General features: G+C 43.0%; 1 protein-coding gene across 1 annotated transcript; it reads left to right on the forward strand.

Moving 5' to 3' along the window:
- The first annotated feature begins 61,404 nt into the window (after positions 1-61,404).
- cdh7a (cadherin 7a) lies at positions 61,405-188,276 on the forward strand. Its single transcript, XM_024435064.1, has 11 exons — positions 61,405-61,874; positions 91,939-92,233; positions 96,174-96,293; positions 98,295-98,462; positions 99,955-100,142; positions 105,000-105,253; positions 105,598-105,734; positions 133,217-133,338; positions 158,376-158,493; positions 158,775-159,026; positions 183,408-188,276. The coding sequence occupies exons 1-11, from the start codon at positions 61,620-61,622 to the stop codon at positions 183,908-183,910; spliced, it is 2,412 nt and encodes an 803-aa protein (XP_024290832.1). The 5' UTR covers positions 61,405-61,619; the 3' UTR covers positions 183,911-188,276.
- Positions 188,277-288,358: the final 100,082 nt, after the last annotated feature.

The raw sequence follows: 288,358 nt of genomic DNA on the forward strand, positions 1-288,358 counted from the left end.
CCTGGGCATGCTCCTGATGAGGTGGCGGATGGTCTCCTGGGGGATCTCCTCCCAGACCTGGACGAAAGCATCCGCCAACTCCTGGACAGTCTGTGGTGCAAAGTGGCGTTGGTGGATGGAGCGAGACATGATGTCCCAGATGTGCTCAATTTGATTCAGGTCTGGGGAACGGGCGGGCCAGTCCATAGCATCAATGCCTTTCTCTTGCAGGAACTGCTGACACACTCCAGCCACATGAGGTCTAGCATTGTCAGGAACCCAGGGCCAACCACACCAGCATATGGTCTCACAATGGGTCTGAGGATCTCATCTCGGTACCTAATGGCAGTCAGGCTACCTCTGGCGAGCACATGGAGGGCTGTGCGGCCCCCCAAAGAAATGCCACCCCACACCATGACTGACCCACCGCCAAACCGGTCATGCTGGAGGATGTTGCAGGCAGCAGAACGTTCTCCACGGCGTTTCCAGACTCTGTCACGTCTGTCACATGTGCTCAGTGTGAACCTGCTTTCATCTGTGAAGAGCACAGGGCGCCAGTGCCGAATTTGCCAATCTTGGTGTTCTCTGGCAAATGCCAAACGTCCTGCACGGTGTTGGCCTGTAAGCACAACCCCCACCTGTGGACGTCGGGCCCTCATACCACCCTCATGGAGTCTGGTTCTGACCGTTTGAGCAGACACATGCACATTTGTGGCCTGCTGGAGGTCATTTTGCAGGGCTCTGGCAGTGCTCTTCCTTGCACAAAGGCGGAGGTAGCGGTCCTGCTGCTGGGTTGTTGCCCTCCTACAGCCTCCTCCACATCTCCTGATGTACTGGCCTGTCTCCTGGTAGTGCCTCCATGCTCTGGACACTACACTGACAGACACAGCAAACCTTCTTGCCACAGCTCGCATTGATGTGCCATCCTGGATGAGCTGCACTACCTGAGCCACTTGTGTGGGTTGTAGACTCCGTCTCATGGTACCACTAGAGTGAAAGTACCGCCAGCATTCAAAAGTGACCAAAACATAAGCCAGGAAGCATAGGAACTGAGAAGTGGTCTGTGTTCACCACCTGCGGAACCACTCCTTTATTGGGGGTGTCTTGCTAATTGCCTATAATTTCAACCTGTTGTCTATTCCATTTGCATGACAGCATGTGAAATTTGTCAATCATTGTTGCTTCCTAGGTGGACAGTTTGATTTCACAGAAGTGTGACTGACTTGGAGTTACATTGTGTTGTTTAAGTGTTCCCTTTATTTTTTTGAGTAGTTTGTATATACACACACACCCAGGTAGAGGAAATGGAGGAGAAATATATCTTCATCTAATTATGAAGCTTAATAAACTCCCTCAAAGGGGAACGCTTACTTTGTGTCCTTTGGGCAAACATTGTTTCCACATGACAGGCTCACTAGCACAAATATACACTATTTTCACACTTTTTACTTTGTGTCACCTTGGGTGTTTGGGCACTTTTGTCTCAAGGTGGAGAGACTCTCTTTTTTCCAATAGGTTATTTGCAATGCCTCATAACAAGTTTTATTGAACATTTTTCACATATTTTGTATCTTGATAAAGTTGAGAAAAAGTAAGCAGATACATACAGACAAATGAAAACAGTATTCAAATAGATTTTTTTAACAGAATGTAACAAGCTGGTTGTACTCTGTTACAGTACATGGTCATTATGTGTTTAGTGTTGTGTACTCATGTCACAGTATATCCCGTTAAGAGGTCAATTTAGTTAGGTGAATAGAACAAATGAAATGACAACTCAAAGGTGACTCTTCTTCCACCTGTGTGAATGAATTGTATTAATACTCTTATTATAAACAAATAGTTTTATGGCTAATGCACTAAAGATGCCCTATAGTTGACACTCTTACTCATTCCAATATAGCTTTAAAAAAGGGGACAGTCTGAACTCAGTCTTTTCCTTTATTTCATTGCGAAGACAGAGCGGATCTTCCTCTTTTCATGTATTGTAGGGATGAGTAGGTCATCTTTAGTGCCTCAGCCATACATCTATGTGTGTACAACCTAAGATAAGAATCCACAAGTAGACATGCGTGGGGTTTCGCCTTTTTCATGTTTACACAATGCTCACACTTCCACTCCTCTCATATATAACTCTATGAAGCCTTTCATGAATGGAGATTCAATGCTTCACCCATAGGCTTGAATCACCCCTGTAGCTACCTTGTTGGACTGAACATAGAGTTCACATCTGGAGGTGCCCTCTATTGTTCTGTGAACAGACAAGATGATGTAAGTGCGCAAGAGGCACATCATCTGTTCTGTGCCTTCAGCGCTCAAATGCTGTTGTTTTCCCATAAGACATGTGAGTGAGTGAGTGAGTGCAGGCCGCCATTTGTTTGTGTGTGTGTGTGGGGGGGGTGTTGCCGTGTGTGTGTGTGTGTGTATACACTCAGAAATAAAAGGTGCTATATAGAAGCTAAAATGGTTCTTCGGCTGTCCCCATAGGATAACCCTTTGAATAACTATGTTTGGTTCCAGGTAGAACCGTTTTGGGTTCCAAGAAGAACCCTTTCCACAGAGGACTCCACATGGAACCCCAAAAGGTTCTACCTGAAAGAAAAAGGGTTATCCTGTGAGGACACCCAAAGAACCCTTTCAGAACCATTTTTTTTCTAAGAGTGTATTATGCATACGTGTGCTCGTCCTGTGTTTGTATGCTGGGGGGGATCTATATCTGTTGTGGCTCATATAGAGCTTGGACAAAATGTCCTGTGACTTGTACCCTAAATGTCAGAGGACTTGTCTCCACTCTGGGAACATGTAACCCTTAGCCATCAAATACAGTCTCTCACGTCAAATGCTACATGTAAGGAGATAGTGTCCCAAATGACACTATATTCCCTATATAGTGCACTAAATAGTGAATAGGGTGCAATGTTGGATGACACCACTGTGTGCTTGCTCATCACTTCCCATTCACTGTTCAAAACCAATGATGTCATAGACCGAAAATAATCATTGAGTGAAGTATACTTAAATGATGTTGTTGTTGTTTTATTTATTTTATTTCACCTTAATTTAACCAGGTAGGCAAGTTGAGAACAAGTTCTCATTTACAATTGCGACCTAGCCAAGATAAAGCAAAGCAGTTCGACACATACGAGACAGAGTTACACAGAGTAAAACAAACATACAGTCAATAATACAGTATAAACAAGTCTATATACGATGTGAGCAAATGAGGTGAGATAAGGGAGGTAAAGGCAAAAAAAGGCCATGGTGGCAAAGTAAATATAATATAGCAAGTAACACACTGGAATTGTAGATTTGCAGTGGAAGAATGTGCAAAGTAGAAATAAAAATAATGGGGTGCAAAGGAGCAAAATAAATAAATTAAATAAATACAGTAGGGAAAGAGGTAGTTGTTTGGGCTAAATTATAGGTGGGCTATGTACAGGTGCAGTAATCTGTGAGCTGCTCTGACAGTTGGCGCTTAAAGCTAGTGAGGGAGATAAGTGTTTCCAGGTTCAGAGATTTTTGTAGTTCGTTCCAGTTATTGGCAGCAGAAAACTGGAAGGAGAGGCGGCCAAAGAAAGAATTGGTTTTGGGGGTGACCAGAGAGATATACCTGCTGGAGCGCATGCGACAGGTGGGTGATGCTATGGTGACCAGCGAGCTGAGATAAGGGGGGACTTTACCTAGCAGGGTCTTGTAGATGACATGGAGCCAGTGGGTTTGGCGACGAGTATGAAGCGAGGGCCAGCCAATGAGAGCGTACAGGTCGCAGTGGTGGGTAGTATATGGGGCTTTGGTGACAAAACGGATTGCACTGTGATAGACTGCATCCAATTTGTTGAGTAGGGTATTGGAGGCTATTTTGTAAATGAAGTCGAGGATTGGTAGGATGGTCAGTTTTACAAGGGTATGTTTGGCAGCATGAGTGAAGGATGCTTTGTTGCGAAAAAGGAAGCCAATTCTAGATTTAACTTTGGATTGGAGATGTTTGATGTGGGTCTGGAAGGAGAGTTTACAGTCTAACCAGACTGGGTATTTGTAGTTGTCCACGTATTCTAAGTTAGAGCCGTCCAGAGTAGTGATGTTGGACAGGCGGGCAGGTGCAGGCAGCGATCGGTTGAAGAGCATACATTTAGTTTTACTTGTATTTAAGAGCAATTGGAGGCCACGGAAGGAGAGTTGTATGGCATTGAAGCTTGCCTGGAGGGTTGTTAACACAGTGTCCAAAGAAGGGCCAGAAGTATACAGAATGGTGTTGTCTGCGTAGAGGTGGATCAGAGACTCACCAGCAGCAAGAGCGATATCATTGATGTATACAGAGAAGAGAGTCGGTCCAAGAATTGAACCCTGTGGCACCCCCATAGAGACTGCCAGAGGTCCGGACAGCAGACCCTCCGATTTGACACACTGAACTCTATCAAAGAAGTAGTTGGTGAACCAGGCGAGCCAATCATTTGAGAAACCAAGGCTGTCGAGTTGCCGATGAGGATGTGGTGATTGAGAGAGTCGAAAGTCTTGGCCAGATCAATGAATACGGCTGCACAGTAATGTTTCTTATCGATGGCGGTTAAGATATCGTTTAGGACTTTGAGCATGGCTGAGGTGCATCCTTGACCAGCTCTGAAACCAAATTGCATAGCAGAGAAGGTATGGTGAGATTCGAAATGGTCGGTAATCTGATTGTGGACTTGGCTTTCGAAGACCTTAGAAAGGCAGGTTAGGATAGATATAAGTCTGTAGCAGTTTGGGTCAAGAGTGTTCCCCCCCTTTGAAGAGGGGGATGACCGCAGCTGCTTTCCAATCTTTGGGAATCTCAGAAAGAGAGGTTGAACAGGCTAGTAATAGGGGTGGCAACAATTTCGGCAGATAATTTTAGAAAGAAAGGGTCCAGATTGTCTAGCCCGGCTGATTTGTAGGGGTCCAGATTTTGCAGCTCTTTCAGAACATCAGCTGACTGGATTTGGGAGAAGGAGAAATGGGGAAGGCTTCGGCGAGTTGCTGTGGGGGTGCAGTGCTGTTGCCCGGGGTAGGAGTAGCCAGGTGGAAAGCATGGCCAGCCGTAGAAAAATGCTTATTGAAATTCTCAATTAAAATGGATTTATCAGTGGTGACAGTGTTTCCCATCTTCAGTGCAGTGGGCAGCTGGGAGGAGGTGTTCCTATTCTCCATGGACTTTACAGTGTCCCAGAACTTTTTTGAGTTAGTGTTGCAGGAAGCAAATTTCTGCTTGAAAAAGCTAGCCTTGGCGTTTCTAACTGCCTGTGTATAATGGTTTCTAGCTTCCCTGAACAGCTGCATATCACGGGGGCTGTTCGATGCTAATGCAGAATGCCATAGGATGTTTTTGTGTTGGTTAAGGGCAGTCAGGTCTGGGGAGAACCAAGGGCTATATCTCTTCCTGGTTCTACATTTCTTGAATGGGGCATGCTTATTTAAGATGGTTAGGAAGGCATTTTTAAAAAATAACTTGACATAAATATACTATGTCATTATAACAAATCCCTTGTGAGTGAAATTTAAACACAAACGAGTTAAGCTCACTTGAACATGAAACTTTCTACTCAAATGGTTCAAGAAAACCGATTGCCTTAAACAAATTAATTTGCTGTAACATATATGCTAGGAGTCAGGAAGCAGGTGCAGCAGATGAGTTAAATAATGATAATAAGCAGATAAACAAAACAGGAAAAGAGCACAGAATGTCTTGAGGGCTAAATAAATGTTACGTAATCAAGGTATTGATGAAGTCCAGGTTTGTATAACGATGGGGTGCAGGTGTGCGTAATGATTGTTGCCAGGTCCGCAGGTTAGTAAACTCAACGTGCTTTGAACCAATGAATTTGTGGAAACTCAATATACAGTAATTCCATAAAAAATGACAAACACATGGAGAGATGGCACAAAAACAGTCTTAAAACTTCTTGATGCTACCCATCCCTGTCGCGGGATCATTTTCGTCAGCAACCGCTGAATAGCATAGCGCAACAGTCAAATAATATTACAAAAAAAATATTCATATTCATGAAATCACAACTGCAATATTGCAAAACACAGTTTAGCCTTTTGTTAATCCACCTGTCGTCTCAGATTTAGAAATGATGCTTTACATCGAAAGCAATGCAAGCGTTTGTGTAAGTTTATCAATAGCCTAGCTTAGCATTATGTACACATAGCATCAGGAAGCTTGGTCACGAAAATCAGAAAAGCAATCAAATTAACCGTTTAACTTTGATGATCTTCGGATGTTTTCATTCACGAGACTCCCAGTTACACAACAAATGTTCCTTTTGTTCCATAAAGATTGTTTTTATACCCAAAATACCTCTGTTTGTTTGTCGCGTTATGTTCAGAAATCCACAGGAAAGAGCGGTCACGACAACGCAGACGGAAATTCCAAGTAGTCTTCATAATGTCCACAGAAACATGTCAAACGTTTTTTTTAATAATCATTACATATTCGATAATATATCAACCGAGTGTGTAGGTTTTTCAATAACAGCGGGAGGAACAATGGCGGCTTTACTCTGTAGCGCAAAAACTCACTCTGAGAGCCCCCACCTATCCACTTATGCAATGTGATCTTTCACGCTAATTTTTCAAAAGAAAAGCCTGAAACTATGTCTAAAGACTTGACACCTTAGGGAAGCCAGAGAAAAAGGAAACTGGTTGATGTCCCTTTAAATGGAGGATAGGCATGCATAGGAACAGAAGGGTTTCAAAATAAGTGGCACTTCCTGATTTGATTTTACTCAGGGTTTCGCCTGCAATATCAGTGCTGTTATACTCACAGTCAATATTTTTGACAGTTCTGGAAACTTTAGAGTGTTTTCTCTCCTAATCTGTCAATTATATGCATATTCTAGCATCTGGTCCTGAGAAATAGGCCGTTTACTTTGGGAACGTTATTTTTCCAAACATAAAAATAGTGCCCCCTAGCTTCAAGAGGTTAATTCAACATAGCTGTTTATTGGGAAACAATATTCAATGTTTTCCAAATTTTCCATGAATGACTTCTAAAACATGCTTCTAAACATCAATAATATCAATATATTGTTTCAGTTACAATAATAAAAGGTCCAATAAGTAAACAGTGTTTCCTGAACAAGCATCATTCCAAGATGGCGTAACAGTCAGACGCTTTGTCTTTGTCCTGTCGTGTCCCTTGTATATATCTTTTTCTTTGCTTATCTTTTAAAAATTATTTTCCTAAACCTCAACTTCTAAATACTCTCCTGCACGAGCTCAGAAGATAGATGGGGGGCAATAAATTCACATATGGTGCTGGGGGCAGAGGGTGGTCTATAGCAAGCTGCAACGGTGAGAGACTTGTTTCTGGAAAGGTGAATTTTTAGAAGTAGAAACCCGAATTGTTTGGGTACAGACCTGAATCGTAAGACAGAACTCTACAGGCAATCTTTGCAGTAGATTGCAACACCGCCCCGTTTGGCAGTTCTCTCTTGGCGGAAAATGTTATAGTTAGGGATGGAGATTTCAGGGTTTTTGTTGGTTTTCCTAAGTTAGGATTCAGACACGGCTAAGACATCCGGTTTGGCAGAGTGTGCTAAAGCAGCGAGTAAAACAAAATTAGGGAGTAGGCTTCTAATGCTAACATGCATGAAACCAAGGCTTTTACGGTTACAGAAGTAAACAAATGAGAGCACCTGGGGAGTGGGAGTGGAGCTAGGCACTGCAGGACCTGGATTAACCCCTACATCACCAGAGGAGAAGTAGGATAAGGATACGGCTAAAGGCTATATGAACTGGCCTTCTAGCACGTTCGGAACAGAGAGTAAAAGGAGCAGGGGCATGCGTAGTCAAGTGATCATATGGGTCCAGTGAGTGGTTGGGCTGGCTGGGGACACGGCGATTCAGACAGTTAGCAGGCCTGTGCTAACAAGTAGCTAACCGCGACCCCGGATGACTACCAGCGTCCCCCCAAAGGCCCTTCTACTGACTTGCTAGCCACGGTCTGCCAACTGCTAGCTTGCTATCCCCGTAAGGGATTGAGGTTTAATTCGATTATACCTTCCGGTAACCTGCCTCACCCAATGTGATACGGAATCGCTATTATTTTTAATTTTAGAACACATTCAAGAACCTCCAGAAGCTAACCAGCTACAAGCTATTTAGTCATTGTTAGCCACTGCTAGCGGCTTTTACCTTCTACACAGCCAGCCCTGTTTTTTAGCCTGGATAATACTCGCCAGTCTACCAGTATCGAACTGTCTCTCCACAACAACGCCGGCCTACTCAGCTGTTCCCCCGAACCCCACTCATACACGGCTAGAGTCCAATACTCCACCGGATCCTTGCTGTAAACTCTGGACCTTGGCTAATGCCACTGCCACGAAGCTAGCACCAGTTCGCCGTGAGCCAGGCACATCTCCCTGCTAGCAGGCACATCTCCCTACCAACCCTGAGCAGAGCCCCCCCTACCACCCCCGGGCTACTAACTTTAAATGCTGTGTCGCTAGCATAGTGGCGGCTTCCCTGTCCCATCTGCTGCTGCCCCCTGGACACTGTGATCACTTGGCTACATAGCTGATGCCTGCTGGACACTGCGATCACTTGGCTACATAGCTGATGCCTGATGGACTGCCCATTAATCACGGTACTCCATTCTGTTTTTTTATGTTTTATCTGTCGGCCCCAGCCGCAAACTCAGGCTTTGTGTGTAATTAATCCGACCCTCTCTGCCTAGTCATTTTACCTGCTGTTGTGCTAGCTGATTAGCTGTTGTTGTCTCACCTGTTGTTTTAGCTAGCTCTCCAAATCAACACCTGCGATTACTGTATGCCTCGCTGTATGTCTCTCTCAAATGTCAATATGCCTTGTATAATGTTGTTCAGGTTAGTTAGCATTGTTTTAGTTTACAATGGACCCACTAGTTCCACTCCTCATACCTCTGATACCTCCTTTGTCCCACCTCCCACACATGCAGTGACCTCACCCATTACAACAAGCATGTCCAGAGATACAACCTCTCTTATCATCACCCAGTGCCTGGGCTTACCTCCACTGTACCCGGGCACCCTCATTTGTTGACTTCTGTGATCGAAAAAGCCTTGGTTTCATGCATGTCAACATCAGAAGCCTCCTCCCTAAGTTTGTCTTACTCACTGCTTTAGCACACTCTGCCAACCCCTGATGTCCTTGCCGTATCTGAATCCTGGCTTAGGAAGGCCACCAAAAATTTGGAGATTTCCATACCCAACTATAACATTTTCCGTCAAGATAGAACTGTCAAAGGGGGAGGAGTTGCAGTCTACTGCAGAGATAGCCTGCAAAGTAATGTCATACTTTTCAGGTCCATACCTAAACAGTTCGAACTACTAATTTTAAAGATTTCTCTCTCCAGAAATAAGTTTCTCACTGTTGCCGCCTGCTACCGACCCCCCTCAGCTCCCAGCTGTGCCCTGGACACCATTAGCATCTAGCTTCAATAGCCCCAATCTATGATATGCAACTTTTCAGGGAAGTTAGGAACAAATATACACAGGCAGTTTGAAAAAGCTAGCCTTAGTTTTCCTAACAGAAATTTGCATCCTGTAGTACAAATTCAAAAAAGTTCTGGCACAATGTAAATCCATGGAGAATAAGAGCACCTCCTCCCAGCTGCCCACTGCTCTGAGGCTAGGAAACACTTACCACCGATAAATCCACTAAATTTGGGAATTTCAATAAACATTTCTCTATGGCTGGCCATGCTTTCCACCTGGCTACCCCTACCCCGGTCAACTGCCCGGCACCTTCCACAGCAACCCGCCCAAGACCCCACTGTTTCTCCTTCAGCCAAATCCAGATAGCTGATGTTCTGAAAGAGCTGCAAAATCTGTACCCCTACAAATCAGCCTGGATAGACAATTTGGACCCTCTCTTTCCAAAATTATCTGCTGAAATTGTTGCAACCTCTATTACTAGCCTGTTCAATCTCTCTTTCGTATCATCTGAGATTCCCAAAGATTGGAAAGCTGCCATGGTCATCCCCCTCTTCAAAGGGGGTGACACTCTAGACCCAAACTGCTACAGACCTATATCTATCCTACCCAGTCTTTCTAAGGTCTTCGAAAGCCAAGTTAACAAACCGATTACCGACCATTTCGAATCACACCGTACCTTCTCCGCTATGCAATCTGGTTTCAGAGCTGGTCATGGGTGCACCTCAGCCACGTTCAAGGCCCTAAACGATATCATAAACGCCATTGATAAGAGACATTACCGTGCAGCCGTATTCATCAACCTGACCAAGGCTTTCGACTCTGTCAATCACCACATTCTTATTGGCAGACTCGACATCCTTGGTTTCTCAAATGATTGCCTTGTCTGGTTTACCAACTACTTCTCTGATAGAGTTCAGTGTGTCAAATCGGAGGGCCTGTTGTCAGGACCTCTGGCAGTCTCTATGGGGGTGCCACAGGGTTCAATTCTTCTCTTCTCTGTATACATCAATGATGTCGCTCTTGCTGCTGGTGATTCTCTGATCCACCTCTACGCAGATGACACCATTCTGTATACTTCTGGCCCCTCTTTGGACACTGTGTTAACTAACCTCCTGACGACCTTCAATGCCAAACAGCTCTCCTTCTGTGGCCCCCAACTGCTCTTAAATGCAAGTAAAACTAAATGTATGCTATTCAATCAATCACTGCCCGCACCGTCCCGCCTGCCCGTCCAGCATCACTACTCTGGACGGCTCTGACTTAGAATATGTGGACACCTACAAATACCAGTGTGTCTGGTTAGACTGTAAACTCTCCTTCCAGACTCACATTAAGCATCTCCAATCCAAAATTAAATCTAGAATTGGCTTCCTACATCGAAACAAAGAATCTTTCACTCATGCTGCCAAACACACCCTCGTAAAACTGACCATCCTACCGATCCTCGACTTTGGCTATGTCATCTATAAAATAGCCTCCAACACTCTACTCAACAAATTGGATGCAGTCTATCACAGTGCCATCCGTTTTGTCACCAAAGCCCCATGCACTACCCACCACTGCGACATGTACGCTCTCGTTGGTTGGCCCTCGCTTCATATTCATCACCGAACCCACTGGCTACAGGTTATCTACAAGTCTCTGCTAGGTAAAGCCCCGCCTTATCTCAGCTCACTGGTCACCATAGCAGCACCCACTTGTAGCACGCGCTCCAGCAAGTATATCTCACTGGTCATCTCCCAAAGCCAATTCCTCCTTTGGTCGCCTTTCCTTCCAGTTCTATGCTGCCAATGACTGGAACGAACTTCAAAAATCACTGAAGCTGGAGACGCATATCTCCCGCACTAGCTTTTAAGCACCAGCTGTCAGAAAAGCTCACAGATCACTGCACCTGTACATAGCTCATCTGTAAACAGCCCATCTATCTACCTCATCCCCATACTGTATTTATTTATTTATCTTGCTCCTTTGCACCCCAGTATCTCTACTTGCACATTCATCTTCTGCAGATCTACCATTCCAGTTTTAAATTGCTATATTGTAATTACGTCGCCACCATGGCCTATTTATTGCCTTAATTAACTCCCTTATCATACCTTATTTGCACTCACTGTATATAGGCTTTTTGTTTTCTTTTTTTCTACGGTATTATTGACTGTATGTTTTATTTATTCCATATGTAACTCTGTGTTGTTGTATGTGTCAAATTGCTATGCTTTATCTTGGCCAGGACGCAGTTGCAAATGAGAACTTGTTCTCAACTAGCCTACCTGGTAATAAAGGTGAAATAAAATAAATAAAAATAAAAACAAAATAGAGTGCAAATGTTCACATTAAAGTGAACACACAGTTCCCTTAGCAACGTCACCAGGCTTGGGGTCAATTCCTTTTCAATTCAGTCAATACAGAAAGCAACTTGCCAAAATTAACTTGGCAGTGGTAGGCATATTCAAGTGCCGTGTGTTACAAACAATGGACACCATGCTTGAAACAAAGTAAATATTTATCAATGCATGATATTTAGCAGGGAGTTAATAAATTATATTAAGGAAAATGACGATTCTAAGAATCACCATGATCTACTATTATTTACCATAGTGTAAAGAGTGTACACAGTTTACAGTAGCTCCTCCAGCAGGGTTGAGGTTGATTCCTTTTCAATTCAGTCAATTCAGGAAGTAAACTGAAATTATAATATAATATAATTCCAATTTTCCTTATTGCATCCTATGAGAAAAAGTTATTGGAATTTCAGTTTTCTTCCTGAATTGACCTCAGCTCTGACATTGCCCCATGTAAGCCCCCAAATCAAATTGGTAGTGGTAGGCCTATCCAAGTTAAACAATGGACAACATGTTTGAAACAAGGTAATTATGTCTCAAATAATAAGTAATCCTTAACATTATCAAAATAGTTAAGTTGACCCACACAGTTTTTAAGCAAATTCCCAACACTTCCTAGATCAGTACAAATACAGATGCATCAGTAAAGGTTCAGTGGTCATCAAGATAATAGATTATGTGCAGAATAAAAGATCATGGTGTCATGCTTATCCTATTGTTCTACACAGGCCTACATAGAATTTGTGTAGTAGAAAACAGACTTTTCATTGGGAGAATTTCAATTGCATTTCCTTGATTCCTTGTGTCCTCCAATTGGTTTTGAGAAGGAGGCGAGATAATATGAGGAATCAAGGAAATGCAATTGAGATTCTCCCATTGACAAAGAGCAGGTTGTTACAAAGAAATATGGTCTCTCCATCTCTTTATTCCAAATCAATTTCTTGGAGAATACCTCAATTGCATATCCTTGATTCATTGGGTCCTCTCTCCTTGCCTCCTTCTCAAAACCTATTGGATGAGCTGATGAGAGGTCCCTCCACTTAGAACTTCTCATCCAATGGGTTTTGAGAAAAAGACGAGGCGAGGAGACAAGGAACCGCCATTGAGATTCACCCATAGGCTCTCCTCCCTATGGGCACTCATAAAAGTGTAGAAGTAGGCATTAATTTATGACAAAGGCTTCACAAAGACTTCATTTACTGTCATACGTCAAACAACTTTATACTTTGTACTGTATTCTAGATACAGCTCAACATAACAGTTCTTACTGAATCTAACCCAATGTCTCGTGGAAAAAAAAAAAATACAGAAAACTCCTGTTTTACGACACATTCGTAATGTTGAAAAAAGGACACAGGGTGTTTTAAGACAGTGTTTGTCGTTTGGACAATGTCTTGACTTCAGTTTAACATCTTTTAAACTGAGCAGGACTGACAGTTCTTTTGAATAACTGAGATGTAGATCATAGATTAGACCAAACATTACCAGTTAAGCTTCTGCCAGTCTGGGGACAACGGAGATACTTGACCAGGTTGTAGTGGACTATATTTTCGGCATGGTCACTGACGATTATAAGTAGGGCTACCGATTCATCACCAAGCTCGTCAGAATATTATAATATTATATAGCAGTATATCCACCCTGACCTATGGTTGTCTATATAAAATTAACACCATACTCACCCATCTAATCCTCTCAGATCACCACAGGTGTATAGGAGCTACGAGTGGGTTAATTCTGAATGGGCGCAATAACCAACAGCAACCAGATTAAGTAAAAAGCTACCTTGCAAGTTTAGCAAAATTCAAAGACTTCCTTATGCAACAACACAGGAAGAGCACAGAGAACAGTGGTATGCCTTGTGTGGACATCCTTAAACTAAACATTTATTTTATGACATAGGGTTACTAATCTAACCTGGTACATCAACAGTATGTCATTGGTAACAATTTACTAAATATCCACAAGAGAAATATTTGTATATTTAGCCTAAAATGACTTGTGATAAGTGCTGGGCTTGGTTTAATTTAACTGGTACAATGGAATCAATGGAATAGTCAACAAAGGGCAAACTCTTAGCTGCCTTTCAAATACTGTTATAATTTCAAGGTTTTGAGTGTCATGGTGAAAATCTCAATTGCATTTCCTTGATTTCTCGGGTCCTCTGTCCTCGCTTCAGAAAGGACTGAACTCTTCTCGTCCAATGGATTTTGAGAAGAAGGCGAGGAGAAAGGATGTGAGGAATCAAGGAAATGCAATTGAGATTATCCCCTGTACAACACTTTTGATAAAGCAATGTCACAACTCGGATATCCAAAACTTACATTTAATTAATTGTTATCTGGAAGTCAAGGTGAGCACCAACATCCTTCACTCAGGCCTGTAGAAAGAAAGTATCAATATAATGAGTATTACTATTCTTAAAATAGGCTTACATGGTAACTAGTCTACATGGCAAAGTACAGTATGTTGTTCATACTGTTCATACAGACATAATTTGACAAAATAACATTGACAATTTTAGCTTAACGTTTCACACCCAAGCAAAAGCCCTTGATGTCCACTTCAGAAAATAAGGATATTACATTAAAACATAATTCATCATTTGTTTTTAACTTAATGTTTTAATTTGCAATTCAATTCCCTTACTGTAATTCTGGCTGTATTACACTGTAGTTAGGCAGCACTGCATTCAGAGTTTGGGCCGACGCTGATGCTGCCACCACCATAATTCACCGTAGGGATGGTGCCAGGTTTCCTCCTGGCACCATCCCTACTGGCATTCAGGCCAAAGAGTTCAATCTTGGTTCATCAGACCAGATAATTTTGTTTGTCATGGTCTGACAGTCTTTAGGTCCCTTTTGGCAAACTCCAAGCGGGCAATCATGTGCCTTTTACTGAGGACATGCACTGTCAACTGTGGGACTTTATATAGACATATGTGTGCCTTTCCAAATCATATCCAATCAATTGAATTTACCACAGGTGGACTCCAATAAAGTTGTAGAAACATCTCAAGGTTGCTCAATAGGAACAGGATGCACCTGAGCTCAATCGAGTCTCATAACAAACGGTCTGAATACTTAAGTAAATAAGGCATCTGTTTTTGTGTTTTAATACATTTGCAAAAATATCTAAAAACCTGAGTACTTTCCGAATGCACCGTAAGTTCAGTCATAAAAATGTACTTTTTATGTCATATAATAAGTTGCATCGACTCACTGTGTGTGCAAAAATAGTGTTTAATATGATTTTTGTATGACTATCTCATCTCTGTACCCCACACAATTATCTGTAAGGTCCCTCAGTCGAGCAGTGAATGTCAAATACAGATTCAACCACAAAGATCAGAGAGGTTTTTCAATGTCTCGCAAAGAAGGGCACCTATTGGTAGACCGAGGGGAAAAAATCATGGTGAAGTTATTAATTACGCTTTAGATGGTGTATCAATATACCCATTCACTACAAAGATACAGTCGCCTTACTAACTCAGTTGCCGGAGAGGAAGAAAGTAAATTGGGGATTTCACAATGAGGCCAATGGTGACTTTAAAACAGTTATGGCGATAAAAGGCTGTGCTAAGAGAAACTGAGGATGGATCAACAACATTGTAGTTATGCCACAATACTAACCTAAGTGACAGAATGAAAAGAAGGAAGTTTGTACAAAATAAAAAATATTCCAAAACATGCATCCTGTTTGCATTGAGGCACTAAAGTAAAACAGCAAAAAACATGGCAAGGAAATTAACTTTATGTCCTGAATACAAAGTGCTGTGTTTGGGGCAAATCCAACACAACACATCACTGAGTTTCACTCTTCATATTTACAAGCGTGGTGGCTGCATCATGTTATGGGTATGCTTGTCATTGGCAAGGACAAGGGAGTTTTTTAGGATAAAAATAAACATAATAGAGTTAAGCACAGCCAGAACCTGGTTCAGTCTGCTTTCCAACAGACACTATGAGGCAAATTCACCTTTCAGCAGGACAATAACCTAAAACACAAGGGCAAATATAAACTGCTTACCAAGATGACATTGAATGTTCCTGAGTGGCCTAGTTACATTTTTGACTTAAATAGGCTTGAAAATCTTTAGCAAGACTTTAAAATGTCTGTTTAGCAATGATAAACAACCAACTTAACAGAGCTTGAATAATTTTAAAGAATAATGTTCAAATACTGTACAATCCAGGCGTGCAAAGCTCTTACAGACTTACCCAGAAAGACTCACAGCTGTAATCGCTGCCAAATATGATTCTAACATGTATTGACTCTGCAGTGTGAATACTTATGTGTTTAGGTCTTACTGTATTTTATTGTGTTTTTTTATTCTTCATGTTTTATTTCGCATTTATATAACCAGGGAAGCATTTATATAATCACTTTTTCGTGAGACATCACACAGACACTGTCAAACAGACAGTCAGAAACTGTTACAACTTTGCCAGAGATCATTTGTGTTTTTGTGGATGTCACTTCTTGCCACTGTAGGGCAGTAATGCATAAGTTATGTCAGAGAGGATGAGGCAAAGCGAGAGGGTTTACGCTGCCTAAATCTGTCCACAAAAATAAGACCACAAAGTGAGGAATTTTTGCATGGAGGTCAACAAAAAATGGAATTGCTAATTTTCTACGTGAGGCTTATGTAATCTAATAAACGTTTCATAATGGTTAGGTTGCTACAAATGCAGTGATATAAGTGGATGCAAGTGGCATTTCAAAACTACTTTGTATTGGAGTTGAGCCTGTTGTTGACACGCGTATCTGCCCTCTCAATGGATAGAATGGTGCCACCTGATCTCGCCTCCTCTTGCCCGCCTTCCATCTTTGAGGACATGTTTAGTGTTAGAATGGTCACCCGACCATCTTGTCAATACAATAGATAATCTTTGGTTAGGTTTTAAAGGGTGGCTGAACTTTCTAATTTGGCCTAATTTTTCATCTTGGTAAAGAAGAAATGCATCAACGGGGGTGTCTCTTGTGTGTGTTTGTACATGGCAAGCATTTGTACATTCACTCTGCCAAAACAATACACAGTTACAGTCACTCACCCTTCTAGACAACTTGAAACAGTCTAACCAGGTCTTGTGTCTTGAAGTCGCCCAGCCTAGCTAATGCTAGCCAACTTCTTTCACCAATTAACTTCAGCCGGCTGGTGTGTAACCATGGCAGAGCTGGTTTGACATTTGACATCTCCGGGGCTAGTTAGGGACCATCAATAAATGACTCAATGTAAATGGAACAATATTTTCATGTTGCACGTGTCATTAAATGCTTTCAATATTTGTATATGAATTTCTACAGTTTATAGTCGGTTTGAGGTTTTTACATCATTGGAATTTTTAGTCATTACCATTTAAAAAAATATTGTCCCATGTACATTGTGTAATTTACTGATAGTCCCTAACTAGCCCCATAGGGATATCGAATGTCAAACCAAATTGACTATGGGCATTTTGATCAGATGAGGTGCAGCTGTGCTCTGAAATGATGATTACTTGGGAGCTTCCAGCTGTCGGCATGTGGGCAGGATTGAAATAAACCCAACCCAAGGAAAACTGTTGCATACAGTCTTCCGGGTGGTGCAGTGATCTAAGGCATTGCATCTCAGCGCAAGTGGTGTCACTACATTCCCTGGTTGAAATCCAGGCTGTAGTACATCTGGCTTTGATTGGGAATAGGGTGGCACAATTTGCCCAGCATTGTCCAGATTTTGCTGGGGTAGGCTGTCATTGTAAATAAGACTTTGTTCTTAACTGTACCAAGATGGCATAGCAGTTCAGACGTCTTTTTCCTCGTCTTGTCGTGTCCTGTATATATATATTTACAACTTTTTTCACATACATTTTATTTTTATTTTCCATCAACTCATCTTCAAAACACTCTCCTGCAACCCGCCTCACCAATTTATATTTATAAAAAAGTATTATTTACCTCAAATCTGTAATCCTCCAAGAAGCTAGCCAGAAACTCCAAGAAGCTAGCCAGAAACTAGCCAGGAGCTAGCCAGAAGCTAGCCCAGAAGCTAATAAGAAGCTAGTTCAGAAGCTAGTTAGCTTCTTTACTGGCAAATCGTTAGTATTCAGCTAACCACGGTTTGTGGTCATCCTTTAGCTCAAAAATCTATCGCCAGTTTTGTACGGCGCAGCGCGGCTCGGAACATACCAGACCAATTTTTCTCTCCATGTCCCTGGATTTCAACTGCTCTCTGGACATTCATACCCGGATCTCACAGCTAGCTAGCTGCTATCCGTGTGACTATCGGCTTTCGTCGATTCCGGAGCAAACATCAATTATTCCGGAGCTAGCCAGCTCCGTCAATCACTCCTGAGTTCCATCAATCACTCCTGGGCTGCAGTCACCTATCCGGACCCGTTTTACTGCCTACGCGGAGCCCCACCGGTCCTTCACAACTGGACTGCCGACGTTATCTACCCGAAGGAGATCCGGCTGGCTCCTCCATCGCGACGTTACCTGAATGCCCATCTGCTAACCGTTAGCTGTCTTACCGGCTGCTATCTGAATAGACAATCGGACAATTTATTTATTTGTATTATTATTATGTTTTCTTCTTGGGCCTCTATAACTATATCTATTGTTTTAATTTTTTTTGTTGTTGTGTGATTTGGATTAATTCCCTCTACCACACGGAGCCCCACTAATCTACTGACGGAACGCAAGAGGTGGCTAACAACAGACCTCCATCCTATGCTAGCTTGCTACCGATAGCCTGGCTAGCTGTCTAAATCGCCGTGACCCCCAACCAACCTCTCCACTCACTGGACCCTTTTGATCACTCGACTAAGCATGCCTCTCCTTAATGTCAATATGTCTTGTCCATTGCTGTTCTGGTTAGTGTTTATTGGCTTATTTCACTGTAGAGCCTCTAGTCCTGCTCACTATACCTTATCCAACCTATTAGTTCCACCACCCACACATGCAATGACATCTCCTGGTTTCAATGATGTTTCTAGAGACAATATCTCTCTCTTCATCACTCAATACCTAGGTTTACCTCCACTGTATTCACATCCTACCATACATTTGTCTGTACATTATACCTTGATGCTATTTTATCGCCCCCAGAAACCTCCTTTTACTCTCTGTTCCAGACGTTCTAGACGACCAATTCTTATTGCTTTTAGCCGCACCCTTATTCTACTCCTCCTATGTTCCTCTGGCGATGTAGAGGTGAATCCAGACCCTGCAGTGCCTAGCTCCACTCCTATTCCCCAGGCGCTCTCTTTTGACGACTTCTGTAACCGTAATAGCCTTGGTTTCATGCATGTTAACATTAGAAGCCTCCTCCCTAAGCTTGTTCTATTCACTGCTTTAGCACACTCTGCCAACCCGGATGTTCTAGCTGTGTCTGAATCCTGACTTAGGAAGACCAAAAATTCAGAAATTTTAATTCCAAACTACAACATTTTCAGACAAGATAGAACTGCCAAAGGGGGCGGTGTTGCAATCTACTGCAAAGATAGCCTGCAGAGTTCTGTCCTACTATCCAGGTCTGTACCCAAACAATTTGAACTTCTACTTTTAAAAATCCACCTCTCTAAAAACAAGTCTCTCACCGTTGCCGCCTGCTATAGACCACCCTCTGCCCCCAGCTGTTCTCTGGACACCATATGTGAACTGTTTGCCCCCCATCTATCTTCAGAGCTCGTGCTGCTAGGTGACCCAAACTGGAACATGCTTAACACCCCAGCCATCCTACAATCTAAACTTGATGCCCTCAATCTCACACAAATTATCAATGAACCTACCAGGTACCTCCCCAAAGCCTTAAACACGGGCACCCTCATAGATATCATCCTAACAGACTTCCCCTCTAAATACACCTCTGCTGTCTTCAACCAAGATCTCAGCGATCACTGCCTCATTGCCTGCATCCGTAATGGGTCAGCGGTCAAACGACCTCCACTCATCACTGTAAAACGCTCCCTGAAACACTTCAGCGAGCAGGCCTTTCTAATCGACCTGGCCGGGGTATCCTGGAAGGATATTGATCTCATCCCGTCAGTAGAGGATGCCTGGATATTTTTTAAAATGCCTTCCTAACCATCTTAAATAAACATGCCCCATTCAAGAAATTTAGAACCAGGAACAGATATAGTCCTTGGTTCTCCCCAGACCTGACTGCCCTTAACCAACACAAAAACATCCTATGGCGTTCTGCATTAGCATCGAACAGCCCCGTGATATGCAGCTGTTCAGGGAAGCTAGAAACCATTATACACAGGCAGTTAGAAAAGCCAAGGCTAGCTTTTTCAAGCAGAAATTTGCTTCCTGCAACACTAACTCAAAAAAGTTCTGGGACACTGTAAAGTCCATGGAGAATAAGAACACCTCCTCCCAGCTGCCCACTGCACTGAAGATAGGAAACACTGTCACCACTGATAAATCCACCATAATTGAGAATTTCAATAAGCATTTTTCTACGGCTGGCCATGCTTTCCACCTGGCTACTCCTACCCCGGTCAACAGCACTGCACCCCCAACAGCAACTCGCCCAAGCCTTCCCCATTTCTCCTTCTCCCAAATCCATTCAGCTGATGTTCTGAAAGAGCTGCAAAATCTGGACCCCTACAAATCAGCCGGGCTAGACAATCTGGACCCTTTCTTTCTAAAATGATCTGCCGAAATTGTTGCCACCCCTATTACTAGCCTGTTCAACCTCTCTTTCGTGTCGTCTGAGATTCCCAAAGATTGGAAAGCAGCTGCGGTCATCCCCCTCTTCAAAGGGGGACACTCTTGACCCAAACTGCTACAGACCTATATCTATCCTACCATGCCTTTCTAAGGTCTTCGAAAGCCAAGTCAACAAACAGATTACCGACCATTTCGAATCTCACCATACCTTCTCTGCTATGCAATCTGGTTTCAGAGCTGGTCATGGGTGCACCTCAGCCACGCTCAAGGTCCTAAACGATATCTTAACCGCCATCGATAAGAAACATTACTGTGCAGCTGTATTCATTGATCTGGCCAAGGCTTTCGACTCTGTCAATCACCACATCCTCATCGGCAGACTCGACAGCCTTGGTTTCTCAAATGATTGCCTCGCCTGGTTCACCAACTACTTCTCTGATAGAGTTCAGTGTGTCAAATCGGAGGGTCTGCTGTCCGGACCTCTGGCAGTCTCTATGGGGTTGCCACAGGGTTCAATTCTTGGACCGACTCTCTTCTCTGTATACATCAATGAGGTCGCTCTTGCTGCTGGTGAGTCTCTGATCCACCTCTACGCAGACGACACCATTCTGTATACTTCCGGCCCTTCTTTGGACACTGTGTTAACAACCCTCCAGGCAAGCTTCAATGCCATACAACTCTCCTTCCGTGGCCTCCAATTGCTCTTAAATACAAGTAAAACTAAATGCATGCTCTTCAACCGATCGCTACCTGCACCTACCCGCCTGTCCAACATCACTACTCTGGACGGCTCTGACTTAGAATACATGGACAACTACAAATACTTAGGTGTCTGGTTAGACTGTAAACTCTCCTTCCAGACCCATATCAAACATCTCCAATCCAAAGTTAAATCTAGAATTGGCTTCCTATTTCGCAACAAAGCATCCTTCACTCATCATGCTGCCAAACATACCCTTGTAAAACTGACCATCCTACCAATCCTCGACTTTGGCGATGTCATTTACAAAATAGCCTCCAATACCCTAATCAACAAATTGGATGCAGTCTATCACAGTGCAATCCGTTTTGTCACCAAAGCCCCATATGCTACCCACCATTGCGACCTGTACGCTCTCGTTGGCTGGCCCTCGCTTCTTACTCGTCGCCAAACCCACTGGCTCCATGTCATCTACAAGACCCTGCTAGGTAAAGTCCCCCCTTATCTCAGCTCGCTGGTCACCATAGCATCTCACACCTGTAGCACACGCTCCAGCAGGTATATCTCTCTAGTCACCCCCAAAACCAATTCTTTCTTTGGCCGCCTCTCCTTCCAGTTCTCTGCTGCCAATGACTGGAACGAACTACAAAAATCTCTGAAACTGGAAACACTTATCTCCCTCACTAGCTTTAAGCACCAACTGTCAGAGCAGCTCACAGATTACTGCACCTGTACATAGCCCACCTATAATTTAGCCCAAACAACTACCTCTTTCCCAACTGTATTTAATTTATTTATTTATTTTGCTCCTTTGCACCCCATTATTTTTTATTTCTACTTTGCACATTCTCCCATTACAAAACTACCATTCCAGTGTTTTACTTGCTATATTGTATTTACTTTGCCACCATGGCCTTTTTTGCCTTTACCTCCCTTCTCACCTCATTTGCTCACATTGTATATAGACTTGTTTATACTGTATTATTGACTGTATGTTTGTTTTACTCCATGTGTAACTCTGTGTCGTTGTATCTTTCGAACTGCTTTGCTTTATCTTGGCCAGGTCGCAATTGTAAATGAGAACTTGTTCTCAACTTGCCTACCTGGTTAAATAAAGGTGAAATAAAATAAATAAAATAAAAACTGACTTCCCTAGTTAAATGAAGGTTCATATTGTAAAAAAATATGTTTTACTATCATCTCTCAAATCTCCATTTTTACACTAGAATAAATGTTTTTGAGTCAAACGATGCCACATAGGCTGTTTTCAAAATGAGAAGTCGCTTTTTAGTGGCAGTTGATCTTTAAGGGGGGCTGAACACACCGATTCAGCATGCTGCTCATAAAAAAAACAAGCTTTAGGTCTTGGAGGTGTTGTTCAATGTGTGTGTTTTGTTCACTATATCATACGCTGGCAGTTATTGTTTGGCCCTTGAGTCACGGTAGCAACATTTCATCCTCATGAAGTCTGAATGAATCTTAAATTAATCAAGAGATCTAATTAATTTTGACATTTTTGCCAAGGAGGTCTTAGTCGCACAATTTTACGTCTAGCTAAGGGGTTTAGTGTAGTATTTCTCAAGTAAAAATGTTGCAGAAAACTAGTATTGCTGTACAATTGGCTAGAGTGCAATCAGTTTCCATTTTTTTCCAAATCTCTGTTTCGGAAGACACTGACCTTTTAGACCAAAATTATCCTTTTTGCTTCAGCTGCTCTTCAAAGGTAGACTCAGCGAGATGACATAGATTCACAAAGTAAACAGTAGTAGTGGGTCAATTTCTGAAACAACCAGGGGCTTTAAACTTGTTAGGGAGGATGTTCCTGTGGCGGGATCAAATCAGCGGATATTTTAGAGCGCCACCTATTGTTTTCGATAAAACTCAAACTTTCATTAAAACATAAATGCAAGGTAGTGAATTAAAGCTACACTCGTTGTGAATCTAGCCACCAAGTCAGATTTGTAAAATGCTTTTTGGCGAAAGCATGAGAAGCTATTATCTGATAGCATGCACCCCCCAGAATACCAGACCGTCAACAAAACAACAGATTTTGCGGTAGCCGGCGCTACCCAAAACGCAGAAATAAAATATAAAACATTCATTACCTTTGACGAGCTTCTTTCTTGGCACTCCTATATGTCACATAAACATCACAATTGGGTCTTTTTCCCGATTAAATCCGTCATTGTATACCCAAAATGTGATTTGCTGAAGACCGGTCTGATCCAGAAAAATGCCCCTTTACATGATGCAACGTCACTTTTTAAAATTACAAAAGTTACCTATATACTTTAACAAATCACTTCAACTTACTTTTCTAAACCAACTTTAGGTATTAATAAACGTTAATAATCTATTAAATTGATCACGGGGCGATCTGTATTCGATAGCAGCAAGTCTTGAAATCATCGTCCATGTTTTCACATTCAAAACATCCTGTGGTGAGCCCAAAGAAAGGAAATGCGTCACGTTTCCAAACCAAGGATAAAGCAGCCCCTAAATGACAGCATTGGCGACATCGTGTGGAAGCTGTAGGCGTTTACAGGGGCTTGACATGTATTTTCTCCAGCCTTAGACAATACATTGACTGGCGGATGGATATTATTTTTGTGTTTTTGGTGAGCAGTTTTTCGAAGGATTTTGACTCCTAAACACGTTATGTTCTAGCCACAGACACGATTTAACCAGTTTTAGAGACTTCAGGGTGTTTTCTATACACACACACTTATCATATGCATATACTATATTCCTGGCATGAGTAGCAGGACGCTGAAATGTTGCGCGATTTTTAACAAAAAGCTGCGAAAATTCTCAGCCTCCTTAAGAGGTTTTAAAGCACGAAGCTGAACTTCTTTGCTGTTTGTGCACATGCACAGATATTTTGTGTTACTTCCGGCGCCGACAGAGATGGCCGCCTCGCTTCGCGTTCCTAGGAAACTATGCAGTTTTTTGTTTTTGTACGTGTTATTTCTTACACTAGTACCCCAGGTCATCTTAGGTTTCATTACATACAGCCGAGAAGAACTACTGAATATAAGATCAGCGTCAACTCACCATCAGTACGACCAAGAATATGTTTTTCGCGATGCGGATCCTGTGTTCTGCCTTACAACCAGTGTAACCGAGTGGATCACATGCAGCCACCAAAAAAAACGACTCAGAAAAAGAGGGAAACGAAGCGGTCTTCTGGTCAGACTCCGGAGACGGGCACATCGTGCACCACTCCCTAGCATTCTTCTTGCCAATGTCCAGTCTCTTGACAACAAGGTTGATGAAATCCGAGCAAGGGTAGCATTCCAGAGGGACATCAGAGACTGTAACGTTCTCTGCTTCACGGAAACATGGCTAACTGGAGAGACGCAATCCGAAGCGGTGCAGCCAGCGGGTTTCTCCACGCATCGCGCCGACAGAAACAAACATCTTTCTGGTAAGAAGACGGGCCGGGGCGTATGCCTTATGACTAACGTGACATGGTGTGATGAAAGAAACATACAGGAACTCAAATCCTTCTGTTCACCTGATTTAGAATTCCTCACAATCAAATGTAGACCGCATTATCTACCAAGAGAATTCTCTTCGATTATAATCACAGCCGTATATATCCCCCCAAGCAGACACATCGATGGCTCTGAACGAACTTTATTTAACTCTCTGCAAACTGGAAACGATTTATCCGGAGGCTGCATTCATTGTAGCTGGGGATTTTAACAAGGCTAATCTGAAAACAAGACTCCCTAAATTTTATCAGCATATCGATTGCGCAACCAGGGTGGAAAGACCCTGGATCATTGTTACTCTAACTTCCGCGACGCATATAAGGCCCTGCCCCGCCCCCTTTCGGAAAAGCTGACCACGACTCCATTTTGTTGATCCCTGCCTACAGACAGAAACTAAAACAAGAAGCTCCCACGCTGAGGTCTATCCAACGCTGGTCAGACCAAGCTGACTCCACACTCCAAGACTGCTTCCATCACGTGGACTGGGAGATGTTTCGTATTGCGTCAGACAACAACATTGACGAATACGCTGATTCGGTGTGCGAGTTCATTAGAACGTGCGTTGAAGATGTCGTTCCCATAGCAACGATTAAAACATTCCCTAACCAGAAACCGTGGATTGATGGCAGCATTCGTGTGAAACGGAAGGCACGAACCACTGCTTTTAATCAGGGCAAGGTGTCTGGTAACATGACTGAATACAAACAGTGCAGCTATTCCCTCCGCAAGGCTATCAAACAAGCTAAGCGCCAGTACAGAGACAAAGTAGAATCTCAATTCAACGGCTCAGACACAAGAGGCATGTGGCAGGGTCTACAGTCAATCACGGACTACAGGAAGAAACCCAGCCCAGTCACGGACCAGGATGTCTTGCTCCCAGGCAGACTAAATAACTTTTTTGCCCGCTTTGAGGACAATACAGTGCCACTGACACGGCCTGCAACGGAAACATGCGGTCTCTCCTTCACTGCAGCCGAAGTGAGTAAGACATTTAAACGTGTTAACCCTCGCAAGGCTGCAGGCCCAGACGGCATCCCCAGCCGCGCCCTCAGAGCATGCGCAGACCAGCTGGCCGTGTGTTTACGGACATATTCAATCAATCCCTATACCAGTCTGCTGTTCCCACATGCTTCAAGAGGGCCACCATTGTTCCTGTTCCCAAGAAAGCTAAGGTAACTGAGCTAAACGACTACCGCCCCGTAGCACTCACATCCGTCATCATGAAGTGCTTTGAGAGACTAGTCAAGGACCACATCACCTCCACCCTACCTGACACCCTTGACCCACTCCAATTTGCTTACCGCCCAAATAGGTCCACAGACGATGCAATCTCAACCACACTGCACACTGCCCTAACCCATCTGGACAAGAGGAATACCTATGTGAGAATGCTGTTCATCGACTACAGCTTGAGTGGCTACTGCCAACACACTGTCAATGACACTGACTCTACTCCAGCCACTTTAATCATGGGAATTGATGGGAAATGATGTAAATATATCACTAGCCACTTTAAACAATGCTACCTTATATAATGTTACTTACCCTACATTATTCATCTCATATGCATACGTTGATACTGTACTCTATATCATCGACTGCATCCTTATGTAATACATGTATAACTAGCCACTTTAACTATGCCACTTGGTTTACATACTTATCTCATATGTATATAGTGTACTCGATATCATCTACTGATCTTGCCTATGCTGCTCTGTACCATCACTCATTCATATATCCTTATGTACATATTCTTTATCCCCTTACACTGTGTTATAAGACAGTAGTTTTTTTTTTGGAATTGTTGTTATTGCTTGTTCGTTATTACTGCATTGTCGGAACTAGAAGCACAAGCATTTCGCTACACTCGCATTAACATCTGCTAACCATGTGTATGTGACAAATAAAATTTGATTTGATTTGATTTGACTGTGTGAGAGCAAAGTCTTGCATGTTGCTCATCTCAATGTGTGCAATCGAGCAGATCACTTTTGTGAACTTGGTGACCATCGTTGGTTACCTCCTTTCAAAGTATGTTGCATTCTGGGGTAAAAATGTATGGAAGTTTGGTATCACGTGTCTTAATGACGCAGAATTAAAATTGCTGGCAACCAGAAAAGCAGAGAATATTGCAGTTTCGAGAGACCCGTCGGTAGGATATCCGTGATCAGAGGTCATCCATCTTATTATCAAGTGACTGGCCAGTAGAATGGAGGGAAGAAGTGGCCGGTTCCCCCTTCATCTTAATTTTGCCAGGATCCCCATCTCTTGCATTAGTAACATCGCCGTTTCCTCTTGGGTAGCCTGAAAATTTGGGTCGCAATTATAAAAAGAGCCCAGGGCAGATGAGATGAAGTTGAGACCTGAAATTAGGTAAGTAAGTGCCAATCTGATGTTAAAAAGTTGTTGTTGGTTGTAAGAAATTATATTTGTGGATATCCATCATTCCTTTCATGTGATATGTTATGAATTACAATTTGTAAGATATGTTACAAATTAGCAAAATTGACAATTTGTTACGAATTCGCAAAACATTTGACCTGTTACGAATTGCAAGTTGTTGTGGCTGACTTTATCTAGGTAGCTAACGTTAACAAGGCTAGGGTTTGGGGTTAGGGCAGGGTTTCCCATACTCTGTCCTCAGGACTCCATGGTGTGCATGCACTGTATTTCTTTCCCCCTAGCACTACACAGCGGATTCAAATAATCAACTAATCATCAAGCTTTGATAATTTGGATCAGCTGTGTAGTGTTAGGGCAAAAAAAATGTGCACTCTTTGTGGTCCCGAAGACCGAGTTTGGGAAACGCTGGGTTAGGGTTAATAATAGGAGTAAGGTTAAAGGGTTAAGGTTAGGGGAAGTGGAAGGGTTAGCCAAATGGGTTAAGGTTACGGGTAGGGTTACGGGTAGGGTTATCTAACACGCTAAGTAGTTGCAATGTAGCTAAAAGGTAGTAAGTAATCGACCAACCACCCTCCTTTTGTTTTTACCTCAAGTAACCTTCTGTCTTATTTAAATGTACTATGTTCTGTCTATGAGACCAGGCTGGCGTGTGTGTCACATGTGTCTATCTGTCTTCCAACCTGCATGTGTGCATGCATGTCATGTGTTTATGCAGCACTGCCAGATTTGAGTTTCAGTTATGCAGATAAAATTCATGATACATGATGCAGATACAATTCAACCCTGAGGGAAACAGATGGGTAACCTATTGCCTTGGGAGGGCATTACACACACGTTGTGTTTAGGTAACCTGACAAGACACAACAATCAGATGGTTGGTTTGTCTACACTGCACACTGGTCACAGATGAAATGTATTGCAATGTTTGTGACAATATGTTATTTGTCAGTTTGAAAATGTATTTGTTATTAGTTTTTACAAGGTTATCTGATAACACACTGCTGCCATAAGTCTATTTCCTCCTTAGTGTTAATTAGTTCAGTCCTACTACCCACCCATGTCTATGTTCATCCTAATTCAATAGTATTCTTAAAATATGCCAACAGTATTGTTGCGCCTGGAAAAGTAGCCTAGAGCCGTATGCTTGACTGCCTGCCTCCCTTTCCACTTCTGTATGTCTATAAGGTGCCATTGAAGCGTCGGAGCATGTTTGATGACTGTCAGTTATAATTTTCTCCAACACTTCCCACAGCATGCAGAGCCATCATCGGTCTGCGTCCCGCTGCAGCTGTGACTTCTCAATGGAGCTCATTGTAGCGACAACACGTAGTTGGAGCTAAGGAGCTGAGCAGCGCAGTTATTGCAATCACGTTGAGCGCGCTGCTGTCTGTTGCAGTGGCATCGTCCTGACTGTGTGTGAGAGAGGAAGACATCAAACGACCGTAGTGTTAAGGTAGGGCTTATAAGATGTTACAGTGAGGCTTCCTCAAGACTTCAACTATGGCAGAGGCTTTACCATGTGTTAAGTTTATTTTTTAGAGCATACATGCATGCGGTAAAGATATCAATGGAACGCAGAACGTGGGGGATAGAAGAAGGATACTGGATTGGCACCTATTCAACAAATCTAGATATTCTTCAATTGTATTGTAACAGGCCCACAATGTGGTAACTAAAGTCCGATGTGCATATATTTGGCTGTCTTCACTGCATAACATTTAGAAGTAGTCACTTTTCATGTTCAGAAGTGTCTGTTAAATGCGAACTCCCGTTCGTATAAACTGGTAGAAAAAGGTGGTAGTCAAAGTCGTTTTGAACTGTACTGCAGGTGACGATGATGTGAACATGTATTTGGGCTGACATCCATACATTTTTCTTGGGGGCAATGAGAAGATTCGGTATCTTTCCCCCACGAATTTCCATTATTTTGGTCAAGGTCCATTGACCTCTTTACCGCATCTATTGGCTATGCGATTGCGGATTCCTTTTGAGTACGTTTCGGAGCGCGAGAAAAAAATGTATGAACCAGGATTCACTTCATATTAACTAACTGTCCAAGGGTGCAATTTTAATGATTTGGATATTTTATGAGTTCTAGTGTAGTTCTTTGACACACATGTTCTGTATGAACTAAAAACGTGTGTTTCTTCAAAACTGACTGGATATGGCTTTATTCTCAGTAGAATTTGCCCGTAAGGAATCTGGAAGAATAAAACAACTTGGAATATTTTAAAATCCGAAAAGATCTGTTTTGCTTAGCCTCTTTCTCAATTTCCTATGACAGTGATGTTTCTTGCATGCGATGTATAATTGCATAATATGATAGTGATGCCTCTAATGAATATCAAAAACGATTGCATCGCAGACTCATTTATTAGAATTCCATAGGCAATATTATAAAGCTTTATAATGATGGATCGGGCTACCTATACAGCGGCTCATGTTGCTCATACATGTCTTATTAGTTTAAACTTTTATGTACATTAACCTATACATCGAGACTTTTATATGACATATGGGACGAATGGGAACTATCATTATCATGAATAATTGGTAAAGTAGGCTCGAATAGGCTTGAATTTGCGTGTCCTCAAAAACATTTTCCGTTTATTAGTGCGCAGGCCTATACTTTTGAGTGACGCTTTGGGTTTCATAATAAATGTAGGCAATCATATATGGCAAATAATGTGGTTAACTCTTGTTGATATGAAATGAGACAGTATCACTCCATATCTAACATCTCTGCATCATTCATCAGTCGAGACAATGATTGTCCCGTTTGAATAACGGTCTTTCTGGTCCAGTGTATAGGTTTTATTTTGTCCACTGGGTGGCGTGGATGATACTAGCCTATAGTTTGTAATGATTTTGGGTCCCTGTTCTAGCAACATCATGACCTGTAGGTCTATAGCCTACGACAAAGCAAAGTTATTCGATATAACACTTCTGATTTTAACATTTGGGGGGATGCAAAGTCAACAACTACTGTATGTTTAAAAACGTATATTAAATAGACAATAGTTTGTAGGCCTACAAATTGAGATGTTTTAGAAGTTTCACAACTTATATTTTTCTTGAACAATTTAAGACAATATTTGCCCAATATTAGGCTGTAATTCTTCCCCAAACAGATTGTTGTTTGATATGTGGGAGGCAGGTAAGGTGAACTGAAAGGTTGCTGGTTCAAATCTCAATGCTGACAAGGTGAAAAATCTATCTGTACCCTTGAGCAAGGCACTTTACCCTAATTGCTCATGTAAGTCCTTCTGGAAAAGAGTGCATACTAAAATATAAATATGTTGATTTCTCTGCTAACCCTGTTCTATTATTTTGAGCAGAGGGAGAGTGCTCCCGTCTCGCTTTGTTCATGATGCCGACTAGGCTTGTTTTATTTCCAAGCAACTTGTTTGCCAATGACAGTGAAGTGATGAAATTGGTGATATTCCTCTCCTTGCCAGTGTAAGGTTCCACAAGCCTCATCACCACATTCTCCGTCACTCACTCACCTGCTGCCCGATGTGGATCTTTTCCCAAACGGTGCCGTCCCTTCCTCTCTCCTGTCTCACGGTTTGATTTGGTGGTGGCGCCTGCACCTGCTCAGTGCGTACCGTTCTGGTTTATTTCCGTTTAGGCCTCAAATGTGTAGGTTCAAGCTGAGGCTCAGAAGCGGAAGAGTAATCATCAGAGACGTCATGATTCATTTCTTTCCCACCATCTGAGTCCTTTTCATTCAGATATTGTAGCTGCGCTAACGCAGCATGTACATCCATTCTTCTTGGTCTTCTTGCCATTGTAAATTACACTTGCTCTCACTGTGTACTCCAAGTTGGCCAGAATAGACTGATAAGACTGCTTATATTTGGTGGACTGATATGGAGTACATTCCATTTTGAGATTATAATTAGAATATATCTATACAATAGAATGGCCCGCCCTGTTCTTCTGTCACAATTGGTGATTACATATTTATGCATTGTTTGCTTCCCCTTGCTCATCAACTCACCCATTCTCCCCCTTTCTTCTCCATCATACTTTACTTAATTTATTTAATCTATTGTTATATGTGTGAAATTAGTTTTGTATAGTTTAGCTGCTGTGCAGGTCTGCTTATTCCGACTGAGCTTGAACAATGAGACAAGATTGAAGATGATGATGATGTAGCCCACGTGTTTCCCTTAACACTAGAACCGCTGGGCCTCGAGGGGCCCCTTTTAAAGGGGTGCGTAACTGGTGGCAGGGAATTCAGACGCAGGAGAGCAGAACTAGGTAGTAGCCGGAGCAGTATAATCCAAAAACCAACGGCCTAAACATACAACAGAATATCGGTACAAAAAACCTGACGCACACCAGTAAACAGGTGCACAAGCACTTACAACAAACAATCCCACACAAAGACATGGGGGGAACTGAGGGTTAAATACACAACAAAAAAATAGGAAACCAGGTGTGTAGGAAAACAAGACAAAACAAATGGAAAATGAAAAGAGGATTGACGATAGCTAGAAGACCGGTGACGCCAACCGCCGCCCGAACAAGGAGTGGAAACGACTTCGGTGGAAGTCGTGATACCCCTTTTCAAGCTAACAAGCAGTCATTGTGACTGTAGCATTCTAAAAGTGTAATTAATACATTTCATATTTGCTATCTCTAAAATAATAATGTGGTTGTGCTCATGAATGTGTCAGGTAACACTAGAATACAATTTATTTTTCATTTTAAATAGCAAAATAGCATTTTCATAAGTTTATGTCACTGTAAGCTATATGTAAAAACAAAAAAACACAAACATTCAATCAATTTTATGTGTGGCATGCTTTTGTAACAACTATGAAACAAAAACCATATGTGTTGGAAGATGGTAACAGCTTCTAATAATAAATATTTATTTAAAAAGAAATACCCCAATCACAAAGATGCACGGTCAGCAGAACACGGTCAAAGGATGAAAACAGTTGTCTTAACATAAATACAAGCGCCACGTGTGCTTGATAAATAGTGAAAATCAGCACAAAAGCAATAATGGCATTATAATTAATATACAGTGGGGCAAAAGTATTTAGTTAGTTCTCCACTTAAAAAGATGAGAGGCCTGTAATTTTCATCATAGGTACACTTCGACTATGACAGACAAAATGAGAAGAAAAAAATCCAGAAAATTACATTGTAGGATTTTTAAATTTATTTAAAACATTTTTTTAAATTTTTGAATTTATTTGCAAATTATGGTGGAAAATAAGTATTTGGTCAATAACAAAAGTTTATCTCAATACTTTATTATATACCCTTTGTTGGCAATGACAGAGGTCAAACGTTTTCTGTAAGTCTTCACAAGGTTTTCACACACTGTTGCTGGTATTTTGGCCCGTTCCTCCATGCAGATCTCCTCTAGAGCAGTGATGTTTTGGGGCTGTTGCTGGGCAACACAGACTTTCAACTCACTCCAAAGATTTTCTATGGGGTTGAGATCTGTAGACTGGCTAGGCCACTCCAGGACCTTGAAATGCTTCTTACAACGCCACTCCTTCGTTGCCCGGTCGGTGTGTTTGGGATCATTGTCATGCTGAAAGACCCAGCCAGGTTTCATCTTCAATGCCCTTGCTGATGGAAGGAGGTTTTCACTCAAAATGTCACGATACATGGCCCCATTAATTCTTTCCTTTACACGGATCAGTCGTCCTTGTCCCTTTGCAGAAAAACAGCCCAAAAACATGATATTTCCACCCCTATGCTTCACAGTAGGTATGGTGTTCTTTGGATGCAACTCAGCATTATTTGTCCTCCAAACACGACGAGTTGAGTTTTTACCAAAAAGTAATATTTTGGTTTCATCTGACCATATGACATTCTCCCAATCTTCTTCTGGATCATCCAAATGCTCTCTAGCAAACTTCAGACGGGCCTGGACATGTACTGGCTTAAGCAGGGGGACACGTCTGGCACTGCAGGATTCGAGTCCCTGGCGGCGTAGTGTGTTACTGATGGTAGGCTTTGTTACTTTGGTCCCAGCTCTCTGCAGGTCATTCACTAGGTCCCTCTGTGTGGTTCTGGGATTTTTGCTCACCATTCTTGTGATCATTTTGACCCCACGGGGTGAGATCTTGCGTGGAGCCCCAGATCGAGGTAGATTATCAGTGGTCATGTATGTCTTCCATTTCCTAATAATTGCTCCCACAGTTGATTTCTTCAAACCAAGCTGCTTACCTATTGCAGATTCAGTCTTCCCAGCCTGGTGCAGGTCTACAATTTTGTTTCTGGTGTCCTCTGACAGCTCTTTGGTCTTGGCCATAGTGGAGTTTGGAGTGTGACTGTTTGAGGTTGTTGACAGGTGTCTTTTATACTGATAAGTTCAAACAGGTGCATTAATACAGGTAATGAGTGGAGTACAGAGGAGCCTCTTAAAGAAGAAGTTACAGGTCTGTGAGAGCCAGAAATCTTGCTTGTTTGTAGGTGACCAAATACTTATTTTCCACCATAATTTGCAAATAAATTCATAACAAATCCTACAATGTGATTTTATGGATTTTTTTGTCTCATTTTGTCTGTCATAGTTGAAGTGTACCTATGATGAAAATTACAGGCCTCTCATCTTTTTAAGTGGGAGAACTTGCACAATTGGTAGCGGCCTAAATACTTTTTTGCCCCACTGTAAGTGTCATTATGACACCAGTCAAAAATAGTCCATTATTGTCAGCTTGTGCTTGCTTACATTGTTTGCGTTTTCACGCAATGGCATCAGTTAGATTTCATTTAGCAGTTATCCCTTGTCCTAACAGTCCACACAAATCTTTGCCACTGTCACTTGCTTGAAACATCCCACAAAAACGTAACTTGCAGGCGACATGAGTGTCTTGGGTTCTGTTCTTTATTCATCTGGCCATCTGGCACTTTCTCCTCCAGGTGCTGTACGCAATTTGGCTCGCGCAAAGGCTCGCATGGAAACTTTGCTGCGGCCTTGGCCCACATATGTCTCTAACGTAGCCAGTATGCCACACTCATGGTGAAGTCTCTCCTGGGCATGGTGTTGTTCATGCACTGCAACAGACCAGCAGCGGGTCTCTCCTTTCACACAGTACAACTGTGCCATCTGATCCAAAACATCCACCCCAACCTATGGAACAGTATATAGTAGTAAACATTATGATTATTGTCCCATAGGAAAAACAACACGTATTATACAGAAGAGCATAATGCATTGCATACGTTTACTGATATATGGCAATGTAATATTTACATACCTTGTTTGGTTGTAGGGGGGTAATAGTATCCGGTTTTCTCTTTATTGTCTCCCTTTCAATGGCAACTGTCGGATGCATTGTGCTCATGACAGAAACACTCTTTCTTGCCTTGATATGGTATAGTGTGACTGTTGTCTTGTCATTCTTTAGCACCGTTGTGGAGAACAACGGCTGTGCAGGTGCATTATTTTGCGCAGAGGGAGGGAGCACCCGTCTTGTTTAGTTCATGGTGCCGACTATGCTTGTTTTATTTCCAAGCAACTTGTTTGCCAATGACAGTGAAGTGAAGAAATTGTCCATGGTGATATTCCTCTCCTTGCCAAAGTTGTGCACCGGGGCCTCCCACTCCTCTTTCTGTTCTGGTTAGAGCCAGTTTGCGCTGTTCTGTGAAGGCAGTAGTACACAGCGTTGTACGAGATCTTCTGTTTCTTGGCAATTTCTCGCATGGAATAGTCTTAATTTCTCAGAACAAGAATAGACTGACGAGTTTCAGAAGAAAGGTCTTTGTTTCTGGCCATTTTGAGCCTGTAATCAAACATACAAATGCTGATGCTCCAGATACTCAACTAGGCTAAAGAAGGCCAGTTTTATTGCTTCTTTAATCAGAACAACAGTTTTCAGCTGTGCTAACATAATTGCTAAAGGGTTTTCTAATGATCAATTAGCCTTTTAAAATGATAAACTTTGATTAGGTAACACAACGTGCCATTGGAACACAGGAGTGATTGTTGCTGATAATGGGCCTCTGTACGACTATGTACATATTCCAATAAACAAACATTGTTTAGAATCAATCCTCAAGGTGTTTTTCACATATCTATTCGATGATAAGTCACTCGTGGCAGTTTGGTTTCTCCTCTGTTCAAAATGGAAACATGCACGCTCCTGGAGATTACGCAATAGTTTCGACGAAGGACACCGAGCGGACACCTGGTAAATGTGGTCTGTTATGGTCAATTTTCCAATGATATGCCTACAAATACGTCACAATGCTGTAAACACCTTGGGGAAACGACAGGAAGTGTAGGCTCTCTCCTTGCACATTCACAGCCATATAAGGAGCCATTGGAACACAGCGCCTCAAAAATCTGGCTAACTTCCTGTATGAAATTTCATCTTGATTTCGCCTGTAGCATTAGTTCTGTGGCACTCACAGACAATATCTTTGCAGTTTTGGAAACGTCAGAGTGTTTTCTTTCCAAAGCTGTCAATTATATGCATAGTCGAGCATCTTTTCGTGACAAAATATCTTGTTTAAAACAGGAAGGTTTTTCATCCAAAAATGAAATACTGCCCCCAGAGGTTCAAGAGGTTAACAATGTCAACACTGTATTTCTGATCAATTAGATGTTATTTTAAAGGGCAAAAAATTTGCTTTTCTTTAAAAAACAAGGACATTTATAAGTGACCCCAAACTTTTGAACGGTAGTGTATATGTTGTTATGTGTGAAATTAGGTATAGTTTAGCTTCAGTTTTGAGGCAAATATCGGGCTGATTATCAGCTGGACACCGCATATTTCATTGGAGGGGCAACGGGTGAAAACCATTGAAATAAGACATCCCTTCCTAAAACTGGTTAGTTCTGTTTCTGATATTATGTTTTGAACAACATCAATCTGTTTTATAGACTTATTTAAGCAAATTCAAGCACGGAAGGGGGCATGACTTTAAAAATGGGAGAGTAATAAAATAAATAAATTCATGAGCTGTCAAAATTACTGATTTAGTGGTTTTAGTTTTAAGCCGGTAGGGCATGATAAGCAATCATAGCACAGGCACTGCATCACATGTTGATTAGGGCCCTCTACTTACCACCTTAATGTCCTATAGAGATGCTTATACTGTGTGTGCCATCTGTATTGTGGAAAATATATAGGCCTATGATAAACAAGTCATCTACAAATAGAATTACATTACTCTTGGAAACAATGTGGAAGATGAATAAATTAAAACACTAATCATGAAATAGGCTTAGGTTAGTTGATGACATGTTATTTGCAATAAGCATGTTGCTTTGAATACTTAAGTCTGTGCTTGCATGTAGCCTATGCTGTGTCAGGGTGTGTTTTGATTAGTCAATGTGTTAATTAAGAAGGACATCGAGTAGCTTTCAGCACATGCACAGGGCAAAATTATTAGGTTATAGTTAATGAGTAATGCCATCGGAAAAAACCTAGAAGTGATTTAAAAATATATATATATTTAATGATGGATTCATTCATTTTAATTAAAGGTTTTGTAAGTGTCCATCCACATTTGGTTAATTGATTAGGCTGAGTTCTGGTATGGAAATCATCATGCCTTTCCGTAAGCTACGTGATAACTTCTGCCTCAGTCTCTCTACCACAATAAAGGGCTGACAATTGAGTCGGCTAGCCATGATAACAAGGCTATGTTAGCAGTCACTCCCCACGCTGTGCTTTATGTCCAGATGACAGGAGTGGCGTGCACACACTGCGTTTGAGCGTTCTCTCCCCAGGAGGCTGCGGTTGTTCCCCAAGCGTGGTCTTGTGCTCTAAATGCCTGTCTTTGCACTTCACTCCAAGGGAGCTCTCTGTCTCTAGCAAATGGTTTGAGGAGAAGGGGGGACATAAAGTAGTGGGAGAGGGGTAGGGGGTTAGTTATGGAGGGACGGTGGTGCTGCAAACGCTTGAAACTCACGGTTTGAGTGCGCTCTCTGGAAGCGTGCGCAACGCGCATCAGATGGCAGGAGAGTCTAATGAGACTTCATCATCCTGTCTCTGTCCATTTGGACAAGCCGCAGAACACTGCTTCGGTCATGCAGTGCCAAGACCGACAACAGGCATATTTCAGGACTGGGATGAAAAAAAGGTGGGAAGCGAAAGAGGGGAGGAGGGTAAGGACAAAGAGAAAATAAGGACAACTCTACTCAGTGCTCAGTTGGATATAGTGCTTCATATAGCAACTACTGCAATAGTCTTCTTTGTTGCTTTCACACTGTGAGCCACGCAGTACCAGACCTGGTGCTTGGATAAAGTGACTAAGGGGGCAGTTGAAATCGTTAGAGGGAGCAATTTTGGGGGGATTCTTGCATTGGAATTACAGTGCCTTCAGAAAGTATTTTGTTACGTTACAGCCTTAAACTACACACAATACGGAACAATGACAAAGCGAATATAGGTTTTTAGACATTTTTGCAAATGTATTTAAAAAAATGGAAATACCTTATTTACCTTATTTGCTATGAGACTTGAAATTGAGCTCAAGTGCATCCTGTTTCCATTGATCATCCTTGTTTCTACAACTTGATTGGAATCAACCTGTGGTAAATTCAATTGACTGGACATTATCTAGAAAGGCACACACCTGTCTATATAAGCTCCCACAGCTGACGGTGAATGTCAGAGCAAAAACCAAGCCATGAGGTGGAAGGAATTGTCCGTAGAGCTTCGAGACAGGATTGTGTCGAGGCACAAATCTGGGGAAAGAAACCAAAACATATCTGCGGCATTGAAGGTCCCCAAGAACACAGTGGTTCCATCATTCTTAAATAGAAGAAGTTTGGAGCCACCAAGACTCTTCCTAGAGCTGGTCGCCCTTCCAAACTGAGCATTCAGGGGAGAAGTGCCTTTGTCAGCAGGTAGGTGACCAAGAACCCGATGCTCACTCTGACAGAGCTCTAGAGTTCCTCTGTGGAGATGGGAAAAACTTCCAGAAGGACAACCATCTCTGCACCACCACCACCAATCAGGCCTTTATGATAGAGTGGATAGACAGCAGCCACTCCTGAGTAAAAGGCAAATGACAGCCAGCTTGAAGTTTTCCAAAAGGCACCTAAAGATCTCAGACCATTAGAAACAAGATTCTCTGGTCTGATGAAACCAAGATTGAACTCTTTGGCCTGAATGACAAGCGTCACGTTGGGAGGAAACCTGGCACCATCTCTACGGAAGACTCCATGCTGCAATAGCTGCCAAAGGTGCTTCAACAAAGTACTGAGTAAAGGGTCGGAACTTTTATGTAAATTTGATATTGCAGTTTTTTTGTTTTGCTTAATTGTTATGGAGTATTGAGTGTAGATTGATGTGGGGGAGAAAAAAAACAATTTAATTGTTTAAAAAATCAACGGGTCTGAATACTTTCCAAAGGCACTGTATATTATATTTAATTAATTCTACAATAATATCCGTAACCAAACATTCTAAATTCATGGGGGAATATGTTGGGATTAACAGTAACTTCACTGATGATTATATATTTCACGGGGCATTGATAAACATTCCCAAAACAATTGACACAATGAAACATATATATAGTGTGCACGAATTGGCGGGAGTTAGTGTGCAATAGAGAAAGTGTGGAGAGAGACGTGGATATAGCGTATCTTCACCACACACCCCTAATCTTATTCTGGTCTCGACATTTTAAATGATGCTCGAGATACATCCCTCACACAATAACAGTAATCGCAAAATGTTTGGGGGGAATGGAATTCAATCCAATCGTGCTTTCTCAGCTATGCACCTTTTAAAGCCAATGTTCCAGTGTTCGCAGAGACCGCATTCAACACTCCCCATGTCTGATTGGATTGAATCCCAGCCCTAGTCTAGGCTACAGAGTCAACAGGGTTAAGTGGAATAACATAACGTAGGCTACCATCAAGTTTATATACACAGCAGCACCAACTCACAGGGCTGAATTCAGTCAAATCGGCATTGCAGTAGTTTAGCATGTTAACATATCGCTTCTCTTGTGGCCAAATCAAATCTTAGAGCGATATTGGGTAGTTTCAAAGCACCAGGCAGACTCCCCTCACAGGAAGATGCTTCAGAGTAAGTCATATGTGTGTAAATCACTCCTCAGCTTGATGTCTCCACCCGCTGCTTCAAATTGCTAGCTTTTCGGTGGCGCAGCTGGCTAAGACGTTATCAACAGGGCGGTGACGTGTGCAAGACAGACGTCGCTAGATCCAGCCCAAGGCTGAGTTGTTGAGGGAGTAAGAAGTAATGATAAGCAAACAGCGTGATGCCTGTTACCTGTGCATGCATGACTGCTTGTGCAGGATTTTGTTGGCTAATATAAATAAAGATTTGACATTGCCAAGACAGGTCAGGAGAAATGGAGAAGTGTGGAATCAGTCATGTCTGCCCCTCTTCTCTGTGGCCACTGAACAATAATGACTCCTATTGCAAGGGTGAGGGTGAGCAGGGATAATACATAACACGGACATCAGAGTTTCTCATAATTCCATTCAATGTTCGCAGACCTGGGTTCAGAAAGTCTTAGTTTCCTTTAAAATATGTTGATATAGCCGGTCCAAATTGCTCCCCATCTCTCCAAAATCGGCCCCAACCCCTTGATGTTAGCATGTATGAAAGGTCTGGGTAGGTATAAAGAGTGTGATGTTAAAGCTTCCACCTTGCTTCCATTTTTATATCAATATCAAATCATTTATGGGTAATGATTAAGTATCTTACTGGAATAGTTACAATAAAAATTGACAGAAATTCCTTTTTAGTAAAAAAATTATTTTGCAATAATTTTGCTAGGACTATGGGAGTGGTCAAAGTGGGGAGGGGAAAACTAGCTGTTATTGTTAGAGAGGTTTGGAACTCTTTGTTATTGGTCTATTAACCAATTTACCGCCTGGTGATGCCACCGGGCAAGCCGAAACTCCTGCCGATGAAAACTTGCTGATTAGAAGGTCCTGTGTAGATTGTATTGTCAACCAACAACTATCAGGAAATAACACTGATACATTTTTTTCAGACTTTTACAGTGTTAGTTTCATGAGCTGTTGTACAATAGGATAAAAAACACAATTGTTTTGACTGCACTGGACCTTTAACCTTTTGCGTGTAGGGGCAGTATTTTAGTTTTTGGCTAAAAAACGTACCCATTTGAAACGGCCTATTTCTCAGCCCCAGAAACGAGAATATGCATATAATTGTCAGATTAGGATAGAAAACACTCTAAAACCACTCTAAAAATATTGTCTGTGAGTATAACAGAACTGATATTGCAGGCGAAAACATGAGGAAAATCCATTCAGGAAGTGCCTCTTATTTTGAAACCCTTCTGTTCCTATGCATGCCTATCCTCCATTTAGATGGATATAAACCAGATTCCTTTTGCTATGGCTTCCCCAAGGTGTCAACAGTCTTTAGACATAGTTTCAGGCTTTTATTTTGAAAAATGAGTGTGAAAGATCACATTGCGTAACTGGATCGGTGTGGGGCTCTCAGAGTGAGTTTTGTGCTACAGAGTAAAGCGGCCATTGTTCCACCCGGTGTTATTGAAAAACCTACACACTCAGTTGATATATTATCGAATATATATTTTAAAAACAACCTGAGGAATGATTATAAAAAACGTTTGACATGTTTCTGTGGACATTATGGAGACTATTTGGAATTTCCGTCTGCGTTGTTGTGACCGCTCTTTTGGGTATAAAAATAATCTTTATGGAACAAAAGGAACATTTGGTTTGTAGCTGGGAGTCTTGTGAGTGAAAACATCCGAAGATCATCAAAGGTAAACGGTTAATTTGATTGCTTTTCTGATTTTCGTGACCAAGCTTCCTGATGCTAAGTGTACATAATGCTATGCTAGGCTATCGATAAACAAACGCTTGGATTGCTTTCGCTGTAAAGCATAATTTCAAAATCTGAGACGACAGGTGGATTAACAAAAGGCTAAGCTGTTTTTTGCAATATTGCACTTGTGATTTCATGAATATGAATATTTTTTAGTAATATTATTTGACTGTTGCGCTATGCTATTCAGCGGTTGCTGACGAAAATGATCCCGCGACAGGGATGGGTAGCGTCAAGAAGTTAAGAACCCAGTGCAGTCAACTGTTTCATTGCATGGAGTGCCAGATGGACGGGATTGCACTTTTGGGACAACTCCACTGGTTCCATTGTGCCGGGCAAGCTAAATCAAGAGCAACTAGCATATTTGAAAGAACTTTCCAGTAGTAGAGCCCCAATCCCAGTCAGGTCTGACATAAAGTCACGTGCTATCCACGCTTATAGGCTCTGCTAGTGCTGTCAGATACATTGTAGTGTAGTCACTCAAATGTACAGCAAAGAGTCGCCTAGAATAGTAATAAATAAAAATCATATGGGTGGCCCCAGCGAGAACCAAACCCACTACCCCTGGTGTTGCAAGCGCCACACGGGAATAGAATAGTGAAAACTGAATCTGACATTCTAGGTGATAATATCCAATAGCTGTGTTTACCATTTCCTGAACTCTCCAGTTGTTCAATTCAACCGGTTGTATTGCACGTATGCTGTTTAAAGAGACAATATCTATCTAATCGGTTACTAAGCACTTGTAATTCCCTGTAAAGTGAGGCTTATAAAAGAGATTAGAGGGTTCAGATAAGACATTTCCTCTTCATGCAAGTCACCCCTGCAGCGTTGCAGCATGTGGGAAGAGAGAGAGAAAGATAAAAAGAAAAGGAGTGAGAGAAGGAGGGAGAGATCAAGAGAAAGGGAGAGATGGATGGATGGAAAGGAGGCTGGATAGAGGATGATCAAAGAGAATGGCATAAATTCATCTTGCACCTCTGAATCCAAGAGGCCTTGTGAATAGTGAGGAATCTGTGGGTTTATTTTTGTAATTTTAGTATTTTTTAAAAAGTATTACATTTGAGATTTTTTCACGTTTTTTTTTACACTCCAAAAACAAATGTATACATACGAACAACAACTTGACCAACAATGACTACCTCTCATCTGCTCAGACCCGCATGCTCACACCCCCATCCCTAGTGCCTGCATTATTGCTTGCAACTTAGCCTTAAATGGTACCAATTATTTTTTCTCGGTTGCCCATGCTATTTCAATGTTTCAATAATAAATCATAACAATGTTCCATTGTGTCCAAGTTTTGCTGTACATTTTGTACAAGATGAGTGATGAAAAGAGAGTCGTCCAGCCAATTGGGTATCGCACTACACCCCCATATGCCATGTCTTGAAATATGCAGACGGATTAAAGTAAGTTTACATTGTATTACTTCTAACAGCCAACCTTTAGCTCTGCTGACAACTTCAGGACTGTATAGCATTCCCAGAAAGCATGGGTTATTGAGTCATTATTAGTTTACACTTGAGACATGACTCTGCCAGTCGTGCTTTAGCATTTGTGAAATTTGTCTTTTGTGTATAATACATTATATACATTAGCTTAAACTGGATTGAGCATACATTTTTGCTAAGTGTAATTTCATTAGTTTATGCTCCAACTTTCCCTCCATTTTGTGCCAACATCAGTCCTTTTTAAGTCTTTGTTCCAATAATTTATATTTTTTTCTAAGAGATTGTTAGTTGAATATGCTCTCTGCAAGGTTTTGTATATTTTCCCTATTGTCACGCCCTGACCTTAGATATCATTGTTTTCTTTCATATTTGGTTAGGTCAGGGTGTGACAAGGGTGGTTTGTTTAGTTTTTGTATGTGTAGGGGTTTATCTTGTCTAGGTGTTTATGATTGCCTGGATTGGTTCTCAATCAGAGGCAGCTGTTTACCGTTTGGGTGGGAACCATATTTAGGTAGCCATATTCCTTGGTTATTTTGTGGGTTGTTAGTCTATGTTTAGTTGCCTGTTCTGCACTTCTCATATTAGCGTCATGTTTTGTTGTTTTGTGTAGTTTGTTCAGTGTTCTTTCATTAAAGAAGATGTACGATTACAACGCTGCGCCTTGGTCTCCTCTATACAACGATCGTGACAGAATAACCCACCAAATAATGACCAAGCAGCATGTGAATGAGGAGTGGACATCCTGGACCCGGGAGAAAGATGAGTGGAGGACATCCTGGACCTGGGAGGAGGTAATGGCAGGGGACAAGACCCTGCCATGGAAGCAGGTGGAGATAGCACAGGAGGAAAGGCGACGATACGAGGAGTCAAGGCAACCACAGAAACCCCAAGATATTGTTTTGGGGGGGAGCAGTCGGCATGGAGTAGTCGGCGGAGCCGAGGAGTAAACCAGAGCCAGTCTGGGAGAAGGAGGAATCGGAGGAGAGAGAAATGGGTGAGTTGTTGAGTTGATGGAGGACACACGGATTTGGAATAAAAGAACTGAAACGTGTGTTAAAGTTCCGTAACAATATATGCTGGCTATACACACCAGGTCTCCAGTGTACCTTCAACACCCAGTGCGTCCTGTGCCAACTCCTCACACTCTCCCTCAAGTGCGCTTTCCCAGTCAGGTGTGTCCTGTTCCTGCTCCTCGCACTCTCCCTCCAGTGCGCCTCCACAGTCCATTACATCCTGTTCCTGCTCCCCGCACTCGCCCTGAGGTGCATGTCACCAGCCCAGTGCCGGCACCACGCACCAGGCCTACAGTGCGCCTCGGCAGTCCAGAGCGTCCTGCGACAGTACCCAGTCCAGAGTGTCCGGCGACAGTACCCACTCCAGAGCCTCCAGCGACGGGCCACAGTCCGGAGCCTCCAGCGACGGTCCCCAGTCCAAAACATCCGGCGATGGTGAACGCAGCGAGGGTCCCCAGCCCCGGGACCTACGGCGAGGATCGGCAGTCCAGAGCCTCCGGCAATGATCACGGGTCAGTGCTACAAGAGCGGACTCAGTGTAAAGAAGGGGGAGCGGCGTCCAGAACCAGAGTCGCCACCGAGGTTAGATGCCCACCCGGACCCTCCCCTATAAGTTCAGGTTTGCGGTCGGGAGTCCGCAACTTTGGGGGGGTACTGTCACGCCCTGACCTTAGTTATCTATGTTTTATGTATTATTTTGGTCAGGTCAGCGTGTGACCAGGGTGGGTATGTGTGTTTTCGTCCTGTCTAGGGTTTTTGTATATCTATGGGTTTTTATATGTCTAGGTAATGTAGGTCTATGGTGGCCTGAATTGGTTCCCAATCAGAGGCAGCTGTTTATCGTCGTCTCTGATTGGGGATCCTATTTAGGTTGCCATTTTCCATTTTGGTTTGGTGGGTTATTGTCTGTGTAGTTGCCTGTCAGCACTCGGTTTATATAGCGTCACGTTTGTTTTGTTTGTTCTTTGTAAACTAGAATCCATATATCCTGAGGCTGCATTCATTGTAGCTGGGGATTTTAACAAGGCTAATCTGAAAACAAGACTCCCTAAATTGTATCAGCATATCGATTGCGCAACCAGGGCTGGAAAAACCTTGGATCATTGCTATTCTAACTTCCGCAACGCATATAAGGCCCTGTCCCGCTCTCCTTTCGGAAAAGCTGACCATGACTACATTTTGTTGATCCCTGCCTACAGACAGAAACTAAAACAAGAAGCTCCCGCGCTGAGGTCTGTTCAACGCTGGTCCGACCAATCTGATTCCACACACCAAGACTGCTTCCATCATGTGGACTGGGATATGTTTTGTATTGCATCAAACAACAACATTGACGAATACGCTGATTCGGTGAGCGAGTTCATTAGAACGTGCGTTGAAGATGTTGTTCCCATAGCAACGATTAAAACATTCCCAAACCAGAAACCGTGGATGGATGGCACAATTCGCGTGAAACTAAAAGCACGAACCACTGCTTTTAATCAGGGCAAGGTGACCGGAAACATGACCGAATACAAACAGTGTAGCTATTCCCTCCGCAAGGCAATCAAACAAGCTAAGCGTCAGTATAGAGACAAAGTAGAATCTCAATTCAACGGCTCAGACACAAGAGGTATGTGGCAGGGTCTACAGTCAATCACGGATTACAAAAAGAAAACCAGCCCCGTCACGGACCAGGATGTCTTGCTCCCAGGCAGACTAAATAACTTTTTTGCCCGCTTTGAGGACAATACAGTGCCACTGACACGGCCTGCAACCAAACCATGCAAACTCTCCTTCACTGCCGCCGACATGAGGAAAACATTTAAACGTGTCAACCCTCGCAAGGCTGCAGGCCCAGACGGCATCCCCAGCAGAGCCCTCAGAGCATGCGCAGACCAGCTGGCTGGTGTGTTCACGGACATATTCAATCAATCCCTATCAAAGTCTGTTGTTCCCACATGCTTCAAGAGGGCCACCATTGTTCCTGTTCCCAAGAAAGCTAAGGTAACTGAGCTAAATGACTACCACCCCGTAGCACTCACTTCCATCATCATGAAGTGCTTTGAGAGACTAGTCAAGGACCATATCACCTCCACCCTACCTGACACCCTAGACCCACTCCAATTTGCTTACCGCCCAAATAGGTCCACAGACACTGCACACTGCCCTAACCCATCTGGACAAGAGGAATACCTATGTGAGAATGCTGTTCATCGACTACAGCTCAGCATTTAACACCATAGTGCCCTCCAAGCTCGTCATCAAGCTCGAGACCCTGGGTCTCGACCCCGCCCTGTGCAACTGGGTACTGGACTTCCTGACGGGCCGGCCCCAGGTGGTGAGGGTAGGCAACAACATTTCCACCCCGCTGATCCTCAACACTGGGGCCCCACAAGGGTGCGTTCTGAGCCCTCTCCTGTACTCCCTGTTCAGCAACGACTGCGTGGCCACGCACGCCTCCAACTCAATCATCAAGTTTGCGGACGACACAACAGTGGTAGACTTGATTACCAACAACGACGAGACGGCCTACAGGGAGGAGGTGAGGGCCCTCAGAGTGTGGTGTCAGGAAAATAACCTCACACTCAACGTCAACAAAACTAAGGAGATGATTGTGGACTTCAGGAAACAGCAGAGGGAACACCCCCCTATCCACATCGATGGAACAGTAGTGGAGAGGGTAGTAAAGTTTTAAGTTCCTCGGCGTACACATCACAGACAAACTGAATTGGTCCACCCACACAGACAGCATCGTGAAGAAGGCGCAGCAGTGCCTCTTCAACCTCAGGAGGCTGAAGAAATTTGGCTTGTCACCAAAAGCACTCACAAACTTCTACAGATGCACAATCGAGAGCATCCTGTTGGGCTGTATCACCGCCTGGTACGGCAACTGCTCCGCCCACAACCGTAAGGCTCTCCAGAGGGTAGTGAGGTCTGCACAACGCATCACCGGGGGCAAACTACCTGCCCTCCAGGACACCTACACCACCCGATGTCACAGGAAGGCCATAAAGATCATCAAGGACAACAACCACCCGAGCCACTGCCTGTTCACCCCGCTATCATCCAGAAGGCGAGGTCAGTACAGGTGCATCAAAGCTGGGACCGAGAGACTGAAAAACAGCTTCTATCTCAAGGCCATCAGACTGTTAAACAGCCACCACTAACATTGAGTGGCTGCTGCCAACACACTGACTCAACTCCAGCCACTTTAATAATGGGAATTGATGGGAAATTATGTAAAATATATCACTAGCCACTTTAAACAATGCTACCTAATATAATGTTTACATACCCTACATTATTCATCTCATATGTATACGTATATACTGTACTCTATATCATCTACTGCATCTTTATGTAATACATGTATCACTAGCCACTAACTATGCCACTTTGTTTACATACTCATCTCATATGTATATACTGTACTCAATACCATCTACTGTATCTTGCCTATGCCGCTCTGTATCATCACTCATTCATATATCTTTATGTACATATTCTTTATCCCCTTACACTTGTGTCTATAAGGTAGTAGTTTTGGAATTGTTAGCTAGATTACTTGTTGGTTATTACTGCATTGTCGGAACTAGAAGCACAAGCATTTCGCTACACTCGCATTAACATCTGCTAACCATGTGTATGTGACAAATAAAATTTTATTTGATTTATTTGATTATTTAGTGTTCTTTCTTTTTTTAAATAAGTATGTATTCATATTACGCTGCACCTTGGTCTCCTCATTGTGACGAACGTGACACCTATCATATGAACATCCTTTTCTGACTTAAATAAGATTACCTCAAGGTTGCTCTTATGTCCAAAAGATTTCAAATCGAAATGTTGTGATATATGTATTTGACTATTGGTCAGTCCAAAATTACTTTTTAAATTCTGTCATGGACCTAATTGTAATTTGTGGTTTCTATGTCTATAGTTTTCCATGTGGACCAATTTATCAGTGAATTCTGAAATCTATCCAAGGATTGTTGCATAAGGTTGTTTTTAGTGAGTGATATTGGTTCTTGTAGAAGTAATGACATTTTCTTCCATGTTGTTGTAGTGTTCTTAACTATGAAGTTGTTAGCTTTATCTTTTGAAAATCGATTCTGGGGATGAGAATGTGCATCTTCAATATATACAGATTGTTCCTCTTTAGGCACTAGCCACACAATTTGACAATTACTTATCCACTAGGGGTGTTGTGGATGCGTATATGTTGCAAGTAAAAGCCTTGGTTAGTGAGTTGATACAATTCCAAGTTTGGAAGGTTAAAAAATTAAGCAAATTCCTACTTGATCCGAAAATGTGGTTGGAGGCTTTGTAATGTAGGGTGCCTCCGGAAGAATGCAGAGGCCAAATCAAGCTCTCTACCGTATCGCTAGCTGTGCGCCTCTCAAATATAGCTCCGCATTGACATGTTTGGTTGCAGTAGGTGGGGGCGGTACATCCTGTATAAACACAATCTTCCTTGACAACTTCCTTCACAATAGCTCTGCTCTGCTCCGCTAAGCGTATGAAGTATGAAAGCCCTGAAGTCTGCTGAGGCTGCATCGCAGTAAATGCTGTAAAGCCATTTCAGACATCGAATTGACCCTGCAGAGCCTTTTAAGAAGACGTAGATCTTTACTTTAATTCTATGAATTTTATTTCCCCATATAAGGTCTGTTATACTTATTTAGAAGAATGCTTTAGGTGGTGTAATTGGTATTACTGAAAATAAATACAAAAACTTTGGCAGCAATGCAATTCTAAAGATGTTTATTCTAACTAAGATTTTTGGGAAGTTTATTCCATTTAGTTAGATCTGTTTTCATATTGTTGAGTAATGGAATAAAGTAAATAAATAAATCTTTATATGTTTGTTACTTATTAAGCATCCTAAATATTAAATATGTTATGTGAACTTCTAAACAGCCAAATACAAATCCCCATATCAACACGTCCTGTCATCCGTCAATCAAACGGCACAACAAAAGTGCTGTCATTCACTCATCAAACCAAAACCAACCTTAAGGGTCAAGTTTAGGCATGAATTCCGAGTGGTTAAGGTTAGGGTTAAGGATTGGGTTAAATTTAGGCATTCATTCCGAGTGGTTAGGGTTAAGGTTTGGGTAAAAACAGACAAACTAAAGTTAAAAAACAAGTGCCTAGCACAATGTTCGGAGCCATAGCTCACTTGTAGCCCATTCTCACCCCCATCGACAACACCCCTAGTGGACAAGTAACTGTCGAAACATGTGGCTAGTGCCTAATCCACTGGAGCTTGGGCTGTTTATGTTAGTATATACTGTGAATTGCATCAAGAGAGATGATAATGCGACAAACATCGGTAGGGGTGAGAAATTCTTGTAACCAACTTTCCCAAAATCCCCAGGTTGTACAGAGGTGGGGGGGTACGTCCTGTATAAACACAATCTTCCTTGACAACTTCCTTCACAATAGCTCTGCTCTGATTCGCTAAGCGTACGAAGTATGAAAGCCCTGAAGTCTGCTGAGGCTGCATCGCAGTAAATGCTGTATCGCAGTTGGAAGATTCCCAGAATCAGGAGGGAATAAGCAGGAATTCTGGAATCTTCCAACCATGATTTTTTGGGAAAACCGGGGAATTTTAGAGAAGCTACTGAACATTGGTTCAGTTGATCCAAAAGGTGTAGAAAGAAACATTTATTTGAAACTAAACTGCAAATCTTTAAGAATGAAATTTGCCTAATGATTGGTGAATTGTGGTTGGTTTGGCCCAGAGAGACCACAAACCTTTGGGTGAAAATCAGCAGACACTGTGGATCTCAAGACCAGACACTATATGCACTTCCAACATGTCTTGCTTTTTCAGTGCTATAACACAATTAACATTTAAAGGCAACGTGTCTGTGTTTGCAGAGACTGCATTAACAGTAAACACTGCATATGTTTGCTCATTCAGAAATTATCTTTACATTTCAACTGCACTACAATGCAGATCTTCTGCGCTCTCTCCCAAAGGATATCCGCAATAAAGGGACAGTAATTCTAGAATGGTGTTATCTTTGGATAAAGACTAGTGATAGCTTGTACATGATTAAACATCTTCTCACAATAACGTTGTTTCTCTGGTATTATTTCAACTTTTGTCTTTGAATCGTAATAGAGCGAACCTCTCAGATGAACAGTTGCGTTCAACATTCATTCTGTTTGAACTTGTTCCTGACTAAGCGTTTGGCTTAAAATACTCTGTACTACACTACCTAAAAGCTTTCACTCACTCTAGCCCCCTAGGGACACTGTAGGAGGATATTCTAAGACTATAACTTTTGTCACTTGAAGTAAGGTTATATCCATCTGAACTGCAATAAATCTTCAATGGAGCGCTGAGGTGGTTGAGTTTTGTTCTGAATGAAAATCTTCACTTTATTGGTCACATAGTTACATTCTGCCATATTTTGTACTTATATCATCAGTTCCACTGAGGAGAAAAGATGGAGAGTTCTTGGGAAGCCAAAGGTCATAGAAAACTGTTTACTCTGTTTATTTTCTTTGGTTGTTGTTATGATGTATAATGCATCTGCAAGGTCTCCCTCGAAGAGCAGCATGCAGAAAATCACACCACACACACAGACATGCACACACACACACACACACATGCTCCTGGTTCCCCCTACGAACCCAAGCACAATAGATTCCATGCTGACACAATGCTACAATGTTTCATGGCTCCAACCTCTTTCCCTCTCTTTCAATTCTTCTCTCTCTTTCTGTCCTAAAGACATGGCTTCTACATGGCAATCGGAATGTATTCAGATCATTGACTTTTTCCACATTTTGTTACGTTACAGCCATATTCTAAAATGGATTAAATGCTTTTTCCCTCATCAAAATACACACAATACCCCATAATGACAAGGCAAATACAAGTTTTTAGAAACTGAAATATCACATTTACAGAAGTATTCAGACCCTTTACTCAGTTGAAGCACCTTTGGCAGCAATTACAGCCTCAAGTGTTCTTGGGTATGACGCTACAAGTTTTACCCAGCTCCATGCTGCTTTTGATGCCAGCTAGCCAGCTATAAACTAGTTGGCTGAGAAGGGCTCATCAAGACGACTGACTGACCTCACTGAACTGAATCCATTCGTCTCCACTCGACTCTCAGCTGCCCGACATACTTCATTAATTTGGGCACCAGGCATGTCCGTATAGCCTCTCCCATATACTGTAGCTGCCAACAGGCACAGTGGTCTTACAGCTCCAAGGGTAAGAGCAAACAAAGGCTTCTGGAGTGAGCATGACTGCTGATGACATTTCCACACACAACTCAAAGGCAAGTCACACAGAGACAATGAGAGAAGGCTTTCTCCACATAAGATATGATTGTATTATATGATTGTCAATGCTTGCTTGTTCTTTTGAAAGTCTCAAAGAAAAGTGTAATCTCAAAGACTGTTTTCTCAGCAGAAGCAAAAGGTTAAGCCACTTTGAAGTACAATGTAATTCATCATGCGACAGTGAAATCAAATCAAATCAAATGTATTTATATAGCCCTTCGAACATCAGCTGATATCTCAAAGTGCTGTACAGAAACCCAGCCTAAAACCCCAAACAGCAAGCAATGCATGTGTAGAAGCACGGTGGCTAGGAAAAACTCCCTAGAAAGGCCAAAACCTAGGAAGAAACCTAGAGAGGAACCAGGCTATGAGGGGTGGCCAGTCCTCTTCTAGCTGTGCCGGGTGGAGATTATAACAGAACATGGCCAAGATGTTCAAATGTTCATAAATGACCAGCATGGTCAAATAATAATAATCACAGTAGTTGTCGAGGGTGCAACAAGTCAGCACCTCTGGAGTAAATGTCAGTTGGCTTTTCATAGCTGATCATTAAGTGTATCTCAACCGCTCCTGCCGTCTCTAGAGAGTTGAAAACAGCAGGTCTGGGACAGGTAGCACGGCCGGTGAACAGGTCAGGGTTCCATAGCTGCAGGCAGAACAGTTGAAACTGGAGCAGCAGCACGGCCAGGTGGACTGGTGGACAGCAAGGAGTCATCATGCCAGGTAGTCCTGAGGCATGGTCCTAGGGCTCAGGTCCTCCGAGAGAGAGAGAGAAAGAAAGAAAGAGAGTATTAGAGAGAGCATAGTTAAATTCACACAGGACACAGGACATGATACCTCCAGACAGGGCCAAACAGGCAGGATATAACCCCACCGACTTTGCCAAAGCACAGCCCCCACACCACTAGAGGGATATCTTCAACCACCAACTTACCATCCTGAGACAAGGCCGAGTATAGCCCACAAAGATCTCCGCCACGGCACAACCCAAGCGGAGGCACCAACCCAGACAGGTAGATCACATCAGTGACTCAACCCACTCAAGTGACGCACCCCTCCTGGAGTAATATGATCACATTTATTGGTTCTAGTCAGGATTCTAGCAGCCGTATTTAGCATTAACTGAAATGTATTTAGTGCTTTATCCGGGTAGCCGGAAAGTAGAGCATTGCAGTAGTCTAACCTAGAAGTAACAAAAGCATGGATTAATTTTTCTGCATCATTTTTAGACAGAAAGTCTCTGATTTTTGCAATGTTACGTAGATGGAAAAAAGCTGTCCTTGAAACAGTCTTGATATGTTTGTCAAAAGCGAGATCAGGATTCAGAGTAACGCCGAGGTCCTTCACAGTTTTATTTGAGACGACGGTACAACCATCAAGATTAATTGTCAGATTCAACAGAAGATCTCTTTGTTCCTTGGGACCTAGAAGAAGCATCTCTGTTTTGTCCGAGTTTAAAAGTAGAACATTTGCAGCCATCCACTTCCTTATGTCTGAAACACAGGCTTCTAGTGAGGGCAATTTTTGGGCTATACCATGTTTCATTGAAATGTACAGCTGTGTGTCATCTGCATAGCAGTGAATGTTAACATTGTGTATTCGAATGACATCCCCAAGAGGTAAAATATAGAGTGAAAACAATAGTGGTCCTAAAATGGAACCTTGAGGAACACTGAAGTTTACAGTTGATTTGTCAGACACAGAGACAAACTGATATCTTTCCGACAGATAAGATCTAAACCAGGCCAGAACTTGTCCGTGTAGACCAATTTGGGTTTCCAATCTCTCCAAAAGTATGTGGTGATCAATGGTATCAAAAGCAGCACTAAGGTCTAGGAGCACGAGGACAGATGCAGAGCCTCGGTCTGACTCCATTAACTTGTTGACGCTACCCATCCCGGTAGCGGGGTAATTGTCATCAGCAACCGCTGAATAGCATAGCGCCATAGTCAAATAATATTTTTTTTTAAATGTCATATTCATGAAATCACAAGTGCAATATAGGAAAACACAGTTTAGCCTTTTGTTAATCCACCTGTCGTCTCAGATTTTGAAATTATGCTTTACAGCGAAAGCAATCCAAAGGTTTGTGTAAGTTTATCGATAGCATAACATAACAGTATGTACACTAAGCATTAAGTAGCTAGGTCACGAAAATCAGAAAAGCAATCAAAAAAATAATTTACCTTTGATGATCTTCGGATGTTTTCACTCACGAGACTCCCAGTTACACAACAAATGTTCCTTTTGGTCCGAAAATATTATTTTTATACCCAAAATACCGACGTTTGTTTGTCGGGTTATGTTCAGAAATCCTCAAGAAAGAGCGGTTATGACAACGCAGACGTATATTCCAAATACTATCTATAATGTCCACAGAAACATGTCAACGTTTTTATAATCAATCCTTATGTTGTTTTTAAAATATATATTAGATAATATATCAACCGAGTGTGTAGGTTTTTCAATAACAGCGGGAGGAACAATGGCGGCTTTACTCAGTTGCGCAAAACTCACTCTGAGAGCCCCCACCTATCCACTTATGCAATGTGATCCTTCATGCTCATTTTTCAAAATAAAAGCCTGAAACTATCTGGTTGATATCCCTTTAAATGGAGGATAGGCATGCACGGGAACAGAGAGGTTTCAAAATAAGAGGCACTTCCTGATTGGATTTTCTACAGGATTTCGCCTGCAATATCAATTCTGTTATACTCACAGACAATATTTGTACAGTTTTGGAAACCTAGCCAAAAATGAAAATACTGCCCCTACACGCAAAAGGTTCAAAGGTAATTTACCACCTTCACAAGTGCAGTCTCAGTGCTATGATGGGGTCTAAAACCAGACTGAAGCGTTTCATACACATTGTTTGTCTTCAGGAAGGCAGTGAGTTGCTGAACAGATTTTTCTAACATTTTTGAGAGGAATGGAAGATTCAATATAGGTCGATAGTTTTTTATATTTTCTGGGTCAAGGTTTGGCTTTTTCAAGAAAGGCTTTATTACTGCTACTTTTAGTGAGTTTGGTACACATCCAGTGGATAGAGAGACGTTTATTATTTTCAACATAGGAGTACCAAGCACAGGAAGCAGCTCTTTCAGTAGTTTAGTTGCAATAGGGTCCAGTATGCAGCTTGAAGGTTTAGAGGCCATGATTATTTCCGTCATTGTGTCAAAGGATATAGTACTAAAACACTTGAGTGTCTCTCTTGATCCTAGGTCCTGGCAGAGTTGTGCAGACTCAGGACAACTGAGCTTTGGAGTAGTACGCAGATTTAAAGAGGAGTCTGTAATTTGCTTTCTAATGATCATGATCTTTTCCTCAAAGAGGTTCATGAATTTCTTACTGCTGAAGTGAAACCCATCATCTCTTGGGGAATGCTGCTTTTTAGTTAGCTTTGCGACAGTATCAAAATGAAATTTCAGATTGTTCTTATTTTCCTCAATTAAGTTGGAAAAATAGGATGATCGAGCAGCAGTGAGGGCTCTTCGATATTGCATGGTACTGTCTTTCCAAGCTAGTCGGACGACTTCCAGTTTGGTGTGGCGCCATTTCCGTTCCAATTTTCTGGAAGCTTGCTTCAGAAGCTTGCTTCAGAGCACGGGTATTTTCTGTATACCAGGGAACTAGTATCTTATTACAAATGTTTTTTGTTTTTAGGGGTGCAACTGCATCTAGGGTATTGCGTGAGGTTAAATTTAGTTCCTCTGCGGGAAGGGGCGGGGGCATATGCCTTATGGCTAACGAGACATGGTGTGATGAAAGAAACATACAGCAACTCAAATCCTGTTCTCCTGTTCACCTGATTTAGAATTCCTCACAATCAAATGTAGACCGCATTATCTACCAAGAGAATTCTCTTCGATTATAATCACAGCCGTATATATCCCCCCCCAAGCAGACACATCGATGGCTCTGAACAAACTTTATTTAACTCTTTGCAAACTGGAAACCAATTATCCGGAGGCTGCATTCATTGTAGCTGGGGATTTTAACAAGGCTAATCTGAAAACAAGACTCCCTAAATTTTATCAGCATATCGATTGCACAACCAGGGGTGGAAAGACCTTGGATCGTTGTTACTCTAACTTCCGCGACACATATAAGGCCCTGCCCCGCCCCCCTTTCGGAAAAGCTGACCACGACTCCATTTTGTTGATCCCTGCCTACAGACAGAAACTAAAACAAGAGGCTCCCGCGCTGAGGTCTGTCCAACGCTGGTCCGACCAAGCTGACTCCACACTCCAAGACTGCTTCCATCACGTGGACTGGGATATGTTTCGTATTGCGCCAGATAACAATATTGACGAATACACTGATTCGGTGTGCGAGTTCATTAGAACGTGCGTTGAAGATGTCGTTCCCATAGCAACGATTAAAACATTCCCTAACCAGAAACCGTGGATTGATGGCAGCATTCGCGTGAAACTGAAAGTGCGAACCACTGCTTTTAATCAGGGCAAGGTGTCTGGTAACATGACCGAATACAAACAGTGCAGCTATTCCCTCCGCAAGGCTATCAAACAAGCTAAGCGTCAGTACAGAGACAAAGTAGAATCTCAATTCAACGGCTCAGACACAAGAGGCATGTGGCAGGGTCTACAGTCAATCACGGACTACAGGAAGAAATCCAGCCCAGTCACGGACCAGGATGTCTTGCTCCCAGGCAGACTAAATAACTTTTTTGCCCGCTTTGAGGACAATACAGTGCCACTGACACGGCCTGCAACGAAAACATGCTGTCTCTCCTTCACTGCAGCCGAGGTGAGTAAGACATTTAAACGTGTTAACCCTCGCAAGGCTGCAGGCCCAGACGGCATCCCCAGCCGCGCCCTCAGAGCATGCGCAGACCAGCTGGCCGGTGTGTTTACGGACATATTCAATCAATCCCTATACCAGTCTGCTGTTCCCACATTCAAGAGGGCCACCATTGTTCCTGTTCCCAAGAAAGCTAAGGTAACTGAGCTAAACGACTACCAACCCGTAGCACTCACTTCCGTCATCATGAAGTGCTTTGAGAGACTAGTCAAGGACCATATCACCTCCACCCTACCTGACACCCTAGACCCACTCCAATTTGCTTACCGCCCAAATAGGTCCACAGACGATGCAATCTCAACCACACTGCACACTGCCCTAACCCATCTGGACAAGAGGAATACCTATGTGAGAATGCTGTTCATCGACTACAGCTCAGCATTTAACACCATAGTACCCTCCAAGCTCGTCATCAAGCTCGAGACCCTGGGTCTCGACCCCGCCCTGTGCAACTGGGTACTGGACTTCCTGACGGGCCGACCCCAGGTGGTGAGGGTAGGCAACAACATCTCCTCCCCGCTGATCCTCAACACTGGGGCCCCACAAGGGTGCGTTCTGAGCCCTCTCCTGTACTCCCTGTTCACCCACAACTGCGTGGCCACGCACGCCTCCAACTCAATCATCAAGTTTGCGGACGACACAGCAGTGTTAGGCTTGATTACCAACAACGACGAGACGGCCTACAGGGAGGAGGTGAGGGCCCTCGAAGTGTGGTGTCAGGAAAATAACCTCCCACTCAACGTCAACAAAACTAAGGAGATGATTGTGGACTTCAGGAAACAGCAGAGGGAACACCCCCCTATCCACATCGATGGAACAGTAGTGGAGAGGGTAGCAAGTTTTAAGTTCCTCGGCATACACATCACAGACAAACTGAATTGGTCCACTCACACAGGCAGCATCGTGAAGAAGGCGCAGCAGCGCCTCTTCAACCTCAGGAGGCTGAAGAAATTCGGCTTGTCACCAAAAGCACTCACAAACTTCTACAGATGCACAATCGAGAGCATCCTGGCGGGCTGTATCACCGCCTGGTACGGCAACTGCTCCACCCTCAACCGTAAGGCTCTCCAGAGGGTAGTGAGGTCTGCACAACGCATCACCGGGGGCAAACTACCTGCCCTCCAGGACACCTACACCACCCGATGTTACAGGAAGGCCATAAAGATCATCAAGGACATCAACCACCCGAGCCACTGCCTGTTCACCCCGCTATCATCCAGAAGGCGAGGTCAGTACAGGTGCATCAAAGCTGGGACCGAGAGACTGAAAAACAGCTTCTATCTCAAGGCCATCAGACTGTTAAACAGCCACCACTAACATTGAGTGGCTGCTGCCAACACACTGACTCAACTCCAGCCACTTTAATAATGGGAATTGATTGGAAATGATGTAAATATATCACTAGCCACTTTAAACAATGCTACCTTATATAATGTTACTTACCCTACATTATTCATCTCATATGCGTACGTATATACTGTACTCTATATCATCGACTGCATCCTTATGTAATACATGTATCACTAGCCACTTTAACTATGCCACTTTGTTTACATACTCATCTCATATGTATATACTGTACTCGATACCATCTACTGTATCTTGCCTATGCTGCTCTGTACTCATTCATATATCCTTATGTACATATTCTTTATCCCCTTACACTGTGTATAAGACAGTAGTTTTGGAATTGTTAGTTAGATTACTTGTTGGTTATTACTGCATTGTCGGAACTAGAAGCACAAGCATTTCGCTACACTCGCATTAACATCTGCTAACCATGTGTATGTGACAAATTTAATTTAATTTGATTTGGTTAAATGATTTTTGTCCTCTGACGTCCGTGTGTAAGCAGAGGGAGTCTGGAAGGGCATCAAGGAATCTTTGGGTTGTCTGAGAATTTGTAGCATGACTTTTGATGTTCCTTGGTTAGGGTCTGAGCAGATTATTTGTTGTGATTGCAAAAGTAATAAAATGGTGGTCCAATAGTCCAGGATTACGAGGAAACACATTAAGATCCACAACATTTATTCCATTGGACAAAACTAGGTCCAGAGTATGACTGTGACAGTGAGTAGGTCCAGAGACATGTTGGACAAAACCCACTGTGTCGAAGATAGCTCCGAATGCCTTTTGGAGTAGGTCTGTGGACTTCTCTATGTGAATATTAAAATCACAAAAAATGTGAATATTATCTGCTATGACTACAAGGTCCGATAGGAATTCAGGGAACTCAGTGAGTAATGCTGTATATGGCCCAGGAGGTCTGTAAACAGTAGCTATAAAAAGTGATTGGGTAGGCTGCATAGATTTCGTGACGAGAAGCTCAAAAGACGAAAACGTCAGGTTTTTTTTTGTAAATTGAAATGTGCTATCGTAAATGTTAGCAACAACTTCCGCCTTTGCGGGATGCACTAGTGTAACCAGGAGGCGAGGCCTCATTTAACACAGTAAATTCATCAGGCTTAAGCCATGTTTCAATCAGGCCAATCCATCAAGATTATGATCAGTAATTAGTTCATTGACTATAACTGCCTTTGAAGTGAGTGATCTAACATTAAGTAGCCCTATTTTGAGATGTGAGGTATCACGATCTCTTTCAACAATGGCAGGAATGGAGGAGGTCTTTATTCTAGTGTGATTGCTAAGGCGAACATCGCCATGTTTTGTTTTGCCCAACCTAGGTCGAGGCACAGACACGGTCTCAATGGGGATAGCTGAGCTGACTACACTGACTGTGCTAGTGGCAGATTCCACTAAGCTGGCAGGCTGGCTAACAGCCTGCTGCCTGGCCTGCACCCTATTTCATTGTGGAGCTAGAGGAGTTAGAGCCCTGTCTATGTTGGTAGATAAGATATGAGCACCCCTCCAGCTAGGATGGAGTCCGTCACTCCTCAATAGGCCAGGCTTGGTCCTGTTTGTGGGTGAGTCCCAGAAAGAGGGCCAATTATCTACAAATTCTATCTTTTGGGAGGGGCAGAAAACAGTTTTCAACCAGCAATTGAATTGTGTGAGACTGCTGTAGAGCTCATCACTCCCCGGGAGGGGGCCAGAGACTCTGCTGTAGAGCTCATCACTCCCCCTAACTGGGAGGGGGCCAGAGACAATTACTGGATGCAGACACATCTTTCTTGCTGGTTTACAGGCTGAAGTTATGTTGCGCTTGGTGACCTCTGACTGTTTCATCCTAACATTGTTGGTGCCGACGTGGATAACAATATCTCTATACTCTCTACACTCGCCCGTTTTAGCTTTAGCCAGCACCATCTTCAGATTAGCCTTAACGTCGGTAGCCCTGCCCCCTGGTAAACAGTGTATGATCGCTGGATGATTCGTCTAATACTAATAAGTCTAATACTAATGTAATGTTAATGGAGTCGCCAATGACTAGGGTTTTCAATATGTCAGAGCTAATGGTGGGAAGCTTCGGCATCTCAGACCTCGTAACGGGAGGAGTAGAGACCAGAGAAGGCTCGGCCTCAGACTCCGACTCACTGCTTAATGGGGAGAACCGGTTGAAGGTTTCTGTCGGCTGAATGAGCGACACCGGTTGAGCATTCCTACAGCATTTCTCTCCAGAAGCCATGAGAAAGTTGTCCGGCTGCGGGGACCGTGTGTCACGCCCTGACCTTAGTTATCTTTGTTTTCTTTATTATTTTGGTTAGGTCAGGGTGTGACGAGGGTGGTATGTGTGTTTTTGGCTTGTCTAGGGTTTTTTGTATATCTATGGGGTTTTGGTATTGTCTAGGTAAATGTAGGTCTCTGGTGGCCTGAATTGGTTCCCAATCAGAGACAGCTATTTATCGTTGTCTCTGATTGGGGATCCTATTTAGTTTGCCATTTTCCATTTTGGTTTGGTGGGTTATTGTCTATGTGTAGTTGCATGTCAGCACCCGTGTTTATAGCGTCACAGTCGTTTTGTTAGTTTGCTTAGTGTTCTTCGTGTAAATGAAGAAGAATATTCTGTTCACGCTGTTCCTTGGTCTCGTCATTATGACGAACGCGACACCGTGCGAGGGGATTTGTACCAACGTTACTATCTGTACTTACTTTTGACACAGACGCTGTTTTCATCCTTTCCTACACTGAAATTACCCTTGCCTAATGATTGCGTCTGAAGCTGGGCTTGCAGCACAGCTATCCTCGCCGTAAGGCGATCGTTCTCCTATATATTATGAGTACAGCGACTGCAATTAGAAGGCATCATGTTAATGTTACTACTTAGCTTCGGCTGTTGGAAGTCCTGACGAACCATGTCCAGATAAAGCCTCCGGAGTGAAAAAGTTGAATGAAAAAAAAGTTTAGTGTGGGGAAAAAACTAAAAATATAAACGGTAATTAAAAAGTAAAAAACGTAAAGTTGTCTGGTAGCTAAGTAAGGTTGGCAACAAAACACACAGCAACACTTAAACAAGTCTGCAAGTTTTGACCTGAAATGACGCAAAAACAGTGTGGATTCCATCAGTATTTACCGACTTCAGGTGCCTTTTGTAGTTTCCAGAACTTAAATATATTTATCTCGGTAGAAACTATGTCATGGTGTTACTTGTGTTATTATTGCTTACAGAGGTGTCATGCCCTTCCAAGGTGCAAACTTAGGAAAGATATGCTAGGCAGGACATTAGATATTGTAGTGTGTGCAAACTGTGCCATCAGTGGAGGAGGAGAGAAAGTGTTGAGTGACACACAGCATATGATTTGATTTTAGCTGCCGATGATTGACAGGACTCACAGGAAGTAAGTTTGTAAATTAATTTAATCAAGCTATGTAGCCTATTGATTCCTTCTTGATGAATAAATTATTATAAAGTGTTTTGTTGTTTCTATATAATACTAGCCACCTAGCAATTATTTAGCTAGCAAGCTAAATAGGTTCCCAATCGCCTAATCTCATAACCAGCTACCAAGCCATTTTAGGCTATTAATCAAGAAAAAGTATTTTGTCTAACTATCTTAGCTGGCATACTTGCGGGCAAAGTTGCAAGACTTTAGAAAATACAAAAATTGCTTTAATTCTTAGGTTATGATACTATATACCAGACATAAACGTTTGTAAAAAACAAACTAGAGTCAAAGTCCTCGTCCCCACTGAAATCTAATTATCATAAGAAAGAAATCCCCATAAAAATCTGTACATTTTAGCTAGAGATATCAGTTATTTTTCTCAATCCACAGCATTCGCTGGTTTCTCACTTCCGCATCTGCGGTGCATGGTGACAGAGCTAGAGCTCTTCTCACAAAATCGTATGTAGTGTCCGAACTGTTTTGTCCCCTCTATGGAAAGATGAGACTCTCGCGAACACGACGGTATTCTCCATGTTGCTCTTACGACCCCCACAAGCTTCTTAGAACTCGTCTGAATTCAGTACAACTGATCTGCCAACTTCTGTCTATAGCATCCAAACAGTTTGGGCTGTACGCTAATATGACTGTGGAAACAGTCATCTGTGGAAACGTGAGACTCTCACAAACACGTACACGCCCACAGGCCTCACAAGACTCGTCTGAAAAATGTTATGGAAGTACTGTTCAGTGCCAAAAATAAGGGATTAAATACGACAACAACAAAAAATACAAAAAAAATATTACAAATGTTTCCTGATCTTTCTTATATCTCTAGGACAGACACTTCAGAACATATTTTGTTTTGATTTGTTTGTGGGACTATCTGTTCCGTGTAGTGAATTTGTTATTCAATGCATTTGTATGGGCTAATAGCAGTAAGGCCACACATTTTTTAAATCAAATAAATGTTTTATATTTTGGGGGGATACTTCAAGGGGTCTTAAAATTAAAATCAAATAGCTAAATGATCCTACATTGACAAATGCTAAATTCTCTGGAGAAAAAAATGAATGGGTGCATGTTATCCCTGAATGCTTGTTATCATACATGTAAGCCTTGGCATGAGAATTTTCATCCAATGTTGAATCTCTCTCTCCACCTCACCTTCTTTTCCTTCCTTTCTCTCCCTCCACCCTCTCTCTTTCTTTCTGATAGGCTCCAATTATTCATTGTGCTCAGAAGACCATTCTGCTGCAGTAGCCGTTTTCTGACTCCTTGACAACCAACAATAACTATCCTCCGTCTGTCTGCTGAAGGATACACTTGCTCATGAAACAAACGACACCTGCACTGGGGTGTTGCTTCTGTTGAACCCCAAAATTCACCCTGTGGATGGTTGACAACATTTCTTCTTGAGTCTTCCGCAGTTCATTTTCACCCCAAAAATGTGTATCGTAATGATGAGACTGAACTGTTCCCCCATGTGGAGTGTGGTTAGCCTTTTGACTTTGTTGCTATTACCACTTTGGGAGATGGGCTGCTCTGGCCTGAGCTTTAACTCAGTGCCCCTGCCGCCGGTCGGGACATACCAAAGAAGCTGCGAAGGGGGGGCACACCACAGGCAGAGGCGCAGTTGGGTGTGGAACCAGTTCTTCGTGCTGGAGGAGTACACAGGGGACGAGCCACTCTACGTGGGCAAGGTAAGAATTTCTCTCTCATCTGGGTTCTCTCTCAGCTGTGCATTTATACAGGGAACCGGTGGATGTGTGACTTTCCTAATATGGACACAATATAGGTGGATTCGGTGAAGGGGAGAAAAGATGCTGAGTACAAGATGATCAAAAAGTCTTGACCCAACTATGACTGGAGTTAATGCTACTTGTGTTATCCAATACTTATTTACCTGTTTATGCATTTGTTAAAGATGTGAGTTCACAGGAAGGATTTAGGAGCAACAGAGAACATTTTGCGTTTCAGAGAGTCTCAGGGTCTCAGGTCATCTTCCATCTCCATTAGATGCTCTTGTGTAGAAACCTTTTCATAAGGAGTGCATGAAGAGCACAATGGTTTTCAATTGCATGTTTACTTCAGGGGTTTATTTAGTGAGATGAAACCTTCAGAAGGTTGCCGATAGAAATAAATAGAGCTTACTTTATTCTATAATTCTACTTGACAATCATGCCTGTTCTTAAAAAAAAGTCTTTCTATGTGAACATTCTGTAACTTTGCTCCTGAACAGGCCAGTGGTGTCCACTTATGCCTCCTGCTTAAGGTCTGATAAGAATTATAGGTTTTGATAGGGCACCTCCAAGATGGAGTAGTGGATGGATCATAAATTAGTCATACAATTTAATCTGATCTTCATCTTAGTCACAACAATAGACAAACAGTGTGCTTACAATAATTTGTGTTGTATTAGTTTATTTTTTCTTGTCTATATTGAATACATAATTTAAACATTCACAGTGTAGGTTGGAAAAAGTTTGTGAACCCCTAGGCTAATTACTTTTCCAAAAGCTAATTGGAGTCAGGAGTCAGCTAACCTGTAGTCCAATCAATGAGACGAGATTGAAGATGTTGGTTAGAGCTGCCCTGCCCTATAAAAAACACTCACAAAATTTGAGTTTGCTATTCACAAGAAGCATTGCCTGATGTGAACCATTCCTCGAACAAGAGTTCTCAGAAGACCTAATATTAAGGATTGTTGACTTGCCAAAAGCTGGAAAGGGTTACAAAAATATCTCTAAAAGCCTTGATGTTCATCAGTCCACGGTAAGACAAATTGTCTATAAATGGAGAAAGTTCAGCACTGATGCTTCTCCCTAGGAGTGGCCGTCCTGCAAAGATGACTGCAAGAGCACAGCACAGAATGCTCAATGAGGTTAAGAAGAATCCTAGTGTCAGCTAAAGACTTACATAAATCTCTGGACCATGCTAACATCTCTGTTGACGAATCTACGATACGTAAAACAAGAATGGTGTTCATGGGAGGAAACCACAGAAGAAGCCACTGCTGTCCAAAAAAAACATTGCTGCACATCTGAAGTTTGCAAAAGAGCACCTGGATGTTCCACAGCGCTTCTGGAAAAATATTCTGTGTACAGATAAACACTAAAGTTGAGTTGTTTGGAAGGAACAAACAACACTATGTGTGGAGAAAATAAGGCACAGCACACCTACATCAAAACCTCATCCCACCTGTAAAGTATGGTGGAGGGAGCATCATGGTTTGTGGCTGCGTAAGGGCCTGGACAGCTTGCTATCATCGACGGAAAAATGAATTCCCAAGTTAATCAAGACATTTTGCAGGGGAATGAATGTATGGCTATTTGTCTGCCAATTGAAGCTCAACAGAAGTTGGGTGATGCAACAGGACAACGACCCAAAACACAGGAGTAAATCAACATCAGTCCTGACCTCAACCCGATTTAAAATGCTGTGGCATGACCTCGAGAACGGTTCACACCACACGTTCTAAGAATATTACTGAACTGAAACAGTTTTGTAAAGATGAATGGTCCAAAATTCCTCCTGACCGTTGTGCAGGTCTGATCCTCAACTACAGAAAACATTTGGTTGAGTTTATTTCTGCCAACCAGTTATTAAATCCAAGGGTTCACATACTTTTCCACCCTACACTGAATGTTTACATGGTGTGTTCAATAAAGACATGACATAATATAATTGTTTGTGTGTTATTAGTTTAAGTAGACTGTGTTTGTCTATTGTTGTGACTTAGATGAAGATCAGATCAAATTGTATGACCAAATTATGCAGAAACCCAGGTAATTCCAAAGGGTTCATTTACTTTGTCTTGCCACTGTATGTGATTATGGCAGCCAAACCAAATGGCTGGATTGGGTACACATATCCACAAGGAAAAGGAAGCTCTGACTGTGTCATGCCCTGATCTGTTTCACCTGTCCTTGTGCTTGTCTCCACCCCCTCCAAGTGTCGCCCATCTTCCCCACTTCCCCACTTGTGTTTTCTGTCTGTGCCAGTTCGTCTTGTTTGCTTAAGCCTACCCGTGGTTTGTCTCAGCTCATTTTCCCCAGTCGCTCTTTCTCGTCCTCCTGGTTTTTGACCCTTGCCTGTCCTGACCAGGTACCTGCTCGCCTGCCCACTCTGCCTGTCCCCGACCTGAGCCGGCCTGCCATCCTGTACCTTTGTTCCACCTCTGGATTACCGAACTCTGCCTGACCTGACCCTGTGCTTGCCTGTCGTCCTGTAACTTGGCCTCTACTCTGGATTATCGACCCCTGCCTAACTTGACCTGTCGTTTGCCCGCCCCTGTTACAATAAACATTGTTACTTCACACAGTCTGCACTTGGGTCTTACCTTGATTCCTGATAGATTGTTGGGCAATACAAGGGGAATAAAGTAATTCAAAGACCCAACTAACACTGTATGTGGAAATTAAGCTGAAATTATACTGTAACAACAGAACACTAGGCGAGTACTTCCGGCGCCGACAGAGATGGCCGCCTCGCTTCGCGTTCCTAGGAAACTATGCAGTTTTTTGTTTTTTTACGTGTTATTTCTTACACTAGTACCCCAGGTCATCTTAGGTTTCTTTACATACACCCGAGAAGAACTACTGAATATAAGATCAGCGTCAACTCACCATCAGTACGACCAAGAATATGTTTTTCGCGATGCGGATCCTGAGTTCTGCCTTACAACCAGTGTAACCGAGTGGATCACATGCAGCGACCAAAAAAAAAAAAAAAAACGACTCAGAAAAAGAGAGGAAACGAGGCGGTCTTCTGGTCAGACTCCGGAGACGGGCACATCGTGCACCACTCCCCAGCATTCTTCTTGCCAATGTCCAGTCTCTTGACAACAAGGTTGATGAAATCCGAGCAAGGGTAGCATTCCAGAGGGACATCAGAGACTGTAACGTTCTCTGCTTCACGGAAACATGGCTAACTGGAGAGACGCAATCCGAAGCGGTGCAGCCAGCGGGTTTCTCCACGCATCGCGCCGACAGAAACAAACATCTCTCTGGTAAGAAGACGGGCGGGGCGTATGCCTTATGGCCAACGTGACATGGTGTGATGAAGGAAACATACAGGAACTCAAATCCTTCTGTTCACCTGATTTAGAATTCCTCACAATCAAATGTAGACCGCATTATCTACCAAGAGAATTCTCTTCGATTATAATCACAGCCGTATATATCCCCCCAAGCAGACACATCGATGGCTCTGAACGAACTTTATTTAACTCTCTGCAAACTGGAAACGATTTATCCGGAGGCTGCATTCATTGTAGCTGGGGATTTTAACAAGGCTAATCTGAAAACAAGACTCCCTAAATTTTATCAGCATATTGATTGCGCAACCAGGGGTGGAAAGACCCTGGATCATTGTTACTCTAACTTCCGCGACGCATATAAGGCCCTGCCCCGCCCCCTTTTCGGAAAAGCTGACCACGACTCCATTTTGTTGATCCCTGCCTACAGACAGAAACTAAAACAAGAAGCTCCCACGCTGAGGTCTGTCCAACGCTGGTCCGACCAAGCTGACTCCACACTCCAAGACTGCTTCCATCACGTGGACTGGGAGATGTTTCGTATTGCGTCAGACAACAACATTGACGAATACGCTGATACGGTGTGCGAGTTCATTAGAACGTGCGTTGAAGATGTCGTTCCCATAGCAACGATTAAAACATTCCCTAACCAGAAACCGTGGATTGATGGCAGCATTCGTGTGAAACTGAAGGCACGAACCACTGCTTTTAATCAGGGCAAGGTGTCTGGTAACATGACTGAATACAAACAGTGCAGCTATTCCCTCCGCAAGGCTATCAAACAAGCTAAGCGCCAGTACAGAGACAAAGTAGAATCTCAATTCAACGGCTCAGACACAAGAGGTATGTGGCAGGGTCTACAGTCAATCACGGACTACAGGAAGAAACCCAGCCCAGTCACGGACCAGGATGTCTTGCTCCCAGGCAGACTAAATAACTTTTTGCCCGCTTTGAGGACAATACAGTGCCACTGACGCGGCCTGCAACGGAATCATGCGGTCTCTCCTTCACTGCAGCCGAAGTGAGTAAGACATTTAAACGTGTTAACCCTCGCAAGGCTGCAGGCCCAGACGGCATCCCCAGCCGCGCCCTCAGAGCATGCGCAGACCAGCTGGCCGGTGTGTTTACGGACATATTCAACCAATCCCTATACCAGTCTGCTGTTCCCACATGCTTCAAGAGGGCCACCATTGTTCCTGTTCCCAAGAAAGCTAAGGTAACTGAGCTAAACGACTACCGCCCCGTAGCACTCACATCCGTCATCATGAAGTGCTTTGAGAGACTAGTCAAGGACCATATCACCTCCACCCTACCTGACACCCTTGACCCACTCCAATTTGCTTACCGCCCAAATAGGTCCACAGACGATGCAATCTCAACCACACTGCACACTGCCCTAACCCATCTGGACAAGAGGAATACCTATGTGAGAATGCTGTTCATCGACTACAGCTCGGCATTCAACACCATAGTACCCTCCAAGCTCGTCATCAAGCTCGAGACCCTGGGTCTCGACCCCGCCCTGTGCAACTGGGTACTGGACTTCCTGACGGGCCGCCCCCAGGTGGTGAGGGTAGGCAACAACATCTCCTCCCCGCTGATCCTCAACACTGGGGCCCCACAAGGGTGCGTTCTGAGCCCCCTCCTGTAATCCCTGTTCACCCACGACTGCGTGGCCATGCACGCCTCCAACTCAATCATCAAGTTTGCGGACGACACAACAGTGGTAGGCTTGATTACCAACAACGACGAGACGGCCTACAGGGAGGAGGTGAGGGCCCTCGGAGTGTGGTGTCAGGAAAATAACCTCACACTCAACGTCAACAAAACTAAGGAGATGATTGTGGACTTCAGGAAACAGCAGAGGGAACACCCCCATCCACATCGATGGAACAGTAGTGGAGAGGGTAGCAAGTTTTAAGTTCCTCGGCATACACATCACAGACAAACTGAATTGGTCCACTCACACAGACAGCATCGTGAGGAAGGCGCAGCAGCGCCTCTTCAACCTCAGGAGGCTGAAGAAATTCGGCTTGTCACCAAAAGCACTCACAAACTTCTACAGATGCACAATCGAGAGCATCCTGGCGGGCTGTATCACCGCCTGGTATGGCAACTGCACCGCCCTCAACCGTAAGGCTCTCCAGAGGGTAGTGAGGTCTGCACAACGCATCACCGGGGGCAAACTACCTGCCCTCCAGGACACCTACACCACCCGATGCTACAGGAAGGCCATAAAGATCATCAAGGACATCAACCACCCGAGCCACTGCCTGTTCACCCCGCTGTCATCCAGAAGGCGAGGTCAGTACAGGTGCATCAAAGCTGGGACCGAGAGACTGAAAAACAGCTTCTATCTCAAGGCCATCAGACTGTTAAACAGCCACCACTAACATTGAGTGGCTACTGCCAACACACTGTCAATGACACTGACTCTACTCCAGCCACTTTAATCATGGGAATTGATGGGAAATGATGTAAATATATCACTAGCCACTTTAAACAATGCTACCTTATATAATGTTACTTACCCTACATTGTTCATCTCATATGCATACGTTGATACTGTACTCTATATCATCGACTGCATCCTTATGTAATACATGTATCACTAGCCACTTTAACTATGCCACTTGGTTTACATACTTATCTCATATGTATATACTGTACTCGATATCATCTACTGTATCTTGCCTATGCTGCTCGGGCCGACTCTCTTTTCTGTATACATCAATGATGTTGCTCTTGCTGCTGGTGATTCTCTGATCCACCTCTACGCAGACGACACCATTCTGTATACTTCTGGCACCTCCTTGGACACTGTGTTAACTAACCTCCAGACGAGCTTCAATGCCATACAACTCTCCTTCCGTGGCATCCAACTGCTCTTAAACGCAAGTAAAACTAAATGCATGCTTTTCAATCGATCGCTGCCCGCACCTGCTCGCCCGTCCAGCATCACTACTCAGGATGGCTCTGACTTAGAATACGTGGACAACTACAAATACCTGGGTGTCTGGTTAGACTGTAAACTCTCCTTCCAGACTCACATTAAGCATCTCCAATCCAAAATTACATCTAGAATCGGTTTCCTATATCGTAACAAAGCATCCTTCACTCATGCTGCCAAACATACCCTCGTAAAACTGACCATCCTACCAATCCTCGACTTTGGTGATGTCATCTATAAAATAGCCTCCAACACTCTACTCAACAAACTGGATGCAGTCTAACACAGTGCCATCCGTTTTGTCACCAAAGCACCATACACCACCCACCATTGCGCCATGTACGCTCTCGTTGGTTGGCCCTCGCTTCATACTCGTCGCCAAACCCACTGGCTACAGGTTATCTACAAGTCTCTGCTAGGTAAAGCCCCGCCTTATCTCAGCTCACTGGTCACCATAGCAGCACCCACTCGTAGCACGCGCTCCAGCAGGTATATCTCACTGGTCACTCCCAAAGCCAATTCCTCCTTTGGTCATCTTTCCTTCCAGTTCTCTGCCTCCCATGACTGGAACGAATTGCAAAAATCTCTGAAGCTGGAGACTCACATCTCCCTCACTAGCTTTAAGCACCAGCTGTCAGAGCAGTTTACAGATCACTGCACCTGTACTTAGCCTATCTGTAAACAGCCCATCTATCTACCTACCTCATCCCCATACTGGTATTTATTTATTTATTTTGCTCCTTTGCATATAGACTTTTTGTTTTATTTTGTTCTACTGTATTATTGACTGTATGTTTTGTTTATTCCATGTGTAACTCTGTTGTTGTATGTGGCCAGGTCGCAGTTGCAAATGAGAACTTGTTCTCACCAACCTACCTGGTTAAATAAAGGTGAAATAAATAAAAAATTCCCTCCCAAACCAAAAGGAGAAACTAATGTTTTCTCTGGTAGGCACAACCTACCTGGCACCCCTATAAATAATAACCTCAAGTCAAAACTGTTACAATACAGCGATGAACACGTCTCTTTCGCTTGGGAATCCGAGATGTTGTTGGAAAGCGTGTCTCTCATGGGGGTGAATCTACCGAGTGTTGCCTTATACGTAAATTAATCTTGATCATGCGGACAAGTGGGAGGACACCACCACAAAGCCATGAACGTAACCATTTGTGTGTCCTTAGTCTTTTCGGCACATACTAGCAGTGGTGGAAAAAGTACTAAATTGTCATACTTAAGTAAAAGTAAAGATACTTTCATAGAAAATGAAGGCACACATCTGTCTATATAAGGTCCCACAGTTGACAGTGAATGACAGAGCAAAAACTAAGCCATGGGGTCGAAGGAATTGTCCATAGAGCTCCAAGATAGGATTGTGTTGAGGCATAGATCTGGGGAAGGGTACCAAAAAATGTCTGCAGAATTGAAGGTCCCCAAGAAGACACTGGCTTCCGTCATTCTTTAATGGAAGAACCAAGACTCTTCCTAGAGCTGGCCGCTCATCCAAATGGAGCAATCGGGGAGAAGGGCCTTTGTCGGGGAGGTGATTAAGAATCCGATGGTCATTCTGACAGAGCTCCAGAGTTCCTGTGTGGAGATGGGATAACCTTCCAGAAGGAAAACCATCTCTGCAGCACTTCACCATTCAGGTCTTTATGTTAGACTGGCCAGACGGAAGCCACTCCTCAGTAAAAGGCACATGATAGCCCACTTGTAGTTTGCCAAAAGGCACCTAAAAGACTCTCAGACCATGAGAAACAAGATTCTCTGGTCTGATGAAACCAAGATTAAACACTTTGGCCTGAATGCCAAGCATCAGGTCTGGAGGAAACCAGGCACCGCTCATCACCCGGCCAATACCATCCCTACGGTGAAGCATGGTGGTGGCAGCATCATGCTTTGGGGATGTTTTTCAGTGGCAGGGACTGGGAGACTCATCAGGATCGAGGAAAGATGAATGGAGCAAAGTACAGAGAGATCCTTGATGAAAACCTGCCCCAGAGCACTCAGGACCTCAGACTGGGGTGAAGGTTCACCATCCAATAGGTCATCAACTCTAAGCACACAGCCAAGACAAACCAAAAGTGGCTTTGGGGCAAGTCTCAATGTCCTTGAGTGATCAAGCCAGAGCCCGAACTTGAACCAGATCGAACATCTCTGGAGAGACCGGAAAATAGCTGTGCAGCGACTCTCCCCATCCAACCTTACAGAGCTTGAGAGGATCTGCATCAGGAATGGCATAAACTCCCCAAATACAGGTGTGCCAAGCTTGTAGTGTCAAACCCAGGAAGACTTGAGGCTGTAATCACTGCCAAAGGTGCTTAAACAAACTACTGAGTAAAGAGTTTGAATACTTATGTAAATGTGATGTTATAGTTTTTTTTATACAAATGTGCAAAAATTTCGAAACCAGTTTTTGCTTTGTCGTTATGGGGTATTGTGTGTATATTGATGAGCGGAAAAAACATCCAAAACTTGGAACATCCCACAGAGGACCATTAAATCCATTATTAAAAACTGGAAAGAACTCAGTGAGGAACGCTGTATATGGCCCAGGAGGCCTGTAAACAGTAGCTATAAAAAGTGATTGAGTAGGCTACATAGTTCTCATGACTAGAAGCTAAAAAGACGAAAACATTTTTTTTTATAAATTGAATTTTGCTATCGTAAACACCTCCGCATTTGCATGTTGTGTTAGCTAATCCAAGTTTATCTTTTTAAAAGGCTAATTGATCATTAGAAAACCCTTTTTCAATTATGTTAGCACAGCTGAAAACTGTATATTGATTAAAGAAGCAATAAAACTGGCCTTGTTTAGACTAGTTGAGTATCTGGAGCATCAGCATTTGTGAGTTTGTGAGGCTCAAAATGGACAGAAACCAATACCTTTCTTTTGAAACTCGTCAGTCTATTTTTGTTCTGAGAAATGATGGCTATTCCATGCGAGAAATTGCCAAGAATCTGAAGATCTCGTACAATGATATGTACGACTCTCTTCACAGAACAGAGCAAATTTGCTCAAACCAGAATAGAAAAAGGAGTGGGAGACCCCGGTGCACAACTGAGCAAGAGGACATGTACATTAGAGTGTCTAGTTTGAGAAACAGACACCTCGCAAGTCCTCAACTGGCAGCTTCATTAAATAGTACCCACAAAACACCAGTCTCAACGTCAACAGTGAAGAGGCGACTCCGGGATGCTGGCCTTCTAGGCAGAATTCCTCTGTCCAGTTTCTGTGTTCTTTTGCCCATCTTAAGCTTTTCTTTTTATTGGCCAGTCTGAGATATGGCTTTTTCTTTGCAACTCTGGCTAGAAGGCCAGAATCCCGGAGTCGCCTCTTCGCTCTTGACGTTGAGACTGGTATTTTGCGGGTTTTGCTTTTCTTTCAAAAACAAGGACATTTCTAAGTGACCCCAAACTTTTGAACGGTAGTATATTTAAATATTTATATATCCATTGATTCTTGAAGAATATTACTTAAAAAATTCTCAACTTGTTTTTCGCCAATATTTGTAAACATTGTAAATGTAAACAAACACTGTATAGCCTCAACATGGTTATAACAATAATTTTGATATCATTGATGGTAAGTCCTTGCATCCATAGCTCTGGCTATTAGTCTGTGAGTGGTTACATTTCTCCAGGACAATGCATCAGCTATTTACCAAAACAGAGGTGGGGCCACCGTTTTGTTATTGTTTCAATTATGGATTTAAACAGCTGCATATTATCAAGATATCAAAGTGTCACCAACAAAAAGGTAAACAATAGGCATATAGCAAATGCAGAAAATGACATTCATTTTTCACATGTAAATAGCACTTTTCAGTAGTGCTCAAAGCAGGCCATTACATGAGAGCAGCATTTATTTTTCAACTCGAATCAATGAGCCCAATCAGTCCTCCATGTTAACAAAATCCTAAACAACAGAATAGGGCTGGCTAATAAGTCCTTATTTTTGGGGTCATGCTCAGGTAAAACAATTTGGCTGATTTATACTTCCATATTTCCAAGTCCTATTCTTGAAGATCAAGGGGTATAACATTTATTGGAATGACTGGAATTCTGATAGACTTTGGATATTAATCGTATGTAGTAGAAAGCAATAGGGTAAAAGCAGCCTACATAACCAACCCATAAGTAAAATTTAACATCCATAAAGGCCAGCTATGTAAACTTTAACAGATTTATCTTGCAATAGATGTCGTTCAATTGGTAACACACATTTTTGTCTTCTAATGCCTCTTAAGGGGAAGGTAACTGAATGTAATCAGATTACGCTACTGAGTTTGCGTAATACATTTTTTTACAATTATGTACAGGTAACTAGTAACTGTAACCGATTACATTTAGAAAGTAACCTACCCAACCCTGGCTGCAGCCTTAATAAGACAGACAAAGCAGGGTTTGATATGTATGAGCATGGCAAGAGAATATTCAAGTCGCTGAGGAGGTTGAAGTTATTTACTGATACTTTAAGTCCACTGCCTCCAGTGCAATAGGCCAGAACAAAAATATTGCGGCATTCCACACGATTCCCCCTTAAGGGGATGGAGCGACCCACAGCATCCTGGCCTGAGCCGATCACATTTTCCCCTACCCTTCCCTTGTTTGCCGGGTTTCTCCTTAGGAGAAGCCCTTTGAGTCCAGGTTTAATTGGAGGAGATCCTTTGCAGTCGAGGAGGAGAACGTTCGCCAGGAGCGTCTTTGAATCTACTGGGCCGCTGCTGCAGTCTATTACCATTTCCTGTTTACCACGCAGCCCAAACAAAACCTGACATGCACTTCACCTCCGAAGGTGAAGTACATTCTCTGTGGTGTGATTGTCTTTGGTGTGATTTTGAATATGTGTTTATTAATGAAATGCAATTCCAGGGCTTTTAATCTGTATCTCCCAGTCTCTGGGCTGCTCCATGGCCATTTTTCAGGGCAGGAGGTGAAAGTCATCAGGTTGGCAATCACCAGTGCTTTCTCCTGGCTCGCCTTCAAGCGACACCACAACAGCTATTCTCACCGAGACCACACACACACACACACACACACACACACACACACACACACACACACACACACACACACACACACAGAGAGACAAACACACACTAATTATGGAGAAAATGAATAGTCTGCCTTTCATACAATTATGTAGATGGGCTGGTGGCTGTGGCATGAACATCTCTTTTCATTCAAGCCAGCAGAGCTCTTTATGTGCTGAAAACGATATGAGCAGACATCTCTGATTCTAATGAAGATGATAAAAGGAAAAAAGCTCTCGATTTCTCTTGAATGGAGCAGTACCACAAAGTAATACAATACAATTTGCATTTATATAGCTAGCACTCTTGATGCGTTCATTCATTCACCCCCCAAAATGTAACTTAAAAAGGGAAATGTGTTTCTGGCAATGAGACTGAAAACATATGAGTCAATCCAAATCTATGAAATTCCTTTCCGACCCTCAAAAAACCAGACCTGGGTTGAAATACTATAAGAAATTAATCAAATATTTTGAATGGTTGCTTTAGCCTGCCTGGGGTGCTAAATTGGCAGGGTTTGAAGTTTTGCGAATAATCTATTAGTTCCATTGCATCAGGCAGGCTCAATCAAGCCCAGCTTAATTTGAAATTGTTTAAATAGTATTTGAACACAGGTCAGCTAAGAACCTGGTGGTGAGTTGGGGTAATTGTATTGGATCCTTCAAATATTGGCATTCTAAATTACCATAGGCATTCTGTCATGTCTTTTTAGGGATGAGAGGCTCTCCAACAGACAGAAAAAGAAATTATGAAATGTGGAGGTACTTCTCCTCCACCTGAGCACAGAGCAGAGAGAGGCAGCGGGAGCCAAAGTGAGACGATGACAGGAGGCCCTGAAATATGAAGCATTCTTTCTTCTCCCCATCTCTCTTTCTTCTTCAATGGGCCTTTCTCTCTGTCTGAATCTCTTTCTCAGGGTTGCTTCTCACTCTTGCTTTCTCTCTCTGTCCCTCTCCTCCACAACACAATAAACTGAGACGTTATATTCTAGGGTATTTCTAAGGCACAAAGGATTCGGATGCTTGCTGTATACACAGATGCATCATACAAATAGAATCAGGATCTGTGTTTGAATACATGCCAGTGCTGATGGAAAGCATATACTCTGCAATGAAATATAGTTGACGTCGGAACCTTACATACACTTAGGTTGTCATTAAAACTCGTTTTTCAACCCTTCCACAAATGTCTTGTTAACTATAGTTTTGGCAAGTGGGTTAGGACATCTACTTTGTGCATGACACAAGTCATTTTTCCAACAATTGTTTACAGACAGATTATATCACTTATAATTCACTGTATCACAATTCCAGTGGGTGATAAGTTTACATACACTACGTTGACTGTGCCTTTCAATGGCTTGGAAAATTCCAGAAAATAATTTAATGTCTTTAGAAGCTTCTGATATTGTTTGAGTCAATTGGTTGTGTACCTGTGGATGTATTTCAAGGCCTACCTTCAAACTCAGTGCCTCTTTGCTTGACATCATGGGGAAATCAAAAGAAATCAGCCAAGACCTCAGAAAAACAATTGTAGAAATCCACAAGTCTGGTCCATCCTTGGGAGCAATTTCCAGACTCCTGAAGGTATCACGTTCATCTGTATAAACACCATGGGACCATGCAGCAGTCATACCGCTCAGGAAGGAGACACCTTCTGTCTCCTAAAGATGAATGTACTTTGGTGCGAAAAGTGCAAATCAATCCCAGAACAACACCAAAGGACCTTGTGGAGATGCTGGAGGAAACAGGTATAAAGTATTTATATCCACAGTGAAACGAGTCCTATATCGACATAACCTGAAAGGCCACTCAGCAATGAATAAGCCACTGCTCCAAAACCGCCATAAAAAAGCTAGACTACGGTTTGCAACTGCACATGGTGGCAAAGGTCGTACCTTTTGGAGAATTGTCCTCTGGTCTGATGAAACAAAAATAGAACTGTTTGGCCATAATGACCATTGTTATGTTTGTAGGGAAAAGGGGGCGGCTTGTAAGCCGGAGAACACCATCCCAACCGTGAAGCATGGGGGTGGCAGCATCATGTTCTGGGGGTGCTTTTCTGCAGGAGGGACTGGTGCACTTCACAAAATAGATGGCATCATGAGGTGGGAAATTATGTGGCTCTATTGAAGCAACATCACATGACATCAGTCAGGAAGTTAAAGCTTGGTCACAAATGGGTCTTCCAAATGGACAATGACCACAAGTATAATTCCAAAGTTGTGGCAAAATGTCTTAAGGACAACAAAGTCAAGGTATTGGAGTGGCCATCAAAAAGCCCTGACCATAATCCTGTAGAATTTTTCTGGGGCAGAACTGAAAAAGCATGTGTGAGCAAGGAGGCCTATAATTGGCGGCAGGGTAGCCTAGTGGTTAGAGCGTTGGACTAGTAACCGCAAAGTTGCAAGTTTGAATCCCTGAGCTGACAAGGTACAAATCTGTCGTTCTGCCCCTGATCAAGGCAGTTAAACCACTGTTCCTAGGCCGTCTTTGAAATTAAGAATGTGTTCTTAACTGACTTGCCTTGTTGAATAAAGGATAAACAAACTAATTTACACCAGCTGTGTCAGGAGTAATGGGCCAAAATTCACCCAACTTATTGTGGGAAGCTTGTGGAAGGCTACCTTAAACGTTTGACCCCAGTTAAACAATTTAAAGGTAATGCTACCAAATACTATTTAAGTGTATGTGTTACGATCGACTAGGAGTGGTGGGTGGAATCAGGTGCAGAGAGCAGGGTTCAGTCTTTCCTTTCAAATTTATTCCCCAGCGCAACAAAACAGTCACGCCAACACAGAGGGCGTATATACGTTGCCTGTCCAAACAACAGGACAAAATAGTCCGGAGAATAAATACAGGAATAAATAACACCATCAAACACAGAGTAATAAAAAACAAGCCTGCACAAATACCCAGCGGGCCTAGTGCCCTTAAATACCCTACAAACAAACCCTAATACAAAATAGGTGTAACCAATTACCCAATAACCCAAAACAAACGGAAAGGGAATCGATGGCAGCTAATATGCCGGCGACGACGACCGCCGAGCACCGCCCGAACAGGAACAGGCACCATCTTCGGCGAGGTTTGTGACAGTACCCCCCCCCTGACGCGCGGCTCCCGCAGCGCGCCGACCCCGGCCTCGAGGACGACCCGGAGGACGAGGCGCAGGGTGATCCGGGTGGAGGCGATGGAAATCCCTCAAGAGGGAAGGATCTAAAATGTCCCTCCCCGGTACCCAGCACCTCTCCTCCGGACCGTACCCCTCCCAGTCCACGAGGTACTGCAGGCCCCTCACCCGGCGTCTCGAGTCCAGAATAGCTCGTACTGTGTACGCCAGGGACCCCTCGATGTCCAGAGGGGGTGGAGGGACCTCCGGTACCTCACTGTCTTGTAGGGGACCAGCTACCACCGGCCTGAGGAGAGACACATGAAACGAGGGGTTAATACGATAATAAGAGGGAAGTTGCAATCTATAACACACCTCGTTTATCCTCCTCAGGACTTTAAATGGCCCCACACACTGCGGCCCCAGCTTCCGGCAGGGCAGGCGGAGGGGCAGGTTTCGGGTCGAGAGCCAGACCCTGTCCCCTGGTGCGAACACCGGGGCCTCGCTGCGGTGGTGGTCAGCGTCTCTCTTCTGCCGTTCACTGGCCTGCCTGAGAGAATCCTGGACTGCCCGCCAGGTCTCTCTAGAGCGCTGTACCCACTCCTCCACCGCAGGAGCCTCGGTCTGACTCTGATGCCACGGAGCCAGGACCGGCTGGTAGCCTGTGCGCATACGAATGGCGACATATTCGTGGACGAATGCCGAAGAGAGTTCTGGGCTAACTCTGCCCACGGGACGTACCTCGCCCATTCTCCTGGCCGGTCCTGGCAATACGACCTCAGAAACCTGCCCACTTCCTGGTTTACTCTCTCCACCTGCCCATTACTTTCGGGGTGATAACCAGAGGTAAGGCTGACCGAGATTCCCAGACGCTCCATAAAGGCCTTCCAAACCCGAGACGTGAACTGGGGACCCCGATCGGAGACGATATCCTCTGGAACCCCATAGTGCCGGAAGACGTGGGTGAATAGAGCCTCTCCAGTCTGTAGGGCCGTAGGGAGACCAGGCAATGGGAGGAGACGGCAGGACTTAGAGAACCGATCCACAACGACCAGAACGGTAGTGTTCCCCTGAGATGGGGGAAGATCAGTAAGGAAATCTACCGAGAGATGGGACCATGGCCGTTGTGGAACCGGGAGGGGCTGTAACTTCCCTCTAGGAAGGTGCCTAGGAGCCTTACTCTGGGCGCATACCGAACAGGAAGAGACATAGAGCCTCACATCCCTAGCACCGTCCTATCAATCCCCGGATGACCCGCAGACGGTAGTGTGTGGGCCCACCGAATCAACTTATCACGGACAACAAGCGGTACGTAACTCCTACCAGTCGGACACTGTGTAGGCCCATACCATTGGGGCCACCAGCCGAGAGGCTGGAAGGATGGGAGTGGGTTCGATGGACCGGTCCTCGGTGTCATAGAGACGGGACAGCGCGTCGGCCTTAGTGTTGAGGGAACCTGGTCTGTGAGAGATCGTAAATCTAAAACGTGTAAAGAACATGGCCCACCTAGCCTGACGCGGATTCAGTCTCCTCGCTGCTCGAATATACTCCAGATTACGGTGGTCAGTCCAGATGAGAAAAGGGTGTTTAGCCCCCTCTAGCCAGTGTCTCCACACCTTCAGGGCTTTTACCATAGCTAGTAACTCCCGGTCCCCCACATCATAGTTCCGCTCCGCCGGACCCAGCTTCTTAGAAAAGAAAGCGCAGGGACGGAGCTTCAGTGGCGTGCCCGAGCGCTGAGACAGCACGGCTCCAACCCCAGCCTCGGACGCATCCACCTCCACTATGAATGCTAACGAAGGGTCCGGATGCGCCAACACGGGAGCCCCAGTGAACAGTGCCTTCAACTGGTTGAAGGCTCCATCAGCCTCTGCTGACCACCGCAAACGCACCGGCCCCCCCTTCAGCAGTGAGGTAATGGGCGCCGCTACTTGGCCAAAACCCCGGATGAACCTCCGGTAGTAATTGGCAAACCCTAAAAACCGCTGCACCTCCTTTACCGTGGTCGGAGTCGGCCAATTACGCACGGCGTTAACGCGGTCACACTCCATCATCATCCCCGAGCTGGAAATGCGATAACCCAGGAAGGAAACGGCTGGTTTGGAGAACACACATTTCTCAGCCTTGACGTATAGGTCATCCTCCAGCAGTCGCTCAAGAACCCTGCGCACCAGGGAAACATGCGCGGCGCGTGTGGTAGAATAAATCAAGATGTCATCAATATAGACTACCACCCCCTGCCCGTGCAAGTCCCTGAGAATCTCATCTACAAAGGATTGGAAGACGGCTGGAGCATTCTTCAACCCATACGGCATGACGAGGTACTCATAGTGACCTGATGTGGTACTAAACGCTGTTTTCCACTCGTCTCCTCCCCGAATACGCACCAGATTATACGCGCTCCTGAGGTCCAGTTTTGTGAAGAAACGCGCTCCGTGGAATGATTCCACCGCCGTACCGATGAGAGGTAGCGGATAACTAAAACCCACTGTGATCGAATTGAGACCTCGATAATCAATGCACGGATGCAGTCCTCCCTCCTTTTTCCTCACAAAAAAGAAACTCGAGGAGACGGGTGACATGGAGGGCCGAATGTACCCCTGTCTCAGAGCTTCCGTGACATATGTTTCCATAGCCAGCGTCTCCTCCTGTGACAGTGGGTACACATGACTCCGGGAAGTGCAGAGTTCTCCTGGAGGTTTATCACGCAATCCCACCGTCGATGGGGTGGTAATTTGGTCGCCCTCTTCTTACTAAAAGCGATAGCCAAATCGGCATATTCTGGGGGAATGCGCACGGTGGAAACCTGGTCTGGACTCTCCACCGTCGTGGCACCGATGGAAACTCCTATACACCTCTCTGAACACTCGTCTGACCACCCCTTAAGAGCCCCCTGTTTCCAGGAAATAAGTGAATATTGTGAATAGCCAGCCAGGGAACCCCCAACACCACCGGAAACCCAGGTGAATCAATAAGGTAGAAACTGATCCTCTCCCTATGATTCCCCTGTGTTACCATGTCCAGCGGAATCGTGGCCTCCCTGACCAGCCCTGACCCTAACGGTCGGCTATCTAAGGAGTGCACGGGGACAGGTGGGTCTATCTGCACTAACGGAATACCCAATTTACGGGCGAGTCCACGATCCATAAAACTCCCAGCTGCGCCTGAATCGACTAGCGCCTTATGCTGAAGAGAGGGGAAAAACGCAGGAAAAAAATTTAACAAAAACATGTGACCAACAAGGAGCTCTGGGTGAGTTTGGTGCTTACTCACCTGGGGTGGCCGAGGAGTGTTCCGCCGACCATCTCGACTCCCAGAGGGACTCCTCCAACACCGGTCCGAAGTGTGTCCTCTCCGTCCACAATAGGAGCAGGAGGAGCCCCCTCTGATCCCCCTAGATGCAGCTCCTCCCAACTCCATCGGAGTGGGAGTGGGAGAGCTGGAAGGTGGAATTAACAGGACCCCTTCAGAACGCCCGCGGGCAGCCAGCAGGTTGTCCAATCGAATAGACATGTCTATTAGTTCATCCAGGGAGAGAGTTGTGTCCCTGCAAGCTAGCTCCCTGCGGACGTCCTCCCGGAGACTACACCGGTAATGGTCCATCAGGGCCCTGTCATTCCACCCAGCACCAGCAGCTAGGGTCCTAAACTCCAACGCAAAGTCCTGTGCGCTCCTCGTCTCCTGTCTGAGGTGGAACAGTCGCTCACCCGCCGCTTTACCCTCTGGTGGATGATCGAACACAGCTCGGAAACGGCGGGTGAACTCCAGGTAGTTGTCCCGAGCCGAGTCTGGACTGTTCCAGACCGCGTTAGCCCAGTCCAGGGCCCTGCCCGTTAAACAGGAGACGAGGAGGCTCACACTCTCCTCACCCGAGGGAGCCGGACGCACGGTAGCCAGGTAGAGCTCTAGCTGGAGCAAAAATCCCTGGCACCCAGCCGCCGCTCCATCGTACTCCCTCGGGGGGAGAGACGCAGTGCGCTGGACCCAGAGGACGACGTAGGTGGAGTAGGTGGTGTCGGCAGAGGGGGAGCTGGGGTAGACGTCGGTAGACCACTCCTCTCCCATTGTTCCATCATCTCCATCATCTGTTCCATCGCGGTACCAATCCGATGGAGGACCGCTGTGTGGTGATGGACGCGCTCCTCCATAGTGGGGAGAGGGGTGGTCGCTGCTCCTGCTGATTCCATTTCTAGAGGTGCGGGCTTCTGTTACGATCGACTAGGAGTGGTGGGTGGAATCAGGCGCAGAGAGCAGGGTTCAGTCTTTCCTTTCAAATTTATTCCCCAGCGCAACAAAACAGTCACGCCAACACAGAGGGCGTATATACGTTGCCTGTCCAAACAACAGGACAAAATAGTCCGGAGAATAAATACAGGAATAAATAACACCATCAAACACAGAGTAACAAAAAACAAGCCCGCACAAATACCCAGCGGGCCTAGTGCCCTTAAATACCCTACAAACAAACCCTAATACAAAACAGGTGTAACCAATTACCCAATAACCCAAAACAAACGGAAAGGGAATCAATGGCAGCTAATAGGCCGGCGACGACGACCGCCGAGCACCGCCCGAACAGGAAGAGGCACCATCTTCGGCAAGGTTCGTGACAGTATGTAAACTTCTCACCCACTGGGAATGTGATGAATGAAATAAATCATTCTCTCTACTATTATTCTGACATTTCACATTCTTAAAATAAAGTGGTGATCCTAACTGACCTAAGACAGGGAATTTTTACTTGGGTTAAATGTCAGGAATTGTGAAAAACTGAGTTTAAATGTATTTGGCTAAGGTGTATGTAAATGTCTGACTTAAACTGTATTATATAGAATTTATTTATATTTTCTATTGTTTTATTGACTCTACACACAAAACAACCCATGACCTCAAAGGAACATGTGTACATCTGAAAGAACTAGATAGGCTAGATGGAATTTTCACTGTATTACTTATAGCTATCAAAGGGAAAGATGGAGCTACTACCATATTGCTTATGCCTATCAAAGTATTTCAGATCTACACAAAGTGCCTCCGTGGCGAAGGAACTGTTTTTGGACCAAGCCTCTTGTCTTTATCTTCCAAGTCAGCAAGAGGCTTATATCCATAAGAACCATTCATTAATGACAGAGTTTCCTAATACTGCCAATAAGAAGGCAAACCTTCCGACTGGTACACAGCAGCCCTTTTCAGATGCATAGACCAAAATCCAACAATTGATTCCCAGCTTTCCAATGCTCATTACTAAGTTATCTCAAATCTTTGCAAATGGTCTAGCTGTCACGCCCTGACCGTAGAGAGCTTTTTATGTCTCTATTTTTATTTTGGTCAGGGTGTGATTTGGGTGAGCATTCTATGTTCATGTTTCTATCTTTTCTATTTCTTTGTGTTTGGCCAGGTATGGTTCTCAATCAGGGACAGCTGTCTATCGTTGTCTCTGATTGGGAATCATACTTAGGTAGCTTTTTCCCTCCTTCTGTGTGGGTTCTTGTTCTTCGTTTGTGACCAGGCAGTTTGCACTACGAAGCCAATCGGTTGTTGTTTTCTTTCTTTATTGTTTTGTTTTGTCTAAAAGTTTCACTTCAACAATAAACAGCCGTTACACTAGCTGTTCTGCCCTGCATAAGAGTGAGCAGTGCCCTGGCAAACAGCTCTATTTTGTTATTCTGTTAGATCTCTTGTAAAATTAATTTGGGAGATAGACTATTCAATTGGTCATGTCTCTATTTGTTTCCTATAAAGGGGGAGATTGTATGTAAGTCAAGTAGACTGAGACATTGTCAAATGTAATTTAATATGAACTTCCCCTGTTACCTTTCTGAACAGGGTTTCGACCAGTGATTATAATAACAGTATGACTACTGTTAGAACAGTTTTAAGTTGTTTCCAATACTAACCAAGGCTTTGCTTCCGTGATGGGAATGAGGGTACATTGACACATTAGTCGTTTAGCAGACGCTCTTATCCCGGGCAACTTACAATAAGTGTGTCAACAAAGTCAAGCACATAACATAATCGTTGCTAATAAAACCTGTTACATTAATTACTTTCAGGGTCATCTGTATTGTATTCCTGTCTGCCTGACCTGGGACACAAAGTTTCAAAAATAACTTCATACTCGCTAAGCTAGCGTGCTTACATTTACCCTACCATAAGGTTGTTGTTTACAGTAACTTCTTCACATCTCACATGAGAGAATAAGTGTAACACTTTACATTAAGTTGCTCTTATACCAGTGTAGTAACACTGTTATTACTACAGTTACAAAATTGTTACATATTACTTCAGTAAATACTTAGAAATTACATAGAAATAGATTTTATTTTTTTATAACAAGTTGAACTTTTCCACATTTTTCCATACAACGTCCTTTAAATAAAGAGGGATGATTGAGTCTTAAGTATTGAATTAGAGCTGCATGGCATCCATCAGCTCTCGGTCCAACCCACTGTAATTAAATTTGCCCAAACTAAATCCCATGTACTGTCTTGGAGTGTGTCGGGCCAAAGCCCATCACTCAGGATATGACATGCATTTCGACGCCGCTTATTTGATAGGATGGTTTATGTGCTGATGAACGGGCACATTCGTTGAGGGGAGAAAGCAGTCAGAGACTGATAATTGATGTGTGTTGGCAGGGGAGATGGCACGACAACGCCATATTCCTTCATCGGGTGACATTTACGGAGGGGCCAGTTGAGATGTGGGGTTAGCTGCGATACAGGAAGTGAAACGGATGAATACTAAATTAGCGTGTCTGAAACGAGCTGGGTTTGTACACTCGCTGGCATAATTGGTGTTCGCCACGTGCCATTGGACAAACGAGGAGGCTTGTGTTAGCCAGGTTCATTTGTCTCCCTTTATCACTGTTGAAATATATTGTGTTTGATAGATGCACACACACATGAACACCCACAGACAGACACGTTCACACAGACACATGTACTCACAAACACACACACACACACACACACACACACACACACACACACTCACTCACAGCCTTTGATAGCCTGGCTGGCTGGCTGTCTCTGCCTGGCTGTCTCTATCTGTACATACGCCATGGGTATATATAGGAGTTGGCCATCTTTCGGACATTTGAGGGCACTAAGTTTTTACAGCAAGGTTAGGGTCAATTCAGGTTTCCATTCTGTTCAGGAAATGAATAGAAATTTTCCCATTTGCTCAAAAAGTAATTATGTTAATTCAGTCTGTTGAAATTATGTGGAAACATTAGTTTGCTCAAACATTTTTTGGTGGCGGGTTTGTGTCTACCAGCTGAAATAACTTGTCATAACCTATCATAATATGGTCTTAACACTGTCATGACCCATATATTTACACTTGTTGTGACTTAAATTGCATTTTTTTATGGATGGCTATGACACCTATATAAGATTTTCAAAATCCATATTTATTCAAATGAATTTTTCCCTGGCAAGAATTTATTTCATTTGAAAGTTTGTTTCTTAAATCCTTTGTTGTTGTAATGAATTCTTTACAGTTATATATATATATATATATATATATTTATCATATTTTAAATAACTTGTAGAAAATGCACATTATGACACTGTCATGGAGCATTATGACCATCCTGTGTCACTTTACTTGGACTAAGAAATATATGCCCTCATATCAATCATCAGTCAAAAAGAGTGGGTGTTGTCCTTATCCTGAAATATGCACCTGCATTAATCCCAGTCATCAGCAAGAGAGCATTGGGGGTAGGTGCATGTCTGACATCAACCAACTTCTGTACCCACACTATTAGCCTATATTCAGTACTAACCCAGTTTGTTCTCTATGAGCTGTTTCTTTAGTCTGTTTTCTTTAAGCCACTTCAAGCTTGCATTTGTTATACATTTCTGGTGGGCCTTTTTCTAAGCAGATAGCAAATATATTGTCCTCAGATGTGACATTGTAATATCTAGCACTTTTTTGTTCTGTGGAGCGGTAAGAGATGCCCACTAGCCTTGGAAGAATGACAGACATGAGCCACAAGGGTCATACTCTGTGTGGACTTTGTGTGCTCAGCTCTTTTCTGACATTGGTAAAAGCAACATCCTGAGGACCTGACCATCCTAAAGGGATATATCCTGAACTGAGAGACATTTGTAACTAGCCACTTCTCCACACTGATGTAGGATTTTAATTTGATCACCCTTTTGTTGCTAGATAATTTTCCTGTGCCGCAGGAAATGTAGATGAGCTTTGTGATATTGGTAAATTCACTGAAAACACAAACTAACACATAGTTAGGGTAGTTGATGTGACAGCCCTATTTTAATTCTCTATATTGACAAGCACAAACTTTTGTTTCTTGAAAAGCCATAGTCAATCAATCAATAATATAATAATACTCTTAGTAAAAATGTTAATCTTTAATTTACAATCTGTAGAAACTATGAGAATAGACAGATTCAAAACTTTTACGAAACATTACAGCACAGTTTAAAAATATATGGCAATTAGAAATCAAAACAGGATGGTTTTCAGAGATAGATGGGAGGGTTTGAGGGTAGCTGAAGGGTGGGACCAAAAACTAATTTTAAAAAAGATAACTAATGTAATGAAAACATGAATTACATTTTGTTCACCTACTCTTACTTATGACACAGAAGTTTAAGAAACAGTAGTCCTGAAGTCAATTCATGATATTTCCGAATAGTTCTGATTTGATCAAATTTTGTCCCCAAAATGTCCACATGGTGTGACACAATTTTGTGATTAATTGCGCAGGGGAGGGTTCTCTTACAATGAGGAAGTACATAAGACATTGCTGGAGCACATGGTCTGAACAGATTGTAAGCTTTATTAGAAATATTTCTTCCATTAACATAAAAGGGGTACATTTCTTAGTCCTTTGGTGTGACGCCTTTTGAATGTATAATAGAAATAAGAATATAACAATACAAATCAAATGGTAGGCTTTATGTTAACAATAAGGCCAAAAATGTACCATATAGCCTGAGAGTTTCACTGGTGGGACAGCTTTTTTCCCTTGGTGTGACATGAATAGGGTATCACATCTGAGGAAATAATGACCATTTTAGACTTATTTTCTATCTAATAACACTTATTTGTATTATACATATTTGTGACCTGTTGCATTTTTGCTCCTTTTAAGTGGTTCTGAGTGCAGTATTAACATTAATTCTCCCACGCCTGGTTTCTCACATCCTGAAAGTGATCATTGCTCTGGCGACCTTTGGGTCTGTCTCTGCCCTCTGGTTCTTTTACCTGGCCCTAGTGATGGTGAAGGTAGATATTGGCGACTGGATGTGGTGCTCCCACTCCTGGTTCTCACTCTCCGCATTAGACCAACCATCCCCTCGATCCCTCTCTCTCTGTCCCACCAGTTTCACTCCTCCTGGCCAATTGGCATACGTGATCCATCCCTGGGAGGGACACGTTGTGTTTCTCAAACCCTGTCATTGGCTCCATTTTGCGGTATACTCCAAAAACCCTGCAAAAGAACACGTCTCGAGTGGTGCCTCAGCTCTCATGGCTTCGGCTGTTGGTAGGTTGAGACCTTACACTGGGTAGGCTTAGGTCTTCTCCATCACTGGAGAACTCTGCCCCTGCGCATTTCTGCACTGCCAAGTACACATCAACGTTCTGGGGGTCTATCTGAGTGATCCTGCCAGGAGCATATTGCTTTCTCAAAGACTTGCCATGAAAGTCTTAGTACAATGGGCCGGTCAGTGAAACTGCAAATGGCTCATTAAAATGAGTTATGGTTCCTTTATTGGCTCCAACGTCACTTGGATTGGATGACTGCAGCAATGATAGAGCTAATACATGCCAACAAGTGTTGACCTTCAGGGATGCATGCCTTTATTCAGACCCTAAACCCATGTGGGGTAGGCCTGCTCCCAGATGCTTTTGGTGACCCTATAACCTCGACAGGTGGCATGCCATTCTTGGCGCTGACAGTCTGCCCTATCAACATTCAATGGTACTTTCTGTTCATTCCATAGTGACCAAAGGGGAATCATGGGGGGGGGTCTAAAAACAGCTACTACGTCCAAGGAAGGCACCATTGCGTGCAAATTACCCACTCCCGACTCAGAGTTAGTGACGAAAAATAACAACACAGGACTCTTTCAAGGCAATGTAATTGAAATTACTACATTTTAAATCTTTTAATTAATGAGGATCCATGACTTATGTTCAGAAGTTGCATTTTAGAGCAGTCAGTTTTAACCTTAACATTTTACTGCCTGTTGTGTATTTTCCATCGGTGTGACATACTATCCTATGGGGTGGCGCCAATAAATGAAAAGAAAAAAAGGGGTTGTTTTGAACAAAATGTAAAAAATATTTTTTTTATGGCATATGGCAGCTTTTTGCTTTTCCTGAAGCCTCATTTTGACCAGCTAATAGCCTAACCATCGATCAAGCAACATTATAGACGAATTGCTGCGCCAATACAGGTGATATTAATATTTTATATTGGAAAATGTATAGGGAAGCTAAGTTGTACACCTGTACTCGATCAAGAAAAAAAGAAAGGGGTTCTACACAACATCAATACACAGCCATGTTCCCTACCCCGAAATGTATATGTTTAAGAACGTGTTGGAAATACAATAATTGCACAATAACACATTTGATTGTAAGACAAATTGAATTGTAACATGTTAAAAATGCATTCTACCCTGTCTTTGCTTTCACGAACATCTGAAAATGCTTGTCTGGAGAGCATTTTTACTTCCCAAATACATTAGTATTTGTATTCCAAATGTACTGAAAGCACATTATTAAGTAATTTCACATGTACATTTTGTTTACACGACTATAACCCTTGCAAACATGTCATATTTTCGGTCATATCTCAATGGCTACTAGCTATTTTGGCCTTGACGGAACTGATGTCCTCACCTATTCCAACTCCAGCATCCCTTGAGCAACTTTGAACAAATAACACAATGGCTGGAAACTAAAGCAGAAAAAATGTTCTAAATGGTGTAACTTAAGTAGCTGCGGGCAGTCACTTAGAAAAGAGCATTGAGCTGTGCCATGGAGACCGTCTTGTTATTGGGACTGTGAGCCTTTGCCTATAGAGAGGAGGGCGGATATGTTATAGACTTCTGTGTTTTTCTCCTTGGTTCATTACTGTAAATACACAGATGACTGAGCAGAACACAGAACAAAACACAACCATGCCCCCCAAACACACACACACACATTTGTTTAACTATTAAAATCCTATTTTCCCTAACCTTAACCCCTACCTCTAACTCCTAACCTTCATTGTAACCCTAACCCCTAAGCCAATAATAGCCTTTTTCTTTGTGGGGAACTGCGAAATGTCCCCATTTGTCCGGATTTTCCTTGTTTATAGTGATATAAACAAGGATAGTAAAACGGATAGTAAAACCAAACACACACACAAACTCTCTTTTCATACTCCTGAGTCTGGAGAGGGTTGACTTGAAAATTATGATGGTTTCAATATTAGAGGAGAAAAATCTAAGAGCCTGGCTTGTGACCCAGGTCACCGAAATTAAATAAAGCTTTTCAGTCAGAGAAAAAGTGTTTCTCTATTTGAAACAGAGGGAAAGAAAGAGCGGGGGTGGATGGGTAGAGAGGGAGAAGGGCACCATAGATTTCCTTTTTGAGATGATATAGAGCATTTCTTTTCAATCTCCAGATACCAGTGAAGGCTGCTGAGGGGAGAACGGCTCTAAAATAATGGCTAAATTTGAGTTTAATGGCTGGAATGGAGTGAATGGAATTATATCAAACATATGAAAACAAAACAAAAATGTGTTTGATACCATTCCATTTACTCCATCCTGTCCGTATTATGAACTGTCCTCCCCTCAGTAGCCTCCACTGCCAGACACATATTACAGTCATGAATGTATTGTATTAGAATTATTTTCCATTGAGAAATGAAAACAAGCACAAAGATTTTATTTTTTATTTTATTTATTTCACCTTTATTTAACCAGGTAGGCAAGTTGAGAACAAGTTCTCATTTACAATTGCGACCTGGCCAAGATAAAGCAAAGCAGTTCGACACATACAACAACACAGAGTTACACATGGAGTAAAACAAACATACAGTCAATAATACAGTAGAAAAATAAGTCTCAGTCGATGTGAGCAAATGAGGTGAGATGAGGCAAAAAAAAGGCCATGGTGGCGAAGTAAATACAATGTAGCAAGTAAAACACTGGAATAGTAGATTTGCAGTGGAAGAATGTGCAAAGTAGAAATAGATATAATGGGGTGCAAAGGAGCAAAATAAATAAATAAATACAGTAGGGGAAGAGGTAGTTGTTTGGGCTAAATTATAGATGGGTTATGTACAGGTGCAGTAATCTGTGAGCTGCTCTGACAGCTGGTGCTTAAAGCTAGTGAGGGAGATAAGCGTTTCCTGGGACATACCAGGCAGGGTCTTGTAGATTACCTGGAGCCAGTGGGTTTGGCGACGAGTATGAAGAGAGGGCCAGCCAACGAAAGCGTACAGGTCTCAATGGTAGGTAGTATATGGGGCTTTGCTGACAAAACGGATGGCACTGTGATAGACTGCATCCAATTTATTGAGTAGGGTATTGGAGGCTATTTTGTAAATGTCTTCGCCGAAGATGAGGATCGGTAGGATGGTCAGTTTTAGAGATACCCAGTAGGCTTATGTTTTTGTTTTTACATAAAGCAATTATATTAATAGCATTGATTCTAAATCTCCTTAATTCAGAATGTGATACGAAAAACCCTGGCGCATTATCTTTCTTCACATACGGAGTCAGATGAGAAATAAACTTGTTGTCCAATATTTGCATTTTAATAACTCGAGATTCAGTGGCTGTATTCGAATGAAATCCATGGTAATAATGAGCGAAGTTTGTACACAGGGGAAAAATTATAAACTACGCAAATCCATGTTATACCACCTCTAATAAATAAGAAATTACATAAAAACACATTTTCTTGAAAACAGATCCCCGAAACCGAGGGCACCTGGAGTGGTACCTGAGAAATGTAAAGCGTGTTGTACACTGATGTATTATGTTTAACAAGATATCCTTGACCAAGAATGGCAGTTGGTATTCATGTGTTCCAGAAATGTGCTGATTCTGCAAAGACTGAGGTGTGTGAAGAAAAGAACAACTTGACTTAATCTTAACACGCAAATCCCAGCTGTCTTGTAAAAAATGTCTAAACCAGATCAAATCATTTCAACAGTCTCTAAGGATTATTCTACACTGCTCAAAAAATAAAGGGAACACTTAAACAACACAATGTAACTCCAAGTCAATCACTTCTGTGAAATCAAACTGTCCACTTAGGATGCAACACTGATTGACAATAAATGTCACATGCTGTTGTGCAAATGGAATAGACAACAGGTGGAAATTATAGGCAATTAGCAATACACCCCCAGTAAAGGAGTGGTTCTGCAGGGGGTGACTACAGACCACTTCTCATTTCCTATGCTTCCTGGCTGATGTTTGGTAGCATGAGACGGAGTCTACAACCCACACAAGTGGCTCAGGTAGTGCAGCTCATCCAGGATGGCACATCAATGTGAGCTGTGGCATGAAGGTTTGCTGTGTCTGTCAGCGTAGTGTCCAGAGCATGGAGGCGCTACCAGGAGACAGGCCAGGACATCAGGAGACGTGGAGGAGGCCGTAGGAGAGCAACAACCCAGCAGCAGGACCGCTACTTCCGCCTTTGTGCAAGGAGGAGCACTGCCAGAGCCCTGCAAAATGACCTCCAGCAGGCCACAAATGTGTATGTGTCTGCTCAAACGGTCAGAAACAGACTCCATGAGGGTGGTATGAGGGCCCGACGTCCAGAGGTGGGGGTTGTGCTTACAGCCCAACACCGTGCAGGACATTTGGCATTTGCCAGAGAACACCAAGATTGGCAAATTCGCCACTGGCGCCCTGTGCTCTTCACAGATGAAAGCAGGTTCACACTGAGCACATTTTGACAGACGTGACAGTCTGGAGATGCCGCGGAGAACGTTCTGCTGCCTGCAACATCCTCCAGCATGACCGGTTTGGCGGTGGGTCAGTCATGGTGTGGGGTGGCATTTCTTTGGGGGGCCGCACAGCCCTCCATGTGCTCGCCAGAGGTAGCAGGACTGCCATTAGGTATCGAGATGAGATCCTCAGACCCCTTGTGAGACCATATGCTGGTGCGGTTGGCCCTGGGTTCCTCCTAATGCAAGACAATGCTAGACCTCATGTGGCTGGAGTGTGTCAGCAGTTCCTGTAAGAGGAAGGCATTGTTGCTATGGACTGGCCCGCCCGTTCCCCAGACCTGAATCCAATTGAGCACATCTAGGACATCATGTCTCGCTCCATCCACCAACGCCACGTTGCACCACAGACTGTCCAGGAGTTGGCCGATGCTTTAGTCCAGGTCTGAGAGGAGATCCCTCAGGAGACCATCCACCACCTCATCAGGAGCATGCCCAGGCGTTGTCGGGAGGTCATACAGGCACGTGGAGGCCACACACACTACTGAGCCTCATTTTGACTTGTTTTTAGGACATTACATCAAAGTTGGATCAGCCTGTAGTGTGGTTTTTCACTTTAATTTTGAGTGTGACTCCAAATCCAGACCTCCATGGGTTGATACATTTGATTTCCATTGGTATTTTTTGTGTGATTTTGTTGTCAGCACATTCAATTATGTAAAGAAAAAAGTATTTAATAAAAATATTTCATTCATTCAGATCTAGGATGTGTTATTTTAGTGTTCCCTTTATTTTTTTGAGCAGTGTATATTAGTTCAATGATATACAGTGCCTTCAGAAAGTACACACCCCTTGACTTTTTCCATATTTTGTTGTGTTACCGTTAAATTGAGATATTGTGTCACTGGCCTACCCACAATACCCCATTATGTCAAAGTGGAATTATGTTTTTTACTAATTCATTAAAAATAAAAGCTGAAATTTGTTGAGTCAATAATGGTGGAGGCTGCATAATGTTATTGGTATGCTTGTCATCAGCAAACACTAATAAAACACTAATAAATAAACGATATAACACTAAGCACAGGCAAAATCCTAGAGGAGAACCTGGTTCAGTCTGCTTTCCAACAGACACTGGAAAACAGGAATTCATCATTTGATATATGAGTAAATCAATAGTGTCACTGGTTTGATTTTGAAGTGCTATTGCCGCTTTCCATGTTGTCTGTTGTCTGTAGGTGTGGAAACACTTTGTTGCTTTTATGAATTTTGTCTTGCTGCTTTTTGTTCTGTGTTTCTATGTCTGTATGCTACGTCTTGCTTGTCCTATGTTGCTCTGTCTGTATGCTATGTCTTGCTTGTCCTATGTTGCTATTGTCTATATTGTAATTGTTTTCAATAACCTGTCCAGGGACTGCGGTTGAAAATTAGCCAGCTGGCTAAAACCGGCACTTTTACTGAAACGTTGATTAATGTGCACTGTCCCTATAAAAATTAAATAAACTCAAACTCAAGTAAAGTGTCATCTTTGATATTGTCTCAATAACTATCTGACTCCCACAACCTCAAAATGTATTTGTTTAGTTGTCTGGGGGGTGTTATTGAGTGCAGAGCAGAGGACCACTTTCCATTGTGACAAATGGAAAATAAAGCTGTTATATTTTGTAATATAACCTCATCTCTACCCCTGTAGCTGCACTCGGACGTGGACAAGGGTGAAGGGCAGGTGAAGTACGTGCTCAATGGCCAGGGAGCTACCTCCATCTTCACCATTGACGAGAACACTGGTGATATCCATGCCACCAAGCGTCTGGATCGTGAAGAGCAGGCTTACTACACACTCCGGGCTCAGGCCAGGAATCGCGAAAACAACCTGCCCGTGGAGCCTGAGTCCGAGTTTGTCATCAAGGTCCAGGATATTAATGACAATGAGCCCAAGTTCCTGAATGGGCCCTACTCAGCCAGGGTCCCCGAGATGTCCCCAGTGGGTGAGTAACATTAAGTGACATCAACCCAGCTGGCAAAACAGAGCAAAAACAGTTTTTAGTTAGAGTTATCTAATTTCAACCATCTAATTTCAACCAGTTTTTCCTGCTGGGAAGTCCTATGGAATGGTGCAAAAAATGCATAGTGGGTGACAAGCAATAGGCATACACTGTGTAGCATAGAGGACGTTTTGTTTAACTTTCTTACTACACTGGAAAAAAATATGAACGCAACATGTAATGTGTTGGTCCCATGTTTCATGAGCTGAAAAAAAAGATCCCAGAAATGTTCAATACACATAAAAAATTATTTCTCTCAAATTCTTTGCACAAATGCATTGACATCCTTATAAGTGAGCATTTCTCCTTTGCCAAGATAATCCATCCACCTGACAGGTGTGGCATATAAAAAAAATTATTAAACAGCCTGATCCTTACACAGCTGCACCTTGTGCTGGGGACAATAAAATGTGCAGTTTTGTCACACAGCACAATTCCACAGATGTCTCAAGTTTTGAGGGTGTGCAATTGGCATTTTGACTACAGTAATGTCCACCAGAGCTGTTACCAGAGAACTGGATGTTAATTTCTCTACCATAAGACACCTCCAATGTTGTTTTAGAGAATTTGGTAACTGCCTTACAACTGCTGACCATGTGTAACCACGCCAGCCCAGGACCTCCACATCCAGCGTCTTCACCTGCGAGTTCATCTGAGACCAGCCACCCGGACAGCTGATGAAACTGTGGGTTTGCAGAACCGAACAGAGTGCCCCCATGGTGGCGGTGGGGTTATGGTATGGGCAGGCATAAGCTACGGACAACGAACACAGTTTTGTTTTATCAATGGCAATTTGAATGCACAGACACAAAGTGACAAGATCCTGAGGTCCATTGTCGTGCAATTCATCCGCCGCCAACACCTCATAGTTCAGGATGATAATGAATGGCCCCATTTCCCAAGGATCTATACACAATTCCTGGAAGCTGAAAATGTCACAATTCTTCCATGGCCTGCATACTCACTAGACATGTCACCTATTGAGCAAGTTTGGGATGCTCTGGATCGACGTGTCAACAGCTTGTTTCAGTTCCCTCCAATATCCAGCAACCTCGCAAAGCCATTGAAAAGGAGTGGTGCAACATTCCACAGGCTACAATCAACAGCCTGATCAACTCTATGCAAAAGAGATGTGTCACACTGCATGAGGCAAATGGTAGTTATGCCAGATACTGACTGGTTTTCTGATCAATGCCCTTACCTTTTTTTACCCCATACAGTTGATGTCCACGCACCAGCGGGAATCTAATTAGCATTAAAAAAATCACCATCACTGTCAGTTTAAGATAGAGATATCTTGGATGATTTTGCATCGGATGCTTATGAATCCACCGCATTCACCGATGTCACACTTCCGCATCTACGGTGAAAGGTGACAGAGCTAGAGTGGTATTTGTCAGACCATGAGACATCCCAAAAATTGGTCTCCTCACAAAATTGTCTGTAGCAACCGAACGGGAAGCAACGTCAGCACAATATCTGTTCATCGGGAGCGTCAGGAAATGGGTTTCCATGGCCGATCAGCTGCACACAAGCCTAAGATCACCATACGCAATGTCAAGCATTGGCTGGAGTCACCGCCATTGTAAAGCCTGCCGCCATTGGACTTTGGAGCAGTGGAAACGCTTTCTCTGGAATGATGCATCACGCTTCACCATCTGGCAGTCCATCGGACTAATCTGGGTTTGGCGGATGCCAGGAGAACGCTACCTGTAGTCCCAACTGTACCATTTGGTGGAGGAGTAATAATGTCTGGGACTGTTTTTCATGGTTTGGGCTAGGCCTCTTATTTCCAGTGATGAGAAATCTTAACCGTACAACATACAATGATCTTGTCCAACTTTGTGGAAACAAATTGGGAAAGGTCCTTTCCTGTTTCAGCATGACAATGCCCTGTGCACAAAGCGAGATCCAAGCAAAAATGAAATGGTTTGTCGAGATCGGTGTGGAAGAACTTGACTGGCCTCCACAGAACCCTGACGTCAACCCCATCGAACACCTTTGGGATGAATTCGAATGCTGACTGCAAGCCAGGCCTAATCGCTCAACATCAGTGTCCGACCTCGCTCATGCTCTTGTGGCTCATTGGAAGCAAGTCCATGCAACAATGTTCCAACATCTAGTGGAAAGCCTTCCCAGTAGATTGGAGGCTATTATAGCAGCAAAGGGAGGACCAACTCCATATAAAGTTTTGACGAGTGTCCACATACTTTTGGTCATGTAGTGTGAATGGATCTGATTAAGAGAACTATTTGTTTAATTGGTAATTAATAGCTTGTTTGCAGTAATGCTTCTCAAGACAATTTACTGTGACTATTGAGATGGCACGTAGAAAGAAAACCAAAATATGCCGGCTATAGTATTTACATTTTTATTTAACCCTTATTCTACCAGGTAAATTGACTGAGAACACATTCTCTTTTGCAACATTCTCTTTTATACATTCAAGTATAAATTACCAAAGTTACGATAGATTGTTATAGATTTTCTGTTAATTACCTAAATTCCTGAAGATTCCAGTAACTTTGGTCAATGTTTTTACATTTTACCGTAAAGGTCAAATATGTTCCCCCAATTTTCCCTTTAAGTGCCACCAAAGTAACACAGTGGTGACATCTCTGTATCCCTTATGAAATAAATATGTCCAAAGCCACAATTGGCAGGCAAAGGGCAAAAACATAAAAAAGAGTGCCAGAAAAAATACAAGAAGCGTCGAAAAGTAGACTTTTGTCTTCATAGAGAGACATTGAATTGTACCTTGACCAAGATATAGTGAAAGAGCAGCCGGCTGTGAAGCCATTAAACAACCGGGAAAGGAGGCGGCCTTCTCAATCATGAGGAGAAAGGGACTGGGGGGGGACTTATTTAACTGAATTCAAGATTCTACCAATACATTTGAGTAGCCACTATAGCTGGCTGAAATGATCCCCTTGTGACTGAATCGATTGTGCTGAAGAATTGCAGTTGAATTACTGAAGGCCAGTTGAACCACCAAGGTAGTGATTGGGTGACATTTTATATGCTGATATTGTATGTTGGGGAATGCATCATATCTTGGAACTGTGTGAGTATGTGTATACCAAAGCAAATGGAAAAAACACATGCATGCAATCAAAACTCGCAAATGTACTGTATGTCTGTGGTAGCTTCCGTGTGGGCTGTCTTAAAACTTGTTGTTCTTCCCGATTCAGGGCATGGCGGAAATGATAAATTCACAAAACAACTATTATTAGTGTCCATGTGTTTTAATTAGGATCATGTTCAAAATGTTTATTAAACATGAGTAGGCTTTATCACAAGTTTCATATTCGCAAAGGTATGTTTTGAAGCCGTTTGAAATAACAAAGTTTGCGCTGATTTTCAAAGCACGCCTCACAACCAGGCTCATGAGAACGGGGCGGCAGGTAACCTAGTGGCTAGAGCATTGGACTAGTAACTGAAAGGTTTCAAGATTGAATCCCAAAGCTGACAAGGTAAAAAATATGTTGTTCTGCCCCTGAACAAGGCAGTTAACCCACTGTTCCTAGGCCGTCATTGAAAATAAGAATTTGTCTAATTTGTCTGACTTGCCTAGTAAAATGAAAAAAAACGTAACACATTGAATTGAAACGCAAGACCAACTCTAGCCTACACCATGCAATACATTATCACTACAACCCTACTTTTGTCCTTTCGTCTAGTGGATAACACCACCACGTTCACTATCCATCCGATCCCTCATGGGATCAAATCCTGGTTCCACAGCTACTTCGACAAAAAAAATGATCAGCATTTCTGTGTCTACCTACATTATCCTGTCTGTTCAATTACAACGCTTGAAGAAAAATAAATGGTGAAACAGGCTTTTCAGTTGTTTTTATGACCAAATGATTTGTCATTACAGGCACATCTGTGGTGACGGTGGTGGCAACAGATGCGGATGACCCCACATATGGAAACAGTGCCAGGGTGATCTACAGTATCCTCGAGGGCCAGCCCTACTTCTCCGTGGAACCAAAGACAGGTGAGGATTAAACCAAATCACACAGAGGTGTATACTGTCTAAAAGCTGGATCAACGAACACCCCAAGGTGTTGGAAGCCAGGGTCAGCCACAGTGAAGCACCCCTGGAGCAGGTTTAGGGGTTAAGTGCAAAATAGGGATACCTAGCATCCCATCACATTCTGTGCTGTCTGACGTCACTTATACGCATAATTACATACAAATTATTAAATCTCCGCAGGGATATTTTGTTAGATTGCAAAATTAAAATACGAGATATATTGGAGAATTCTGACATTATGTTACACAGCAAAGTCAAGTTTCCTCAAACTTACAAAAGGCAATTAGATTGAAAGCTTATTTGAGTGTTTTATGTTTTGTACATTTTCAGTTTGTAGATAAATATATCACTGAATATTTCTTAAAATTGCCCAGTAGCGGTACGTTGGTAAGATCACTGAGGAAGCCAAGCCAGGATTAAAGCCATGTTACAACCTATGTTGTGATAATTGCAATGTTTGCTCTATAACCCACTAGTTCATATGCCACCGTAATACACGATAAAGCCGAGACAACAAAATGACATCAAATCAAATGTTATCGGTCACATACACATATTTAGCAGATGTTATTGCGGGTGTAGCGAAATGCTTGTGTTCCTAGCTCCAACAGTGCAGTAGTATTAAACAATTCACAACAATACACACATCTAAAAGAAAAAGAATGGAATTAAGAAATGTATCAGTTTTAGATGGAGTGACATAGAATAGAATACAGTATACACATATGAGATGAGTAAAGCATGTCCAAAATTCCGCCAACAGTCACACTGTGGCGGGAATAAATTCAACTACACACAAATTAAAGTAAACAATGCATGTAACAAAACGTTACATGACCTACAGCATGGCCAAGCAAGTTAATGTATCAGTTTACGAAACAGTTTACTAAACAACTATGGTATTGGTTGAGAGAATGCCAAGAATGTGCAAAGCTGTCATCAAGGCAAAGGGTGGCTACTTTGAAGAATCTCAAATATAAAATGTATTTTGATTTGTTAAACACTTTTTTGGTTACTACGTGATTCCAAATGAGTTATTTCATAGTTTTTGTCTTCACTATTATTCTACAATGTAGTAAATAGTAAAAATAAAGAAAAACCCTGGAATGAGTAGGTGTGTCCAAACTTTTGACTGGTACTTTATCAAAGGTAGAAATTGTTATCTAGTTATCACTTAATACAACTCAAACTGTGTTTTATGATGGTTCTCCTGATGTTACAGTAGTCTGTTCCCAGATTAAAAGCCTCTCCTCTGCCATCAAGGACAGCATTTACAACCTAACGCGCTGCCTCTTATTTCATCATTCTTTGAGTGGAGTACTGCATGCATGAACCAGAGTGCTGACCATGGGCGACGGGGACTAACTGTAATAATGTTCCTGAGTTATGAGTTTAAGGCTCAGAGAGGTGATGGCGCATTCGCCAAGGATTATTCTAGAATACAACCATATGGTCATTGTCATACCAGGGAGAAACTCTTCCCAGCAAGCAAAAGAGGTTACAATGACATCGTTATGATGTATTTTATGTTGTGGTCAGGTTGTGTACTGGTTGTTTAAGGAGGTTTTGTTAATGTCGTTTAATCAACCATAAAAATGTATCTTTATCTGGTTTTAACCTAATGATCTGACGAGATCATAAGAACCAAAATATGACTTATTTCTCACGATGCCTTGATCTCGCCATCATTTTCTTTCTATTTTTCTTAGTGTAACAAAGACCACTTGGTTGTAAATCACATGATGTCTTCTCATCCTGAAAACCAGTTTACAACCAGAAAATAAAAAAAATATTACATAATGTGCCAAATCTGAATAAACAATGAATCAGTCATTTCAAGAAGGTTGAAAAATTGCCACGTAGAAGACATAACATAAGTTGATTCAAAAACATACCAAGATGTACCAAGTTATATTATAACTGAATGCCCTAAGTAAAGTGTTATTCAATCTTTTTTTGCAGGCGTGGTCAAGACAGCTCTGCCCAATATGGACCGTGAGGCACGGGACCAGTATCTGTTGGTCATCCAGGCCAAGGACATGGTGGGCCAGATGGGGGGACTCTCTGGGACCACCTCCGTCATGGTGACTCTCACCGACGTCAACGACAACCCACCACACTTCTCTCGCAGTAAGCCCTTCTTTTCAGTCAGTTTGCACAATTTTTTATTTATTTAACCAGGCAAGTCAGTTAAGAACATGTTCTCATTTACAATGACGACCTACACCAGCCAATCCCGGACGATGCTGGGCCAATTGTGCACCGCCCTATGGGACTCCCAATCCTGGCCGGTTGTGGATTCAAACCAGGGTGTCTGTAGTGATGCCTCAAGCACTGAGACGCAGTGCCTTAGACAACTGCACCACTCTGGAATCCAAAGACTGTAAAAATGTGACCGGATGCGTCTCTGCTTGGCACTCAGCATTAAGGAGATATACTGAGGGTAAGGCTCTGCGATAGACTAGAGTTATGTCCAGGGGGTGTACTTGTACATCAAGCTGCCTCAAGAGAGAAACAGGAAATAGGCTCCTGCTCCTATGAAACATTCCGGCTCGCTCGTGCAAGGGTCTAAAGTTTGATTTTTAATAAGGGCAAAAATAACATTGTTTTGATAAAACTGTATACAGTATTTTGGGGGCCAGACTATATCTACAGGACCATAATCAACCACAGAACACCATTACTCAACTAGAAAAGGCTATTTTTACTGGATTTTTACAACAACCATTTTTTATCGCTACCTAATGAAAGGTGGTGCCATTGTTAAGAAGACGGTATTGACACAATGCTATAACAGCATTATTGAGTGATAGAGAAGGGGTTGACCCATCTAAAGATCTGTATTTTCAGATCAAAAAGCTCCATCCCAGTGACTTGTGGAGAATGAGCATGCTTTTGTCTAACTGCCCATGGACTTCAAGTGAAATTAGCAGCCTGGCTAAATCTGGCACGTTCACAGAAATGTTGATTAATGTACTTTGTTGCTTTCAAATAAACTTAATAAAGTGAAGTTGCAAACCTGAAGGTTCCATGGTTCCTTGAGATGTGTGTAACAGTGTTGGGCTGCGTGGCGCAGCGGTCTAAGGCACTGCATCTCAGTGCTAGAGGCGTCACTACAGACTCTGGTTTGATTCCAGACTGTATCACATTCAGGCCATGATTGGGAGTCCCATAGGGCTGCGCACAATAGGCAGAGCGTCATCTGGGTTTGGCTGGGGTAGGCCGTCATTGTAAATGAGAATTTGTTCTTAACTGACATGTCCAGTTAAATAAAGGTTAAATATATAGAGATTTTTTAATGACTCAGCCAGGGATCGAGCTCCCAACCTTCCAATCTCAGGGTGGACACAAACCAGAAGTTGTTGGTTGAGAAGGAAATGGTGGTGGGAATCTATCCACAGACATGTCAGACTCACACAATAGTTAATATAGCTCAATCTGCACAGGGTAGAGGAACCCTACAGAAAAATAACAACAGAAACAGGTAGCATTCATTTAGCAACAGGGCGATGAGCGTGGACATAGAGCGAAGATGGAAAATGGTATCATCAATAACTTGTATGTGTGGGCTGTTTTTATAATTTTCCTCTTCTCTCTGTCTCTCTCTGTCTCTCGCCTGTAGAAAGTTATCAATTCAGCATGTCTGAGTCCCTGCCAGTGGCCTCAGTGGTAGCCAAGATAAAGACGCTAGACTCGGATGTGGGGCCCAATGCTGAGATGGAGTACAGGATTGTGGATGGGGATGGCCTCGGGTTGTTCCGAATCACCCCCGACAGAGACACACAGGAAGGCCTCATCACTCTGCAAAAGGTATAATGCAGACCTTTCCTTTAAGGAAGCCATCGCTAGAGGTCTGCTATAGTATTGCACTGTCCTCATGGACACCCTATAAGACCAATAGATAACGTGTCCGTATTAGGACAGTGGAAGGTGTGTCAGAGTCAGAGTTTGAAGTTGGTGTCAAAGCGACAACACCAACTCAAACCTCCAAGTGAGTTTGACACATTCCATGGACGTGTAACTCTTGTCCATGGACACTCTATAGATGCAGATCCTTAATCTAATGCTTTTCCAACTCTGGTTCCAGATAGCTACTTTGTGTGCATGCCTTTGCTCCATGCCGGCAATAACACAACTGATACAGCTAATCATTTTTAATTTAACCAGGAAATTCCCATTGAAACACAGGCTTATGTGAAAAGGGTGTGTTAGTACTAGGCTGGAACTAAAGCCGGTACACACCGTAGCTCCTCAGGCTGTGTTCAAAATCTGTCTTGCCTACTTTATTATTAACCTTTAATTAACTAGACAAGTCAGTTAAGAACACATTCTTATTTACAATGATGGCCTAGCAGGGAACAGTGGGTTAACTACCTTGTTCAGGGGCAGAATGACAGATTTTTACCTTGTCAGCTCAGGGATTCGATTCAGCAACCTTTTGGTTACTGCCCCACCACTCTAACCACTAGGCTACCTGCTGCCCCCTACTATTTACTAAAACTACATACTGTCTACTAATTATATTACATACCATTTAGAATGTACTGTTTAGTATAAATGTATGCAGTAAGCAACAAATATCAACATACTAGGATCATCCATATGGAGAATGCGTTCAAAATGCGCACTTCTGTTGTTTCCTGATTATAAGCTGTTGTAAAACACACAAGGGTCTGAAAACACGATTCTCTTGCTCAAAAGCCTGCAGCGAATTCTACTGAATTTTGAAAAACCAAAATGAGTATGACATCCTAGCATTTAAAGCACATGACATTTTAGAAATTTGACATACTATAAAACTATATTATATTTTTGCAAATCCAATTCGTCTTCGATTTAGAACACAAGTATGGGTATACATACACGGCCAAAGTCTGTAAGATGTCCCTTGGAATTTGAAGAATTTGAATTCTAAATGATTCTTAAGTTTCTCTGAACCTAATCATAAAGCTTTTGACTCTTGACAAAATATGGAGATAGAGATAAAAAATATCTCTTTAGCTTTTTTCTACAATTTGAATTATTTACAGACATTGAGTGTATGCTCAATACTTTGCATTTGATATCTTAAAAAGCAGTAATTTCATAACTTTGACAGGATGAATAAATGAGGAGTTGCGCGTGTGCGTCAGAAAACATTTTCAGGGTCTTGTATCTTTGTCTTAAGATCAATATTTTGCCTTGGCACAGTTATGTACTGTAAGTCAATATGACAGCAATGTTCAGAGATTGAGAAGGTTCAGAAAACAATTGTATATGTGTGGACAAAATGAGATCTGAATAGTAAAGGGTATGAATTAAACCTGGGCCTTCATATATTGTGATTTTAGCGGACTTATTTTATTATTATTTATTTTTTCTTGTTCCTATTGTTCCTCACTTCCTTCCTTCCCTCTCATTCATCTCTGTCTCCCCTCCCTCTCTTCCTTATTTTTGTATTTACTCCCTTCAATATTTAAAAAAAACCTTTGTCTCTTTTCTCAATCCTCAGTGGCTTGCGAAAGTATTCACCCCCATTGGAATATTTCCTATTTTGTTGCCTTACAACCTGGTATGAACATTTTTTTTTTGGGGGGGGGGTTGTATCATTTGACTTACACAACATGCCTACCACTTTGAAATATTTTTTTGTGACACAAACGAGGAATAAGAGAAAAAACAGAACTTGAGCGTGCATAACTATTCACCCCCCCAAAGTCAATACTTTGTAGAGCCACCTTTTGCAGCAATTACAGATCCAAGTCTCTTGGGGTATGTCTCTAAAAGCTTTGCACATCTAGCCACTGGGATTCTTGCCCATTCTTCAAGACAAAACTGCTCCAGCTCCTTCAAGTTGGATGGGTTTCCGCTGGTTTACAGCAATCTTTAAGTCATACCACAGATTCTCAATTGGATTGAGGTCTGGGCTTTGACCCAGCCATTCCAAGACATTTAAATGTTTCCCCTTAAACCACTCGAGTCTTGCTTTAGAAGTATGCTTAGGGTCATTGTCCTGCTGGAAGGTGAACCTCCATCCCAGTCTCAAATCTCTGGAGGACTGAAACAGGTTTCCCTCAAGAATTTCCCTGTATTTAGCGCCATCCACAATTCCTTCAATTCTAACAAGTTTCCCAGTCCCTGCCGATGAAAAACATCCACACAGCATGATGTTGCCACCACCATGCACCACTGTGGGGATGGTGTTTTCTGGGTGATGGGAGGTGTTGGGTTTGCGCCAGACATAACGTTTTCTTTGATGGCCAAAAAAGCTCAATTTTAGTCTCATCTGACCAGAGTACCTTCTTCCATATGTTTATCTTTGGTCTCTTTGTTGCCTCTCTGATTAATGCCCTCCTTGCCTGGTCAATGAGTTTTGGTGGGCGGCCCTCTCTTGGGAGGCTTCTTTTGGTGCCATTTTCTTTCCATTTTTTAATAATGGATTTAATGGTGCTCCGTTGGATGTTCAAAGTTTTGGATATTTTTTTATAACCCAACCCTGATCTGTACTTCTCCACAACTTTGTCCCTGACCTGTTTGGAGAGGTCCTTGGTCTTCATGGTGCCCCTTGCTTGGTGGGGTTATAGCAATATAGCAAGTTTAAAAAAATAAACACTGGAATGGTAGATTTGCAGTGGAAGAATGTGCAACGTAGAGATAGAAATAATGGGGGTGCAAAACAGTTGGTGCTTAAAGCTAGTGAGGGGGATAAGTGTTTCCAGTTTCAGAGTTTTTTGCAGTTCGTTCCAGTCATTGTCAGCAGAGAACTGGAAGGCGAGGCGGCCAAAGTAAGAATTGGTTTTGGGGGTGAGCAGAGAGATATACCTGCTGGAGCGCGTGCTACAGGTGGGTGCTGCTATGGTGACCAGCGAGCTGAGGTAAAGGGGAACTTTACCAAGCAGGGTCTTGTAGATTACCTGGAGCCAGTGGGTTTGGTGACGAGTTTGAAGCGAGGGCCAGCCATCGAGAGTGTACAGGTCGCAGTGGTGGGTAGTATATGGGGCTTTGGGGCTTTGCTGGCAAAATGGATGGCACTGTGATAGACTGCATCCAATTTATTGAGGAGGCTATTTTGTAAATTACGTCGAGGAACGGTAGGATGGTCAGTTTTACAAGGGTATGTTTGGCAACATGAGTGAAGGAGGCTTTGTTGCGAAATAGGAAGCCAATTCTAGATTTAACTTTGGATTGGAGATGTTTAATGTGAGTCTGGAAGGAGAGTTTACAGTCGTCCACATATTCTAAGACCGAACCGTCCAGAGTAGTGATGTTGGACGGGCGGGCAGGTGCAGGCAGCGATCGGTTGAGGAGCATGCATTTAGTTTTACTTGTATTTAAGAGCAATTGGAGGCCACGGAAGGAGAGTTGTATGGCATTGAAGCTCGTCTGGAGGGTTGTTAACACAGAGTCCAAAGAAGGGCCAGAAGTATACAGAATGGTGTTGTCTGCGTAGAGGTGGATCAGAGACTCACCAGCAGCAAGAGCGACATCATTGATGAAAACAGAGAAGAGAGTCGGTCCAAGAATTGAACCCTGTGGCACCCCCATAGAGACTGCCAGAGGCCCGGACAACAGGCCCTCCCCACCCGATATGACACACTGAACTCTATCAGAGAAATAGTTGGTGAACCAGGCGAGGCAATCATTTGAGAAACCAAGGCTATCGCAGATGAGGATGTGGTGATTGACAGAGTCGAAAGCCTTGGCCAGGTCAATGAATACGGCTGCGCAGTATTGTTTCTTATCGATGGTGGTTAAGATATCGTTTAGGACCTTGAGCGTGGCTGATGTGCACCCATGACCAGCTCTGAAAGCAGATTGCATAGCGGAGAAGATATGGTGGGATTCGAAATGGTCGGTAATCTGTTTGTTGACTTGGCTTTCGAAGACCTCAGAAAGGCAGGGTAGGATAGATATAGGTCTGTAGCAGTTTGGGTCAAGAGTGTCCCCCCCTTTGAAGAGGGGGATGACCGCAGCTGCTTTCCAATCTTTGGAAATCTCAGAGACACGAAAGAGGTTGAACAGGCTAATAATAGGGGTTGCAGATAATTTTAGAAAGAAAGGCTCCAGATTGTCTAGCCCGGCTGATTTGTAGGGGTCTAGATTTTTCAGCTCTTTCAGAACATCAGCTGACTGGATTTGGGAGAAGGAAAAATGGGGAAGGCTTGGGCGAGTTGCTGTGGGGGGTGCAATGCTGTTGACCGGGGTAGGGGTAGCCAGGTGGAAAGCATGGCCAGCCGTAGAAAAATGCTTATTGAAATTTTCAATTATAGTGGATTTAGAATATAATATTTAATAAAAACGTATGCAGTAAGAAACAAATGTCAACATCATCCATACAAATATTATTTCATCTAATGCACAATTGCGTTGTTTCCAGCAATTTTTTCATTTTGGTACAGCACATCCCCTTATGTGATTATCAGCAGTTGTCAAACACATAAGGTCCCAAAAGATGATTCTCTTCCTCAATAGCATGCAGCGAATTCATACTAGATGAAAAGCCAAAAGAATTGTCGAAATTGTCAACATTTTACATACAATATTTTACTAACTATATTTTCACATTCCCAACTAGGCTACTATTTAGAACTCAAGTACTGGTATTCAGACATGCCCAAAGTCTGACCCTCCCTCCTCCTTTCCCTACTTTCTTCAATAAATAACTCTCTCTCCCTTTCAAATTGGTAGGGCCTGGACTTTGAGACCAAGTCGAGCTACACCCTACGTGTCGAGGTGTCCAATAGAAACATCGACCTGCGATTCCTCTCCCTTGGCCCATTTAGCGACACAGCTACAGTGCGCCTCATCGTGGAGAACGTGGACGAGCCGCCTGTCTTCTCCTTGCCGCTCAGCAAGATGTTAATATCGGAGGCAGCAAAGGTGGGCACCACCATCGGGACGGTGTCCGCACATGACCCCGATTCCACCAACAGTCCCATCAGGTAGGGGTGTGGCAAGGATTCATCATAGCAAGTTCTAAATCGTAATGCTCTGTTACTGTTTGAACATTTTTGATCAGTTCTATTTTTTGTTTCTACGACAAATACATTTGCTGGTTGTTCAACTGCTTGTTATGTACATGGTATGCATCAGTTGTAGCCTTCATCATTCGATGTATGATTGCTCCTTATTATAACAGCCTGCATAAATGAACAGTATGCATCCCTGATTAATGCATTGCCCACAGATGGTCCATAGAATGCGTTTATACGGCGGGTGCTGTTGAATCTGGCCCATGATAGGAAGCCTCTTCAATAGGCTCTCTCTCCTGTCTACCTAACTCCAGGTACTCAATAGACCGCAACACCGACTTGGAGCGCTTCTTCAACATAGACGCCACCACCGGTGTCATCAGCACTGCCAAGCCCCTGGACAGAGAAGTCAACGCCATACATAACGTCACCATCTTCGCCATGGAGAGCTGTAAGTGTTCTTACTCTGCTCTGTCTGCACAGTTGCTACATTATATCTGGGTTCTTGTCAATCACTGTTTACACCTTAAGGATACACAATGGAGTTGCTAATTGTGTACATCAAATGTTTGCTTTCTATACAACGAGGGGATTTCTGGACAATATGTCTATTTAAGAGACCCCTAAAGAGCACCCCTAGAGGCAAATGTTATGTAGTGCCTCTTCAACAGTGACATCAAATACAATTTAAGAATATTTCACAAGGACAAATCCCAAATTATCTTTAAAATGAAGTAAATCCTGTATCCTAAAAGATATACTTAAGCTTCCTGTACTATTTCCCAATGAATATAATTAGTAGGAGACTCACTGAGATGTTGCCAAATTCTCCCGGAAGTCTGAAAATTAGTAGGGAGAACGTGCACAGACCCTTCATCTCCTTGACTTGTAAAGGAGAGTTTTAGCAGATGTTCTGCTGCTACAGAGGTTGACTGCAGTTGATCGCTGGCTCTAGAACTTGTGGTGTTTGATCGAGCCTCACCTTGATTCAGAACGATGGCTGAAGCTGATCCACGCACACACGCTTTCCTCCCAATGCCCGGGCTCTCCCGCTGCAGACTTTGTCTGTGACCTTCACCAAAATAAGTGCACCTGTTCCCCAATCATTCCATCTGACTCAGTACTACTGAGGCTGGAGTTCAATTAAACCTGCACCGTGGCAAACCCCCATTGGGGTTGGAGGAGTGTAACATTGCTCCTTAATCATTTTACTTTCAACATGTTTAAGTAGATTTCTAACTACTCTAACATAACGAATCCCGAGCTGACATAGTAAAAATATGTCTTTCTGCCCCTGAGCAGTTATCCCAAGGGTTCTCCTATAGGGACAGCTGATGAAGCCCTTTGGAACCTTTTTTACTACGAGTGCACAGTACTATCTACTCTAACATTGCTCCTTAGTCAATGGCATTTCACTTTCAACATATCAGTAGAGTTGAGTAGGGTACTCTAATGTCCCTCCTTGTAAATTTAATTGAACTTTTAACATATTTTATTAGAATAGAGTACTACTATAACCACTCCTCAGTCAATTTCATTTGACTTTCAAAACATTTTAAACATTGCGATTAATTAGACAATGAGTGAATATTGAATCAAACTCAAATCGTAGTAGACATAACGGGCATTTTTGCAGGGACAGTATATGAATTCTTTATTTTTATTTTTTTACCTTTATTTAACCAGGTAGGCCAGTTGAGAAAAATTTATCATTTACAACTGCGACCTGGCAGTAGCAGATAAACATAAAGCAAAGCAGTGCAACACAAACAACAACACAGAGTTACACATGGAACAAACGTACAGTCAATGACACAATAGAAAAAGTCTATATACAGTGTGTGCAAATGGCGCAAGGAGGTAAGGCAATAAATAGGCCATAGTAGCGAAGAAATGAACACTGGAGTGATAGATGTGCAGATGATGTGCAAGTAGAAATACTTGTGCGCAAAAGAGCAAAAAAGTTTGAAAAACAATATGGGGATTAGGTAGGTAGATTCGATGGGCTATTTACAGATGTGCTGTGTACAGCTGCAGCGATCGGTAAGCTGCTCAGATAGCTGATGCTTAAAGTTAGAGGGAGATATAAGTCTCCAACTTCAGCGATTTTTGCAATTCGTTCCAGTCATTGGCAGCAGAGAGCTGGAAGGAAAGGTGGCCAAAGGGGGTGGTGGCTTTGGGGATGACCAGTGAGATATACAGTCGAAGTCGGAAGTTTACATACACCTTAGCCAAATACATTTAAACTCAGTTTTTCACAATTCCTGACATTTAATCCTAGTAAAAATTCCCTACTTATGTCAGTTAGGATCACCACTTTATTTTAAGAATGTGAAATGTCAGAACAATAGTAGAGATAATGATTTATTTCAGCTTTTATTTCTTTCATCACATTCCCAGTGGGTCAGAAGTTTACATACACTCAATTAGTATTTGGTAGCATTACCTTTAAATTGTTTGACCTGGGTCAAACGTTTTGGGTAGCTTTCCACTAGCCTTCCACAATAAGTTGGGTGAATTTTGGCCCATTCCTCCTGACAGAGCTGTTGTAACTGAGACAGGTTTGTAGTTCTCCTTGCTCGCACTCGCTTTTCAGTTCTGCCCACAAATTTTCTATGGGATGGAGGTCAGGGCTTTATGATGGCCACTCCAATACCTTGACTTTAATGTCCTTAAGCCATTTTGCCACAACTTTGTAAGTATGCTTGGGGTCATTGTCCATTTGGAAGACCCATTTGTGACCAAGCTTTAACTGATGTCTTGAGATGTTGCTTCAATATATCCACATAATTTTCTATCCTCGTGATGCCATCCATTTTGTGAAGTGCACCAGTCCCTCCTGCAGCAAAGCACCCCCGCAACATGATGCTGCCACCCATGTGCTTCACAGTTGGGATGGTGTTCTTCAGCTTGCAAGCATCCCCCTTTTTCCTCCAAACATAACGATGGTCATTATGGCCAAACAGTTCTATTTTTGTTTCATCAGACCAGAGGACATTTCTCCAAAACGTACGAACTTTGTCTCCATGTGCAGTTGCAAACCGTCGTCTGGCTTTTTTATGGCGGTTTTGGAGCAGTGCCTTCTTCCCTGGTGAGCGGCCTTTCAGGTTATGTCAATATAGGACTCGTTTTACTGTGGATATAGATACTTTTTTACCTGTTTCCTCCAGCATCTTCACAAGGTCCTTTGCTGTTGTTCTGGGATTGATTTGATGGTAGTACGTTCATCTCTAGGAGACAGAACAAATCTCCTTCCTGAGCGGTTTGATGGCTGAGTGGTCCCATGGTGTTTGTACAGATGAACGTGGTACCATCAGGCGTTTGGAAATTGCTCCCAAGGATGAACCAGACTTGTGGAGGTCTACAATTTTGAAATGTGGAGGCAATTATTTTTATTAAGACTAACTCATATGCATTCTCCTGTTATATTGTTTTCTTTTCAACTTTCTTTCATTGTCTAGAAGCCAAAGGCATTTTCCTAATCATAGGAAAATCCGCTCTGGTGCGGGCCCATGTCCCGCACCAGAGCCGCCACCGCGGATAGATGCCCACCCAGACCATCTCCTATAGGTCTAGGTTTTGCGGCCGGAGTCAGTGTCTTTGGGGGGGTACTGTCACGCCCTGACCTTAGCGATCCTTTTATGTCTCTATTTTGGTTTGATCAGGGCGTGAGTTGGGGTGGGCATTCTATGTTGTGGGTTCTATATTTTTTGTTTTGTGTCTTTCTGCACCCGACAGAACTGTTTCAGTTTTCGTTTATTCTCTTTGTTATTTTTGTTAGTCAGTGTTCAGTTCAAAATAATAAAGATGAACACGTACCACGCTGCACGTTGGTCCTCCACTCCTTCCAACAGCCGTTACATGCCCACAGAAAAATAAGTGGGTATACGGCATATACCCTCCACTACACCACTGCTATTGAGGAAGAGAATCGTCTTTTCACACCCACGTGTATTTGACAACAGCTAATAATCAGAATAGGGGATGTCCTGTACAAAAATGAACAAATCACCATTACACATTAGATGACGCTTTCTCAATATTTATGATTAGTATGTTAATATTTGTTTATTACTGCATACATTTTTACCAAACAGTGAATATTAAATAGTTGGAAGTTTGATAAGTACACAGTATGCAGTTTTAGTAAGTAGGAAAGACAGATTTCGGACACAGCCATAGACAAATATGCATATTGATTTGAATTATGTTGAGTAAAGAGATCGTGACTTTGCTCCAATATCAAAGTAGCCTTTGGGAACACAGTCTTCGGATGCCACCTTACATAGGGCTCTATTTTCAGCTGGCGCTATGGAGGCGCAAGTGTCAAACGCATATTAGTTTGAAATTTTGTCATGTTAAAACTGGCGCATTGGGATTTTCCAGCCCTAACACCAGGTTTCAAGTTTCAAGTTCAGTTTTAATTTTGCGTCACAAGTACAGTGAAATGCCTTTATTGCAAGCTCTAAACACAACAGTGCAGTAATCAATAACAATAACAATACTAAAAATAACTTAAGGTAGAAATATCAAGAGAATCAAGAGAAAGTAAGTAAGCATACTGTATACAGGGTCAGTCAGTTCCCTTACCACATACAATGTGCCAGGATACTGGAGTGATAGAGATAGATATGTATAGGGGTAAGGCATCAGGATGATATATAATAAACAGAGTAGCAAATCAAATCAAATCAAATCAAATTTTATTTGTCACATACACATGGTTAGCAGATGTTAATGCGAGTGTAGCGAAATGCTTGTGCTTCTAGTTCCGACAATGCAGTAATAACGAACAAGTAATCTAACTAACATTTCCAAAAAAACTACTGTCTTATACACAGTGTAAGGGGATAAGGAATATGTACATAAGGATATATGAATGAGTGATGGTACAGAGCAGCATAGGCAAGATACAGTAGATGATATCGAGTACAGTATATACATATGAGATGAGTATGTAAACCAAGTGGCATAGTTAAAGTGGCTAGTGATACATGTATTACATAAGGATGCAGTCGATGATATAGAGTACAGTATCTACGTATGCATATGAGATGAATAATGTAGGGTAAGCAACATTATATAAGGTAGCATTGTTTAAAGTGGCTAGTGATATATTTACATCATTTCCCATCAATTCCCATTATTAAAGTGGCTGGAGTAGAGTCAGTGTCATTGACAGTGTGTTGGCAGTGGCCACTCAATGTTAGTGGTTGCTGTTTAACAGTCTGATGGCCTTGAGATAGAAGCTGTTTTTCAGTCTCTCGGTCCCAGCTTTGATGCACCTGTACTGACCTCGCCTTCTGGATGACAGCGGGGTGAACAGGCAGTGGCTCGGGTGGTTGATGTCCTTGATGATCTTTATGGCCTTCCTGTAGCATCGGGTGGTGTAGGTGTCCTGGAGGGCAGGTAGTTTGCCCCCGGTGATGCGTTGTGCAGACCTCACTACCCTCTGGAGAGCCTTACGGTTGAGGGCGGTGCAGTTGCCATACCAGGCGGTGATACAGCCCGCCAGGATGCTCTCGATTGTGCATCTGTAGAGGTTTGTGAGTGCTTTTGGTGACAATCCGAATTTCTTCAGCCTCCTGAGGTTGAAGAGGCGCTGCAGCGCCTTCCTCACGATGCTGTCTGTGTGAGTGGACCAATTCAGTTTGTCTGTGATGTGTATGCCGAGGAACTTAAAACTTGCTACCCTCTCCACTACTGTTCCATCGATGTGGATGGGGGTGTTCCCTCTGCTGTTTCCTGAAGTCCACAATCATCTCCTTAGTTTTGTTGACGTTGAGTGTGAGGTTATTTTCCTGACACCACACTCCGAGGGCCCTCACCTCCTCCCTGTAGGCCGTCTCGTCGTTGTTGGTAATCAAGCCTACCACTGTTGTGTCGTCCGCAAACTTGAAGATTGAGTTGGAGGCGTGCATGGCCACGCAGTCATGGGTGAACAGGGAGTACAGGAGAGGGCTCAGAACGCACCCTTGTGGGGCCCCAGTGTTGAGGATCAGCGGGGAGGAGATGTTGTTGCCTACCCTCACCACCTGGGGGCGGCCCGTCAGGAAGTCCAGAACCCAGTTGCACAGGGCGGGGTCGAGACCCAGGGTCTCGAGCTTGATGACGAGCTTGGAGGGTACTATGGTGTTGAATGCCGAGCTGTAGTCGATGAACAGCATTCTCACATAGGTATTCCTCTTGTCCAGATGGGTTAGGGCAGTGTGCAGTGTGGTTGAGATTGCATCGTCTGTGGACCTATTTGGGCGGTAAGCAAATTGGAGTGGGTCAAGGGTGTCAGGTAGGGTGGAGGTGATATGGTCCTTGACTAGTCTCTCAAAGCACTTCATGATGACGGATGTGAGTGCTACGGGCGGTAGTCGTTTAGCTCAGTTACCTTAGCTTTCTTGGGAACAGGAACAATGGTGGCCCTCTTGAAGCATGTGGGAACAGCAGACTGGTATAGGGATTGATTGAATATGTCCGTAAACACACCGGCCAGCTGGTCTGCGCATGCTCTGAGGGCGCGGCTGGGGATGCCGTCTGGGCCTGCAGCCTTGCGAGGGTTAACACGTTTAAATGTCTTACTCACTTCGGCTGCAGTGAAGGAGAGACCGCATGTTTTCGTTGCAGGCCGTGTCAGTGGCACTGTATTGTCCTCAAAGCGGGCAAAAAGTTATTTAGTCTGCCTGGGAGCAAGACATCCTGGTCCGTGACTGGGCTGGGTTTCTTCCTGTAGTCCGTGATTGACTGTAGACCCTGCCACATGCCTCTTGTGTCTGAGCCATTGAATTGAGATTCTACTTTGTCTCTGTACTGGCTCTTAGCTTGTTTGATAGCCTTGCGGAGGGAATAGCTGCACTGTTTGTATTCAGTCATGTTACCAGACACCTTGCCCTGATTAAAAGCAGTGGTTCGTGCCCCTTCAGTTTCACACGAATGCTGCCATCAATCCAAGGTTTCTGGTTAGGGAATGTTTTAATCATTGCTATGGGAACGACATCTTCAACGCACGTTCTAATGAACTCGCACACCGAATCAGCGTATTCGTCAATGTTGTTGTCTGACGCAATACGAAACATCTCCCAGTCCACGTGATGGAAGCAGTCTTGGAGTGTGGAGTCAGCTTGGTCGGACCAGCGTTGGACAGACCTCAGCGTGGGAGCTTCTTGTTTTAGTTTCTGTCTGTAGGCAGGGATCAACAAAATGGAGTCGTGGTCAGCTTTTCCGAAAGGGGGCGGGGCAGGGCCTTATATGCGTCGCGGAAGTTAGAGTAACAATGATCCAGGGTCTTTCCACCCCTGGTTGCGAAATCGATATGCTGATAAAATTTAGGGAGTCTTGTTTTCAGATTAGCCTTGTTAAAATCCCCAGCTACAATGAATGCAGCCTCCGGATAAATCGTTTCCAGTTTGCAGAGAGTTAAATAAAGTTAGTTCAGAGCCATCGATGTGTCTGCTTGGGGGGGGATATATACGGCTGTGATTATAATCGAAGAGAATTCTCTTGGTAGATAATGCGGTCTACATTTGATTGTGAGGAATTCTAAATCAGGTGAACAGAAGGATTTGAGTTCCTGTATGTTTCTGTCATCACACCATGTCACGTTAGTCATAAGGCATATATGATGATTGTATGTGAGTGGGTGTGTGTGTGTGTAGAGTCAGTATAAATGTGTGCATATTATGTGTGTGTGAGCAAAATATGAATTGTGTTTGTGTGTGTGTTGGAGGGCAGTGAGTGTGCATAGAGAGAGTACAAATGACTATGCAGACTATGAACTCAATTAGTCCATATAGCCATTTTGTCAGCTATTTAGCTGTCTTATGACTTGGGGATAGAAGCTGTTCAGGAGCCTGCTTGACAGTTTTGATGCACCGGTACTACTTGACATGAAGATGCAGAGAGAACAGTCTATGGCTTGGGTGGCTGGAGTCTTTAACGATTTTCTGGGCCTTCCTTTCACACCGCCTGATATAGAGGTCCTGGATGGCAGGGAGTTCGGACCCATTGATGTACTGGGCTGTCTGCACCACCCTCTTTAGCGCCATGTCATACCAAGCCGTGTTACATCCGGTCAAGAAGCTGTCAATGGTACAGCTGTAGAACCTTTTGATGGTTTGAGGGCCCTCAACGCTAAACCTTTTCAACCTCCTGAAGGGGAAGAGGCACTGTCACGCCTTCTTCATTCTTCCTGTGTGTGGACTACCATAACTCCTTCGTGATTTGGACACTGAGGAACATGAAGCGCTCGACTCGTTCCACTGCAGCCCTGTTGATGTGTCAGGGACACAGCTGATGTGAATAGTAGTACTTCTCTTCTTTGTCATCCAGGAGATAGGTCGCATCACAGAGCTCATCTTTCCTGAAAGGAGAAATAAATACAGTTGTGTAAATGTCTTGTAGTTATGTCTAGATAGAAAAATATGAAAAAAAGCACTAGGTAGTCTACATACACAATAAACAGGGTCCCTGTGGGACCACAATTGCTTTGCAACATGTTCAGGATTTGCTAGTCAGTATACCTTTTGAATAAAATACATATCCTAAATAGTGGTGTGTTTGCATTGGCTGAAAAATATAGGCTATACAGCACTAGCTCAGCCAGCCAGGAGGGAGATTGACTGATCAATTGTTTCATCCAGGAAAGAGGTTTCATCCGAGTAGGGGTTCAACATCATTCCTGAAGTAAAATCTAAAAAAGGAATTATTCAAAAAGGAACAAAAAAATCCATAAATCCAGCACAGGTCTACACAATATAAAAGACGCATCAAAGTGGTATTCAACAGGCAAAAATTAACATGTTCATTAGTGATTTACTTTGTTGTTTATATCACTTATGAAAGTGGACATGGAATGTAGTTGAAACCTGAAAGTACTTTGTAACTAACATTTATAGCAATAACTACACATTGTAGCTACAGCAGTAACACCAACAATCAATACCCATATCCAATGTTGCTACTTACAAGTGTCTGTCCAGCAGAATAAGGCCATCCCTTGCTTGCTCGAATGTGTTTTCCACCAAAACAAGCCTACGTGCTGAACAGCAACTTTTGGGGGTCAACTCATTTTGGTGGGGGATGGGCAATGCTGGTCATGTTCACTACCGGTCAAAGGTTTTAGAACTCATTCAAGGGTTTTTCTTTATTCGTACTTTTTTCTACATTGTAAAATAATAGTGAAGACATCAAAACTATGAAATAACACATAGGGAATCATGTAGTGACCAAATAAGTGTTAAACAAATCAAAATAGGTTTTATATTTGAGAGTCTTGATGACAGCTTTGCACACTCTTGGCATTCTCTCAACTAGCTTCACCTGGAATGCTTTTCCAACTGTCGGGAACTTTTTGTTATGTTTGGTGACCAACCAATACAATAGGTTACTGAGTACCACTCTCCATATTGTGGAGTAACTACAATGCTACTTAGGTTTCCCCTATATAACAGCAATTAAACTAACTGTTTTAAAGTCACCATTGTGAAATCCCTGAGCGATTTCCTTCCTATCTGTCTGTATTATACACTCACAGGGATAATTTATTGGGCCTGTAACTGCATTTAGACATAGCCTATTTAAAACAAGTTGTTGCATTTTTATACGAATTTGGGTAGAATTATACACTGTAATTTTAGGCCTTATCAATAGCCTAGTGAATTGAATCTTGTTTATTGACTGTTTGGCATGTCCATGTCCAGATTGCAATTTAAAGTAGGCCTAGCCGCTAAATCAGTGTGAATGCTGTAGCCTATGTTTAACAATGTATTTCCATGTTAAAACAATGCAATTAGAACAATGTGAACTGCAAATATATTCAACATATTTAGTAAATATGGGGCAGGCTATTTAACAAACTAGGCAATAACGTATTCAACATTCTAATTGGAGTTAATGACAATGCAATACATAAAAGACTGTAAATACACGACGTGAAGCAGCCATATATTTAGCCATGGAGCACATTCTGATTGGGCACTGAGGGGCCGAGCCTAGACACTCCCACAACTTGTTTATTCATAAAAATCGAGCTCTTTCGCGCCACCTCCTGCTTTTACGCCCATAATTCCAGTTGTGAAAATAGCAAAAATATTTTAGACAATCCCTGAAAACATACCCCTACACTCTTAGAAGAAAGGGTTCCAAAAGGGTTCTTCGGCTGTACCCATAGGATAACCCTTTTTGGTTCCAGCTAGAACCCTTTTGGGTTCCATGTAGAACCCTCTGTAGAAAAGGTTCTACATGGAACCCAAAAGAGTTCTACCTGTATCCAAAAATGGTTCTTCAAAGGATTCTCCTATGGGGACAGCTAAAGTATCCTTTAAGGTCGTAGATAGCGCCTTTTTTTCCAAGAGTGTAATGCCAGCGCTAATATTAATCATTGCGTTAGGTTTGTTGAAATAGAGACTTTAAAGTCTATAGATCATGGTCAGAGGCATCGCAGGTCCCTTAAATGTGTCTTGGCAGGGAAGATTGAGGTGTCTTCTCCTATGTTTCTCTGGGTGGGAGACATGGCTGATCTCTGAAGAAGCCTTGTGTCCATTGTGTTAGCCAGAGTTAGCAATTATTACTTTGGATATCCTCATGATTTGGATATTTGATGAGGTGTTTGTCTCACTAAGTCCAAACTTTATTAGGAAGTTAGAGATAAGTTGTACCAAAGCAGGCCAATTTGCAAGAACAGAAGTTTGATCCAAAGGCTAACACTCAGTTTTTGTCTCTCTATACCTCGTTCCAGTCTATGCCCTCAAGACATTGAATAGAGTGGGGAGTTGTATCTCTATGACAACATACTTTATTGCCATTGTCAGAGTTGGTAGAGCTCAGCTAAAATATCACCTCTTTTTATTTATTCCCTTTGGGCAGCATCATATACCAACTGGGTTACTGTACCTGGAGAGTGAGGCAAGATTCCTGTGGCTGGCTGCCTTACTGAGAAGTGTGTGTATGTATGGTGTGTGTGTGTGATTTACAGTAATTAAGTGCTCTCTCTCTCTCCCTCTCTTGCACTCTCTCCCGCTTCACCTCTGTAAATTAACAGCAGATGTGCATGAGTCACTGACAGATGCACATAATCTATTTCCGAGTCGAGCTGCAATCAGCACTGTGGAGACATGTAGCTAACACTACAGCAGTGAAATGTGTTCATTTCGCAAATGTGTTATTCATGGAGATGTTTTGATATCATTTGCATGAGGGAGATAAACATTGGATATTTGCACTGGAATTTTGCACTACAAACACATGTCCTGTATGCTTACAGGAAAACTATTTATGATATTGGCCGCATTCCAGACCGACTGCTAGGCAGTCAAACTGCACATATTAATCATACAGGACGGGCAGCAGAGTAGCTGGGGCGGCAGGGTAGCCTAGTGGTTAGAGCGTTGGACTAGCAGTCGAAAGGTTGCAAGTTCATGCAAATGATATGAGAACATCTCCATGAATAACACAAATCCCCGAGCTGACAAGATACAAATCTGTCGTTCTGCCCCTGAACTGGCAGTTAACCCACTGATCCTAGGCCGTTGTTGAAAATAAGAATTTGTTCTTAACTGACTTGCCTAGTTAAATAAAGGTACAAAAAAAATCTATGATTTGGGCATCAGATTTCAAAATCATTGTAAAATCTGCTTCCAACTCACACTCTCTAACACGTAGATCCCCTGAACGCAGCTCACTCCCCAAATCCCAATCACCTGTTCACACACCTGTATGTCATTATCACACAATATTTAGTTCAGTTCTTTGCACCCAGTCACTGTGAGGTTTGTTTTGTGACACACGGCTTTCAGAGCTCTGGGTTTCCCGTGAGTTACTCCTCCCGTGTACGATAGTTTTTGCATGCCTCACTAATGATGCCTTTTGCCTATTCCCTGCCTGTACTTTAGCGGATTTCCTGTTATCTACCTATTACCTGATCTCCTGGACTGCGTTACTAGCCTTTTCCCTGCCTGTACCGTTGCCCTTTTGGACCCCTGTGTATGACCTTCTGCATGCCCCTGGACCCAGCGACCTGCCTCCTCCTGTGGTTCTTTGCAATAAACACCTGCTGCGCCCTGCTCTTGAAACCAGCTCTCTGTCTCAACCTCGTGTTAATTACAATCATATTGATGCTTTTACTGTCATGTTAAACACTTTGAGAGGTTATGAGATTTAGGCGGCCTGGAACACAGCCAATGTGTCATCCACAAAATTATATAGATGGCAACTGATACATCTAATTTTGTGTTATTTGCTCAATTAAAGCAAGGCGTTTAGAGTCGTGTTCATTAGGACATGTTCACACCACAGCAAAACATTTTGCAATTAAAAAGTACCTCTTGTTTCACTCTGTTTCGGAATGTTTTCTCCCATTTCGTATCTACTTGTTAGATTCTAAATATCAGAGTAAGAACTCAGTGAACATTGTAAAAGCTTAAACCAAGTTTATTCATCCCAAAGGATCGAACAGCTAAACAAACAAAGACATGGCTCTACCAGTGGTGGTATATATACCCCAATTTGGGGTGGAGTCACCTCCTTCTCGCTAAACATTGCATCTTTGTTGCTAGGCTGGAAATTAAGTGATACAGGCAGGAAATTAAGTGATACGGGAAATAAACTGTTCCTTCTCCCTTAATGTGACCTGACCTGACTTCGACCCCCTTCATCACTAATCCATGGCTCTCTCCCCTTATCAGTGCTGCCACGTGATTATTTCCCCTACACTCAGTACATTACAAACTTAATTGCACTGATCATATACATTCCTCCTACAGATACCCATTAACTTATGGTGTAGACCCTAGACTAGGGAACCCCTAATGATTAATAATATTCACACTTTAGAAATCTGAACCCATCAGTCCATCCTCTTTGAACATTTGATATCATACTGTTCGACATTACATAAACTTGGAAATTACTTAGAAATGGATGAACAATGACAATAAAACATTAACAAAAAATACAACATAATTAACATTCACAGTGAGGAGACTTATGGCCTCTGTTCTACAGGCAAACCATGCACACACTTATTTCCGGTTCTCATAGAACACTGATAATAACGTGTCTGCTGGAGTTGTCGACTCCTCCCATTTAAACTTTCTCCTTCTGGTTCCCAAGAGAGTGATAGCACAGACTTGAAAAGCAACGAGAAACACAACACATAACAGTATTAACAGGGTGGTAAGTTATGCATAATTGTATGTGCATGAAAACCCAAAGTTTGATAACATGGCAACTCCCACTCTCTCTTCACCTGATTATCCCTTCAGGATACTTTTCTATTGAGTTTGCCAAAAATGAAAGCCCTAAAAAGCCTACTCTTGCTAGCAAAACATTTTGCAACATAAAATGAAAGCAGACAAGTTCAAATAGTACCACCTCATTTCACTCTGTTTCTGACAGTTTTCTCCCATTTCTTACATACTGAACACAATTATTTTACATCCCTGCCATTGTAAGACTGAACTGACCGACCTTGTATGGTAGCCAGACATTTGTTGATCGAGAACGGATTTGAACCCACAGCGTTAGCAACCTTGCAGTGAAACTCTCTGGCTAGATTAAATTCAAATCAAACTTTATTTGTCACACGCTCCGAATACAACAAGTATAGACTACCGTGAAATGCTTACTTTACAAGCCCTTAACCCAAGAAGAGTTAAAAAAATATTTACTAAGTAGACTAAAATAAAAAGTAATAATAAAATTAACACAATAACAATAACGAGGCTATGCCGCTTGCCGTGCAGTAGCAGAGAAAACAGTCTATAACTTAGGTGACTGGAGTCTCTGACAATTTTATGGGCTTTTCTCTGACACCGCCTATTGTATAGGTCCTGGATGGCAGGAAGCTTGGCCCCAGTGATGTACTAGGCCGTATGCACTACCCTCTGTAGCGCCTTCGGTCAGATGCCGAGCAGTTGCCATACCAGGGGGTGATGCAACCGGTCAGGATGCTCTCAATGGTGCAGCTGTATGACCTTTTGAGGATTTGGGGACCCATGCCAAATCTTTTCAGTCTCCTGAGGGGGAGACTGTTGTGCCCTCTTCATGACTGTCTTGGTATGTTTGCGTGATGTGGATACCAAGGAACTTGAAACCCTCGACACTGCTCCACTGCAGCCCCGTCGATGTTAATGGGGGCCTGTTCGGCCCGCCTTTTCCTGCAGTCTACAATCAGCTCCTTTCTCTTGCTCACATTGAGGAAGAGATTGTTCTCCTGGCACCACACTGCCAGTTCTCTGACCTCCTCCCTATAGGCCGTCTCATCATTGTAGGCGATAAGGCCTCCCTCTGTTGTGTCGTCAGCAAACTTAATGATGGTGTTGGTGTCGAGTTTGGCCACGCAGTCGTGGGTGAACAGGGAATACAGGAGGGGACTAAGTCTGCACCCCTGAGGGGCCCCAGTGTTAAGGATCAGTGTGGCAGACGTGTTGTTGCCTAGTCTTACCACCTGGGGGGTGGACCGTCAGGAACTCAAGGATCCATTTGCAGAGGGAGGTGTTTAGTCCCAGAGTCCTTAGCTTGGTAATGAGCTTCCTGGGCACTATAGTGTTGAACTCTGAGCTGTAGTCAATGAACAGCATTCTCACATAGGTGTTCCTTTTGTCCAGGTGAGAAAGGGCAGTGTGGAGTGCGATTGAGATTGTGTCATCTGTGGATCTGTTGGGGCGGTATGCAAATTGGAGTTGGTCTAGGATGTCTGGCAGGATGCTGTTGATGTGAGCCATTCAAAATACTTCATGGCTACCGATGTGAGTGCCACGGGGCGGTAATCATTTAGGCAAGTTCCCTTCGCTTCCTTGGGCACAGGGACTATGGTGGTCTGCTTGAAACATATAGATATTACAGACTCGGTCAGGGAGAGGTTGAAAATGTCAGTGAAGACACTTGACAGTTGGTCCACTTATGCTTTGAGTACATGTCCTGGTAATCTGTCTGGCCCAGTAGCTTTATGAATGTTGACCGGTTTAAAGGTTTTGTTCACATCGGCTACCGAGAGCATTATCCTACAGTCATCCAGAACAGCTGGTGATCTTGTGCATGCTTCAGTGTTGCTTGCCTCGAAGCGAGCATAAAATGCATTTAGCTTGTCTGGTAGGCTCGCGTCACTGGGCAGCTCGCATCTGGGTTTCCATTTGTAATCCGTAATAGTTTTCAAGCCCTGCCACATCCGTCGAGCGTCAGTGCCGGTGTAGTACGATTCAATCTTAATCCTGAATTGACACTTTGCTTGTTTGATGGTTCGTCTGAGGGCATAGCAGGATTTGTTATAAGCGTCCGGATTAGTCTCCCGCTCCTTGAAAGCAGCAGCTCTAGCCTTTAGCTCGATGTAGACGTTGCCTTTAATCCATGGCTTCTGATTGGGATATGTGCGTACAGTCACTGTGGGGACAACGTTGTCGATGCACTTATTGATGAATCCGATGACTGAGGTGGTGGTTCCGGAGGTTCCGGACTCTGGACCACCTCAGGAGGTTCCAGACTGTGGACCGCCTCAGGAGGTTCCCGACTGTGGACCGCCTCAGGAGGTTCCGGACTGTGGACCATCGCCGGAAGCTCCGGACTGGGAACTGTCGCCAGATGCTCTGGACTGGGAACTTTAGCCAGAAGTCTGGACTGGGAACTGTCGCCGGAACCTCTGGACGGGGAACTGTCGCCGGAAGCTCTGGACTGTGGAGGCGCACTGGAGGCCTGATGCAGGGACCGGTACAGGTGGCACCGGGCTGATGACACGCACCTCAGGATGAGTGCGGGGAGGAGGCACAGGATGTACTGGACTGTGGAGGCACACTGGAGGTCTGGAGCGTAGAGCTGGCACAACCCGTCCTGGCTGGATGCTCACTTTATCCCGGCAAGTGCGGGGCGCTGGCACAGGACGCACTGGGCTGTGAAGGCGCACTGGAGACACAGTGCGTGAAACCGCATAACATGGTGCCTGAACGGCGACACACCCGAGGCCAGATGCGTGAAACCGGTGCACATGACAATGGACTGGTGTCATGCTCCTCAGCTCGCCCGCTCTGCAGTGCTCTCAACGCCAGGACCTCTCTCCGGAATCTTGCGTCGAGCTCCTCACTCGACTCCCTGACTGGCTCTGGTTCAACCCTCAGCTACACCAACCACTCCGTGTGCCCCCACCCAAATAAAATTGGGGGGCTGCCTCTCGTGCTTGCTTCGTGTCCAAGATTCCTGATCTCATCGCCGTTCCTCTCTCGCTGCTTCCATGGCAGGGTCTTGTCCCCTACCATTACCTCCTCTCAGGTCCATGATGTCCTCCACTCCTGGGCACGCTGCTTGGTCACTTGGTGGTGGGATCTTCTGTTACGTCCGAATGAGACCAAAGCATAGCGTGGAAAGTGTACATCTTTCTTTATTTTAGATCAACACCAAAAAACAACAAAAGATAAACTAACGTAACATTCTGCAGGCTACACAGTAACTGAACAAAAACAAGATCCCACAAACTCAGGTGGAAAACAGGCTGCCTAAGTATGATTCCCAATCAGAGACAACAATAGACAGCGGCCTCTGATTGGGAACCATACCCAGCCAACAAAGAAATAGAAAACTAGAATGCCCACCCAAATCACACCCTGACCTAACCAAATAGAGAAATAAACAGGCTCTCTTGAGGTCAGGGCGTGACATTGGTTGAGAGCAGTCTTCGTGCCAGCTTCGTTCTGTGGTGGTAAATAGAGGGCTACAAATAATATAGAAGAGAACTCCTTTGGTAGCCACTGTGGTCTACAGCTTGTCATAAGGTACTCTACCTCAGGCGAGCATTACCTCGAGACTTCTTTAATATTAGACATTGTGCACCAGCTGTTGTTGACAAATCGACACACCCCCACCCCTCGACTTACCAGAGGTAGCATCTCTGTTCTGCCAGTGCATCGTCGTTCAGCCACGTCTCAGTGAAACATAAGATGTTACAGTTTTGGATGTCCCATTGGTATGATAATCTTAATCGTAGGTCATACATTTGATTTTCCAATGATTGCACTTTAGCAAGAAGAACGGATTGCAGAGGGAGTTTACTCACTCGCCTACGGATTCTCAGAAGTGTACTCCTGTTTCTTTAATCTAACGAAAAACATTTGATCTCCCCCTGCAGCCTAAATAAATCTAAATCATTGTTGTCATATCCTCTTCATTATGCAGCCAAAACGTGCAGAACTGACCCAAAGTAAGGACAGCGAGAAGGAGAAAGAGAGAGACTGTTGGAATGATATTGTGGCAAATGCTTTTTTATCACAGAGGACAAACTGAAAGAGGGCAGTTGTAATGGCCAAGCAGACTCACAAACACACAAGCAGACACACAAACAGTCTGAGTCTGAGCCTGCCTGGCAGGGTTGGTCCAACAAAGGGAGAGCACAATATACAAACATTTTCTAAAAGCTACTAATGACAACCTTGACGACCTCATACCTAGCCAGTGGGAATACCGGTGGAGAACCCCCACCCAGGTAGTGGCAGTGCTGGCAGAATTGGCTGCAGTAATCCATGGGGAGGGGGCCACACTTGGACAATCAGAGAGGGGGTCAATTATTGTGGCACTGGCGGCACAGAATAATCAAATGGTCTGACTGAACAGAGATGCTTGGGAAGAAGAGTCACAACAGGGGAACAGCGCGTGTGTGCGTGTTGGGGGGAAGGGGGTACCCGAGCTCCATCAGCTACGACTAGACATTGGTTAATCAATTCTTTCCATTCCTGCTCAATTTGGCATGCCTTCTCAAACAGTTACAACTATATACACATTCACACATCAAGTATTCTCTTGAGTTGGGCTTGGGGATTGAACAACTGTTAAACATCTGAGATAGTGGTTGTGTGTGTGTGTGTGTATGTATGAATGAGTGTGTAGGGTGTTGATAGTCGGTCTATCGGTGGAAGGGGAGAGAGGGGTAGAGGTATTTGTGTTGGAAGGGTGGGGTGTGTGCGTGTATGCATCACACATCTGTTGCTATGGGGTAATGATGTTAGGCTAGAATGGAATCACAAGGTGCAGTGTAAAATGAATTGTAATTGCTTGCCAAATTTTTTTATTTTGTACTTCCAGTCCTTGTTATAGGTAAAAAATCCTTCGTAGGAAGAGCCTACATTATTCTGGATATTATTTGTCAATTGTGGAAAGAATTAACACATGCACAATTTTTAAAATGTAAATACACTACCAGTCAAAAGTTTGGACACACCTGCTCATTCAAGGGTTTTCTTTATTTTTTACTATTTTCTACATTGTAGAATAATATAGTGAAGACATCAAAATGATGAAATAACACATATGGAATCATGTAGGAACCAAAAAACAGTTAAACAAATCAAAATATATTTAAGATCCTTTGAAGTAGCTACCCTTTGCCTACTCTTGGCATTCTCTCAACCAGCTTCACCTGAAATGCTTTTCCAACAGTCTTGAAGGAGATCCCACATATGCTGAGCACTTGTCGGCTGCTTATCCTTCACTCTGCGGTCCAACTCATCCCAAACCATCTGATGCAGCACTCCATCACTCTCCTTATTGGTCAAATAGCCCTTACACAACATGGAGGTGTGTTCGGTCATTGTCCTGATGAAAAACAAATGATAGTCCCACTAAGCGCAAGCCAGATGGGATGGCGTATCACTGCAGAATGCTGTGGAAGCCATGCTGGTTAAGTGTGCCTTGAATTCTAAATAAATCACCCACAGTGTCACCAGCAAAGCATCCCCACACCATCACACCTCCTCCCCCATGCCCCTCAGGGGGAACCACACATGCGGAGATCATCTGTTCACCGATTCTGCGTCTCACGAAGACACGGCGGTTGGAACCAAAAATCTTAAATTTGGACTCATCAGACCAAAGGACAGATTTCCACTGGTCTAATGTGCATTGCTTGTGTTTCTTAGCCCAAGCAACTCTCTTCTTATTATTGGTGTCCTCTAGTAGTGGTTTCTTTGCAGCAAATCAACCATGAAGGCCTGATTCAGACAGTCTCCTCTGAACAGTTGATGTTGGGATGTGTCTGTTACTTGAACTATTTGAAGCATTAATTTGGGCTGCAATTTGTGAGGCAGGTAACTCTAATGAACTTAACCTTTGCAGCAGAGGTCTTACTTTCCTGTAGTGGTCCTCATCATAGCGCTTGATGGTTTTTGCGAATACACTTGGAGAAACTTTCAAAGTTCTTGAAATGTTGTGCACTGACTGACCTTCATGTCTTAAAGTAATGATGGACTGCCATTACTCTTTGCTTATTTAAGCTTTTTTATCAAATAGGGCTATCTTCTGTATATCGCCCCTACCTTGTCACAACACAAATGCGTTAAGTGTTTAGCATTAAATTCCACAAATTAACTTTTAACAAGGCACACCTGTTAATTGAAATGCATTCTAGGTGACTACCTCGTGAAGCTGGTAGAGAGAATTTCAAGAGTGTGCAAAGCTGTATTAGGGCAAAGGGTTGAAAATATAACATATATTTTGAATTATTTAACCCTTTTTTGGTTACTACATGATGTGTTCATAGTTGTGATGTGTTCACTATTATTCAACAATGTAGAAACTAGTAACAATAAAGACAAACACTTGAATGAATATGGGTGTGACCAAACTTTTGAATGGTATTGTATATATTTTTACAACTACATATAATACTGTCGTGTTCAAAAGTTTTGAGAATGACACAAATATTATTTTCACAAAGTCTGCTGCCTCAGTTTGTATGATGGCAATTTGCATATACTCCAGAATGTTATGAAGAGTGATCAGATGAATTGCAATTAATTGCAAAGTCCCTATTTGCCATGCAAATGAACTGAATCCCCCAAAAAACATTTCCACTGCATTTCAGCCCTGCCACAAAAGGACCAACTGACATCATGTCAGTGATTCTCTCGTTAACACAGGTGTGAGTGTTTACAAGGACAAGGCTGGAGATCACTCTGTCATGCTGATTGAGTTGAATAACAGAATGGAAGCTTCAAAAGGAAGGTGGTGCTTGGAATCATCCCTCTGTCAATCATGGTTACCTGCAAGGAAACACGTGCCATCATCATTGGTTTGCACAAAAAGGGATTCACAGGCAAGGATATTGCTGTCAGTAAGATTGCACCTAAAGCAACCATTTATCAGATCATCAAGAACTTCAAGGGGAGTGGTTCAATTGTTGTGAAGAAGGCTTCAGGGTACCCAAGAAAGTCCAGCAAGCGCCAGGACCGTTGATTCAGCTGCGGGATCAGGGCTTCACCTTTACAGAGCTTGCTCAGGAATGGCAGCAGGCAAGTGTGAGTGCATCTGCACGCACAGTGAAGCGAAGACTTGGAGAATAGCCTGGTGTCAAGAAGAGTAGCAAAGAAGCCACTTCTCTCCAGGAAAAACATCAGGGTCAGAATGATATTCTGCAAAAAGTACAGGGATTGGACTGCTGAGCACGGGGGTAAAGTCATTTTCTCTAATGTATTCGCTTCCGATTGTTTGGGTCATCCTGAAAAAAGCTTGTCTGGAGAAGTCAAGGTGAGCGCTACCACCAGTCCTTTGTCATACCAACAGTAAAGCATCCTGAGACCATTCATGTGTGGGGTTGCTTCTCAGCCAAGGGAGTGGGCTCACTCACAATTTTGCCTGAGAACACAGCCATGAATAAAGAATGGTACCAACACATCCACGGAGAGCAACTTCTCCCAACCATCCAGGAACAGTTTGGTGACGAACAATGCCTTTTCCAGCATGATGAAGCAACTTTCCATAAGGCAAAAGTGATAACTAAGTGGCTCGGGGAACAAAACATCGATATTTTGGGTCCATGGCCAGGAAACTCCTCAGACCTTATTAATCCCATTGAGAACTTGTGGTCAATCCTCAATAGGTGGGTAGCCAAACAAAAACCCACAAATTCTGACAAACTCCAAGTATGGATTATGCAAGAATGGGCTGCCATCTGTCAGGATGTGACCCAGAAGTTAATTGACAGCATGCCAGGGCGGATTTTTAGAGGTCTTGAAAAAGAAGGGTCAACACTGCAAATATTGACTCTTTGCATCATCTTCGTGCAATTGTCAATAAAAGCCTTTGACGCTTATGAAATGCTTGTAATTATACTTCAGTATTCCATAGTAACATCTGACAAAAATATCTAAAGACACTGAAGCAGCAAAACTTTTCTTTCTTCTCAAAACTTTTGACCACAGCTGTACAACAGGGGCTAAAGAGTTAATGTTCTGTTCTGTATGTTTCACTATGTGTTCTTTTCAAAGGATGGGTTCCAATCTCTCAAAGGACTTAGGATCCATGTCTACAGAGGTGGTCTGTCAGTCACTGGAACGACAACCCAACTTGGGATGGGGGGAGGATTTAGTGGGTGTAATATAGTAGGACAATTGGAGGTTGACTCAGTCGCAATGCAAATATCATGGTACAGCTATATGGACATTCAATCAGCATGGTACTTTTTAATGGTACATTTGCACATATTGCAATAAATAGAATTTAAACTTGTATATCATTATGCTAAGTGGTGAAATAAGTTTAGCTAGATATAATTGTAAAGGCTTAGTGGATAAAAAGAAAAGACAATCCGTTTTTACCCGGCTAAAAGACATTGAAACATACAGTTGAAGTCGGAAGTTTACATTCACCTTAGCCAAATACATTTGAACTAATTTTTTCACAATTCTTGACATTTAATCCAAGTAAAAATTCCCTGCCATAGGTCAGTTAGGATCACCACTTTATGTTCATAATGTGAAATATCAGAAAAATAGGAGAGAGAATGATTTTTTTCCAGCATTTATTACTTTCATCACATTCCCAGTGTGTCAGAAGTTTACATACACTCAATTAGTATTTGGTAGCATTGCCTTTAAATGGTTTAACTTGGGTCAAGCGTTTCGGGTAGCCTTCCATAAGCTTCTGGGTGAATTTTGTCCCATTCCTCCTGACAGAGCTGGTGTAACTGAGTCAGGTTTGTAGGCCTCCTTGCTCGCACACACTTTTTCAGTTCTGCCCATAATTTTTCGATAGGATTGAGGTCAGGGCTTTGTGACGGCCACTCCAATACCTTGACTTTGCTGTCCTTAAGACATTTTGCTACAACTTTGGAAGTCTGCTTGGGGTCATTGTCCATTTGGAAGACCCATTTGCGACCAAGCTTTAACTTTAACTGATGTCTTGAGATGTTGCTTCAATATTTCATGTTATTTTCCCGCCTCATGATGCCATCTTTTTTGTGAGGTGCACCAGCCTCTCCTGCAGCAAAGCACCCACACAACATGATGCAACATGATGCTGCCACATCGCATCTCCCATGGTGTTTATACTTGCATACTATTGTTTGTACAGATGAACGTGGTACCTTCAGGCATTTGGAAATTGCTCCCAAGGATGAACCAGACTTGTGGAGGTCTACCGTTTTTTTCTGAGGTCTTGCCTGATTTCTTTTGATTTTCCCATGATGTCAAGCATAGAGGCACAGAGTTTGAAGGTAGGCCTTGAAATACATCCACAGGTACACCTCCAATTGACTCAAATGATGTCAATTAGCCTATCAGAAGCTTCTAAATGACATCATTTTCTGGAATTTTCCAAGCTGTTTAAAGGCACAGTCAACTTAGTGTATGTAAACGTATCACCCACTGGAATTATGATACAGTGGAATAATCTGTCTGTAAGCAAATGTTGGAAAATGTACTTGTGTCAGAGAAGGCCGATTGGCCCATTTTACTCTGTTGAAAAGGGACAATGCAATCCCCTCTAGTTACTGCCCTTGTTATTCTGGAGGTGCTTTTCTTGAGCATGATATGCCAGCATGACATGGTGCATGACAACGTGACATGGTGTGATGAAAGAAACATACAGGAACTCAAATCCTTCTGTTCACCTGATTTAGAATTCCTCACAATCAAATGTAGACCGCATTATCTACCAAGAGAATTCTCTTCGATTATAATCACAGCCGTATATATCCCCCCCCAAGCAGACACATCGATGGCTCTGAACGAACTTTATTTAACTCTCTGCAAACTGGAAACGATTTATCCGGAGGCTGCATTCATTGTAGCTGGGGATTTTAACAAGGCTAATCTGAAAACAAGACTCCCTAAATTTTATCAGCATATCGATTGCGCAACCAGGGGTGGAAAGACCTTGGATCATTGTTACTCTAACTTCCGCGACGCATATAAGGCCCTGCCCCGCCCCCTTTCGGAAAAGCTGACCACGACTCCATTTTGTTGATCCCTGTCTACAGACAGAAACTAAAACAAGAAGCTCCCACGCTGAGGTCTGTCCAACGCTGGTCCGACCAAGCTGACTCCACACTCCAAGACTGCTTCCATCACGTGGACTGGGAGATGTTTCGTATTGCGTCAGACAACAACATTGACGAATACGCTGATACGGTGTGCGAGTTCATTAGAACGTGCGTTGAAGATGTCGTTCCCATAGCAACGATTAAAACATTCCCTAACCAGAAACCGTGGATTGATGGCAGCAGTCGTGTGAAACTGAAGGCGCGAACCACTGCTTTTAATCAGGGCAAGGTGTCTGGTAACATGACTGAATACAAACAGTGCAGCTATTCCCTCCGCAAGGCTATCAAACAAGCTAAGCGCCAGTACAGAGACAAAATAGAATCTCAATTCAATGGCTCAGACACAAGAGGCATGTGGCAGGGTCTACAGTCAATCACAGACTACAGGAAGAAACCCAGCCCAGTCACGGACCAGGATGTCTTGCTCCCAGGCAGACTAAATAACTTTTTTGCCCGCTTTGAGGACAATACAGTGCCACTGACACGGCCTGCAACGAAAACATGCGGTCTCTCCTTCACTGCAGCCGAAGTGAGTAAGACATTTAAACGTGTTAACCCTCGCAAGGCTGCAGGCCCAGACGGCATCCCCAGCCGCGCCCTCAGAGCATGCGCAGACCAGCTGGCCGGTGTGTTTACGGACATATTCAATCAATCCCTATACCAGTCTGCTGTTCCCACATGCTTCAAGAGGGCCACCATTGTTCCTGTTCCCAATAAAGCTAAGGTAACTGAGCTAAACGACTACCGCCCCGTAGCACTCACATCCGTCATCATGAAGTGCTTTGAGAGACTAGTCAAGGACCATATCACCTCCACCCTACCTGACACCCTTGACCCACTCCAATTTGCTTACCGCCCAAATAGGTCCACAGACGATGCAATCTCAACCACACTGCACACTGCCCTAACCCATCTGGACAAGAGGAATACCTATGTGAGAATGCTGTTCATCGACTACAGCTCGGCATTCAACACCATAGTACCCTCCAAGCTCGTCATCAAGCTCGAGACCCTGGGTCTCGACCCCGCCCTGTGCAACTGGGTACTGGACTTCCTGACGGGCCGCCCCTAGGTGGTGAGGGTAGGCAACAACATCTCCTCCCCGCTGATCCTCAACACTGGGGCCCCACAAGGGTGCGTTCTGAGCCCTCTCCTGTACTCCCTGTTCACCCACGACTGCGTGGCCATGCACGCCTCCAACTCAATCATCAAGTTTGCGGACGACACAACAGTGGTAGGCTTGATTACCAACAACGACGAGACGGCCTACAGGGAGGAGGTGAGGGCCCTCGGAGTGTGGTGTCAGGAAATTAACCTCACACTCAACGTCAACAAAACTAAGGAGATGATTGTGGACTTCAGGAAACAGCAGAGGGAACACCCCCCCATCCACATCGATGGAACAGTAGTGGAGAGGGTAGCAAGTTTTAAGTTCCTCGGCATACACATCACAGACAAACTGAACTGGTCCACTCACACAGACAGCATCGTGAGGAAGGCGCAGCAGCGCCTCTTCAACCTCAGGAGGCTGAAGAAATTCGGCTTGTCACCAAAAGCACTCACAAACTTCTACAGATGCACAATCGAGAGCATCCTGGCGGGCTGTATCACCGCCTGGTATGGCAACTGCACCGCCCTCAACCGTAAGGCTCTCCAGAGGGTAGTGAGGTCTGCACAACGCATCACCGGGGGCAAACTACCCGCCCTCCAGGACACCTACACCACCCGATGCTACAGGAAGGCCCGCTGTCATCCAGAAGGCGAGGTCAGTACAGGTGCATCAAAGCTGGGACCGAGAGACTGAAAAACAGCTTCTATCTCAAGGCCATCAGACTGTTAAACAGCCACCACTAACATTCAGTGGCTACTGCCAACACACTGTCAATGACACTGACTCTACTCCAGCCACTTTAATCATGGGAATTGATGGGAAATTATGTAAATATATCACTAGCCACCTTAAACAATGCTACCTTATATAATGTTACTTACCCTACATTATTCATCTCATATGCATACGTTGATACTGTACTCTATATCATCGACTGCATCCTTATGTAATACATGTATCACTAGCCACTTTAACTATGCCACTTGGTTTACATACTCATCTCATATGTATATACTGTACTCAATATCATCTACTGTATCTTGCCTATGCTGCTCTGTACCATCACTCATTCATATATCCTTATGTACATATTCTTTATCCCCTTACACTGTGTATAAGACAGTAGTTTTTTTGGGAATTGTTAGTTAGATTACTTGTTCGTTATTACTGCATTGTCGGAACTAGAAGCACAAGCATTTTGCTACACTCGCATTAACATCTGCTAACCATGTGTATGTGACAAATAAAATTTGATTTGATTTGATTTGAGCATAGGGGTGGAGTGGCAAGACCATGCAAGATTTTAAGTTGACAAGGCTTGCATCTACATACTGCTTAAAGCATTCCAGACTAAATAAATAATGTTTGTAAATGATTTGACAATGGTGGTAACTATTTGGTTTGTAATATAAAATCTTAAGTGTTTGTTTGTAGAGTGATTAAATTGGTTTCAGAATAGTTGCTTCTGCTTGTGACCAGCATGTGAGTCAATATCTCAAATGTGAGTAGATTATTGCATGCATATATAGTAGCGAGTCTTTTGTTTAGACATGTAGCTAGCTAGCTAAACAATGAATAATAATCCTAAATCATAACGTTACTACCCTGCATGAATCTAAAGGTAGCTAACCAACCAGGTTCAATTCTAGATAGCTAGTTAACATAAATCTAGAACTAGCAATGCAACTGGCTCTGTGATCCGAATCATATTACTACACAGATCATACATGTAAGGTTAGCTTGTGAGCCAGCTAGCTAACAGTACGCTTTAACTTGAAATGAAAACAACTTGAAATGAAAACAACAAAATTAGAAATGTGTAATATCTGAAAATGTAGCTCCTCCTTATCTGTCACGGATGCCATGGTTGCCCTTAGTTTGAAGATGTAATCCGGAGACAGATGTTTTACACAATAGCCTGCTGTGTTCGGTTTTCGACTCCCTTTGCTCTAGAGGAGATCTGCATGGAGGAATGGGCCAAAATACCAGCAACAGTGTGTGAAAACCTTGTGAAGACTTACAGAAAACTTTTGACCTCTGTCATTGCCAACAAAGGGTATATAACAAAGTATTGAGATAAACTTTTGTTATTGACCAAATACTTATTTTCCACCATAATTTGCAAATAAATTCATTAAAAATCCTACAATGTGATTTTCTGGATTTTTTTTTCCATTTTGTCTGTCATAGTTGAAGTGTACCTATGATGAAAATTACAGGCCTCTCTCATCTTTTTAAGTGGGAGAACTTGCACAATTGGTGGCTGACTAAATACTTTTTTGCCCCACTGTACATTATCATGGATCTCATAGAGAATGGGTCCATAGGTCATTATACTATACACAAAGTTTGTAGGAAGTTGCAAATGATATATAAAAAAGTATGATCAACTATTCTAAAATACCTCTATTTATATTTATGCCTTCAAACGATTCTACAGTGTAGAATTTAGCATGCCGAGTAACCTTGGCCTGTCTTTTATCCCTGTTTCGTGATTTATATTAAAGTAAAGATTCAGATGAAGATGACGTGAACAAGACAAAATGAGCTTGTTAATTAAAAAGCAAACATACAGTACGTTGTCTGGCCATGAAAACCACTGAGTTGTCGTCGATCTCTGACTCTTTATGAGGAAACTTCCAGACTTCCTACACAGACGGTTTTCTGATGGCTTTAAAATGAATGTTTTCTTAAAGGGATAGTTCACCCAAATTAGAAAATTACTTATTGGTGCCCTTACCCAGTCAATTTACAAGGTAATACAGCAACCCATGCTTTGGTTTTATTTACCTGGATACTGTTGCCAAATTATAACTCTATTATATCTCTGAAATTGATCCTGAAGCTCTATAAAGTTAACTTAAGACACTTACAGATACAGGTGTGTGGTGAATTTGTCAGTCAATGGTGTTAGGTTCTTACTTTTCAGAGTAAATAACCCAAGGACAGGAGAGAAGCTTAACCAAGTTTAATTCTTCCCAAAGGTTCTGTACAGCTGTAATCAGACAACCCAACATTTGTCCCATCCAGATATTTATATCCCACTTAAAACACTCCTCCTTCTCTCCAATCCTTACAATTTATGGCTCTACAGGAAGCTAATAAAGAGGGTAACAGGATACCAAACATGTATTACTCTCTTAAGAGACTCTGTCCTCGCCTCCTGAACTCAACTCCTCTTTCATCTAATACACAGATGTCCATCTGTCTTTCCTGTATCAATATGTCGCTCTCCTCTCTTCCATCAAACACATTCCAGAGCCTTCTGTCTTTCTACAGAGAACCTTTAACTTTCTCCTTTGATTCTATGCTTCTTCTCTATCATTTATTTAATATCTCAATGTTCAAAATGTCGAACCCAACAATGGAAACTGATGTTATAGGGCAGGACATGCAACTGGGTGTTGCTTCAAACATTTAGCTTCCCTGCATCCTCTTCTTCTGCTTTACACCATCAACTACCAGATACATGCTTCAAAGACCAGTGCATTTGGTTGTGCTTATCATTGACCACTTGTTTCTCTCTTGTTTATTTTTTCAGTGCACCCATTACAAGTGGGAAAGTGCATAATTCTGATCACAGTGACGGACATCAATGACAACGCACCCGTCTTCGCCATCGAGTACGAGACCTACCTTTGTGAGAGTGCCAGACCTGGACAGGTATGTCAACATCTAAATATCCTATGCCTCCAAAAGCTATAAAGCATTACTATTCGTAATGGAAAACCACATTAACAAATAAATGTTATACTGGACTGACACAATTTAATGTTCTGAGGCAGTTCAAAGAGGATATGACGGGATTCTGGTAGTGCTGTTATATTGGGTAAAAAATTCATTTTGGGTGTCATTGTCACAATTAAAACAACAAATGAATAATTGGGCATATGAATAATTAGGCACATTTTGGAGACAGAAAACTATTATCTGCGCCATAATTCTCTCATAGTCAATTGTATAATTACAGGAGTGGTCAGGTGAAAAGAGTTAGATCTCCATAGCATGGATCTCCATAGCAGGTGCCTAATCAGGGGATCAAAGCATTGTGCTGCCATGTGGAAAAACTTTTTAAAGAGGGATGAAAAACGGGGGCATTGTTGGGGGGATTGTGGCATGAAATTGATTTATACGAAAACGTGGCGTGATATCAAGGGCTCGGTGTCAGCTTACCACGACAGCCAACTGGCCACACTGACACCACATGTGTTACTTATGCATCCATCTGCACTCTCCGTGGTGTGAGAGCACAGCTGAGGTGTGTGTGTGTGTGTGTGTGTGTGTGTGTGTGTGTGTGTGTGTGTGTGTGTGTGTGTGTGTGTGTGTGTGTGTGTGTGTGTGTGTGTGTGTGTGTGTGTGTGTGTGTGTGTGTGTGTGTGCTGCCTGCGTATGCATGTGTTTGACATTACACCTGTGTGTGTGACAAAATGGCGTCATTAAGACATTCATGTTATTGCAAATAAGCTCCACATTCTTGCATTCCATACAAACATAATAGCAGGGAATTGTTCACACCACATTGGCATTCCCCTTACCCCAAAATGTATTTTATTACACCAATTGAACGACAGTTAAACGGTCTCTTCAAGCAGCCATTATAATACTATACCTTCACACACATCTGTCCAAAAACAATTACAATGGGAGATGATAGCCATATTAAAGGGATACTTTGGGATTTTGGCAGATTAACTCGTAGATACCATTTTTATGTCTCTGTGTCCAGTATGAAGGACGTTAGAGGTAGTTTTGCGACCAAATGCTATCTAGCATTAGTGCAATGACTGGAAGTCTATGGGTATCTACTAGCATGCTATTCCTTTAAACATGTGACTGACCGGCTCAATTCAGTCTTATGTACCAACATTTGAAATTGTGTTTTTTACATTGGATAAAGAGGCGAGACTCAGAGCTCGAAATTGGTATATCATACACTGCATTTGAGGAACAATGGGAAAGTAATTCTGCTTTGAAAGTTGATAAACTTGTAACCTCACTTTTGAGAAAATGACCCTTGAATTTTTTGGTACACCTACTACAGAGCTCTTCTTTGTCTACACCCATTAAGCATCGTTCACACCCTCTTAAGCCTTAGCCCCACCCATCTCTTTAAGAATTCACATGTGATGCCATGTGCTAAACAGAGTGAGGCTGGTTTATACTACATCTATCAACATGTCTGTAGACAGTTGTCGCAGTAACATTGTGAACATTCTATTGTCGTCCGACATCAAACTTGTCGTTATCGTTATAAAAACTATAAACACAAAAACTACAGGCTGCATGACATAAGAAGCCTGGTGGTCCAAAATAGCATAACTGGTGTATTTAACACCAATAAACCCATCCTTTTAAAAATGAATTTAATATATGTCAATTTATCAAACCTGGCAATTAAAAGCAACTTTCTAAACAGTGTTTTGGTTCATTTCTAGCTTGTTAGCTAATTTTAAGTTAGCTGGCTAGCCAGTTAAAATAATGACAATTTCATAGCTGACAACATCTTAACTTTAGCAAATTTTTATTCATTATTACAGGAAAATAAACTCACAACAAGATCATTCCTTACAAGTTAATGTCAAGCTAATTACATAAAATAACTTACGGTTGTGAGTGGGACGTAATAAAAGCAAGGCATTCTGATAATTTTTTAACTTGGACACTGTCTTGTTGGCCTAACTTTATATCCTAATTTGACTTTGGTGCAAGTCATGTTGTTTTTCATACCATCGCTGGTAAACACACACTATATCAAATAAAATCTACGTTTATTTGTCACATGTACAGGGTACAGAAGGTGTAAACGGTACAGTGGAATGGTTAAATCCATAGTGGAGTCTTTTGTTTACGTATGAAAATAGTTAAACAATTAACCATAATCCCAACTCATAACGTTACTACCATGTATGATTCTGCAGGTAGCTAAAGCCAACCAACTAGGTTCAATATTAGCTAGCTAGCTAACATTAGGCTATTACTAGCAATGCAAATAGATTTCTGAGATACAAATAATATTACTACACAGATAATACAAGTAACATTAGCAAGCAAGCCAGCCATTCCACTGATTTCAAAACTCTGTCAACTTCTTCTGTGACAACAACGCAGTTGGTCGCTGTTAAAGTCTGCAGGTCAACCCAAGATGACAGACAACAATGGTATGTTCCCCAATAACCAACCACAATCATTCACAATGTCAGCTCTGGACGAGTGGCATTTAAAACATCCACTCTGATGATTGATGAGGACAGCCTGCAACTCCTCCTCAACACAGGAGCTAATGTGTCTTTGTTTAACTTAGAGACATATCGACAGTTTTTCTCCCACCAACCTTTGGGCACCCCCTCAACTGCCCTATGTGGTTATGCCATCTCCAAAATTGACATTGTGGGATCCCTCCAGCTACCTCTTAAATACGGGGAGAAAGCTTCGCCAGCTGTTTAGTTTCATGTGTCCATAGTGCCACTCCTGGGCCTTGACCCGTTCAACAGCCTACCCTTCTCCTTTTTGGACACCAGTGGTTCAGAGATCTTCACTGTCGCCACCCTGTGGCAGCCATGGACATTTTCATCTTCCAGGAATTCTGTGCAGATCCTTGCGACATGGGGCCGTGCATTATCATGCTGAAACAAGAGGTGATGGCGACGGATGAATGGCATGACAATGGGCCTCAGGATCTCGTCACGTTATCTATGTGCATTAAAATTGCCATTGATAAAATGCAAATGTGTTCATTGTCCGTAGCTTATGCCTGCTCATACCATAACCCCACCGCCACCATGGGGCTCTGCTCACAACGTTGACACCAACAAACCGCTCACTCACACAACGCCATCTGCTATCTGCCTGGGACAGTTGAAACTGGGATTCATCCGTGAAGAAGATAAGTCTCCAGCATGCCAGTGGCCATCGAAGGTGAGAATTTACCCACTGAAGTCGGTTATGACACCAAACTGCAGTCAGGTCATGACCCTGATGAGGATGACTAGCATGCAGATGAGATTCGCAGAGATGATTTCTGACAGTTTGTACAAACCCACAGTTTCATCAGCTGTCCGGGTGGCTGGTCTCAGACGACCCCGCAGGTAAAGATGCCGGATGTGGAGGTCCTGGGCTGGCGTGGTTACATGCGGTCTGCGGTTGTGAGGCAGATTGGACGTACTGCCAAATTCTCTAAAATAACGTTTTAGGCATCAGCTCTGGTGGACATTCCTGCAGTCAGCATACCAATTGCACGCTCCCTCAAAACTTGAGAAATCTTTGGCATTGTGTGACAAAACTGGACATTTTAGAGTGGCCTTTTCTGGCTACGTATTGGGGTTAGTGGAGGTGATTTGATGATCGTGATGCCAGATAATCGATGCCAGATGATGATGGTGATGGCTTGCTGGCCCTGATGTTGTTCTAAGCTCAACCTCTCTGTAGCCTGGACTTAGTTCTCCTCCACAACTAACGTGTAGCACCCACTTGGGTGATGCCTTTGCAGCTGCTATTGCGCAAAGAAGCTCACCACACATCAGTCCAGAGCAGTAGTCATCCTCATTACAAGCTCTTTGCCATTTCCACAATTCAGTCAGGTCTCATTGATCAAGAAGTCGGTGCTGAGTGAAATGCATATTTTAAATGCAGCAGGCTTCTTAGCTAGCCAAACTAAACAAGCAGACTTGCCATCAGTCCTTCAATGACACTCAATCATCTAAAATATGTACAAAATATGCAGAGCTCTCTGTTTAGGTTACCTTACAGCGCCATGGCAGCTATTATGTGATTCATATAAACAATCAAAATGTGCCCCTGGTTGCAGCACTGGGAGACACACTGACAAAAACTAAATAAAAGCATCCGAGCGAGACATGATGTCCTAGATGTGCTCAATTGGATTCAGGTCTGGGGAACGGGCGGGGCAGTCCATAGCATTGATGCCTTCCTCTTGCAGGAACTGCTGACACACTCCAGCCACATGAGGTCTAGCATTGTCTTGCATTAGGAGGAACCCAGGGCCAACCACACCAGCATGTGGTCTCACAAGGGGTCTGAGGATCTCATCTCGGTACCTAATGGCAGTCAGGCTACCTCTGGCGAGCACATGGAGGGCTGTGCGGCCCCCCAAAGAAATGCCAACCCACACCATGACTGACCCACCACCAAACCGGTCATGCTGGAGGATGTTGGAGGCAGCAGAAGGTTCTCCACGGCATCTCCAGACTCTGTCACATCTGTCACATGTGCTCAGTGTGAACCTGCTTTCATCTGTGAAGGGCACAGGGCGCCAGTGGCAAATTTGCCAATCTTGGTGTTCTCTGGCAAATGCCAAACGTCCTGCACGGTGTTGGGCTGTAAGCACAACCCCCACCTGTGGACGTCGGGCCCTCATACCACACTCATGGAGTCTGTTTCTGACCGTTTGAGCAGACACATGCACATTTGTGGCCTGCTGGAGGTCATTTTGCAGGGCTCTGGCAGTGCTCCTCCTGCTCCTCCTTGCACAAAGGTGGAGGTAGCGGTCCTGCTGCTGGTTTGTTGCCCTCCTACGGCCTCCTCTACGTCTCCTGATGTACTGGCCTGTCTCCTGGTAGCGCCGCCATGCTCTGGACACTACGCTGACAGACACAGCAAACCTTCTTGCCACAGCTCGCATTGATATCCCATCCTGGATGAGCTGCACTACCTGAGCCACTTGTTTGGGTTGTAGACTCCGTCTCATGCTACCACTAGAGGGAAAGCACCGCCAGCATTCAAAAGTGACCAAAACATCAGCCAGGAAGCATAGGAACTGAGAAGCGGTCTGTGGTCACCACCTGCAGAACCACTCCTTTATTGGGGGTGTCTTGCTAATTGCCTATAATTTCCACCTGTTGTCTATTCCATTTGCACAACAGCATGTGACATTTATTGTCAATCAGTGTTGCTTCCTAACTGGACAGTGTGATTGACTTGGAGTTACATTGTGTTGTTTAAGTGTTCCCTTCATTTTTTTGAGCAGTGTATATTTTGCATTGGCAAAATGAACGTTCAAATTTGGTTACTGAAACAGACACACTCAAATCTGGCCTACCAGAGAAATAAGAAACAGACTAGAGGTAAATCATATCTGTATGCACTCACAAGCATTTACACTATGATCATTGCATCAATCACTTTCATCCACAATTCTAATGTATATGATATTTACAAGGCCAACGTCAACAGTACCTTAGACCCCTGTGAGTTCAGTATTTACTGCCTATACCTGATTGTAATCGGATGACAATGCAAATCCTGTAAAAAGAAACAACATGATTGTGTCCCTGATTAACTTCTGCTTTGAAGCTGCTGCAAAGAGGGCTTAAAGACAATTTATTTCCTCCATTAGAGAATTATATTCAAACTGCAGAGAGCGGGAGAGATGGAGGGAAGAGAGAGAAGAGTGAGCGAAAGAGAGAGGCACAGATTGTTTACACATAATACCCTGTGGAAACATCATTGTTTGCACTGGAGCAAATTAGGCCCAGCTTGTTCCAGTACCCACTCTGAATCGTATTTGTTGTTCCCTTACTGTCAGTGGTGTGTATTAATGGATGCTAAGGGAAGCCAGGCTTCCCCAAATATTTGGGTCTCTGTGTTTTCATAATTTTCCCAATTTGCAAGTGGCTAAATCTCACTGGAGAACTCATCGAATAGAGGGAAACAGTGCCCCTCTGTCTCAGTATGTGTAGCCCATGTATCTGATGCTGTCTGGAACAAAAGAGTATGACATGTTCCCGCTGTAGCATTTGATTGATTGATACGAGCAAGCATTTGGCCTGCCTTGATAAAACAATTATGAAAGAATTAGACAATCAGCCAAACGCTCAACTCTGGGCTGTCCTGGTCATAGCAAAACTCGTCCCAAGGGGTTTAGATTTTGCTTCAAACCAATCCAATCACATCCTAAGGTAAATGTCGTCATTGTCAGAAAAACTTGTCTGTTTGTGTTGATGTCCTGCAGTGGCTAGCTTGCTAACTGAACCCTTTCCTAAGCCATGGATGGAGATGGGGATTTGGACTTGTGGCTTTGACTTAATTCTCTCTACAGGCAAAGGATTATGGCGGCGATTCTGATCTAACCATACATTCATATATTGTGCCACTGGCCTGAGACAATTGAAGTTCAATATGTAGCCTAGATGTAGCCTAGTAGGCTCATGTTAGTTAGCTAGCTAACTTAGCTGGTTCATTGTTTCCCATGCGAGGAAGTTAGGCTAGCAAGCACTTTAGCTAGGTAGCCTATGACATCAAAAACTAAAATTATGCTTTATGACAGAGCCATAGACCGTTTAGCCAACATGAAAGACAGGAGGATGGCATTGGCGTTCAACTAGTCTACAAGTACTGTGAGTAAAAAAAAAATGTTTTTACTTGCACACCATGCACACACACAGACAGAAATCAGTACCTTAGACAGCCACATTATATTTAGCAACACTGATAAATTGTGTTGGTATCTTTACGTTTGTTTTCAGTGTATTAAATTAAGAGTATATAGCCTTGTTGATTTAATGATGTTTAAGTTGAAAGGGTGATGGAATAGCAGAGGCAGGGCTCCTGTTGTCTTTTTGCTGACTTATGGTATCTCGGTGATTCTAAATCAGCAGTAGTTTGGTAAACTGTCAAAAATATTAACTTGACCATGCTGCAGATCATACAACTGTTTGTTACATGCAATACTTGCTTTGTGGATTTCACTGAATGTTTTTTGCTCGCCGTTGTTTTTGATGAAACAAACGTATGTATAGTTGAGTTCATTCCGACACTGTGTGACTGTTTTCTTTTTGTTGTCACAGCCTTATTGTATATCACAGTGGCGTATGAAAGGATGTGTTAGAGAGCAAACAATACACATTTCACAACATAGTTTGTAACATACGTTTTAACATACTTTTTTACTGGCTTGGCTTCCTCATTTATTTTACCCTGCTACTGCTACTGCTACTGCTACTGCTACTGCTACTGCTACTGCTACTGCTACTGCTACTGCTACTGCTCACAGTGTCCCTATTAGGACAGCCTCGGTCTCAGCAGGAGTTGTCTAGTCTCAACTCCTGCTGAGACTGGGCCTGTCTTAAAATGGACACCTCATTCCCTAAGTGTCGAGGTGCTGGTGATGCACGGCTCATCTCAACAAGCGCTACATCTCTGTCTTTGAAAGGTGTAGCTGAAATTCCCCTGTGGGAGAAACTGTCCTTGTTTTTTGGCCCAGCCGAGTACCCGTCGGCAGGATTTTTCAAAGGGGGACTTTCTAACCAAATTACTTTTACACATCTTGAAATGCCTGTTGGGCTGAGGTGAATCTTTGTTCCTTTTGCTGTAATATGAAAATCACTGCATATGTTTTTCTCTATCTCCCTTGTGACTCTTGTCAGATGTCTGTGACAAAGGGAGCTCTAACACTACCAACTGTATGTCATCTTACCCTTGAGGCACCAATTCATCCAAGTTTAGAGGGCCTTGGAGATCATTCCACAAGTATGGAGCAAAAAAAACTAAAAGCAGATTCACCTAACTCAGTGGAGATCGAAGGGATCTCCGGAGTTAGCCACCCCTGAAACCGGGTCTGGTATCTCGTACTTCTGTAAGTTAACAATGAAGTAAGCTACGGCGGACGTTTATGCAGGAGGGCTTTATAAACAAGAAGAGTGCAATGCACCGATCTACGAGACTTCAGAGAGTGCCAGCCAACTTTCTGATACAGAAAGCTGAAAGCTGAATACTGAACCTATCGCCTGTAATAAAGCATAGAAATTACTGTCTACGTACTTTTGAATGGTAGCAATCAGTGAACACTTTTACCTCAACACTGACCTAAAGTGCTGTATCCAGAAATGTTAAATACATGCCATCAGTGAACACAATAACAGTATACATTTAACACTGACCTGGTGTTGTATTTAAGACATTATAATTCGACATTATAATTACATTTTTACATTAGGTCACTGTTAAATGTAAACTGTTATTGTGTTCACTGATGGCTTGTATTTAACACTTCTGGAATACAGCATTTACTCCTAGGTCAGTGTTAAGCTAAAAGCAGTAGTGTAAAGTACTTAGGAAAAAATACTTTAAAATACTACCTAAGTAGTTTTTTGGGGTATCTGTACCTTACTTTACTATTTCTATTTTTGCCAACTTTTACTTTTACTTCACTTGTCACGCCCTGGTCTTAGTATTTTGTGTTTTCTTTATTATTTTGGTCAGGCCAGGGTGTGACATGGGGTTATTATGTGGTGTGTTTTGTCTTGGGGTTTTAGTAGGTATTGGGATTGTGGCTTAGTAGGGTTGTCTAGAAAAGTCTATGGTTGCCTGAAGCGGTTCTCAATCAGAGGCAGGTGATTATCGTTGTCTCTGATTGGGAACCATATTTAGGCAGCCATATTCTTTGAGTGTTTCGTGGGTGATTGTTCATGTCTCTGTGTTTGTTTGCACAAGGTAGGCTGTTTAGGTTTTTGCGTTACGTTTCTTGTTTTTGTATTGTTTGTGTTTATTCGTCTATTAAACATGTATCAAAATTACCACGCTGCATTTTCGTCCGACTCTCTTTCGACGGAAGAAAACCGTAACAGAATCACCCACCACAACAGGACCAAGCGGCGTGGTAACGGGCAGGAGCAGCGTAATAAGGATTTCTGGACTTGGGAAGAAATCCTCGACGGGAGAGGACCCTGGGCAAAGCCAGGGGAGTGTCGCCGCCCCAAGGTGCAGCAGGAGAAACGGCAGCAGGAGCAGCGAGAGGAATGGACATGGGAGGACGAATTGGACGGAGAAGGACCCTGGGCTCAGCCTGGAGAATATCGCCGTCCCAAAGAAGAACTGGAGGCGGCGGAGGCGGAGAGGCGCTGGTATGAGGAGGCAGCACGGCGGCGCGAATGGAAGCCCGAGAGTCAGCCCCAAAAATGTATTGGGGGGGGGGGCTCACAGGGAGTATGGCTACGCCAGGTAGGAGACCTGCGCAAACTTCCGGTGCTTACCGGGGGCTAAAGAGACCGGGCAGGCACCGTGTTATGCAGTGGAGCGCACGGTGTCTCCACTGCGGGTGCATAGCCCGGTGCGGTACATACCAGGTCTTCGTATTGGCCGGGCTAGAGTGGGCATCGAGCCAGGTAAGGTTGGGCAGGCTCGGTGCTCAAGAGCTCCAGTGCGCCTGCATGGTCCGGTCTATCCAGTGCCACCTCCACACACCAGTCCTCCGTGGGCAGCTCCCCGCACCAGGCTTCCTGTGCATGTCCTCGGCCCAGTACCACCAGTGCCAGCACCACGCACCAGGCCTTCAGTGCGCCTCACCTGTTCAGCGCAGCCAGAGCCTTCCTCCTCTACAGCGCTGCCAGAGTCTCCCGCCTGTCTAGCGCTATCAGAGTCTTCCTCCTCTCCAGCGCTGCCAGAGTCTCCCGCCTGTTTAGTGCTGCCAGAGCCTTCCTCATCTCCAGCGCTGCCAGAGTCTCCTGCCTGTTCAGCGCAGCCAGAGCTGCTAATCTGCATGGGGCAGCCAGAGCTGCCAGTCTGCATGGAGCAGCCAGACCTGCCAGTCTGCATGGAGCAGCCAGAGCTGCCAGTCTGCATGGAGCAGCCAGGGCTGCCAGTCTGCATGGAGCAGCCAGAGATGTCAGTCTGCATGGAGCAGCCAGAGCTGCCAGTCTGCATGGAGCAGCCAGAGTTGCCAGTCTGCATGGAGCAGCCAGTCTGTATGGAGCAGCCAGAGCTGCCAGTCTGCATGGAGCAGCCAGAGCTGCCAGTCTGCATGGAGCAGCCAGAGCTGCCAGTCTGCATGGAGCAGCCAGAGCTGCCAGTCTGCATGGAGCTGCCAGAGCTGCCAGTCTGCATGGATCAGCCAGAGCTGTCAGTCTGCATGGAGCAGCCAGAGCAGCCAGAGCCACCAGTCAGCCAGGATCCGCCAGTCAGCCATGATCTTCCAGATCCGCCAGTCAGCCAGGATCTTCCAGATCCGCCAGTCAGCCAGGATTCGCCAGTCAGCCAGGATCTGCCAGAACCACCAGCTAGCCAGGATCTGCCAGAGCCTACTACCTGCCTGAGCTTCCTCTCAGTACTGGGCTTCCTCTCAGTACTGGGCTTCCTCTCAGTACTGGGCTTCCTCTCAGTACTGAGCTTCCCCTCAGTGCTGAGCTTCCCCTCAATGCTGAGCTACCCCTCAGTGCTGAGCTACCCCTCAGTGCCGAGCTACCCCTCAGTGCCGAGCTACCCCTCAGTCCCGAGCTTCCCCTCAGTCCCGAGCTTCCCCTCAGTCCCGAGCTTCCACCTCAGTCCAGAGCTGCCCCTCAGTCCTGTGGGGTCCTTGGTGAGGGTTATTAGGCCAAGGTCGGCGGCGAGGGTCACCAATCAAAGGACACGTTACAGGAGGACTAAGACTTGGTTGGAGTGGGGTCCACGTCCCGAGCCGGAGCCGCCACTGTGGACAGACACCCACCCGGACCCTCCCCTATGAGTTTAGGTGTGCGGCCGGGAGTCCGCACCTTGGGGGGGGTTCTGTCACGCCTTGGTCTTAGTATTTTGTGTTTTCTTTATTTATTTGGTCAGGCCAGGGTGTGACATGGGTTTATTTTGTGGTGTGTTTTTGTATTGGGGTTTTAGTAGGTATTGGGATTGTGGCTGAGTAGGGTTGTCAAGGAAAGTCTATGGCTGCCTGAGGCGGTTCTCAATCAGAGTCAGGTGATTATCGTTGTCTCTGATTGGGAACCATATTTAGGTAGCCCGGGTTTCACTGTGTGTTTGTGGGTGATTGTTCCTGTCTTTGTGTTAGTTGTCACCAGATAGGCTGTATAGGTTTTCACGTTCCGTTTATTGTTTTTGTATTGTTCGTGTTTTTTCATCTATTAAAGATGTATCGAACTAACCACGCTGCATTTTGGTCCGACTCTCTTTCGACGGAAGAAAACTGTAACACTGTCTATATAAATTCCCACAGTTGGCAGTGTATGTTAGAGCAAAAACCAAATCATACGGTTGAAGGAATTGTCCGTAGAGCTGTGAGGGTTGTTTTGAGGCACAGATCTGGGAAAGGGTACTAAAAAATTGTGCAGCATTGAATGTCCTCAAAAACACATTGGCCTCCATCATTCTAAAATGGAAGAAGTTTGGAACCACCAAGACTCTTCCTAGAGCTGGCCAAGCTGAGCAATTGGGGAACAAGGGCCTTGGTCAGGGAGGTGACTAAGAACCTGATGGTTACTCTGACAGAGCTACAGAGTTCCTCTGTGGAGATGAGAGAACCTTCCAGAAGGACAACCATCTCTACAGCACTCTACCAATTAGGCCTTTATGGTAGAGTGGCTAGACGGAAGCCACTCCTCAGTAAAAGGCACATGACAGCCCTCTTGGAGTTTGCCAAAAGGCACCTAAAGGACTCTCAGACCATGAGAAGCAATTTTCTCTGGTCTGATGAAACCAAGATTGAACTGTTTGGCTTGAATGCAAAGCATCACATCTGGTGGACTAGTCGGGATTGAGGGATAGATGAACTGAGCAAAGTAAAACCTGCTCCAGAGTGCTCAGGACCTCATACGGGTCTTAATGTTCACCTTCCAACAGGACAACGACCCTAAGTACACAGCCAAGACACCACAGGAGTGGCTTTGGAGAGACCTCAAAATAGCTGTGCAGCGACACTCCCCCATCCATCCAGCTTGATAGGATCTGCAGAGGAGAATGGGAGAAACTCCCCAAATACATGTGTGCCAAGATTGTAGCATCATACCCAAGAAGACTTGAGGCTGTAATAACTGCCAATGGTGCTTCAACAAAATACTGAGTAAAGGGTCTTAATATTTCGGTATTTTTTGCAAACATTTGCAAACATTCCTAAAAACCTGTTTTGGATTTGTCATTATGGGCTATTGTGTGTAGATTGATGAGAAAAAAATACAATTTAATCCATTTTAGAATAAGGCTGTAACGTAATGTAACAAAGTGCTTCAAGCGAAATGCCAGTACAGGGACAACGTGGAGTCGCAATTCAACAGCTCAGACACGAGACGTATGTGGCAGGGTCTACAGGAAATCACAGACTAGAAAAAGAAAACCAGCCACGTCACGGACACCGACGTCACGCTTCCAGACAAACTAAACACCTTTGCCCATTTTGAGGATAATACAGTGCCACCATCCCTCCTCCTTCCCCATTGCTGATGTGAGTAAAGCATTTGAATGTGTTAACCCTTCTAAGGCTGCTGGCCCAGATGACATCCTTAGCCGCGTCCTCAGAGCACGTGCAGACCAGCTGGCTGGTGTGTTTACGGACATATTCAATCGCTCCCTATCCCAGTCTGTTGTCCCCACATGCTTCAAGATGGTTACCATTGTTCCTGTACCCAAGAAGGCTGAACTAAAAGACTACCGTCTTGAAGTGTCATCATGAAGTGCTTTGAGAGATTAGTCAAGGATCATATCAAAGGAATACCTATGTAAGAATGCTGTTCATTGACTACAGCTCAGCATTCAACACCATAGTACCCTCCAAGCTCATCATCAAGCTGGAGGCCCTGGGTCTCAACCCCCACCCTGTGCAATTGAGTCCTGAACTTTCTGACGTGCCGCCCCCAGGTGGTGAAGGTAGGAAACAACATCCCCACTTTGCTGACCCTCAACACTGGGGGCCCACAAGGGTGCGTGCTCAGCCCCCTCCTGTACTCCCTGTTCACCCACGACTGCATGGCCATGCACGCATCCAACTCAATCATCAAGTTTGCAGACGACACAACAGTAGAGTGCTTGATTATCAACAATGACAAGACAGCATACAGGGAGGAGGTGAGGGCACTCGGAGTGTGGTGTCAGGAAAACAACCTCTCACACAACGGCAACAAAACAAAGGAGATGATCGTGGACTTCAGGAAACAGCAGAGGGAGCACCCCCCTATCCACATTGAAGGGACAGCAGTGGAGATGGTGGAAAGTTCATCGGCATACACATCACAGACAAACTGAAATGGTCCACCCACACAGACAGTGTGGTGAAGAAGGCGCAATCGTGCCTCTTCAACCTCAGCAGGCTGAAGAAATTTTGCTTGTCACCCAAAACCCTGACAAACTTTTACAGATGCACAATCGAGAGCATCCTGTCGGGCTGTATCACAGCTGCAACTGCACCACCCTCAACCTCAAGGCTCTCCAGAAGGTGCCTGCCCTCCATGACACTTACAGCACCCAATGTCGCAGGAAGGCCAAATAAATCAAGGACATCAACCACCCGAGCCACTGCCTGTTCACACCGCTACCATCCAGAAGGCAAGGTCAGTACAGGTGCACCAAATCTGGGACCGAGAGACTGAAAAACAGCTTCTATCTCAAGGGCTTCAGACTGCTAAACAGCAATCACTAACTCAGAGAGGCTACTGCCTACATTGAGACCCAATCACTGGCCGCTTTAATAAATGGATCACTCCTCACTTTATACAATGCCACTCTAAATAATGGCACTTTAATAATGTTTACATATCTTACATTACTCATATTACATGTATACTGTATTTTATACCATCTATTGCACCTTGCCTATGCCGCTCGGCCATCACTCATCCATATACTTACATGTACATATTCTCATTCACCCTTTAGATTTGTGTGTTTTAGGTAGTTGTTGGGGAATTGTTAGATTACTTATTAAAAATTACTGCACTGTCGGAACTAGAAGCACAAGCATTTCACTACAATCGCATTAACATCTGTTAACCATGTGTATGTGACAAATAACATTTGATTTGATTTTGATGCACTGTAAATGAAAGTCCGATAAATGAAAAGCTGATTGTTTTCTGGAGTCTCGGGACTGATAGGGTTAAATTAGACAGAAATAATTTAAATGTTCAATGATGTTGGGGCATTTCAAAGCTTCAATAACATCTTGCCTCACAACCATGTCATGTTTATGAAGTTCTCATTAATGTATAAATGCCTTTTGATGAAGAGTAAATCTAAGGGTTTACCAATCACAATTCCTTGTTGTTACACAACCCATCCTCATCCCTGGAGTTTTGCTTACAAAAGCAAAGCAGTAATGAGCAAGCCAAATGTATTCATTTCCAAAACCCCAAAAAGGTTGCCGCTTCAGCCGTTGCAATGTAAAACAGATGCAAAACAGATGGCAGGTGTGTAAGCGTCAGTCCCCAAATCCCATCAGCAACCCACACCTGTTATGGGGTTATTCATGTAGCTTTTGCTTGCCTTCTGTTTTCAATCTCAGGGTGCCTGAGCTATTGTTTAGTGCCCTTGATTCGGCCATTTTGATTCTTTCCCAACTGTCATTCCATTATTGTTTATGATGTGCCATCCAGAGCTGGTCTTAACTGCCAGTGGTTTTGCACAAAGGCCTGTTCTGTTATGGCAGACGACGAAGAAGAATTGTGAGGCTAAATTCAATATAGAGCAGCATTTTTATACGTCGGTCCAGCACTTGTCAGAGGTATTATTTGAATGCATAATTTTTTTATATGCCTGCTGCCTGCCTAAATGACTGCTATAGGCTTTTTATAGCCACTGGCTGGCAAACAAGCTTGAGTATCTTGACAAGTCGGAAGTGTCGTCTCTTCCCAAGATTGTGTATATTTGTAGCATTTCTAGGTAACTATGTTCTCTAGGGGTGCTTCCATGGGGCAAAGGATATAACAATAGTCAAATAAAAGGCAGGTGAAAAAGGGCAGCCTACACTTTGTTTACATCTGTTATCACAGATAACTGATACTGTATAATAATGCACCTAAAACATACAGTGCAAAGTATTCACACCCCTTTACTTTTTCCACATTTTTTTGTGGTACAGACTGAATTTAATATAGACTAAATTGAGATATTGTGTCACTGGTCTACACACAATACACACAAAAAGTCTAAAAGTATTATTATAGATTTTTTTTTACAAATTTAAGCTGAAATGTCTTGATTCAATAAGTATTCAACCCCTTTTTATGGCAAGCCAAAATAAGTTCAGGAGTGAAAATTGCAAATACAAGTTGTGTTTAACATGACTTTTGAATGACTACCTCACCTCTGTACCCCACACATTCAATTATCTGTAAGGTCCCTCCATCAAACACTGAATTTGAAACACAGATTCAACCACAAAGACCAGGGAGGGTTTCCAATGCCTCACAAAGAAGGGCACCTATTGATAGATTGGTTAAACATTCAACAGTAGACATTGAAAATACCAAGGATTTCACCATGAGGCCAAAAGTGACTTTAAAACAGTTTATTGGCTGTGATAGAAGAAAACTAAGGATGGATCAACAACATTGTAGTTACTCCCCAATATTAACCTAAATGACAGAGTGAAAAGAAGGAACTTATACAGAATATAAATATTCCAAAACATGCAAATGTGGCAAAAAAAAATAACTTTATGTCCCAAATACAAAGCTTTTGGGGAAAATCAAACACTACACGTCACTGACTACCATTCTTCATATTTTCAATCATGGTAGTATCTGAATCATGTTATGGGTATGCTTGTCATCGGCAAGGACTAGGGAATTGTATTTTGGATAAAAAGAAACAGAATAGAGCTAAGCACAGGCAAAATCCTATAGGAAAACCTGGTTCAGTCTGCTTTCCAACAGACATTGGGAGACAAATTCGCCTTTCAGCAGGACAATAACCTAAAACACAAGGCCAAATGTACACTGGAGTTGCTTAACAAGATGACATTGAATGTTCTTGAGGGGCCTAGTAATAGTTTTGACTTAAATCAGCTTGAAAAATCTATGGCAAGACTTGAAAATAGCTGTCTAGCAATGATCAACAACCAACTAGACAGAGCTTGATTAATTTGAAAAATTAGTGTCCGACCTGGGCGAGCCTGATGGGCCGGCTGAGGCATGGGCGCTGGACAAGCTGGCCGGAGCGCAGAAGCTCGACTATCCGGCAGAGGCGTGGGAGCCTGAGGAGCCGGCTGAGGCGTGGGAGCCTGACGATCCCGCTGAGGCGTGGGAGGCCGATGAACTGGTTGAGGCATGTCGTGTGATGGGCGCCTGCCGAACCAACCGAGGCAAGAAAACCTCTCATGCCAGCTAAGGCGTGGAAGCTCGACAAGCCACCTGAGGCAAAGCTGGAGCAGGCGTGACAGTAATGATGTTGGATACAGTGGGACTTTTTGTAAAAAAGGCTCTACAAATGAAAACATAGCGATGTATCAACGTGACACCAAAGAGGGCCTACCAACTTTCCTGAAGAGAATGCTGTGATGAGTACTAAAATAGGAATAGGAACGTCAACTGAATAATCTGCTTTCTACTATTTAGAGAGAAGCAGAACTTATTTATATTGAAGAAGCCAATTTTTATTCTCAGCTTCTTAACTAACTCATCAATATGCTTTTTAAAAAGACAGCTTTTCATCTATCCAGATGCCCAGATATTTGTAAGCAGGGACACGATCACTATGGACACCATCCAGAAGTACATACAGTGCATTCGGACAGTGTTCAGACCACTTCACTTTTTCCACTGTTTGTTACGTTACAGCCTTTTCCTAAAATGTACTAAATAAAACGTTTTCCTCATCAATCTATACCCAATACCCCATAATGACAAAGCAAAAACAGACATTTGACATTTTTGTACATATATTAAAAATAAAAAACATACCTTCTTTACATAAGTATTCAGACCCTTTGCTGTGAGACTTGAAATTGAGCTTAGGTGCATCTTGTTTCCAGCGCTCATCCTTGATGTTTCTACAACTTGATTGGAGTTCGTCTGTGGTAAATTCAATTGATTGGACATGATTTGGAAAGGCACATGCCTGTCTACATAAGATCAAATCAAAATATTGTCAAGACGTTGACAACGTTATAATTTTTTTTAAATTATAATTGTTGTCCTTCAAACTTTGCTTTCGTCAAGTTGGATTGGCTTGATGGGCACTTCTTACGTACCATACGGTCAAGCTGCTCCCACAACAGCTCAATAGGGTTGAGATCCGGTGACTGTGCTGGCCACTCCATTATAGACAGAATACCAGCTGACTGCTTCTTCCCTAAATAGTTCTTGCATAGTTTGGAGCTGTGCTTTGGTTCATTGTCCAGTTGTAGGAGGAAATTGGCTCCAATTAAGCGCTGTCCACAGGGTATGGCATGGCGTTGCAAAATGGAGTGATAGCCTTCCTTCTTCAAGATACCTTTTACCCTGTACAGATCTCCCACATTACCACCACCAAAGCACCCCCAGAATATCACATTGCCTCCACCATGCTTGACAGATGGCGTCAAAAGCACTCCTCCAGCATATTTACATTTTTTCTGTGTATCATAACGGTTCTTCTTTGTGATCCGAACACCTCAAACGTCGTCTGTCCATAACACTTTTTCCAATCCACTATCTGTGTTCTTTTGCTCATCTTAATATTTTATTTTTATTGGCCACTTCACAACTCTGCCTAATAATCTATTTTACAAGAGAGACCTGGCCAAAATAGCAACACACAAAGTTGCAGACACATTTGCAACATAAAACACAAAGCACTAAAGTTTACTGACATAAATGTACAAATTGAAGAGCAAGATTGTTTGGGAAAGTGTGGTGTAACTAGGGGTCAAAACTTTGACCTTTCGACGCTCGTTCCAATCGGAAGGGGCAGAGAAATGTAAAACTTTTTTCCTAGCTCTGTACGAGCCATAAGCATATATTATATTCTTCACCCTTTCAAGCTCATGCAATTTACCCAAAAAGGACCCTTGACTGAAAAGATGTCCCATGGTTACTGTTATTATAAGTACAGTGCCTTCAGAAAGTGTTCATACCATTTCATACATTATATTCCACATTTTGTTGTGTTACAGACTGAATTCAAAATGTATTAAATATATTTTTTCTCTAACCCATCTACACACAATACCCCATAATGACAAAGAGAAAAAACATGTTTTTAGAAATGTTTGCTAATTTATTGAAAATGAAATACAGAAATATCTCATCTCATTTACATATATATTCACACCCTTGAGTCAATACATTGTTAGAATACGTTAGAATCACCTTTGGCGACGATTAAAGCTGTGAGTCTTTCTGTGTAAGTCTTTAAGGCGGCCCATGTACTCCCCATTCACAAAGGTGATGACCCTTGTGACCTAAATAATTATCAGCCTATTTCTAAAATCTCTTGACTTGCTAAAATATTAGAATCCTTGATGAATTCTCAGCTAACACCTTTCTTATCTTTGAAATGTATTCTAAATGTACAGTACCAGCCAACATTTCGGGACACATCTACTCATTTCAGGAATTTTCTTTATTTTTACTATTTTCTACATTGTAGTGAAGACATCAAAACTGTGAAATAACACATATGGAATCATGTAGTAACCACAAAAGTGTTAAACAAATCTAAATATATTTTATATTTGTGACTCTTCAAAAAGCCACCCTTTGCCTTGATGACAACTTTGCACACTCTTGGCATCCTCTGCATTGACACATTGGTCAACAGGCCCTTTGAATTGACACACTGAACTCTATCTGAGAAGTAGTTGGTGAACCAGGCGAGGCCGTCATTAGAGAAACCAAGGCTGTTGAGTCTGCCGAGAAGAATATGGTGATTGACAGAGTCGAAAGCCCTGGCCAGGTCGATGAAGACGGTTGCACAGTACAGTCTTTTATCGATGGCGGTTGGAATGGGGAATGGGCCAAAATTCACCCAACTGATTGTGGGAAACTTGTGGAAGGCTGCCCGAAACGTTTGACCCAAGTTAAACAACTTAAAGGCAATGCTCCCAAATACTAATTGAGTGTATGTAAACTTCTGATTTACTGGGAAAGTGATGAAATGAATAAAAGCTGAAATGAATCATTCTCTCTCCTATTATTCTGACATTTCGACTCTTTTCTCAGAATATATCAATGATGTCGCTCTTGCTGATGCTGATTCTCTGATCCACCTCTACGCAGGCGTGTCATTCTGTATACATCTGGCCCTTCTTTGGACACTGTGCTAACAAACCTCCAAACAAGCTTCCACGCCATACAACACTCCTTCCGTGGCCTCCAACTGCTTTTAAATGCTCTTCAACCGATTTTCTCCCGCACCCTCCCGCCCGACTAGCATCACTACTCTGGGCGGTTCTGACTTAGAATATGTGGATAACTACAAATAACTAGGTGTCTGGTTAGACTGTAAACTCTCCTTCCAGACTCACATTAAGCATCCCCAATCCAAAATTAGATCTAGAATCAGCTTCCTATTTTGCAACAAAGCCTCCTTCACTCATCCTGCCAAACATACCCTCGTAAAACTGAGTATCCTACCAATCCTTGACTTCGGCGATGTCAGTTACAAAATAGCCTCCAACGCTCAGCAAACTGGATGTAGTCTATCACAGTGCCATCCGTTTTGTTACCAAAGCCCCATATACTACCCACCACTGCGACCCACCACTACATATTTGTAGCCAAACCCACTGTCTCCAGGTCATCTATAAGTCTTTGCTAGGTAAAGCCCTGCCTTATCTCAGCTTACTGGTCACCATAGCAACACCCACCTTAAGCACACGCTCCAGCAAGTATATTTCACTGGTCATCCCCAAAGCCAACACTTCTTTTGGCTGCCTTTCCTTCCAGTTCTCTGCTGCCAATGACTGGAACGAATTGCAAAAATCACTGAAGTTAGAGTCTTATATCGCCCTCTCTAACTTTAGCATCAGCTGTCAGAGCAGCTTACCAATCACTGTACCTGTACACAGACAATCTGTAAATACCACACCCAACTACCTCATCCCCATATTATTACTTACCCTCTTGCTCTTTTGCACCCCATTATCTCTCATCTGCACATCTATCACTCCAGTGTTAGTGCTAACTTGTAATTGTAATTCTTTTGCCACTATTGTCTATTTATTGCCTTACCTTACTTCATTTGCACACACTGTATACAGATTTTTCTATTGTGTTATTGACTGTACATTTCTTTGTCGCACTGCTTTGCTTTATCTTGGCCAGGTCGCAGTTGTAAATGAGAACTTGTTCTCTACTGGCCTACCTGGTTAAATAAAGTTGAAATAAAATAAATAAATTCATTTCACATTCTTAAAATAAAGTGTTGATCCTAACTGACCTAAAGGGAATTTTTACTAGGATTAAATGTCAGGAATTGTGAAAACTGAGTTTAAATGTATTTGACTAAGGTGTATGTAAATGTCCGACTTCAACTGTAATTCCTTAATAAATAAAACACTAAATCCATCCAGATAATCATGTAGGCTCAAACGTTAAAGCCTCGCACGGACAAGGCAGCATATTTTGGGATGTATATCAATTTATCCCAAAAATATACTGTTGTTGCTGTATTTATAGAGGTGTGCTCACGTGTTCCACAAGGTTCTATTTTGGGCCCACTGTTGTTCATTTTGCATATCAACAACATTGGGGATCTTATTGAAACAGTGGATGTTCATTTTTATGCAGATGATACTGTTCTTTATTCAAGTGGTAATAGTTTATCTTTAGCTTTTGAAAATGCCCAAAGAGCATTTACCATCATACAACAGAATATGTATGATTTAAAGCTGATTCTAAATTAGCTTAAAACAAAATGCATGGTATTTTCAAATGTCAGGCATGTTACAAATCATGTCATTACTGCATTGGCTGGACATACTATAGAGCAAGTTAATTAAAGTGTACAAATATTTTGGTGTGTGGGTTGATGATAAGCTGAGCTTCACTGTGCATGTAGAGAACTTGATAAGCAAGCTCAAGATGAAAATCGGATTTTATTACCAGCATAAGGCTTGTTTTTCTTTCAAGGCCAGGATGGAGCTGGTACGATGTGCATTACTGTCTGTTTTAGATTTTAGTGATGTTATATATATGCAGGCCTCAGCCACTACCCTGAGAGCACTTGATTCAGTGTATCATGCAGCCCTCAGGTTCATTACAAATCAGAAACGTCTAACACATCATTGTGATCTCTACAGCGCTGTTGGCTGGTCGTCATTGACCTTGCGTAGGCTTAAACACTGGTATACACTGATTTATAAGGCCATATTGGGTAAAATGCCATTTTATCTCTGTTCTTTTTTAGTCAGGTCAGTAAATAAATATCAATTACAGTCCCATTCTGATTTGCTTCTAACAGTACAAAAATTAGAACAGGTCATGGTAGAAATAGTTTTAGTTACTTGGAATTCTCTCCTGAACATTTTAAAATGTGATGATCTAGTTTCGTTGGTGGAGTTTAAATATTTGACCGATGGAAATATCATAGAAGAGTGTAATTGTTTTTAGGCCAGCTGTTTTTGGTCAAGATGTTTGTGTTTTTAATGTAATATGTAATTGTTGTACTGTATGTGTGTTTATAGTTTTGTTTAATGTTGTGTTAGTGTATGTAAGTTGTTTTGTCTGAAACGTTGTTCTCCCTGCTGCTTTTGGACCAGGTCTCTCTTGGAAAAGAGATATTATCTCAATGAAAAAAAAACTGTATAAATAAAGGTAAAATGTATATATATATTTTTTAGATTCACTCCCTGCTTGTCCCAAATGGCAACCTTTTCATTATATAGTGCACTACTTTTAACCAGGGCCCATTGGGCTTTGGTCAAAAGTTGTGCACTATATAGGGAATAGGGTGCCATTTGGAACGCTCTCCCTGTTGGCAGGTTGTTCAATTTCCAGTTTCCAGGAGATTTTCTGGCAGATAGAGTTTGTGCTGACTCTGGCTCCTCGCGAGGGCAGGGATCGGCATGGCCGGTGTTTAACCCAGCCAAAGCTAGGGGGATTAGACCACTGCAGAGCGTCGGACCGAGTGAATCTTCTTATAACGCAACCTGATGGGCCTCCACTGATAATCATCTTTTAAACACAGCACTTTTAAATGGTGTGCGTTTTTTTAGTGTGTGTAATAATTCGTAAGCCAGCCCGGGGATGGCTTTTCCACTTTAATGATTCGTAAACTGTCCTAGGTAAACAATGTGTGTGTTTGTGTGTGTGTCTGTGTGTGTGTGTGTGTGCAGTATTAGTTCATTGGCTTAAACCCACACTTCCTCATGTCCATTTGGTTTGGAACTGATATTTGGACCCCCTATGATGATGTTTTTGAGACATAATTCATATCACCATCCTGAACTCTGTAGTCTATTTGTTGTTCTGCAGCTGACATAGCTACAATACGCAAAACATGTATTGTGTCATATTATACAAAATATATCAGGTTCTGCTTAGAAAATATCAACCTGACAAATAAATACTCATGTAACACAATTATTATTTGAGTATTGTTGAAAGGGTCTATTATCATGTTGGTGTGAGGCTAATGCTGACTACAGGCAGTTCAATGGGGATTGTGTCACCAAATTGTGTTGATTTTCCTTGCCTGTTTTTTTTTTGGAAATATCACTTCCACTATACGGTGTCTCCCAAGTCCCAACCCTATAGAGTGTGGTACTGCCTTCCCTCTCAAAGTATGACCTATATGACCTTAAATATTGTCATGTCAAATTTTATAGCTTGTGATCTATGCGGCTCTATCTCTTGGTGCTAGTTTTTTTTTAACTTAGTGCTGCTCCAACATGGTGTCCATAATAGGACAGCCTCAGTCTCAGCGGGACTTTTAAACAATAAAAAAAACAAAAGCAAAAATCATTGAAGCTGGAGACATATCACCCTCTCTAACTTTAAGCATCAGCTGTCAGAGCAGCTTACCCATCACTGTACCTGTACAGTCGTGGCCAAAAGTTTTGAGAATGACAAATATTAATTTTCACAAAGTTTGCTGCTTCAGTGTCTTTAGATATTTTTGTCAGATACTATGGAATACTGAAGTATAATTACAAGCATTTCATAAGTGTCAAAAGGCTTTTATTGACAATTATATGAAGTTGATGCAAAGAGTCAATATTTGCAGTGTTGACCCTTCTTTTTCAAGACCTCTGCAACCCGCCCTGGCATGCTGTCAATTAACTTCTGGGCCACCTCCTGACTGATGGCAGCCCATTCTTGCATAATCAATGCTTGTAGTTTGTCAGAATTTGTTGGTTTTTCTTTGTCCACCCACCTCTTGAGGATTAACAACAAGTCCTCAATGGGATTAAAGTCTGGACCCAAAATATCAATGTTTTGTTCTCCGAGCCACTTAGTTATCACTTTTGCCTTATGGCAAGGTGCTCCATCATGCTGGAAAAGGCATTGTTCGTCACTAAACTGTTCCTGGATGGTTGGGAGAAGTTGCTCTCGGAAGATGTGTTGGTACCATTCTTTATTCATGGCTGTGATCTTAGGCAAAATTGTGAGTTAGCCCACTCCCTTAGCTGAGAAGCAACCCCACACATGAATGGCCTCAGGATGCTTTACTGTTGGCATGACACAGGACTGATGATAGCGCTCACCTTGTCTTCCCCAAACAAGCTTTTTTCCAGGTGCACCAAACAATCGGAAAGGGTATTCATCAGAGAAAATTACTTTACCCCAGTCCTCAGCAGTCCAATCCCTGTACCTTTTGCAGAATATCAGTCTGTCCCTGATGTTTTTCCTGGAGAGAAGTGGCTTCTTTGCTGCCCTTCTTGACACCAGGCCATCCTCCAAAAGTCTTTGCCTCACTGTGCGTGCAGATGCACTCACACCTGCCTGCTGCCATTCCTGAGCAAGCTCTATATTGGTGGTGCCCCGATCCCGCAGCTGAATCAACTTGAGGAGACGGTCCTGGCACTTGCTGGACTTTCTTGGGCACCCTGAAGCCTTCTTCACAACAATTGAACCACTCTCCTTGAAGTTCTTGATGATCCGATAAATGGTTGCTTTAGGTGCAATCTTACTGGCAGTAATATCCTTGCCTGTGATGCTCTTTTTGTGCAAATCAATGATGACGGCACGTGTTTCCTTGCAGGTAACCATGTTTGACAGAGGAAGAACAATGATTCCAAGCACCACCCTCCTCTTGAAGCTTCCAGTCTGTTATTCAACTCAATCAGCATGACAGAATAGTCTCCAGCCCTCGTCAACACTTACAACTGTGTTAATGAGAGAATCACTGACATGATGTCAGCTGGTCCTTTTGTGGCAGGGCTGAAAATGCAGTGGAAATGTTTTTTGGGGGATTCCGTTTTTTTGAATGGCTTAGAGGGACTTTGCAATTAATTGCAATTAATCTGATCACTCTTCATAACATTCTGGAGTATATGCAAATTGCCATCATACAAACTGAGGCAACAGACTTTGTGAACATTTATATTTGTGTCATTCTCAAAACGTTTGGCCACGACTGTACACAGCCAATCTGTAAATAGCACACCCAACTACCTCATCCCGATATTGTTATTTATCTTCTTGCTCTTTTGCACCCTAGTACAGTATCTCTACTTGCTCATCATCATCTGCATATCCATCACTCCAGTGTTAATGCTAAATTGTAATTATTTCACCTCTATGGCCTATTTATTGCCTTACTTCCCTAATTTTCTACATTTGCACACACTGTACATACATTTTCTATTGATATTGACTGTACGTTTGTTTATGTGTAACTCTGTGTTGTTGTTTTTGTCGCACTGCTTTGCTTTATCTTGGCCAGGTCACAGTTTTAAATGAGAACTTGTTCTCAACTGGCCTACCTGGTTAAATAAAGTGAAATCATTTATATTTTTTTAAAGACTGACTCTGTCTTAATATGGACACTATACTCTAGAATACAAGACAAATTCCTATATCTGGACTGACCTGAACGGAATGTAACCTTTGGTCCTCTGTCCCCTGCAGGTCATTGAGACCATCAGCGCAATGGACAGAGACGAACCTCAGAGTGGACACCGCTTCTTCTTCTCCCTCACTGCAGAGGCTGCTGGGAACCTCAACTTCACCCTGAGAGACAACAAAGGTAAAGGCCAGACACATAGTCATATTTGGCCAACGAAATGTGCATAGTTGGCAGCAGGACAACCTAGAAGAATAAGAGAGCCATTCATACTGAATGCATTGTTACCAGGCAGGAGAAGCTCCACAACACCATAGTGGTTTCCTAGCCCTGGTATGGATGTTTTCCATTATCCAAACATTATATCAGAGCTAACTGTCATCATGATTAGTTGGAATCCACCAAGTATTACTATCTGAACACAATTTGATCATTATATTGCTGCTATGCCTTCCTCCTCACAGACAACACCGCCTCTGTGCTGACCATGCGAGGGGGTTTCCAGCGTCACGACCAGACTATGTACCGCCTCCCTGTCCTCATCATGGATGGCGGGAGCCCTGCCCTCAGCAGCACCAACACCCTGTCCATCCGGGTGTGCGACTGTGACCCCGATGGAGCTCCCCAGTCATGTGGGAGTGAAGCCTCCATGCTCTCAGCAGGCCTCAGCACTGGGGCCCTCATCGCCATCCTGGCTTGCATCCTCACACTTCTAGGTATGAGGCAGCCATTATAACATTTCATATCTAATAACAATACAAGATTCTAAGTTATTTTATCAAAGTCACGAGATGCTAGGCTTTCACATTTATGGAATGCCCATCTGGGGTAATAAAATATCTGTTTTGATATTTTAATGCAGGAGTCGAACAGTGTTCATGTACCTTTTCACGTTACACTAGTTGTACCCAGTTAATCCCAAGATGTCCTTCAAACATTGGTATGTCGTACGAACACAATATTGGTGGTGAATATCATGTAGTGTGTTGAATAATAATGTGGGCTTTGGGAGAGGAGGACTTGTTACCATGGCAATCATTTTGACAACACTGTGGTGCGACCTAACTTCTCTAACACCAGAACTATATGAGATGCACATGATGCAATTGTGATCCTGCTGTATTGTAAGCGTTCGAAACTTGAAGTAGATCCGTATTAACCTCTTGCGACGAGAAACCCGTATCCGGGAGCGTAATCATAGCCTCAAACGCATTAGCATAACGCAGCGGACATAAATGCGCAAAAAATCGCAAATGAAATGAAATAAATATATTCAAACACAAGCTTAGCCTTTTGTTAACAACACTGTCATCTCAGATTTTCAAAATATGCGTTACAGCCAACGCTAGACAAGCATTTGTGTAAGTTTATCATGGCATAATGCTATGCTAGGCTCTGCTGGCAGCAGGCAACATTTTCACGAAAATATGAAAAGCAACCAAATTAAATAATTTACCTTTGAAGAACTTCAGATGCTTTCACTCAGGAGACTCCCAGTTAGATAGCAAATGTTCCTTTTTTCCAAAAATATTATTTTTGTAGGCGAAATAGCTCCCGTTTCTTCATCATGCTTGGCTGAGAAATCAACCGGAAAATGCTGCAACTATAACGCTAAACTTTTTTCAAAATTAGCTCCATAATATCGACAGAAACACGGCAAATGTTGTTTAGGATCCATCCTCAAGGTGTTTTTAACATATATATTCGATAATATATCCGTCGAGGCAATTGGTTTCTCATAAGAAGCGATTGGAAAAATGGCTACCTCAGTATTTTACGCGAGATTTTCTGCGGGAGACACCATGTGACCACATGCTATATATGGTCCCTTACAGCCATTCTTCAATGGAAATGCCTACAAAGACGTCACAATGCTGTAGACACCTTGTGGAATACGTGGAAAACGTAAGCTCATTCGTAGCTCATTCACAGCCATATAAGGAGTCATTGGCATGAGGCGGTTTCAAAAAATGCAGCACTTCCTGGTTGGATTTTTATCTGGGTTTCGCCTGTAACATCAGTTCTGTGGCACTTACAGACAATATCTTTGCAGTTTTGGAAACGTCAGAGTGTTTTCTTTCCAAAGCTGTCAATTATATGCATAGTCGAGCGTCTTTTCGTGACAATATATCTTGTTTAAAACAGGAACGTTTTTCATCCAAAAATTTTAATAGCGCAACTTATTAATAAAAAAGACAAATGTTGCCAGGTACATGTATGATTGAAGTCCTATCAGGCATTGGACTCTCCAGCCCCTGTGGGACAGTAGCACTATACTACTAGGCCAGATTGGCTTGTTCCCCCCCGAACCTCCATTGTGAATGTTGATCTTGATTGCTGTATTTGTCTGAGTTATTTGTTGATTGTTTGATGAGAGACCGTAAACTCGATTTGTACCCATTCATTCTCTCTGATTAGCTAATCAGTCAGTACATTTTTAGGGCCAGAGATAGTGAGGTGCTCAGACGTAGTAAATCCAGATTCATGGTTTGATTGTTTCTTGCTTAGATAACTGTTAGTTTGTCACTCAAAAAAGGACATGAAAGTGGCCTGTATGACGCAAGAAAGATACTTGACTGAACTATGTACATATCAGGCTGCCTGATGAAGAGGTTGTTTAGTTTAAACACGTTGTGCCATGAGTAACTGTGTAATGAATTTAAATGATCTGCTCCAACTAGTCTATATAGGCCTACTTTTTATTGTCCTTGAGTGTCCTGAAAGGCGTCTGACAAATAAAATGTATTATTATTAGGGGTCCAAGCTCCGAAGGGACTGGGAACCCTATTATAATTGTTAGGAATAATATTATTAGGGGTTCAAGCAGGGATTTTGTGAAAAAGGAAAATTCCCATGAGACCGTAAGGCCTAGGAGGGTGCAACCTTGCAAGATGGTAATTGGCCGAAGTCCACGCCCTCGAATACATTGCCAATTGGACACATGGTGTTGCTATAACAAGCAATTAAATATGCAAACTTTGAAAGGTCACGCCCATCACCCCTTGTGACCTACAATCATGGGGAAAATCGCAATTGCATACTCCTCACGTCCAATTTCCTCTCTCCTGGCCTCCTTCTCAAAACCCATTGGATGAGAAAGCTGAGGTCTCGCCCCTCTGACCTCCTCCAATGGATTTAGAGAAGGAGGTGAGGGGAGAGGACGCGAGGAGTATACAATTAAGATTCTCGCATGGAATTCGGTACTGTAATGCTCGTCGTTGCATGAAGGAGCTGACCAAGCGCAGACTGGTACGTGTTCATGATAATTTATTTCAACTGAACACCGAGACAAAATAACAAAATGGAACAAAACAAAACCGTTCTGTCTGATGCAGACACAAAACAGAAAACAACTACCCACAAAACACAGGTGGGAAAAAGCTTCTCAATCAGAGACAACGATAGACAGCTGCCTCTGATTGAGAACCACACCCGGCCAAACAAAAAGAAATACAAAACATAGAAAATTAACATAGAAGGCCCACCCAAATCACACCCTGACCAAACAAAAATAGAGACATAAAAAGCTCTCTAAGGTCAGGGCGTGACCCCCCCCCGAAGGTGCGGATGCCGGCCGCAAGACCTGAACCTATAGGGGAGGGTCTGGGTGGGCATCTATCCACGGTGACGCCTCTGGTGCGGGGACCCTCGCCGCCGACCCTGGACTGGGCACCCTCGTTGCTGGAGGCCCCGAACTGGGCACCCTCGTTGCTGGAGGCCCCGGACTGGGCACCCTCATTGCTGGAGGCCCCGGACTGGGCACCCTTGTTGCTGTAGGCTCCGGACTGGGCACCCTCGTTGCTGGATGCTCCGGACCTGGCACTGTCATTGCTGGAGGCTTTGGACTGGGCACCGTCGTTGCTGGAGGCTCCGGACTGGAGACCGGCGTTGCTGGAGGCTACAGGCTGGAGACCGTCGTTGCTGGAGGCTCCGGACTGGAGACCGTCGTTGCTGGAGGCTCCGTACTGGAGACCGTCATTGCTGGAGGCTCCGGACTGGAGAACGTCGCTAGAGGCTCCGTACTGGAGGCCCTCTTTGGAGGCTTCTTGCCATGTCTCACCACTCGAGGCTTCTTGCCATGGATCATCACTGGAGGCATCTTGGCATGGATCATCACTGGAGGCTTCTTGCCATGGATCATCACTGGAGGCTTCTTGCCATGGATCATCCATCACTGGAGAGAGGAGAAGTATGGGCAGTCTGATACGTTGAGCTGCCACAGGGCTCACCAGGCTGGGGAGACATATGGGAGAGTTAGTTCTAGGCGCAGGCACAGGACTCACCAGGCTGGAGAGACATACAGGAGGCCCTGTCCTAGGCAGAGGCACCGGATACACTGGGCCGTGGAGGCGCACTGGGGGGCTCGAGCTAGGAGCCTGCACAACCCGTCCTGGCTGGATGGTTACTTTGGCCCGGCACGTGCAGGGCGCAGGCACAGGACGCACTGGGCTGTGCAGACGGACTAGAGACCACAGTGCGCAGAGTCGGCGCAGGTTATCCTGGGCCATAGAGACGTACTGGAGGTCTGGAGAGCAGGGCTTGCAAAATTCGTCCTGGCTGGATGCTCACCCTAGTCCGGCAGATGCGGAGAGCTGGGATGTAGCGCACCGGGCTAAAAACTCGTACTAGAGACACCGTGCGCTCCACCACATAACACAGTGCGTGACCAGTACGACGCCCGCCACGGTAAGCACGGGGAGTTGGGTCAGGTCTAGAACCTGATTCTGCCACATTCCCCATGTGCCCCCTCTCAAAAATTGGGAGGGGATGCCTCTCGGGCTTACTTGCCAGTCGTGTTGGTCTCGCCGACTCCATCCTCCGGTATCCCTCTTCGCACTGCTCCATAGAATCCCAGGAGGGCTCTGGCACTCTCCCTGGGTCGTCCGACCACCTCTCTACCTCCTCCCAGGTTGTCTCATACCTCTGACCACGCTGCTCCTCCTTACCACGCTGCTTGGTCCTTTGGTGGTGGATAGTTCTGTAACACTCATCGTTGCATGAAGAAGGAGTGGACCAAACCGCATGGTGGTACGTGTTCATGATAATTTATTTCAACTGAACACTGAGACAAAATAACAAAATGGAACAAAACTAAACCGTTCTGTCTGGTGCAGACACAAAACAGAAAACAACAACCCACAAAACACAGGTGGGAAAAAGCTGCCTAAGTATGATTCTCAATCAGAGACAATGATAGACAGCTGCCTCTGATTGAGAAACACACCCGGCCACAAAGAAATACAAAACATCGAAAATTGACATAGAATGCCCACCCAAATCACACCCTGACCAAACCAAAATAGAGACATAAAAAGCGCTCTAAGGTCAGGGCGTGACACATACATACATCAAGCACTGTTACTAGAACATTCTCAGAACGTCAGCGGGATAACAGCGCAACGAAACACTTATGGGACCTAATTGGAACATCGCAGAATGTCCTCAGGATCTGCCCTGTTTGCTGAGTTACTGCTGTTCAATCTTCATCTCAATGAATGCATGTGCATGTATTCTGTTTTTTGCAGTTCTTAGTGTGCAGATTCCTAAATTCTTTGTCAATATATTATGTTTGTCTTCTATTTACCATTTCACCAAATCAAAACCTGTGTATATTTACATTCTGAAATTATTCAGACCCCTTGACTTGTTGTTACATTACAGCCTTGTTGTAAAATGTAAAAATGGTTAAATATTTTTTTTCCCTTATCAATCTACACACAATACCCCATAATGACAAAACATAAATATTCAGACCCTTTACTTAGTACTTTGTTGAAGCACCTTTGGCAGCGATTATAGCATCGAGTCTTCTTGGGTATGACACTACAAGCTTGGCACAACTGTATTTGGGGAGTTTACTCCCATTCTTTTCTGCAGATAATCTCAAGCTCTGTTAGGTTGGATGGGAAGCTGCACAGCTATTTTCAGGTCTCTCCAGCGATGTTTGATCTGTTCATCTTTCCCTCTACCCTGACTTGTCTCATAGTCCCTGCCGCTAAAAAATATGGTTTCGCCAGACCTGAGAATATTGTTTCTTATCATCTGAGAGTCCTTTAGGTGCCTTTATGCAAACACCAAGAAGGCTGTCATGTGCCTTTTACTGAGGATTGGCTTCCATCTGGCCAATCTACAATGAAAGACTGATTGTTGGAGTGCTGCAGAGATGGTTGTCCTTCTGGAAGGTTCTCCCATGTCCACAGAGGAACTCTGGAGCTCTGTCAGAGTGACCATCGGGTTCTTGGTCACCTCCCATACCAAGGCCTTTCTCCCCCGATTGTGGCCAGCTCTAGGAAGAGTCTTTGTGGTTCCAAACTTCTTCCATTTTAGAACGATGGAGTCCACTGTGTTCTTGGGGACCTTTAATGCTGCTACCATTTCCCAGATCTGTGCCTTGACACAATCCTGTCTCTGAGGTCTACAGACATTTCCTTCGACCTCATGGGTCTGAGATACACTGTCAACTGTGGGATCTTTATATAGACAGGTGTATGCCTTTCTAAATCATGTCAAATCAATTGAATTGACCATGGATGGACTCCAATCAAGTTTTAGAAACATCTCAAGAATGATCAATGAAACAGGATGCACCTGAGTTCAATTTCGAGTCTCATAGCAAAGTGTCTGAATACTTATCTAAATAAGGGATGTTGGTTCTTTATTTATTTTTTTTAATTAGCTAAAATTAGAGATTTTTTTTGCTTCATCATTATGGAGTATTGTATGTAGATTGATGAGACATTTTAATCAATTTTAGAATTAGGCTGTGAGGTAACAACATTTTGAAAGAGTCAAGGGGTCTGAATACTTTACGAATGCTCTGTAGGTTCCTCTCCTCCATTATGGATTTTCCACTATTTGGATTTTTGTGAAAGACACTTAAAATGCAACTTCTCCGACACCGAATTACTGATCTGTACGAAACTTGATATGTGGCATCTATAGACCAAGTTCTCATAACGCAACATTTTTAGTCTCTCAAACCACATGGCCACTACTGACCAATAAACTTTCAAGTAGGCGTGACCTGGCACATAAATGCATATAAATCCGACACAGACATGCGTATTGTAACAAAACTTTATACACGTGTTTGTAACACTGTCAATAATAATTTGCAAGCACATTTAAATCGACCACACAATGGCGCTGTATTGGTCACATATTTATATCTCTTTCATCTGCTTGACTCAGCGTGATGAAATTTGGCATCCACACTCAAGGATGTGAGTGTAGTTAACTTCTTTGGTGACATGGTGTTGTTGGACATGGAAAAAACATTCATGCAAGCTTATTGGAGTATAGTGGCAATATTTTTCCAGCTAGAGTTTTGGGAAAAACATTTTTTAGAAGACATGCATCTATCGATGCTATATACCGACTTTGGTGTTGATTGGTCCAGCGGTTCTAGAAAAAAAAAATAGTCAACATACATTAAAAGCATATTGCATAATCTGTTCGATTTTGAGTTCTGATATTTGGTAAGTGTGGTAAAGACTACAGAAGTAGCACATATTAAGATGTCCAATTTGTCCTGATGGTGGCACTATGGGGCCAAAGCTTGAACCCCGGCATGGATGCTTGCAGCTATATTTATTATTGTTATTAGAGAAATATAGCTCTTAAGTGATAAGACCTATAGATACCAAACTTGTTGGGATGGTGTAAATTGGTGGCCAAATTCATCTGGTTACACATGGTGCAACTCATGGTGGTGATATAAATTGTGGTGGTGTTAAACGGCCAAATGATGGTGATATAAATAACATTTTACCTAGCGTCTTGGAATTTGGTACGTAGGTTCCTCTCTATCCAGGGAAAAAGTGTGCTTGCAGCTATGTTTAGGTGATCATCAGAGAAGCTGGTGAAACCCTATTGTTTTTCTTGGCATTCTTTATTACTATACAGAGTTCTTCCTCCAAGGAAAATGACATGCAATAACAATTGCAATAACATGCAATTGGCATGATGGTAAAGGCTCACACCCTCTCATGCAATGCCATGCCAATTGGCCACATGGTGGCGCTATAACAAGTGATTGAAAATGCAAACTTTGAAAGTTTGAGAGTCCTGAAATTGTATATATAGGTACCTCTAACCACAAGGAAAAAAATGAGCCTCAAGGATCCATAAAGTAGGCTATGATGGATTTTTCCCCACTTAGAATTTTGTCAAAAACACTTAAAACGCTACTCCTCTGGCACCGAAATACCAATCTGCACGAAACGTAATATTTGGCCTCTATGGACCAATGTCTTTCAACACACCATTTTCCAGTCTAGTATGTCAAACAACATGGCCACTATTGACCAATAAACATTCACATGTGCATGGTCTGCACTTAAATGCAAATAAATCAGTCACAGATATTTGTATAGAAACAAAACTTGGTACATGTTGCAAACACTGTCAAGACTCAACATATGCAAGAACATTCATATCCATCATATTGTGATGCTATAACAGGCACATTTTATATCTCTTGATCTGTTTGACCCAGACTGATGAAATGCTCAGGGATATGAGTCGAGCTAACCTGTAAACTTATTAACAGTTCAGTAAAGTACCTTTTTGTATTTTTGGGGATGAGCCCTGCATAGTTAAGGGGGTATTTCCGCCACTAAGATTCTCCCACGTGTTTGTTAGTCACACACTGTTGGGAGGTGCCGTGGTCCAACCAAGCTCCTCGTGTATCTTGCAGCTATTAGTAGATATAGTGAGTAAGTGTAGTTTCTTGATGACGTAAGCAGGTAACATGGTGAGAAACTTGTCAAAACGTGTCAAAACATCAGACAATGTCTATGTTCGGGTTTTCCCCATACTATTTTGTTATTTTCAGCCCTCCCTTCTTTACTTTTGAATTTATTTATCTTGCGATCTGCCTCTTCTCATTACCTTCCTAAACCTCTCTTTCGCTGTCTCTTCGTCTATCACGGGCCACTTACACCTAAGGTGTATCTCACAAGTTAGCAATCAACCAACAGATTTCTTTGTGATTTTTGAGATAGATAGAGGCGAGAAACAGGTGGTTTTCCAGTTACCTTAGTCTCCTGTGACAATCAACCTTTTATAATTGTCCTCGACAGATGATTGAGTGAAAGGTCTCTTTCAAAGCTGCAGTCGTGTTATTGCTAAGTCCAATTATCTCTTTGCCTAATACAATCTTTGTTAGACAAAATAACTCACACATTTCCTGTTGATAGAGCTAGATATTACAGCTTCATACGGTCGGCGGATCTAGGATCGGCTTTGCCTTTTAGATCATAATGAATGTTGGAAGAAAATGTTACCCATTATGTGTTACACAGCAGCAGGCTGACATTTCTCAATTTCTCCTGTTCTCTCCTGTTGTTGTGGAGGATACATTGTATGGCAGCAGATGCCTTGCATCCTTGTATTTCTTAAGACCTCTCCCACGTCTTATTCAGACACCCAAAGCTTCTCTCTGCATATCTGTGGCACTTGTACTGCATCCCAAATGGCACCCTATTCCCAATGTAGCGCCCATAGACCTCTGTACAAGAGTAGTGCACTATGTAGGGTATAGGGTGCCATTTTGGACGAAGACTAGGATTAGTCCACTACTGCACAGCCTCAAATGAGACGATATTTTGGGCCGTTTCCTAAGCCGTTTCCCTTGGGGGTCCTTCCGTAATGGTCGAGGGTGAGGGGCAGATGGATACGTGGAAAGCCAGAAGAGAGAATGTGGACACAGAAAAAGAAAACATTTTAAATAGGGAATTATTAACAACTAATGCACTTTTGACGCTTGAGTCAAACTGGGAGAGAAGAGCAAGGACCCAAGCTAAGCTGTACCAAAGGCACTGAAGCAGTGTGTCGTTTCATAGTTTTGTTGTTGTTCGCATTCAAAACAATGGTATTTGTCCTGATTTGTGCCCCTTTTAATTGCACCAAACTTAGTTGTGTTCACTAGGGCAGAACATCACAACACTTTGCAACGGAAAACAAAAACAAGGTTTCTTATTGGGCATGTTCAGGTAGTAACTCCCGATTCCAAACATGTTCTTACTACTTCACACAGCCCTGTTTTCTGGTCACAGTAATTTTTGACTGACATGTGTCTGCACTGCTTTTAACCTGGATAAGGCGAAACAAAAATTAAGCACACTCATGTGGCTCAATAATTGTAATAAGGCAAGCTTGGAGGTTCTATACTTTTCTGTAATCTTGAGGCAATCTCACAAATTTTGGCAGAGCTCCTCAAACGATGACAGCAGCTGTTCCAGAGGTCTCTTGGGGCTCTGTGCAGTCACTATACTGTACCGTTGTTTGCTCTGCCTCATAATGCTGGAACCATAAATAGATAAACCATAAATAGAGAGGTCACGTAAGGTCATCTGACTCATAACATGAGAGGCGTATGATATGTTACAAATTCGAATTTGTTCTGGCTAACTTTAGCTAGGTGGCTAGCAATAGCTAGGCTAGGGTTTAAGGTTAGGGTTAAAAGGGAGTTAGGTTAAAGGGTTAAGTTTAGGGGAAGTGTTAGCTAAAAGGGTTAAGGTAAGGGTTTGTGGAAGGGTTAGTTAACATGCAAAGTAGTTGCAAGTAGCTAAACAGTAGTAAGTAGTTGAAAAGTTGCTAAACATGGTCCTTGACGAGATGTCTTATGTAACCGTTATGTAACCGTTCCAAATGTAACATATTATACTGATTTGAGTGTCCCTGATTTATGTTTACTATGTTACATCTAGTCTATGAAACCAGGCTGCATTACACCTCAGTGATAATTCACATCTAACATTTTTAGGCAGCCAACATATGGATGACCATAAAGTAATCTATTATTGACAGTGTCTGTGTCTCAATCTGTCCCCTTCATTCTGGCTGACATAGTCTGTAATTGTGATGATCGGCGAGTGTTGACTGGCACCAATTCAGCTGAAGTACATCGGAGGTCACTTGACTCAGCAAATACCATGTAAATGATAATGTATTGGATAGTGGATAATGATTTAATTGTTTCAAGATTGTATGGATTGCAAAAATGTATCAGTACTGCTCAGAAGGCTTGTACTCTTCAAGATGGATTATGATGACGCAGTACATTAACATCTGAATGTGCATCAATTCATTTCAGTACAGCATGGTCAGGCAGCCAGACAATAACCCCAAGCACACATGAAAAATCTACAAAGAAATGGTTAATTGGCCTCAAAATCAACATTTTGCAATGGCCATCTCAGTCTCCAGACTTGAAACCCATTGGAAACCTGTGGTTTGAATTGAAAAGGGCAGTCCATAAGCGCAGACGAAGGATATCAGGAATCTGGAAGGATTCTGTATGGAGGAATGGTCTAAGATCCCTCCCAATCTGTTCCAAATGGTCTAAGATCCCTCCCAAGGGTCTAAGATCCCTCCCAACTCACAAAACACTTTAAAAAAGGCTGTGTCGTTACCCTCGCAAGGTGAGGTATTGAAAGGTGTTGAAACAGGGGTGTCAATAATTGTGATCCCATCACTTTTAAGATTTTTTTATTACTTGTTTAACAAAATCTATTTCTCTGGGAAATTGTATTAGTATAAAATAATACAACTTTCAAATTATTTTGAGCGTACAATATAGCTCAGAATTTAAATTATTTATTTAATACAGTCATTTTACCCACTGTAGACAGAGGAGAGGAGAGGGAGCCCAGCTACTGAATCTATCAGTGGCTGGGCTCATTATAAAATATGTCGATGAGAACGTGCCCAGCACTAAATATTCTGCTTGTAGTCTCATTGATTTTGCATGATGGATTATTTTCTCAGTTCAAATATGAAAAATTGGGCATAATGTTCAATTGATCTACCGCACATCTCGCCCATTCATCTTTCGGCAAAACTGCCATGTTGTTAAATCAAGGCCTTAAGTGAGGCCTGTCGCATGCAATTTGTGACACAACAGTTAAATGAGTGCACAGGGTCTTTGTGACACGTTCATAATCACTATATAATAACATGCATTCAACCGTCAGTTAATTTGACACGCATTAGATTAGTACCGGTATTCAAGCACCCATGCTCACAAACACAAAGGAAGTCCTCATTCATGTCATATATTTTTGTGCCAAACTTTATTATTTTCTGTTCAGCGCTTGTACAAATTCATTTATCTGTATTTACTGTGTGCAAATTGGATAGTAGAACAAAACAATTACCGAACAATACTCCTGAAGGTTTCTTTACAATGCTATATGGTATATTAGATAGTATATGATGAACGTATGGTCATGTCAGACAAGAGATACCGTCTGCCACGCTTCTAGAAAACTTCTCATGGCCTGACAACTAACACTGAGGATGATTTGTCATCGTGTGTCTGATTGATAAAGTTGTGACTGTAACGGACATGTTTTAATCTACTGTCTCAAAGCTGTCATATTGATCCTGTAGGCCTGCCACATAATGCCTTAATTAACTAATCAAATCAAGTCCAGGTCAACTGCCTGCAGTGTCTTGAGTTTCTACATTTCTTGTTTAACTCCCTGGCTTCATCACTAGAAGTGAAATGCTGGTTAGTCGCGTCAGATATTTTGTTTGGAGACGCCTGTATAAAGTATAGTTCAGACACAGTCCGCTAGTTGCTTGTGCTGACCACCATGTATTAGAGAGTCTTCAGTCTCAATTAATTTATTTAATTTTGGCTGTAACCCCACAGTAATTGTCTGCCAGCATGAAACGGCTTTTGAGCGATAATTAAAAAGATGATGTACTAAGGTGAAGAACTCCTCCGTCTCAACCCAACAGTTAAAACCACCAAATTGAGGGTGTGGGCAGCACATGGTACCCACTCAAACAAAGGGTAATCTCTCTCAGGTGCTACTGAAGATCTTTGTAGACTCCTGACATATTGCATTATCATAACATTGTCATCTTCAGTTGTCAATGTCCATCTCTCGTGAAACAGTTTCACTGAATTCCAAAGGGCTTCTCCTGTATGGCTAGTAGTGGGCAGAAATCGGAGAAAATGCTCATACCACATGATGAATGTAAGTTGGTCTACATGCAACATTTGGAGTGGAATCCACATTGATTGAAAAGTATTTCAATGTCTTTAATTGACTGATCATTTCAATCACCACCTTCTGTCCCATCAGTTCAATAAATGCCTTGCAGATCCCTACAGAGGTAAGAGGGATTTCCTTTGCCGGCATTTATGTATTTCTCTATATGTGCTTTTAACAAAGGATCACACTGGCTTATTACCATACCCAAATAATTTATATTGTCAGAACGCCCTAATGTTTCACTATGACCCCTGAAGTAGGCTAGCAATTTTTGTTGTTATTCTATGCCATTCAGATCCTTCATGCTCAAATAAGCAGTCATTCTTGTGTTTCCAATCACTGTAACCAATACTGCCAAATCGCTTTGAATATGGCAGTCCACAGTTCTTGTCCCCAAGAAGTCGGCAAGCAAAACAAAATAAACTACCTTTCGAGAGAGAGTACAAAAGCCATTCTCTGGGCACATTTTCACCATTCTGAAATGGGCTTTTTAAAAGTGTTGTTTCTGGTGTTTGTACTGATGCTGATATGTCAGCGTTTCTTTTCTGGCACAATTCGGGTCCCCTTTTAGCCCAGTAAGTACGCACACTGTTATCAAGTTTACCCCAACAAGCTGGGTCAGTGGTGTAGGAGTCCTCCTCGCTGACAGCAGCAGTTGACCCAATGAGGGGACCTGTGGCACATGTGGCAGGGGCAGTTGGAGGTTTCTTGTGCATGCTCTTCTCTGCTACCAGGCTAGTTGTGGTGGCTGCTGCTGGCGGTGGCATAGTGTGATGGTCCTGTTCCTCCTGTATAGCAGCTGATATAGCGAGAATGAGGCTTGTTTAGAAAGTTGTTTCCTCACCAGTAGGCTCATCTTGCTCCTCTGCTGTCTGGTCAACTGCTGGCGGTGTGATTGGGAGCTGGTGCACATGATCCAGGCTAGCAGCTAGCCCAGTTGCTGTTGTTGCTGATGATAGCTCATCATCATTGGTGGCAGTGGCTGTTGAACTTTGTTGAGAGGAACTGGAAGCTGGCTTACTGAAATATCCAGTTAGTTTTGGTATCTTTTTTTAGCATACCTTGGTCCCGGAACTCTTTCAGCCTCTGCCTTTTTACTTTTGAACTGGCTCAGCTCGCTACAGTGTACATGACTTTGAGGAACATCAAAGGTAGCCGCCAAATTACGACTAACCCGCCAAGACCGCAAACCCATTGCGCCAGAGGCAATTAATCAGTTATTACAATTCCAAATATGGACAACATTCAATCAGCCGCTGGCAAACCATCTAATTCCATAAAAAATTTAATAAATCCAGGGCCCCTAATTTAATTCAGATTTTTACCTGGACTGGACTACAGCCAAGGTTAGCATGTGCATTAAAACTCCCCTGAGTGTCTATCTGTCATGCAATGTTGCATACCCAACATGTTGAACATGAACAGCAGAAATCCAACAAAACATTTTTTAGTTTTTGGGTGAGTTACATATCTATTACCAGGCAATTAATATTGTTATTATGATCAATTCTAAGCATAGCTGCAGGAAGTAGGGGTGATGGGGGTGCTGTTGACCCCCTGATAAATTGAAGAAAAAAATGTCCCAGTCAAGAGAGTTTGGACACACCTACTCATTCCAGGGCTTTTCTTTATTTAGACTATTTTCGAACATTGTATAATAATAGTGAAGACATCAAAACTATGAAATTACACACAAAAAAGTGTTAAACAAATCAAAATATGTCTCATGTCTGAGATTCTTCAAAGTAGCCACCCTTTGCCTTGATGACAGCTTTGTACATTCTCGTCCGGGTCGCCCAGAGTCTTCCAGGTTATCTTAGGGGAGGGTTTGGCTGGCTGGGATGTCCTAGTCCCATTGCGCTCTAGCGACTCCTGTGGCGGGCCGGGTTCATGCATGCTGACACGGTCGCCAGTTGAACTGTGTTTTTTCCGACACATTGGTGCAGCTGGCTTCCGGGTTAAGCAAGCAGTGTGTCAAGAAGCAGTGTGAGTTGGCAGGACTTTGTTTCAGAGGATGCATGGCTCTCGACCTTTCGCCTCTACCGAGTTTCAGCGATATGACAACACTATAACTACAATAGGATATCACGAAATTGGGGAGAAAAAGGGGTAAAAAAATATATATATACAGTGCCTTGCAAAAGTATTCAGTCTCTCGATGTGCAAAACTGATAGAGACATACCCCAAGCGACTTACAGCTGTAATCGCAGCAAAAGGTGGCGCTACAAAGTATTAACTTAAGGGGGCTGAATAATTTTGCACGCCCAATTTTTCAGTTTTTGATTTGTTAAAAAAGTTTGAAATATCCAATAAATGTCGTTCCACTTCATGATTGTGTCCCACTTGTTGTTGATTCTTCACAAAAAAATACAGTTTTATATGTTTATGTTTGAAGCCTGAAATGTGGCAAAAGGTCGCAAAGTTCAAGGGGGCCGAATACTTTCGCAAGGCACTGTAATAAAACTGAAACGAATAAAGGCCTGCTCCTTAAATCCCACTAATACGAGAGCACCAGCCTTTGCCATATGGACACATTGATTCTCCGTGAACCATTTTTTATTTTTTATTTAACCAGGCAAGTCAGTTAAGAACAAATTCTTATTTTCAACGACGGCCTAGGAACAGTGGGTTAACTGCCTGTTCAGGGGCAGAACGACAGATTTGTACCTTGTCAGCTCGGGGGTTTGAGCTTGCAACCTTCCTGTTACTAGTCCAACGCTCTAACCACTAGGCTACCCTGCTGCCCCATTGGCGGCTAAAGAAATGAGAGATTGCCTAGGCCAATGTAGGGGTAGTACTGTAACTTATTTTGTCGACTAAATAAAAATATATAAATCCTGAACAAATCCTGATAAATGCAGGTTATTTCATCTCTCTATAGATAACTAGCCTTTCTGCCTCCCTTTCTATCTGTCTTACTAGGTCCAGCCCAATGACTGTATATATGAAGGTCTGGTAAGCTATTGCTTGTGAACTTGTGATGTGTCTATTATTTATCGAATCAACTAACTATATTTAATTGTTACCCAATAAATGAATCATGCAACAATTAACTCGTTCGGGATTTGGGGCACCACGGAAGAAGATGTTTACAGAGTTACCGTCGAATTAAACTCGAAAAGATATATAACTTATATATCAATAACAGTCACTTATTAATCGCCTCATATCAGTCTCATTCTGAAAGCCGCCTACTCCTTGGATCCGCAAGAACCCCAGCTTTACTTATGATTCAGCACTACACAAAATCAGTTTAATTATTTATTTACTAGCTAACTAGTAAATAACACTTAACACACGAGAAAAAGTCCCTAGCTGACTAACAGCAGCATGCCTGCTTGGTTACCACAAGAGGGAGGGGTAGATAGGGGGATGGACAGACAAAGAGAGAGTCAAACTTATCGTTGATACATTTGGAAACTACCCTCAAAGTAATAATTTACTCTGCACACGAACCACCTCCCGTTTGGGTAAGAGATCATGAATGTATTTACGTGTAGATGTCTTTGTTCGTCGTCTCTCTGTTGAAACCAATCAATCCATCCATCTGTGGGTTGTAGTGTCCCGCTTCAGTGTAAGGCTCTGATTGTCCACCAGAGGTCACAATTTCCTTCTTCTTAGTTGTCTTGGTCTTGTAGTGGAGTGTTCACATATAACAGATACTCTGTGATTGTCTGAGATGGGATTTTGTCCTTCCCACCTCCATGTCTTTAGCCAAAGTTCTAGGACCACTTGTATATGCCCAGCCTGCAGAATGGCAATGTTAAGGTCTAATCTTCTTCACCTCATGTGGAGATTCAAAGTCCTAACCATTTTCAGCCATGTAGCCACAGCTACATGTTTTCTGGCATGAATGAATTATTCAGGTTTCAGCTCCCGACCACTTTACAGGTCAGTAGCAATGTTTTTACAGGTCAGTAGCAATGTCTTTACAGGTCAACCTAGCAATGTTTTGGTCTGGTAGGTGAGGTTCTCATTTAGTGTTGAGAGTTTCCAACCATTTCAAAGTGTGGACAACAGTCTCACGTCTTCTGGTATCTTAATTCTTAGCGAGTCCTTTTAAGCACTCTGGTCGGAAAGGGAGGTTGCATCATACTGACACGCTCTTCTGACCTCATTCGGGGCGTGGCTACTTAATGTGCAACATGGACATGGACATGAAAAGCCATAAACTCATTAGAAAACCAAAATCACATTCCTATCGTAACAAAAATAGTTTAATCGTTCTTAACATTGTATTCACAATTTATTGGATGGAAACTTGACAGCCAAAGGGTTTTTCCTTCCTAAGTTACAGTATTTAGTTCATACAGTTTTTAATAACGTCACAAAATGACAAGCAATATGACATGATTATTCTTTAGATACCCACTGACCATTCCTATCTTAGAAATATTGTTCCAGTATTCACTTTTCGGGTGTTATGGTTTTGGCAGCAAAAGTCTTCTGGGGGACAAAGGCATTCCTTTGAATGATACTGAACAGAAGGAGGGAGATTCCCTTCCTCCCTAATTTAAGACAAAGTCTTAATTAAGCTGTCAAACCTGTCTCAGCCCCCTCCCCCCCTTTCCTCTTCTGTGGGTGAGAGGAGTCTGTGTTACGGTTTTCTTCCTGGGAAGGAGAGGAGGACCAAAATGCAGCATGGTTATGGTTGAACAACTTTAATAAAGATGATAACTTGAACAATATACAAAACAAGAAACTGTGGAAAAACCGAAACAGTCCTAACTGGTGCAAAACACAGAGACAGGAAACAATCACCCACGAAATACCCAAAGAACATGGCTGCCTAAATATGGTTCCCAATCAGAGACAACGATAAACACCTGCCTCTGATTGAGAACCACTCTAAGCAACCATAGACTTACCTAGAATACTACACTGAACACAACCCATCAATCTACAAAACCCCTAGACAAGACAAAACACATAATCACCCATGTCACACCCTGGCCTAACCAAAATAATAAAGAAAACACAGAATACTAAGGCCAGGGCGTGACAGTCTGGTCATCGTCGGCCATTTTCAAATCTGATCTGAGGCCTTGGATCCTCAGTCAGGAGAGTCATGACACTTGGAACATTGTATCAACTAACCTATTCCTGGCCCTCAGAGTTTACCACCAGGGAGCTCCGGACAGACACAGCTGTCTTTGCGCAAAGAAATATCTGTTCAGGTAGGCTATTTCCACTGGATATATGAGAGCATGACATTTAGCTCTTTCAGAGCCAGTCCTGGTGGTAATCTAGGGGGAGAGTGTTGTAAAGATTTTTCAAATACTGTGAGGAAATATCATTGACTAACTCATCAACTATCTCGCTGACTACTGTAACTGAGAATCTCAATTTATGGTGAGCTCAGACAATCAGACATCCAGTTAACCTATGCTCATGCATGGAAGCTCAATTAACATTAAGGGGATATAGAAACCAGAAACCAGACATGCTCATTGCTGACATGGAGCACATATATTTTTGCCTCCTCCTAATCCCGCCCCCCCAGTGGCGGTTCAGGCTTGTATGGCTCCCTGGGCGAACCCCCCTTCAGCTCCCCCACCCCAAAAAAACAAACATTCTGCACTAACTGACTTTTGGAACACAAATAAATAATACTAACAACAACAAAAAATACATAACAAAACTCTATAAATACAAAAATAAGACTCATAAATATAAAAAAAGAAGTAACAAAGACAACCCTAAACTTAACCAGAACCCCTAGCCAGTGGTTTAAAGTACTACATAAGTCGTTTTTTGGGTTATATGTATTTTACTTTACTATTTATTTTTTTGACTACTTTTACTCCACTACATTCCTACTCCATACATTTTCCCTGACACCCAAAAGTCCTTTTTACATTTCGAAAGTAATGATTTTTTCCCCAATATAGACACTTGTCAAGACAACATCCCTGGTCATCCCTACTGCCTCTGAAACAAATTGTAGTATATAAATACAAATAAAAAAAGAGAATTTAATTATTACACTATTACCGTATTGCTAACAACAAACACACAAATAAAACTCAATTTCACAAATCCTATAACACACTTATAAAGAAGAGAACCTGATTATTACACTATTGCACTTCAAACAAGAAACACACAAACTAAATTGCACAACCAATTGCATTAGTACTGTACAAAGTTATAGGTGTGCTATTTGATAGATTCCCACGCTCCCCCTACCTCGGGCTTCCACTGGGGAGACCTGAGGTCAACCTATCCCCGCCACCTCCCATTCTCGTACTTCTGTTAGGGAGACCTTCCCAGGCAGTTGCCTGCCTAGCTCACAAACTAGAATCAGGGCGCCCATTCCGACAAGGTTAATTGACCCCCACAGTCCCACAAGGTGACATGATATCATTGACATGACGTTCAAATGAGCGAGAGAAAACCGATTGGGCAAATGTCACCATTCGGAATATTATTATTATTTAAAATAATTGTTTGGGCGCTCCATGCTGCCCCCGGCAAGATGCTGCCCATGTCGCCTGTGCCTAAATCCGCTACTGCCTCCACCGTGCTTGTCTAGCCCAGGGAATGGCATCATGCCTGGGGATGAGGTATGGTCTGGTCGGCTTCCATATTTCAGCCTGGCGGTGGCAGCGCTGATGGATGAATTATTTGACATTTGCCTCCCCTGCTTTGCTCACTCACTCTGCAGCGACAGAGGTTATTTTCAACCCTGGGAGTATAGATCCAACGCGAGAGAGGAGGGGATTCTGGCAGGCAGTCACTAACCTGATGTGTGGACTGTGACTGTGTCTCGGGGAGTGTGTATGTTGGTGTGTTTGTATGTAACAAGTGTGTGAGTTCGTGTGGAGGGGAGATTTATGTCATAGGGTCTATATGCACACAGCCCACGTAGTCAGGTGCTCAGGAATGGGGTGTTCAGCACAGCATAGTATATTAGTCTTTCAGGTAGTGTGTTGGTCAGTACTTTCAACTTGCCCTTGAAATTGATAGAGTTTATGGTCCCTCAAGCTTTGCTTTTAGAATATTGTGAGGATGTTGGTTTATATTGTTTTAGACTCTATTCAATTTTAGGATAAAACTTTTCTAGCATGTCAAAAGATGGCACAGAAATGGTCCATCAAGTATATAGAAAGAGAGAGGTCGAACCTTGACATGGTTTGGGGGCTGCACTTGGGTTCGTTTGCTTTTAGGGGCGGCTGCTTTATGACTGGCATATAATCCTGTTTTATTGCTCAGATAGGCATATGCTGTGCCCATAAAAAGGATGCCCAGGGTAAGCAACTTGTGGGAGCAGCCGACTATTACCTGTTAAGTGCACTTCTTTTGACCAAGGCCCATAGGGCTCTGACCAAAAGTAGTGCACTCTAAAGGGGTTAGGGTGTCATTTGGGATCGCACCACTGTTAAACCCTGATATTTACAGCATATTTGGCCACTCCAAATCTCTGTGCTCATGTCTGTGTGTTTATCTCTGTGTTGTTTACATTCTAACAACATGAGCAGGCCAATTACATATTTAAAAAGTATAAATCTTGAAAATCTCATGAAATAATTTGCGAATACCTCAAAGGAGTCCATTTAAGGTCGATAGAGATCTTTTTGATTTGTCAAGATCTGAATTCAACCTGAAATAACCTTAAATCAACTTGAATTCCACCGGAAATAACCTTAACTCAGGACTGTAATGAGTAACACCTTTTCCAGATAGCACCACACTCGATGAACAGCTAGCTGTTCTCAGGTGTATACTTCCGGCGCCGACAGAGATGGCCGCCTCGCTTCGCGTTCCTAGGAAACTATGCAGTTTTTTGTTTTTTTATGTGTTATTTCTTACACTAGTACCCCAGGTCATCTTAGGTTTCTTTACATACAGCCGACAAGAACTACTGAATATAAGATCAGCGTCAACTCTCCATCAGTACGACCAAGAATATGTTTTTCGCGATGCGGATCCTGAGTTCTGCCTTACAACCAGTGTAACCGAGTGGATCACATGCAGCGACCAAAAAAAAAAACGACTCAGAAAAAGAGGGAAACGAAGCGGTCTTCTGGTCAGACTCCGGAGACGGGCACATCGTGCACCACTCCCCAGCATTCTTCTTGCCAATGTCCAGTCTCTTGACAACAAGGTTGATGAAATCCGAGCAAGGGTAGCATTCCAGAGGGACATCAGAGACTGTAACGTTCTCTGCTTCACGGAAACATGGCTCACTGGAGAGACGCAATCCGAAGCGGTGCAGCCAGCGGGTTTCTCCACGCATCGCGCCGACAGAAACAAACATCTCTCTGGTAAGAAGACGGGCGGGGGCGTATGCCTTATGGCCAACGTGACATGGTGTGATGAAGGAAACATACAGGAACTCAAATCCTTCTGTTCACCTGATTTAGAATTCCTCACAATCAAATGTAGACCGCATTATCTACCAAGAGAATTCTCTTCGATTATAATCACAGCCGTATATATCCCCCCAAGCAGACACATCGATGGCTCTGAACGAACTTTATTTAACTCTCTGCAAACTGGAAACGATTTATCCGGAGGCTGCATTCATTGTAGCTGGGGATTTTAACAAGGCTAATCTGAAAACAAGACTCCCTAAATTTTATCAGCATATTGATTGCGCAACCAGGGGTGGAAAGACCCTGGATCATTGTTACTCTAACTTCCGCGACGCATATAAGGCCCTGCCCCGCCCCCCCCTTTCGGAAAAGCTGACCACGACTCCATTTTGTTGATCCCTGCCTACAGACAGAAACTAAAACAAGAAGCTCCCACGCTGAGGTCTGTCCAACGCTGGTCCGACCAAGCTGACTCCACACTCCAAGACTGCTTCCATCACGTGGACTGGGAGATGTTTCGTATTGCGTCAGACAACAACATTGACGAATACGCTGATACGGTGTGCGAGTTCATTAGAACGTGCGTTGAAGATGTCGTTCCCATAGCAACGATTAAAACATTCCCTAACCAGAAACCGTGGATTGATGGCAGCATTCGTGTGAAACTGAAGGCACGAACCACTGCTTTTAATCAGGGCAAGGTGTCTGGTAACATGACTGAATACAAACAGTGCAGCTATTCCCTCCGCAAGGCTATCAAACAAGCTAAGCGCCAGTACAGAGACAAAGTAGAATCTCAATTCAACGGCTCAGACACAAGAGGTATGTGGCAGGGTCTACAGTCAATCACGGACTACAGGAAGAAACCCAGCCCAGTCTCGGACCAGGATGTCTTGCTCCCAGGCAGACTAAATAACTTTTTGCCCGCTTTGAGGACAATACAGTGCCACTGACACGGCCTGCAACGGAATCATGCGGTCTCTCCTTCACTGCAGCCGAAGTGAGTAAGACATTTAAACGTGTTAACCCTCGCAAGGCTGCAGGCCCAGACGGCATCCCCAGCCGCGCCCTCAGAGCATGCGCAGACCAGCTGGCCGGTGTGTTTACGGACATATTCAACCAATCCCTATACCAGTCTGCTGTTCCCACATGCTTCAAGAGGGCCACCATTGTTCCTGTTCCCAAGAAAGCTAAGGTAACTGAGCTAAACGACTACCGCCCCGTAGCACTCACATCCGTCATCATGAAGTGCTTTGAGAGACTAGTCAAGGACCATATCACCTCCACCCTACCTGACACCCTTGACCCACTCCAATTTGCTTACCGCCCAAATAGGTCCACAGACGATGCAATCTCAACCACACTGCACACTGCCCTAACCCATCTGGACAAGAGGAATACCTATGTGAGAATGCTGTTCATCGACTACAGCTCGGCATTCAACACCATAGTACCCTCCAAGCTCGTCATCAAGCTCGAGACCCTGGGTCTCGACCCCGCCCTGTGCAACTGGGTACTGGACTTCCTGACGGGCCGCCCCCAGGTGGTGTGGGTAGGCAACAACATCTCCTCCCCGCTGATCCTCAACACTGGGGCCCCACAAGGGTGCGTTCTGAGCCCCCTCCTGTACTCCCTGTTCACCCACGACTGCGTGGCCATGCACGCCTCCAACTCAATCATCAAGTTTGCGGACGACACAACAGTGGTAGGCTTGATTACCAACAACGACGAGACGGCCTACAGGGAGGAGGTGAGGGCCCTCGGAGTGTGGTGTCAGGAAAATAACCTCACACTCAACGTCAACAAAACTAAGGAGATGATTGTGGACTTCAGGAAACAGCAGAGGGAACACCCCCATCCACATCGATGGAACAGTAGTGGAGAGGGTAGCAAGTTTTAAGTTCCTCGGCATACACATCACAGACAAACTGAATTGGTCCACTCACACAGACAGCATCGTGAGGAAGGCGCAGCAGCGCCTCTTCAACCTCAGGAGGCTGAAGAAATTCGGCTTGTCACCAAAAGCACTCACAAACTTCTACAGATGCACAATCGAGAGCATCCTGGCGGGCTGTATCACCGCCTGGTATGGCAACTGCACCGCCCTCAACCGTAAGGCTCTCCAGAGGGTAGTGAGGTCTGCACAACGCATCACCGGGGGCAAACTACCTGCCCTCCAGGACACCTACACCACCCGATGCTACAGGAAGGCCATAAAGATCATCAAGGACATCAACCACCCGAGCCACTGCCTGTTCACCCCGCTGTCATCCAGAAGGCGAGGTCAGTACAGGTGCATCAAAGCTGGGACCGAGAGACTGAAAAACAGCTTCTATCTCAAGGCCATCAGACTGTTAAACAGCCACCACTAACATTGAGTGGCTACTGCCAACACACTGTCAATGACACTGACTCTACTCCAGCCACTTTAATCATGGGAATTGATGGGAAATTATGTAAATATATCACTAGCCACTTTAAACAATGCTACCTTATATAATGTTACTTACCCTACATTGTTCATCTCATATGCATACGTTGATACTGTACTCTATATCATCGACTGCATCCTTATGTAATACATGTATCACTAGCCACTTTAACTATGCCACTTGGTTTACATACTTATCTCATATGTATATACTGTACTCGATATCATCTACTGTATCTTGCCTATGCTGCTCTGTACCATCACTCATTCATATATCCTTATGTACATATTCTTTATCCCCTTACACTGTGTATAAGACAGTAGTTTTTTTTTGTTGGAATTGTTAGTTAGATTACTTGCTCGTTATTACTGCATTGTCGGAACTAGAAGCACAAGCATTTCGCTACACTCGCATTAACATCTGCTAACCATGTGTATGTGACAAATAAAATTTGATTTGATTTGATTTGATTTGATTTGATTTGAGCACTGCAGTACAAGTGATTAAAACCTAATCAGTTGAAGCTATTAATAAAACTAATGTAGCGGATCATCTGCCCCCATCTTAAATGTAATTTTCCAGACAATACCAAAACTGTAGTCTCAGACAAGAGTATACTCTTCAGGCTAAAGGTGGAGAAAATACAACGAGGGTGTCTTATATGCCTTGGCTGAAAACACAATGAATAACATGGGCCTATTGCAATAAATGAAATACAGATAGTATCGCTCTTTATCAATCGACTCCATTCCTTTCTCCACCCCCACTGGCTCTTTATCAATCGACTCCATTCCTTTCTCCACCCCCACTGGCTCTTTGTCAATCGACTCCATTCCTTTCTCCACCCCCACTGGCTCTTTATCAATCGACTCCATTCCTTTCTCCATCCCCACTGGGTCTTTATCAATCGACTCCATTCCTTTCTCCACCCCCACTGGCTCTTTATCGCTCTACCCATCAAATTGTTCCTCAGAGCTAAGCTTGCCTCCAACGGTTGTGTTGATGTGTTTAGGGGGCCTAATGCCACATAGGTGGCAGACAGGGTTTCCCTATCATTACCAGTATGTTTTGGACTATGACCCAAAATTATGAAATATATATTTTCTAATATAGCACAAATGTTCTGTACTGTAAAAAGTCCACAGTGGTCCTGGACATGTGATGCCTCTGTCGTTTTGTCCATCTTGGCTCAAGGTTTGACAAAGAATGTCTCCACAATGATATTTATTGACAGACCATTTTTACTTTGTCTACTAATGATTAACCCTCAGCTATCTTGATCCTCTGCCCTTTGTTGATGGTGATGGTGACTGTCCCTCTCTGTCTCTCAACACAGTGCTTGTCCTGTTGATCGTCACCATGCGACGGAGGAAGAAAGAGCCCCTGATCCTGGACGAGGAGCGTGACGTGCGCGAGAACATTGTGCGCTACGACGACGAGGGCGGCGGCGAGGAGGACACAGAGGCCTTTGACATGGTTGCTCTCCGCAACCTGAAACTGGTCCGTGAGAGCGGTGGCAAGACCCGCCGTGACGTCACCCCGGAAGTGCCCAGCCTCTTCTTGTCTTCCCGGCCACCGCCAGACAATGGCATCTTCCGCGACTTTATTTGGGACCGGCTGAAGGAGGCCGACGTAGACGCGTCGGCACCACCCTACGACTCGCTGCAGACATATGCCTTCGAGGGTAGTGGCTCGGCCGCAGAGTCCCTCAGCTCGCTGGATTCCCTGAGCACGGACTCGGAGCAGAACTACGACTACCTCAGCGACTGGGGGCCGCGATTCAAGAAGCTGGCAGACCTCTACGGCCACAGCGATGACGGTAACCTCTTCGCCTCTTAGCCCTCGGTTGAGCCTGCTAAAATGTTGGCACGGACAATCTAACAAATGAGGGAAGGAAACGGAAGAATATAAAGAAGGATACAAGAAAGCAAATGTGAGATGACGAGGATATCGGAGGATATTTGATTGGTGTATATAAATGCATCAATGACGGTGAGAATAACCAATAGGATGTTGGTTTTCCATTCAAAATGTTTTTTTGGGGACTGGCAGTATTTTTCAAAGAATGAACTTTGTGAGAATTTGTTAACTAGATTCAATATGATGGAGATTATGCAAAGCTTAAGACGTTGGGATGGGCTCCAGACCCTTTGGAAGGACCTCAACGCACAAATGTCCAGACTTTCTCAAGTCACGTGACATTCAAATGTGACGAAAAGTGAACCAATATCTATGCTCCAGTGTTATTACAACAGTGACATTAGCAAGTACTCCATCATGTCGTGTTCAAATGAAAACAGTGCCACCTTGAACTGGCCCTGTAGTCTGTCACAGGGTTCACTGTGATCTGCAATATTTGTTTCAAATGTTTATAGAACAGATTCTCAATTTAACTCCACATGGATTTTACAGCAGTTTTTTTAACAAACAATGGATTTGATCAATTCAGGCTTACCGTGGTTCATGTTCAGTAGGGATCACCGTAGCAAAATACTTTAAAGCAGAAAACAGAAATGAGTGTTTCTTATTGGACCAGTAGTCTCTGCCCCCTTTCTTCAATTTGGTGCCTAACGAACACTGCAATGATCTCTCAACCATTTAGAGTATGAGAAACAATGCATTCCTATAAATGTATGTAGACACCTGCCAGGGATGTCCCTTGTCACACTGAATGCTTTAAGGGTCACAGTGCCGCTGAAGGGTTTATGAAGTCTCCCTCCATTGATGCAAGGGAACAAACACCGCTCACTTACATTGCTCCGTTAAAACCTTGTCACACAGCAGCATGATACTGGTTTCTAAGAGCAGCAGCGTAACATTGTTCTAAATTGAATGCAGCGTATTGGTATCTCCAACATTCAAAGCTGTTGTGATGTTTTATGTATCCTATGAGGTGTTCTAGCTGCCATGTTGGTTTAAACTGTGTTTTTTTTTAAATGGAAACATAGCTATAGCAGCATGGGAAAATACAGTTAACAATGTGTTGAAGAACATTTACAGCAAAGCTTCAGGCATTTGTAAAAACACTAAGCCAAGGAGAATGTCAATTGCTATTTCACATACAGTGAGTAGAAATATAAATGTATGAAGTCAGATTAGTTTGAAATAGAAACTTATCTTGCAAAATAAGAAATATGCATACATCATGCTGCTTAAAACATATTTTGTGAGAGGGAAATGCAAGGAAAGGCAGCTGGGAAAGTTTTGATTGAGAGCTCTTTAGGTTTAGGTTTATTTGAACATCTTGGTATATATGCAGAAACATACATACAATGCAATGTCAGTACAATATAAAACACATGTAAAAGATACATGACAGCCCTTCTGAAGCTGATGACCATATCCTTGGTTTTCTTTTCGTTCACATACAGGCAGTTGGTTTTCCCCATTGGGCCACTGCATATACTGCTGCATGTATTTGGCCAGGTAGCTTGCCAGGGAGCAAAATCTGTGAATGTGAGGTCATCAGCCTACTTGACAGGATGGATGCTCTTTGGGAGGCTGGTGTCTATGGTGATCATGCATAGCACAAACAGTAGGTGCGAGAGCACTCCACCCTGGGGCACTCCAGCTGGGACTGGCTGTGAGTTAGAAAGGCATGTTCTCGACCTCACCGTCTGCTTGCGGTTGTCCAGTTCGCTCTTGATAGAGATCCATAGTGAGCGGGTCACCCCATGCTCCACTAGAGTGAGTAGGAGATGGCTATGGTTTAGGGTGTCAAATGCTCTGGAAAAGTTAATGAAAGTTGCATAAACATCCTGCTTTGGCACTTCATTTGATGCATTGTGCCAGAGCAAACACTGTTGACCTGTTCTTCACAAATCCATGTTGTGAGGAGTTGATGTTCGGAGCAGTCTCCTTCTACAGCATGTTGTGTTCAACCGCTCATAGATTTTTCCCATGGAGCTGAGGAGAGAGATTTGCCTGTAGTCTTGGAGGAAGATGGGGTTGCTCTTTTTAGGCACAGCACAGATGATGGACTTTATCCATTGAGAGGGGGAAGTAGCTGTGTTCCATAGATGTTGAAGATATCGCACAGTACTGGTGCAAGCTCCATACAGTACGTTTTAGGAACCAGGGAAGAATCTCGTCGGGCCTGCAGACTTCTGCCCATTCAGCTGCTTCAGATGGGTTTTGATCTGGTCAATGTTGAAGCTGGGGGGACAGACGTTTGTAAGCTTATTTTCAACAGCCTCAATTTCAGGGATCATGCATGTTGTACCTTCCCATACAGAGGAAAGTGGGCACTGAGAATGTCACATTCCCTCTGAGAATCCTGTTGATTGAGGGCTGAAAGGTTTTCTCTAGTCTCTCTTGCACCAATCAAGCTTTTCTATGATTTGTATTAGCCAGCAAAGTTAGACGACTTCAGCTGTTGAACTTCTGCCTGGAAGTACTCTTTCTTGGCATTTTTCACTAGAGCTGCAACATTCTGCTGAAGCGTCTTGTATTCTGCTTTGTCTTGACTGTGAAAGGCTTTCTGTCTGGATGAGCTGAGGCTGAGTCTGTGTGTGTGGTCATCCATTGCTTGTCTCTGGTGGTCAGTTAACTTTTTTTGATGGAGAGATTACTATTGAGAGTAATTTTTTAGGAGAGAGTTAAGTTCATCTGTCTGCTCTTGGCAGTGTTTTAGACTGATGTGAAACTATCTATATTTCGTGACATGGAGAGAGCACTTAGGTTGTCAGATGTACGGTGTTGTTTGTAGATGTACTGAGCTGGTGATTTAGGCCATTCACCTGCTGACCACAATATGGTCTGGTGATCCGACTCACCTCAGTGGTAGATGCTTGGCTTTGGAGTATAGGCCTTTCTTGATGGTAAATATAGAGTTTAGCTGATTAGCTCCACATGTAGAGTTTGTTACCACTTGGTTAGGGCCATACCTAGAACAAAGAAAACCATGCCTGAATCTGTTTGTGTCACCCAGAATCACCTGGGAGGGTGTATTTGTGTTGCACATGGTCCAAGCACCGCCCTTGAGACCTCACCTCTTTAGAAGTTGGGGGTGGGATGTAAATTATATATGTTATAATACAGTTCAGGCCACGGTGAGGCGTGAGAGTTTCGTCGACAGCCAAAGGCACTCACAACGATTGTCCTCAAGGTCACGTAGTCGTTTGTGCCTGATGTTACTGTCAATGTATAGGGTGATCCCTCCTCCAGAGCTGCACAGCTGTTTATTTATTTTGTTTGATGACGGTTCATACAGTTGATGCTCATTAGTAGGAGAAAATGTTATACAATAAATGGAAGCAAGACAGTCCTACATATCCTTATATGCTATTGTGCTGACTCAAACCATACAATGCTATTCTAACTTAAATCCAACAGGCCTAATGATGTACAATGCAGTCCAAAGGCATTTTTCAAGACTTCACATAAACATCTGCTAAGACCCCCTCATAATCTCTTACATTTTATCTCACAAGAATCTTGAGTTATTATCAAATATTTTGAGGCCATAGAAAAATTGTCTAGGTGATTATAAACTTATAATATATGTTGAATAATATTATTATTTATAATAATTCACTATACTTTTGGCTTGAAGGTTTACCAGAAGTGTCACTTCTTTGGGGTGTTTTCACCCTTGGTCCCTTTCAGCCAAATCTTTTTAATTCAGCGTGGTTCACTTCATTTTTTGTGCAGTGTGAATTCTCCAAAGGAACTCAGACCCCTCATAAGAGCCCCCGAAGCTAACCGAACTGAGTTTGTTTCGCTTGAATTTCGCGGTCTGGTTCCTTTTTTTAGAGCAATGTGAACACAAAGCTCTCCATGTTTGCTTGTAAATATTCCCACACTACACACTAGGCTACTGCAACACCATTTTCCCTACCATAAACCTTCACGTTAGTGCCACAAAAGAGAGAATATCATGATGTGCAGGTGTGCTGTTTTTGGATATTGATTAGCGATTGTCAAGGGTCAACATATATGTGAAGTTTTGTAGCAACACGATGTTCAGATTATTGCCATATGTGATCTATAGGCTAAGAAAGCTTCATACACTGTTTATTCCATTGTGGGGTTTGAATAGTGTGAGAAGACAACAATATTTCGTGAGAATCACAACATATGTTACAAAATCAATACTAGCTCCTAAAGGGAAAGTACATTGGGTGTACACCACATATTGTTTCAGTCCCGCTTCAAATGATCTTCAGCCTATAAAGACTTCATAAAGCCTTCATAAAGCCTTCATAATGCCTTCATAAACACTAAATAAATGTGTTACAAATCATCTATAACCGTATGTCATGCTTTATAGAATGTTCATAAATGTGGAATAACTGTGTGATATAGCATGTTGAATATTATTATAAACATGTGCTTTATAAAGGGCTCTGAAGGGTGGCACACGCTCTAAAGTGAAGTCGTGTAAGTCCCATTACACCCATTTTCGTTCCCAGACACTTCCATCCAAATCAAATGTTATTTTTCACAGGTAGGTAGACCTTACAGTGAAATGCTTACTTACGAGCCAACCATGCAGTTAAGAAAAATAAGTGTTAAGAAAGTATTTACTAAAATAAACAAGCAAAAAATAAATAAATACAAATAATAAAAAAGCAACAATAAAATAACAATAACAAGGCTATATAGAGGGGGTATCGGTACAGAGTCAATGAGCAGGGGCACAGGTTGATTTTATTTTATTAGGATCTCTTTTAGTCCCCATTTGGACTAATCTTCCAAGAGTCCTTAACATTAAAATACAATTTATAATACAAACACACTTTCACATATAACACACAATTACAAACATACATAATACGCTAGCATAATGACCCAATAAATACTCAATCTAAAAAAATATTGATTCTTCATCTACTATAGTCCCACAACATTTCTATATACTATATTTAAATTGTTTTTAAATAATGTTTAAACTTATATATTGAAAGGTTTCTAGTTTGCTCAGTTAATTTATTCCATTTCTTTATTGCTCTAAATCGAAATGTTCTTTTGCCCATTTCTTTTTTTCTGTCTGGATAACGCATAGATGGTGGACAATCTATTCCTAGTATTTACCGAATGTCTGTCTCTTACCAACTGAATACCATTGTGAATAGAACTTGGCCGTTTTAAATGATGTATATTATAAAATAAGATAAGCATGTTTTTTTCAATTATTTTGTCGAATGCTGACCAACCAAGAACACTGCGCATGACTGCAACAGAAGAACCATATCTCCGCCTTAAAACAATTCTTGCTGCTTTATTCTGTGCATTCTGCAGCCTCCTAACTTCACTAGATGATGCATTTCCCATGACCACCGAACAGTAGTTCCCCTTGTCTCTCATGACTGCAACAGAAGAACCATATCTCCGCCTTAAAACAATCCTTGCTGCTTTATTCTGTGCATTCTGCAGCCTCCTAACTTCTCTAGATGATGCATTTCCCCAGACCACTGAACAATAGTTCACTTGACTCTCAACCAATGCCTGTGTTATTTGCTGAAGAATTTTCCCTGGTAAATATTTAGCTATCCTTCTGATTATGCATGATGTTTTAATATTTTTTTTTACATAGATTAGTTATTTGAGACAATAAGCAGTTGTCTAGCTGCACTCCCAGTAGTTTGGTTTCTGCCACTTCTTCAATTTGTACTCCTCCCATACTTAATTGTATCCCATGCTGTTTTGGCCTTTTCCTAGTTGAACAGACCAACATAACTTTGGTTTTCTTGGTGTTTAAAGCAATTCCCATTTCCTGATAATCTCCAAATCTCCTTGCAAAGCTTGCTGTACCTGTTGAACCAATTGTCTTGCTGCATAAATTGTAGTATCATCTGCAAATATAGTAGCTTGAGTTTCAACCAAGGCATAGGGAAGGTCATTGGTGTATATTAAGTAGAGAAGTGGCCCAAGGCAGCTGCCCTGCGGTATTCCACAGTTTAACACATTAGGAGAAGAAAATTAACCATTGATATAGGTGGACTGTTTCCTGTCAGTTAGATATGACTGTACCCAATTCAATGCTACCTCCTTAAAACCATAATGCATTAATTTTGTCAAAATAATTTCATGATCCACTAAATCAAATGCTGCACTGACATCTAAAAATAGTACACCTACAAACCTGCCATTATCCATAGCATTGAGCCACTGTTCAGTCATGTCAACCAATGCAGTGGTAGTGGAATGGTTTTTGCAATAAGCATGCTGATTGGCTGTAAATCAGATCATTCTTTTCCATATACTCCCACATTTGTCTACTCACAATACCCTCCAATATCTTACTGAGTGTAGGGAGTAGACTAATTGGTCGACTATTGGCAGGAGTAATGGGTTCTTTGCAGTCTTTCGGAATAGGACACAGTTTCGCATGCTTCCATACATTTGCAAACAACCCCTTTTCCAGTGACCAATTAAATATGTATCTCAGTGGAACTTCAATCTGGGGAGTAGCACAGCGAAGCAAAAAATTGTCCATAAGACCATAACCTGTAGATTTACCATCAGGTAATGACTTCAATAGGTTTAACATCTCCTCCACTGACACCGTTTGTAGACTAAAAGAGCAGATCTTATTGCTCATAATATGATCATCAAATTGTTTGGAAGAATTTGTCTACATTGTTGTATAGTAATTTAATTTTCTGTGTAAAATAATCTGCAAAATGATTGGCAATATCAACTGGTTTTGTTATTATTCTCCCATCAACCTCCACACTAGATGGGCATGATGAGATAGATGTGCCAAGTAAGCCCTTAACTGTGTTCCATACATTTTTAGAATCATTTTTACAATCAGTAAAAGCATTGTTGTAAAATAACTTTTTTTTTCTTCGATTCAATTTAACTGCATAATTCCGTAATGTTCTATAATTCTGTTCATCAATTTCTAATTTTGACTTGGCTGCTAAGACATTTGCCATATTTCTTTGAGAAAAAGCTTCACCCAGTTCATCATCAATCCATGGAGATGGACGGGCACCAACTGTTCTCTTTCTTATAGGGGTGTAACGGTTTTCTAGGTGTGAAGGAGAGTCGGACCAAAATGCAGCGTGTAGATTGCGATCCATAATTTAATAAACAAACGTAACACGAATCTAAATACAAACACTACAAAAACAATAAACGTAACGAAAACCGAAACAGCCTATACTTGTGTAAACTAACACAGACAGGAACAAGGACACTAAGGACAATCACCCACAAAACAGGCTACCTAAATATGTTTCCCAATCAGAGACAATGACTAACACCTGCCTCTGATTGAGAACCATATCAGGCCAAACATATAAATAGACAAACCAGACACACAACATAGAATGCCCACCCAGCTCACGTCCTGACCAACACTAAAACAAGGAAAACACATATGAACGATGGTCAGAACGTGACAGTACCCCTTCCCCCCCCCAAGGTGCGGACTCCGAACGCACAACCTAAACCTATAGGGGAGGGTCTGGGTGGGCATCTGTCCGCGGTGGCGGCTCTGGCGTGGACGTGGACCCCACTCCATAATTGTTTTAGTCCACCTCCTTAGCGTCCCTTGAGTGGCGACCCTCGCCGCTAACCTTGGCCTAGGAAACCTAACAACGGACCCCACTGGACTGAGGGGCAGCTCCGGACTGAGGTAGCTCAGGACTGAGGGGTAGCTCGGGACTGAGGGGAAGCTCAGGACTGAGGGGAAGCTCAAGAGGAAGCTCAGGACTGAGAGGAAGCTCAGGACTGAGAGGAAGCCCAGGACTGAAAGGAAGCTCCGGCAGGTTGATGGATCTAGCAGATCCTGGCTGGCTGGTGGTTCCGGCAGATCCTGGCTGACTTGCAGATCCTGGCTGACTGGCAGTTCTGGCAGATCCTGGCTGACTGGCGGATCCTGGCAGACTGGTAGATCCTGGCAGACTGGCGGATCCTGGCTGACTGGCGGCACTGGACAAACTGGCGGCACTGGCGGCACTGGGCAGACTGGCGATACTGGCGGCGCTGGGCAGACTGACGGCACTGGCGGCGCTGGGCAGACTGACGGCACTGGCGGCGCTGGGCAGACTGACGGCACTGGCGGCGCTGGGCAGACTGACGGCACTGGTGGCGCTGGGCAGACTGACGGCACTGGGCAGACTGACGGCACTGACGGTGCTGGGCAGACTGGTGGCACTGGGCAGACTGGCTGCACTGGCGGCGCTGGGCAGACTGGCGGCACTGGCGGCGCTGGGCAGACTGGCAGCACTGGAAGAGTCTGGTTGACTGGCAGATCTGGAAGAGTCCGGCTGACTGGCGGATCTGGAAGAGTCTGCCTGACTGGCGGAACTGGAAGAGTCTGGTTGACTGGCAGATCTGGAAGAGTCTGGTTGACTGGCAGATCTGGAAGAGTCTGGCTGACTAGCGGATCTGGAAGAGTCTGGCTGACTGGCGGATCTGGAAGAGTCTGGCTGACTGGCGGAACTGGAAGAGTCTGGTTGACTGGCAGATCTGGAAGAGTCTGGTTGACTGGCAGATCTGGAAGAGTCTGGCTGACTAGCGGATCTGGAAGAGTCTGGCTGACTGGCGGATCTGGAAGAGTGGCTGACTGGCGGATCCTGGCAGACTGAAAGATCTGGCTGCTCCATGCTGACTGGCGGCTCTGGCTGCTCCACGCTGACATGGCGGCTCTGGCTGCTCCATGTAGGTTGACAGCTCTGGCGGCTTCTTACAGACTGGCAGCTCTGGCGGCTCCGTGCAGACTGGCAGCTCTGGCTGCGCTGAACAGGCAGGAGACTCCAGCAACGCTGTAGAGGAGGAAGGCTCTGGCTGCGCTGAACAGGCGGGAGACTCCGACAGCGCAGGAGAGGAGAAAGGCTCCGACACCGCTGGAGAGGCGAGGCGCACTGTAGGCCTGATGCGTGGTGCTGGTACTGATGGTACTGGACTGAGGACACGCACAGGAAGCCTGGTGCGGGGAGCTGCCACCGGAGGGCTGGGGTGTGGAGGTGGTACTGAATAGACTGGACCGTGCAGGCGCACTGGAGCTCTTAAGCACCGAGCCTGCCCAACCTTACCTGGCTCGATGCCCACTCTAGCCCGGCCGATCCGAGGAGCTGGAATATACCGCACCGGGCTATGCACCCGCACTGGGGACACCGTGCGCACCACTGCATAACACGGTGCCTGCCCGGTCTCTCTAGCCCCCCAGTAAGCACAGGGAGTTTGCGCAGGTCTCCTACCTGGCATAGCCATACTCCCTGTGAGCCCCCAAGAAATTTTGGGTCTGACTCTCGGGCTTCCGTCCGCGCCACCGTGCTTGCTTCGCCAACCTCATTCTCCTGTAACCTTCCGCGCACTGCTCCATCGAATCCCAGGCGGGCTCCGGCACTCTCCCTGGGTCGACCGCCCACCTGTCTATCTCCTCCCAAGAAGTATAGTCCATACTGTTCTCCTCTTTGGGCTGCTCCTGTTGCCTCTTCTCCTGCTGCACCTTTGGGCGGCTACACTCCCCTGGTTTAGCCCAGGGTCCTCTCCCGCCGAGGATTTCCTCCCATGTCCAGAAATCCTTCTTACGCATCTCCTCTTTGGGCTGCTCCTGCCTGTTGACACGCTGCTTGGTCCGTTTGTGGTGGGTGATTCTGTAACAGTTTTCTAGGTGTGAAGGAGAGTCGGACCAAAATGCAGCGTGTAGATTGCGATCCATAATTTAATAAACAAACGTAACACGAATCTAAATACAAACACTACAAAAACATTAAACGTATCGAAAACCGAAACAGCTTATACTTGTGTAAACTAACACATAGACAGGAACAAGGACACTAAGGACAATCACCCACAAAACCCAACACAAAACAGGCTACCTAAATATGGTTCCCAATCAGAGACAATGACTAACACCTGCCTCTGATTGAGAACCATATCAGGCCAAACATAGAAATAGACAAACCAGACACACAACATAGAATGCCCACCCAGCTCATGTCCTGACCAACACTAAAACAAGGAAAACACATATGAATGATGGTCAGAACGTGACAAGGGGCATGACAGTCCATCTCCATGGATTGATGATGAACTGGTTAGTCGAGGAAATTCAGGTAATATGTGCATGTAGGTAGAGCTAAAGTGAGTATGCATAGATAATAAACAGAGAGTAGCAGCAGTGGAAAAATGGGGGGGGGGGTCAATGAAAATAGTCTGGGTTGCCATTTGATTAGCTGTTCAAGAGTCTTATGGCTTGGGGAAGAAGCTGTTAAGAATCCTTTTGGACCTAGACTTGATGCTCCGGTACCGCTTGCCTTGCGGTAGCAGAGAGAGCAGTCTATTACTAGGGTGGCTGATGTCCTTGGCGATGTTTAGGGCCTTCTTCTGACACCGTCTGGTATAGAGGTCCTGGATGGCAGGAGACTTGGCCCCAGTGCTGGGCCGTACGCATTACCCTCTGCACAGTAGTGCTGGTGGACCAAAGCATCAAACTTGGCATTCAGTTAGGGTTAGGTTTCAAATCTAATTTTGGCATTTTGGAGATGGGCAGGTTTTAGACTTAATTATGAATTTATAACTGGTGATGACCAGGGGGAATGTTTTTGCTAGCAAGGAACATAGCCTGATGACAAATACTTTACTCAGTAAGGTCACTCCCAAAAAATGCTATGGTCACTCCCACTTATGCCAACTTTGAATGGTTGATATCCCAGGTTCATATGTGCTGTGTGCGCAATAGCCTGGGGACGACGTTACACCAAGAAACACTTGCCCTGATGAAAGCCCCCAACCAAGTTACATGTTCTTCAGTACACAACCACACACACACAACAATATAATGAGCCATACTGTGTTGGGCCCAGTCAGGTCCACTTCGCTGCTGAAAGATCAGCCACAAAATGTTGGCACCATTGCAACAGGTTGTAATCAAGCCCTGGTCTCTAGCATGGGAACAGAAGGGGAATACCTGGTGCGGTAGTCTCAGGTTGGACTTCTCCAAAGACAGACAGACAAACAAACTCTAGCTTTGCAGGTCAATCAAGTCATTGAAATACCTCTCAGATCCTACAGTAACCTGTGGATCATGAGAGAACCTTCATAAATCAGCTGAAGGTTAAAAACCTATTTATTTACACTTTATGTAGTGTCCTGTAGTACTCAGTTTAAAGGCTATTCATAACACATCCATAAAAACACTATATCGCATGACACTACTTACTTTAAAGTCTGACACCTTTGGTCATTCATTACACATACATAAAGGCTTCATGATATAAACAAATGTATTAACACTAACAGCTAAAACAAATAAACATTAAAGACATGTTTAAACCATACATTTCCTTTTATTATGACATGTTTTTAACAATACAAGTACATACATTTTCGAAAAGTCCAACAATGCAAATACATTGGACATTACATTGAACATTACACAGGGCTGTAAATAGTGTAGCTTGTCCCTAAGTTTCGGACAAATGTTTCATGCCTCTGCCTGCCAGAGTTAGAGCATGTTATTTCCAACCTTAAAGCAACAAAGACAGTTAACCGGTTTGTTATGAAATGCTTTTGTAACACGATCTGGATAAGGGCATTTCTGCTCTGCACCAGAAATACTCTAAATGGGGAGATGGGAAAACTCCATTCAATTCGTATTATTATATTCCTCTTTCCTTTCCAAATCTCATGATGTGACGATGAGACATGTCTGTATCTAAGGGGATTTTTATTTAGCAGAGTGACTAGCAATTGCTGTGAAGTCACCAAAATTATTTGAAAGGCCGATTGAGGTAACTATGTAATCTAACTCAACAGTTAACTACTACATATTCATTTCAATTGCCATAAATAAAGGTTAACATACTCATACTCGTCTTTATTCACAACAGAATCATTTAGATTTTTCTCAGAACTCAAAAGTCATCCCCTCATGTGGTTTAAGCATTGTGAGGACACAGAAAATCAAATGTTGTTGTTTTTCCGTTAAAAAAGTGTGAAAAAAACTTGTGGGAAACATGACAAAATTGGGGGAAATCTGAAAACAAAACCGAATTGGGCAAAAACTGTTAACAGATTTTAAATGGCCCTACCAACATTTGTATGCTGTGCATGACTGCACTTTAGAGTGTGTGTCATCCTGCTGCACATCATTTTGGGGAAAGTTGAGGTCCAATATTGGCTGGGACATCATAGAAAATGCATTGAAAGTATAGGGAGGATAACTTTATTTTCTGCAAACGGTGATCAGCGTTTATCCACCTATTTTTTTTTTACCACTACATTACTGCTAGAAATGTTTTAGAGTAATATAATATAATATATACAATTTAGCAGATGCTTTTATCATGCGTGCATACATTTATACGTATGGGTGGTTCCGGCAATCGAACCAACTATCATGGCATTGCAATACTTCACCAAGATGCATGACAAGGTTATAAAGGCTTTGTTAATAAGCCTCAATGTAATATGATTTATAAAGCCTTCATTAAGTGGTGCTTATGCCACCCTTTGTAAAGCACAGATTTATGTCATATTTGACATAGTGGACTATGTCTCTATTGAAATAGGTGGTTATGACACAGTTATGCCACATTTAAGAACCCTTTAAAAAGAGGGTGACATATGGTTATAGATAATTTGTGACCATGAGGGATCCGCGCTCTGTGCATTGACTCAATCGCTGTGGCAATAAGAAGTAGTGGGTAACTGTACCTCACCGTGATTTGATTGAGACCTCTATAGTCAATGCACGGGCGCAGACCTCCATCCTTCTTCTTCACAAAAAAGAAAGTCGAGGAGGCGGGTGAAGTGGAGGACCGAATGTACCCCTGACGCAGGGATTCGGAGACATATGTATCCATAGCCACCGTCTCCACTTGCGACAGGGGATACCCATGACTCCTGGGAAGTACAGCGTCTACCAGGAGATTTATCGCACAAACCCCCTGTCGATGGGGTGGTAGTTGAGTCGTGTTCTTCTTACAGAAAGCAAGAGCCAAATCGGCATATTCAGGGGGAATGTGCACGGTGGAGACCTGGTCTGTATATTCCACCGTGGTAGCACCAACGGAAACCCCTACAGACCTCCCCGAGCACTCTCGCGAACACCCCGTGAGAGCCCTCTGTTGCCAGGAAATGGTGGGGTTATGACGAGCCAACCAGGGAAGGCCTAGTACCATGGGAAACGCAGGAAAGTCAATGAGAAAGAGACTGATTCTCTTCTCGTGACCCCCCTGATTAGCCCAGACCCTAATGGTGGACTATCCAGAGTGTGAACCAGGAAAGGTCTATCCACAGGAATAATGGAATCCCTAAACTAAGTGCTAACGCTCTGTCGATAAAATTCCCAGCTGCTCCTGAATCGACGAGCGCCTTATAATGGGAATGCGGGGAGACCTCAGGGAAACAAACAGGCACAAACAGGTGGACAACAGAGGACTCTGGATGAGAGTGGTGCAGACACATCTGGGGTGACGTCAGAGTGCCCTGCCTGCTGCCTCAACTCCCAAAGGGACCAACCCTGCACCGACCGGCAGTGTGCCCTCTGTGACCACAGATGGTGCACATGAAGGCCCCTCCTCCAGGCTCCCTACACTCAGCCCTTCCCAACTCCATGGGCACAGGAGCGGGAATGCTGGGAGATGGAACCCCCCTCAGGACGTCCACGGATGACCAGCAGGTTATCCAACCGGATGGACAGATCCAGCAGTTTGTCAAAGGTGATGGTGGCATCCCTGCAGGCCAACTCCGGTCGGATGTCCTCACGTAGGCTGCATCGATAGTGGTCGATGAGGGCCCTGTCGTTCCATCCTACTCCGGCGGCCAAGGTCCGGAACTCCAGTGCGAAATCCTGTGCGCCCCAAATCCCCTGCCTCAAATGGAAGAGTCGTTCCCCGGGCGGGTGAACTCCTCGAAGTGGTCCAATGCCGCCTCTTCCTCTCCCCACACGCTGTTTGCCCACTCCAGAGCTCTCCCCGAGAGGCATGAGACGAGGGCGGATACTCTCTCCCTTCCTGTGGGACCTTTGTGAACGGTGGCCTGGAATAGGTCCAGTTGTAAAAGGAACCACTGGCACTGTGAGGCCGTCTCATCATACTCCCTGGGAAGGGAGAGATGCATTCCACTGGAGCTGGATCCGGACGGGACCGGATAACCCCGGTTGAGCTGTTCGAGGCGCTGGAGAGACTTTCTGTCTCTCCCAGCGGTCCATAGTCTGGACAATGCAATCCATCATGGCACCGAGATGATGTAGCATAGCCGTGTGTTCCTTTACTCCTCTGACCGGGGTACTTGCTCCTGCTGACTCCATGGTATGTGTAAGATTCTGTCACTTAATGTGTACTGGAGGCGAAGTCAGGTGCAGGAGAGCAGAGCGAAGTGAACAGGCGCACATTTTATTCCGGTAAAATATCAAAAGCACAAACAACGTGCCCAAAACACGGAACATAGACAAATGTCTGGCGCGTAACAAAAACACCAATAGAAAAAATACACATAACACAAACAATCTTACACAAAGACACGATGGGGAACAGAGGAATAAATACAGTGGGGCAAAAAAGTATTTAGTCAGCCACCAATTGTGCAAGTTCTCCACTTAAAAAGATGAGAGAGGCCTGTAATTTTCATCATAGGTACACTATGACAGACAAAATGAGAAATAAAATCCAGAAAATCACATTGTAGGATTTTTAATAAATTTATTTGCAAATTATGGTGGAAAATAGGTATTTGGTCAATAACAAAAGTTTATCTCAATACTTTGTTATATTCCCTTTGTTGGCACTGACAGAGGTCAAACGTTTTCTGTAAGTCTTCACAAGGTTTTCACACACTGTTGCTGGTATTTTGGCCCATTCCTCCATGCAGATCTCCTCTAGAGCAGTGATGTTTTGGGGCTGTTGCTGGGCAACACAGACTTTCAATTCCCTCCAAAGATTTTCTATCGGGTTGAGATCTGGAGACTGGCTAGGCCACTCCAGGACCTTGAAATGGTTTTCACTCAAAATCTCACGATACATGGCCCCATTCATTCTTTCCATTACACGGATCAGTCGTCCTGGTCCCTTTGCAGAAAAACAGCCCCAAAGCATGATGTTTCCACCCCCATGCTTCACAGTAGGTATGGTGTTCTTTGGATGCAACTCAGCATTCTTTGTCCTCCAAACACAACTAGTTGAGTTTTTACCAAAAAGTTATATTTTGGTTTTATCTGACCATATGACATTCGCCCAATCTTCTTCCTGATCATCCAAATGTTCTCTAGCAAACTTCAGACGGGCCTGGACATGTACTGGCTTAAGCAGGGGGACACGTCTGGTGCTGCAGGATTTGAGTCCCTGGCGGCGTAGTGTGAACCTGATGGTAGGCTTTGTTACTTTGGTCCCAGCTCTCTGCAGGTCATTCACTAGGTCCCCCCGTGTGGTTCTGGGATATTTGTTCACCGTTCTTGTGATCATTTTGACCCCACGGGGTGAGATCTTGCGTGGAGCCCCAGATCGAGGGAGATTATCAGTGGTCTTGTATGTCTTCCATTTCCTAATAATTGCTCCCACAGTTGATTTTTTCAAACCAAGCTGCTTACCTACTGCAGATTCAGTCTTCCCAGCCTGGTGCAGGTCTACAATTTTGTTTCTGGTGTCCTTTGACAGCTCTTTGGTCTTAGCCATAGTGGAGTTTGGAGTGTGACTGTTTGAGGTTGTGGACAGGTATCTTTTATACTGATAACAAGTTCAAACAGGTGCCATTAATACAGGTAACGAGTGGAGGACAGAGGAGCCTCTTAAAGAAGAAGTTACAGGTCTGTGAGAGCCAGAAATCTTGCTTGTTTGTAGGTGACCAAATACTTATTTTCCACCATCATTTGCAAATAAATAAATAAAAAATCCTACAATATGATTTTCTGGCTTTTTTTTTTCATTTTGTCTGTCATAATTGAAGTGTACCTATGATGAAAATTACAGGCCTCTCTCATCTTTTTAAGTGGGAGAACTTGCACAATTGGTGACTGACTAAATAGTTTTTTGCCCCACTGTACATGTAGATTGATTGGGGAATGAAAACCAGGTGTGCAGAGAACAAGACAAAACAAATGGATACATGAACAATGGAGCAGGGATAACTAGAAAGCCGGTGATGTCGACCGCCGAATTCTACCCGAACAAGGAGAGGAGCCGACTTCGGTAGAAGTCGTGACAACATGTTAATAATATCTTCAGATTATAGTTATTAGATTTCATCTTTTAACTGTATGCAATCTATTAGCTTCCAAAATGTAAGTAGGTATATCTTGCTGTCCGATAACACTCTCTGATATATTGGCTTGTCCTGGACTTTGTGAAAACCACATTGAGTGAATGTTGGAAAAAGATATTGGTTCCTTTCTAAACATAGCAATGTGAATGCAAAGAGGTCTCAGACCACAAAAAAAATTAATCTGAACTGGAAAAATAGTTGAGTCCTCATTCAAAGGCAAGGTCACTGTGAATATAAAGTTATTTAGCTGTTATTTTTTACCCCCGATAGATCTGCTGGTAGACGCTGCACTTCCCAGGAGTCACGTGTATCCCCTGTCGCAAGCAGAGACGGTGGCTATGGAGACATATGTCTGCGAATCCCTGCATCAGGGGTACATTCAGCCCTCCATTTCACCTGTTTCTTTTTTGTGAAGAAGAAGGATTGTGGTTTGCTCCCGTGTATTGATTATCGAGGTCTAAATAAAATCCCGGTGAGGTATAGTTACCCGCTACCTCTCATAACTACGGCGATTGAGTCAATGCACAGGGCACGCTTCTTCACTAAAATGGATCTCAAGAGTGCGTACAATCTGGTGCGTATTCGGAAAGGAGACGAGTGGACGACGGCATTTAGCACCACCTCAGTGCATTATGAGTACCGCGTCATGCCATATGGGTTGATGAATGCTCCATCAGTCTTCCAATCATTTGTAGATGAGATTTTCAGAGACCTGCACTGACAGGGTGTAGTGGTGTATATCGATGACATCCTGATATACTCCGCTACAAGCGCTGAGCATGTGTCTCTAGTGCGCAAAGTGCTTGGTCGCCTGTTGATCTTTATGTCAAAGCTGAGAAATGCTTGTTCTTCCAACAGTCCATCTCCTTCCTAGGGCATCGGATTTCCATGTCAGGAGTGGAGATGGAGAGCGACCGCATTGCAGCCGTGCGTAATTGGCCGACTCCCACCACGGTAAAGGAGGTGCAGCGATTCTTAGGGATGGCCAACTACTACCGGAGGTTTATCAAGGGTTTTGGTCAGGTTGCTGCTCCCATTACCTCACTGCTAAAAGGGGGCCCGGTGCACTTGCAGTGGTCAGCTGAGGCGAACTGGGCTTTTAGGAACCTGAATGCTCTGTTTACCTCGGTTCCTGTGTTGGCTCATCCGGATCCCGCTTTGCCGTTCATAGTGGAAGTGGGATAGGAGCTGGGATAGGAGCAGTGCTCTCTCAGGGCTCGGGTGCGCCATTGAAGCTCTGCCCCTTTTCAAAGAAGCTCAGCCCGGGGGAGCGAAACTATGACGTGGGGGAACGGGAGCTGTTGGCTGTCGTCAAGGCCTTGAAGGCGTGGAGACATTGGCTTGAGGGGTCTAAACACCCTTTTCTCATCTGGACTGACCATCGCAATCTGGAGTACATCCGGGAGGCGAAGAGACTGAATCCTCGTCAGGCAAAGTGGGCCATGTTTTTCACTCATTTTGTGTTTACCCTCTCTACGGCCTTACAAACTGCAGAGGCCCTGTTTACACACTTTTTCTGGCACTATGGGGTGCCTGAGGGTATAATGTCTGACCGGGGTCCCCAGTTCACATCAAGGGTCTGGAAGGCATTCATGGAACGTCTGGGGGTCTCGGTCAGCCTTACTTCAGGTTTTCACCCCAAGAGTAATGGGCAGGAGAGAGTTAACCAGGATGTGGGTAGATTTCTGCGGTCTTACTGCAAGGACTGGCCAGAAGAGTGGGCGAATTTCGTGTCCTGGGCAGAGATGGGCCCAGAACTCGCTACGCCACTCCTCCACTAACCTTTCTCCCTTTCAATGTGTATTAGGGTATCAGCCGGTTCTGGCTCCTTGGCATCAGAGTCAGACCGAGGCTCCTGCGGTGGACAATTGGTTCCGACGGGCGGAGGAAACCTGGGAAGCCACCCATGTCCACCTTCAGTGGGCCATACTGCGCCAGAATGTTGTCAGACCATCACCGCAATGAGGCCCCGGTGTTCGCACCAGGGGACAGGGTCTGGCTCTCGACCCGAAACCTGCCCCTCCGCCTGCCCTGCCGGAAGCTGGGTCTGCAGTTTGTGGGGCCGTTTAATGTCCTGAGGAGAGTGAACGAGGTATGTTATAGGTTACAGCTACCCACTAATTACCGTATTAACCCCTTGTTCCATGTGTCTCTCCTCAGGCCGGTGGTGTCTGGCCCGATCCAGGAGGCTGAAGTGTGGGATGTTCCTCCGCCCCATCTGGACATCGAGGGGGTTCCGGCGTACTCCGTTTGATCCATCTTGGATTCGAGACGTCAGGCGAGGGGCCTTCAGTACCTCGTGGACTGGGAGGAGTACGGTCCGGAGGAGAGATGCTGGTTTCCGGTGGAGGACGTGTTAGATCCTTCCATGCTACGAGAATTCCACCGTCTCCATCCTGATCGCCTTGCGCCTCATCCTCCGGGTCGTCCCCGAGGCCGGTGTCGACAGCCACGCGTCGGGGGGTACTGTCACGACTTCTGTCGAAGTCGAAGCCTCTCCTTGTTCGGGCGGTGCTCGGCGGTCGACGTCACCGGTCTTCTAGCAATCATTGATCCATTTTTCATTTTCCATTGGTTTTGTCTTGTCTTCCTACACACGTGGTTTCAATCCCATTCATACCTGTTGTGTATTTAAACCCCTGTTTCCCCTCATGTATTTGTCAGAGATTGTTTGTTTGTTCAGTGTTGTGCTGTTTGTATTGGTGCGCAACGGGTTCTCGTACCCACTTTGTTTTATTGTTATTTAGTGTTGGAGTTATGTTTCATTTATTGTTATTAAACAACTCCATTTTCATTCAGTTTGATTCTCCTGTGCCTGACTTCCCTGCCACCTATACACACGATTCTGACAGATACAGTCATACAAAAATGATACTTAAATCCAAACTGGTTCTCTAGTAAATTGGTAAGAATGTCTCGTCCTATGTTTAAGAAGGGCCTTTTTCCCCTTTATTCAGATTACACCTGCTCACTTTCGGTTGTTTGAAAAGGAAATAATCTCCAAAATATCTTTATTTTTTAAACAAGCCTTGGAAAGTTGGTTGCAATTTCAGTTTAATCCACCTGAAAAACAAAACAAATAATACAACAAATGTTGTGATTAAACTCAAATATAGTAATTGATAATAAAAAAACATTTAAAAAAGGTATAATTTTAGTTAATGATATCATATACAGGACTGGTGGAGTTGTATCACACATACAGCTAACACAGACATGTGGAAATGTCTGCTCTACCCAAAATTACAACCAATGGATTGCAGCATTACCACAAAAATGGATGTGGCAAATAGAGGGGAAAAAGGTAAGAAACTTGTATGTCGGCCCTGTATTAAAGAACATAAATGGTTAACATGCACATACTACCTCAATCAGCATGACTAACCAGTGTCTGTATATAGCCTCGCTACTGTTATTTTCAACTGTCTTTTTGCTGTTGTTTTATTTTATTATATTTATTTATTTACTTACCTATTGTTCACCTAATACCTTTTTTCACTATTGGTTAGAGCCTGTAAGTAACAATTTCACTGTAAGGTTGTATTCGGCACATGTTACAAATACACGTTGATTTGATTTGGAATACACATGGGATAATGGGGAAGATGGGCGGCACCTGGAGGGGGGGTGGAGACAAAAGACAGGTGAAAACACATCAGGGTGTGCCAAAACCTATGGTGAATCATTTCTATCCTGATTGGAGTGGTGTCTACGCACCCTACGCTTGTCTGTCCATTGCATCTAAACAACTATTGCTCTATAGCAAGCTGCTCTATTTGCACTGATTGGTGAAGTATTTGAAAGTCAAGCTAAACATAATTATTTTTCTGATTTCAGATATTTAAAAATGAACAGGAAGTAACGATATAAACCAGTACTTTTCTTGGTTCGAACTGGTACAGAACTTTATTTTGCTGGTCGGAACAGTGGAACAGAACAGAAAAAATGGTTCTGTTCATAACGAACCAATTGGAAAGAATGTTGGTTCCAACCCTGGTTATGAGGGACAAAACACAGACATGTTATAGTAATCAACCCTCTGCAGCTGCTATTATTCAATTTGCAGTGAGAGATAAGACAAAGTCTAATGTACCCTCGTGGTTAGGCTTATGAACTAGGCTATTCCACATCTGTGTTCATTTGCAAGTCTGGATTTCCTTTAACAACCTCTTTGGGCTGCAATCCCGTTAACGGGATGATATGACAACAGCCAGTGAAAGTACAGGGCGCCAAACAGAAATCTCATAATTAAAATTCCTCAAACATGTATGTATCTTATACCGTTTTAAAGGTAATCTTGATGTTAATCCAACCACAGTGTTCGATTTCAAATATGCTTTTCAGCAAAAGCACCACAAACAATTATGTTAGGTCACCACCAAGCCACAGAATAAACACAGCCATTTTTCCAGCCAAAGAGAGGAGTCACAAAAAGCACAAATAGAGATAGCATTAATCACTAACCTTTGATGATCTTCATCAGATGACACTCATAGGACTTCATGTTACACAATACATGTATGTTTTGTTTGATAAAGTTCATATTTATATCAAACAATCTGAGTTTACATTGGTGCGTTACGTTCACTAGTTCCAAAAACATCCAGTGATTTTGCATAGCCACATCGATTCAACAGAAATACTCATCATAAATGTAGATGATAATACAAGTTATACACATGGAATTATAGATATACCTCTCCTTAATGCAACCGCTGTGTCAGATTTCAAAAAAACTTTACGGAAAAAGCAAACCATGCAATAATCTGAGACGGCGCTCAGAAATATAATACAATTAGCTGCCATTTTGGAGTCAACATAAACCAGAAATTACAGGATAAATATTTGCTTACCTTTGATGATCTTCATCAGAATGCACTCACAGGAATCCCAGGTCCACAATAAATGCTTGATTTGTTCGATAATGTCTGTTATTTATGTCCAATTAGCTACTTTTGTTAGCGCGTTTGGTACACCTATCCAAACGCTGGTGCTGGTTGACCATTTCACTTCAAAAAGTTATTTTACAGGTCGAAGAAACATTTCAAACTAAGTACAGAATCAATCATTAGGATGTTGTTATCATAAATCTTCAATAAAGTTCCAACCAGAGAATTCCTTTGTGTCTTGAGGAGGAAAGGAACGCAGAAAGATATCATGTGGTATGCGCATGACCGGGAAATGGCTCTCTGCCAGTAGCCTGAATTATTCCCCTCTTTATTCACTCCCACAACACAGTAGAAGCCTCATTCAAGTTTCCATAGACAGCTGACATCTAGTGGAAGCCATAGGAAGGGAATTGTCATTCATATCCCAATGTGATTTCAATAGGGAATGGGTTGAAAATATACCAACCTCAGATTTCCTACTTCCTGTTTGGATTTCTTCTCAGGTTTTTGCCTGCCATATGAGTTCTGTTATACTCACAGACATCATTCAAACAGCTTTAGAAACTTCAGACTGTTTTCTATCCAATACTAATAATAATATGCATATATTAGCAACTGAGACTGAGGAGCAGGCCGTTTACTCTGGGCACCTTTCATCAAAGCTACTCAATAGTGCCCCTGCAGCCATAAGAAGTGAAAGTATTATTGAGATGAGTCATGGGTAAATCAGTTGCATCTACAAAACATATTTAACCCTTTATAAATCACTTACTGTTCACATTTCCTACAAACTTTCTTCACAAATGTCTGCCCACAAATACTGTATGCAAGTGAACCTCAAAAATGTTTAGGATGCAATGTGAAATGTTGCAAGACAGCATATTATTCCTCGAGACAAGCACTTTATAATTAAACAATACGTATCACTTTATTGAAAGTTACACAGGTGACTTATATTCAGAGCCATAGTTGGCATTTCCTTTACATATATATATATATATATATATATATATATATTTTTTTTTTTTTTTTTTTTTTTTTTTTTTTTTTACCACCAATAAATAGGATTGGCTTGGCTGGGGAGAACAGAGCAATGATTGTCTGCTGAGTACTATTGAGTCATGTTGGGATTCAGAATGTCGTCATCAGTTTAAGGTAAAACTGACACAAGTCCTGCTGAGACTGGAGCTGACCAATGGACACCTTATCACTTAAAACCTCTACGGGATTGGTGTCCCTAAACTGGGACAGTTGTTGCTCAATATGCGATAATGTGACTAGAAAATGTTGTAACATAGACATGTCTTATATGGGCGGAAAGCTTACATTCTTGTTAATCTAACTGCAGTGTTCAATTTACAGTAGCAATGACAGGATAGTGCACAACAACAAAACAGTTTTATCACGGCAACTGGTTTGATACATTCACCTTTGAAGATAAATAATATACTTACATTCAGTAATCTTGCTCTGATTTGTCATCCTGAAGGTCTCCGAGATAAAATATAGTGTAGTTTTGTTTGAAAAAAGAATTTTATATTCAAATGTAGGGAACTGGGTTCTACAGTTTGACCCCACTGCTGTCTCTGGCTCCACACCCACCCGGCACAGCCATCTAGATTTCCGAAGGTTAGTGTCTTTTTTGTAGGGAAGCTAATGATGCATCACGTATGACATTCCTGGTAGTGTGTAAACTTACATTTTTTATTACCATAGCATTTTTTATTTTTTTTTATTTTTGGGATGGATCAGCTTAATATTGCAGAAAGATTGTTGCTTCCATCAATGTAATTGTCTGCATCATTTCCAATCCCCCATATATCCCCCATATATTTTTGGGGTAAATATATATATCCATAAACATACACGCATGCAGACATATACACTTACAGTGCCTTGCGAAAGTATTCCCCTTGAACTTTGCGACCTTTTACCACATTTCAGGCTTCAAACATAAAGATATAAAACTGTATTTTTTTGTGAAGAATCAACAACAAGTGGGACACAATCATGAAGTGGAACGACATTTATTGGATATTTCAAACTTTTTTAACAAATCAAAAACTGAAAAATTGGGCATGCAAAATTATTCAGCCCCACCTAGTGATTAGAGCGTAACCAAAATATTGCTGGATCGAATCCCCGAGCTGACAAGGTAAAAATCTGTCATTCTGTCCCCTGAACATGGCAGTTAACCCATTGTTCCCCGGTAGGCTGTTTTTGTAAATAAGAATTTGTTCTTAACTGACTTGCCTAGTTAAATAAAGGTTAAATAAATTACAAATGTTACCCCTGCCTGCCTTGACCTGTCGTTTTCCTGCCCCTGTGGTTGAAAATAAACTTGTGTTACTTCTACACTGTCTGCATCTGGGTCTTACCTAAATGTGATAGGTTTGACTTCTTCAGGCTAGGGTCCTTTTTTCTCAATTGCGTAAGTCATATTTGTACTGTTTAACCTCTCTTAGGTAGGGGGCAGTATTTTCAAATCCGGATGAAAAGCGTGTCCAAAGTAAACTGCCTGTTACTCAGGCACTGAAGCCAGGATATGCATATCATTGGTGCCATTGGAAAGAAGACACTTTGAAGTTTGTAGGACACTATAACACACTAGATATGGTAGGGGAAAATCCAGACTTTTTGGGATATTTTATCTAACAAAATTACACTACGTTACAGCTTGGACCCTTTGGATGACAAATCAGGGGAGATTTTCAAAAAGTAACTGAATATTTAATCGCTATTTGTGAATTTATGAAACCTGTGCCGATGGAAAAATATTTTGATGTGGGACCCCATCCTCAAACAATCACATAGCATGCTTTCACTGTAATGGATACTGTAAATTGAACAGTGCAGTTAGATTAACAAGAATTTAAGCTTTCAACCAATATAAGACACTACATGTTTAATATCCATAATTGTTATGATTATTTATTTGAATTGCGTGCCCTCCAGTGTCACCGTAAGTTGCCCCGCTAGTGGGACGCCTAGCTTAAGGTGACTCAAGTTGGCTGTGCATTTATTGCTGTTAACCTTGCACTCTAAGGGGTTGAGTGGATCTAAACCATGCCAAGAAAATGCACCCCACATCATAACAGAAACTTTATTTTGTCAGATACCTGTAGGTCCCTCCTCAGTCCACAACCGCCCTTTTCTCAGTCTGTGCAGGTAGTATATGTAGCCGTATACTATCGATTTCACTTACAGAATTGGATATATGATTTTGTATATTTAACAAGATTGCTTTCAGAAAAATCCAATCATTCAAGCTTAAGGACTTTGGAAAAACTCATCAAAAAGGCAACAATAATTATGCAAGTGATGCCGATTTCATTGCCGAGACAACAGGAATGTAACGTGTGCGTTGAGAGTCGAGAAGCAATTTCAGGGAGTGAGTGTTTTAAAAAAACTATGAACACGAAACATAAACAACACACCATCATGAAAACAGAGTCAATAACACCTGAGGAAAGAACCAAGGGGAGTGACAGATATAGGGAAGATAATCAAGGAGGTGATGGAGTCCAGGTGAGTGTCACGAGGCGCAGGTGCGCAAGACGATGGTGACAGGTGTGCGGGATAACCAGCAGCCGGATGACCGACAGGCCGGAAAGGGAGTAGATGTGACAGGGAGGGTACTGCAGTGTGTTGACTGACCTACGGTTCAAACATACTGAAAGGAAGTCACTGGCTTTGCAATTTAGCCAGAATGTGTTTGTCATTAGAGCTAATATTTTGGCTTGGTGATCAGTGCTTTAGTTTATAGCCAGTTCTACAATAGGAATCCTGAAAGAAGACTCAACTGTGGGGTGACAGACAGACAGACAGACAGACAGACAGACAGACAGACAGACAGACAGACAGACAGACAGACAGACAGACAGACAGACACTAAAATCACTCCAGACACTAAACTTCAATCAGAATCAACTGCCCTCAACACTTTGGCCATTAATATGAAAATGTCATATTACCTCTGTCCCAAAGTCTGCTCTCAATATGAAATTCAGATGGGCCCAAAAAGGACCCCTTGAGTCTCCCAGCCAATCAAGACTTGAGAAGGAAAGTGCCAGAATGATCCCCCAAACGCCCTAGGGTTACAGGGAGCAATCAGGGACACACAGAGCTATCATCACCTCAATCTGCTTTACTGCAGATTATTCCTGGCAGGCCATGGCTTCTAACCACGGGGGGAGGCTCAGGGCTCTCCATGTGGTTGGTATTGTGTCCACAAATCAAGCAGAAATTGCCATTCACACCAAACAACTTTTGGAGTTTGCCTAGGACAACTCTCAGCTTGAATCCAATACAGTGCTTCAAACATTTGAAACGTGTCATAGGGTTTAAAGGTTTTGAGAGTGCACAGTTGTCTTCTCTATCTTGTCCCAAGTTTCTGTGGTGGTGGTGATGTGGATTGTAAAGTTTGCTGGCCCTACAACTTATTTTAAGTTGTCATGTCATGCTCTCTGAAGTAATAGGAACTTAAGGGAAATACTAACACAATGTACATTTTTTAAGAAATGTCATCGACATATCTTATTTAAGCTGTTTGTCTCTCTTTCGTTGAATGAGCTGAAAGGTTACATCTCACTTTCCACCTTGATTTTATATGCAGTGCTAAACAATCTTTACACTGTAAAAAAGCTAAAGTAACCACTTGCTTAATCAGCATTACAGCGCTTCAGAATGACAAGAAATTATGCTAATTTGTGAGCATGTGTCTACTCAACAAACTTGCTTGCAGGCTGAATTTTTCCTTGGCAGCACAATACCCCAACGTGTCTTGCCCTGGTCCAGCCTGAACAGCCTCTAGCGGTCACTATTTACTTGTTTTTTAAACGGATTACTAACTATGTCAGGAAGAACTACGCAATCCAGCGGATCTTCGGGCTAGTTCTGGACAAGCATTATAAAGGGTCTCAGTGTAGGAGTGTTGATCTAGGATTAACTCCCCCCTGTTATTCATTATGACCTAAAAGGCAAAACTGTCCCAAGATCAGCACTCCTACTCTAAGGAGATTTATGAAGACGGGAAATGTTTTTCACGTGCACATACACTTGTTTAGCCATTCAGGTATGTGAAACTGGTGGGCTCTGTGGACACAATGGTTTGAGAAAGCCTGAAGTAGAGTATTTTATGTCCCATGCATTGCTTTGAGGTCATGATTGTGTTTTCTGGACAGTGTAGTGGTTTGCCAGACATCTACAATTTCTCACCAGTGGTCATGTTTTGTATGTTGAACATTGTAGTTCATGTGAGCCTATTGGACAGCAACTACGCCATAGCGGACAACCTTGAGTCACTGGATGAACAGACAGCATCAACCTTGAATCAGGGCAGGAACAAAAAGAGAAAGAACCAACCATAGAGATACATAACAAAACAATGACTAATCATTTCATGTGACCACACTTTTACTCAACACCAAAACAGTAAGACAACGTCAATGTTACCTGTTAATAACTTCTTATGGTATAGGGGACGCTTGCATCCCACACTGCCAAAAGCCAGGGAAAAGGCAGCACGGCAAATTCAAATAAATGATATAAAAATCAAACTTTCATTAAATCACACATGTAAGATACTCAATTAAAGCTACATTCGTTGTGAATCCAGCCAACATGTCAGATTTTAAAACGGCTTTTAGGTTGAAAGCATAAGAAGCTCTTATCTGATGATAGCACAACAGTAAACAAAGAGGGTAGCATATTTCAACCCTGCAGGCTACACAAAACACAGAAATAAAGTATAAAACATGCCTTACCTTTGACGAGCTTCTTTTGTTGGCACTCCAATATGTCCCATAAACATCACAAATGGTCCTTTTGTTCGATTAATTCTGTCAATATATATCCAAAATGTCCATTTATTTGGCGCGTTTGATCCAGAAAAAAACAACTTCCAAAATGTGCAACGTCACTACAAAATATTTCAAAAGTTGCCTATAAACTTTGCCAAAATATTTCAAACTACTTTTGTATTAAAATTGTAGGTATTTTTAAACTTTAATAATCGATCAAATTGAAGACGGGTCTATCTGTGTTCAATACAGGAACACAACAAACCAAGCTACTTTTCAAGTCTTGCGCAACTCTCAACAGTGTTATGCAGTTCCTAGATTGCCGTACTTCTTCATTGCACAAATGAATAACCTCAACCAAATTCCACAGACTGGTGACATCCAGTGGAAGCGGTAGGAACTGAAAACAAGTTCCTATGGAAATATCGTTTGCCAATGAAGACTCACTGAACAGATAGAGACCTCAAAAAAAAAGTTCTGAATGGTTAGTCCTCGGGAGAGAGATTTGATTTGATTTGATTTGATTTGATTTAAAGGAGACGGCACGAGTCAAAATGATTGATTGATGACCCTACGTCATGATGACGCGTGCATGTTTAAATATGGGCCCCCGCCCCGTCCCCCCTGTTCGTGTGGTCATGTGTTAGAGGGTGTTTGTTATTTTATATCTATATGTCAGGCTTTGAAGTAGTCCAGGTGATTGATGAGTAGGGGTCTGGTGGAACTGGGGGGTTTGAGTGTTTGAACTTTTGGGACCATGTATGTCCCCCACCCCCAGCTTTATCTCCCTTATGTTTGTTATCGGATGAAGTAGGAATGTCCGGGGCTATAGAGCTGTGGCATATGCATTATAAATGTCCAGAACAAGCCATTTTTAAAACCTGAATATTAAACATCTAAAGTATGTCTACAAGGGCAATTCTCGGAGTACTTTGCAGCTCATGTCATGAATCCAACGACAAAAGCCTGGAGGATGTTTTGCGTGAGGCTCCAGAATGTTTTAAAGGATTTTTGTGTACAAGCGAGGGACATATTTCGTACATATTCAACCCTGAGGAATCTACGGTCAAGATATTCACAGACAGCGTGTCCCAACCCTTTTATCGGGCAGAACCCGAGACTTTTTCTCCAGCGCTAAGGATGCGAGAATGGCTTAAAATAAGACTAGCTATGTGTCAAATGGAACGCGCCCTGAGTGTTTCAAGGCTGCCCGGATATGCGTTGGAAGAACAAGTCTGTGGACGAAATTATCTGATGGCCCTAAGAGTCACTTCAATGGCGTATACCCCGGACTCCAGAGTGACAATTTTAGCATGTGATCAATATGATAGTGCAAATGCTACGAAAACGGTCAGTTCATATGTATCATCCAAAGCCTGCAAGGATGTAAACTTTTTTCAAATAATGTTCAGTTTTAAATGGCGCGATTACCACATTTTCCGAACCCTGATGAATAAGCTGGACAGTCTTTTCGAAAATCGTGAACAATTACGGCGATGGCCGAGGTTATCGTTGAGACATACCCAGGACCAACAAGGTCGAAGGCGGATCTTTCCCTGGAGTGAAAGTGGACAGAGCTTCGATGGAGCGGGGAAAAGACTTTGCGATGGGGAATTGGAAACGGATAATGTTTAGGGCTAACAGGACCCTATATCTGTAAGAAATAGTAAAAAATGTTGAATTATAACGTGTGTTAAAATGTATGTGTTAAATATTTAGAATTAAATCAGTGGTTTTGAAAAGGTATAGCACCCATTTAACTAAGGGGAAGCGCTCTTTTCTCTCACGCTAGGGTCTGGCACAGACAACTGTAGGATCTGAAAAAAACATGTATTATTTTATAGTCTATTCCTACAATGGTATGTTATGAATATTACGGTTTATTAAAGTTTGTAATAATGTACAAAGACCGGCCTCCAAGGTTTTTTACATAAAACACGTGTGATGCATGTTTAAATATTATTCAAATGTGTTACTTAATTCAAACATGTCTTAAAGGGTGTACGAAATATTTTGGAATTCAATAAAAGGAATTTTTAAAAACTGTATCTCACCCGTAACTAAGGCAAAGAGTATTTCACATTATCCCCCAGCTCTGTCTCGAAGAAAAAGACATGGGAAATAGGGTTGCGTGCATGAGTGGGCGTGTGACGGAGCCGCAGGAGTGTGTGTGTGCGTTTCAAGGGTTTGTGTGTGTGGGTTCAACACGGGGTCCCATCGCTCTATCTGTAGAGCATCGTTTGAAACCAAGGTTTGCACTATCGGCCATATGGCATGTCAAGATATCGGCCGACCACCCGGGGTTAAACACTGATATCTAATCAACGCACCGGGAGCCCAGCAAACCCGATGCAGACAAGAACGGTTCTCTGAATTCACAGCCTTTTGGTCTCTAAAACAAGCATACAGCGGTTGTTGCATACATCTCTCCCATGAAACTCATTCCGTACTTTTCGATAGTTAGGGACAGAACTATTTTTAACACGGTTAGCACTGCTTTAGCGCAAACCCAAAGGCCCGAATATTTAGCTGCCCGGACAGATTAAAAAATATATTCTGAATAAGTGAATCTCTCATAATGGATATTTCTGGAGGTGAGTAAATTAAAAATATATTTTAAGATTTGTTTGAATATTATTGTAATATTAAACCCTAGTTATTTGGGTATTTCAGGCCAAAGTCCAATATAAGTTAAAAAGTGTATATATATAGCGTATAATGTTTAATAATGTCTAACGGTGGTTAGAATCCCAAACATTTACGCAGCTTTTACGCGATTTACCGGATCTGGAGCAACATGAGGAGGCTCAAAAGTCAGACAGTCAGTCGCCATCAGCCATTTTTCGTTGTAAGTCCTTATAATTAAACACATACCCAAGAATATTTATATATAAAAATTAAAAAATAGTGTGTGCTATTTTAAAAACTATTTTATGTATTTACAGCCGACATACAGCCAAGAATGATAAAGGATTCGTTATGGACATCTGACACTGGGGACTTAGATGCAATTCTACCGTTCTGTACGAGCGATTTTTCAAACTCACCGAGAATACAGGGAACGTCGACTCCCTCCCGACATATTCCCGACCCCAACAGGCAACGAACAACTGTGGCCCAAGTACTTTGCTCAGATTCAACGTCACCCGAAAACTACTGTTGGGCCGGGAACTTGCTGCTTCACGATCCGGCGCTCCAGGGACACGGTATGAGGCCATTATACATTTTGTTATTAGTTATAAGCCTTTTTATTAGTTATACCTCTGTTGATAGCATATGTTAAAACAAGGACAAATAATGTTTTTTCAGACTGCCCGGAGACAGCCCCTGCAGAATCTGGAACACTAGAGGAAAAAAGTCTAGAGCCCTCAGGATCCTCAATTCGTCAGAACAAGCGCCAAAAAAGCCGAGGTATTTTAAATATGTTTTGTTAATATATATTATTATACCGGAAAGGTATTTGACATTTTATGTATCTAACATATCTTTTATATTTAATAACGGAATTTTGTATGTATTATTTTCATTCAGACTCCGCCCCGGCGAAAAACGGCACAGACGGCCACATACATCTAGAGCTGGGGGATTCCGGTGCACCGAACATTCCCGATGAAACACCCGAGAGACCTGTTTTTAATGACATGTCAGATGTTGATGACCAGCTATTCTGTGATGCGGCCAACCTTATCGACCCCGTCAATTCTACGGCCTCAGTACCTGCAGCCGAACAAGAAAGGTTTTTCACATTATTTTCCAGGGCTTTGAAATCGAGGAATGTTTTGCTATACAAACGACTGGGGGATTTAATTGAGAGACAGTACAGAGACGATATGTTATTGTGGCATAGAACAATTCCACGCATGTTAAACAGCAACCCCATTAAAAAACGCAAATACAGACGCTAAAATCATACATGTAACACCAACCATTCCAGAAAGACCCAAAAAACGAACACACAATTATCCAAAAATGGCAGAACTACCGCAACAAGGGGAGACAGTTGAAAGCTTCTTATCCCAGATTCCAGCCGAACTCCTAGAAGTTATTAAACGTATGAACGAGTCAGGGATGTCAGATGAAAGCATATTAACACAGATTCCAGCCGAACTCTTAGAAATGATTAATCGCATGAACGAGTCAGGGGCGCCTGATGAAAACATGTTATCCCAGATTCCCGAAGCCCTCATAACCTTAATTAATCGGATGAACGAGAGTCAGACAATTTCGGCCCCTGCCACCCCAACAGAGATAGACCAACCAGTAACGCCCAGGTCCATAGAGTCTGAAACGCCACAAGATGTTTTTGGGGAATTGGAAAATTGTCTAATAAATCTGGCGGCAGATGGTCTTGATAGACGTGTCAGGGTTGTGTACAGGAATAAATTCAACAATACAGAGATTCGACAGTTTTTCAATTTCCTATGGGTGAATCAGAATCTTGACTATGCTTTATTTTACATGATGATAATGGACACTCTAAACGATCTGTTAGAGACGGCAAGAGATTATGGCGAACCACGTGATGTCTTACAGTTGGAAATTTGTGGAGATAGCCTGCATAACACAGTATTATTTTACCCAATGGCGAAGCAGATCTTGAACAATTTACCGCACTGCTAGAACGCCTTGTTCAGTCAAATTTAGCCATCATAGCCGATCGGACACTCGAGCTTGTAGTGCAAATAATACGTCAACCCCAGGGGCGCGGGGGACAGAGAAGGAAGTTTGAGAGCCTAATGCAGGCAGAAATCATAAGCAATAAAAGGGCTTACCTCATAAACGTTCACAATCCCGATAATAAGCTATGTTTTGCAATAGGCCTAGCACATTTACTTAACCCAGGATGTACTGATCTGACGGCATTACAAAAGGCTAGAGAGATTCAAACGGCGGTGGGTCTCGGGATACATGATGGGGTGGCATTCTCAGATATAGTCAAATTTGAAAACTTTCTGAATATAAAGATTGTGGTTTTGTACCACAGTAGAGCTAATGCATCTCTCTTGAAGTTCCAAAACACCCCCCAACCACACCCTCAGATTCTGTACTTTTATGTGCAAAACGAACATTACTACGCTGTTACCAACATCACAACCTTTTTAGGCGCAGCACATGTGTGTCCATCCTGCCATACCGGCTACACCCGAAAGGGGGGGCACTCGTGCCGTTATAACTGTTCAGTATGTCAGGATGCAGAGTGCCCTATGCAACCCCTAAACTTGACACCCTGTGAGGATTGCCACCGCACATGTCGTTCGACCTACTGTTACGATAAACAGAAAATTGAAACATGGCACCCTAAGGCCTGTAAATCTGTAAGCATTTGTGCCATTAACAAGAAATGCCCAAAATGTCATTGCAGTTACAGCATTAAAATAGGTAGCCCTAAACCACATGTGTGTGGAATCATACATTGTCCAATCTGTAAAGGGCCTTTGAAAAGCAGAAACGCTGAAGTGGTTCAAGAAGTGCCACACGAGTGTTATATTCAGCCCTTGGCTGAAGATGAACATTCAGAGAAATATGTGTTCTATGATTTTGAGACAAATCAGCAATCGGGGGATCATTTGCCTATTTTTGTATCTACCATGACATTCAAGGGGGAAAAGTGGTCTGCAGAAGGATCCAATTGTGCACTACTCTTTCTAAAACATTTTAGAAAACCACAGTACTGAAACTTTACGTTTATAGCCCACAATGCTAGAGCCTACGATTCTTACCTGCTTCTGAATCCATTGATACAGCAAGGCGTGGCACCCTGGGTCATAGCTCAAGGTAGTAAAATCTTGTGTTTTGTAGACCCCGCCTTCAACCAGAGATACATTGACAGCCTAAGCTTCTTACCAATGCGATTGGCGCAAATGCCAGAGGCCTTGGTTTTTGAAAACTCTGTGAAAGGCTGGTTCCCCCACTTCTTCACATCTGAGGAGAATCTAAATTATGTCGGATCATATCCCAGCCCTGAAATGTACGGGTGTGATCAAATGTCTCCCAAAGAGCGTGAGAGATTCATGACGTGGTACGAGACAGTAAGACATGGCACCTTTGATTTCCATAAAGAGATGGAATCATACTGTGACAATGATGTGGTTATACTTCGTGAAGGATGCCTCAGATTCAGAGAAGAGGTAATCAAAGATGCAGGCATTGACCCCTGGAGTTGAACAACTATTGCATCGGCATGCATGAAAACCTACTGTACACACTATTTGCCTACAGCCTCTATAGCTATCCCCTCGCCTGACAACTACCGACGCCAATTCAAGTCATACTCTAGTGGGTCCATTCAATGGTTAGAGTATATGGCCCAGGATAAAGACATTTTTATTCAACATGCTTTGAATCGAGGGGAGAAGGCATTTGGCTCTTACCATGTAGATGGCTACACCCAGATTGACGGGGTTGAGACCGTGTATGAGTACAACGGTTGTTTCTTCCATGGTTGCAAATCTTGCTTTGTGCCCCAGAACATGTGTGTCCTAACCCAAAAGACTTTTGGGGAAATGTACCAAGAGTTTCAAGACAAAGTTGATTCTTTACAGGCTACTTACGGTCTAAAAGTGGTTGTTTTGTGGGAGCACGAATGGACAGCCCTCAAAAAGTCTGATCCTCATGTTCAAGCCTTCCTTTCCAGCTTTGACACCCCTGAGCCCCTGGATCCCAGACAGGCCTTGTACGGCGGCCGTACCAATGCTTTGACATTGCGGTATGTAGCGCAACCCGACGAGACAATAGGCTATGTAGATTTGACATCCCTTTATCCGCATGTAATGAGTTCCTCATGCTATCCTATAGGGCATCCGGAAATTATTCATCGTGATTTTGACTTACCTCAAAACTATTTTGGTCTGATCAAAGCAACAGTCTACCCTCCAAGGGGTTTGTTTATACCTGTGTTGCCTTACAGGGGCCCTCAAGGAAAACTTTTCTTTCCCCTTTGTTGCACCTGCAGTGAAAACATACAACAAAACCCATGTGATCACACCGATCAAGAAAGAGCCCTGACAGGTGTATGGGTCACAGCTGAATTCTCTAAGGCTTTAGAGATGGGGTATCGTGTGGCCAAAATCTTTGAAGTATGGAACTTTTCAAAGAAATCAGACACTCTTTTTAAAGAGTACATCAAGACCTTCTGGAGATGTAAGCAAATGGCCTCAGGCTATCCTGCATCGGTCACAGATCAAGAGAGTAAAGACAGGTACATTCAAGACTATCATGACAGACAAGGCATCCTTCTTGACCCTGACAGAATAGAGGTCAACAAAACCAAACGAAATGTGTCGAAATTGTACTTAAATTTGCTTTGGGGCAAATTAGCGCAGAGGTGTAATATGCTAACAACGTCGATTATTAAAGACCCTGAAGAATGTTTGGAATTAGTTTTTTCGGACCAATACGAAATTTCACATTTTTCATTCTTGAGTCAAGACATTGCCTTGGTGCAATGGCGACGTAACAAGAAGTGGGTTCTACCCACGGGTAATGTAAATGTGTTTCTTGCAGCATTTATCACGGCCTATGGCCGACTTGAACTATACAAGCTCATGGAGCAGCTTCAGAGGCGGGTTCTTTACCATGACACAGACTCTGTGGTCTATGTAAGCAAACCGAGGGTTTGGAGCCCAGCAACTATCTGGGTGGCTTAACGAGTGAACTCGCAGAGGGTGACCATATCACAGAATGGTCCTCCTGTGGTCCCAAAAGCTATGCTTTTAGGACTCTAAAGAATCACGTGGTTTTGAAAGCCAAAGGCGTGACTCAAAACTATGAAAATTCCCAGCGTGTAAACTTGGAATCAATCACACGCTTGGTCGAGGGGTTCCTAAATGACAGGAATAGTGACTTGGAGATTTTGAGCTCCTACAAAAAGATTGTTAGGGATAAAAAGGGCTTCCATCTGAGGAATGCCCCACTCACTAAATGATTCAGGGTTGTCTATGACAAGAGAGTGCTTTTGCCTGACGGGACCACATTGCCCTATGGCTACTGACTTATGCTACATGCCGCAGTGTGTCAGGCGTGACTCAAAACTATGAAAATACCCCGCGTGTAAAAATAGGAATCAATCACATGCTTGTTCGAGGGGGTTCCTAAATGACAGGAATAGTGACTTGGAGATTTAGGAGCTCCTACAAAAAGATTGTTGGGTATAAAAAGGGCTTCCATCTGAGGAAGGCCCCACTCACTAAAAAGATTCAGGGTTGTCTATGACAAGAGACTGCTTTTGCCTGACTGGACCACATTGTCCCTTTGGCTACTGACTTATGCTACAAGCTACAGGGTGTCTTAAAGCTTAAGATATAATGACTGCTGTAGAAGGTTTTGACCCCCGGTTGCAACTACCATTTTCGGCCTTAATCGCAGGGCCTTCGAATAGTGGTAAAACTTGTTTTGTAAAAAGTATTTTAGAGAATTCTGAACATGTGTTATCTCAAAAGCCTGATAATGTTGTGTGGTGTTATTCTTGTTATCAACCTCTGTATGATGAATTGTTGAAGACAATAAAAATCAAGTTTGTTGAAGGAATACCTGATTCCCTGTCTAATGATGAACTTTTACCTCCTCATAAAAACAATCTGCTGGTTTTGGCCGATATGCTATTTGCAGGTAGCGAACATCCCGAAATTGCCCGAGCGTTTACCCAATATACTCATCATAGAAACCTGTCCGTGCTTTACTTGGTGCAGAATGTGTTTCACCAAGGTAAAAATAGCCACACCATCAGTTTGAACGCCAATTACATGGTTTTGTTCAAAAATCCTAGAGACAAACTACAAATTAACACTCTAGCTCAGCAGATGTACCCGGGAAGGAAATCCTACTTTATGGAGAGCTACGAGGACGCTACCAAAGCGCCATTTTCTTATTTAATCGTGGATTTAAAAGCAAATACTTCAGAACACCTGAGGCTACGAACCGGTCTGTTCCCGTGGGAGTGGCCGGCTGCGTACATTCCTAAAAAGAATGCCCCTCTTGAGAAGCCTAGTTGGGGCTACATCTAATGAACGGAAGGTCATCTTGGGTCACTGTTCTTCAGATCTCATATTATCCCTATGTGAGATTGCTTTGAATCTTCTCAAAGGACGCATTCCACTCACCCTGACACAATTGAAAAAATTAAAGAGACAAAAGACCGCGATCAAGCTCTTTGCCAATAAAAGGGTCAGTCTTCAAAAGAAACGACATAGCATACAACATTCTGCCGTTTTTTTTCTACCTTTACTAAGTATAGCCGTGCCCTTCATCACCAGCCTTATTGCAGCCCGACGTGGTGGTTGAACACATAGGGTGATGGCCAATAAAATGTATCTGGTGCCACAATAAGAGTTGGATAGACTTAAAAAACAAGTGCAGGGTCCCGAAAATATCAGACAAACAGCGGAAAATGATTTGGATACGGCCATGAAGGATATTTTGAATCAAAAAGGATTGAACCCCTATGATAAGGTCCAAAAATACACAAACCTCTTGCAAAGGTATTTGTCCTTGGTGAAACAAGGGAGAGAGAGACAGGCCATTTAACTATTTCCCTACAGGACCCTTTAAAAGATGACGAGCCTAGCGAGAGCCACGCCCTGTAATGCCTGTACCTGTGAGCTTACCGTCTGAAGATCAAATGCCTGTTGAAGATAAAGTTATGCATGACTTGTTAACCCATGTTCCGGCACGTAACAGGAAAAATGTTAGCTACATTATGAACAAGCTAAAAGACTCAAATGGGGCAGCTACTTGGAACGACAAAGGAGAGTTTATCCTTCAGGGTTCAGTTGTCAAGGGTTCACATATACTTAACTTGCTTAAAAGTACCACATCTGCCCACAAGGTTGCTGATGACAGAAGACCTCCAGGGTGGCTTCAGTTTCTTAAGGCCCTGGCCATCCTCAACATACCCCTCTCGGGTGTACCCAACTATAAGATTCATCAACAGATTCACTCTTTAAAACACAAACCTTCAACGAGATACAGCACCCCTAAAGATGCCCCAAAACCCTCGCATCCTTATGAAATGAATGACGATAACCCATTTACCCCCCTGAACGCCTCCGGACCTTTCCCTAATCCCGATCTCTCTGGGTGGTTAGACTTTTGAATGATTTTTGAATGACTATGATTAAATTCAATACATTTTATTTGAAAAAATAAGCAATTTAACATTTGTGGCATTCTTGAAACATTTGGCGTGAGCATACGCCTTGATTACACGTTCTTAAAGGATACACATTTGAACACTTTTGATATTTTCTAACAAAACAAGCTACAACGTTATCATTACTTCTTAAATCATCCTTATAAAGAGACATAACATCTTCAAAAGAAACTCCCCAGGCTCTTTGGCATAGGTAGAATACACAGTGTTGACCGCATGTAGTTGAAAGGTTATCTTGCACCTGTTTGATGTTGTAGTATATCTTTGAGCAGTTTTTGGTCAGAAATTCTTTAATAGATTTGGGGAAATGTGAAAAACTGGGGGGAAAGCCATAGGTATCAAAAGAAGTTGAGATTTTTCTTCCTCCTTCCTCTTCTAATGTCACAGCTAGCCAATGTTCACCAGGCATGTGTTTAGGATGGGTATTGACAATAAACATGGCAGGCCGCACCTTTCATTTCTCCATAGGTAATTCATCACAAGCCAACACTCCGCAAAATTGTTTTCCAATCAGTCGGCTCATGAGCCCTTCCAACTCTTGGGTATTCATGTCTTTGCTCAACGATCCTTAATAATAATCTACTAAAACCTGTCTTCGGCTATTCACCTCCAAGACTGAATCAGAGCAGGCATAAACAATCATGCTAACGGTACAGGCTAAAGGTGTACGGAAACACATTTCCAGCCTGAGGTTACCTTGGGACACCACAGAAAGATTTCCTGAGGTGTCATCATCAGGGGATAAATTGAAAGCATACATTGTGTAACCCTCTGCAAAATCATTTCTGTCAATAGGTAAAGAGAGATCTTTTAGATGCCTCCCGGTAGCCAGGAATAGAATGTAAAATTCTCGCACAGATATATTGTTATTAAATTGCGGTTGGAAAGCCTTAGCAGGGACCTGACGTCCGTCCTGACACAGAGCTACATACTCTCCATTGAAGTGTTGAAAATTAAATGGGTTTTTATTTAAGCTGCCCGTATTGGAGGCGTGATCAACCAAACCTATAACCACGTATCGCGGTAAAGGGCCTAGAAATAGGTTTTCTTGACTGCAGATTCTGCTGCCCACAGGTATGCTAAAGGTTTTCATGGTAATTCTTTGGAGAGGGTAAAGGGCATTTCCGTTCAGCAAAGCCTGCGAGTGACCCAGACGAACTGCTGGAGATACCGACACTTTTTTAATAAAAAGCGTGGCCCCCAACACTTTTAAGCTAAAGCTTTAAGCTAATCCCCATCCGTTGCAGACATTAGGCAAAACTCATCCTTGGCCCTGGTTAATTTTAGTCTTAAATCAACCGCATTTAAGAGTAAACGTTCTTGAAAGAAAATGTCAGAGTGTATAGGGCCTAGCAGATGAAACTCTCGAGATTCTGCACAGTAGTGAGCCCTTGCCTCCAGTCCTTTATTTGCACCGGTGGATGGGTCTGTCGATTCCATAGAGACTCCTGCAGTATCCTTGCTAAAAAGCCCTGCGCTGAATTGGGTCTTGAGAGTGTCTTCAGAGTAGTTGAGTAAGCATTCCATGATGGCCCGGTATGGGTATGTGGCACTGCTTTGACTGATTAGACGTTCCCCCAAAGTCACATCCACTTGGGAGAAGATGGTGGCCACTGGGTAATTAATGAGACTCGCTTTGGCATCGTTTGCAATATCAGTACCATCTCTTTTGGTCACTTTTAGACGCAAATGCACCAAGGTATTGTTGAGGTCCAGATAGTTGTCACCTTGGCCTGGTATGAAAAACTCTATGGGGCCGTTGTCTGTAATGGCTGAGAGTGGGGCTATCTCCACATAACTGGACCTCTCTACTGAATGTTGGGTTAAGGGGGCCATCATCAACCCCGAGCCTTCTTGACTCTCGACATCTGGTGACGCCCTTCTGGTCATAGCCTCGACATCTGGTGACGCCCTTCTGGTCATAGCATTGGCGACAACCTCACTTACTATATTTTTTGCTGCTGATTTTAAATGCGGTTTGGCTATGCTGAAGCCTCTCTTCATAAATGGTAAAACCATCCTAAAGAGGTTACGAAATATACCTCCTATCCCCGAACCATACATGGTGGGGGACCCATAATAGCCGGGTAACCCATTACCCACTTGATCCACATAGTATGTGACATACCGGTTAGGGTCGAGATCTCGGTGTTCCATAATTTTAATTTAGATGTATTATGTATATAATACTAATATTATATATGTAGAGAGGTTTTGGTGGGTCTAAAGTGGAGTTTTACAATCGTTTTACCATAAGTAAATTCAATGTTTTCGTTCTGATCCGTTTTAAGCTCAACAAGAATGTTTTCAATATATTTCTTGCTTACAGGTACGTAGTGTGGCTTGTCGTAGGTGACAGTGACTATGTCCCCATCCTTTCCGTCTATATGAACCGTTCTCAGCAGTGGCACACAGCTGTCTCCGACCCTTTGATAGGATATGATGTCGGTATACACAAATATGTTGTAAAATCCTGCATGTATATCCGCGGGGAATGGGAATAATTTATCCCTCACATACGTCCATTTATTGGGACCCATTCCCAACATGTATGCTAAATTACCGCCGGTCTTTATCCCCCCGGAAGCATCTCCTGAGATTTCTACCCTTTTATGTATAGGGTTGTACATCAGGAATATTTCCATACTGTTCTGCGATAGACGTTCATTCAACTCGGAGATGAGCCTGTCGACGGTTCTATAGAACCCTTGTTTAACCTTAATACATTTTGAAGGTTCCGATAACTTTTTGAAATAAAATTCCCGGTCCTTATCTTTGATATTATACCAGCTATGGGGGTATGTAATCTCGCTGAGACCTACTTCCCAGGCCTCTGATAACTCTATAGGCTTTGGAAAATTGGTTGTATAATTAGAACTCTGATTATTATGATATATATGTGCGGACGCATTACTGGGGAGAGTCAGGTAGAAGCCGCTGTGTTCCATTATGCACTCCGGTGTACACCCGAATGAGGATGTATTTTATCATGCATGGGGGTTTAAATTAACCCCAGATGCCTCCACCACATCCTTCTCTAATACCCAGCTGTTGAATTTTAGCGGCCAGTTTTTCCAGCGGACCAGCACCCATTTTTGACCTTTCTCTCTCTTTTGATCTAGAATCTCCTCTACGTGAAACACTTTGTCTTTACCCACCTTTACCTTCTGTAATTCCTGCTCATAAAAAGATCCCTCTATAAGTTCCCCGTCATAATCTTTTAATATGTAGACCGGGGGTATGCGCAGCAGACATTCTGTAACGTGAAAAGCTCGTCACTGTATCCTTGCACGTATTTTTTATCGAAAACACCCCTCAACTTGGATATACGAACCAAGTCCCCCACAATGAATTTAAAATGTATTTTTTTCTTACGGCGAAGGGGGAGCAAACCATACAGATTTTTAAAGACTTGAAAAGAGTTTTCCGAAGAGACCTCGGAGGGTTTCATCCTTATACTTTTATGATAACTATTGTTATACCCAATTACTAAATCTTGAACTATATCGATATATCTATGCGTATTGTGAGCTGTAAAATAGCGCCACATCCGCTCCTTCAGAGTTCTGTTAAAGCGTTCAACAACTGAAGCTTTCAAATCCGAGCCTGTAGCAAAATGTACTATATTGTGTTTTTTCATGAGTTTCTGAAAAGTCTTATTAAAAAATTATTTTCCGCCATCAGTCTGCACTTTCTTGGGGGTGCCTCCTTCCTTCAAGATAGAGGCAAATGCCCGGGTCACCTCAGCGCCACTCTTATTTTTTAAGACCCGGACAAAAGCTATTTTAGAGAAAATATCTATAACCGTTAGCATGTAGCGATTTCCCTAATTTTTATCTGCAAGGGCCTGCATGTCACATAGATCAGCCTGAAATTGGGACAATGGGTGGGTAGAAAAAAACTCTATTCCTCGGAAAATGTTTTCTTACGGGTTTATGTAGAGTGTACGCATCCTGCTCTGATAGCCATTCATTCACTTTAGCCTCGCTTAACCTGTGACCTGTTTCTTCGGCTATAGCTCTCTGTAAACGTTCCTTGCCCCCATAAGACCCCGGGTTAGAGGGATTATAATAAATGTTTTTCAAAATCTGCTCTGCCATCCTTCTTGCCTCTCTGAGGTACAATAACGTTAATGAGCCACTTTGAAATAACAACAACATTTCATTTTTGGGATTTTTATTTTCAAGAAAACATTATGTATTACGTACACAGACAATTCAGAATTCGTTGCGGGATACATGTCCACCCTTTCTCAATGATCGAATCATGCAAAACCTTGTATATTTGGTTTAGATTAACAGGTTTGTTTGGCTGAATTTTTACAACACACACATCAGCTATAAAAGTATATAAACAACAAATATGATACATGTTACAATTAAATGGTGTTTCAAACAAATAAAGTAAAATCTTAGACAAGGTTGTTTCTAGTTCTTCAGAATCACCACAAAGCCGGGTTACCATTTGTGTCCATTGTAGACACTCGCCCGCATGTCGTACATGATTCATGATTTGTTCCATTTGCAACACACGCTCTACATTAGTCCCGGAATTGTGGGTTGTGTCGAACGATACATTGTTCACTTTATTTTCAATATTTTGATGCATAACACTTGTAAGTTCTCTCAAAAGAAAAAAAGGTATTTATTCTCTCTAACATCGTATACACATAGTTACCCATTGCTCTACATCTAAATAACAAAAATATCACTCGTTCTCTTGGGGTTTATTGAGCCAGAAAGTCATCACATCAGCCACCACAGCCTCCCGGTATTTGTTATCGTCCACCAGAGTGTGTCGGATTTCTTTGAGTTTCTCATGGATGTGGATCGCCTCCTTCAGCTCATGTAGGAATGCCTCGTACCCGTAAACTCTGGGGATAGACGGCACAAGGCCCATAGCCTCCAGGGCTCTGACCAGCGATGGTATAAACCTGCAGGACCAAAGTCTTTTCACCAGCGCCTCAAAATTGTTGAAGAAGTAGTATCTTGGGGGTTCGTATAGGCATGGATGCCTGCGCTGGCTGGGGTGATTAATCTCACAACCGATGCATTTTTCTCGTATATATTCTCCAATCACCACGTCTAAAAGCGTGGCTACTGAGGCCTTGATGGTGTCCACAAAAATAGTGCTGACCACCCCATCAAACACGTCCTCAGGCTGTGCACATGTAGGGGGTGTCGAGGGTCTTGCCAGGGGGAGTAGAATGTAGGGCTGCGAGGCATACAGTCCTTAGTTTCTGGCCCCCATGACGTTTCGGAGTTCTGATATGCGTTAGGATTATCCATGGTTAATGCGTAGGTTAAGAACTGTAGGTTTTAAGGACCCTCCTTTTATTGTTGAACCAGCCCTCGGGGTATCTGGGCGGGGTTAACCTCTTGAGCTTATGGCTCAATACTGCCCCGTTGGAGGAAGTGCGTGCCCATAGTAAACTGAAAATATTTTTTTCCAAAATTGCTAATATATGCATATAATAATAATTATTGAATAGAAAACACTCTAAAGTTTCTAAAACCGTTTAAATTATGTCTGTATGTAAAGCAGAACTCTCAGGGCAGCCTTTCTCCCAAACTCTCTTGTCAAGAGAAAAGTTGGGTCAACTTTGACGTCATCGCCCCCACCCTTCCCAGGCAGCTACCGATCTGGGAACAGTATGTATTTGTTCAGCGCGATGTCTGCTTTCAATTGGCACGTTCATTGTTTGAATTTCGCGCTCCCTCATCCTTTGGCGGGCGAAAATGCCCGGTTCACTCTCACATACATGCACTCTATTGCGCGCGGCCGATTTGGGGAACGTTCTTTTCCAATAGACACCAGTTGAAGCCGGTTCGTTTGTTCGCGATGATCATTGTTTTACATGATAAAAACATCATTTTGCTCGATTCTGCACTTAGTTTGACCAGTTTAGTCGACATATAATATGTAATTTTGAAGATTTGATGCGCAAGAGTGCGGGACCAGAAGGAGCAGAAGTTATTTTGGGTGCATTTCAGCTGAAGCTGTTAGCATATGCTAATACAAAGACGCACAACTTGAAACCAAACGATGTATTGGGTAAGTATGACTCCTTCTACGTCTTCTGATCGAAGAACATCAAAGGTAAGGGAATATTTATGTGGTTATTTTGGGTTTCTGTGGACTCCAAACGTAGAGGAGACACTGCTAATATCTGAGCGCCGACTCATAGCATAGACTAGTGAACGAATTCTGTAACGTTAAAAATAAATGTAACACAGCGGTTGTATTAAGAAGAAGTGTATCTTTGTAACTATATGTAGAACATGTATATTTAGTCATGTTTATTGCTTGTTATCTGATGTTATCTGTCGGAGCTATCATAATTTCTCCGGACATTTTGAGTAGCATTTTTGAAATGTCATCATTGTAAACAGAGATTTATGGATATTAATGGCATATTATTGAAAAAAAAATGTACTGTGTAACATGTAATATTACTGTCATCTGATGAAGATTTTCAAAAGGTTAGTGAATTATTTATTTTTTAATCCTACTTTTAAATTTTATATTTTCTGGGACAAAATGGCCGCCGCTTGCCTTTTGTTTCGGTGGTGGTCTAATATAAATGTGTGCTATGTTTTCGCCGTAAAACATTTTAGAAATCTGACTTGCTGGGTAGATGAACAAGGTGTTTATCTTTCATTTGAGCTATTGGACTTGTGTAGGTGTGGAGGTTAAATATTTCTAAGAATATTTTTCGCATTTTGCGTTATGCTAATGAGCTTGAGCCGTAGTCACGATCCCGGATCCGGGATGGGTAGCATCAAGAGGTTTTTAACAACGCAGCTTACCTCGTTTTCTTTGGGGGCTGCCTCTCCTGACGTTGTACCTTCTTGGGGCTGCTTTGCGTCGTAATCCTCCGGATTCGTATATATTATGCACTTCTTTAGCCGAACAATGCTCTGGCGCTTTTGGCTCTGTACAAACAGAGCGTCCCACATCTCCAACATTTTCAATTCCATTAAAGGCCAACTTTTAAAGGGTATAAGCATTCGAAGCCTAAAATCACTGTCCGAACCGCCATCCCTGATGTTTTGGTTTCGGATTTCCTCTGTGCTGATATAGAACTCCACGCAGCCACAGGGAAGTCCATTCTTTCTCTGGATTGTCACCCGGTGAAATACTCTTCCGGAGGTGTCCGGGTACCTTCCCAACAGGTCTCGTAGCCTGTGAACAAGTTGTAACCCTTGGTGATACGGCTCAGTTCGGGACACAAGACCTGGCGAAAAAACGTCCAGTCTTCAACCCCATAGGCCACTCCTAATTTCTGGTCGGTATATTCTTCTCCTTCGGCTAACGTATAGAATTTCACGCTACAGGCCAAGTAATCAAACAGATACCCCCATTGCTGTCCGTTAGACATCGGCACTTCATCTTTCAGCGCAGTTGCGGGTGGTATCTGGGTTCTATACACATTTAGAAACCGCTTTTTTGGTGCATCATATATTGCGACTGTATACTTTGCCCTTTCTCTATGTTTCAGACGCGGTCCTGCTTCCGTTGCTACAGTCATCACAGCTTTGCCACTGATCGCAAAATCCATGTTTAAAAATAGGGTTTACGGTTCTGGGTTCGCAAGCCTTGTTCTGGACATTTATAAGGCCTATGCCACAGCTCTATAACACCCGGACATTCCTGCTTCATCAGATAACAAACATACGGGAGATAAAGCTGAGGGTGGGGGACATACACGGCCCCAAAAGTTCAAACACTCAAACCCCCCAGTTCCACCAGACCCTGCTCATCAATCACCTGGACTACTTCAAAGCATGACATATAGATATAAAATAACACACACCCTCTAACACATGACCACACGAACAGGGGGGGACGGGGCGGGGGCCCATATTTAAACAGGCACACGTCATCATGACGTAGGGTCAGTCCGGGGTATACGCCATTTAAGTGACTCTTAGGGACATCAGATCATTTCGTCCACAGACTTGTTCTTCCAACGCATATCCGGGCAGCCTTGAAGCACTCAGGGCGCGTTCCATTTGACACATAGCTAGTCTTATTTTAAGCCATTCTCGCATCCTTAGCGCTGGAGAAAAAGTCTCGGGTTCTGCCCGATAAAAGGGTTGGGACACGCTGTCTGTGAATATCTTGACCGTAGATTCCTCAGGGTTGAATATGTACGAAATATGTCCCTCGCTTGTACACAAAAATCCTTTAAAACATTCTGGAGCCTCACGCAAAACATCCTCCAGGCTTTTGTCGTTGGATTCATGACATGAGCTGCAAAGCACTCTGAGAATTGCCCTTGTAGACATACTTTAGATGTTTAATATTCAGGTCTTAAAAATGGCTTGTTCTGGACATTTATAATGCATATGCCACAGCTCTATAGCCCCGGACATTCCTACTTCATCCGATAACAAACATAAGGGAGATAAAGCTGGGGGTGGGGGACATACATGGTCCCAAAAGTTCAAACACTCAAACCCCCCAGTTCCACCAGACCCCTACTCATCAATCACCTGGACTACTTCAAAGCCTGACATATAGATATAAAATAACAAACACCCTCCAACACATGACCACACGAACAGGGGGGACGGGGCGGGGGCCCATATTTAAACATGCACGCGTCATCATGACGTAGGGTCATCAATCAATCATTTTGACTCGTGCCGTCTCCTTTAATCTCTCTCCCGAGGACTAACCGTTCAGAACTTTTTTTTTGAGGTCTCTATCTGTTCAGTGAGTCTTCATTGGCAAACGATATTTCCATAGGAACTTGTTTTCAGTTCCTACCGCTTCCACTGGATGTCACCAGTCTTTGGAATTTGGTTGAGGTTATTCATTTGTGCAATGAAGAAGTACGGCCATCTAGGAACTGCATAACACTGTTGAGAGTTGCGCAAGACTTGAAAAGTAGCTTGGTTTGTTGTGTAAACATCACAAATGGTCCTTTTGTTCGATTAATTCTGTCGATATATATCCAAAATGTCAATTTATTTGGCGCATTTGATCCAGAAAAAAACAGCTTCCAACTTGCGCAACATCACTACAAAATATCTCAAAAGTTACCTGTAAACTTTGCCAAAACATTTCAAACTACTTTTGTAAAACAACTTTAGGTATTTTTAAACGTTAATAATCGATCAGATTGAAGACGGGTCTATCTGTTTTCAATACAGGACAACAACAAACTAACGCTACTTTTCTAGTCTTGCCCAACTCTCAACAGTGTTACACTGTTTCAAGATGGCCGTACTTCTTCATTTCACAAAGGAAAAACCTCAACCATTTTCCAAAGACTGGTGACATCCAGCGGAAGTGGTAGGAACTGCAAACAAGTGGCTTAGGAATCTAGTTCCCCAATGAAAACTTACTGAATATACAGTGATCTCCACAAAAAAAAATCTGAATGGTTAGTCCTCAGGGTTTTGCCTGCTACATAAGTTCTGTTATACTCACAGACATGATTCAAACAGTTGTAGAAACTTCCGAGTGTTTTCTATCCAATCTACTAATAATATGCATATCTTATATTCTTGGCATGAGTAGCAGGAAGTTGAAATTGGGCATGCTATTTATCCAAAAGTGAAAATGCTGCCCCCTATCCAAAAGAGGTTTTTAAGTTTATCTAAAGTTCCATTTATAATAGTTGTATCTTTATCAACGTTTATTATGAGTATTTCTGTAAATTGATGTGGCTCACTGCACAATCACCTCATGTTTTAGAACTACTGAACGTAACATGCCAATGTAAACTCCGATTTCTTTTATATAAATATGAACCTTATCAAACAAAACATACATGTATTGTGTAACATGAAGTCCTATGAGTGTCATCTGATGAAGATCATCAAAGGTTAGTGATTCATTTTATCTCTATTTCTGCTGTTTTTCTGTGAATTGGTGGTGACCTAACAATCATTTGTGGTGCTATCGCTGTAAATCCTTTTTGAAATTAGACACTGTGACTGGATTAACAAGGATTGTATCTTTAAAATGGTGTAAAATACTTGTATGCTTGAGGAATTGTAATGAGATTTTTGTTGTTTTGAATTTGGCGCCCTGCACTTCACTGGCTGTTGCGAGGGGGTTCCGCTTTCGGAACCCCAGTCCTAGACAGGTTGATATTTTACATGTGCGATTTAATGAAGGTTTGAATTTTATAGTATTTTATTTGAATTTGGCGCTCTGCATTTTCCCTGCCAATTGGCCAGGTGGGACATATGCGTCCCCCCTTTCCCAGAGAGGTTAATGCAACCGCTGTGTCAGATTTCAAAAAAACTTTACGGAGAAAGCAAACCATGCAATAATCTGAGTACAGCCTTTAGACAACAACGCAGCCAAAAAGATACCCGCCATATTGGGTAGTCAACATTACTCAGAAATAGCTTTTTAAATATTCACTTACCTTTGATGATCATGAGAATGCACTCCCAGGAATCCCGGTTCCACCATAAATGTTTGATTTGTTCGATAACGTCCATCAGTTATGTCCAAATATCTTCTTTTGTTAGAGCGTTTGGCAAACAAATCCAAAAGCGCGTTCAGGTCGCGCCGAACGTCGGACGAAAAGTTCAAAAAGTTCCGTTACAGCCCGTAGAAGCATGCCAACCTAAGTATGGAATCAATCTTGAGGATGTTTTTAACATAAAACTTAATTAATGTTCCAACAGGACAATTCCTTTATTTGCACAAATGAAGTGGAACGTACCTACCTTTGACATGAGTGCACCAGACCGAGGCTGTGGCACTCTGCCAGACCACTCACTCAAAAAGCTCTTATGAGCCCCTCCTTTTGAGTAGAATCATAAAAACAGGTTCTAAATACTGTTGACATCTAGCGGAAGCCTTGGGAAGTGAAACATAACTAATATCACCCTGTATCTTCAGTTGAAAAACTACAAACCTCAGATTTCCCACTTCCTGGTTTGATATTTTCTCAGGTTTTTGCCTGCCATATCAGTTCTGTTATATTCACAGACATCATTCAAACAGTTTTAGAAACTTCAGAGTGTTTTCTATCCATATTTACTAATTATATGCATATTCTAGCTTTTACGGCTGAGTAGCAGGCAGCTTAATTTGGGCACGTTTTTCATCCAAGCTACCCAATACTGCCCCCTACCCCAAAGAAGTTAATAAAGCTGTGCTGGGGGAAAAATATTTTGACAATCGTATGTCAGGCTTTCGCTGTAAAGCCTATTATAAATCGGACAATGCAGTTAGATAAACAAGAATTTAAGATTTTAACCGATAAAAGACACTTGTATAAACCTAAAAGTTTAATATCCATAATTTTTATGATTATTTATTTGAATTGAACACCCTCCAATTTCACCGGAAGTTGTCGACAGGCGCTACGCCTAGCCCTAACAACTACAATGGAATAGGCCTATGTTGATCAGTCTCCCCTAAAATGTTTACTGTGTTTCAGAACTCTGATGCCATGACCCATCTGAAACTATTGCTTTACATACTCTTGTATTTGAGAGAGAAACCTGCCAGCCTGTTGACTATGTGCATGGTAGGCCTAATTGTTTCTATTGGTGTGTGTGCATGTGTGTCTGGTCTTTCTCCTACAGATTTATTTTATGTACTTGACTGGGTCAATGCTGTGAATTCTATACTGTTTCTCCTGTTTTCACAAGAACACGAGTCCTGTGACACTTGTGGGAGTCGCAAAGCAAAACGAAGGACACCATTCTGTTCACGAGAATCTGCCCTTTCCACATTCGGGTCATATTATTTTGAAGCCCAAACGGTTTGGACGCGACAAACAGAAGTTGGCACATCGACTGTACAGTCTTCAGACGAGTCCCATCACCCATTTGTGAGAGTCTCATCTTTCCATTGAGTCTGACAAACACCACTCTAGCTCTGCCACCTTTCCCCACAGATGCGAGACATTAGAAGATGTGGTGGATTGAGACGCATCCAATGAAATAAAATAGATAACTCTAGCTTAAAACTGATGGATTTTGATGGGGATTTTTAAAGTTATGTTACTTATATTGATACACCAGTGTATCAATCAACTCTAGGGGTTCCGTGATCATTAGAAGCCCCTGCCACACATGTCTTGTGTCCAACCCACTGAATTGCTCTTCCACTTTTTCTCTATACTTGTGTTTCGCCAACCTTTCTCACTCCCTGATCTGTTTCACCTGTCTTTGGGATTGTCTACACCCCCCTCCAGGTGTCACCCATCTTCCCCATTATCCCCTGCGTATTTATACATGTGTTCTCTGTTTGTCTGTTGCCAGTTTGTCAAGTCAACCAGCATTTTTGTCTCAGCTCCGGCTTTTCCCAGTCTCTTTTTTTCTCGTCCTCCTGGTTTTGACTCTTCCCTGTCATGAATCTGAGCCCGTCTGCCTGACCACTCTGCCTGCCCCTGCCTGCCTGCCATCCGGTACCGTTGCCCCACCTCTGGTTTACTGACCCCTGCCTGCCTTGACCTGCCTATTGCCTGCCCCTGTTGGATTATTAAACCATTGTTCATTTGAAGTTGTCTGCATGTGGGTCTTACCTTCATATCTGATACCTTGATCGATCTGCGTAAGTCATATTTGTACTGTTTAACCTCTCTTAGGTAGGGGACAGTATTTTCAAATCCGGATGAAAAGCGTGCCCAAAGTAAACTGCCTGTTCCTCAGGCCCAGAAGGTAGGATATGCATATAATTGGTAGATTTGTATAGACAACACTCTAAAGTTTCTAAAACTGTTAAAAAGTCATGTCTGTGAGTATAACAGAACTGACATGGCAGGCGAAACCCCGAGAACAACCCCCCAAAAAAAAATCAGCCTACCACTGTTTTCAACGGCTGTCACTTTTATTATAATGCAAAATCCTCCCAGATTGCAGTTCATAGGGCTTCCACTAGATGTCAACAGTTGTTAGAAAGAGTTTCATGCTGATTTTGGGAAAAATTATCCAGAAATTGTAGTTTTTCTAGGTGGCTTCCATTTTGGCTGTAGTGTTTCCAAGGGAGTGGAAGAGAACCTGTTCTTTGGTATTTTTCTCCTGTAAAGACAAAAACGATTCTGTCTTAAATTTGATTGCTTATTTATGTATTAGGGTACCTAAGGTTTGATTATAAATGTTGTTTGACTTGTTTGGAAAAGTTTATTAGCAACGTTTGGCATTCATTTTATATGCATTTTAATGGAGGGAAACTGGTGGATTATTGACTGAAGCGTGCCAGCTAAACTGAGTTTTATGGATATAAAGAAGAACATTATCGAACAAAAGGACCATTTGTGATGTAACTGGGACCTTTTGGAGTGCCAACAGAAGAAGGTCATCAAAGGTAATGCATTTATTTATCGCTATTTCTGACTTCCTTGGCGCACCTGCCTGGTTGAAATATGTTTTTCCTGTTTTGTATATGGGGCGCTGTCCTCAGATAATCGCATGGTGTGCTTTTGCCGTAAAGCCTTTTTAAAATCTGACACAGCGGCTGGTTTAACAAGAATTTAAGATTTATTTTGATGTTTTACACTTGTGATTTTATGAAAGTAAAATATTTATAATTCTGTAGTTTGAATTTCGCGCTCTGCAACTTCAACGGATGTTGGCCAGGTGGAATGCTACGGTCCCACCTGCCCATAAGAAGACTATTGTCACCTTGCCCTGTTTATAAGCAGCATTTCTTTATGAATCCGGTGACTGTTTCATTGACATTATCTCCTGAGGCAACCTGGAATATATTCCAGTCCACGTGATCAACACAGCTTTGGAGCGTGAATTCTGATTGGTTGGACCAACGCTGTACAGACCTAATCACCAGAACTTCCCTCTTGAGTCTTTGTTTGGCAGAGAGAAACAAAATGGAGTCATGGTCGGATTTTCCGAAAGGAGGACGGGAGAGGGCCTTATACCCATATCGAAAAGGTGTGTAGCAGTGGTCAAAAGTAGAATTTTATTGTGCTGGTAATAATTTGAGCATGATTCTCAAATTACTTTTGTTAAAGTCCCCTGCAACAATGAATGCTACCTCTGGGAATGAAGTCTCCAGTTTGTTCAGGGTCCAATGAAGATCTTTGAGAGCCTTTTTGGTGTCGGCTTGGGGCGGGGTGTACATAGGCATGGCGATAATCTCCATGAACTCTCTCGGAAGGTAAAGAGGACAACATTCTATGACCATATATTCCAAGTCGGCAGAGCAGAAACTCGCCATTTCCTGTACATTTCCCCCATCGCACCATGCGGTGTTGGTCATAAAGCAGAGCCCACCACCCTTGCTCTTGCCAGAGAGAGGATGTTTATAATCAGTCTGGATGTCAAAGGACCTAACCAAAAGGACCTCAAAGGACCTAACCAGAATAATAAAGAAAACAGAGATAACTAAGGTCAGGGCGTGACATGGCGGTCTAGTGATAAGAGTACAGTCTTTCAAAATCAAGCTTTAACAGCTGAATTGAAGGGAAAATGTACAAAGGCCATGATACAACTGCAATTCCTTGGCATGTCATGTTGCTGGCTGATCAACATTTCATATTAAGTTATTCTGCATTGTATTTCCTACCTCAACCTATCTCCAGACAATTTTGCTCTAGACTACCTCAACTTCTTCCATGGCCTTAAGGAAACAGAATAACTGCTCACTGCTTTGTTTCAAGATTGATACAGTACGGCCTATTTTGAAATAGTGACAGGTGTGTCTGTTTAGGTTTTGCCTTAGAGAAGTTGGTAATGCCACTCGTACATAACTAATATTGTGCTGTTGCCTACTTGATTTGTAAAAATAATCTGGATACAGTACTAATAGGCCTACTTGTTTTTGAAGGAAATGTTTAGTCTAAGAGACCGGGTCCCTGCTTTGTGAGAAGAAGAACATGTATACAGTACTTGTTGGACTATCTTGCACTTATGTTTTGCTTGTTTTAAACTGTTTGGAAGAGAAATTGTTGCTCAATCTGGGTTTTGAAGACAATATACTGTAGATAAATGCAAAACTGGTTAAGCAGCATGGTTGGGGTTAATTTAATATAATTTTTTACATTTTACTGCAGTGGGCTAAATCAGGGTCACAGAGTGATTTTTGGTAGTCTTAAACAAATCTACTTTGAAACAAAAGTATACACCTAACAAATGGTTATGGTACACCTGTATCATGTCAGATATAGTTGAAGTCGGAAGTTTACATACGTGTTGGAGTCATTAAAACTCGTTTTTCAAGCACTCCACAAATTTTTTGTTAACAAGTATTTTTTTCCAACAATTGTTTACAGACAGATTATTTCACTTATAGTTCACCGCATCACAATTCCAGTGGGTCAGAAGTTTACATACACTAAGTTGACTGTGCCATTACACAGCTTGGAAAATTCCAGAAAATAATGTCATGGCTTTAGAAGCTTCTGATAGGCTAATTGACATCATTTGAGTCAATTGGATGTGTACCTGTGGATGTATTTCAAGGCCTACCTTCAAACTCAGTGCCTCTTTTCTTGACATCATGCCAAGACCTCCAGAGCTCCAAAAGTCTGGTTCATCCTTGGAAGCAATTTCCTAATGCCTGAAGGTGCCACGTACATCTGTACAAACAATAGTACGCAAGTATAAACAAGATGGGACCATGCAGCCGTCATACCGCTCAGGAAGGAGACACGTTTTGTCTCCTAGTAATGAGCGTACTTTGGTGTGAAAATTGCCAATCAATCCCAGAACAACAGCAAATGACCTTGTGAAGATGCTAGAAGAAAACAAGCACAAAAGTATCTATATCCACAGTAAAACGAGTCCTATATCGACATAACCTGAAACTGCACAATGAGACAAAGATTGTACTTTTTTTTTCTCCCTCTGGTCTGATGAAACAAAAATAGAACCGTTTGCCGATAATGACCATCATTATATTTGGAGAAAAAAGGGGGAGGGAGCCGAAGAACACCATCCCTACCGTGAAACACGGGGGAGGCAGCATCATGTTGTGGGGGTGCTTTGCTGCAGAAAGGACTGGTGCACTTCACAAAATGGATGGCATCATGAGGGAGGGAAATTATGTGGATATATTGAAGCAACATCTCAAGACATCAGTCAGGAACTTAAAGCTTGGTCGCAAATGGGTCTTCCAAATGGACAATGACCCCAGGCATACTTCCAAAGTTGTGGCAAAATGGCTGAAGGACAACAAAGTCAAGGTATTGGATTGGCCATCACAAAGCCCTGACATCAATCCCATAGAAAATTTGTGGGCAGAACTGAAAAAGCGAGTGCATGCAAGGAGGCCTCCAAAACTGACTCAGTTACACCAGCTCTGTCAGGAGGAATGGGCCAAAATTCACCCAACTTATTGTGGGAAGTTTGTGGAAGGCTACCCAAACCGTTTGACCCCAGTTAAACAATTTAAAGGTAATGCTACCAAATACTAATTGAGTGTATGTAAACTTCTGAGTCACTGGGAATGTGATGAAAGAAATAAAAGCTGAAATAAATCACTCTCTCTACTATTATTCTGACATTTCACATTCTTAAAATAAAGTGGTGATCCTAACTGACCTAAAACAGGGAATTTTTATTTGGATTAAATGTCAGGAATTGTGAAAAACTGAGTTTAAATGTATTTGGCTAATGAGTTTTAATCCCAATATTACACTTTATATACAGTACATCACAGAAGACTGAAATATATCAAAACCGTTTGACATAGAAACACTGGATTTTCTACGTTTTTTAAATAAACTTAATTAATTATGAAATTATTACAAATAGTCATTTTTAACTCGCCGTTACTCTGGACCCTGATCTCTCTCTTGACGAACATATCAATACTGTTTCAAGGACAGATTTTTCCCTTCTACGTAACATTGCAAAAATCAGAAACTTTCTGTCCAAAAATGATGCTGAAAAATTAATCCATAGACTACTGCAATGCTCTACTTTCCGGCTACCCAGATAAAGCACTAAATAAACTTCAGTTAGTGCCAAATACGTCTATTAGAATCCTGACTAGAACCCCAAAATTTGATCCTATTACTCCAGTGCTAGCCTCCCTACACTGGCTTCCTGTTAAGGCAAGGGCTGATTTCAAGCTGTTACTGCTAACTTACAAAGCATTACATGGGCTTGCTCCTACCTACCTTTCTGATTTGGTCCTGCCGTACATACCTACGCGTACGCTACGGTAACAAGACCCAGGCCTCCTAATTGACCCTATAATTCCTAAGCAAACAGCTGGAGGCAGGGCTTTCTCCTATAGAGCTCCATTTTTATGGAATCGTCTGCCTACCCATGTGATAGATGCAGACTCGGTCTCAACCTTTAAGTCCTTACTGAAGATTCATCTCTTCAGTGGGTCATATGATTGAGTGTCGTCTGGCCAAGGAGTGTGAAGGTGAATGGAAAGGCTCTGGAGCAATGAACCGCCCTTGCTGTCTCTGCCTGGCAAGTTCCCCTCTCTCCACTGGGATTCTCTGCCTCTAACCCTATTACAGGGGCTGAGTCACTGGCTTACTGGTGCCCTTTCATGCTGTCCCTAGGAGGGTTGCGTCACTTAAGTGGGTTGAGTCACTGATGTGATCTTCCTGACTGGGTTGGTGCCCCACCTTGGGTTGTGCCGTGGCGGAGATCTTTGTGGGCTATACTCGGCCTTGTCTCAGGATGGTAAGTTGGTGGTTGAAGATATCTCTCTAGTGGTGTGGGGGCTGTGCTTTGGCAAAGTGGGTGGGGTTATATCCTGCCTGTTTGGCCCTGTCCGGGGGTATCATCAGATGGGGCCACAGTGTCTCCTGGCCCCTCCTGTCTCAGCCTCCAGTATGTATGCTGCAGTAGTTTGTGTCAGGGGGCTAGGGTCAGTTTGTTATATCTGGAGTACTTCTCCGGTCTTATCCGGTGTCCTGTGTGAATTTAAGTATGCTCTCTAATTCTCTCTCTTTCTCTCTTTCTCTCTCTCGGAGGACCTGAGCCCTAGGACCATGCCTGAGGGACTACCTGGCATGATGACTCCTTGCTGTCCCCAGTCCACCTGGCCGTGCTGCTGCTCCAGTTTCAACTGTTCTGCCTGCGGCTATGGAACCCTGACCTGTTCACGGGACGTGCTACCTGTCCCAATCTGCTGTTTTCAACTCTCTAGATACAGCAGGAGTGGTAGAGATACTCTTAATGATCGGCTATGAAAAGCCAACTGACATTTACTCCTGAGGTGCTGACTTGCTGCACCCTCGACAACTACTGTGATTGTAATTACAGTGGGGCAAAAAAGTATTTAGTCAGCCACTAATTGTGCAAGTTCTCCCACTTAAAAAGATGAGAGAGGCCTGTAATTTTCATCATAGATACACTTCAACTATGACAGACAAAATGAGAAAAAAAATCCAGAAAATCACATTGTGATCAAACAGTCAAACATGATTAAAATTACAGGCCTCTCTCATCTTTTTAAGTGGGAGAACTTGCACAACTGGTGGCTGACTAAATACTTTTTTGCCCCACTGTATTTGACCATGCTGGTCATTTATGAACATTTGAACATCTTGGCCATGTTCTGTAATAATCTCCACTCGGCACAGCCAGAAGAGGACTGGCCACCCCTCATAGCCTGGTTCCTCTCTAGGTTTCTTCATAGGTTTTGGTCTTTCTAGGGAGTTTTTCCTAGCCACCGTGCTTCTACACCTGCATTGCTTGCTGTTTGGGGTTTTATGCTGGGTTTCTGTACAGCACTTTGAGATATCAGCTGATGTAAGAAGGGCTATATAAATACATTTGATTTGATTGTAATAAAATTCCGCCAAAGAGGGCACTTTTGGTAATTGAATACAGGAAAGAGCTACAAAGAAACCAATTATAATTTCAGTACAGATCTTTTAAATTTAAATGCAACTCTGCCTGGATGTCTAGTTTATGGACATACAGTGCCTTGCGAAAGTATTCGGCCCCCTTGAACTTTGCGACCTTTTGCCACATTTCAGGCTTCAAACATAATGATATAAAACTGTATTTTTTTGTGAAGAATCAACAACAAGTGGGACACAATCATGAAGTGGAACGACATTTATTGGATATTTCAAACTTTTTTAACAAATAAAAAACTGAAAAATTGGGCATGCAAAATTATTCAGCCCCCTTAAGTTAGTACTTTGTAGCGCCACCTTTTGCTGCGATTACAGCTGTAAGTCGCTTGGGGTATGTCTCTATCAGTTTTGCACATCGAGAGACTGAAATTTCAGTGAGCTCAGTGAGGTTGAATGGAGAGCATTTGTGAACAGCAGTTTTCAGTTCTTTCCACAGATTCTCGATTGGATTCAGGTCTGGACTTTGACTTGGCCTTTCTAACACCTGGATATGTTTATTTTTTAACCATTCCATTGTAGATTTTGCTTTATGTTTTGGATCATTGTCTTGTTGGAAGACAAATCTCCGTCCCAGTCTCAGGTCTTTTGCAGACTCCATCAGGTTTTCTTCCAGAATGGTCCTGTATTTGGCTTTAACCATCTTCCCTGTCCCTGCTGAAGAAAAGCAGGCCCAAACCATGATGCTGCCACCACCATGTTTGACAGTGGGGATGGTATGTTCACGGTGATGAGCTGTGTTGCTTTTACGCCAAACATAACGTTTTGCATTGTTGCCAAAAAGTTCAATTTTGGTTTCATCTGACCAGAGCACCTTCTTCCACATGTTTGGTGTGTCTCCCAGGTGGCTTGTGGCAAACTTTAAACAACACTTTTTATGGATATCTTTAAGAAATGGCTTTCTTCTTGCCACTTCCATAAAGGCCAGATTTGTGCAATATACGACTGATTGTTGTCCTATGGACAGAGTCTCCCACCTCAGCTGTAGATCTCTGCAGTTCATCCAGAGTGATCATGGGCCTCTTGGCTGCATCTCTGATCAGTCTTCTCCTTGTATGAGCTGAAAGTTTAGAGGGACGGCCAGGTCTTGGTAGATTTGCAGTGGTCTGATACTCCTTCCATTTCAATATTATCGCTTGCACAGTGCTCCTTGGGATGTTTAAAGCTTGGGAAATCTTTTTGTATCCAAATCCGGCTTTAAACTTCTTCACAACAGTATCTCGGACCTGCTTGGTGTGTTCCTTGTTTTTCATGATGCTCTCTGCGCTTTTAACGGACCTCTGAGACTATCACAGTGCAGGTGCATTTATACGGAGACTTGATTACACACAGGTGGATTGTATTTATCATCATTAGTCATTTAGGTCAACATTGGATCATTCAGAGATCCTCACTGAACTTCTGGAGAGAGTTTGCTGCACTGAAAGTAAAGGGGCTGAAAAATTTTGCATGCCCAATTTTTCAGTTTTTGATTTGTTAAAAAAGTTTGAAATATCCAATAAATGTTGTTCCACCTCATGACTGTGTCCCACTTGTTGTTGATTCTTCACAAAAAAATACAGTTTTATATCTTTGTTTGGAGCCTGAAATGTGGCAATTCATCGCAAAGTTCAAGGGGGCCGAATACTTTCGCAAGGCACTGAACGTTGGACATTATAATGGTATGCCAGCCATTCTTTACTGATAGTTGGGGTTAATGTGGTATTACTCGTTGCTTTGTTTGAACACCTGTCTTTTAAGTTGATGGCATGTCACTCATACCCAATGTGTTTTGGTCACTATTTTGTTTGAATGTCATGGCCACCCCATACAATATATTTTACTTTGGCCGACCATCTGGAGGTTAATGCATGGATCTGACTTAACCCAAAATATGTTTCAAAATCTTTAAATAATCTCAGTTGCACATGTGCAATAATTGTGACTTTTATTTAAAAAATTTAATTGTAAGCAATTAATAGAGGCTAATTCAAGGCAACCATCTGCAATAGGAATGTGAATTTGCTCAACAAAATGACATTGAGGTTGATTCAGAGTACAATTGTAAGGCAACCAGCTGCAAAATAATTTTGAGTTTACGCAACATTTGGGCATGTTGGGTCAGCAAATATGACCTAAAGTTGAGTAAACTCACAATCCTATTGCAACTGTTTGCCTTGCAATTGTACATTGAATCAACATGTTTATTTTTCAGTGCATTGCAGCATTAGGCAAGGTTTTAACCAAGCATTATCCATCTTATGTGGTAATTTACTGTTGGAACACTATGTATAAAGATAGGTAAGGTAATCCATTTACAATTGCCTTCATGTGCATTGAAGGCATTTTCCTGAGTGTGCAAGTTTAGAAGAATGTTGAGCCCCAGTATTCCCACCCAGTTGACAGTCTTTAATGTAGAATTGTACTGTTTTAGTGTCTGTGATTGACTGTGTATCGACCCTCTTTAATTGAAATTCATTTACTCCAAAGGAAACGTACCACTGATTCAATACTGGAAGGACCTTGATTGTGAGCTCCATGGCCGTTAGATTACATTCTCCCTTAAAAACCTCTCTCCCCAGTCCTTTCAGGATGAATGAACAGGCTACTGCAGTGACTAAGAGCGCTATTATTTTCATAGGGACGTGTGATTGTTTAATATCCCCTTTTTCAATGTAAAATAAGTGCAGATTCAGCTCATACACTGTCTCAATATCAGTGTGAAAAAATATCATATAGCTCTTATTTGACTCCTTACCAAACAAATGTAGCCTTTTAAAATCAAAGGTACATCATTAAGTGTCTACAAAGTGATCCAGAGAAACTGCCTGGCTGGATCAGCAGAATGGACTAGATGTGTGTTTGTGTGAGAGCGCGTACATGTGTGAGTGTCATATAATTGATTTGCCATTTGTATTCTAAGAACAGTATGTCACTATTAGTTTAATAGTATTATTTACTATTAGTTCACTATTAGTTTATTAGTTGTACTCTATTCCCTTTTAACCAAACTTGAGGACGAGCACTGTGAGGGTTTCTAGAGTCTTTTGACATATCTGGTGAATGTCAGTTATCAGTTGAAAGTAAAAGGGGACACTTCTCTCTTGGAACGACTGTTAGACTTGTGGAGAGATTCTAGTCAAACATGTTCAACATTGTTATGATTGCTTTCTGGAATAAAAGATAGCTGTAGAGCAGTGTTTCCCAAATGATGGGAACAGAGTGATCATTATGCACCAGATGAAAGAAAACAGACTGAAACAAGGAGGGACAACCTTGACTTGTCCAATAAGACATGCTCATTTGAACATTCTGTTACCATACTTTTTGAAGCATTTTCCATTGTGTCCAAATTAACATGACTGGTTTATTTGCAGCGTAACAAGAGGCTGGCTCATGACTAAAAACATGTATTTTGTTATATTAGTTGGGCAAAGAAATATTGAAAAAGCTTTTAGTGGGAAACAGCCTAGTTTGGGAACCACTATAAGCTTATGCATAGTTTTCAAAAGATGGGTGTATTTCACCCTTTTCACACTACTAAGTGGAGCGCAGCCAAGCAGAGCTGAGCAGGCCTTTTGCGCATACACCATACAGTAGTTGTTGATACCATGCTGAAAATTGGATAGTATACAAATAAAATATCCAAGAAAGCACAGTATGGTTGTCACGTTTTGACCATAGTTCTGTTATTTTATTCTTAGTTTTAGTATGGTCAGGGCATGAGTTGGGGGGGGTCGTCTATGTTTTGTGTTCGGCCTAGTATGGTTCTCAATCGGAGGCAGGTGTCATTAGTTGTCTCTGATAGAGAATCATACTTAGGTAGCGTGGGTGTTTGTTTCGTATATTTCACTTTTATTATTTTGATCCAGTGTTCAGTTGTGGTTTTGAATAAATCAATATGGACACTTACCACGCTGCATTTTGGTGCCATCCTTACTCCTCAGACAAAGAGGAGGAAATCCGTTACAGAAACAAGAGGACCAAGCAGCGTGGCAACGGGCAGCAGCGGCCGAAAACACAAGACTCCTGGACTTGGGAGGAGATTTTTGACGGCAAGGGACCCTGGGCACAAGCAGGGGAATATCTCCGCCCTAAAGCAGAGCTGGAGGCACTGAAAGCGGAGAGGCGCCGGTATGATGAGGCAGCACGGCAACGCGGCTGGAAGCCCGAGAGGCAGCCCCAAAAATGTCTTGGTGGGGGGCACACGGGGAGTGTGGCTAAGTCAGGTAGGAGACCTGAGCCAACTACCCGTGCTTACCGGAGAGCGAGAGGGAACGGGCAGGCACCATGTTATGCGGTGGAGCACACGGTGTCCCAGGTGCGTGTGCATAGCCCGGTACGGTACATTCCAGCTCCTCGTATCGGCCGGGCTAGAGTGGGCATCGAGCCAGGTGCCATGAAGCCGGCTCTACGCATCTGGTCTCCAGTGCGTCTCCTCGGGCCGGCCTACATGGCACCAGCCTTACGCATGGTGTCCCAGGTTCGCCAGCACAGCCCAGCCGCCAGAGTCTCCCATCTGTCCTGAGCCGCCAGAGTCTCCCATCTGTCCTGAGCCGCCAGAGTCTCCCGTCTGTCCTGAGCCGCCAGAGTCTCCCGTATGTCCTGAGCCGCCAGAGTCTCCCGCCTGTCCTCAGCCGCCAGAGCCGCCAGGAGCCGCCGGAGCCGCCAGTCAGCCAGGAGCCGCCAGAGCCGCCAGTCAGCCAGGAGCCGCCGGAGCCGTCAGCCAGCCCATCTACCAACAGTTGTCCTTCTTTGCGAGGCATTGGCAAACCTCCCTGGTCTTTGTGTTTGAATTGGAGTTTGAAATTCACTGCTTGACTGAGGGACCTTATAATTATTTGTATGTGTGGGGTACAAAGATGAGGTAGTCCTTCAAAAATCATGTTAAATACTGTTATTGCACAGAGAGTGAGTTCATGCAATTTATTATGTGATTTGTGAAGCAAATCTTTACTCCTGAATGTGTTTAGGCTTGCTATAAGAAAGTAGTTGAATATTTATTGACGCAAGACATTTCAGCTTTTCATTTTTTATTTATTTGTAAAAACAGAATTCCACTTTGATATGAGGTATTGTGTATAGGCCAGTGACTTTTTTCTCTCACCAATTTAATCCATTTTAAATGTAGGCTCTAACACAACAACACGTGAAAAAATCAAGGGGTGTGAATACTTTCGGGAGGCACTGTAGATTGACACTTTTGTGATTCATCATGATTATTTCTGAGGAACTTGTTCATTGTTTTCCTGACTGTTTTAGCAGCTTTTGTCACACTTCAGTCAGACAACATAGCTATGGCTAAATAGGGCTAATCAGAGATCCATCATTTCTGTGATTGGGGAGAGAGGGAGATACTGTATGAATTAGCCTGATGGTGAGTGGCTGTCTGTGTTTGTTACCCTCCGAGTAATGATCTACTCAAGCACCCATTCCGGGATTACCGCAGTAACAGCCTTAATCAGGTTAACCTCTGCCCAGACAACAACATTGACGGTGTTCACTCTCAGTCTGCATATCCATCTGTCCTTTTCTCTCCTTCCCCTCCTCCCTTCATTTGTCTCTGTCTTCAACATTCTCTCATTTCCCATCACCCTATTATTCTTTCTCCCTTTCCCCACTACCTCCATTTTTTTGCCTTGACTATCTTTCACACTACTTTTCCCTCATATCCTTTACTTCTCCCTCTGGCTCTCTTGAATGATGGTTGTAATAATGCATTGGGATGCAGTCCAGATAGGTCCCGCCACATTAAGCTGAGGCCATATGGCGGCTTGCCTCATGAACATACTGTACTTGGAGGTAATTCGGTATCACTCATAAAATCTCCATAGAGTGTTTTGGCCTTCAATGTATAATAAAACACTTGTTTGTGAACCAGTCAGAGGCTGAATGACTATATTTCTTCATCAGATTACAAAAGATCAAGCTTAGAGTAGAGGTAAGGTATATAATAAGTGGTATGAGCAAATAACTCTGATATGCAAAAAAAGTGAGAGTAAGATTTAAAACTCCTTAGGGCTAGTTCCCTTTTTTCTCAATTTCCGCCTGAATGACGTGCGCAAAGTAAACTGCCTGTTGCTCAGGCCCTGAAGCCAGGATATGCATATAATTGGTACCACTGGAAAGAAAACACGTTGGGGTTTGTAGAAATGTTAAAATAATGTAGGAGAATATAATGTAAGAGACAATCCAAAGAAAAACCAACCAGAAGTTTTTGTTGTTGAGAGAGACCATCCACTTAGAATGGCAAGTAATAAGGTCATATTGAAGATTAGCTCCCTGTATGCAATTCCCATGGCTTCCACAGTGTGTCAGCAGTCTATGTTCAAGGTTTCAGGCTTGTAACTTCAAAAACAAATAAGAAATATCAGTTTTAGTACAGGGACACAGTCTTGGAAATTCATGTTTGCGCTCCATGAAGACAGGACGCACCTGTTAAAATCGGTTTCCTATTGAACATACTTCTTTCCATAAGAAATATTATAGTTTGATTACGTTTTAGGGTATCTGAGGAGTCAATGGAAACATATTTTGACTTGTTGAAACAAAGTTTAGGGGTAGATTTTTGGATTCCTTTCTCTGCATGTTGAACTATTGGGTTAATCAAATCGATGGCGCCAAATAAACTGACTTTTTGGGATATAAAGTAGGATTTTATCTAACAAAATGACACTACATGTTTTAGCTGGGACCCTTTGGATGACAAATCAGAGGAAGATTTTCAAAAAGTAACTGAATATTTAATCGCTATTTGTGAACTTATGAAACCTGTGCCAGTGGAATAATATTTTGATGTGGGCCGCCATCCTCAAACAATCACATGGCATTTTTTCGCTGTAATAGCTACTGTAAATGGGACAGTGCAGTTAGATTTACAAGAATTGTAGCTTTCAACCGATATAAGACACTTGTATGTACCTAAATGTTTAATATCCATAATTTATATTGCGCGCCCTCCAGTTTCACCAGAAGTTGTCCCGCTAGTGGGACGCCTAGCCCTATTAAGGGTTATTCATTCTTCAAAATGAGTGCCCTATTTGAGTAAAATCATCCATCGTGAATTGAAAATAAGTATATTTTTGTGCAGCAAGGATCGGAGTTTAAGTTCAGTCCATCCACAAAACAGTGTTAAATGTGAAATTCAATTGGATGTCCAACACTCTCAACATAGGGATGTATTTTCCTCTAAACTACAGATCTACCAGTAAACTGTTTAAATAGAACAGGGCTTCCTCATTGATGTAGTTGGCTTATTGTTAGAAGAGAGAACATCCTATTACATCTACTGTAGGAATGCTCCTTACACGGGGCACAATTTATGTAGGGCAGGTATTCCCAAACACCCAGGGGTATGCGCAATGCCGTCGGGGTTACGCCAAATAAAAATATGATTCACATTTTCTATTTTTTTCACATTTTCAAGCAGTCCATTTATATTTTCCAACGGGGAAATACATTTGGGGGAGGTTTTTTTCTCGCCTTAGTAGCCTCGTTTCACTGCCAAAAATAAAATTAAACCATCTAGTGTTCAGCGAAATAACAACACAATGTCAAATACAGGTAGCCTAGTCAAATAATTAACATCCAATCACATTAACTGTTATACTCTCGCAGGAATTCCACTAGTGGTCCATATGTAGCCAAACGTAGCTGCTGCGCATGTTGGTATCTGTACTGATGGCGCAAAAACCATGATAGGGAGACACACTGGTGTGGTAACGCGCATGCAAGCAGATGCTCCCGACGCCATTTGGGTACACTGCAGCATCCACTGAGAGGCTCTTGCTCCCAAGGGAATGTCTGACAGCTTGAAATATGTTTTTGACACGACAGTGAAAATTTGTTAAAGCAAGACTCCTGAACTCTCATGTATTTTCTGCACTATGCAATGATATGGGCTGTGACCATGTAACGCTTTTAGAACATACAGTGCACTGGTTATCAAGGAGCAAAGTATTGACACGTTTTTTTTATTTTTATTTAGAGACAAGCTTAAATTTTCTTCAATGACCATCATTTCCACTTGTCTGACCGCTTGTAATGATGACGAGTTTCTCACATGACTGGCCCATCTGGGTGATGTTTTTTCTCGCCTGAATGATCTGAATCTAGGATTACAGGGACTCTCTGAAATATATATTCAATGTGCGGGACAAAATTGTGGCTATGATTAAGAAGTTGGAGCTCTTCTCTGTCTGCATTAACAAGGACAACACACAGGTCTTTCCATCATTGTATGTTTTTTTGTGTGCAAATTAACTCAAGCTTTCGGACAATGTGATATAGCGAAGGACCTGAGTGAGTTGGTTGCGCAATTACGCAGGTTCTTTCCGGAAATGGATGACACAAACAACTGGACTCGTTATCGTAAACAACTGGACTCTAGTATCCTGCCTTGACAAATCGCGCAGTTAAGACACTGATGCGCTTTGCAACCATGTACCTATGTGAGAGTGGATCCTCGGGCCTCACTAGCATGAAAACTAAATACACACCCTTCTCATTAACCTGTGGTGAGTTATGAACAAATTAGGTTTTATATGTAAGATGGTAACATAAAGAGCAAAAATGATTATTTGTGCCCTGGTCTTTAAGAGCTGTTTGTGACAAAAACAGAGTGAGTCCAATATTGTGCCGCTGCGCGTAATGATGGTGACAGGATGTTATACTTGTTTAATTGACTATTATTCTCCATAAATTGACTCTTTCAAATAATTTACTCTGGCAAGTTTGGCACTAGCGAGCTGCAGTAGGGAAGTAAAGCGGAAGTCCAATAATCTGTAATGTGTGCGTACTGCGGCAGAGAAGTCAGGCGCAAGAGAGCAAAGACCATGTTACAACGGTGCAGTTTAACTTCTTTGGGGTAGGGGGCAGTATTTTCACGTCCGGATGAAAAGCGTGCCCAGAGTAAACTGCCTGCTACTCTGGCCCAGAAGCTAGGATATGCATATTAGTGGATTTGGATAGAAAACACTCTGAATGATGTCTGTGAGTATAACAGAACTCATATGGCAGGCGAAAACCTGAGAGAAATCCAACCAGGAAGTGGGAAATCTGAGGTTTGTAGTTTTTCAAGTGATTGCCTATCCAATATCCAGTGTAAATGGGGTCAGATTGCACTTCCTAAGGTTTCCAGTAGATGTCAACAGTCTTTAGAAAATTGTTTCAGGCTTCTAATGTGAAAGGGGAGAGAATAAGACCACTCACAGTAATTGGCTCAGCTAAAAGCCTTTAGTTGTTTATCGCGCATGGCCGTGAGCGCGAGCTCTGTTCCCTTTCCTTTCTAATGACAAAGGAGTTGTCCGGTTGGAAAATTATTGAAGATTTATGATAAAAACATCCTAAAGATTGATTATATACATTGTTTGACATGTTTCTACGAACTGTAATGGAACTTTTCATCTGGACTTGCCCGCGCCTTGTGCATTTGGATCATTTATGTCCAAAAACCTCCTTTTTGTTTACGTGTTTAGCCAAGTAATCCAAATTCATGACGCGCGATCACAAGGGCCAGATGAAAAGTCAAAAAGTTCCGTTACAGTCCATAGAAACATGTCAGAAAATCCATCGACAGGTGCGACCAAGGCCATTGTGGAACGGGTAAGGGGTGTAGCTTACCTCTGTGCAGGTGCCTAGGAGCCTTACACTGGGCGCACACCGGACAGGTGGAAACATAAACCCTCACGTCCTTAGCCAAGCACTGCTCCTCAGTGAGGTAATGGGAGCCGCTACCTGACCAAAACCCCGGAAAAACCTCCGGTATTAGTTGGCAGACCCTAAGAACCGCTGCACCTCCTTGGTGGGAGTCATCCAATTAGGCACAGCTGAAATGCGGTCACTCTACATCTCCACCACTGAGGTGGAAATGCGATACCCTAGGAAGGAGAGGGAAGAACAGGCATTTCTGGAAGAAATACTGGAAGAACAGGCATTTCTCAGCCTTGACGTACAGGTCATGCTCTAACAGGCGACCAAGCACCCTGCACACCAGGGACACATGCTCGGCACGTGTAGCGGAGTATATCAAAATGTCATCAATATTCACCACTACACCCTGCCCATGCAGGTCCCTGAAAATCTCGTCTACAAAGGCTTGGAAGACTGATGGCGCATTCATCAACCCGTACCGCATGACGAGGTACTCATTGTGTCCTGAGGTGGTACTGAAAGCCGTCTTCCACTCGTCTCCCTCCCGGATACGCACCAGGTTGTAAGCGCTTCTGAGATCTAGTTTGGTGAAGAAGCGCGCCCCGTGCATTGACTCAATCCCTGTGGCTATGAGCTGTAGCGGGTAACTATACCTCACTGTGATATGGTTCAGAACCCGATAGTAAATACACGGGCGCAGATCTCCCTCCGTCTTCTTCACAAAAAATAAACTCGAGGAGGCGGGTGAAGTGGAGGACCAAATGTACTCCTGACGCAGGGATTCGGAGACATATGTTTCCATTGCCTCCGTCTCCGACTGTAGGAGGGGATACACGTGACTCCCCGGAAGTGCAGCGTCTACCAGGAGATTTAACATCGCCCCGTCGATGGGGTGGTAATTCTTTTCAGAGAAGGCGAGAGCCAAATCGGCATATTCAGGGGAATGCGCATGGTGGAGACCTGGTCTGGACCCTCCACCTTGTTAGTGTAACAGTATAGACTTTACGTCCGTCCCCTCACCCCCGACCTGGGCGCGAACCAGGGACGCTCTGCACACGGCAACAGTCACCCTCGAAGCATTGTTACCCATTGTTCCCCTTGCAGAGCACCTCCCCGAGCACTCTCGCGACCACCCCGTGAGAGCCCTCTGTGCAGAGCAAGGGGAACCACTACTTCAAGGTCTCAGAGCAAGTGACGTCACCGATTGAAACGCCACTTGCGCGCACCACCGCTAACTAGCTAGCCATTTCACATCGGCTACACTCACTTCCTTTTGTCCTCCTCCTCTTTCTGCATCAACCAGTGATCCGGGTCAACAGCATCAATGTAACAGAATAGCTTCCGTCCTTCTTCTTGCCCCAACCTGGGCTCGAACCAGGGACTCTCTGCACATATCAACCAGTCACTCACGAAGCATCGTTACTCATCGCTCCACAAAAGCTGCGGCCCTTGCAGAGCAAGGGGAACCACTACTTCAATGTCTCAGAGCAAGTGACGTCACCGATTGATATGCCACTAGCGCGCACCACCGCTAACTAGCTAGCCATTTCACATTGGCTACATTAGCACCAACTGAAACCCCTAAACACCTCCCCGAGCACTCTCGCGACCACCCCGTGAGAGCCCTCTGTGGCAAACAAACAGTGGAGTTATGACAAGCTAACCAGGGTAGGCCTAGCACCACGGGAAAAGCAGGAGAGTAAATAAGGAAGAGACTAATTCTCTCCTTGTGAGCCCCCTGCTTCACCATGCCCAGAGAGTGATGACCTCCCTAATCAACCCTGACCCTAATGGTCGACTGTCTAATGCGTGAACTGGGAAGGGCACAGCCACAGGAACAATGGGGATCCCTAAACTCCTCAAACTGGTCCAACCCTGCATCTCCCTCTCTCCACGTGGCATTGGCCCACTCCAGGGCTTTCCCGGTGGGGCATGAGGTGAGGGTGGACACACTCTCACGGCCCAAAGGAGCCAGATGGACAGTTGCCAGGTATAGGTCCAGTTGTAATAGGAACCCCTGGCAGTTCGCAGCCATCCCATAATTTTCCTGGGGAGGGGAGAGACAAATCACACTGGGACCAGGAGATGGAGGGGCGAGTAGTGGAGACAGTGGTAGTGCTGGTGGAGGCGCTGGGAGAACTCCCTGTCTCTCCCAGCGGTCCATTGTCTGGACATCGCGGTCCATGGCGGTACCAAGATGGTGGAGCATTGCTCCGTGCTCCCGGACGCGCCCCTCCACCCCTATTCCCGGGGTACCTGCTCCTGCTGACTCTATGTCTGGTCCGGTATTCTGTAATGTGTGCATACTGGTGGCAGAGAAGTCAGGCGCAGGAGAGCAACGACTATGTTACAACGGTGCAGTTTAATAATAAAATCATCGTGAACAAACACAAATAAATACAATGGGACAAAACACTTCGCACGCCAGACATAAAATGCACAAACTCTTACAATCAACAGTACTGGACAAGGACATGTGGGGAACAGTTGGTTAAATACACAACATGTAATTGATGGGATTCAAACCAGGTGTGATGGAAGACAAGACAAAACAAATAGAAAATGAAAGGTGGATCGGCGATGGCTAGAAGACCGGTGATGTCGAACGCCGAACGTTGCCCGAACAAGAAGAGGGACCGACTTCGGAGGAAGTCGCGACATCATCACAAACAAATTAGGTGTATAGTGTAGAGAATCATTGTACCATCTAAACCGCTGTGAAATGCCTTTTCCATAACCAAAAATATTGTATTTTCAGCTGTTTGAAGCTGGTGTACAAAACCAAAAGTAAAAGACGCAAAAACAAAACTTTAAAATGGGAAGAATAGAAATAGCGCCCATAGAACAGATCGACCACTTCTTAGACTTGCTTTCAATGAGAATGATGGATCTATAACATATGTGAATTTGGTCGGGTCACCCAAAAAGTTATTGTTGCAATAAAAAATAATAATCCTGTAGCTAACATTGAACAACTCCCAGAATTTCAATTCATCGCCCCAAGCCACGGAAATGGTTATGGATCACATATATAACGGTAATCTACACCCCACAGCTGCAACCTTCCGAATGCGACTCTACAACAAGAAGCCACCCTCTTATTTGTCAACAAAGCAATCTAGCTACTGTAGCAGCTGTAACGTTAGCAGAGGTAGCTAACCAAAGTAAATTACTACAGCCAATATAGTCAATAAGTAATGTTACTAGCTAGCTAGTTAACAAAATTGTGGCTGACATGTTACATGGATTTTAGATGTAGGAGTAAGAAATGGAACATTGCTGTTTTGACTAAAACAAGCTAATGTGAGCTGGCAATCAAAGTTAGCTAAGGGGCAATGTTGTTACAGCTAATACCTGTTTGCCTGAGTATGATGCTGCGCAGATGTTTGTACACATGCATATACACACACTCATTCAAAATGCACCCACGTGCACAGACACACATATTCAGTTGGCCTTGCTGTCATGATTTTTGTTGTCCTTGATGTCTTTTGTTTTTGTCTTTCTCTTTGTAAATGTTGAGCGGCTTCACTGCAAGTAGTTTTTTTTATTGAATACTAAAACATATAACCAAAGCATAGTTCGCTAACGTTAGCTACCCAACGTTGGTGGAAGAACGAATAGCTTGGTAGCTAGTTATTCTTACAAGCCTAGTAAAATACAGCAAAGGAGCCAAATCAAATTTGACCTACTATATTTTTTTCCATTGATACAATTAGTTTGTGGGAGCCTCTTCTTGCAAGGAAACGATGCATCACCAAACGATAGCATGGTTTTCCAACAACTCATGTCCAGGCTGAATCAGATGCCAGACTACAACATGGTAGCTGATATGAACGAAAGGCTGATGGCACAAGTAGCTCAACTATTCCAAAAACAAGCAGCCGCAGCAGCTACAGTACTCCTCCAGCGCCTGCACCAAAACGGGCGAAGGGCGTTCGTTGAGAAAGATGGAATGAGCTATCCGTAAGTTGTATGATAGTTATCTTCGCATTCTCAAATATGTTACATGAAATAGAGATCCGAATAGCATAATCTGGTGGGGCAGCAGGTGGCCTAGTGATTAAAGCATTGGGCCAGTAACTGAAAGGTTTGTGGGTCGAATCCCCGAGCTGACAAGGTAAAGATCTGATGTTCTGCTCCTAAACAAGGCAGTTAACCCACTGTTCCTAGGCTGTCATTCTAAATAAGAATGTGTTCTTAACTGACTTGCCTAATTAAATAAAGGTTGAAAAAAATCTAAATTTCATGTTTTTTCTTTGTCATGTCTCTGGGAGCACAATCCGCATAACACCTGTGTACTGGATCTGATGGTTAGTCAGCTGAGATGGCAGATTTTGAAGGTGAGTAATTTCCTAAAGACATGGACTGACTAACAGAATTCCACATTGTAAAATTTTCTCAAGGGTTTTGATGCATATAACCATTGATAATACACCACACTGACTCCTCAGATCCAGCTGCAAATCTGCATTGGACTGAAAGAGTGGAATAAGCCGTCGGACACCCCAGACAATGCAAAAGAACGGGACATCAAAAAGTGAAGGCGGTCTTACCAGAGACAGGTTAGTTTATACATGTAAACCAATCCATACATTTTAAACGCAGTACCGAATTTTGAAATGTTGAGACTTGTTCCACAGCTTTTGCTTTCAGTGTGTCTGCATCATTAGCTTTTTTTGTTTCAAGACAGCAGAATGACGCATTATCTCCTGTAATTTCACAGGCTGTGGTCAGTCGGTCAAAACAACTCTGCTGAAGAGATGCAGCAATTTGTGAAGGCAACTGAAGACATGATGTCTGATGTGGAAACAGACCCAGAGGATACTGGTGCATTTTTAATAACCTCACCACCATGCCTCTCCCCTGAGTTTGAGGACCTGATTGTGTCAGCAGACCAGATAAAGGCCAAGCGTGCTTATGGGGAGAAAAGGCTCCTTCAGAACAAAAACCAGAGCAACCACCCACGTCCACCGCAGCCCTATCCAGAACATCTGATTGTGCAATAGACCACAGACAATCACCTGCAAAGGTCCTCTGCATCCACATTACTAAGAAATTGGCATAGTTCAAACATACCATCACAGTTGTGAAGAGGGCACGACAGCACCTCTTTTCCCTCAGGAGGCTGAAAAGATTTGTCATGGGCCCTCAGATCCTCAAAGTTCTAACAGCTGCACCATTGAAATCAGCTTGACTGGCTGCATCACAGCTTGGTACGGCAACTGCAAGGCACAGAAGGTAGTGTGTATGGCCCAGTACATCACTGGGGCAGAGCTCCCTGCCATCCAGGGCCACTTTACCAGGTGGTGTCAGAGGAAGGCCCAAAAAACTCCAGCCACCCAAGCCATAAATGGTTCTCTCTGCTACTGCACGGCAAGCGGTACCAGCACACCAAGTCTAGAATAAACAGGACCCTGAGCAGCTTCTATCCCCAAGCCATGAGACTACTAAACAAGACTGCTAAATTATTAATCAAATGACTACCTGCATTGACTCTATTTTTGCACCAACTCTCTTGTACTGACTCCATTCACACACTCAGGACTCACACTCTCACATACTTACAATACACTGACACCCCAACACACACAAACATGCATACTGACGCCACTCACACACATACACACTTTCACTTACCACATACGCTTCTGTCACTGTCTTATCTATCCTGTTGCCTTGTAACTTTACACCCAACAATAATACAGTGCCTTCAGAAAGTATTCACACCCCTTGACTTTTTTCACATTTCGTTGTGTTACAGCCTGAATTTAATTAAGATTTTTGGGTCACTGGCCTACACACAATACCCCATAATGTCAAAGTGGAATTATGTTTTTATACATTTTTACAAATTAATTGAAAATTAAAAGCTGAAATTTCTTTAGTCAATAAGTATTCAGCCTCTTTGTTATGGCACGCCTAAATAAGCTCAGGAGAAAAAATGTATTTAATTAACAAGTCACATAAATTGCATGGACTCACTGTGTGCAATAATAGTGCTTAATAACATTATTTTTGAATGACAAACTCATCTCTGTATCCCCCACATACAATTATTTGTAAGGTCCCTCAGTCGAGCAGTACATTTCAAACACAGATTCAACCACAAAGACCAGGGAGGTTTTTCCAACATCTTGCAAATAAGTGCACCTATTGGTAGATGGGTAAAAAATTAAAAAGTAGACATTGAATATCCCTTTGACCATGGTGAAGTTATTAATTACATTTTGGATGGTGTATCAATACACCCAGTCACTACAAAGGTACAGGTGTCCTTCCTAACTTAGTTCACGAACAGGAAGGAAACCCCTCAGGGAGTTCACAATGAGGCCAATGGTGACTTTAAAACAGTTATAGAATTTAATGGCTGTGATATGAGAAAACTGAGAATGGATCAACAACGTTGTAGTTATTCCACAATACCAACCTAAATAACAGAGTGAAGACAATGATAACAATGGTTAGGTGTGAGTGTCAGGATAACTTAATGGCATGTCTCATGCTGGGCACATTGGCAGTCAGGATCTCTAGTGTCCACCGAGTGTTAACACCCCATTTTTCGCCTTATCCGTCTGTCGATGGAGAAACAACGAAGTTCTTCCCACTGGCATGAAGTGGATAGAATCTTCAGAGGTGTAGGAATTATTAGGAGTCTGAAACTAGGGTATTTGGTGCAGGGTATGTTCTTGAGCTTGTGTCTTCAAAAGTGAGTACACCTCAGCAATTTCTAACTATTTTTAAAAGAAAGGTGAGTTCCAAAACTTTATAAAACTATGCAACATTACTAGTTCATTTTTCTGGCCATCTCATGAAAATAATTACATTTGGGTATGTCTAGTTAGGGCAAATTCCTGATTACCACCTATCGTTCAACTTTAAATACCTAAATGATATAATTTTTCTAAATCAATCTCAGAAACAGCACTTAGTTTGACTCACGTATATCTCACTAATCCTGAGTCAGAGGTCACTTTGACACTTGGCGAGGGCACACACCCATTAGATTAAGGTTTTGGGAGGAAAGGATGCATACATTAGATTTATTTTGTTTTAAAAGGGAAATTCTTTACAAACTATAATACAGGGGCCATGCTTAATCTATGAAAACATTTCAAATTCTGTAAGAAGATGGAGGATACAACCTTCAATTATTGGATGGACAGTTGTTCATATATACTCATGGTGAGTAAAGCTTTGTGCAATGAAAATTTTGCTCTGGCTCTTCAAAGCATTTCCAGGGTGAATGTCTCCGCTTTTTGATACACCCAGTGTGTGGTAAGGTTGTTATTATTTGTCAAAGACCATTGTTTGTTTACCACTACTTTGAGAAAGTTTAGCTACGTTTTCATGGTAGGATAGGAAGCAGTAAAAAAAAAGAGGCCTAATCGAAAGTTAAATCTTCCTTTTTTCATCCAGCAATGAATGATATATTCTTATAGCTATCTACACGTCGTTGATCTAAATTGCAGGGCAACATATTCCATAGATTATCAAAATAATTTAACACAGATTAGTTAAAGCATCCCATGTCACCTATTCAATAATATGTATGTGCAACAGGGACTGTATAACAAGACCTATCCTTCAATATTAACAAAACAAACATACAACAGAGAGAGAGAGAGAGATGGCCCCACAAATCAAATCCTGCACAGGGCCCCCAAAAAGCTTTGTCCAACACTGATTATAAGCCTTATACTAATACATTACAATGGCTCATCCATGCTTATGACAAGTAATACAGCATGATACCTGTCTGCTTTAAGGAAAGTGTTACCAAAACTTCTTTACAAACTAGCAGTTGGCACAGTACAACTGACAGAACGAAGGACTTCCTATTTACTAGTGAACATGACTGTCTTTGTGGAAGACGCTCAAAGAGGCATGTGTGTCCTACAGAAATAACTGTCTTTGTCCTTGGTTGCGGCTCTTATTGAGCCTTAGTGGTGTTGCGGGGGAGAAGGCTGACCTGGGTTCAAATACTATCCAAAATCTTTCAAATATATATATTTGTTGTGTGTTCTTGCCTACCTGGAGTGCCAGATGGGGTTGCACTTCTATTGTTCCACTTTGCCAGACAAGCTCAATCATGCGCAGCTAAAGTATTTGAAATGATTTTTCATAGGGTTTGAATCCAGGTCTGGGAGAAGGAGGTCTGCATCACAGAGAGAGGAGGGAAAGCCCTCTGAAGTGAGCGAAGAAAATGGAAACAACAAACAATCGGTGGAACACAGGAGTCGTGCTGCTTGAAACAAAAGATTTCAAAAGGAGGAGGCTTTTGTTTCTAGAATAGCAGTGCTGTTGCAATACATGCCTTGGAGGCAGACAATGAGAGGGGAGAGAGAATGAAGCAAGGTTATAAACTGCTGGAATTTCACAATGAAACAAATAATGATTGACAGCCAACTGTCCTTGGGTTAATCTGGAATTCAGTACCATCTCAGATCATGGATGTCATGAGTGCCACTGTTTACTTTAACATGATTGACCATATAACATAAAGTAATACTTCATCATATTATAATGCAATTACCAAATTGTAATTACTATACAATATGCATAGAAAGTGGATACGCATCACACTGGTCAAACGTAAACACAACTGGAGACACCAGTTATTAATAAACATTTTGGAGACAGGTTATTAATGATGACACAGTAGCACTACTGTACCTAGCAAAATAGTTTAGAAGCGATTGCTAACTAACTTCTAGCTTGCAAGCGTGACAGTGTTTCCAAAATGACACAGTGTCTCCAGTTATCTCCACTTTCCAAGCATATCATAAGTGATAACTAATTAAAGAGTGGGCTGTATAATAAAGCATTACCCAATTACTAAAGGCTACAAATAAACTAAATTGATTACATACTATTGTCCTTAAATGCTACTTAAACTTTTAATAAAGAAATTTGGCTAATAGGCTACTGAAGATAACCAAGTGTCTCATCAACACCTTGAGGCTGATAGACATATTACAAGCAAAGGGAAACCCAGGTAACCTGTAGGATCCAACCTATTTTATGAAGTCCAGGATGAAGTTGCCCCTAGTCACTGATCTTTGGTCAGTTTGAATTTTCCCCACTTATGGTTTAGGTTGGGACTGAAGAGAAGGAAGCTAATCCTAGATCTGTACCAAGAAAACCTGGACAGGAAGTTCGCCTCAGGACACACATTTGCATTTTCTGCCTGCTTTGATTCAGTAGACGCAGGGTTTCTCCTCAGGACTCAAAATCTTAATCTGCTGTCATTGAGATCTAAAACTAGTGGAAACTGAACTTCTATCACCTTAAAGGGAAATTTCACCACTGCTCTATGTCACTATATATGTACATTAATACGTTATTAAGTTGTCATATGTGTCATAAAAATGTAGCATTTCCTCACCACATGCAAATACGAGCGTTTCTGCATCTCACTGGTAGAAACGGGCCAGCTACAGTGGGGCAAAAAAGTATTTAGTCAGCCACCAATTGTTCTCCCACTTAAAAAGATGAGAGAGGCCTGTAATTTTCATCATAGGTACACTTCAACTATGACAGAGACAAAATGAGAAAAAAAATCCAGAAAATCACATTGTAAGATTTTTAATGAATTTATTTGTAAATTATGGTGGAAAATAAGTATTTGGTCAATAACAAAAGTTTATCTCAATACTTTGTTATATACCCTTTGTTGACAATGACAGAGGTCAAACGTTTTCTGTAAGTCTTCACAAGGTTTTCACACACTGTTGCTGGTATTTTGGCCCATTCCTCCATGCAGATCTCCTCTAGAGCAGTGATGTTTTGGGGCTGTTGCTGGGCAACACGGACTTTCAACTCCCTCCAAAGATTTTCTATGGGGTTGAGATCTGGAGACTGGCTAGGCCACTTCAGGACCTTGAAATGCTTCTTACCAAGCCACTCCTTCGTTGCCTGGGCGGTGTGTTTGGGATCATTGTCATGCTGAAAGACCCAGCCACGTTTCATCTTCAATGCCCTTGCTGATGGAAGGAGGTTTTCACTCAAAATCTCACGATACATGGCCCCATTCATTCTTTCCTTTACATGGATCAGTCGTCCTGGTCCCTTTGCAGAAAAACGGCCCCAAAGTATGATGTTTCCACCCCCATGCTTCACAGTAGGTATGGTGTTCTTTGGATGCAACTCAGCATTCTTTGTCCTCCAAACACGACGAGTTGAGTTTTTACCAAAAAGTTCTATTTTGGTTTCATCTGACCATATGACATTCTCCCAATCTTCTTCTGGATCATCCAAATGCTCTCTAGCAAACTTCAGACGGGCCTGGACATGTACTGGCTTAAGCAGGGAGATACATCTGGCACTGCAGGATTTGAGTCCCTGGCGGCGTAGTGTGTTACTGATGGTAGGCTTTGTTACTTTGGTCCCAGCTCTCTGCAGGTCATTCACTAGGTCCCCCCGTGTGGTACTGGGATTTTTGCTCACCGTTCTTGTGATCATTTTGACCCCACAGGGTGAGATCTTGCGTGGAGCCCCAGATCGAGGGAGATTATCAGTGGTCTTGTATGTCTTCCATTTCTTAATAATTGCTCCCACAGTTGATTTCTTCATACCAAGCTGCTTACCTATTGCAGATTCAGTCTTCCCAGCCTGGTGCAGGTCTACAATTTTGTTTCTGGTGTCCTTTGACAGCTCTTTGGTCTTGGCCATAGTGGAGTTTGGAGTGTGACTGTTTGAGGTTGTGGACAGGTGTCTTTTATACTGATAACAAGTTCAAACAGGTGCCATTAATACAGGTAACGAGTGGAGGACATAGGAGCCTCTTAAAGAAGAAGTTACAGGTCTGTGAGAGCCAGAAAGCTTGCTCGTGTGTAGGTGACCAAATACTTATTTTCCACTATAATTTGCAAATAAATTCATTAAAAATCCTACAATTTGATTTTCTGGATTTTTTTTCTCATTTTGTCTATCATAGTTGACGTGTACCTATGATGAAAATTACAGGCCTCTCTCATCTTTTTAAGTGGGAGAACTTGCACAATTGGTGGCTGACTAAATACTTTTTTGCCCCACTGTACATTGCCTGGCTGTTAGCAAACCACATTTTTCAGAATTCATAGTAATTTCAGGATGTGGAGGATAGCCCCATGGACGTGTGAGAAATCTCTAAATGTCTGTGTTTGTAGCCAGCACTTACAGCCAGAAGATTTCGAAACAGATTTAAAGTCTCATGTGATGGGGTGCCATGTCGTCAAACAAGTCATGTCATTCTATCGATTTTCCCCTTCAATTCAAAAAGAGGCAACTATCCAATCCTATCCAATCAACAACACCAAATCAAAAAAAAGTCAAGCTGAGGTAACTCAGCTAACGCTACCTAGCAAAATAAATGCATTTATCTAAACCAAAATCTAGCTAGCTTTCATAATACGCTAGCTAGACATTCCAAAGCATTCCGATGTAATTAGGCAGCTGCTATCTGACAATGTGATTTGTAACTTTGCAAGCTACCATTATCTTCATTAGGTTATGCTAGCTAACTAACTACCACAGAAGCTAACGTGACTGTGTTCTATTTAGAGTCTGATCCCATCAACATCTGTAGAGGCATCAACATCAACAGCTCAGCACCAGGAACTAGCAAGTCACCTTCTGTTGTAAAATCTTACTAAAATCTACTAAATCTTTCCATGATTCCATGATGAGCAAATAAATATACTGGAGCCAGGCATATAGATGGTCAGTGCTTGTCTTGATGTCATAGTTGGTGTGTTTACATGTAGGCGACAACTTATGGAGGCTTAGTTGATTACTCATGCAAGGCTTGAAGTCTAAATTGGAGGAAATTAGGTATTATTAAGGAGGGGATGGTGCGGGTGACTATTGTGTGTGAAGGTTAGTATGCATGATCTATTGACATAGGGGGGTGGGTGGACATAGAATGTTGTTTGAGTGTGTATTGATGGAGGGAAAGTAGTATGTGTGAATGTTCACTGCCTACAGACTAAGCCTGCTGCTGATGACAATTTTTTTATTTAACTTGGCAAGTCAGTTAAGAACAAATTCTTATTTTCAATGACAGTAGGTTAGGAACAGTGGGTTAACTGCCTGTTCAGGGGCAGAACGAAAGATTTGTACCTTGTCAGCTTGGGGTTTTGAACATGAAACCTTGCGGTTACTAGTGGTTACTAGTGAAACCTTGCGGTTACAACGCTCTAACCACTAGGCTACCCTGCCACCCCAATGACCTAGACACCAGCATAAGTAGTACAGAACCTGTAGACCCATTGGATGAAAGCTTTCAGCCTGGGAATAAGCTCAAGCTAAACATGATCTGACTTTGAAATAAGCTAGGAAAACCAAAAGGTATTTACAAAAGCACAATACTCTCTTGAGAAAACAAAATCTCCAATACACTCAACTCTATGCAGACAAGTGCTCCTCAAACTTTTCACACACTTGTAGTCAATTCTTTGGCATGCGAAGAGGGGCTGTTAGTATACTCTTCTAGCCTATTCACTCCATTGTTGGCTGTTCTTGTCTGCTCAATAGTACAACTGTAAGGGCTCATACACCACACTGCTCAACTTGGCTGTCTACAAGTCAAGTCCCCTCAAACTTCTCACATTTTTGCTAACAGCCCATCTCAATGCTCCATTATTGACTGAGTGTAACAAAACACATACCAGTCTACTGTGCCCTTTGTTGTTTACAGATTAACATAATTTATTGTATGGTTACACATCCTCATGATCAGCCTTCATGTCTTTCGTGGAGACCTGCAGTACAAACAAATCTTCTGCAAGAGGTTGAAGCAGTGGGTGTTGAAGAAAGTGTAGGAGAGGCTTGTCCACCTGGCCGTGGAGTGCAGAAAGGACCAGAAGTTGTCTACAAGGAGCCAGACTCAGAGCGCCCCAAACCCAAAATCCCTGTCAACATCGACACAGCGCCAACGTTTGCTAAACCAGCTGTCATTACACAACACAATAAGAGTTCACCAGCTGAAGAACATTATGGAACCTGCCTGGAACATTCAGTCAACACAACATCCATATTCAGTTTGAGTAATGTTGTAGTATAATATAGAATGCCTTTAATATAGAATGCCCAACTGCATTGTGGTATAGATATTGCTAGCTGTTGTACATATGTGTAGTGCCTTCAGAAAGTATTCAAACCCATTGACTTAATCCTCATTTTGTGTTACAGCCTGAATTCAAAACGGATTAAATATATATATATTTTCTCACCCATCTACACAGAATAACAATGTGAACATTTGTTTATTTATTTTTTGCTAACTTAATGACATTTAAAAATATGAATGTCTCATTTACATAGGTGTTCACACTCCTGAGTAAATACATGTTAGAATCGCCTTAGGCAGTGATTACAGCTGTGAATGTTTCAGGGTATGTCTCTAAAAGCATAACACACCTGGATTGCACAATATTTGCACGTTATTATTTTTTTAATTATTCAAGTTCTGTCAAATTGGTTGTTGATCATTGCTAGACAGCCATTTTCAATGGCCATAGATTTTCTTGCCAAAGATTTTCAAGGTGATTTAAATTAAAACTGTAACTAGGCCACTCAGGAACATTCAATATCATCTTGGTAAGCAACTCCATTGTATATTTGACCTTGTGTTTTAGGTTATTGTCCTGCTGAAAGGTGATATTTCTCTGTTGAAAAGCAGACTGAACCAGGTTTTCCTCTAGGATTTTGCCTGTGCTTGTCTCTATTCCGTTGAATTTTATCAAAAAAGATTCCTAGCTCTTGCCGATAACAAGCATAACATGATGCACCCAACACCATGCTTGAAAATAGGAAGAGTGGTACTTAATGATGTGATAGATTTGTACAAACATAACACTTTGTATTCAAGACAAAAAGTACATTTCTTTGCCATATTTTTTGTACTTTTACTTAAGTGCCTTATTGCAAACAGGATGCATGTTTTGGAATATTTAAATTTTGGTCAAGCTTCCTTCTTTTCACTTAGGTTAGTATTGTGGAACAACAGCAGTGTTGTTGATCCATTCTCAGTTTTCTCCTATCACAGCCATTAAACTCACCATTGGGCTCATTGTGAAATTCCTGAGTGGTTTCCTTGCTCTCCGGCAACTAAGTTAGGGAGGACGCCTGTGTCTTTGTAGTGACTGGGTGTATTGATACACCATTCAAAGTGTAATTAACAACTGCACCATGCTCAAACGTATATTCAATATCGGCTCTTTTTTCTTTGTTTAACTCATCTACCAATAGGTGCTCTTGTTTGGTAGAGACCTTACAGATAATTGTATGTGTGAGGTACAGAGATGAGGTAGTAATTCAAAATCAAATTAAACACTATTATTGCACACAGAGTGAGTCCATGCAACTTACGTTACTCCAAAGAAGTTGAATACTTATTGATTCAAGACATTTCAGATTTTCATTTTTCATTAATTTGCAAACATAGAAAAATATTATTCCAATTTGACATTATGGGATATTGTGTGTACGCCAGTGACACAACATCTCAATTTAATACATTTTTAATTCAGCCTGTAATACAACAAAATGTGGAAAGAGGCAAGGGGTGTGAATATTTTCTGAAGGCACTGTATATAATGGTTGTAACGTACACGCTGGGAGTCAGGAAGCAGGTGCAGAAGACGAGTTTAATAATGAAATGAAACAAATTAACACAAATGAGAAGTGTACTGAACGTGAGAGGAAACAATACTACCTAATGACAGATGACAACTGAGGGTTAAATAAAGGCGTAATCAAGGAGAAAATGATGACCAGGTGTGCGTAATAAAGGAGAACAGGTGTCCGTAATATAGTTGCCAGGGCCGGTGGTTAGTAGACCGACGACGTCAAGCCAGGGGTAGGCGTTACATGCCTGCCAGTTGTCCGCCTGATCCTTCTGACGGTGCATGGTGCGCTGGAGCCTCACGTGGGTGGCATTCCACACCTCCTCTGCACGCCGGAACCATTTGTCCACTGCAGGGGCATCGGTCTGTCTCGTAGTCCACGGAGCCGGCTGATATCTCAGAACACAATGGAAGGGAGTCAGCCCGGTGGAGGAGTGTCGAAGTGAGTTCTGGGTGTATTCTGCCAAGGGAAGGAACCGGGCCCACTCCCCCTGCCGGTCATAGCAGTGACTCATTAGTAACATCCCCAGCTCCTGGTTGGTCCTCTCCACCTGCCCGTTGGACTGAGGCCGGTACCTAGATGTGAGGCTTGTTGTGCAGAATTCTTTATATGGTGAGAGACTTATTTTTTCCAAACAATCTTTATTATTGATTACGAATTGCAATAATGGAGCTGGTCAATGGCCACCTATCGGTGATCGTTAAGAGCCCAACCTTACAGAGGAATCATGGGTCTTATATAGCTAACACAAAAAAATGCTTAGTCATGGCTGATTCCACCCCTCCCCGGCAGCTCGGGGCATCACAAGCTACTTATCTTGGGTTCTTCTTGTGAGTTATGTGCACCGGGTGTTGTTTTACTCTGCCAGGCTCTATCTATCTCGGGTCACAAACACCAACTGATTCTATGGAATGCAGGCTGTAGGTTTTATCACCAAGCCATCATAAATCAATTGCTAGCACCAAGCCCCAGGGGCCCAACTCAGTCATACGAGAGAGTACTCATCAAAGCTATCCAATGCATAAACAGTATTAAAACATAATCTTGTCATTTTCTACCAGAGGCTGACCGTGACCCCAGCTTTTCCATAAAGGCTCTCCTGATCTGCAACGTAAACTTGGGACCACGGTCAGAAACAATATCCCCCAGAAAGCCATGTACCGGAAAACCAGCTGGAATAGTGCCTCAGCGACCTGGAGAGTGGTAAATAGACCAAAGAGATGAATTTGTCGATAACAACCATATTAGTGGTAAACCCATCAGAAAGGGGGAGATCAGTTACAAAGTCTATGGACAGATGTGACCATGGCCGCTGAGGTAAGGGAAGGGGAAGTACTTTCCCTGCTGGAGAGTGCCGGGGAGATTTGGATTGGGTACATTTTATTTATTTATTTCACCTTTTATTTAACCAGGTAGGCAAGTTGAGAACAAGTTCTCATTTACAATTGCGACCTGGCATCACATACTCATACACATAGAGTTCACATACTGGACGACATCCTGTGCCAAGGTGTGTCACCAGTACTTATCTGACAGAGATTGGATGGTGCTGGTGATACCCGGGTGTCCAGCGGCGAGGGATGTACTGTACCAGTCAAAGGTTTGGACACACCGACTCATTCAAAGGTTTTTCTTAATTTTTACTATTTTCAACATTGTAGAATATTAGTGAAGACATCAAAACAATGAAATAAGACATATGAAATCATGTAGAAACCAAAAGTGTAAAACAAATTTTACATTCTTGAAAGTAGAGACACTTTGCCTTGATGACAGCTTTGCACACTCTTGGCATTCTCTCAACCAGCTTCACATGGAATGCTTTTCCAACAGTCTTGAAGGAGTTCCCACATTTTGAGCAGTTTTCTGCTTTTCCTTCACTCTGTGGTCCAACTCATCTCAAACCATCTCAATTGGGTTGAGGTCGGGTGATTGTGGAAGCCAGGTCATCTGATGCAGCACTCCATCACACCCCTTCTTGGTCAAATAGCCCTTACACAGCCTGGAGGTGTGTTTGGTCATTGTCCTGTTGAAAAACAAATGATTGTCCCACTAAGCCCAAACCAGGTGGATGGCGTATCACTGCAGAATGCTGTGGTAGCCATGCTGTTTAAGTGTGCCTTGAATTCTAAATAAATCACTAACAGTGTCACCAGCAAAGCACCTTCACACCATTACACCTCCTCCATGCTTCACGGTAAGAATCACACATGCAGAGATCATCCATTCACCTACTCTGCATCTCACCACGACACCGTGGTTGGAGCCCAAAATCTCACATTTGGACTCATCAGACCAAAGGACAGAGTTCCACCGGTATAGTCCATTGCTCGTGTTTCTTGACCCAAGCAAGACTCTTCTTATTGTTGTTGTCCTTTAGTAGTGGTTTCTTTGCAGCAATTCGACCATGAAGGCCTGATTCCGGGTCTTCCTTTCCGGTGACGGTCCTCATGAGAGCCAATTTCATCATAGCGCTCGAAGGTTTTTGCGACTGTACTTGAAGAAACTTTAATTTTCCATATTGACTGACTGTCATTTCTCTTTACTTATTTGAGCTGTTCTTGCCATAATATGGACTTGGTCTTTTACCAAATAGGGCTATCTTCTGTATACCACGCCTTCCTTTGTCACAACACAACTGATTGGCTGAAACGCATTAAGAAGGAAAGAAATTCCACAAATTAATTTTTAACAAGGCACACCAGTTAATTGAAATGCATTGCAGGTGACTACCTCATGAAGCTGGTTGAGAGAATGCCAAGAGTGTGCAAAGCTGTCATCAAGGTACAGGGTGGCTACTTTGAAGAATCTAAAATATAAAATATATTTTGATTTGTTTAACACTTTGAGTAGGTGTGTCCAAACTTTTGACTGGTATTGTATATTTTTTAGATATATGACAGCAGAACCAGAAATAAGATCAGACTCGCACTCCGCACAATACAAAGGCACTTCCATGCAAACCATATCGACGCCCGTACCAACACACTGCAACCAGTTGCTGAAGTTTCAAAGGCAAAATACTGTCCAAAATGAAGGACCGGGCCACCTCACTTTTTCGCAACATGCTCATCGGCTGCCCAATAGCTTCACCACTCTGCAAAGGGTTCATACACATCTGATCCATGTTACGTTCCCCAGATTATGTGTTGTAGTTTGTGTATTTGCATGTGTTTATTTCAGGAAATGGCTTCCTGAAATCCCTCAAGCAGCTGATTGGTCGACTCCAGGGCTAATTGGAGAGCTGACCCCGCCCCCTCGTCAAGACACAGCTGTCTCCAATTACCCATTCCTTCTGAAGCTATATAAAAGCCAGTGTTCTGTTCAGGAGGGAGATCTCTTCTTTTTGGAGGTAGAGATTTTGCTGGAGGTAGGGATTGCTGAGATTGATTGTGATAGAGGTTGATTTTGCTGGGAGTACATTGCTGGAAAGTGGTATGTTCTGTGAGTTTGTTGCTCAGATAGAGCTTATTTGACATCCTTTGTTTCTTAGTTTGTTTGAAGTTGTTTAATATTCTGTTTCATTTGTTCCCAGGGGGGGAAGGGGAAGGCACCTAGGGAGTGCTTAGGCAAGAGGCCCGCGGGCATACATATACCCGTAGCATATTCGCTGTCTAGACACACTAGGTAAGACCTGGGCGGACCACCCCTTGTATTTTGGTTAGGGCACCAGGTGGTGCTAAATTAGGTAAGTAGTGGGTAGGCAGGTAAGATAGGAGAGGGGGGGGCTTTGAGATTTACTTTCTTTGCTTTGGTTCCGTCCAGCCCCTTTTCCCCATATTACCGTGTAAAGGAATAAAGTCCTTGTAAACGGTACCACATTCTGCCTGTTGTCATTCTTACTTGCACCTACAGTCCATACCTTTTTCGCTTCACAGAGTTTAGTTGTAGCAGGGTGTTGCGTTCCCTCTTCATAGAGGCGTGCGTAACATAATGGGGGCTCATCCGGGATTTTTCCATTAAACCCACCGGACCCTGCTGCTCTGAGCTCTCTCTGTGGTTAGTGATTGAGGTGTGATGGTAGGTTGTGAGTTTGGATGACTTGTTTAGTTAGTGTGTTCAGGAGACTGCATTGTATAAGATGGCTGCATCAGCCATCTCCAAGTTTTTTGAAGCGCCCTCTATTGATTGTTTGAGGTTTCGTAAAGTAGACCTTTTAGCTATAGCTGACCATTATGGATTCGTTTTCCCTGCGAAAGCCCTAAAGGCTGAGCTTTTGGTGCTAGTTGGGGAGGGTTTAGTGAGAGAACGAATTCTCTCAATGCAAGGAGAGGAGACGGGTAGACTTTCTGATGCCAAGTCAGAGGACAGGGCGGAGGAAGGGGTTCCTCGTACCCCCTTTACATTGCCCCGATTCAATCCTTTATCTTCTGCTTCGGGTCGTTCAGATGGGACTGCTAGGCTGAAGGTGAGGCTGGCTCGGTTAGAAATGGAGCAAAAAGATAAAGAGAGACAGATGAATTTTGAACTTGAAATTAGGAAAATAGAAGCTGACAAGGAGGTGAGGATCCGACAACTGGAGCTAGATGCTGGCTCCAGTGCGACTCCACAAGCTGCTCATCATCAAGCCCACTTCGATGTGAGTAAAAACATAGCTTTAGTCCCTCCATTCCGAGAGTCGGAAGTTGATTCTTATTTCTCTGCGTTTGAGCGTGTGGCCGCTGCACTGCATTGGCCACTCGAGGTTTGGCCGCTCCTGTTACAATGTAAATTGTCTGGGAAAGCCCAGGAAGTAGTAGCTGCTCTCTCCCTGGAAGACAGTTTACACTACAATATGGTTAAAACTACAGTGTTGCGGGCTTATGAGTTGGTGCCTGAAGCTTATAGGCAGCGCTTCAGGAACCACAAACGTCTCACCGTACATTTGTTGAATTTGCTAGGGACAAAGAGTCTCTGTTTAGTCGTTGGTGTTCAGCCAGCAAAGCTAACACCTTTGCTGATATTCGGGAGTTGATGCTGTTGGAGGACTTTAAAAGCAACCTCCCAGATAGACTTGTAGTTAGTTTAAATGAACAGAAAGTGGTGACATTGGCCCAAGCAGCAGTGTTGGCGGATGAGGACGCTTTGACACACAAGACTGTCTTTGGTGCACCACGTTTTGAAGGCCGGACGATTACGTCATCAGTTCCTCGTTCAGGTCGCTTTTCCTCTGACAACCCTAAGCCTTTTCATGAAGTCCGTGAATGTTTTTACTGTCACCAAAAGGGTCACGTGATTGCGGACTGCCCAGTTTTGAAAAATAAACCGAAACAGTCCCAGTCACCGTCCCCAAAAATGAAAAGTTTGGGTTTAGTCAAGTCATTGGATCGAGTTGTTGATTCAGCATTTGAGAAACCGGATCCTGTCTATGCTCCGTTTATCTCTGCCGGTTATGTTTCCTTAACAGGAGAACCAACTGATCAAAAGCCTATCCAAATCATACGTGACACCGGGGCGGCGCAGTCAGTAATCATTACTGATGCTTTACCCTGGTCTCCTGAAACGTATTGTGGCTCACATGTCATATTACAGGGGATAGAGACAAAAACCGTACCTGTACCATTACACTGGGTCCACTTAGTGTCAGACTTGGTATCAGGACGTTTCCGTGTTGGTGTAGTGTCTACACTGCCAGTATCAGGAGTAAAATTGCTACTAGGGAATGATATTGCTGGTGGTAATGTCACTCCTGTGTTAGAGGTAGTAGACAACCCAGAAATCAGAACTACAGATGAGAAATTGGTTCAAGCATTTCCACATGTTTTTCCTGCTTGTGTGTTAACGAGGGCACAATCTCGCAAGCTAGGAGATGTGGTGGATTTGGCTAGTTCTATTTTTGAGAATGTTGAGGTAGAAGACAATGCACTGAGTATTCCTTCTGCATTGCCGACAGTTTTACCCCGTAAAAACTAAGGCAGGGGAAAACGAAATCGCGCCCCAATTACATGACATTCTTTTGTCTGTCACCCCTGAGAAGGTGATTGAATGTCAAAAAGAAGACACCAGTCTTCGCAAGTGTTTTGCTTCAGTAATTTCCATTGAGGAAGCTAAAACTAGACAGACTGCCTACTTTATGGAAGCAGGAGTTTTGATGCGTAAATGGGCATCTCATGACACCATTAATGACTGGAGTGAAGTGTGTCAAGTGGTTGTTCCTACACCGTTCCGACAGCAGGTGCTGTCACTCGCCCATGACCAGGCGTGGTCTGGACACTTGGGGATCACAAAGACTTATAACCGGGTCCTTCGCAATTTCTTCTGGCCAGGTTTGAAGTCTGACGTGGTCCAATTTTGTAAAACATGTCACATATGTCAACTCACTGGGAAAGTGAATCAAACAGCTCCACGAGCGCCACTCTGCCCGATTCCTGTGGTAGGGGAACCGTTTGAGAGAGTGATAATTGATTGTGTAGGTCCATTGCCGAAAACCAGGTCAGGTAACCAGTTCCTATTAACAAATGTACAACCAGAACCGCCGCCTTATGCGGTGGGCTCTGATTGTGCAAAGATATAATGTACAGATAGCTTATGTGAAGGGCTCGGCGAATGTGGTTGCTGACGCTCTATCACGGGTTTACTAACTGGGGATACGTTGGCATTTATTATTGCAAAACTAGGTTTGCAATTTTTGTGGTGGGCGTGTTACGTTCCCCAGATTATGTGTTGTAGTTTGTGTATTTGCATGTGTTTATTTCAGGAAATGGCTTCCTGAAATCCCTCAAGCAGCTGATTGGTCGACTCCAGGGCTAATTGGAGAGCTGACCCCGCCCCCTCGTCAAGACACAGCTGTCTCCAATTACCCATTCCCTCTGAAGCTATATAAAAGCCAGTGTTCTGTTCAGGAGGGAGATCTCTTCTTTTTGGAGGTAGAGATTTTGCTGGAGGTAGGGATTGCTGAGATTGATTGTGATAGAGGTTGATTTTGCTGGGAGTACATTGCTGGAAAGTGGTATGTTCTGTGAGTTTGTTGCTCAGATAGAGCTTATTTGACATCCTTTGTTTCTTAGTTTGTTTGAAATTGTTTAATATTCTGTTTCATTTGTTCCCAGGGGGAAGGGGAAGGCATCTAGGGAGTGCTTAGGCAAGAGGCCCGCGGGCATACATATACCCGTAGCATATTCGCTGTCTAGACACACTAGGTAAGACCTGGGCGGACCACCCCTTGTATTTTGGTTAGGGCACCAGGTGGTGCTAAATTAGGTAAGTAGTGGGTAGGCAGGTAAGATAGGAGGGGGGGGGGCTTTGAGATTTACTTTGGTTCCGTCCAGCCCCTTTTCCCCATATTACCGTGTAAAGGAATAAAGTCCTTGTAAACGGTACCACATTCTGCCTGTTGTCATTCTTACTTGCACCTACAGTCCATACCTTTTTCGCTTCACAGAGTTTAGTTGTAGCAGGGTGTTGCGTTCCCTCTTCATAGAGGCGTGCGTATCATCCAAAATGCTGTCTAGAAGATACACTTTTTATTTTATAAGCTTATGTGCTTATGCAACTTTCTAAATTATTCCACCAATTTTAACTCCTCAAGGTAGATATCAGTGACAGAAACTTTACCACAAAAGTGTCTTTTGAACACTCAAATATCTGGGCACAGCAGAGTTTCAGAGTAGGTATTTAGAGCAACTACCATACTCATAGGAAATAGGTGTTACGGTTTTCTTCCGTCAAAGGAGAGGAGGACCAAACTGCAGCGTGGTTATTTCGATACATCTTTAATAAAGATAATAACAAACAATACAAACACTAAACATAACGTGAAAAACCAAAACAGCCCTATCTGGTGCAAACAAACACAGAGACCGGAACAATCACCCACGAAACACTCAAAGAATATGGCTGCCTAAATATGGTTCCCAATCAGAGACAACGATAAACACCTGCCTCTGATTGAGAACCACTCTAGGCAACCATAGACTTACCTAGACAACTCTACTATACCACAATCCCATAACCTACAAAAACCCCAAGACAAAACACACCACATAATTAACCCATGTCACACCCTGGCCTGACCAAAATACTAAGACCAGGGCGTGACAATATGATCCCGGACAAGCCCCCAATTAGTTACATTCCCAAGCTAATCGTAAGGGGGAAGGTGTTACAGGATTTGGTTTTTCCATTTTATATTTCGCTATATAGCTTCTTTGCAAGAAAATAGCCTAGTATTAATGGCACCTAATTATCTGACTGCTACTAGGATAGTATTCTATACAAGACCAAATGCATAAGACAAATATTAGTTAAAGAAAATATGTAAGTTAATTAAATTGTTCTATATATCTTTCGTTTTGGATCAAGGTAGCTAGTAGCTAGCTAAATGGCAGCAAAGGTGTCAGCTAGAGATGACGTGCAGGAGCTTGTAGGGATTTGTAGTCTTGCATGATTTCTACTTTGACGCTAATTTGAATTTAAGAAATCTGAGAGTAAATACAGCCGACTATATTGATAAAAGCCTCATTGACAGAGAGATTTACACGGTTATCAGAACACCACTGCAAGGTAAGCCTACATGAAACAACCCTTATTTGAAGCGTTTCTAAAATCTACAATGGGGAAAATGAATGGTTGAAAAAATTATTGGAACCATTTGTGTTTGACCGCTTGGTTTTATGGGTATTATGACGCGTCCACTTTGGGGCTCAATAGGGACAGATTTAAGGTGAACTGAAACAAGAGAACATGTGTTGTAACACCACATAAGAGTTGTGTTACACATAATTAGTTCCCTTCTCTTTTAGTGTTTCCCCTCTCTAAAGCTCCTAAACACTATTGTGGGGGTTCAAATGTTGTATAGTGCAGAATTAGATCCCTTCTTCTGGAGTTGTACATTCCCTGCTCTTATATGGCACGTTTATAAACTCATCGGTAATTCCAAAAAGTCAAGTGTACAGATTTATGCTCAAACAAAGGACACAAGAAAATGGTTTTGTGAAAACAAATTAAGTTTGTGCAGGATAATTATTAATGAGTACAAAATTAATTTTCCAAGACATGATATTGAAGTATCAAATGCTTTCTGTTCTTTGCAAATAATCAAATGACAAAGTACAGACATTTCACATTTTCATTTTGATAAAGACAATTCAAAAATCGAAGGTATTTATGATTTATGATTTTTCAAAATCAATGGAAATATGAAATGTTAGCAGTAGCACGTACAGTTGAAGTCGGAAGTGTACCTACATCTTAGCCAATTACATTTAAACTGTCTTAGGTCAGTTAGGGTCACCACTTTATTTTAAGAATGCAAAATGTCAGAATAATAGTAGAGAGAATGATTTATTTCAGCTTGTATTACTTTCATCACATTCCAAGTGGCTCAGAAGTTTACATACACTCAATTAGTATTTGGTATCATTGCCTTTAAATTGTTTAACTTGGGTCAACCGTTTTAGGGTAGCCTTCCACAAGCTTCCCACAATAAGTTGGGTGAATTTTGGCCCATTCCTCCTGACAGAGCTGGTGTAACTGAGTCAGGTTTGTAGACCTCCTTGCTCGCACACGCTTTTGAAGTTCTGCCCACAAATTTTCTATGGGATTGAGGTCAGGGCTTTGTGATGGCCACTCCAATACCTTGACTTTGTTGTCCTTCAGCCATTTTGCCACAACTTTGGAAGTATGCTTGGGGTCATTGTCCATTTGGGAGACCCATTTGCGACCAAGCTTTAACTTCCGACTGATGTCTTGAGATGTTGCTTCAATATATCCACGTAATTTTCCATCCTAATGACGCCATCTATTTTGTGAAGTGCACCAGTCCCTTCTGCAGCAAAGCACCCCCACAACATGATGCTGCCACCGTGCTTCACGGTTGGGATGGTAATCTTCGGCTTGCAAGCATCCCACTTTTTCCTCCAAACAGTTCTATTATTGTTTCATCAGACCAGAGGACATTTCTCCAAAAAGTACGATCTTTGTCCCCATGTGCAGTTGCAAACCATAGTCTGGCTTTGTTATGGCGGTTTTGGAGCAGTGGCTTCTTCCTCGCTGAGTGGCCTTTCAGGTTATGTTGATATAGTAATATTTTTTATTGTGGATATAGATACTTTTGTACCCGTTTCCTCCAGCATCTTCACAAGTTCCTTTACTGTCGTTCTGGGATTGATTTGCACTTTTCACACCAATGTACGTTCATCTCTAGGAGACAGCACACGTCTCTTTCCTGAGAGGTAACGCGGCTGCATGGTCCCATGGTGTTTATACTTGCGTGCTATTGTTTGTACAGATGAACGTGGTACCTTCAGGATTTTGGAAATTGCTCCCAAGGATGAACCAGACTTGTGGAGTTCTACAATTTCTCTTCTGGGTTCTTGGCTGATTTGTTTTGATTTTCCCATGATGTCAAGCAAAGAGGAACTGAGTTTGAAGGTAGGCCTTGAAAAACATCCACAGGTACACCTCCAATTGACTCAAATGATGTCAATTAGCCTATCAGAAGCTTCTAAAGCCATGACATCATTTTCTGGAATCCAAGCTGTTTAAAGGCACAGTAAACTTCTGACCCACTGGAATTGTGATACAGTGAATTAAAAGTGAAATTATCTGTCTGTAAACAATTGTTGGAAAAATGACTTGTGTCATGCACAAAGTAGATGTCCTATAACCGAATTGCCAAAACTACAGTTTGTTAATAGCGCCACCTGAGACGTCTGCGTCCCACCCAGCCATCAGGAAATGCAAATGCGACACGCCAATGCTAATAGCACTCGTTAAAACTCAAACGTTCATTAAAACACACATGCAAGGTACTCAATTAAAGCTACACTCGTTGTGAATCTAGCCAACAAGTCAGATTTTTTATATGCTTTTCGGCGAAAGCATGAGAAGCTATTATCTGATAGCATGCAACACCCCGAAATACCTGAAGGGGACGTAAACAAAAGAATTAGCGTAGCCGGCGCTACACAAAACGCAGAAATAAAATATAAAACATTCATTACCTTTGACGAGCTTCTTTGTTGGCACTCCTATATGTCCCATAAACATCACTATTGGGTCTTTTTTTTCGATTAAATCGGTCCATATATACCCAAAATATCAATTTATGAAAACTGTGTGATCCAGGAAAAACAGTTTCAAAACGCAACGTAATTTTTTTAAATTAAAAAAGTTGCCTATAAACTTTCACAAAACACTTCAAAATACTTTTGTAATCCAACTTTAGGTATTAGTAACCGTTAATAATCTATCAAATTGATCACGGGGCGATGTGTATTCAATAGCTCCACGTCTTCAAATCATGGTTGAAAATCTCTCTTCCGAATCATCCTGTCGTGGACCGGATGATATGGGGTGTCTCCTCTTCGTTTGACCAAGGAACAACCTCCAGGCAATTGACAAGACTGGCGACATCGTGTGGAAGCTGTAGGACTTGTAAACTGGGAGCCATCTATTTTGCTGTGCCATAGACAATACATGCAACTGGCGCATTGATATTTTTTTCCCTTTTTGGTGATCAATTTTCCTTGGGCTTTTCCATGAAACACACGTTCTGTTATAGTCACAGCCATGATTTAACCAGTTTTAGAAACTTCAAAGTGTTTTCTATGCACACATACTAATCATATGCATATACTATATTCCTGGCATGAGTAGCAGGACTTTGAAAAGTTGCGCGATTTTTAACAGAATTTTCGAAAAAGTAGGCCTAAGCTAACAGGTTTTAAATAACAAGAAATGTGTGGCGTGGTTGAAAAATGAGTTTTATTAATGACTCCAACCTAAGTGTATGTAAACGTCTTCCAATATGCTAATATAGCCGACCTGAGTCTTTATATTCAGATTATGGTAAATAGTATGGAAGGTTGGTCAGATGGATAAAATCACAGTACAGTTGAGTTAGATGATCTAATTTACAGTTTAGTTGGCATTAGTCTGTGATTTTTGTCTTCATTGGCTTTGGTTAGGATTGGCCAGCCGGTGGGTAATGTAGTATGTATATATTTTCTGCAGGGAGACAGAAATAGCAAATAATAACAAGCAATAATATTAGTACATTGTAATGGTTTTGACTTGAGGTTATTGTTTGTAGGGGTGCCATGTAGGTTGTCCATACCAGAGAAAATATGTTTTTGTATGGGAGGGTATGAGTCCATCTGGTCCATCAAGTCTACACTTCATGAACTCTTACCATTGGAAATAACGTCAAAACAACTGTTATTTTGCATTGGTTGTATTACCAAAATTACTTTAACTGTTTTAGAAACTTTAGAGCGCTTTCTATCTATTATAAGCATATCCTAGCTTCTGGGCCTGAGTAACAGGAAGTTTACTTTGGGCACGCTTTTCATCCGGATGTGAAAATACTGCCCCCTACCCAAGACGTTAAATCACAGCTGGCCTGGTACATTGTTTGCTTCCTCCTCCCATTTGGGATGCACTGTTTAAGTTTCAATGACTGATTATTTTTTGAAAAAAATGTACAAATGCAACTAACTAGCAAGGGCATTGATCACAAGTCGGTCATAACAGTGTAACTATTTATTTTGCTAGCTAAAAACACGGAGCCTAATGTTAGCTAGGATAATGTCATGTCATTGGAGGAGTGGGTGAGTTAGCTAGCTATGCTGAACTTGAACGACTGTTATTCAGTTAGCATATCTCTTGCATTCATAAATTCACTCACTGGCTATCTACTCCGATTTCAGAGCACTCTCGTCTGAGTGTGCCAGAGTGCAGATTACCCGATAAATTTACGAACACGTAACACTCGCTGAATATTATACTACACTGGCTCTGACGCTCGTCTTATGTGGCAGGGCTTGCAAACTATTACCGACTACAAAGGGAAGCACAGCCACGAGCTGCCCAGTGACACAAGCCTACCAGACGAGCTAAATCACTTCTATACTTATGACATGCAATAAAATGCAAATTAATTACTTAAAAATCATACAATGTGATTTTCTAGATTTTTGTTTTAGATTCCATCTCTCACAGTTGAAGTGTACCTATGATAAAAAATTACAGACCTCTACATGCTTTGTGGGTGATTGTTTCCTGTGTCAGTGTTTGTGCCACACGGGACTGTTTTCGGTTTTCAAGTTTCTTGTTTTGTAGTTGTGTTCATGTTTAGTGTCTCTTATTAAAGAACCATGAACTATAACTACGCTGTGTTTTGGTCCGCCTCTCCTTCCCAGGAAGAAAGCCGTGACTGAATCACCCATCACAACAGGACCAAGCGGCGTGGTGACAGGCAGCGCAATCAGGACTTGGATGTGGGAGGACATCCTCGACGGGAGAGGACCCTGGGCAAAGCCAGGGGAGTGTTGCCGCCCCAAGGTGCAGCAGGAGAAGCGGCAGCAGGAGCAGCGCAAGGAGGAATGGACATGGGAGAACGAGTTGGACGGTAATGGACCCTGGACACAGCCGGGGGAATATCGCCGCCCCAAGGCAGAGCTGGAGGAAGCCAAAGCGGAGAGGCGGCGGTTTGAAGAGGCAGCACGGAAGCAGGGCTGGAAACCCGAGTGTCAGCCCCAAAAATGTATTGGGGGGGGCACACAGGAAATATGGCGAAGCCAGGTAGGAGACCTGCACCAACTTCCTGTGCTTACCGGAGAGCGAGAGAGACCGGGCAGGCACCGTGTTATGCTGTGGAGCGGACGGTGTCCCCAGTGCGGGTGCATAGCCCGGTGCGGTACATACCAGCTCCTCGCATCACCTGGGCTAGAGTGGGCATCGAGCCAAGTGCCATGAAGCCGGCTCTACGCATCTGATCTCCAGTCTGTCTCCTTGGGCCGGCGTACATGGCACCAGCCTTACGCATGGTGTCACCGGTTCGCCTGCACAGCCCAGTGCAGGCTATTCCACCTCGCCGCACTGGCAGGGCTACCTGGAGCATTCAACCAGGTAAGGTTGGGCAGGCTCGGTGCTCAAGAGCTCCAGTGCGCCTGCACGGTCCGGTCTATCCAGTGCCACCTACATGCACCAGCCCTCCGGTGGCAGCCCCCCGCACCAGGCTTCCTGTGCATGTCCAGCGCCCAGTACTCCCTGTTCCTCCTCCCCGCACTCGCCCTGAGGTGCGTGTCCTCGGCCCAGTACCACCAGCGCCGGCACCATGCACCAGGCCTACAGTGCGCCTCATCTGTCCAGAGCCGCCAGAGTCTCCCGTCGGTCCAGAGCCGCCGGAGTCTCCCGTCAGTCCAGAGCCGCCGGAGTCTCCCGTCTGTCTAGAGCCGCCGGAGTCTCCCGTCTGTCCAGAGCCGCCGGAGTCTCCCGTCTGTCCAGAGCCGCCGGAGTCTCCCGTCTGTCAGAGCCGCCGGAGTCTCCCGTCTGTCCAGAGCCGCCGGAGTCTCCCGTCTGTCCAGAGCCGCCGGAGTCTCCCGTCTGTCCAGAGCCGCCGGAGTCTCCCGTCTGTCCAGAGCCGCCGGAGTCTCCCGTCTGTCAGAGCCGCCGGAGTCTCCCGTCTGTCCAGAGCCGCCGGAGTCTCCCGTCTGTCCAGAGCCGCCGGAGTCTCCCGTCTGTCCAGAGCCGCCGGAGTCTCCCGTCTGTCCAGAGCCGCCGGAGTCTCCCGTCTGTCCAGAGCCGCCGGAGTCTCCCGTCTGTCCAGAGCCGCCGGAGTCTCCCGCCTGTCATGAGCCGCCGGAATCTCCCGTCTGTCATGAGCCGCAGGAGTCTCCCGCCTGTCATGAGCCGCAAGAGCTGTCATTCAGCCAGAAGCTGCCAGAGCCGTCAACCAGCCTGAGCTACCTCTCAGTCCTGAGCTACCTCAGTCCGGAGCTGCCCCTCAGTCCAGTGGGGCCATTTGGTAGGGTTGCCAATCCTAGGTCGGCAGCGAGGGTCGCCGTTCCTAGGATGCTACAAAAACGGACTAAGACTATGGTGGAGTGGGGTCCACGTCCCGCGCCAGAGCTGCCACCGTGGACCGACGCCCACCCAGACCCCACCCCTATGGGTTAAGGTGTGCGGACGGGAGTCCTTTGGGGGGGGGTGGTATTGTCACGCCCTGGCCTTAGTTATCTTTGTTTTCTTTATTATTTTGGTTAGGCCAGGGTGTGACATGGGTGATTTATGTGTTTTGTCTTGTCTAGGGGTTTTTATAGATGGGGTTGTGTTCTTTTAGGGGTCTAGGTAAGTCTATGGTTGCCTGGATTGGTTCTCAATCAGAGGCAGGTGTTTATCGTTGTCTCTGATTGGGAGCCATATTTAGGCAGCCATATTCTTTGGGTATTTTGTGGGTGATTGTTACCTGTGTCCGTGTTTGTGCCACACGGAACTGGTTTCGGTTTTCACGTTTCTTGTTTTGTAGTTGTGTTCATGTTTAGTGTCACTTATTAAAGAACCATGAACTATAACCACACTGCGTTTTGGTCCGCCTCTCCTTCCCAGGAAGAAAGCCGTGACAATAGGCTTTCTCTTCGTTGTTGGTGATCAGGTCTACCACTGTTGTGTTGTCTGCAAACTTAATGAAGGTGTTGGAGTCATGCCTGGCTATGCAGTCGTGGGTGAACAGGGAGTACAGGAGAGGACTGAGCACGCACCCCCGGGGAGCTCCAGTGTTGAGGATCAGCGTGGCAGATGTGTTGCTACCTACCCTCACCACCTGGAGGTGGCCTGTCTGGAAGTCTGGGATCCAGTTGCAGAGGGAGGTGTTTAGTCCCAGGATCCTTAGCTTAGTGATGAGCTTTGAGGGTACTACGGTGTTGAACGCTGAGCTGTAGTCAATGAATAGCATTCTCACATAAGTGTTCCTTTTGTCCAGGTGGGAAAGGGCAGTGTGGAGTGCAATAGCGATTGCATCATCTGTGGATCTGTTTGGGCGGTGTGCAAATTGGAGTGGGTCTAGGGTTTCTGGGATAATGATGTTGATGTGAGCCGTTACCAACCTTTCAAAGCACTTCATGGCTATGGGCGTGGGTCTGTAGTCATTTAGGCAGGTTGCCTTTGTGTTCTTGGGCACAGGGACCATGGTGGTCTGCTTGAAACATGTTTGTATTACAGACTCAATCAGGGACATGTTGAAAATGTCAGTGAAGACACCTGCCAGTTGGTCTGCACATGCCCGGAGCACACGTCCTGGTTATCCGTCTGGCCCCGCAGCCTTGTGTATGTTGACCTGTTTAAAGTTCTTACTCACGTCGGCTACGGAGAGCGTGACAACACAGTTGTCCGGAACAGCTGATGCTCTTATGCATGCCTTAGTGTTGCTTGCCTTGTTCTCACCACTGTTTATGCATAGTCACTTTACCTATACATTCATATACATACTACCTCAATTGTGCCAACCAACCAGTGCTCCAGCACATTGGCTAACCCAGCTACAGTATCTGCATTGTGTCCCGCCATCCACCATCTGCCAACCCCTCTTTTACGTTACTGCTACTGTTCATCATATATGCATAGTCACTTTAACCATATCTACATGTACATACTACCTCAATCAGCCTGACTAACCAGTGTGTATGTAGCATCACTACTTTTATAGCCTCGCTACTGTATATAGCCTGTCTTTTTACTGTTTTATTTCTTTGCTTACCTATTGTTTCAGTTAGTCAATAACGCTCTAGATAACATATATACAGCCTAACCAGCTCTGTGTGGGTGAGTATAAAGGCCAGAGCGTGGTATTCTATCATTTGTGTCTGGAAGTAGCTAGCAAGCTAGCCAAATTTAGCCAGTTAGCTTGGGTGCTTGGCTGGCGTTGTGAGGAAAGCTCGGGTCAACCTTTCTCCTCGGACAGTGTCCAGTGTCAATTTGTGCAGTGAAACAGACAATCTGACAACACTCTAAATTTATGAACGACCCAAAGTGCGCTCTGACACACTGGAGGCAATTTATGACAGCACGATAAGTTGTCAATCAAATGTATTTTGGCTTGATCAAATGAGCTGGCAGGCAGGCAAGTTCCCATTCAGTTGTCAAAACATGGGTTGGGAGAAGCATGCATAGGCAGGCAAGCTGCAAAAGGACGAGCAGGCTACTGTTCCCCATTGTTTATCATTGCAATTGTGACGTCCAACTAGCTGAAGAAGTTTGAGGGGGTTTATCTAATGTTCCCTCATTAGATTTCAGCTTCTCTCACTATGGATAGCATTAGTTGTTGACCTTGTTGTTTTTATGTGCATAACTGAGGGAGAGAGAGCCTACCTTTTCATGGTTGTGTGATCAATAGAACCATGAAGTTCCCAAAGGAAAGAGGACTCCAGTTGTATTTACATATTTTCAGAAATCCATTCAGGTGTATTTTGTGGCTTTTGGCAAATGCATTCTAATGATCTAAAGTCGCGCAGTTGCTATTGCCTGTAAACACACAGTCCAGTTGAAAGTGAATGATGGCAGGTCATATGGAAAATGGCTTATTTTCATATAGGCCGCTTTCCCACTCTATCTTGCTATAGAGTTTTCACAAATGCCTTTCATGTGCCTACCTCAAATGCCTACCTCTGCTATAACTTACATAGCACTAAACATTGATCATACCATTATTTATAATCTCACAATGGGCCTGGAAACTTTAGCCTACAACTGGTTCCGTCACTGTAGCACATTCAGTGATCGATTCATATCCAGTAATCTAACGTTACTTTCTATTTTTCATAGACAGACAAGATTAATATGAGATGAAGGCGAGTTCCTGAAAATGTCTTAAAGCCAAGAGACAGGTGTCTCGCTCACAGCGATGGGGGCAGACATTTAGTTGATGAGATACCGTTAGAAAACACGCACAATATAAATATTGATTTTACAGTTATAAAGGAAAGTGAAATTGTATAATAGTAGTTTTATAAATTGATTATACTATATTTAGAAAAGACATTCAGTTTTGTTGAATAGAAAATACATCATATAAAATATTTCATATTTTATCATATTTGTAGTGTGTACTTGAGCTTGTGTCCTCAAAAGTGACTACACCTCAGCAATTTATAACTATGCTGAACAAAAATATAAACGCAACATGTAAAGTGTTTCATGGGGGGGAAAATTTTTTCCATATGCACTAAAAGCTGTTTTTATTACATTTTGCGCACAAATTAGTTTACATTCCTGTTTGTGAGCATTTCTCCTTTCCAAGATCCACCTGACAGGTGTGGCATATCAAGAAGCTGATTAAACAGCATGATCATTAGATAGGTGCACCTTGTGCTGGGGACAATAAAAGGCCATTCTAAATGTGAAGTTTTGTCACACAACACAATGCCACAGGTGTCTCGTGTTGAGGGAGCTTGCAATTCACATGCTGACTGCAGGAATGTCCACCAGAGCTGTTGCCAGATAATTGTGAATTTCTCTACCATACTGTCCAACCAGCCTCACAACTGCAGACCACATGTAACCATGCTAGCCAAGGACCTTCACATCCGGCTTCTTCACCTGAGGGATCATCTCAGACCAGCCACCCGGACAGTTAATGAAACTGGGTTTGCACAACCAAATAATTTTTGCACAAACTGTCAGAAAACATCTCAGGGAGGCTCATCTGCATGCTCATAGTCCTCATCAGGGTCTTGACCTGACTGCAATTCGGTATTGTGACCGACGTCAGTAGGCAAATGCTCACCTTCGCTGGCCATTGGCATGCTGGAGATGTGCTCTTCACGGATTAATACCGTGATGAGATCCTAAGGCCCATTGTCATGCCATTCATCCGCCGCCATCACCTCATGTTTCAGCATGATAATGCACGGCTCCATGTCGCAAGGATCTGTACACAATTCCTGAAAGCTGAAAATGTCCCAGTTCTTCCATGGCCTTCATACCCACCAGACATGTCACCCATTTGAGCACATTTGGGATGTACGACAGCGTGTTCCAGTTCCCGCCAATATCCAGCTACTTCGCATAGCCATTAAAGAGGAGTGGGACAACATTCCACAGGTCACAATCAACAGCCTCATCAATGCTATGGTAAGGAGATATGTCGCACTGCATGAGGCAGTCACACCAGATACTGGTCACACAAGATACTGACTTGTTTTCTGATCTACACCCCTACCTTTTTTTAAGGTATCTGTGACCAACAGATGCTTACAGTATCTGTATTCCCAGTCAGGTGAAATCCATAGATTAGGGCCTAATGAATTTCCTTATTGCGTTTTATTTTTGTTCAGTGTATTTTTACCAGAAAGGTGAGATTTTAACCTTTCTTGGAGTATGCAGCATTACTAGTTATTGTTCATGGCCCTCTCGTGATAAACAATAATTTTTGGGATTACATTTTCTATTACATTTAGTTACATTTAAGTGGTTTTAAAGTCACCATTGGCCTCATTGTGAAATCCCTGAGCGTATCTTTCCTCTCTGGCAAATGAGTTAGGAAGGACGCCTGTATCTTTGTAGTGACCCGGTGTGTAATGAATAACTTTACCATGCTCACATGCTCAAAGGGATATTCAATGTTTGCTTTTTTTGTTTTGTGTATCTTTGTAGTGGCTGGGTGTATTGATACACCATCCAAAGTGTAATTAATAACTTCACCATGCTCAAAGGGATATTCAATGTCTGCTTTAAAAAAAAAATTGAATCCCATCTACCAATAGGTGCTCTTTGTGAGGCACTGGAAAACCTCTCCGGTCTTTATGGTTGAATCTGTGTTTACAATTTACTGCTCGACTGACGGACATTCCGAAAATGGTATGCATTTACTACAACGATGAGCTAGTCTTTAAAAAAACATGTTAAACCCTATTATTGCACATTGAGTGAGTCCATGCAACTTGTGACTTGTTAAAGCAGGGTTTTACTCCTGAACTTATTTAGGCCATAGGAAAGGGGTTGAACACCTATTGACTCAAAAACATAATTCCATTTTGACATTATGGGGTATTGTGTGTAGGCCAGTGACAAAAACATCTCAATTTAATACATTTTAAATTCAGAGTATAACACAACAACATGTAGAAAAAGTCAAAGGGTGTGAATACTTTCTGAAGGCACTGTAGGTCATTAAAGCAATGTCACTTTTGAGCTTGTCTAATACCAACACCAGGTCTTGAGGTGCGCCATTAACATAACATTAGTCTGCTTATTGAGAAGTGCCACTATTCCTAATTGAACAGATGTTTGTGGCAGAATAAAGGCATTGCCTAATCAGAGTACAAGGTTATGGTCCCCTTCATAATGAAGGCACTTTATGATGGTTGGCCATATGTTATTTAGTTGTTCTTCTGTGGGACCTGTATAACACAGCTTTTAACCTATATGAAAAACGTAGGGCTAGATGTACCCAACTAAACCCAGTCAGCTCAGTATTCATTCATGAGGTGGTTTCTTTGGCAGAAACGTTAAATTATAACTGAGTCACTTGGCTCATCAACATCAATTCAGTAACGCACCAACCTTGAAAGGTTAACTTTAGTCAACCCTCCCCCCCTGTCACGTTCTGACCTTTATTTCCTTTGTTTTGTATTCATTATTTAGTATGGTTAGGGCGTGAGTTGGGGTGGGCAGTCTATGTTTCATTTTCTATGATTTGGGGATTTCTATGTTTCGGCCTAGTATGGTTCTCAATCAGAGGCAGGTGTCATTAGTTGTCTCTGATTGAGAATCATACTTAGGTAGCCTGGGTTGCACTGTTTGTTTGTGGGTGATTGTCTATGCTAGTTGCTTGTGTCAGCACAGGTCTCATTTGTAGCTTCACGGTCCTTATTTGTTTATTGTTTTTGTGTTCAGTGTTCAGTACTTTCTTTAATTAAATATTCACTATGTACACATACCACACCGCGTTTTGGTCCTCTGATCCTTCTCTCCTCTCCTCTTCAGATGAAGAGGAGGAAGACCGTGACACCCCCAAATATTAATGTTAGGGTTATGGCTATGGGATATGATACTGTAAATATGATGGAGTAAAAACGTCACTCTCTTTTAAATACTTCCGTAGCAGACAAAAGGCTTTTTGTAGAAATTCATGATGCTCATTACACTTTAATAGTAGGCATGAAATTCTCTGAGCCTTGCTGCCTTTCTCTCCTCTTCTTTACCCAGACATTATTGTTAATAAACCATACTCAGTTTGGGCATTAGATATGAGTCAGGTACTTCCATCCTTCGTGGCAATTAGTTTTTCCCATTGCTGTCTAAAAACAAATGTTTTCGTATGTAAATTATTACATGAATTCCGCATATCCCGGAGTCATTGTGAGAATGTCAGGGAAAGGGGCAGGGGCCACTGCAAAATGTGGTGTATTACAATCTGCTACTTATTCTCTGTCTATTCTTGGAAGACCTTGGTTCCCAATATTCATTCAAATAACTAGATGTTCAGTGCTTATCAGAGTTATCTTAGCTATTTCAGGCAATGCTTTGAGGGAGTTGCCTACATTTGCATAGGCTTTCCAGTGGGCAAAACTCATCATTTCAAACAGTTTTGCTTGCTGGTTTACCACCATGATTTTATAAATTACTTTTTTATACTATCATTAGCATGACAACATGTTTGACATGACAACAAATATCCAATATGGCAAGAAACATAATGGATTTATGGCATTTAACATGGAAAATGTTTGGAAAACAGATTTACCACTCCATGCACATTAACAGGGTGATATTAGTTTTCTAAGTCAGACAGTAGTTTTCATATGGTGTCCATACTAGGAGAGACGAGGGACTGGCGTCTTCTCATTAATGGTCGTGACGTGGTAAGTCAGAAATTATGTCAGGTCAAAAGTAGTACACCACATAGATAATAGGGTGATATTTAGGACGCAACCCCAGTGTTTGGAGACGGCTCATTTACCCTTGCAAACAGGAGCCCAGCAATTACACAGGATTTGCAGGAGACAAACAAGGACTTATCGAAGGCCTGCAGCACCAAACGAAAACAGACGTTGAGTTAGTGGCTGTGTGTGTGTGTGTGTGTGTGTGTGTGTGTGTGTGTGTGTGTGTGTGTGTGTGTGTGTGTGTGTGTGTGTGTGTGTGTGTGTGTGGTCAGGGGTATATAGAGAGATTAATAAAAAACAATCCAATATATTACGTGTAAATGGAGTGTGTGTGGTGGGGGGTATAGAGGGAGATTAATAAAAAAACAACCCACTATATATAAGGTGCAAATGGTGAGTGTGCCACCTTAGCAGCAAAACACTGTGTGTACCCTCTTGCCACTCACAATTTTATTTCTGAAAATGCTGTGTATTGCTTAACCCTGACCCTCTCCCAGCCAGAATTAATTCCTACAATTTCAGGCCCAAATCCAAATTACAGGAACTGACCAAATACATCAGGGAAGGAGAATTGGTGTATGACAAATTGGAGTATCATGTATATTCATCAATATGCTTATCATTCAGAGCAGTTTGAACACAGAATGCACTCAGGCAGCTGAGACCTCTGTGTGAGAGAAAGATGTCTAACTGCCTGCATGCAGCATGCGACCTTGAATTTTATTTTTTCACTCTCAACTCACAGGGCTCCATATAGTGGCTCTGTGTCAAATAGGTACTCATTACCTTGGAATTACTCTGCTTTTTGGCATCCCAATCATGTCCGTACCCTTTATTTATCCTCACCTTTAATGACGAGAACATTTTTGCTGGAGGAGCCTTCCATCTCCCAGGACACCACAGCACATTCACCATTTCTAAGCAGAGACACAAAGAATACTGTCAGCAGCAAGAAAGTAAGTATCCAATACAATGTGTGCCCTTTTGCTCTTAATGTAACAATGAATCTGTCTTTTGATAATGAGATATGCATGATAAATTATAATTTGTGATTGGTCTATTCGATATCTTACTGCAAACCTGCTATTCATAGTGGCAATTATTGTTGCATCCAAAGTTAAAGATGCTATACAGAACTTGTGTTTCTGGGAGTGCTGTTGAGTCAAATGGGGTCTCCTAAATAGATAGGAATATTGTCCAGAAATTGCCTCATTGAACAGAAAGGGGCACCCACCCCACACCCATGACAAAAAGTATACTAACACATGTCATGTCACTAGTACAATCCAAATAATTCTATTCAGTCATGTGAGTGTAATCCACCGAACCTCCACTTCAGCCTCTTCTTCACCCCTCGTTGACTTCTTTCTCCTCTCTGCAGCAACCCCAGCACAAGTAGGTCCTCTCTATATAATGTGTTTCTAGGATATACATGTTCTCTAAAAGAAATGCAGCTCATTGTAGACATCACTATAGATACAGTGCCTTGCGAAAGTATTCAGCCCCCTTGAACTTTGCGACCTTTTGCCACATTTCAGGCTTCAAACATAAAGATATAAAACTGCATTTTTTTGTGAAGAATCAACAACAAGTGGGACACAATCATGAAGTGGAACGACATTTATTGGATATTTCAAACTTTTTTAACAAATCAAAAACTGAAAAATTGGGCGTGCAAAATTATTCAGCCCCTTTACTTTCAGTGCAGCAAACTCTCTCCAGAAGTTCAGTGAGGATCTCTGAATGATCCAATGTTGACCTAATTGACTAATGATGATAAATACAATCCACCTGTGTGTAATCAAGTCTCCGTATAAATGCACCTGCACTGTGATAGTCTCAGAGGTCCGTTAAAATCGCAGAGAGCATCATGAAGAACAAGGAACACACCAGGCAGGTCCGAGATACTGTTGTGAAGAAGTTTAAAGCCGGATTTGGATACAAAAAGATTTCCCAAGCTTTAAACATCCCAAGGAGCACTGTGCAAGCGATAATATTGAAATGGAAGGAGTATCAGACCACTGCAAATCTACCAAGACCTGGCCGTCCCTCTAAACTTTCAGCTCATACAAGGAGAAGACTGATCAGAGATGCAGCCAAGAGGCCCATGATCACTCTGGATGAACTGCAGAGATCTACAGCTGAGGTGGGAGACTCTGTCCATAGGACAACAATCAGTCGTATATTGCACAAATCTGGCCTTTATGGAAGAGTGGCAAGAAGAAAGCCATTTCTTAAAGATATCCATAAAACTGTCCTTTAAAGTTTACCACAAGCCACCTGGGAGACACACCAAACATGTGGAAGAAGGTGCTCTGGTCAGATGAAGCCAAAATTGAACTTTTTGGCAATAATGCAAAACGTTATGTTTGGCGTAAAAGCAACACAGCTCATCACCCTGAACACACCATCCCCACTGTCAAACATGGTGGTGGAAGCATCATGGTTTGGGCCTGCTTTCTTCAGCAGGGACAGGGAAGATGGTTAAAATTGATGGGAAGATGGATGGAGCCAAATACAGGACCATTCTGGAAGAAAACCTGATGGAGTCTGGAAAAGACCTGAGACTGGGACGGAGATTTGTCTTCCAACAAGACAATGATCCAAAACATAAAGCAAAATCTACAATGGAATGGTTCAAAAATAAACATATCCAGGTGTTAGAATGGCCAAGTCAAAGTCCAGACCTGAATCC

Source organism: Oncorhynchus tshawytscha, linkage group LG10 (genome assembly GCF_018296145.1).
Source record: "Oncorhynchus tshawytscha isolate Ot180627B linkage group LG10, Otsh_v2.0, whole genome shotgun sequence".
NCBI lineage: Eukaryota > Metazoa > Chordata > Actinopteri > Salmoniformes > Salmonidae > Oncorhynchus > Oncorhynchus tshawytscha.

Coding starts and splice junctions, on each gene's coding strand:
- cdh7a (XM_024435064.1), top strand. CDS start 61,620: ATGTGTATCGTAATGATGAGACTGAACTGTTCCCCCATGTGGAGTGTG. Junction 92,234..96,173: donor CCCCGAGATGTCCCCAGTGG/GTGAGTAACATT, acceptor TTGTCATTACAG/GCACATCTGTGGTGACGGTG. Junction 98,463..99,954: donor CCCACCACACTTCTCTCGCA/GTAAGCCCTTCT, acceptor TCTCGCCTGTAG/AAAGTTATCAATTCAGCATG.